The 288,358-nt window shown below is 42.6% G+C and overlaps 3 protein-coding genes across 7 annotated transcripts in view; 1 reads left to right on the top strand and 2 right to left on the bottom strand.

Annotated features, from left to right (window-relative positions):
- Positions 1-21,272: 21,272 nt before the first annotated feature.
- Positions 21,273-205,416, bottom strand: LOC106600782 (myosin heavy chain, fast skeletal muscle). Of its 5 annotated transcripts, none has more exons than XM_045690687.1 (41): positions 205,333-205,416; positions 204,835-204,877; positions 204,476-204,703; positions 43,129-43,275; positions 42,766-42,922; positions 41,765-41,792; positions 41,408-41,516; positions 41,159-41,251; positions 40,922-40,982; positions 40,649-40,747; positions 40,211-40,314; positions 39,701-39,839; positions 34,125-34,243; positions 33,807-33,956; positions 33,542-33,712; positions 33,010-33,313; positions 32,584-32,648; positions 32,401-32,488; positions 32,167-32,284; positions 30,989-31,112; positions 30,411-30,547; positions 29,681-29,936; positions 29,198-29,440; positions 28,682-28,858; positions 28,440-28,585; positions 28,170-28,260; positions 27,438-27,827; positions 27,190-27,316; positions 26,884-27,002; positions 26,375-26,571; positions 26,046-26,229; positions 25,744-25,909; positions 25,281-25,405; positions 24,811-25,119; positions 24,386-24,589; positions 24,119-24,244; positions 23,828-23,998; positions 22,431-22,535; positions 22,239-22,334; positions 21,720-21,851; positions 21,273-21,405 (listed from the first exon to the last, which is right to left on the bottom strand). In XM_045690687.1, exons 3-41 carry the CDS (start codon positions 204,689-204,691, stop codon positions 21,385-21,387), a joined length of 5,814 nt encoding a protein of 1,937 aa, XP_045546643.1. In that variant the 5' UTR covers positions 204,692-204,703; positions 204,835-204,877; positions 205,333-205,416; the 3' UTR covers positions 21,273-21,384. The 5 variants fall into 5 exon arrangements, with proteins under 5 accessions (XP_045546643.1, XP_045546642.1, XP_045546640.1 ...); XM_045690686.1 differs by lacking the exons at positions 204,476-204,703; positions 204,835-204,877; positions 205,333-205,416 and adding exons at positions 106,547-106,774; positions 106,899-106,943; positions 107,340-107,364; XM_045690684.1 differs by lacking the exons at positions 204,476-204,703; positions 204,835-204,877; positions 205,333-205,416 and adding exons at positions 43,612-43,839; positions 43,956-44,000; positions 44,422-44,461.
- LOC106564163 (myosin-7) lies at positions 149,100-152,346 on the bottom strand. The gene is made up of 5 exons (XM_045690698.1): positions 152,176-152,346; positions 150,424-150,528; positions 150,232-150,327; positions 149,653-149,784; positions 149,100-149,231 (listed from the first exon to the last, which is right to left on the bottom strand). Exons 1-5 carry the CDS (start codon positions 152,338-152,340, stop codon positions 149,211-149,213), a joined length of 519 nt encoding a protein of 172 aa, XP_045546654.1. The 5' UTR covers positions 152,341-152,346; the 3' UTR covers positions 149,100-149,210.
- Positions 205,417-281,454: 76,038 nt separating the features above from the next.
- The window catches only part of LOC123725409 (myosin heavy chain, fast skeletal muscle-like), a 19,033-nt gene continuing 12,129 nt past the window's right edge, over positions 281,455-288,358 (top strand). Inside the window, exons 1-17 of the mRNA XM_045690690.1 lie at positions 281,455-281,682; positions 282,010-282,156; positions 282,367-282,523; positions 283,554-283,581; positions 283,838-283,946; positions 284,058-284,150; positions 284,326-284,386; positions 284,561-284,659; positions 284,996-285,099; positions 285,503-285,641; positions 286,362-286,480; positions 286,646-286,795; positions 286,890-287,060; positions 287,276-287,579; positions 287,938-288,002; positions 288,098-288,185; positions 288,294-288,358. The exon at positions 288,294-288,358 is cut by the window's right edge and continues 53 nt beyond it. Of these exons, the coding sequence (XP_045546646.1) occupies positions 281,467-281,682; positions 282,010-282,156; positions 282,367-282,523; positions 283,554-283,581; positions 283,838-283,946; positions 284,058-284,150; positions 284,326-284,386; positions 284,561-284,659; positions 284,996-285,099; positions 285,503-285,641; positions 286,362-286,480; positions 286,646-286,795; positions 286,890-287,060; positions 287,276-287,579; positions 287,938-288,002; positions 288,098-288,185; positions 288,294-288,358 (2,115 nt within the window). The 5' untranslated portion in view covers positions 281,455-281,466. The remainder of the gene's footprint in view (positions 281,683-282,009; positions 282,157-282,366; positions 282,524-283,553; positions 283,582-283,837; positions 283,947-284,057; positions 284,151-284,325; positions 284,387-284,560; positions 284,660-284,995; positions 285,100-285,502; positions 285,642-286,361; positions 286,481-286,645; positions 286,796-286,889; positions 287,061-287,275; positions 287,580-287,937; positions 288,003-288,097; positions 288,186-288,293) is intronic.

Genomic DNA, 288,358 nt, shown 5'->3' on the forward strand with positions numbered 1-288,358 from the left:
TCTCAAAAACATAAGTTTGTCTAGCTGTGTCCAGTCCAAGTGGTGCTTGTACAGGCAGACCATCTATGGGAGGAAGGATGTCAGCGTTGCGCAGCAAATGAAACCTGGTCCTGACTGAGGCCGAACGCTCCTTGATGACAATAACACCAGGCTCCAGAGCATCGAAGCTGTAAAACAGGAAATAACAAAAATATGTAGAAGACATTACAACCTTCCACAACATCAATTCACCTCCCAAGTTTGTATAAGAGGAATAACCTGAATAATATTCACCTGAAATGCTGGTACTCCTTGAACTGTGGCAGCGGCCTGAAGTACGGAGTCAGGTGTTGTTGCCAGCCATAGCTTTCCACCAGCACCGTACCTGTCACGTCCTGACCATAGAAAGCTTTTATTTTCTATGGTAGAGTAGGTCAGGGCGTGACAGGGGGTTTTGTCTAGTTTAAATTTTCTATGTTGTGTGGTTCTAGTTTCTGTTTTTCTTTGTTGTTTTTTGGGGGGATGATCTCCAATTAGAGGCAGCTGGTCATCATTGTCTCTAATTGGGGATCATATTTAAGTTGTTGTTTTTCCCACTAGGTTTTGTGGGAGATTATTTTGAGTTAGTGTATGTTGCACCTCTTTGTCATGATTTGTTGTTTTGTTTATTAGTTTATTGTATGTCTTGCATAGTTTCACAGTTAAAATAAAATGTGGAACGATACACATGCTGCGCCTTGGTCTCCTTCATCATACGATAAACGTGACAGTACCATCCTCCAGTCCAACCAGCTGTGGGATGTTGATCCCTGTCACAGTGCTGTCCTTCACAACACCAGAATTATTATTTCTCCTATATTTCTCCTAATTATCCTATTTACACTTTGTAGTCAATTTTGACACTAGAGTAAATGTTTCTGACTCATATCATGCCACATTGGCCATTTTCAAAAGGAGAAGTTGGTTTTCATGGGCAGTCGACCGACTATTAACTGCTGCTTTGGTAATATCCTTGACGTCTATGGCAGCTGTTATATCTGGGATGACTGAAGACCTGATGATAGGAGCCTCTGTTTTATAGTCCTGCAATTTATCCCACAAACAGGGCCATGTACCAAAAAGTCATAATATATCAAACAGTCATAATAAAAGTCAACTTTAATATCGCAGTCATCTCAATAATGTATTTTTTCAATTTGTTGGATTGGAATTAGGGTTGTGTTCATTAGGTACAGCGTAGCAAAACATTAAGCCGGCGGCCACCGACTTCTTAAGAAGGCATTGATCAATGCTCAATGTTCAATTAAAATCTTTCTACCATCAGATCTAAGCCAATATGACAACAATTGACTGTAGATGAAACTAAGAAAATCAACTTGTATGGAGACACACAACACACTCCCCTCCCCGCTTCTCGTCATGTTCCATTCAGCCATTACCGAGAACCACATACCTGATTTTTAAGGTCGTTAAATGTCACATACGATCCAACTTCATTTAATTATTTCTCAATTATGCTTTAAGATCCGAATTTAGAAATTGTATGTTGACCATCTTAGAGAATGTTTTGTATAGTTGTATAATATTAGCCCCCCCAAAAAACAAACTAATGTCAAATATATGTCAACTATCCTTCCTCCAAAGGACCCTCTATGGCTTAAATGTTGTGATAATCCCCAACATTATGGTCTTGTATTTGTTCTAGTTCCTTGAGGAATCACCACTAATACCTACAATAACGTGGAATACAGACGGTGACTTTCTAAGTAACCTTCTTTCTCAAATAGCTAATGCTTCATCTTTCTTCTTTCAGAACCTATTCAACACTAAATATGTTCAAAATCACAACATGGAAGTGACATCAATGTGGGACCAATGTGTCTGATCAACTTGCCCTCAAAATCCATTGCCCGAGGCAGGACCTTTCTCTTTAGGTCATATTAGATCATGATTCCAGAGTCTCTTATTGGTTGCAGTGCATCAACCAATGGTTGTGTGCCACGTCAGATTGCTATACCATATGATGTAGTCAGCCGATATGTTAATAAACATAAAATCCAGGCGTTCTGGGATCTGGCATGCATCTTCACTGTAGTCAGCATGGAGGGTGGCCATTGTGTTTCAGAACCACAGATTTCACAAAACCTGCAACTAAAGTAATCTGACAGAGTGGGTAACTGCTCACTGCTCCATGACTGCCTTCTGACACCATGTATCTAGTCTGTGTTGGCTGACTGTTTGGCCTTCATTCCAACCTCTCCCGTCACTGTGGATTATATTTATATCCATCTCATAAAACTCTGAAGCCTCTGCTATGCTGACAAAGCTATCTAGCCTCTAACTCATTGAAATTTGAACCCTCTAGTAAATCTGGATATGTGTAACATTACCGAATACATTAAAATACTTCTTCCTAAACGGGTCTGGACTTGTTATTGCTTGTGTAACAGATGGGGATCTGTGAAACTCACTCCTCAGCCTGCAGCGTCTCCACTTGTGCTGCTGAATAGTTCGCTTTTTGGTGGCGCGACTGGCTAAGACGCTTCAGGAGATAATGTGTTTGTGAGATAGAGGTCCTTCGTTTGAGCCTCGGTATGTTCCGAATAAGGAGGAAGTGGTGATCGCTAAGCAAGCAGCATGACGTCCTTTACACTTGGTCCAAGTGAACACTGACAGCACAATTAGTACAAATATTTTGTTACACAAGTGAATCTTACCCCCACACACAGTGAGGAAAATGGTTCGGGAAGGAAAGAAATATCCATAATTGAAAGTTGGAGAATAACAGAACCTGGTCGCATCTTCGGGTCACCAAGTCTCCAAATCTACAACTAGACGCAACGTCCATGCCAATAGGCTCTTTGGAAGGGTTGCCAGAAAAAATTAAATGCTGTTTGGCCACGCCCACCAGTAGTGGGTTTGGTGTTGAAAGAAAGCTGCATATGCAGAACAGAACCTACTGTTCAATGTGGTAATGGATCTTTGTTATGGGGCTGTTTTGATTCCACTGGTCCTTGGGCCTGTCACGCTGGCATGAAGAGATTCCGGAGACAGACGCAGGAATGCGTAATAGGTTTTTTTACTAGCCCCAAATTACGGCGTGCCGTGTAAAGGCACGGGGACGAAGGCCAAACAAACACGTAACAAAACACAGGGTTGAAACCAAAACAAAAGAGCGAGGAGTACCTCAAATAAATATCACTAGCGCACAATGATTAACACACGGGACGATACCCGTAATCATCTGCACAATAATTAACACACGGGACGAGACCCGTAATCATCTGCACAATAATTAACACACGGGACGAGACCCGTAATCATCTGCACAATAATTAACACACGGGACGAGACCCGTAATCATCTGCACAATAATTAACACACGGGACGATACCCGTAATCATCTGCACAATCCACACTCTCCCCACACACACTCAACACCGTCCGCACACTCATACTTACATGTTTATGCACACACCTAGTCAGGTTACAGAACAATAAGGCAAGCCTATGTCCCCTTGACAATGCAAATGTAGTGAAACAGTAGGGTTGTCTAAAAGGTTCCTTAACAATTACAATAATCTTTATAAAATGTTCCCGTTATTTCTATCATACTGTTCTGCTCAGTATTTTAATTATTTATTTTACAATTCTTTATAAAGGGTGCCAATAATTTAGAAGTTGAATGAGTGTACAAAACATTAATGAATGTACAACACACCTTCTAATATTGAGTTGCACCCCCCTTTTGCCCTCAGAACAGCTTCAATTCGTCAGGGAATGGACTCTACAAGGTGTAGAAAGCGTTCCACAGGGATTCTGGCCCATGTTGACTCCAATGCTTCCCACAGTTGTGTCAAGTTGGCTGGATGTCCTTTGGGTGGTAGGCCATTCTTGATTCACACAGGAAACTGTTGGGGGTGAAAATTCCAGCAGCGTTGCAGTTCTTGACACAAACCGGTGCTCCTGGCTCCTGCTACCATACCCTGTTGAAAGGCACTTCAATATTTTGTCTTGCCCATTCACTCTCTGAATGGCACACGTACACTATCCATGTCTCAAGGCTTAACATTCTTATTTAACCTGTCTCCTTCCCTTCATCTACACCGATTGAAGTGGATTTAACAAGTGACATCAATAAGGGATTATAGCTTTCACCTGGTCAGTCTGTTGTGGAAAGAGCAGGTGTTCCTAATGTTTTGTACACTCAATGTATATGTTATGTACTTACCATACTACCAGTATATTATATTTACAACATGCATTAAGCGTGTAAATATCAACACACTAGGCTCATCCATACTGAGAAGCCATGAGCTAATGAAGGCTATGGGGAACGTGCATCAAGATGGCAGAATAGAATAGATGTCACATCAATGTTTTTAAACTACAGTCTGTGACATGGTTCAATGTGCCAATATTTTGAGTCTGAAAAGACGATTCTCTTCTTCAATAGTGTGCAGTGAATTCATACTAGATGAAAAGTGTGAATGAGTATGACATCCTGGCATTGTAAAATATAACTGCATTATATTCTTCGGCATCATTGTCCCGTCCACGGGAAGGTTGCGCTAACATAGGCTAATGCGATTAGCATGAGGTTGTAAGTAACAAGAACATTTCCCAGGAAATAGACATATCTGATATTGGCAGATAGCTTAAATTCTTGTTAATCAAACTGCACTGTCCAATTTACAGTGGCTGTTACAGTGAAAGAATACCATGCTATTGTTTGAGGAGAGTGCACAATTTTGAATATGAAAAGTTATTAATAAACAAATTAGGCACATTTAGACAGTCTTGATACAACATTTTGAACAGAAATGTAATTGTTCATTGGATCAGTCTAAAACATTGCACATACAACATTGAAATTCCACAAACTTCAAAGTGTTTCCTTCCAAATGGTACCAAGAATATGCATATCCTTGCTTCAGGGCCTGAGCTACAGGCAGTTAGATTTGGGTATGTCATTTTAGGCAAAAATTTAACAAAAGGGCAGATCCTTAAGAGGTTTTAAGTAACATAAATTACAAACAATCAATTCAATGTAATGCAACAAAGATCATTCAGCACTGAAAGGCAATCATTTCTGGCAGGCATGGGACACAGTTAAAAGGCAATAATCATACTGTAACGGTCGTCGTACGTAATGGACCAAGGCGCAGTGGGTTGAGTGCTCATCTTTACTTTTATTGAACACGTAACGAAACAAAACAAGAAAACGATCGAACGACCAGTATTGCAGGCTACACACAGCTATGCAACAACAACTTCCCACAAAGGGACAGGTGAAAACAGGCTACCTAAGTATGACTCTCAATCAGCAACAACGATGTACAGCTGTTCCTGATTGAGAGCCATACCAGGCCAACAAAGAAATACACAACATAGACAGAGCATAGAAATACGAAAAATAGAACATAACCCAAACACCCCGGAATACTCTAACCAAACACCCCTCTACATAAACACATATACTAACAAACCCCGAACCACATAAAACAAATACCCCCCTGCCACATCCTGACCAAACTACAATAACAAATAACCCTTTTACTGGTCAGAACATGACAGTACCCCCCCCCCACCCCCAAAGGTGCAGACCCTGGATGCAGCTAACACAAAAAATAAACACAATAATAAACCCCCCAAAAATAAAGAGAGGGAATGGAGGGTGGCTGCCATCACCGACGGTTCCCGCGGTACACCACCCCCTCCCCAATCCTCCTAATGTGGAGGTGGCTCAGGCTCTGGCCTTAGTCCCCCACCTAACCTGTCCACCCCCGCTGAATACCTCTGGCTGAGGCACGTCGCTGAGGCTTCGCTGTAGACCTCGGGCAGAAGGACGACTCTGGGAGCTCCGGACTGTAGGGAACAGGACGCGTTGGACTGGGCTGACGCACTGGAGGCTTGGTGCGTGGTGCTGGCTTTGGATGTGCCAGACTGGAAACACGTACCTCAGGGCTAGTACGAGGAGCGGGAAAAGGATACACTGGGCTGTGAAGGCGCACTGGCGGTCTTGAGCGCAGTACTGGCACCCCCTTACTGGCTGGATGCCCGCTTCCCCCTGGCAAATGCAGGGCGCTGGGACCGCGCACACCGGCCTGTGAATGCTCGGCCTCGACGCCGTGCGCATCACCCCATAGCATGGGGCCTGACCAGTAACAGGCTGCTTCCTATAAGCACGGGGAGTTGGCTTGGGGCTTAACCCTGGCCCAGCCAAACTACCCGTGTGCCCCCCCCCAATTTTTTTTTATTGGGGCTGCCTCTCCGGCTTAAATGCCAACCGTGTGTATAGAGCCTCCGCCGCTCCGCCTTGGCTGCCTCTATCTCCTCCGGTGGGCGATGATATTCCCCAGCCTGGTGCCATAGTCCAGCCCCGTCCAGGATCTCCTCCCATGTCCAAGTTTCCAGATAGTCCACATAATTCCTCCGTTGCTCCTTACCTCGCTGCTTGGTCCATTTGTGGTGGGAAGTTCTGTAATGGTCGTCGTACGTAATGGACCAAGGCGCAGCGGGTTGAGTGCTCATCTTTACTTTTATTGAACACGACATAAATACATATACTAACAAACCCCGAATCACATAAAACAAATACCCCCGTGCTACGTCCTGACCAAACTACAATAACAAATAACCCTTTTACTGGTCAGAACGTGACACATACGCTTAACATTTTGAAAGATTTCCCATTGTGTTTCCTTCTACACACATGTATCTACTGCGGTGATCCCCCTAAAGAGCACACACACCCCCACCACGGTAGTCCATAAATACTTCCTGCCTGCCAGCCCAGGGGAAGCCCTTGCTAAGTACAGCCGTTGATCCCCAGTTTCCGAAAACACAAACACATGTTGTCTATAAATATGCTAGCCAACCAACTGTCAGGGAAAGCCCTCACTACATGATGACTCACAGACGGTCAGGGTGGAGAGGTTAGCTGTGGTTATTATTAACTGTTTGTTTAGGCAATGCTTTAGGCTCCTCCGATTCCTCAATGCTTTAGGCTCCTCCGATTCCTCAATATTTTAGGCTCCTCCGATTCCCCAATATTTTAGGCTCCTCCGATTCCCCAATATTTTAGGCTCCTCCGATTCCCCAATGCTTTAGGCTCCTCCGATTCCTCAATGCTTTATGCTCCTCGGATTCCCCTCCAGGATCTCTTTCAAGCACCTCCACTAACCTTTGCAGTGGCAGGCAAAGGAAAGGCCCCTTGTGTAGCGTTTTCTAGTCTGGGCATTTAGCGCCCTCCATTGGACAAGAGTTATACTAAATGCTGTTTGGAGATTTGCAATAATTAGCAAGGCCCATGAGGCGACTCATGTTCATTAAGGCATGCAACAAAAACATATTCAAAACATTTTGCACTGGAAAACAAAACATTAACCCTTCGCCTGCAATTTCCGCGGAAATCTAACTTAGAACAAATATCCATCAAAATCCGTTAATTTAAGCTAGAGATACTTTAACTGTTTTTTTTTTACATGGGCTGCATGTCTCAATCCAACGCATCCGCCGATATCGCCCTTCTGCACCTGCGGTGAAAATTGTTAGAGCTAGAGCGATGTTTTTCAGTCCATGAGACATCCCGAACACGATGGCGTTCTCCGTCAACAAGCCTCACGAGACTCGTCTGAAGTCAGTGCAGCCTCTTTTGCCAACTTCTGTCTGTAGCGTGAGAACGGTTTGGGCTACACTTATATGACCCCTCTGTGGACAGCTGTGTTCTCTGTTTTGCTCTTGGATTCCCACAAGCCTCACAATACTCGTCTGAATGTCCCCGGTGCCAGTATAAAAATAAAAATGATGTTTTTATGGAGATAAAATAAGGGAATAAATAGTGTACTAGAGGGTAACTAGTAATGTCTAATTGCTGGCACAAAAAAAGCAACGTTTGGAGAAAAAAAATGATATGTGGATGAATGTCATGCTAAGACAAACTATAAAGGGAAATACATGGCTACAGTTAACTTTGTTTTGTTATTTTATGAAATGTTGTTTTTAGGAAAGGGGTGTTTTTTTATGTACCAGGGTAACTGCCCCTCTCTAAACAAGTGGATTAATTATCTTAAGGCTTTCTTACTTGTATATTTAAGAAACAGTTAACACGCTGTCATACATCACTGTAAAGAGCCATCACACTGATGAGAAGTGGGACATGAAGTACTGACAACTGAGAACATGAAGGAGAGACACAGCAGAGAGCATAAAACTTTGTTGCTGACTGGGTGGGGGACAGCAGTAAAGGGAGAGCCAGCTGGTAGGTAGTCAGGACTGCAGTAGATTGACTGGGTGGAGGACAGCAGTAAAGGGAGAGCCAGCTGGAAGGTAGTCAGGACTGCAGTAGATTGACTGGATGGGGGACAGCAGTTTTTGTATTTATTTTTATATCACCTAAGATAAAGCAAAGCAGTTCGACAACATACAACAACACAGAGTTACACATGGAGTAAAACAAATATACAGTCAATAATACAGTAGAAAAATAAGTCTATGTACAATGTGAGCAAATGAGGTGAGATAAGGGAGGTAAAGGCTAAAAAAGTCCATGGTGGCAAAGTAAATACAATATAGCAAGTAAAAAACTGGAATGGTAGATTTATAGTAGAAGAAAGTGCAAAGTAGAAATAGAGATAATGGGGTGCAAAGGAGCAAAATAAAATAAATAAAATAAATAAATACAGTAGGGGAGGAGGTAGTTGTTTGGGCTAAATTATAGATGGGCTATGTACAGGTGCAGTGATCTGTGAGCTGCTCTGACAGCTGGTGCTTAAAGCTAGTGAGGGAGATAAGTGTTTCCAGTTTCAAAGATTTTTGTAGTTCGTTCCAGTCATTGGCAGCAGAGAACTGGAAAAAGAGACGGCCAAAGGAGGAGTTGGCTTTGGGGGTGACCAGAGAGATATACCTGCTGGAGCGCGTGCTACAGGTGGGTGCTGCTATGGTGACCAGTGAGCGGAGATAAGGGGGACTTTACCTAGCAGTGTCTTGTAGATGACCTGGAGCCAGTGGGTTTGGCGACGATTATGAAGCGAAGGCCAGCCAACGAGAGCATACAGGTCGCAGTGGTGGGTAGTATATGGGACTTTGGTGACAAAACGGATGGCACTGTGATAGACTGCATCCAGTTTGTTGAGTAGGGTATTGGAGGCTATTTTGTAAATGACATCGCCGAAGTCGAGGATCGGTAGGATGGTCAGTTTTACGAGGGTATGTTTGGCAGCATGAGTGAAGGATGCTTTGTTGCGAAATAGGAAGCCAATTCTTGATTTAACTTTGGATTGGAGATGTTTGATGTGAGTCTGGAAGGAGAGTTTACAGTCTAACCAGACACCTAGGTATTTGTAGTTGTCCACATATTCTAAGTCAGAACCGTCCAGAGTAGTGATGCAGTAAAGGGAGAGCCAGCTGGTAGGTAGTCAGGACTGCAGTAGATTGACTGGGTGGGGGACAGCAGTAAAGGGAGAGCCAGCTGGTATGTAGTCAGGACTGCAGTAGATTGACTGTGTGGGGGACAGCAGTAAAGTGAGAGCCAGCTGGTAGCTAGTCAGGACTGCAGTAGATTGACTGGGTGGGGGACAGCAGTAAAGTGAGAGCCATCTGGCACCAAATGTTCTGTAAACACCAGCCTCTTGGGGACAGGCCCTTTCTATCCTAATCAGACAGCACCAAATGTTCTGTAATCACCAGGCCGAGAGGCTTGTAGGAAGTCAAAACAAAAGTCAAAACAAAAAGGTAGTGACTTTATCAGCTGCTACAGAATCACACAAGGTCTGTACTTGTGAAATGTCTCAAAATGTGTATCAGCCAATTAAAATTGTCGACATAGTTGCATGTGATACAGTTGCACCTGATACAATGCTACATGTATAGCTGTCCCCATAAGATTAACTTAGCCCTATGCTAACCTGATCAGATGGCTGGCGATAACTTCCTGTAACAAATTCTGCATCAGCCTATCAAAGATCTTAGACTTTATATCCACCAACCAATGGCATTTCTTAAAATAGATCAACTTGGCCACCAGAAGATAATTTAAACCTCAAAATTCAACAAAAGTATATTTTTGTTATTGCATGATGCTTCCTTACCTAGGACACTAGCTACTGACGTTAGACAACATTCAAGAGACACGTTTTCACATATGACAAAATCCCAAGGTTTTGCTTATCCCTTACACACACATCCATGCGCTTTTACACAAAAAAGATATGTTTGTCAATACAACATTTAAGTATATAGTTCAGCACATCATAAAACATCCATCCATCTTAACAGCCTTAGGGTCAAATAGCTGTCATGTAGCCCTGCTACCACTGTTGGATGGGCTGAGTGGCGTCATAGTCCACGCGGACGACGTGCTTGTGTGCGGACGGGACAGAGCAGAACATGATGTAAGGCTCACAGCAGTTCTGAGCAGACTCCAGGAGACTGGCCTGACACTCAATGAAAAATAGACCTTAGCACAGTCAGAGGTCACAGACATGCCCATACCCAGAACGTGGCTGAAGTCAGGACCTTCTTAGGCATAGCGTCCTATGTAGGTAAGTTCCTCCCACAGTTTTCACATACAACCAAACCCCTGAGAGACTTACTAGCCAAAGAGAATGACTGGTCACACGCAACAGGCGGCGCTTGACAAAATCAAAGGAGACCTGGACTCACAGAGAGTGCTGGCCCAGTACCGTCCCCACGCTAAGACAAAGGTATCAGAAGATGAGTCTTCTTTTGGGCTAGGGGCGGTCCTCACACAAATGCAGGACATCAAGGAGTGGCGTCCAATAGCATACAAAGCTTATCTGACACGGAGCAAAGGTAGGCACAAGTGGAGAAGGAGGCGTTGGCTATCACATGGCATGTGAAAGGCTCAGCCAATACCTTATTGCACGTCTGGGACCTGTTGGATCGGAGGGTGAGGGCTATGGCCATTCCTCCCAGAAATGTCCGGGAACTTGCAGGTGCCTTGGTGGAAGAGTGGGGTAACATCTCACAGCAATAACTGGCAAATCTGGTGCAGTCCATGAGGAGGAGATGCACTGCAGTACTTAATGCAGCTGGTGGCCACACCAGATACTGACTGTTACTTTTGATTTTGACCCGCCTTTGTTCAGGGAAACATTATTCCATTTCTGTTAGTCACATGTCTGTGGAAATTGTTCAGTTTATGTCTAAGTTCTTGAATCTTGTTATGTTCATACAAATATTTACACATGTTAAGTTTGGTGAAAATAAACAGTGAGAGGACGTTTATTTTTTGCTGAGATTATAAGCATGATTTACATGATTCATTATTCATTATTGACGTTGGTTCCTGCGTCCAACTGACCGATACCTCACGAGGCATCTTCTCTCTAAGCTGAGACCTTGATACTCCTCTTGGTTCCCAGAGCAATGTTCTGGGCATACTGCCAAATTGCTAATACAGTGATAGAGAGGATTCCTCCCATGTTCAATCAATCACTGTGCACAATCATTCAGTCACTCGCATGAACCCAAAAGAGTTGGTTATTAGAAAAGCAGCAGTTATGCTAAACATACGATCTGTGTATGACCGGATACACTCAAACATTTTCCCTCACACACAAAAAGCTTATTTCTCAAATCACAAATTATTAAGTTTACATCCCTGTTAGTGAGCATTTCTCTCCTTTGCCAAGATAATCCTTCCACCTGACAGGTGTGGCATATCAAGAACCTGATTACACAGCATGATCATTACACAGGTGCATCTTGTGCTGGGGACAATAAAAGGCCACTCTAAAATGTTCAGTTTTGTCAAACAGCACAATGCCACAGATGCCTCAAGTTTTGAGGGAGTTTGCAACTGGTATGCTGACTGCAGGAATGTCCAGCAGAGCTGTTGCTAGAGAACTTAATGTTAATTTCATGTTCATAAGCAGCCTCCATCTTTTTAGAGAATTTGGCAGTACTTCCAATCGCCATCACAACCGAAGATGACGTGTATGACGTTCTGTGCTTGCTGATGTCAACGTCGTGAACAGAGTGCCCCATGGTGGCAGTGTGGTTATCCTGTTGGGGCTAGGCGGCAGTATTGAGAAATTTTGAAAAACATATGTGCCCATTTTTAACTGCCTCCTACACCAACTCAGAAGCTAGGATATGCATATTATTAACACATTCGGATAGAAAACACTCTGAATTTTCTAAAACAGTTTGAATGGTGTCTGTAAGTATAACAAAACTCATATTGCAGGCAAAAACCTGTGAAAAATAGATCAAAGAAAATGTGAATTTTGTGACTGTACTATTTAGTGTCATTGTTTTATAGATACCATAGTGAGAAAGGATTCATTTCGCAACTCATACGGCTTCCACTAGATGTCAACGATCTTTATAAAGTTGTTTGAAGCGTCTATGATAAACAGAGAGCAAATTAGAATGCAAGGAAGTTGACATGTCGTCACTTCATTTTTTTGCGCCTGCGCATAAATCTGAGAAGCGTGAGTTTGTCATAATTGTTTATCTAGACATAGGATAGGTTGTGTGAAAATATTACTGATGTTTAACGTTAAAAATGGACCAAAAGATTAATGCTAAACAACGTTTGACATGTTTGAACAAACGTAAATAGATTATTTACTAGGTTTTTTTAGCTTTTCGGCGTGATTTTACACCCCCCCCACCACGTTTTGTGGGAGCATAATGAACGCTAACTACTTGGTGTTATTTGGACATAAATTATGAACTTTGTCAAAAGAAACCACATTTGTTCTGGACCTGCGATTCCTGGCAGTGCCTTCTGATGGAGATAATCAAAGGTAAGGGGATATTTACAATGTTATTATCGATATTAGATGATGCTAACTGTATAGCATAGCTTATTGTTCTTAGCATAGCACCCCGTTTATTGCAAAATGTGATTTCCCAGTAAAGTTATTTTGAGATCTGGCCATTCGGTAGCAATTACGAGATGATAATATATTATTCTTTGAATGACAATATTATAATTTACCAATGTTTTCGAATAGTAATTTTGTTATGTTCACCGGAAGCATTTCAGAGAAGAAAAAATCTGAATTTCACGCTACTGTAAAATGCTGTTTTTGGATATAAATATGAACTTGATGGAACAAAAAATGCATGTATTGTATAACATAATGTCCTAGGAGTGTCATCTGATGGAGATTGACAAAGGTTAGTGCATAATTCTAGCTGGTTTCTGCTTTTGGTGACTCCTGACCTTGAATTGAAAATGGATGTTTGTACTTTTGTGGCTATGTACTGTCCTAACATAATCTAACTTTATGCTTTTGCCGTAAAGCCTCTTTGAAAATCGAACAAAGTGGTTAGATTAAGGAGATGTTTATCTTTTAAATTGTGTAAAATAGTTGATTGTTTGAGAAATTGAAATTATTAGATTTTTGATGTTTTGAATTTCCAGCCTTGTTAGCAATCCCGACTCGGGGTTCATTGCTAACCTGTAGCCCCAACAGGATTTATGGTATGGGCAGGCATAAGCTATGGACTACAATGCCAATCGCATTTTATCGATGGCAATTTGAATGCACAAAGATACCGTGACGGGATCCTGAGGCCCATTGTCTTGACATTCATCTGCCGCCATCACCTCATGTTTCAGCATGATAATGCATGGCCCCATGTTGCAAGGATCTGTACACAATTCCTGGAAGCTGAAAATGTCCCAGTTCTTCCATGGCCTGCATGCCAGACATGTTACCCATTGAGCCAGTTTGGGATGCTCTGGATCGACGTGTATGACAGCGTGTTCTAGTTCCCGCCAATATCCAGAAAGTTCGCACAGCCATTGGAGAGGAGTGGGACAACATTCCACAGGCCATAATAAACAGCCTGACCAACTCTATGAGAATGAGTTGTGTCACGCTGCATGAGGCAAATGGTGGTCATAACAGATACTGACTGGTTTTTTGATCCACGCCACAACCTTTTGTTTTAATAAAGGTATCTGTGACCAACAGATGCATATCTGTACTCCCAGTCATGTGAAATCCATAGATTAGAGCCTAATTTATTTACTTCAATGGACTGATTTCCTTATGTGAACTGTAACTCAGTAAAATCTTTGAAATTGTTGCGTGTTGCGTTTATATTTTTATTCAGTATATATCTTAAATGACCTAATTTTTAAATATTTTATGACATAATCGTCGAGCCCATTCAAAAGATTAGGGGAAATGACCCTGAAGTATGTTTATAATGTGTATTACCATGTTTATAATGTTTATTACCATGTTTATGATGTGTATTAATGTGTTTGTGATGTGTAGTAACGTGTTTGTGATGTGTGTTGCCATGTTTATAATTTGTATTAACGTGTTAATGATGTGTGTTACCGTGTTAATGTGTATTACTGTGTTTATAATGTGTATTACTGAGTTGATAATGTGTATTACCATGTTTATAATGTATTACCGTGTTTATAATGTATGTTACTGTGTTTATAATGTATATAACTGTTTTTGTATTACCGTGTTTGTAATGTATGTTACTGTGTTTTTAATGTGTTTGCTGTGTTTATAATGTATATTGCAGTGTTTATAATGTGTATTACTGTGTTTATATTGTGTATTATTGTGTTTATAATGTGTAAAACCGTGTTTATAATGTGTAAAACCATGTTTATAATGTTTATTACCATAATTTACCTAAGAAATCATGTGAAATTGTATTATCATAAGAACTCTAATCATTACTGAAGTGCATATCTGCTGAAAAGGTTTCTTTGCAAATGCAAACTGGCTAATGATAAACAATGTCACATTTGTCATTTATTTTCTCATTTATATGCACATAATATCAGTAAAACCCAGAACTAAAATCTTGAGTAATTTGGTCAGATGCTCTATCACGTAGTGTGTCCACAACAGATTAATATTTGCATAATCTGTGAAAAATTCAAATACTCTCCTGCGAGGCGGATTGCCTCACCCAATGCGGAATGGATCTGCTATTTTCTAAAGTATTTTTCTTTACTTTTGAATCCCCCCAACAGAAGCTAGCCAGCTAACTAGCATATTGGACTGTTAGCTGAATTGGTCCATCGGCCAATTTCTTGGGCCACTATACCTATTTTGCCAATTGGACTGGGCCCCTTTACTATACTGAACCCTACTAGTCCATCACGGCTGGTCTGCCGACGGAACCACACAAGGAGGCTCCACACGAGGAGGCTACAACAGACTTCTTCCGTCGCGACGTCCCTCTAAGGCCCTTCTGCTAGCTTGCTAGCCCCGGCCCGCTAGCTGTCTGAATCGCCATGTCTCCAGCCAGCTTAACTACACACTGGACCCCTATGATCACTCGGCTTCGCATGCCTCTCCCTAATGTCAATATGCCTTGTCCATTGCTGTTCTGGTTAGTGATTATTATCTTATTTCACTGTAGAGCCTCTAGCCCTGCTCAATATGCCTTAGCTAACCCTTCCGTTCCACCTCCCACACATGCGGTGACATCACCTGGTTTAAATGATGTTTCTAGAGATAATATCTCTCTAATAGTCACTCTATGACTAGGTTTACCTCCACTGTATTCACATCCTACCATACCTTTGTCTGTACATTATGCCTTGAATCTATTCTATCACACCCAGAAACCTGCTCCGAACGTACTAGACGACCAGTTCTTATAGCCTTTAGCCGTATCCTTGTCCTACTCCTCCTCTGTTCCTCTGGTGATGTAGAGGTTAATCCAGGCCCTGCAGTGCCTATCTCCACTCCCATTCCCCAGGCGCTCTCATTTGCTGACTTCTGTAACCGTAAAAGCCTTGGTTTCATGCATGTTAACATTAGAAGCCTCCTCCCCAAGTTTGTTTTATTCACTGCTTTAGCACACTCTGCCAACCCGGATGTCCTAGCCATGTCTGAATCCTGGCTTAGGAAGACCACCAAAAACCCTGAAATTTCCATCCCTAACTATAACATTTTCCATCAACAGAGATAGCCTGCAGAGCTCTGTCTTACTATCCAGGTCTGTACCCAAACAATTCGAGCTTCTACTTTTAAAAATCCACCTTTCCAGAAACAAGTCTCTCACCGTTACCGCTTGCTATAGACCACCCTCTGCCCCCAGCTGTGCCCGGGACACCATATTATGTGAATTGGTTGCCCCCATCTATCTTCAGAGCTCATGCTGCTAGGTGACCTAAATTGGGACATGCTTAACACCCCGGCCATCCTACAATCTAAGCTTGATGCCCTTAATCTCACACAAACTATCAATGAGCCTGTAAAGACAGGCACCCTCATAGATATCATCCTATCCAACTTGCCCTCCAAATACAACTCTGCTGTCTTCAACCAAGATCTCAGCGATCACTGCCTCCTTGCCTGCATCCGTAATGGGTCTGCGGTCAAACGACCACCCCTCATCACTGTAAAACGCTCCCTAAAACACTTAAGCGATCAGGCCGTTCTAATCAACCTGGCCCGGGTATCCTAGAAGGATATTGACCTCATCCCGTCAGTAGAGGATGCCTGGTTATTCTTTAAAAGTGCCTTCCTCACCATCTTAATTAAGCATGGCTTATTCCCCAAAAAATGGAACCAGGAATAGATATAGCCCTTGGTTCACTTCAGACCTGACTGCCCTTGACCAGCACAAAAACATCCTGTGGCGTACTGCATTAGCATCGAATAGCCCCCGTGATATGCAACTTTTCAGGGAAGAAGGAACCAAAATACACAAGCGGTTAGGAAAGCTATGGCTAGCTTTTTTCAAACAGAAATTTGCATCCTGTAGCACAAACTCAAGACAGTTCTGGGACACTGTAAAGTCCATGGAGAATAAGAGCACCTCCTCCCAGCTGCCCACTGCTCTGAGGCTAGGAAACACTGTCACCACCGATAAATCCAGGATAATTGAGAATTTTAATAAGCATTTTTCTACAGCTGGCCATGCTTTCCACCTGGCTACCCCTACTCTGGTCAACTGCCCCGTACCCCCCACAGCAACTCGCCCAAGACTCCCCCATTTCTCCTTCACCCAAATCCAGATAGCTGATGTTCTGAAAAAGCTGCAAAATCTGGACCCCTACAAATCAGCCAGGCTAGTCAATCTGGACCCTCTCTTTCTAAAATTACCTGCCGAAATTGTTGCAACCCCTATTCAACCCCTGTTCAACCTCTCTTTCGAATCGTCTGAGATCCCCAAAGATTGGAAAGTTGCTGCGGTCATCCCCCTCTTCAAAGGGGTAGACACTCTAGACCCAAACTGCTACAGACCTATATCTATCCTACCCTGCCTTTCTAAGATCTTCGAAAGCCAAGTTAACAAACAGATCACCGACCGTTTCGAATCCCACCGTCCCTTCTCCGCTATGCAGTCTGGTTTCCGAGCTGGTCATGGGTGCACCTCAGCCACGCTCAAGGTCCTAAACGATATCATAGCCACCATCGATAAGAGACAATACTGTGCTGCCGTATTCATCGACCTGTCAATCACCACATTCTTATCGGCAGACTCAACAGCCTTGGTTTCTCAAATGACTGCTTCGCCTAGTTCACCAACTATTTCTCAGATAGAGTTCAGTGTGTCAAATTGAAGGGCCTGTTGTCCGGACCTCTGGCAGTCTCTATGGGGGTGCCACAGGGTTCAATTCTCGGGCTGACTCTCTTCTCAATATACATCAATGATATCGGTCTTGCTGCTGGTGATTCTCTGATCCAACTCTACGCAGACGACACCATTCTGTATACTTCTGGCCCGTCTTTGGACACTGTGTTAACTAACCTCCAGACGAGCTTCAATGCCATACCACTCTCCTTCCATGGTCTCCAACTGCTCTTAAATGCAAGTAAAACTAAATGCATGCTCTTCAACCGATCAGTGCCCGCACCTGCCCGCCCTTCCAGCATCACTACTCTGGACGGTTCTGACTTAGAATATGTGGACAACTAGAAATACTTAGGTGTCTGGTTAGACTATAAACTCTCCTTTTAGACCCACATTAAGCATCTCCAATCCAAAATTAAATCTGGAATCGGCTTTCTATTTCGCAAAACAAAGCATCCTTCCCTCATGCTGCCAAACATACCCTCGTTAAACTGACCATCCTAGCGATCCTCAACTTCGGCGATGTCATTTACAAATAGCCTCCAACACTCTACTCAACAAATTGGATGCAGTCTATCACAGTGCCATCCGTTTTGTCACCAAAGCCTCATGTACTACCCACCACTGCGACCTGTACGCTCTCGTTGGCTGGCCCTCGCTTCATGCTCGTCGCCAAACCCACTGGCTCCAGGTCATCTACAAGTCTTTGCTAGGTAAAGTCCCGCCTTATCTCAGCTCACTGATCACCATAGCAGCACCCACCCGCAGCACGTGCTTCAGCAGGTATATTTCAATGGTCACCCCCAAAGCCAATTCCTCTTTGGCCGCCTTTCCTTCCCGTTCTCTGTTGCCAATGACTGGAACGTACTGCAAAAATCACTGAAGCTGGAGAATCATATCTCCCTCACTAACTTCAAGCACCAGCTGTCAGAGCAGCTCAAAGATCATTGCACCTGTGCATCGCCCATCTGTACACAGCCCATCCAACTACCTCATCCCCATACTGTATTTATTTATTTTGCTCCTTTGCACCCCAGTATCTCTACTTGCACATTCACCTTCTGCACATCTATCACTCCAGTGTTTAATTGCTATATCAGAATTACCTTGCCACTATGGCCTATTTATTGCCTTACCTCCCTTATCTTACCTCATTTGCTCACACTGTATATAGACTTTTTTCTCCTGTATTATTGACTGCATGTTTGTTTGTTCCATGTGTAACTGTGTTGTTGTATGTGTCGAACTGCTTTGCTTTATCTTGGCCAGGTCGCAGTTTTAAATGAGAACATGTTCTCAACTAGCCTACCTGGTTAAATAAAGGTGAAATTGAATTACATTGAAAAAAATGCTAAACTCTGAGTTTGTTGTCACGTCCTGACCAGCAGAGTGAGTATTGTATTAGTATTTTGGTCAGGACGTGGCAGAGGGGTTTGTGTTGTATGGTTTATCTAGTTGTTCTGTTTCTTTGTTAGTCTGTGTGGCTCCCGATCAGGAACAGCTGTATGTCGTTGTTCCTGATTGGGAGTCATATATTAGGAGTGTGTTTTTCACCTGGGGTTTGTGGGTTGTTGTTTTAGCACTGCTGTTATGAGTATAGCCTGCTAAACTGTTTCCTGTCGTCGTGTCTTTGTTTATTGTTTTTCCATGTTCACAGTTTAATAAATATAATGATGAGCACGCAACCCGCTGCGTATTGGTCCACTTTCTCAGACGATGATTTCTCTGTTTCGTCTGACGACGAAGAACGTTACAGAACAACCCACCAAACAAAGACCAAACAGCGGAGAAAGGAGCAGGTGGATTATAAGGACTATCGAGAGAAATGGACATGGGAACAGATTCTGTCCGGAGAGGGCCCGTGGAGGAAGGCTGGTGAGGACCGGGAACGCTACCGGGGAACACGACTGGCGAGGAAGCCGGAGAGGCACCCCCAATAATATTTTTTTGGGGGGCACACGGGTAGTTTGGCTAGGCCAAGGAAGAGCCATAAGCCAGCTACCCGTGATTATATGGAGGAGCGTATGGAGTGGAGGGTGCCGTGTTTTGCTGAGGTGCGCACAATCTCGCCCATACGCACGCACAGTCCGGTGCGAGCTATTCCAGCCCCTCGCAGATGCCGTGCTAGAGTGGGCATCCAGCCTGGTAGGAGGATGCCTGCGCAGCGCGTCTGGTCGCCGGTACGCCTCCTAGGACCAGGCTACCCTACTCCCGCTCTACGCACGGCAACCATCAGGCCCCTGCACAGCCCAGTTCGCCCTGTACCAGCACTTCGCACATACAGGGATACTAGTTCCATCCAGCCAGGACAGGTTGTGCAGGAGGTGCGGTCAAGACCACCTGTGCGCCTCCATGGCCCAGTCTTTCCGGTTCCCGCCTCTCGTGCTGACCCGGAAGTGCGAACCTCCAGTCTGGCACGTCCAGTGCCAGCACCACGCATCAAGCTTCCAATGAGTCAGCCTAGTCCTACTCAGCCTGTTCCCGCTCCTCGCACTAGCCCTGAGGTGCGTGTCCCCAGGCTGGTACCTGCACTACCAGCCCCACGCATCAGGCTAACAGTGCCTCGTCCAGAGTGTCCAGCAACAGTGCCTCGTCCAGAGTGTCCGGCAACAGTGCCTCGTCCAGAGTGTCCGGCAACAGTGACTCGTCCAGAGTGTCCGGCAACAGTGCCTCGTCCAGAGTGTCCGGAACCGGGGGAGACGGCCCACTGTCCGGAACAGGGGGAGACGGCCCACTGTCCGGAACCGGGGGAGACGGCCCGCGACCCGGAACTGGGTGAGACGGCCCGCGACCCGGAACCGGGTGAGTCTGCCCGCGACCCGGAACCGGGTGAGTCTGCCCGCGATCCGGAACAGAATGAGATTGAAATTACCTATGAACTGTGTGAGTCTGCCTACAGCTTTGAACTTAATGAGTCTGCCTACAACCCAGAACCGGGTGAGTCTGCCTGCGACCCGGAACCGGGTGAGTCTGCCTGCGACCCGGAACCGGGTGAGTCTGCCTGTGATCCGGAACAGAATGAGATTGAAAATACCTATGAACTGTTTGAGTCTGCCTACAGCTTTGAACTTAATGAGTCTGCCTACAACCCGGAACTGAGGGAGTCTGCCTACGGTCCAGAACCAAGAGACTATGTCGTCAGTCGGGAGAACAGGAGGCCAGAACCAAAGCCTCCTCCAGTGTAGGTGGGTTGGGGAGGGGGGGTGTAGCACAAGTGCCGTCATTGATGGCAGCCACCCTCCCTTCCCTCCCTTTTTGTTTAGGGGGTATTTTTTTTGTGGTATTGGGGGATTTTTGTGTTTTCTTTTAAGGTGCGTCCGGGGTTTGCATCTTTGGGGGGGGCGGGGATACTGCCACGTCCTGACCAGCAGAGGGAGTATTGTATTACTATTTTGGTCAGGACGTGGCAGAGGGGTTTGTGTTGTATGGTTTATCTAGTTGTTCTGTTTCTTTGTTAGTCTTTGTGGCTCCCGATCAGGAACAGCTGTATGTGAAGAGTTAAAACTATAATTTTTATGTTATGGATGGTCAGTCCTTACATCCATAGCTCAGTCTGAGAATTTGATAGTGGTTACATTTCTCCATCGTCATCCTTCAGATGTTTACCAAAAACAGTTACCGCTTTGTTGGGGTGTCTGCTTTGTTGTTTTTGAAATCCCAAATTGCTCCATTAATTAAAGTACAATATTTTCTTGTTTGAAAAATCTGTTTGCTGAGTAATAAATCCACAGTCACAAAGGAAGTGTATGTAGGCCTACATGTTTTTAATCAATGCTCAACATTTCACCATGAAAATCATATTTTATGAAACACAGGAAAATGGTAAGACTTTGATCTTCAATACTTTGGTCTTGTTTATTCAGCAGCTTCTTTTCCCTGCAAGAAGAAAGATAGAATATAATGGATCAGTAATAATAATGAACATAATAAATATATGGATAGACTTGGACAGAATATAATATATCAAGCATTTAATGCTCAGTGCTCAGCTTGGGTTTTCAATTTTGAAGTACCAACAGAATTAACCTTTCTTTTTAGCAATTCCTGAAATGTGCTGCTTGGTGATCTTAAATACAGCTGAACAAGTGTAAAAGGTCAGTATTGACCTCTGAGAAGACTGAATCATAGGTGGTGTTGATGTGGTCATATCTGAACATGAGTCGGGTGCAGGTTTAGCAGCAGTTCTGTACCTTTCCAGAGTCACGGGTCTTGGCTCTGAGCTTGTTGACCTGAGTCTCAGCGATGTCAGCACGCTCCTCAGCCTCCTCCAGCTCATGCTGAACCTTCCTGAACTTAGACATGTGCTGGTTTGCTGCTTCCTCCTGGGTGAGGAAAAGAGGGTAGAGCATCAGCATTTCAAGTTTGAAGCTTCAGGTAGCAAATTAATATTCTGTCAATTATTTTAATAAAAAAAAGAGAGATTTAGGATAGTAATCTATACAGAAAGATAGATGATACAACAGAAGAAGTGAGTGGCAGAATGGGGATCAAACCGCCTCCAGCACGATCACTAGACCAGCAAATTCATATTCAACCCCCTCTCCTTTAAGTTGGTAACACATAGGAATAGGAGGCTGATGTGCTGTAGTAACACTTACTTCAAACTAAATTGTATGGACATTAAGTTTTATAATGTTTACTGGGGATTTTATTTTTAAAACAATGTTGAATTTATGCATTCAGAGTATTTAACTCAGTATGTGACTCACCGCTTCCTCAGAATGCCTCTTGTAGGCCTTCACTTTCATCTGTAGCTTATCTACCAGGTCCTGAAGTCTGCTAACATTCTTCTTATCTTCCTCAGTCTGTGGGAGAAGATCAAAGAATCAATGTCACAATAGTTGTATACACAAACCTATCTGTGTTAGTGTCAAGTGTGTGAAGAATGCACTTTCTCTTACCTGGTAAGTGAGCTCCTTGACTCTGCGCTCATACTTGCGGACTCCCTTTACCGCGTCTACACCTCTTCTCTGCTCGGCCTCCACCTCAGTCTCGAGCTCACGCACCTTTGTGGAACAAATACATTTAGGCATTTGTTTGAGGTGGTGAAACAAATCTTTGTAAAACAGAGGTAGAGTCTTCTACCCAGTCAAGGAGGCACAATTGTTGTCTTTCACTATGTACTTTTCTAAGTGGTTCCCAAAGTGGGATTAACATTTAAATTTGTTCATGAATATTGCTAGCAACAACAGATGAAACTACCAAGGATCTGTGGAACAAGATTAGAAGGTCCAATACAATACAATGTAATATTATTAATCCACTATTTATGTTCTTAACCCTTAGATGTACAACATGGGTGTGGGAGGCTCACAGGGATATCGGTAGGCACACTATTCCAACAATTGTAAAAAAAATGTAAACTCAATTCTTCTTGTAGTTATATATAGGACTCTTTTTTTATTTGACCAATTTTGTCGTGCATTTTGCAGTGCATGTTGCAGTACCAGTATGGCCAATAGAGGCCGCCACTCGCCTGTTTTAATGTTATGAGTTTGCGTCTGTTATGGGGGATTGCGAAGTTTGCCACAGCAAGACAGAAGCACCGACATCAATACATTTTTATGTCTTTATTTTTAAGGTAAGCGAGTGGAAAAGCACCTTATTCTAGAGAGTAATGTTTGTTAAGATGTTATGTTTTCATGAATTTATGAAAATCCTGTAGCCTACAAGCTAATTTAGCCATTAGCCTTCTAGCTGGTAGCCCCGCATAGCAACTCTAGCTTTCCTAGTAACGGCCTTTTTGCAGCAGAGTAAATGATACATGTCGCTGATAGCAATCTAGAGAGAGAGAGAGAGAAATTAAATATTACTTTGAGATGAATTGGATGAATGTGTGTTCATGTATCATGAATTTGTATCATTGAATCTATTAATTAACTTGCAGTTGTCATGATCGTCATACAGAGCGGACCAAGTGTAACATATTCCCAATGTTTTTGTTTTGAACATAATTGTAATTTATGCTTTAAAACTGGAAAATATTCCCTCTGATGCCAAGAGAGGGGACTTTCAAATGTTCTTTCCCAGGGGCCAAGACTTGATTAGTCTGACCATGCACTGCTGAAGTCATAGTAAAACTGTGTGGATGCCAATTATATTGCACTCTAATGTAAGATTTGTGTTCTGATATTATGAAAGGGTCCCTGATGCAAAGACATTTGGGAACTCCTGATTTAGGTGGGTTAATGAGAGAAAAAGTAATTACAAAATGCTCCTGTGTATTTTACATGATCAAATACATTTCCAGCAAACTGTCTTTTAATCCAACCCCAAATCCACCCTGCTGATAACTCACCCTGGATTCCAGTTTCTGGAGTTGTTTCTTGCCTCCCTTCATGGCCAGATTCTCAGCCTCATCCAGGCGGTGCTGCAGGTCCTTGACTGTGATCTCCAGGTTCTTCTTCATCCTCTCCAGGTGAGAGCTGGTGTCCTGCTCCTTCTTCAGCTCCTCAGCCATCATTGCCGCCTGGAAAAGTAGTTTGTTTAATTCATCATAACGTTCCTCTGAGATCTTTGTTGTTTGTAACCAGCCCAGCTACCATTGGCCTTTAGGGACAAATCAAGATGATGTAATTCAAGGACTCACGTCAGTGATTGCCTTCTTGGCCTTCTCTTCTGCATTCCTGGCCTCCTGGACGATGTCATCCACCTCTCCCTGCACCTGCACCAGGTCAGTCTCCAGCTTCTTCTTGGTGTTCAGAAGGCTGGTGTTCTGAAGTAGGAAACAAGACGATTTGTTTAGCTCTAAAGAGAATTTACAAGGCTGAAATGATTAAACTCTCAATGCAAGCATTGTTGAATTCAAGGTGTGTTTTAACAGTATGCTTGGTTGGAAATGGCTTTTGACCCATACCTGGGAGTGCAACAGTCCAACACGCTCGCTGGCGTCTACCAGCTCAGTCTCAGCCACTTTGCGGCCTCTCTCTGTCTGCTCCAGAGCAACTCTCAGCTCCTCAATTTCAGCCACCATCAGACCGTTTCTGCGCTCCACCATGGCTGCCTGCTCCTTCATGTCCTCTGCGACACGGACGGCATCATCAAGGTGCAATTGGGCATCCTGTGGTTAACAAGGACATACGTTCATTAGGACTTGTGGAAATAGGGGTGATAGGATGTGTGATATAAATGTTCATTTGGAAGAATTTACCCAGTATCCCTAACTTTCTACAGTGCATTGTCCACTCTATTCAATTCCTCTGTTCTATTCTTTTCTACAGATTCCCAAACAAATCCCTCTCCATGTTCAGGTTTTTGAGCCTGATGTCCCAGTCCCTTTACCTTGAGCTGTCCCTGGACGTTCCTCAGCTGTTTCTGGGCCTCAGCCGCCTGCCTGTTGGAGTGGCTCAGCTGGATCTCCATCTCATTCAGATCTCCCTCCATCTTCTTCTTCACCCTCAGGGCATCATTCCTGCTCCTGACCTCAGAGTCCAGGGTGCTCTGCATGGAGTCAACCACCCTCTGGCTGTTCCTCTTGATCTGCTCCATCTCCTCGTCCTTCTCAGCAATCTTCCTGTCCACCTCACCCTTGATCTGGTTCAACTCCAGCTGCACACGCAGAATCTTGGATTCCTCGTGCTCCAGTGTTCCCTGGACAAACAGAAGCAGTCAGGCCAATTGTGTCCAATACATTTGGATGAAGGAATTAAATATATATGACTACAATAAACTCCAATAAAGGAATCATTGTACTGTAGCTGGCATTGGCTAGTGTAACATTGCTTTCCCCATCAAACAGCTGTAGTTTGTACCTCAGCCTCCTCCAGAGCTGTCTGGATCTCAGACTTCTCTGTCTCCACAGTCTTCTTGGCCTTCTCCAGCTCATGGATGCTCTTGCCAGTCTCTCCGATCTGCTCAGTCAGGTCAGAGATCTCCTCTGCACACACACACACACACACACACAAACACACACACACACAAGAAGTTTAGACTTGGGAGATTTTCAGTGGATATGCCAGTGCATTGAATTTGACATTGAATCATATTAATAGTTCACTGACTAAGATTACCTCATAGCATCTTGCAAATATAATTTACTACCACTTATATGGAATATTCAAAGGAGTACTGTCTACAAGTAAAACAATAAATAAAAATGATGCAGAACATGACATTTCTGAAATGGTGTAATAGTAGTTTTGATGATTAGAGTTCCCTCCATTTTCAAAACACTAGTCGAACATGAGCCAAATAGAACTGCTGTCAAATGCTCACGTTGCAGGTTCTTGTTCTCTCTCTTCAGAGTCTCCAGATGATCCAGAGCCTCCTCGTAGGAGTTCTTCATCTTGAAGAGTTCAGTGCTCATAGAGCGAGCCTCCTTCTGAGCTCCTTCCAGCTCAGCCTGGCCCTCCTCATACTTCTGCTTCCACTCTGCCAGAACCTAGGGGAATCCATGGGATTTTCATCAGAAGTCATTGATGAAGAGTTTTGAATTATAAATATGCTACAATTATACTACAATGAATCATATAGCAGACAGTAAATATCAGCCTAGGGTGAGGTTTATTCATTTTCACCTTGTCAAAGTTCCTCTGCTTCTTGTCGAGGTTGGCGGCCAATGCGTTGGCTCTCTCAACATCAATCATGAGGTCCTCCACCTCTCCCTGCAGCCTCTGCTTGGTCTTCTCCAGGGAGGCGCACTTGGAGTTGGTCGCCTCAATGGTCTCCTCGGCATCCTGCAGACGCTGGGCCAGCTTCTTCCTGTTGGACAACAGACGGTGGTTTTATGGTGTAATTTTTTTACATTTTGATAAACAATACATATTGATGTAACATTTTCTCAAAGCCCCCTACCACCCTCACCATCCACACCATATTTGAGTTTTTTCTGTTGCGTGCGACTCACTTGGCCTCCTCCAGCTCCTCTGTGCGCTGGACAGCATCAGTTTCATACTTAGTCCTCCACTGAGCCACCTCACTGTTGGCCTTGGACATGCCGCGTTGCAGCTCTGCCTTGGCCTCCTGCTCCTCCTCAAACTGCTCCCTCAGGAGGTCACAGTCATGGCGGGCAGACTGGACACCGTGGGCCAGTGCATTTTTAGCCTGTGAGAAAGAAAGACAAAATGCAAAGCGAGATGAGAGAGATAATAAAACAAATTATGGTCGAAGTCTCTGAGGGTGGTGAGACAGTAGGAGTCTCTGAGGGTGGTGAGACTGTAGGAGTCTCTGAGGGTGGTGAGACAGTAGGAGTCTCTGAGGGTGGAGGGACAGTAGCAGTCTCTGATGGTGGAGAGACAGTAGCAGTCTCTGAGGGTGGTGAGACAGTAGAAATCTCTAAGGGTGGCTTAGTCACCGTGTTTATAAAGATATAGCTCTAAACTCTGTGGACGGTGGAGTCCATTTTGAGTCCCTTACCTTGACCTCCTCCTCAATTGCCCTCTTCAGCTCCTCCACCTGCTGGGTGAAGGCCTGTTTGCCTCTGGTCAGCTGAGACACCAGGGCTTCCTTCTCCTCCAGCTGGCGACCAAACTCACCTGCAGGGACAGAGGGACATCTTGTTAATAGGGTCACTGTTCTCTAAGATTGAAAATGTATTTTGAGGTATCATAGGGCTATTTTAGGTGGTGAATAGTACAGTAGAAACTATGTGGATATAGCCCTTAATGCATGTTGTGTTCTACTGAAGGAAAGCATTGGCTTGTTGTTCATTATTGATGGTACCATTTTCTGTCAGGAGTCTGGCCCTCTGTCCGCTGATGTCGTTGACCTGGCGAACATTCTCATCATTCTTAGTCTTGAGCTCACTCAGCTGGTCCTCAAGAGTACGGCACATCTTCTCCAGATTGCCCTGTTAGTGTAACATGTTCCATCATTACTTTATATATGTGACTCCTGTCAACTTCAGGTCACTTGAATGGTAATGTAGTTGACCATCCTCAACACTGCTTGGTCACAACATCACTACTCACCTTAGCCTTGGCGACGGCCTCCATGTTGCTAGAGAGGTCATCAATCTCCATCTTGTATTCGCTCTTCTCCTTCTCTAGCTTCTGCTTGACGCGCTGCAGGTTGTCGATCTGCTCCCCGAGCTCAGCCACACTGTCAGCCTGCTTCTTGCGCAGAGCGGCGGCTGTGGCCTCATGCTGCAGGGTGGACTCTTCAAGATCACGACGCAGCTTCTGGAACTCAGCCTCACGCTTCTTGTTCATCTCAATCTGAGCAGCAGTGGCGCCTCCGGCCTCCTCCAGCCTCTCGCTGATCTCCTCAAGTTCCCTGGAGAGATCGGCCCTCTGCTTCTCAACCTTAGCCCTGGCAGCACGCTCAGCCTCAATTTCCTCCTCCAGCTCCTCAATACGGGCCTAGACCAGGGGGCAGGAGCAGGGGGATGAACACCACAATACAGTTGAAACAATTGAACCTCACAAAATTATAATAGTTTGTATATTTAGCATAAATGTGTTTAATACAAAGCCAGTTACACTTATATATTCAGTAGACAGTGTCCCACGCAGGAACCAAAATCACAATGGTAAGAAGCACCATCTTTACAATGTTTAAAATCTCCAGGAAGAAGCACCATCTTCCAACCTACTCAGCCATCAGAAGCCACTGGGAAAAATGTGTGCTACCAAAATAATGTTTTTCAGGAAATTATTCAAGTCTGTGCTTTTCTTTACTGGAGTTTATATCCTGTACTGTACCTGGAGTTCCTTGATCTTCTTCTGCAGCTGAGCTCCCAGAGACTGCTCATCCTCAACCTTGCTGAGGAGTTGGGTGGTCTCAAACTCCTTCCTAAGAATCAAAAATACATCGATTGCAGAGTTTGTTTTTGTTTGATAGTATAAAGGGAGAGTATTATACCATTCACTTTGCTTTTAAGAATACCATTCAAGTGCTAATTCATAATTACAAGAATTAGTCAAGAACAACCATTATGGCAGGTAATACTGTAGTCATTTGTTTGTGTTTACTTCTTGATTTTCTCATCAGCTTGCTGCTTGTCATTCTCCAGGTCCATTATGGACTCCTGGGCCAGTTTCAGATCTCCCTCCAGCTTTCTCTTGGATCTCTCAAGGTCCATACGAAGCTTCTTCTCTTGCTCCAGAGAACCCTCAAGCTAGAAGATAAAAACACATATATTGTTAAAATCTAAACAACTGAAGATAATATCATCTTACATACTATCATGGCCAAAATGTCAAACTCCACTCACGTCGTCCACTTGCTGTTCCAGCTTGGTCTTGGCCTTGGTCAGAGTGTTGACTTTGTCCTCCTCTGCCTGCAGGTCATCCAGTGTCTGCTGGTGGGCCTCTTGGAGGGCTTTCTTCTCCTTGGTCAGCTTGGCAACACTCTCATCCATAGACGCCATCTCCTCTGTCAGGTTTTTAACCTGTAAATGGCCACAACATAATTACACTTCACCGTAAAGGGGAGATTTAGTTTGTTATATATTGCATTCATTTCATTTCGATAATTTTTTTAATCAACAATTACTGTACTAAAGATTCAACACTAGATGGCAGTGTTCACAATGTCAGTGTACTGAATGGAAATCATAAATGAGGGGGATCAGAACATGCAATGAATGTTGGGAGTACCACGCAACTGAAATTCCACTATTGTGTCTTAATTTTACCTGCACCCACAATACAAATTGAATTCCATTTCTGTTAAGCTATGTTTTGAGTTGATTATTGTTGGTTAGACTGTCTATGGCAAGACACAAGACCTTGTTTTCAGTGGCATGCTTCTCCTTCTCCACTTTGGCCAGGGTGAGCTCCAGGTCATCAATGTCCTTCTTCAGCTCAGAGCACTCATCCTCCAGCTTCCTCTTCTTGGCAGTCAACTCAGCATTGATCTCCTCCTCATCCTCCAGCCTCTCAGTCGTCTCTTTGAGCTTGGCCTCCTGCTGGATCTTGCTCTTGATGAGCCCCTCGCACCTTTCCTCAGCATCGTTCAGACTCTCTCCTTCCTGGTTTCAGAACAGGAGTAAACAAATCAGAGGCCTCACTTTGTGTATCAAAATATACATTTTACTCAAAGAGGTCAGAGCAAATCAGTAGAAATTCATGAAATATATACAATATATAACATGGGCAATAAAAATGTGTGAGCTAGCCACATACTTTACAGTGTGTTCATATGTGTGTGTGTATGTGTGTGTATTCATGTGTATGTAAATGTGCCCATACGAGGGTAGTTGCTGACTCACAGATGCGACTTGGAGTGCCAGGTCGTTCTTCTCCTGCGTCAGGGACACCAACTTCTCCTCCATTTGCTTCTTGGTAGACAGAGCCTTGGCCAGGTCTGTCTTCATTTTCTCATAGTTCTCCTTCATGTTGGCCAGCTCCTTCTCAGTCTCAGCGCTCTGCAGCAGGGGCTTGATCTTGAAGTACAACTTCATCCATGGCCAGGTTTTCACATTCATGAATGAGCGGATGTTGTACTGGATGGCGTAAATTGATTCTCTGGTTGACAGAAAGGACAGAGTGGCATGGTGAGTGACATGCTTAAAGCTACATTCTGTGATTAGATGAACAACAAAACAGAACCAACTGCCACTGTTTGTTTACAGCTGAGGAATGGGGCTAGGGAAATGTAACCCCTCTTAAATTCCTAGACAGCTCTCTAGATGCAAGTACTGACAGGTCGTGCATGCTAAGCTCATGAGGCATTTTATATACTTCAAGAATAAATGGGTAAATACCACACATTTAAATGCCAATTGAACAGCCACATCCCAAACTGCAGCTATAAAGCTAGAATCCTTAGTTGCTACATCCATTTCTGGACTAAATTAATTAACCCAAAAGCTTTAGTAGACCATTATAAGACGTATTTTCTCATTCTGAACAGCTCACAGCATTTACAGTGCGTAATCATAATGCATTAGATACAGGTGGTTGACAGAAAGCTTTGCCAAGATGTCTACTATTCCTCACCTCCTCTCCATCATCTTGCTAAACTCTCTCCTCATGAGGAATCCACGGCTGAGAGCCTGGACCATGCCGACCAGAGTGGCCAGCTTCTCATCTCTCATCTCCTCCAGGACACCCAGCAGACCGGCTTTGAAGAACACCTGAGACACAGGTTAACATGGTAAAGGGAACAACAGATGGTGACAGATAGAAAGGGTTGAATCAAAAGAGGGGAACAACACCACTAGATTGATTTAAACAACATTAACTTTGATATGGTTTCAAACAAACCATGTGATAGGTTGTTTCTAAATTGTTAGTTATTGTACAGTAGATTAATAATCTACACAGATACAGATAACTGAAGCCATACCACTCTAACACAATGTACAAGATAATCAGTTTAGTTTCTCTTCTATACTTGTGATGCATGACTTTGAAGAAAAACAGTACAATGTTTTTCCAGCTTTTCCATTAGTGAAATGAAGAAGAAAGAACAACAGGATGGATAGATCACCTGGAGAGATTTTATATGGTACGGGTTTAAATTATCATTCAAGTTGTGTTTTGTTGTCAGCTTTTACTGGGGGTATTTGACTGACCTTGGTGTGTCCAAACTTGTAATCCTCATGATTCACATCAATGGACCCAAGCAGCTTCTCAGAAGCCTTCTTGTTGTCCATGAACTGGCCCTCAGGGATGACACTGGCATTCAGTACTTTGTACCTGAATGAGGGGACAGTTTTAAAATCTGCCAAGTTGTAATTGGTTGATTGGTATACAGTGAGGTTCAAAATGATTGGCACCCTTGATACAGATGAGCAAAGTAGACTGTAAAAAATGAATAATACAAATACTGAACTATATTGTATGGTCAAGATGCTTTTGGATTCGAAAAAACATGTATATCAGGAAAATAACCCCATACCTACTGTAAAATATGTATATGAGGATATAACCCCATACCTACTGTAAAATATGTATATGAGGATAATAACCCCACACGTACTGTAAAATATGGTGGAGGATCTTTGATGTTATGGGGCTACTTTACGTCAAATGATCCGGGGGCCCTCGTTAAGGTCAACGGCATCATGAACTTTACCCAGTACCATGACATTTTTGCCAAAAACTCGGTTGCCTCAGCCAGCAGGCTGAAACGTGGCCACAGGTGAGTATTACAGAAAGACAATAACCCCAAGCACACAAAATCCACAAGGAAATGGTTAATCAACCACAAAATCAACATTTTACTATGGCCATCTCAGTTTCCAGACTTGAACCCCATTGAAAACCTGTTGTTTGAATGATGGATATCAAGGATCTGGAAGGATTCTGTAAGGAGGAATGGTCCAAGATCCCTCCCAATGTGATCTTCAATCTCATACAACATTCTAGAGAAAGACTCAGTGCCATTATCCTCCTATTGAAAACAGGGGTGTCAATAATTATGAGCCCTATCTTGAAATAAAATATGAATTGTTAAACAAAATCTTTTTCTCTGAGTATAAAATAATATAATTGTCACAAATGTTAGACCATACAATATAGCTCAGTATCAGTGTTATTTATTTGATACAGTATTTTCTGCTCATCTTTATCAAGAGTGCCAATCATTTCTGTGTGTGTGTGTGTGTGTGTGTGTGTGTGTGTGTGTGTGTGTGTGTGTGTGTGTGTGTGTGTGTGTGTGTGTGTGTGTGTGTGTGTGTGTGTGTGTGTGTGTGTGTGTGTGTGTGTGTGTGTGTGTGTTGTGTGTGTGTGCATGCTTGCACGTATATACCTCTGCTTGAAGTCAGCATAGATGATTCTGCTGGGGAAGCCCTTTCTGCAGATCCTGATACCCTCCAGTACACCATTACACCTGAGCTGGTGGATAACCAGGAAGTTCTCCATCAGACCTGGTAAAACAAACCAAGTCTATTTTAATACTCATAAACAGGTTAAAGATTGGAATGGTTGAGGTTACTGATACTGTACTGATTAGATTACATATTTAACTCAGTATTTCTTGTACCTGGAGTCTTTGACTCATTGGGGATCAGGCAGCGCACAAAGTGAGGATGAGTGCTCCTCAAGTTGGTCATCAGCTTATGTAAGTTCTCCTGTAGGAGGGTTACAAACCATTTTCTCAGACATACTGTAGTTTATGATAATTGCACCTTTTGAAGGACTGAATAAACACATTTCAAAAGCTCACCCTGAACTGGGAGGACACAGTCTGCATGGAACCACCCTTCTTCTTGCCTCCTTTCTTGGCTTTATCTGTTAAAATGGGGAAAAGTAAAAGATAACTAGAAAAGTACATTTCCTAGAGTGGGTGGAATAAATAGAATAATAATAATAAGAGTATGTAAGAAATCTAGAGTGGTCTTGTCTTCAGCAAGCACACTAATTATAAACCGGAGAACCTCTGGTTAACTTCACACGTATCTAGAGGCAAATGCTGCCAATGAGATTATGTTAGATAAGACCGACTGCAAGCTTAAATTAACCAAGTCTATGAGTAAATCAACCTAGTAATAAACGTTGAGAAATGGTGATAAGTTCTAAGACTTTAAAGAACATTTGGGTCTGAGTTGTAACTAGTATTTAGTTGAATATTATGACATGATGCTAGTCTTACCCTCAGGAGGGGGAGGGGGATACAGGGCAGCCAAAATTTTGACTCCGGACTTCCCATACAGTTGACAAACTGAGTCGTTCAGGGGATCCTTGTTCTTCTCCAGCCACCCAGTGATGTTGTAGTCCACAGTACCGGCGTAATGCACCAGGGAGAAGTGGGCCTCTGCCTTGCCTTTGGCAGGCTTGGGCTTCTCAAACGCCTTTGTTTTGCCAAGATGCTGGGCGTACAGCTTGTCCTTGAAGGTAGTGTCTGAAGACTTGGGGAACATGCACTCCTCTTCAAGGATGGAGAAGATGCCCAATGGCTTTACGAAAATAGATGTATATCAAATTAGTGATATTTCCATTTAGGATCTCAATCATTCCTTTAGTAAACATTCTATTTGAGGATTACATTCATTTTGGGGTACATAATAGGAAACATATTGAGTTCTCAACAGTCAGATACATTGTACCACTGTGATAATAACTCACACAGGACTCCCTATGATCTTCGCTTTTGCGGTCCATTACAATCTTCACAGACAGCTTACCTTCTCAATAAGCTCAATGCAGGCAGCCAAATCCATGCCGAAGTCAATGAAGGCCCAGACGATTCCCTCCTTCTTGTACTCCTCTTGCTCCAGGACGAACATGGTGTGGTTGAAAAACTGTTGCAGTTTCTCATTGGTGAAGTTGATGCACAGCTGCTCCATGCTGTTGTACTGTTGATGGAGTTTTAAAAGGGATCATTTCATCATACAAGGTTGTAATCCATCTCAATCACAACTAATTGTCTTGTTCCGGTCTCATACTCACATCAAAGATCTCAAACCCGGCAATGTCGAGCACACCGATATAGAACTGCCTTGGATTCTTGGTGTCCAACATCTCGTTGATACGGATGACCATCCACAAGAACATCCTCTCATAGATGGACTTGGCCAGAGCACTGACTGAGTTATTAACCTGCAATGATAATACCTCAAATTAATACATTAGCTATTGACCGTGTCTGGTGATAAGGTGATAAGACCTTGGGATAAACAACATCACTATTTTAAAAAAGCAATACACTCGTCCCCAAAATAATTACGGTGCTCAGAAAATGGTAGATGCTGTGTTTTGCAGTCTTACCTGAGCCACAGTCTGTCCCTTGGTCACATACTCGTTGCCGACCTTCACTCTTGGGTAGCACAGAGCTTTCAACATCTCAGCTGAGTTCAGGCCCAGCAGGTAGGCGATTTTATCAGCCACTGGAGAGAGAACCAACAACAACAGATTCAGTGACACTAGATCACTTGTTTCTGATGTCACACTGACAAAATAGTTTGGATAACCTTTTTGTGAGTTAGGTTTTGATTTTCTCCCATATTCATCATTTCAAATCATTTCTGGAGGTGGGAATTTGGTTTCCAAAAACTCTCCTGCATGACTTTTGTAATGTAAATTCTCCACTAAAGACGAACACTCAATGTAAATGAATCCTTCTTTATTAAGAGTAACATTGTTAGACTAAAATGAAAACAATGCCTTCCAATAAGGAGAAAGTTACCATGTTGTTTTGCATGTTTCTCAACCTTACAATAGGAGTAAAAGCAGAACATTGTTTGAGAGTGATCCATGTGTGTTAGCAGTAGTCATTGAGAGGGTTTTCCTACTGGAAAGAGCTATGTCCTAGTTGAAGGAAACTGATAACCCATGTTCTTCTGAAAGGGGAAAGAACACTCACATAATGGTGTTGAATGACCTTTGCTCTGACTTTCTGGTGAGGCCTGATCACTCAAAGGCTAGAGACACTGGGTGAGATTTCAGTATAATATGTAAATGCTGGTACATTCTAGTAAGTAGTGTATTGCTGTTGTTGTTTGGCTTCAATACACATCTCACCAGATTGGGTCTGCTGTTCTCTGACTCCCTGACCCTGTAACTCTGCCATGAGGTTGCCAATATGATAGGGGAGTATAAGCCAAATTGCAAACAGTTGTGATTCTCTTTGACATTTGAAATGGTTTGAAGAGTTGTGATTCTCCTTGAAATTTGAATTAAGAATATTGGGAATGTAATAATTTGTCATGCAGTGAATAGTTATTCTGGATTTCCGTAATCAGAAATAGCCTAAACTGTTGTTCTGGTCTGTCCTCTCTCGAGGTTATGGCGAAGGTGACCACAGATGGTACCTAGATGCATGGAAGGGATCATTCCGCCGAGAACAGTGTGACCCTCAACGCCTCCAAACTTATCTCATGCTGCTTGTGCACTGGCCAGAAAACGGATAAGACAGAATGGACCACAAAGGTTGGTGGCGGCGGCTCAGGTGAGTGTTTCGTCTGCTTGGGGATATTGAAATCGGTACATTATCAAGGGCCATCCACATTGACAGGCATGAGTTCCATTGTGAGGATGAACTGCAAAGCTATCTTAAGAAGAAAACGAAGTGACGCCAGAAGAATGAGTGCTGGGAGGGAGGAGTGGTCAACCGTTACCCGTAATTGAATTAGGATTGTCCAAAATGGTTTATTTGGGGGTATTAGGTTGATTGTGGGGGTCTGCACACTGTGAAATGTTATTCAGTAATTTAGAATAGAAATGCATTGAGATACCGATCTGTCACTAACATGCCACTGGCGACAGTATAAGTCAAGGACAAAGATATGTTGACATGTAGTACATGTACACACCCCTGTCTTTAGATGTACATTCTGCCAGTGTCGATGTGTGCTAAGTTGAGAGTCTTAAATTAAAGTCAGAGATTCAAGAAGCATGGGATCATTTATCAGTAGTTTAAAGAATGATTCGGGAAGCTGAGAAGGAGAGAAAATGATTAAACATGTATTCTCTATCTTCCCTGTTCAAGGCAATATGTATTCTAGGTGGTGTGGAACATGTGAGTGATCACCGTTCCAGATGAGGGACTAATTATTTGACTTGACCTTGTTTTATTATGTTTCTTAAAGTGGCCTAGTAGCAGTAATTCATGTGTTATGGGTTAGATGGAATGATCTATGTGCAACTGTATTTGTGGCCGGAGGAAAAGTACAAAGGGGGCCTGTCTCTGAGACAGAGTGTTTCCACAAGAGTGAGATAGGAGTCATATCGTAGAGCTAACTATATAGATTGTGAACTATTGCCGTATAAAACTGTCTTGTAGCTTCACTGTTTTATATTATTATATAAATTGCTTATTCTCAAATAACTGTTTGTGTATGAGTCTGGGTAATTAACAAAGGACTGAGGTAGGCTGCAAGAATGTGGACTTCCTAATCTGAAGGCTTCTCCTGACTGATATCAAGACTGGGAGACACCACCTGCCTAGCCACAGAGATTCATTGTTCATCCTAGACTCAGAAGGGGAGAGGGCTTGTTTGGGAAAACAATAATTATACTTGGGAAAATAATAATTATACTTGTTGACTGCATATAAGCATGAAAAATAGAGGCGAAGTGAGGATGACATGATGTGGGAACACCTCTCCTGTTGGCTGATGAGGAAACCTAGGTGAAAGCATGAGTCAGTGTTTTTAAAGCCTTCATTTTTTTTATGGACCACAGCAGAACACAATCCTAAAGGTATAGAGTCAGTCAGGCTAGGGGAGAGTGGGAATCATCATGTTATCAGGTATAGAGTCAGGCTAGAGGAGAGTGGGAATCATCATGTTATCAGGTATAGAGTCAGGCTAGGGGAGAGTGGGAATCATCATGTTATCAGGTATAGAGTCAGGCTAGGGGAGAGTGGGAATCATCATGTTATCAGGTATAGAGTCAGTCAGGCTAGGGGAGAGTGGGAATCATCATATTATCAGGTATAGTCAGGCTAGGGGAGAGTGGGAATCATCATGTTATCAGGTATAGAGTCAGGCTAGGGGAGAGTGGGAATCATCATGTTATCAGGTATAGAGTCAGGCTAGGGGAGAGTGGGAATCATCATGTTATCAGGTATAGAGTCAGGCTAGGGGAGAGTGGGAATCATCATGTTATCAGGTATAGAGTCAGGCTAGAGGAGAGTGGGAATCATCATGTTATCAGGTATAGAGTCAGGCTAGGGGAGAGTGGGAATCATCATGTTATCAGGTATAGAGTCAGGCTAGTGGAGAGTGGGAATCATCATGTTATCAGGTATAGAGTCAGGCTAGGGGAGAGTGGGAATCATCATGTTATCAGGTATAGAGTCAGGCTAGGGGAGAGTGGGAATCATCATGTTATCAGGTATAGAGTCAGGCTAGGGGAGAGTGGGAATCATCATGTTATCAGGTATAGAGTCAGGCTAGTGGAGAGTGGGAATCATCATGTTATCAGGTATAGAGTCAGGCTAGGGGAGAGTGGGAATCATCATGTTATCAGGTATAGAGTCAGGCTAGGGGAGAGTGGGAATCATCATGTTATCAGGTATAGAGTCAGGCTAGGGGAGAGTGGGAATCATCATGTTATCAGGTATAGAGTCAGGCTAGGGGAGAGTGGGAATCATCATGTTATCAGGTATAGAGTCAGGCTAGGGGAGAGTGGGAATCATCATGTTATCAGGTATAGAGTCAGGCTAGGGGAGAGTGGGAATCATCATGTTATCAGGTATAGAGTCAGGCTAGGGGAGAGTGGGAATCATCATGTTATCAGGTATAGAGTCAGGCTAGGGGAGAGTGGGAATCATCATGTTATCAGGTATAGAGTCAGGCTAGGGGAGAGTGGGAATCATCATGTTATCAGGTATAGAGTCAGGCTAGGGGAGAGTGGGAATCATCATGTTATCAGGTATAGAGTCAGGCTAGGGGAGAGTGGGAATCATCATGTTATCAGGTATAGAGTCAGGCTAGGGGAGAGTGGGAATCATCATGTTATCAGGTATAGAGTCAGGCTAGAGGAGAGTGGGAATCATCATGTTATCAGGTATAGAGTCAGGTTTGGGAGAGAGTGGGAATCATCATGTTATCAGGTATAGAGTCAGGCTAGGGGAGAGTGGGAATCATCATGTTATCAGGTATAGAGTCAGGCTAGGGGAGAGTGGGAATCATCATGTTATCAGGTATAGAGTCAGGCTAGGGGAGAGTGGGAATCATCATGTTATCAGGTATAGAGTCAGGCTAGGGGAGAGTGGGAATCATCATGTTATCAGGTATAGAGTCAGGCTAGGGGAGAGTGGGAATCATCATGTTATCAGGTATAGAGTCAGGCTAGGGGAGAGTGGGAATCATCATGTTATCAGGTATAGAGTCAGGCTAGGGGAGAGTGGGAATCATCATGTTATCAGGTATAGAGTCAGGCTAGGGGAGAGTGGGAATCATCATGTTATCAGGTATAGAGTCAGGCTAGGGGAGAGTGGGAATCATCATGTTATCAGGTATAGAGTCAGGCTAGGGGAGAGTGGGAATCATCATGTTATCAGGTATAGAGTCAGGCTAGGGGAGAGTGGGAATCATCATGTTATCAGGTATAGAGTCAGGCTAGAGGAGAGTGGGAATCATCATGTTATCAGGTATAGAGTCAGGCTGGGGCAGAGTGGGAATCATCATGTTATCAGGTATAGAGTCAGGCTAGGGGAGAGTGGGAATCATCATGTTATCAGTTATAGAGTCAGGCTAGGGGAGAGTGGGAATCATCATGTTATCAGGTATAGAGTCAGGCTAGAGGAGAGTGGGAATCATCATGTTATCAGGTATAGAGTCAGGCTAGGGGAGAGTGGGAATCATCATGTTATCAGGTATAGAGTCAGGCTAGGGGAGAGTGGGAATCATCATGTTATCAGGTATAGAGTCAGGCTAGGCTATTACTAACACTGGTCATATTCCCGTTTTTTTCTTTTTCTTTTCAAGTCTCTTAGGAACCAGAAGGTTGAAGAGAAAGTCCAAAGCTCCAGTTCTCCCCTGCCGCTTATGATGTTTCTATAAATAAACTTATGTAATGAAGCATGTATGTACCTGTATGAAAGGAAGGTCTTAAGTTAAACCATTCTACTACAATGGTTTTACAAGTGTTAGACCTATGGAATAAGGATAAGTTATTAGTTCGAAAGTATAACCCAGAATGAAGGGTTTGAAAGGATAAAGTGTCATTTTATGTGTTGATTTCACTTACTTTTATAGAAGTATTTTGATAGAACCTCCTTTGCTAGTTTAAGCCATAATCTAATGCTCACCTTAACATGTTACAGTAATTTTAACGGAAGTGATAAAACGAGGAATGTGATGGAACATTTTATGTTTGTGTGTTTTCAGATTAATGCTGCTTTTTCTTAAAATGTTTTTTCTTATTACCAATTCTGTTGGGTTCATGCGAGTGAGTGATTGTACTCACTATCACTGTATAAGCAATTTGGCAGTACGCCTAGAACATTGCTCTGGGATCCAAGAGGAGTATCTCAGTTTCAAGGTCTCAGCTTTGAGAGAAGAAGCCTCGTGAGGTATGGGTCAGTCACATGCAGGAACCACCGTTAATAATGAATAAGGTAAATCATGCTGATATGACTTGTTTGTGTAGCAGTATATAAGGACTGAAAAGGTACGTCCTTGTCAAAGTTTTCATCAAGCTTGTATTGAGTTTGTGAACCTCTCCAGTTAACTGTTAATAAAGATGGATTCATTTACATTGAGTGTACATCCTTAGTGGAGAATTTCCATTACACTTTCATGTGGCACTGTCTGTCTTAGGTGTTCTATTTCTATGTTTGGGCCTGGGAATGGGACTAATGCTCTACATATTGTATATCTATGAGTGGGACTCACCCTCTGTGCCGTCTGGCTCGGCCTGCTCCTCACGTTGCTTCTGCTTGAATTTCAAGTTGCCATGGTGCACTACAGCTCCTGTCAGCTTGTATATTCCAAGCTTCTCCTCATTAGTGAAGCCCAGGATTGTAATGGCTTCCTGGCAATAAAGAAGAAGTACAAAAATGACGTTACGCTACAGTTCTGTGCTCACTCCAGAACGAATGGGATGGATAGATTTGACTCTTGGCCAACACATTAGTAGATGGCAACACAAAAGTCGTTTTACACAGTTCCACAGGGCACTTAGTGGCGCTCTCTTGTGGATGTCTTACATGTATGTGCCTCAAGGCAAAGTGTGAAGGCATGAAAAGTTCCTTTATGTTCATGCTTAACTAACACAAGGCATTTAGAATCAAACAAAAAATACATTAAAATTCCTAGCAAGTTGGAATTTCACAGACTTTCAGTGTGTATGGTGGTCCTACCCATTCTATATCTATAGTTTGGTTAACCCTTTGTTTGACTCACATCTGTGGCATCCAGCTCTTCATTGTCATTGATGCTGGCCACAGTGATCTGTCCCTGGCTGCACATGGGGAAGTCGTAGGGGTTGGTGGTGAGGAGCGCCAATTCTGTGGACAACGGAGAACAGCTTGTCAGTTAAATCTTAGAATTCTGCTGTCCTACCTTTACAGTATCTCTCCCTCCTTTACTCAGTAGATGGACTCAATGATACATGTAGTATATAATAAATAGCATCAAAAGAGGAGACTGAGATTTGTGGACTAGTGCATCACAGTGCATTACTTTACAGATATTTCCCAAAGACCTTCCAAATTTCTAGATGCCTTGTTACCTTGGATGAAATCATTGTAATAGTATTATTAGTGTGTACTATGAATATTTGTAACAAGTTACACAGATGGGGGTGGGAAAGAGTTCCTCTGAACCTCTACTTTGTCGTACCAACTAGCTCAGGTTTGTGGCCTGTCATCATCTGGAAGAAGATGTGGTAGCCTCTCTCATCGGGAAGCTGGAAGGACACTCTGGACTTCTCCAGCAGGTCTGAGGGTGAAAGAGAGAGTGCGAGTGACACAAAGAGAGAGAGAAAACATAAGATGAAATCAAATTTGATGTGAAGATCTCCAAAAAAGAATCTGTGTGAATTGAATGATCTCCCCAAAAAAATAATCTGTGTGAATTTAGGAAATCATTGAGAAACAATCAAAACCAACTCACAGGTCTCAATGTCAGCTTTAGCCAGTTTACCAGCTTGGAAGTGAATCCTGATGAATTTACCCTATAGTAGAGCATGGGGGTTAGAAATCGGTCACCAAATAAATCAAACATTTTACTTTGATAGACCCCTTTAAATGTTACAGTTTGTTGGACATCTATTGATATAACAATAGGGAACTACTGAAATACATTTTTTCCAATATAAGGTAACTTCCACAGTATGCCCTTTATACTTACAAAGCGAGACGAGTTGTCGTTCCTCACTGTCTTGGCATTACCGTAAGACTCCAGCAGAGGGTTAGCTGCAATGATCTGATCCTCAAGAGACCCCTGATTGAGATAAACACAAGTTGCTCAGAATAGGGGAAAAGTGGTAAAGTTTGTTTTTCTCTATGACTTGAACACTTTTCTTGACACATGATTCACAAGAAGTTTGCTCAGAAAACAAAACTGAAATGTGATTGAAAGGCAAACATAACAACCTACCTGCATTTTGTTGGGGTCTGCTTCCTTCTTGCCACCAGACACTGCAATGGTGGCAAAGTACTGGATGACACGCTTGGTGTTGACAGTCTTTCCTGCACCGGATTCTCCACTGGTTTATATGACAGAGAAAGAGGGGTTTTAGTTACATGTCCGAGTGTCAGATTGGCTTTCACCAAAAAATAGCATAGAAAAATACCTGTTTTCTAACATAAGTAAATATTCCCTTTCATCGACTCTTTATTACACATAGCCTAATGTCATAATCCATTCATAATGTCATGTATTTCATCACACCAAGTGACCCAACGTATTACAATAGAAATACTTTCTCAAGTGACATTTTAGTAAACAACTTACGTAATCAGGACGGACTGGTTCTCCTTATCTGGAACCAAAAAACATATTGCTTATCATAGTCAAGCAACATTATGGGTACATTATTGCATTCGTATAATCATGAATTTAATTTTGGAACATTTTCCATTCATGGATACTGAGATCAGACATTTCCAGCAAACTGTTCTAACCTAGACGAGAACTCTAAAGCATATTTGAATTTGATTTGAATTGACACCCAACTATCCATCCATCCATCCATCCAAACATCCATCCATTCATTAGCACTTTTGGACTGTGAGATCTATATGCAGTTATGGACATCCATAGAGCTCCATATTTATGGATTGTCTATCTGTGTGAGAGACGCCGACTCGGTCTTGACCTTTAAGTCTGGTGAAATTCTCCTGTCTTAGCTGGGTTCCTGTATGAACTTAAGTATTCTCTCTATCTCTATCTCTGAGGACCAGAGCCCTAGGACCATGCCACAGGACTACCTGTCTTGATGACTCCTGGCTGTCCCCAGTCCACCTGGTCGTGCTGCTGCTCCAGTTTCAACTGTTCTGCCTGCGGCTATGGAACACTGATATGTTCACCTGACGTGCTACCTGCTGTTTTTTGACTCTCCCTATCTCTCTCTCTCTACCACACCTGCTGTCTCGACCTCTGAATGCTCAGCTATGAAAAGCCAACTGACATTTACTCCTGAGGTGCTGACCTATTGCACACTCTACAGCCACTGTGATAATTATTTGACCCTGCATGTCATCTATGAACGTTTGAACATTTTGTATGGCCTTAATGGCCATGTACTCCTATAATCTCAAGCCAGAAGAGGACTGGCACACCTCAGAGCATGGTTCCTCTCTAGGTTTTTTCTTAGGGTCTGCATTGCTTGGTGTCTAGGGTTTCAGGCTGGGTTTCTGTATAAGCACTTTGTGACATCTGCTTATGTAAAAAGGGCTTTATAAATACATTTCATTGATTGATCCATCCATCCATCCATCCATGAGAGCTCGTACCAATCATCATGAATTGAAAGGCGTTGTCAGAGACAGAGAAGATATGGGGTGGAGCCTCCACCCTCTTCTTCCCTCTGTAGGCGTTGACAACCTCTTCGTCGTACACTGGGAGCCACTTGTAGGGGTTCACCGTGGCACAGAAGAGCCCAGAGTAGGTCTGGATGAAAGCATAATTAAATTAAAGGATTAACAAAATCATTTTTACCTGGATTTATGTGAGGATGTGGGTGTACTTTGGTATACTGATGTGGGTCTACTGTATTGATATGTTTTGGTTTCTACCATTTAATTATGTCTAGTACTGTATGTGCGCATTTATTATGTTCATGCATGTGTGTGTGTTTGTATGTGCAGGTTTCTTACATAGATCATCCATGCTGCATAACGCTCTTTGAGGTTATACAACACAGAGGCTTCATTCAGGTAGGTCATCATGGCCATGTCCTCAATCTTGTCGTACTTAGGGGGGTTCATCTCGTAGATGTCTGCATCTTTGAACTCTTTTCCTTCCTGAAAGAGTCAGAAACCTAGATTACACGCAGATCAAAGTAGACATGACTGAATGCGTTTTGCTCATTAAATACAAGTTTAATCACTTAAAAAATGCATATCCACATTAATCCAACTACTTTGTTATCACCCACTGACACATAACTGGAGATTCTTGACTAGTCAACATGAGAAATTCCATATAATTTTTAAATAGCAGCAATAAAATTGATGTCTTTGAAGATTATATTCTGCTTACAAAAAACATTGGAAGTTTGTTTTTGCATTTAGTTGACTTTTCAAGAATTAGAGTGATTGCACAAACTTGATCTTGAATACTTTTCAGATCAGACTTACCTCCTTAGTGCCATCAGGTTTGGTGACTGTTACAGTACACTTCCCGTCGGCCCTGGCAGTGACTAAACCCTTAAGGTACAGCTCCACCTTGTCTGTCACATAGCAGGAGTTCTTTGAATCAAAGGGCATGGCTTGTGCCTCCATCCTCTCCTTCTCAGATTTACGGAGGTATATGGCAGCCTTGCCGTAGACTTGCATCTCCGCGTCCGTACTCATGGTGACGGATAACTAGGAAAGAGATGAAACAAGAAACATGATTGAATCTGTGGTGCTTCCTCCCCACTCAACAGAGTTAAGTGAGCGGTATCTCTCAAAAAATATTCGCATCACTTTTTATGTCTCACCTTCTTTTCCCCTCCTACAGATGAATGTGTACTTCTTGGAGGACCCTGTGACACATTAGGGTGTTGTGAAAACACGAAAGTCTAAAGCCTTATCATTTATCCCCTAAAGGGCTAGAAAACATTTAACTCCATCATTACATGTCAAATTCAACTACAGGTGTAACTGGTAACTTTCCTTTACTACACATCAACACATTCTGTTAGGAATTCAAATAAATACCTCTGAAAACCCAGTTACATTCTAGAACACCCTTTCAAGTGCAGGAGCAACACTTTCTACTTTAAATGAAAGTTACAGATTTGAAGTAAAACACATAATAAAAACAACATTTTTTTTAATGCCACTTGATTTAATATTGTAAAATCTTACAGAACTCAATTCAAATAGTGCAGTTAGCTACTGCCTCAGATGCTGAGTGCAAGGACGAGACACATTTAAAAATCTAAAGAGGTGTAGAGGTCTTACCACAGAAGAAGAAGGTATCTGACTTAAGGATGTTGGGGCCTCAGCCTCCTTATATCTGGTTGGAAGTGCCAACCAGGCAAAAGTTAATTATGGACCACTCTGGGAAAGGAAATGAGTTGGATGAGAGAGGTGTTTATTTCTGTGTATCACTAGCACCTCCCACTTCCAGGAGCACCACACTCCCATTACATTACTTTTTAATGTTTGTCTCCGAATTGAATTTCAGTGAATTAACATTAATTAGAAATTTCATTACCAATATCAAACGTTTGTTTAATCTAATTGATTCCAATGTTACTACCACTGACTCTGAAATACTGTAGTGGAATCCATGTTGCCCCAACACCATGAAATAGTTTTAATTAAATCTAATATGACCTTATTAAGTTCCATTTTAGTGACATTAATCCTCATCAACAACTGTATATATATGTTCACCTATTGTTTATATTATTTAGCTTGTAAACACATCTGAACTGTCTCCTCACCTCATGCTTGTGACGGAGTTGGCCGTTACCTCGTGATTTGCTTAGTTTGATTTATCACCCTGGTGGAAACATATTAAATTAAGATTTAAAAGCTAGAACGGAAACATTTAGCCTTTTATTTACAGCTCATAAAACTGTTAAATATAATGTTTAGGTAAACTATATATAAACATACATACAAGTATGTGAACACCCCTTCAAATGATTGGATTCGGCTATTTCAGCCACACTCAATGCTGACAGGTGTATAAATTCAAGCACACAGCCATAGACAAACATTGGCAGTAGAATGGCCTTACTGAAGAGCTCAGTGACTTTCAATGTGGCACTGACATAGGATGCCACCTTTCCAACAAGTCAGTTCATCAAATGTGTGCCCTGCTAGAGCTGCAGGTAAGTGCTGTTATTTTGAAGTGGAATCGTCTAGGAGCGACAACTGCTCAGCCATGAAGTGGTAGGCCACACAAGCTCACAGAACGGGACCGCCGAGAGCTGAAGCACGTACAAATCGTCTGTCCTCGGTTGCAACACTCACTATCGAGTTCCAAACTGCCTTTGTCAGCTCAATAACTGTTTGTCTGAAGGTTAATGAAATGGGTTTCCATGGCCGTGCAGCAACACACAAGCCTAAGATCACAATGCCCAATGCCAAGCGTCAGCTGGACTGGTGTAAAGCTCACTGCCGTTGAACTCTGAAGCAGTGGAAATACATTCTCTGGAGTGATGAATCGCGCTTCACCATCTGGCAGTCTGACGGACAAATCTGGGTTTGGAGGAAAGCTACCTGCCCGAATGTGTAGTGCCAACTGTAAAGTTTGGTGGAGTAGGAATAATGGTCTGGGGCTCTTTTTTCATGGTTGAGGCCAGGCCCCTAAGTTCCAGTGAAGAGAAATCTTAGCGATACAGCATACAATGATATTCTAGACAACTCTGTGCTCTCAACATTGTGGCAACAGTTTGGGGAAGGCCCTTTCCTGTTTCAGCATGACAATGCCCCCATGCACGAAGCGAGGCCCATACAGAAATGGTTTGTCGAGATTGGTGTGGAAGAACTTGACTGGTCTGCACAGAGCCCTGACCTCAACTCCATCGAACACCTTTGGGATGAATTGGAACGCCGACTGCGAGCCAGGCCTAATCGCCCAACATCAGTGCCCAACCTCACTAATGCTCTTGTGGCTGAATGAAAGCAAGTCTCCACAGTAATGTTCCAACATGTAGTGGAAAGCCTTCCCAGAAGAGTGGAGGCTTTTATAGTAGCAAAGGGGGACCAACTCCATATTAATACCTATGATTTTGGAATGAGATATTCAACGAGCAGGTGTCCACATACTTTTGGTCATGTAGCTTATCAACAGTATGATAGTCGTTCCACGAAATGAGTCCCTTTAGCATCCCTTTGACATTTTAAGTAGAAATTGTGCACCAATATTGCATTTTAAAAGCCTGTTATAGTAAATGAAATGCTCTGATCTCTAATATAAATACAGACTTGCTCAAGTGGCAAAATTCATGCATTTAGGAATGTCCCTCTGTGAACCCTCTGTGACTTCTAGGAAGATTTTAACCCCCTGTAACGTGGGTCGTCTAATGGGGACCAAGACGCGGAGTGTAAAGTGCTCATATTTACTTTTATTTAACTCAAAATCAACCAAACAACAAAACGACCAAAAACAGTCCCTTCAGGTGCAACATACACAAAACAGGAAACAAACACCCACAAAACACAGGAAAAAAAACACCCCTACTAAATAGGACCTTCAATTAGAGGCAACGAGGAACAGCTGCCTCCAATTGAAGGTCAACCCAAGAAACTTCAACGTAGAAATAGACACACTAGAACAAACATTGAAATACACTAACATAGAACATAACCCAAATAACCCCGAAACACATCAAACAAACACCCCCTGCCACGCCCTGACCAAACTACAATAACAAATAACCCCTTCACTGGTCAGGACGTGACACCCCCTTAACCCCAATCATTATATCATTGTTAGTTGTTTTGTTGCTTTGACAAATACATGTTGGAAGATTATTATTTATTTCATGTGATTAGTGATTCATTTTAAGGTCAACGTGATCTGAACTCCTGTTTTAATATGATGAATCCTTCTCATTTCAAAATATTTTTGTCAATGCAGACATTGGACATCTACTAGTCAAATCTTGGTGTAAAAGCAGGTGAGCTGGTTCTACCCTTTTTGCCCACTTTGTGGTGGAAACACGACAACCCTGTTACCCTTAGACATACAGGCTAGAAATGTTTTAACAATTACATTTGTTTTGTAAAGCTTTCATTCAATTGCCCTTCCCTGTTGCACACAGCAAGCCTGTCACGAGGGGATTCATGGCTGATTTCAGATAAATACCTCAACCCTGTTACGATCCATCCTGTTACCTTATTTGGCACTTAATGTAGAGGCACTTACTATAGTATTATTTTTGTTGAACTTCTTTTGATGGGAAAACATGTGTTTTATTAAGTTGAACATGTTCTCTTTACAACGGAATGTTAAAATTAGGTGAAATAAAATATTTTTATTCGCCAAGTTTCACTACCCATCGACCTATGTCCTATTGAAGATCCTGGAGGCGCTTTTATTAGTCTCACATTTCAGTTGGCTAAAACGGTCCAGTAGGATTCTTATGACTTACATAACACCAGTACAGTATTTCAATAATCTTATCCGCTCATATTGCTGACAGCGATATAACTGCCTCAAACTTTTATTACACTTTGAAGTTCATCGCTTAGCAGCTGACCTGGCTTCAATGATGACCTTTATTTATGACCTTTTCTGTTGGCCATGAATTTTCTGAGAGACCACTGAGCATCACTCGGGGCAACATACACATACCCTGCAAAGGGATAAATGTAAGAAAATAAATATGGCAAATGATTTCCTCTGGTCTGAAATGGCACACAGAAAACTGTTAGAATTAATTGAAACATTAGACGTGTGGTATGAAACATTTTGTGTTATAATTTGGTCCCGTGTGGCTCAGTTGGTAGAGCATGGCACTTGCAATGCCAGGGCTGTGGGTTCAATTCCTCTAGGGGGACCAATACAAACAAATATGAAAATGTATGTACTCACTACTGTAAATCCCTCTGGATTAGAGCATCTGCCAAAAGACTTAAATGAAATAGAAAAATATGATTTGAATAAAGAATATTACCTGAAATCAGCCGAATGAGCCATGTTGGGATGATGAGTTAAGAGACCTGTGGTCTGTAATGTGAGGAGCCCTTATTTACACAGTGTAAAGATAAGAAAAGAAGAGGGCATCTTAGAAAGTATGTGTTTCATAAAATATACTGCCTATTCTAACACAGATATCAGAGAGGGCAGTTATTACACCTTCAGTAGATACACATGAAATACTCTACAGTTATGGAACCTAATAAGTTAGGAACAACAAAACAACAACATAAAAGTTCCATTGGAAGTCCAGGAAGAGCGAGGGGGGGGGGTTAAACTCTGATAACTCACACGTACTTAATGAGTGGTAGAAGGGGTTTGCTGATTTGTTCTCAAGTAATGAAAATGTGGCATATTTTGAGGAAGAATTTTATAAAGCCACATGTTCACTGAAAACTAAACTTGAAAAAACAATGTCAGAGACCTCTTATATCTAGCATTTTATTTAATGTTCCCAACACAAGAACAGAGTTTGGTAGGAAGTCATTTTATATAATGTTCCCAACACAAGAACAGAGTTTGATAGGAAGTCATTTTATATAATGTTCCCAACACAAGAACAGAGTTAGGAAGGAAGTCATTTTATATAATGTTCCCAACACAAGAACAGAGTTTGATAGGAAGTCATTTTATATAATGTTCCCAACACAAGAACAGAGTTAGGAAGGAAGTCATTTTATATAATGTTCCCAACACAAGAACAGAGTTTGGTAGGAAGTCATTTTATATAATGTTCCCAAGACAAGAACAGAGTTTGGAAGGAAGTCATTTTATATAATATTCCCAACACAAGAACAGAGTTTGGTAGGAAGCCAATTTATATAATGCAGTGGAGGCAGCGGAAGGGATGGCGCTTCATAATAATAACTGGAAAGTAGCAAATTGAATGGTACCAAACACATGGAATCCATGTGTTTGCTGTATTTGGTACCATTGCACCCATCCCACTCCATCCATTACTACAAGCACGTCCCCCCTTTGATATAATGTTCCCAATACAAAAACAGAGTTTGGTAGGAAGTCATTTTATATAGTGTTTCAAATACAAAAACAGAGTTTGGTAGGAAGTCATTTATACAATGTTCCCAACAAAAGAACAGAGTTAGGTAGGAGTGCTTTTAGCTTTGCTGAACTATCATCGTGGAACATTTTACACAGCTATTTTCATGTCTCTCCAGAGATGTTCGTTCGGGTTCAAGTCCTGGCTCTGGCTGGGCCACTCAAGGACATTCAGATACTTGTCCCGAAGCCACTCTTGCGTTGTCTTGGATGTGTGCTTAGGGTCATTGTCCTGTTGGAAGGTGAACCTTCACCCCAGTCTGAGGTCCTGAGTGCTCTGGAGCAGGTTTTCATCAAGGATCTCTATGTACTTGGCTCCGTTCATCTTTGCCTCGATCCTGACTAGTCTCCCAGTCCCTAACGCTGAAAAACATCCCTACAGCATAATGCTGCCACCACCACGCTTCACCGTAGGAATGGTGCCAGGTTTCCTCCAGAAGGTGACAATTCGCACTCAGGCCAATGAGTTTAACCTTGGTTTCATCAGACCAGAGAATCTTGTTTCTCATGGTCTGAGAGTCTTTAGGTGCCTTTTTGTAAACTCCAAGCGGGCTGTCATTTGCCTTTTACTGAGGAGGGGCTTCCATCTAGTCACTCTACCATAAAGGCCTGATTAGTGGAGTGCTGCAGAGATGGTTGTCCTTCTGGAAGGTTTTCATAAAGGATAAATACAAATATCTGTAACACGTAACTAAATGATTGATGAACTGTCTAATGAAGTCTTAAAATCCCTGAATTGACTTAAGTTCTACATGGTTTGATCCTAATATGTTTTGAGTACAGTATACTGCCATCAGCTTGGTGTAAGTCAATATTGAATCCCATTCACAAATCTTAAACAATGTATCCGTTTTAGACTTGTTCTCGCCTGGGTGTGGTTCGACTGAATGTTAACTTGATGATATTCGAAGGAACGTACCCACCCGTGACCACACTCAAACCACTCTTGGGGTGGCTGTGACCCTTCACGTCAAAGTGAAGAAATTCAGTGAAGTACGGTTATAGATGGTGGATTGCTACAATTCTCTTACAGTGGGCTTGTTTGTGGTTCTTTTGGGCTCTGTTAGGTACCTGTTTGGGGTTGTTTTGGGTACTTTTGGGTTGTTTGGGGTGATTAGTAAGACCCCTTGGGAGTTATAGGAAAAACAGAAACACTGAAGACAGTGGTTATGCCACGTATTCCAAGGTGTATCAGATGTGTGTGTGTCCTGTTCTGAACTATTCAGCAGGAGGGTGGGGTTCTAAAAGGTATGAAACAAATGAATATGTCCATAACAGAGAAGGGCATTATTTTTTGGTGTTCAAAAGTTTATGCCTATATTGGCAGTAACTGGGGACAAAGGCTGGGAACATATAGCAAAGTGCATGTATGTATAGATTGTGTAGGTCTCTATCTCTCACACCTGACTCTTCTCTTTGTGTCAGAATGGGTTTAAATGCCATCCATTTAATTTATTTGTTACCGCTCTAAGGTTATTGTTATTGCTTGGATTACCTTATCTACTATTATACATTAATATTGATTCATTCTTTATGCCCAGTGTCCACCCAGCACATCAGTACAAGAAGCCCCATATCTGCTGGATACACTAGTACACTGACCATCTAGAAGGATCCCATCAAGGCCTTTTCATTTCTTGGACTGTGCTCTCATCTTCACTGCAGCCAAGGTTTATTGTTCGGTATATCTGCCAACGCAGCCTAATTCTGGCACCGACGCCACTGTTATTAGACAAGATATTTACTTGCCATGTTTGTGGGTGGAGAGAACATTTGCACCATGCAGACGAAACATTTATGATATTGATTTTAATGTGCAAAGATCTTGCATGATCTATGACCTGCGTTTTTGTATTTGAGGGACATGTTTAGCTCCAAAGTTGTTCTGGGCAGAAGTTACCCTCCGCGATAAAACTGACCTTAGATCAGTGTCAGAGGAATATGTACAGCTGTCATACCCAACTAGACAACTGTGCATTTGGCTACAAAGACCTCATCTGACTTTACAGCCATGGGTCTTCTCACAATGCAGATCAGGGGTCATTTCAAGTAAATTCAGGAAGTGAAGTTAAATTATGTCTATTTAAAAGCATTGTGAAATTTTTTGAATTTTGTTTACTTCCTGATTGAACTGAATTGTATTTCTTCCACTCCAGCACTAACGAACTGGACCTGATTTAAAGTAATTAAGGGCTAAATTGAAGATCATGATTAGTTGTAAATCAAATGTTATTGGTCACGTAACACATATTTTGCAGATGTTATCACAGGTGCAGCGAAATTCTTATGTTCCTAGCAGTGAAGTAATACCGAACAATTCAATACAGGCAAATCCCCCAAAATAAAGGAATTAAATATAGAACAAAGGATTTATTGTAGTAGAATGTTTTCATTGGTCAGAATGTAATGAGGAGATTGAGATTAAGAATTCAGGTACAGTATTTATTACACAGTAGAACAGGAAGAGAGAGCACATGAGGGGAGGGTTTGATTAAGGTTGATTAAGGTTTAGGAGTTGGAGTTGGGGCTTGTAAAGGCTGATAGGAAGGTTAGGTTGTGGAAATGTAGAAACATAAAATGGTATTTTAAAACGTTAGACAAACAACTGACTATGAGACATTAGCTTGTCATTTAGTGGGTTAGTTTCCCCTTTTTGCAGTGTGACTTCTCAAGGAAATGTACCACGTGTGTACAAATGATGTTGGGACTTTATTAGATATGCAGTGAAATGGAGAGTAACATTTATTCTAACTGAGTGCAGTGACCCACTTCTACATTCTTCGATGGGGGTTCCATTTATGACACTGAAGGGGTTTGTGACCAAAAGCTCCAACAGGGTATCTCATGAATCCTAACTTTAAATGAGAAGGGAGAGACTCATCAAAGAACAGTAGCATGGATGAAGTTCATTTCTTTTCCCCATCTACCATACAGGTCAATCGACATACACCAACCACTCCATCGATATAGCTTCACTTATATCCTCTTCCTTTATTTCTTGCTCCACCCCAGAAATAACCCCCTTTATAGGCATTTAGTTTTACTTACATTTAAGAGCAGGTGGAGGCCACGGAAGGAGAGTTTTATGGCATTGAAGCTCGTCTGGAGGTTAGTTAACACAGTGTCCAAAGAGGGGCCAGAAGTATACAGAATGGTGTCGTCTGTGTAGAGGTGGATCAGAGAATCACCAGCAGCAAGAGCGACATCATTGATGTATACAGAGAAGAGAGTCGGTCCGAGAATTGAACCCTGTGGCACCCCCAAAGAGACTGCCAGAGGCCCTCCCGAATTGACACACTGAACACTATATATGCTTCTTCTGCTCCGCACACACACACACAAAAAATAAGACCACTTCTTGTGACTCTCACCGACTCCACACTTTCCTCCAACACATTCCAGATATTCCTGGAGATGTTATACGGATTTCCCAAGTAGCATTGATCTAAAATACCTCACTCCGACTAAAAACGAGTCTCGTGATGACTTTTTTCCGCCACAGCTTTGCTTCTCTTGTTACCCTTTTTTCTTCGCCACGGTAACCCACTCATTCTCACTTTCTGTATTATTAGCTTCATTCGACTCACAAGCATTTTGAAACAAAACCTCAGAAGAGAATTGGAGATGGCGGAAACTATGGTATAAAGGCGTTGACACAATTTGAATGTGCATGCCGACATCTACTCACCACTTCTATATGGAAATGAAAGGGGTGTAAAAAGGCAGTGGAGAGATGATTAGGGAGTGGTAACAGGTGTGGAGGGAAGGGGCGTGGCCTAGGGTAATTAGAAGCAATTGGGAGTCCTGTAGGAGTAGCATGACCCTTCACAACAAGTTGATTTTGCCAAAGATTGTTTATTATATTGACAATATATTTTAGTGACCACTCTAATAATGGAAATGGGAGGAGGTGAGATTAGGTGTGACCATTTTAGCCAATGAGAGGGCAGATACTGTGTGTTAACAACAGATAGATAGAGGACTCATATTTGTATCTGTGCCATTATAGTGTCTGTGACAGCATGGGCAGTGCCATTGAGGCTATCTCCATTTTAGAGTAGTCAATTCTATTCTCCTTCATTGGCTGATGGCTCCCAACTCATAGGAATCCCAACCTGATTTCAAGTAATTAAGGGCTAAATTGAAGGTTATGATCATTTGATTTAGCTGAACCCGCTGTGTTAGTGCTGGGGTGGAATAAAAGCCAGCACCCCATGTGGATGGGCTGTCCAGAACAGGAGTTGCAGGTCCCTGATATACTGTTATTAACTGTCAGATGTCATTAAGCAGTTGAGTAAACTGTCATTATGAAACTGTTATTGTACATTTGTATTTTATCAGGGCCTTGGGGGATCGGATAGTAACTGTTGATCCAATACATTTTGTTCTGTAAAACGACCTGCAAAGTAGTTGGCCTGAGACACCCCAGTGCCTTGGCTCACGTCAGCATTTTGTTTTACATGATTCAATCCATTAAAATGTCAAAGCCATTCAAATCTATATCTGGATTTGAAATGTCACATGCTGTGGCATGGACCTACTAAACATTCAATCTTGGCTCGGTTAATTCAGATCTTATTTTACAGGTCACATGTCTTGCTGTAAATCTATTACGGTGTCAGCAATGTGAGGACCTTATGGTTGACTAATAAGGTCAAAATAATGTGCTGGCCTGTATCAGATCTCTGTGATCTACTGTATAGGTATGAGGTCTTCACCTTTCAGCATGCAGTGTTATGTCAATGGAGGGCTAAATGTAATATTAATCTAATACATTTACAAGGATAAACACTTGGATCAAATGGGGAGCTGTTGTGTTTTTCAACAAGTTGTACAGATCTTTGGACAAACAAGTCCACAGTTATTACCCCCTGCCTAGTGACCTTCTCCAAACATGATCCAAACTGGGTGTCAGAAATACATGCAGCCTAAAGTAGTTTGGGATTTCTTCATGACCCTGCGTCATAGAGATGGTATCAAATCCACATCTGCTGAACTGTTCTTGAAACTCCAATTTGATCCCATACAGTCGATGGCAGAGTTACAGGAAGCAAACTAAATCAACAGATCATTTACAAGCCCAATATGTCCATGTTCAGAAACAGGTGTGTCAGAAATACATCCAGCTTCCACAGCAATACAGTGCCTTCGGAAAGTATTCAGACCCCTTTCCATTTTTCCACATTTTGTTACGTTACAGTCTTATTCTAAAATTGATAAAATCAAGTAAATTCCTCATCAACCTACACACAATATCCCATAATGACAAAGTGGAAACAGGTTTTTTGAAATTTTACCAAATGTATTAAAAAACCTTATTTACATAAGTATTCAGACCCTTTGCAATGAGACTCGAAATTGAGCTCAGATGCATCCTGTTTCCATTTATCATCCTTGAGATGTTTCTACAACTTGATTGGAGTCCACCTGTGGTAAATTCAATTGATTGAACATGATTTGGAAAGGCACACACCTGTCTATATAAGGTCTCACAGTTGACAATGCACGTCAGAGCAAAAACCAAGCCATGAGGACGAAGCAATTGTCCGTAGAGCTCCGAGACAGGATTGTTTCGAGGCACAAATCTGGGGAAGGGTACCAAGAAATGTCTGCAGCATTGCAGGTCCCCAAGAACACAGTGGCCTCCATCATTCTTCAATGGAAGAAGTCTGGAACCAGCAAGACTCTTCCTACAGTTGGCCGGCCTGCCAAACTGAGCAATCGGGGGAGAAGGGCCTTGGTCAGGGAGGTGACCAAGACCCGATGGTCACTCGGACAGAGCTCTAGAGTTCCTCTGTGGAGATGGGAGAACCTTCCAGAAGGACAAACATCTCTGCAGGACTCCACCAATCAGGCCTTTTTGGTAGAGTGGCATTGACGGAAGTCACTCCTCAGTAAAAGGCATATGAAAGCCGCTTGGAGTTCGCCAAAAGGCATATAAAATCTCGACCATGAGAAACAAGATTCTCTGGTCTGATGAAACCAAGATTTAACTATTTGCCCTGAATGCAAAACGTTACGTCTGGAGGAAACCTGGCACCATCCCTACGGTGAAGCATGGTGGTGTAAGCATGCTGTTGTGGGATGTTTTCAGCGTTAGGGACTGGGAGACTGGTCAGGTTTGTATGGAAAGATGAACGGAGCAAAGTACAGAGAGATCCTTGATGAAAACCTGATCCAGAGTGCTCAGGACCTCAGACTGGGGTGAAGGTTCACCTTCCAACAGGACAACGACCCTAAGCACAAGTCTCTGAATGTCCTTGAGTAGCCCAGTCAAAGCCCGGACTTGAACCCGATCAAACATCTCTGGATGTAGAATAATAGTGAAGACATCAAAACTATGAAATAACACATATGGAATCATGTAGTAACCAAAAAAGGGTTAAACATATATTTGAGATTCTTCAAAGTAGCCACCCTTTCCCTTGATGACAGCGTTGCACACAATTGACATTCTCTCAACTAGCTTCACCTGGAATGTTTTTCCAACAGTCTTCAGAGAGTTCACACATATTGCAATTGTTGGCTGCTTTTCCTTCACTCTGCGGTCCAACTCATCCCAAACTATCTCAATTGGGTTGAGGTCAGATGATTGTGGAGACCAGGTCATCTGATGCAGCACTCCATCGCTCTCCTTCTTGGTCAAATACCTCTTAAACAGCCTGGAGGTGTGTTGGATCATTGTCCTGTTGAAAAACAAATGATAGTCCCACTAATCGCAAACCAGAAGGAATACCCTGATTTGTTTCACCTGTCTTTGTGATTGTCTCCACCCACCTCCAAGTCTCGTCCATCTTCCCCAATATCCCCTGTGTATTTATACCTGTTTTCTCTGTGTGTCTGTTGCCAGTTCGTCTTGTTTGTTCAAGTCAACCAGTGTTTTGTGTCTCAGCTCCAGCTTTTAGCAGTCTTTCTTTACTTGTCCTCCTGTTTTTGAACCTTGCCTGTCCTGACTCTGAGCCCGCCAGCCTACCACTCTGCCTGCCCCTGACCCTGCCTGCCGACTTCTACCTTTGCCCCCCTCTGGATTACTGACCACTGCCTTACCCTGACCCTGGGGGGTGTCAATGTATATAGTCCGGGTGGCCATTTTATTAATTGTTCAGCAGTCTTTAGGCTTGGGGTTAGAAGCTGTTAAGGAGCCTTTTGGTCCTAGACTTGGCGCTCCGGTAACGCTTGTAGTGCGGTAGCAGAGAGAACAGTCTATGACTTGGGTGACTAGAGTCTTTGACCATTTTTTGGGCCTTCCTCTGACACTGCCTAGTATATAGGTCCTGGATGGCAGGAAGCTTGGCCCCAGTGATGTACTGGGCCGTACGCACTACCCTCTGTAGCGCCTTACGGTTGCAATACCAGACTGTGATGCAATCGGTTAGGATGCTCTCGATGGTGTAGCTATAGAACTTTTTGAGGATCTGGGGACCCATGCCAAATCTTTTCAGTCTCCTGAGGGGTAAAAGGTGTTGTCATGCCCTCTTCACAACTGTCTTGGTATGTTTGGACCATGATAGTTCGTTGGTGGTGTGGACACCAAGGAACTTGAAACTCTCGACTCGCTCCACTACAGCCCCGTCAATGTTAAAGGGGACCTATTCAGCCCACCTTTTCCTGTAGTCCACGATCAGCTCCTTTGTCTTGCTCACACTGAGGGAGAGGTTGTTGTCCTGGCACCACACTGCCAAGTCTCTGACCTCCTCCCTATAGGCTGTCTCATTGTTATCGGTGATCAGGCTGACCACTGTTGTGTCGTCAGCAAACTTAATGATGGTGTTGGAGTCATGTTTGGCCACGCAGTCATGGGTGAACAGGGAGTACAGGAGGGGACTAAGCACATACTTCTGAGGGGCCCCAGTGTTATTAAGGATCAGCTTGGCAGATGTGTTGTTGCGTACCCTTACCACCTGGGGTGGCCCATCAGGAAGTCCACGATCCAGTTGCAGAGGGAGGTGTTTAGTCCCCGGGTCCTTAGCTTAGTGATGAGCTTTGAGGGCACTATGGTGTTGAACGCTGAGCTGTAGTCAATGAACAGCATTCTCATATAGGTGTTCCTTTTGTCCAGGTGGGAAAGAGCAGTATGGAGTGCGATTGCGATTGCGGTTTCCGGGATGATGGTGTTGATGTGATTCATGACTAGCCTTTCACAGCACTTTATGTCTATCGAAGTGAGTGCTACGGGGCGGTAATCATTTAGGCAGGTTACCTTCACTTCCTTGGGCACAGGGACTATGGTGGTCTGCTTGAAACATGTAGGTATTACAGACTCAGTCAGGGAGAGTTTGAAAATGTTAGTGAAGACACTTGCCAGTTGGTCCGTGTATGCTTTGTGTACACGTCTTGGTAATCTGTCCTGCCCCGCAGCTTTGTGAATGTTGACCTGTTTAAAGGTCTTGCTCACATCGGCTCCAGAGAGCGTGATCACACAATCACCCGGAACAGCTGGTGCTCTCATGCATGCTTCAATGTTGCTTGCCTCTTTGCAAGCATAAAAGGTTTTTAGCCTTTTATGGTAGGCTCATGTTACTGTGCAGATCGCGGCTGGATTTCCCTTAGTAGTCCGTAATAGTTTTGAAGTCCTGCCACATACGACAAGCGTCAGAGCCGATGTAGTAGGATTCAGTCTTAATCCTGTACTGATGCTTTGCCTGTTTGATGGTTCGTATGAGGGCGTAGCGGGATTTCTTATTAGTGTCCGGATTAGTGTCCCACTCCTTGAAAGCAGCAGCTCTAGCCTTTAGCTGGATGCGGATGTTGCCTGTAATCCATAGCTTCTGGTTAGGATATGTACGTACGGTCACTGTGGGGGGGACGTCGTCGATAAATTATTGATTAAGCCGGTGACTGAGGTGGTATACTTCTCAATGCCATTGGGTGAATCCCAGAACATATTCCAGTCTGTGCTAGCAAAACAGTCCTGTAGCATATCATCTGCGTCATCTGACTACTTCCGTATTGAGCGAGTCACTGGTACTTCCCTCTTTAGTTTTTGCTTGTAAGCAGGAATCAGGAGAATATAATTATGGTCAGATTTGCCAAATGGAGGTTGAGGGAGAGCTTTGTATGCGTCTCTGTGTGTGGAGTAAAGGTGGTCTAGAGATTTTTTCCTCTGGTTGCACGTGACATGCTGGTAGAAATGAGCTAAAATGGATTTAAGTTTGCCTGCATTAAAGTCCCCTGCCACTAGGAGTGCCACTTCTGGATTAGCATTTTCTTGTTTGCTTATGGCCATATACAGCATGTTGAGTACGGTCTTAGTGCCAGCATCGGTTTGTGGTGGTAAATAGATGGCTACGAATAATATAGATGAGATCTCTCTTGGTAGATAGTGTGGTCTACAGCTTATCATGAGGTACTCTACCTCAGGCAAGCAATACCTCAAGACTTCTTTAATATTAGACATTGCGCACCAGCTGTTATTGACAAATAGACACACACCCCGCCCCTCGTCTTACCAGATGTAGCTTCTCTGTACTGCCGATGCACAGTAAACCCAGCCAGCTCTATATTATCCGTGTCGTCGTTCAGCCACGACTCGGTGAAACATAATATGTGACCGACCTGCTCAAATCGGTCTTTCCCAGACACACTTGTCTTAATTGATAGGTCATGTGAAAGAAATGTTATAACCCCCAGCAACATCTTGCCAAGTGGATGGGTCTCCACCGAAGGTGTAAACACTACAGCCAAATGGATACTTGCATAGTAGCAATATCAGAAATAGATAGTGTCAATATAAAAAAACAATATACAGTATGTACAAGAACAATATCAATAACAATATCAGTGATAGATGAGGTAGTTATATGCACACAATCAGTGGTAAATTGGCTGAGCAGCAGGAGAGTTTTTGGAGAGTCATTTGAATAGACGCACTGCAGATAGTGCTGATGACTGGTCTGTCCGAACCACGCATGAACAAGGGAATCTATATTCGGAAAGCATGTTTCTGTCCTGCCCTTGACTTTGGTGCAGGGCATGTGATATCCATAGCCTCTTCGTCGCAAAACTCCCTGATCTTCTCAAAAACATAAGTTTGTCTAGCTGTGTCCAGTCCAAGTGGTGCTTGTACAGGCAGACCATCTATGGGAGGAAGGATGTCAGCGTTGCGCAGCAAATGAAACCTGGTCCTGACTGAGTCCGAACGCTCCTAGGTGACAATAACACCAGGCTCCAGAGCATCGAAGCTGTAAAACAGGAAATAACAAAAACATTTAGAAGACGTTACAACCTTCCACAACATCAAATCACCTCCCAAGTTTATATAAGAAGAATAACCTCACACAATGCAATGAAAATGATATTCACCTGAAATGCTGGTACTGCTTGAACTGTGGCAGCGGCCTGAAGTACAGAGTCAGGTGTTGCATAGCTTTCCACCAGCACCGTACCTGTCACGTCCTGTCCATAGAAAGCTTTTATTTTCTATGGTAGAGTAGGTCAGGGCGTGACAGGGGGTTTTGTCTAGTTTAAATTTTCTATGTTGTGTAGTTCTAGTTTCTGTTTTTCTTTGTTGTTTTTTGGGGGGATGATCTCCAATTAGAGGCAGCTGGTCATCGTTGTCTCTAATTGGGGATCATATTTAAGTTGTTGTTTTTCCCACTAGGTTTTGTGGTAGATTATTTTGAGTTGGTGTATGTTGCACCTCTTCGTCACAGTTTGTTGTTTTGTTTATTAGTTTATTTGTATGTCTTGCATAGTTTCACAGTTAAAATAACATGTGGAACGATACACACGCTGCACCTTGGTCTCCTTCATCATACGACAAACGTGACAGTATCTCCCACCACCAACGGACCAAGCAGAGTGGTCAGGAGGACTGGACCTGGGAGGAAATCCTTAACCTCTATGGGCTAGGTGGGACGCTAGCGTGCCACCCGTGGTGCACTCCATCAACAGCAGGTGCATTTCAAGAGCGGCAAATTTGAATCCAAATAAATGTCAAAATTCAAATTTTTCAAAAATACAACTATTTTACACCATTTGAAAGATAAACATCTCCTTAATCTAACCATGTTTTACGATTTCAAAAAGGTTTTACGGCGAAAGCATAAATTTAGAGTATGTTAGGACAGTACATTTACAAGAGTTGTGTGTAATGTTTTGTCAAGTCAAAGACAGGGTCACCAAAACCATAAAACCAGCTAAAATGATGCACTAACCTTTTACAATCTCCATCAGATGACACTCCTAGGACATTATGTTAGACAATGCATGCATTTTTAGTTCTATCAAGTTCATATTTATATCCAAAAACAGCGTTTTACTATGGCATTGATGTTGAGGAAATCGTTTCCCTCCAATAACCGGCAGTCAAGTCAGCGTCACAAATTAAATAATTAAAATTAGAAAACATTGGTAAAATATTATATTGTCATTTAAAGAATTATAGATTTACATCTCTTGAACGCAATCAACTTGCCAGATTTAAAAATAACCTTACTGGGAAATCACACTTTGCAATAATCTGAGCACTGCGCCCAGAAAAATACGCGTTGCGATACAGACTAGACGTCATGTTGAGGAGATCTAAAATCGAAAATACTATGTAAATAATCCATTACCTTTGATTCTCTTCATCAGATGTCACTTCCAGGTATCACAGGTCCATAACGAATGTAGTTTTGTTCAAAAAAGCTCATCATTTATGTCCAAAAATCTCCGTCTTGTTAGCACATGATCTAAGCCAGCCGGACTTCTCGTCATGAACGAGGGGAAAAAATATATTTCCGTTCGTTCAAACATGTCAAACGTTGTATAGCATAAATCATTAGGGCCTTTTTTAACCAGAACATGAATAATATTCAACGTGGACGAATGCATACTCTTTTATAACGTATTGGAACGAGGGTACCCAACATGAACTCGCGCGCCAGGTGTCTAATGGGACATCATCGTTCCATGGCTCTTGTTCGGTCAGATCTCCCTCCAGAAGACTCAAAACACTTTGTAAAGGCTGGTGACATCTAGTGGAAGCAATAGGAAGTGCCAAAATATTCCTCAGCCCCTGTGTTTTTCAATGGGATAGGTTTAAAGTCAATACAACACATCAGGTATCCACTTCCTGTCAGAAAATGTCTCAGGGTTTTGCCTGCCAAATGAGTTCTGTTATACTCACAGACACCATTCAAACAGTTTTAGAAACTTTAGAGTGTTTTCTATCCATATATAATAAGTATATGCATATTCTAGTTACTGGGTAGGATTAGTAACCAGATTAAATCGGGTACATTTTTTTTATCCAGACGTGCAAATGCTGCCCCCTAGCCCTAACAGGTTAATGGGGCAGGACCCTGGACAAGGCCCGGGGATTATTGTCGTCCAAAGGAGGAGATTGAAGCAGTGAGAGCAGAACGGCGATATTATGAGGCGTTATACCATCAAGGCAAGCACGAGAGTCATCCCCCCCAAAAATGTGGGGGGGCCACACGGTGAGATTGGCAGAGTCAGGGTTCAGACCTGAGCCAACTCCCCATGCTTACCGTGGGTAGCATGTGACCAGTCGGGCATCGTGTTATGCGGTGTTGCGCACTATCTCCAGTGCGCATTCACAGCCCGGTGCGCTCGTTGCCAGCGCCCCGCATTTGCCGGGCTAGGGTGAGCATTCAGCCAGGAAGGGTGGTGCCAGCTCAGCGCTCCTGGTCTCCAGTACGCCTCCTCGGTCCAGGATATCCTGCGCCGGCTCTGCGCACTGTGTCGCCAGTGCGCATTCATAGCCCAGAGCGTCCTGTGCCAGCGCCCCGCATTTGACGGGCGAAAGTAAGCATCCAGTCAGGACGGGTTGTGCCAGCTCTACGCTCGAGACCTCTGGTGCGCCTCCACGGCCCAGTATATCCTGTACCTGCCCCACGCACCCGGCCTCCAGTGAGTCTATCCAGCCTGGTATGCCCTGTGCCTGCTCCTCGCACTTGCTCTGAGGTGCGTGTTACCAGTCTTGCGCCACCTGTGCCAGCCCCACACTTCAGGCCTCTAGTGCGCCTGCCCAGTCCGGTGTGTCCTGTTCCTGCTCTCCGCACTCGCCCTGAGGTGCGTGTTACCAGTCTGGCGCCACCTGTGCCAGCCCCACGCATCAGGCCTCCAGTGCGCCTTCCCAGTCCAGAGCTTCCGGCGTCAGTTCCCGGTCCGGAGCTTCCGGCAACAGTTCCCGGTCCGGAGCTTCCGGCAACAGTTCCCAGTCCGGAGCTTCCGGCAACAGTTCCCAGTCCAGAGATTCCGGCAACAGTTCCCGGTCCGGAGCTTCCGGCGACAGTTCCCGTTCCGGAGCTTCCGGCGACAGTTCCCAGTCCGGAGTCTCCAGCGACGTCCCCCAGTCCGGAGTCTCCAGCGGCAATCTGCAGTCCAGAGCCTCCGGCGACGATCCACAGTCCGGTGACACAAAAGCGGAGGGATCAGGTGGCGGAGCGGGGGCTATGCCCGAACCGGAACCACCTCCTATGCTGGCGGATAAGCAGGATGAGAGGGTTCTTCATCCCGCACCATAACCACCTCCGATGCAGGAGGATCCGTGGGATGAGAAGGTTCTTTGTCCTGCACCAGAGCCACCACCGACATTTGCCACCCACTCTAACCCTCCCTGTTTTTTTTGTTTTGTTTCAGGTTTTGCGTTTGGAGTCCTCACTTTTGGGGGGGGGGGGTTACTGTCACGTCCTGACCATAGAAATCTTTTATTTTCTATCGTAGAGTAGCTCAGGGTGTGACAGGGGGTTTTGTCTAGTTTAAATTTTCTATGTTGTGTGGTTCTAGTTTCTGTTTTTCTATGTTTTTTTTGGGGATGATCTCCAATTTGAGGCAGCTGGTCATCGTTGTCTCTAATTGGAGATCATATTTAAGTTGTTGTTTTTCCCACTAGGTTTTGTTGGAGATTATTTTGAGTTAGTGTATGTTGCACCTCTTCGTCATGGTTTGTTGTTTTGTTTATTAGTTTATTTGTATGTCTTGCATAGTTTCACAGTTAAAATAAAATGTAGAACGATACACATGCTGCGCCTTGGTCTCCTTCATCATACGACAAACGTGACCGTACCATCCTCCAGTCCAACCAGCTGTGGGATGTTGATCCCTGTCACAGTGCTGTCCTTCACAACACCAGAATTATTATTTCTCCTATATTTCTCCTAATTATCCTATTTATACTTTGTAGTCAACTTTGACACTAGAGTAAATGTTTCTGACTCATATCATGCCACATTGGCCATTTTCAAAAGGAGAAGTTGGTTTTCATGGGCAGTCGACCGACTATTAACTGCTGCTTTGGTAATATCCTTCACATCTATGGCAGCTGTTATGTCTGGGATGACTGAAGACCTGATGATAGGAGCCTCTGTTTTATAGTTCTGCAATTTATATCACGAACAGGGCCATGTACCAACAAGTCATAATATATCAAACAGTCATAATAAAAGTCTACTTTAATATTGTAGTCATCTCAATAATGTTGTATTTTTTCAATTTGTTGGATTGGAATTAGGGTTGTGTTCATTAGGTACAGCGTAGCAAAACATTAAGCCGGGCGGCCACCGACTTCTTAAGAAGGCATTGATCAATGCTCAATGTTCAATTAAAATCTTTCTACCATCAGATCTAAGCCAATATGACAACAATTGACTGTAGATGAAACTAAGAAAATCAACTTGTATGGAGACACACAACACACTCCCCTCCCCGCTTCTCGTCATGTTCCATTCAGCCATTACCGAGAACCATATACCTGATTTTTAAGGCCGTTAAATGTCACATATGATCCAACTTCATTTAATTATTTCTCAATGATGCTTTAATTAAGATCTGAATTTAGAAATTGTATGTTGACCATCTTAGAGAATAATTCCTAAAGTTGGTGTTCTGTTTTTGTGTTGTTTGTGAAAAAAATATTAGCCCCCCCAAAAAACAAACTAATGTCAAATATATGTCAACAATCCTTCCTCCAAAGGACCCTCTATGGATTAAATGTTGTGATAATCCCCAACATTATGGTCTTGTATTTGTTCTAGTTCCTTGAGGAATCACCACTAATACCTACAATAACGTGGAATACAGATGGTGACTTTCTAAGTAACCTTCTTTCTCAAATAGTTAATGCTTCATCTTTCTTCTTTCAGAACCTATTCAACACTAAATATGTTCAAAATCACAACATGGAAGTGACATCAATGTGGGACCAATGTGTCTGATCAACTTGCCCTCAAAATCCATTGCCCGAGGCAGGACCTTTCTCTTTAGGTCATATTAGATCATGATTCCAGAGTCTCTTATTGGTTGCAGTGCATCAACCAATGGTTGTGTGCCACGTCAGATTGCTATACCATATGATGTAGTCAGCCGATATGTTAATAAACATAAAATCCAGGCGTTCTGGCATGCATCTTCACTGTAGTCAGCATGGAGGGTGGCCATTGTGTTTCAGAACCACAGATTTCACAAAACCTGCAACTAAAGTAATCTGACAGAGTGGATAACTGCTCACTGCTCCATGACTGCCTTCTGACACCATGTATCTAGTCTGTGTTGGCTGACTGTTTCGCCTTCATTCCAACCTCTCCCGTCACTGTAATTTATATTTATAGCCTTCTCATAAAAGTCTGAAGCCTCTGCTATGCTGACAAAGCTATCTAGCCTCTAACTCATTGAAATTTGAACCCTCTAGTAAATCTGGATATGTGTAACATTACCGAATACATTAAAATACTTCTTCCTAAACGGGTCTGGACTTGTTATTGCTTGTGTAACAGATGGGGATCTGTGAAACTCACTCCTCAGCCTGCAGCGTCTCCACTTGTGCTGCTGAATAGTTCGCTTTTTGGTGGCGCGACTGGCTAAGACGCTTCAGGAGATAATGTGTTTGTGAGATAGAGGTCCTGGGTTTGAGCTTCGGTATGTTCCGAATAAGGAGGAAGTGGTGATCGCTAAGCAAGCAGCATGACGTCCTTTACACTTGGTCCAAGTGAACACTGACAGCACAATTAGTACAAATATTCTGTTACACAAGTGAATCTTACCCCCACACACAGTGAGGAAAATGGTTTGGGAAGGAAAGAAATATCCATAATTGAAAGTTGGAGAATAACAGAACCTGGTCGCATCTTCGGGTCACCAAGTCTCCAAATCTACAACTAGACGCCACGTCCATGCCAATAGGCTCTTTGGAAGGGTTGCCAGAAAAAATTAAATGCTGTTTGGCCAAGCCCACCAGTAGTGGGTTTGGTGTTGAAAGAAAGCTGCATATGCAGAACAGAACCTACTGTTCAATGTGGTAATGGATCTTTGTTATGGGGCTGTTTTGATTCCACTGGTCATTGGGCCTGTCACGCTGGCATGAAGAGATTCCGGAGACAGACGCAGGAATGCGTAATAGGGTGTGTAAAGGCACGGGGACGAAGACCAAGCAAACACGTAACAAAACACAGGGTTGAAACCAAAACAAAAGAGCGAGGAGTACCTCAAATAAATATCACTAGCGCACAATAATTAACACACGGGACGAGACCCGTAATCATCTGCACAATAATTAACACACGGGACGAGACCCATAATCATCTGCACAATAATTAACACACGGGACGAGACCCGTAATCATCTGCACAATCCACACTCTCCCCACACACACTCAACACCGTCCGCACACTCATACTTACAAGTTTATGCACACACCTAGTCAGGTTACAGAACAATAAGGCAAGCCTATGTCCCCTTGACAATGCAAATGTAGTGAAACAGTAGGGTTGCCTAAAAGGTTCCTTAAGAATTACAATAATTTTTATAAAATGTTCCCATTATTTTTATCATACTGTTCTGCTCAGTATGTGAATTATTTATTTTACAAATCTTTATAAAGGGTGCCAATAATTTAGAAGTTGAATGAGTGTACAAAACATTAATGAGTGTACAAAATACCTTCTAATATTGAGTTGCACCCCTCCTTTTGCCATCAGAACAGCTTCAATTCGTCAGGGAATGGACTCTACAAGGTGTAGAAAGCGTTCCACAGGGATGCTGGCCCATGTTGACTCCAATGCTTCCCACAGTTGTGTCAAGTTGGCCAGATGTCCTTTGGGTGGAAGGCCATTCTTGATTCACACAGGAAACTGTTGGGGGTGAAAATTCCAGCAGCGTTGCAGTTCTTGACACAAACCGGTGCTCCTGGCTCCTGCTACCATACCCTGTTGAAAGGCACTTCAATATTTTGTCTTGCCCATTCACTCTCTGAATGGCACACGTACACTATCCATGTCTCAAGGCTTAACATTCTTATTTAACCTGTCTCCTTCCCTTCATCTACACCGATTGAAGTGGATTTAACAAGTGACATCAATAAGGGATTATAGCTTTCACCTGGTCAGTCTGTTGTGGAAAGAGCAGGTGTTCCTAATGTTTTGTACACTCAATGTATATGTTATGTACTTACCATACTACCAGTATATTATATATACAACATGCATTAAGCGTGTAAATATCAACACACTAGGCTCATCCATACTGAGAAGCCATGAGCTAATGAAGGCTATGGGGAACGTGCATCAAGATGGCAGAATAGAATAGATGTCACATCAATGTTTTTAAACTACAGTCTGTGACATGGTTCAATGTGCCAATATTTTGAGTCTGAAAAGACGATTCTCTTCTTCAATAGTGTGCAGTGAATTCATACTAGATGAAAAGTGTGAATGAGTATGACATCCTGGCATTGTAAAATATAACTGCATTATATTCTTCGGCATCATTGTCCCGTCCACGGGAAGGTTGCGCTAACATAGGCTAATGCGATTAGCATGAGGTTGTAAGTAACAAGAACATTTCCCAGGAAATAGACATATCTGATATTGGCAGATAGCTTAAATTCTTGTTAATCAAACTGCACTGTCCAATTTACAGTGGCTGTTACAGTGAAAGAATACCATGCTATTGTTTGAGGAGAGTGCACAATTTTGAATATGAAAAGTTATTAATAAACAAATTAGGCACATTTAGACAGTCTTGATACAACATTTTGAACAGAAATGTAATTGTTCATTGGATCAGTCTAAAACATTGCACATACAACATTGAAATTCCACAAACTTCAAAGTGTTTCCTTCCAAATGGTACCAAGAATATGCATATCCTTGCTTCAGGGCCTGAGCTACAGGCAGTTAGATTTGGGTATGTCATTTTAGGCAAAAATTTAACAAAAGGGCAGATCCTTAAGAGGTTTTAAGTAACATAAATTACAAACAATCAATTCAATGTAATGCAACAAAGATCATTCAGCACTGAAAGGCAATCATTTCTGGCAGGCATGGGACACAGTTAAAAGGCAATAATCATACTGTAACGGTCGTCGTAAATCGTAATGGACCAAGGCGCAGTGGGTTGAGTGCTCATCTTTACTTTTATTGAACACGTAACGAAACAAAACAAGAAAACGATCGAACGACCAGTATTGCAGGCTACACACAGCTATGCAACAACAACTTCCCACAAAGGGACAGGTGAAAACAGGCTACCTAAGTATGACTCTCAATCAGCAACAACGATGTACAGCTGTTCCTGATTGAGAGCCATACCAGGCCAACAAAGAAATACACAACATAGACAGAGCATAGAAATACGAAAAATAGAACATAACCCAAACACCCCGGAATACTCTAACCAAACACCCCTCTACATAAACACATATACTAACAAACCCCGAACCACATAAAACAAATACCCCCTTGCCACATCCTGACCAAACTACAATAACAAATAACCCTTTTACTGGTCAGAACATGACAGTACCCCCCCCCCCCACCCCCCAAAGGTGCAGACCCTGGATGCAGCTAACACAAAAAATAAACACAATAATAAACCCCCCAAAATAAAGAGAGGGAATGGAGGGTGGCTGCCATCACCGACGGTTCCCGCGGTACACCACCCCCTCCCCAATCCTCCTAATGTGGAGGTGGCTCAGGCTCTGGCCTTAGTCCCCCACCTAACCTGTCCACCGCCGCTGAATACCTCTGGCTGAGGCACGTCGCTGAGGCTTCGCTGTAGACCTCGGGCAGAAGGACGACTCTGGGAGCTCCGGACTGTAGGGAACAGGACGCGTTGGACTGGGCTGACGCACTGGAGGCTTGGTGCGTGGTGCTGGCTTTGGATGTGCCAGACTGGAAACACGTACCTCAGGGCTAGTACGAGGAGCGGGAAAAGGATACACTGGGCTGTGAAGGCGCACTGGCGGTCTTGAGCGCAGTACTGGCACCCCCTTACTGGCTGGATGCCCGCTTCCCCCAGGCAAATGCAGGGCGCTGGGACCGCGCACACCGGCCTGTGAATGCTCGGCCTCGACGCCGTGCGCATCATCCCATAGCATGGGGCCTGACCAGTAACAGGCTGCTTCCTATAAGCACGGGGAGTTGGCTTGGGGCTTAACCCTGGCCCAGCCAAACTACCCGTGTGCCCCCCCCCAATTTTTTTTTATTGGGGCTGCCTCTCCGGCTTAAATGCCAACCGTGTGTATAGAGCCTCCGCCGCTCCGCCTTGGCTGCCTCTATCTCCTCCGGTGGGCGATGATATTCCCCAGCCTGGTGCCATAGTCCAGCCCCGTCCAGGATCTCCTCCCATGTCCAAGTTTCCAGATAGTCCACATAATTCCTCCGTTGCTCCTTACATCGCTGCTTGGTCCATTTGTGGTGGGAAGTTCTGTAACGGTCGTCGTACGTAATGGACCAAGGCGCAGCGGGTTGAGTGCTCATCTTTACTTTTATTGAACACGACATAAATACATATACTAACAAACCCCGAATCACATAAAACAAATACCCCCGTGCTACGTCCTGACCAAACTACAATAACAAATAACCCTTTTACAGGTCAGAACGTGACACATACGCTTAACATTTTGAAAGATTTTCCATTGTGTTTCCTTCTAAACACATGTATCTACTGCGGTGATCCCCCTAAAGAGCACACACACACACACACACACCACGGTAGTCCATAAATACTTCCTGCCTGCCAGCCCAGGGGAAGCCCTTGCTAAGTACAGCCGTTGATCCCCAGTTTCCGAAAACACAAACACATGTTGTCTATAAATATGCTAGCCAACCAACTGTCAGGGAAAGCCCTCACTACATGATGACTCACAGACGGTCAGGGTGGAGAGGTTAGCTGTGGTTATTATTAACTGTTTGTTTAGGCAATGCTTTAGGCTCCTCCGATTCCTCAATGCTTTAGGCTCCTCCGATTCCTCAATATTTTAGGCTCCTCCGATTCCCCAATATTTTAGGCTCCTCCGATTCCCCAATATTTTAGGCTCCTCCGATTCCCCAATGCTTTAGGCTCCTCCGATTCCTCAATGCTTTATGCTCCTCGGATTCCCCTCCAGGATCTCTTTCAAGCACCTCCACTAACCTTTGCAGTGGCAGGCAAAGGAAAGGCCCCTTGTGTAGCGTTTTCTAGTCTGGGCATTTAGCGCCCTCCATTGGACAAGAGTTATACTAAATGCTGTTTGGAGATTTGCAATAATTAGCAAGGCCCATGAGGCGACTCATGTTCATTAAGGCATGCAACAAAAACATATTCAAAACATTTTGCACTGGAAAACAAAACATTAACCCTTCGCCTGCAATTTCCGCGGAAATCTAACTTAGAACAAATATCCATCAAAATCCGTTAATTTAAGCTAGAGATACTTTAACTGTTTTTTTTTACATGGGCTGCATGTCTCAATCCAACGCATCCGCCGATATCGCCCTTCTGCACCTGCGGTGAAAATTGTTAGAGCTAGAGCGATGTTTGTCAGTCCATGAGACATCCCGAACACGATGGCGTTCTCCGTCAACAAGCCTCACGAGACTCGTCTGAAGTCAGTGCAGCCTCTTTTGCCAACTTCTGTCTGTAGCGTGAGAACGGTTTGGGCTACACTTATATGACCCCTCTGTGGACAGCTGTGTTCTCTGTTTTGCTCTTGGATTCCCACAAGCCTCATAATACTCGTCTGAATGTCCCCGGTGCCAGTATAAAAATAAAAATGATGTTTTTATGGAGATAAAATAAGGGAATAAATAGTGTACTAGAGGGTAACTAGTAATGTCTAATTGCTGGCACAAAAAAAGCAACGTTTGGAGAAAAAAAATGATATGTGGATGAATGTCATGCTAAGACAAACTATAAAGGGAAATACATGGCTCCAGTTAACTTTTTTTTGTTATTTTATGAAATGTTGTTTTTAGGAAAGGGGTGTTTTTTTATGTACCAGGGTAACTGCCCCTCTCTAAACAAGTGGATTAATTATCTTAAGGCTTTCTTACTTGTATATTTAAGAAACAGTTAACACGCTGTCATACATCACTGTAAAGAGCCATCACACTGATGAGAAGTGGGACATGAAGTACTGACAACTGAGAACATGAAGGAGAGACACAGCAGAGAGCATAAAACTTTGTTGCTGACTGGGTGGGGGACAGCAGTAAAGGGAGAGCCAGCTGGTAGGTAGTCAGGACTGCAGTAGATTGACTGGGTGGAGGACAGCAGTAAAGGGAGAGCCAGCTGGAAGGTAGTCAGGACTGCAGTAGATTGACTGGATGGGGGACAGCAGTTTTTGTATTTATTTTTATATCACCTAAGATAAAGCAAAGCAGTTCGACAACATACAACAACACAGAGTTACACATGGAGTAAAACAAATATACAGTCAATAATACAGTAGAAAAATAAGTCTATGTACAATGTGAGCAAATGAGGTGAGATAAGGGAGGTAAAGGCTAAAAAAGTCCATGGTGGCAAAGTAAATACAATATAGCAAGTAAAACACTGGAATGGTAGATTTATAGTAGAAGAAAGTGCAAAGTAGAAATAGAGATAATGGGGTGCAAAGGAGCAAAATAAAATAAATAAAATAAATAAATACAGTAGGGGAGGAGGTAGTTGTTTGGGCTAAATTATAGATGGGCTATGTACAGGTGCAGTGATCTGTGAGCTGCTCTGACAGCTGGTGCTTAAAGCTAGTGAGGGAGATAAGTGTTTCCAGTTTCAAAGATTTTTGTAGTTCGTTCCAGTCATTGGCAGCAGAGAACTGGAAAAAGAGACGGCCAAAGGAGGAGTTGGCTTTGGGGGTGACCAGAGAGATATACCTGCTGGAGCGCGTGCTACAGGTGGGTGCTGCTATGGTGACCAGTGAGCGGAGATAAGGGGGGACTTTACCTAGCAGGGTCTTGTAGATGACCTGGAGCCAGTGGGTTTGGCGACGATTATGAAGCGAAGGCCAGCCAACGAGAGCATACAGGTCGCAGTGGTGGGTAGTATATGGGACTTTGGTGACAAAACGGATGGCACTGTGATAGACTGCATCCAGTTTGTTGAGTAGGGTATTGGAGGCTATTTTGTAAATGACATCGCCGAAGTCGAGGATCGGTAGGATGGTCAGTTTTACGAGGGTATGTTTGGCAGCATGAGTGAAGGATGCTTTGTTGCGAAATAGGAAGCCAATTCTTGATTTAACTTTGGATTGGAGATGTTTGATGTGAGTCTGGAAGGAGAGTTTACAGTCTAACCAGACACCTAGGTATTTGTAGTTGTCCACATATTCTAAGTCAGAACCGTCCAGAGTAGTGATGCAGTAAAGGGAGAGCCAGCTGGTAGGTAGTCAGGACTGCAGTAGATTGACTGGGTGGGGGACAGCAGTAAAGGGAGAGCCAGCTGGTATGTAGTCAGGACTGCAGTAGATTGACTGTGTGGGGGACAGCAGTAAAGTGAGAGCCAGCTGGTAGCTAGTCAGGACTGCAGTAGATTGACTGGGTGGGGGACAGCAGTAAAGTGAGAGCCATCTGGCACCAAATGTTCTGTAAACACCAGCCTCTTGGGGACAGGCCCTTTCTATCCTAATCAGACAGCACCAAATGTTCTGTAATCACCAGGCCGAGAGGCTTGTAGGAAGTCAAAACAAAAGTCAAAACAAAAAGGTAGTGACTTTATCAGCTGCTACAGAATCACACAAGGTCTGTACTTGTGAAATGTCTCAAAATGTGTATCAGCCAATTAAAATTGTCGACATAGTTGCATGTGATACAGTTGCACCTGATACAATGCTACATGTATAGCTGTCCCCATAAGATTAACTTAGCCCTATGCTAACCTGATCAGATGGCTGGCGATAACTTCCTGTAACAAATTCTGCATCAGCCTATCAAAGATCTTAGACTTTATATCCACCAACCAATGGCATTTCTTAAAATAGATCAACTTGGCCACCAGAAGATAATTTAAACCTCAAAATTCAACAAAAGTATATTTTTGTTATTGCATGATGCTTCCTTACCTAGGACACTAGCTACTGACGTTAGACAACATTCAAGAGACACGTTTTCACATATGACAAAATCCCAAGGTTTTGCTTATCCCTTACACACACATCCATGCGCTTTTACACAAAAAAGATATGTTTGTCAATACAACATTTAAGTATATAGTTCAGCACATCATAAAACATCCATCCATCTTAACAGCCTTAGGGTCAAATAGCTGTCATGTAGCCCTGCTACCACTGTTGGATGGGCTGAGTGGCGTCATAGTCCACGCGGACGACGTGCTTGTGTGCGGACGGGACAGAGCAGAACATGATGTAAGGCTCACAGCAGTTCTGAGCAGACTCCAGGAGACTGGCCTGACACTCAATGAAAAATAGACCTTAGCACAGTCAGAGGTCACAGACATGCCCATACCCAGAACGTGGCTGAAGTCAGGACCTTCTTAGGCATAGCGTCCTATGTAGGTAAGTTCCTCCCACAGTTTTCACATACAACCAAACCCCTGAGAGACTTACTAGCCAAAGAGAATGACTGGTCACACGCAACAGGCGGCGCTTGACAAAATCAAAGGAGACCTGGACTCACAGAGAGTGCTGGCCCAGTACCGTCCCCACGCTAAGACAAAGGTATCAGAAGATGAGTCTTCTTTTGGGCTAGGGGCGGTCCTCACACAAATGCAGGACATCAAGGAGTGGCGTCCAATAGCATACAAAGCTTATCTGACACGGAGCAAAGGTAGGCACAAGTGGAGAAGGAGGCGTTGGCTATCACATGGCATGTGAAAGGCTCAGCCAATACCTTATTGCACGTCTGGGACCTGTTGGATCGGAGGGTGAGGGCTATGGCCATTCCTCCCAGAAATGTCCGGGAACTTGCAGGTGCCTTGGTGGAAGAGTGGGGTAACATCTCACAGCAATAACTGGCAAATCTGGTGCAGTCCATGAGGAGGAGATGCACTGCAGTACTTAATGCAGCTGGTGGCCACACCAGATACTGACTGTTACTTTTGATTTTGACCCGCCTTTGTTCAGGGAAACATTATTCCATTTCTGTTAGTCACATGTCTGTGGAAATTGTTCAGTTTATGTCTAAGTTCTTGAATCTTGTTATGTTCATACAAATATTTACACATGTTAAGTTTGGTGAAAATAAACAGTGAGAGGACGTTTATTTTTTTGCTGAGATTATAAGCATGATTTACATGATTCATTATTCATTATTGACGTTGGTTCCTGCGTCCAACTGACCGATACCTCACGAGGCATCTTCTCTCTAAGCTGAGACCTTGATACTCCTCTTGGTTCCCAGAGCAATGTTCTGGGCATACTGCCAAATTGCTAATACAGTGATAGAGAGGATTCCTCCCATGTTCAATCAATCACTGTGCACAATCATTCAGTCACTCGCATGAACCCAAAAGAGTTGGTTATTAGAAAAGCAGCAGTTATGCTAAACATACGATCTGTGTATGACCGGATACACTCAAACATTTTCCCTCACACACAAAAAGCTTATTTCTCAAATCACAAATTATTAAGTTTACATCCCTGTTAGTGAGCATTTCTCTCCTTTGCCAAGATAATCCTTCCACCTGACAGGTGTGGCATATCAAGAACCTGATTACACAGCATGATCATTACACAGGTGCATCTTGTGCTGGGGACAATAAAAGGCCACTCTAAAATGTTCAGTTTTGTCAAACAGCACAATGCCACAGATGCCTCAAGTTTTGAGGGAGTTTGCAACTGGTATGCTGACTGCAGGAATGTCCAGCAGAGCTGTTGCTAGAGAACTTAATGTTAATTTCATGTTCATAAGCAGCCTCCATCTTTTTAGAGAATTTGGCAGTACTTCCAATCGCCATCACAACCGAAGATGACGTGTATGACGTTCTGTGCTTGCTGATGTCAACGTCGTGAACAGAGTGCCCCATGGTGGCAGTGTGGTTATCCTGTTGGGGCTAGGCGGCAGTATTGAGAAATTTTGAAAAACATATGTGCCCATTTTTAACTGCCTCCTACACCAACTCAGAAGCTAGGATATGCATATTATTAACACATTCGGATAGAAAACACTCTGAATTTTCTAAAACAGTTTGAATGGTGTCTGTAAGTATAACAAAACTCATATTGCAGGCAAAAACCTGTGAAAAATAGATCAAAGAAAATGTGAATTTTGTGACTGTACTATTTAGTGTCATTGTTTTATAGATACCATAGTGAGAAAGGATTCATTTCGCAACTCATACGGCTTCCACTAGATGTCAACGATCTTTATAAAGTTGTTTGAAGCGTCTATGATAAACAGAGAGCAAATTAGAATGCAAGGAAGTTGACATGTCGTCACTTCATTTTTTTGCGCCTGCGCATAAATCTGAGAAGCGTGAGTTTGTCATAATTGTTTATCTAGACATAGGATAGGTTGTGTGAAAATATTACTGATGTTTAACGTTAAAAATGGACCAAAAGATTAATGCTAAACAACGTTTGACATGTTTGAACGAACGTAAATAGATTATTTACTAGGTTTTTTTAGCTTTTCGGCGTGATTTTACACCCCCCCCCACCACATTTTGTGGGAGCATAATGAACGCTAACTACTTGGTGTTATTTGGACATAAATTATGAACTTTGTCAAAAGAAACCACATTTGTTCTGGACCTGCGATTCCTGGCAGTGCCTTCTGATGGAGATAATCAAAGGTAAGGGGATATTTACAATGTTATTATCGATATTAGATGATGCTAACTGTATAGCATAGCTTATTGTTCTTAGCATAGCACCCCGTTTATTGCAAAATGTGATTTCCCAGTAAAGTTATTTTGAGATCTGGCAATTCGGTAGCAATTACGAGATGATAATATATTATTCTTTGAATGACAATATTATAATTTACCAATGTTTTCGAATAGTAATTTTGTTATGTTCACCGGAAGCATTTCAGAGAAGAAAAAAATCTGAATTTCACGCTACTGTAAAATGCTGTTTTTGGATATAAATATGAACTTGATGGAACAAAAAATGCATGTATTGTATAACATAATGTCCTAGGAGTGTCATCTGATGGAGATTGACAAAGGTTAGTGCATAATTCTAGCTGGTTTCTGCTTTTGGTGACTCCTGACCTTGAATTGAAAATGGATGTTTGTACTTTTGTGGCTATGTACTGTCCTAACATAATCTAACTTTATGCTTTTGCCGTAAAGCCTCTTTGAAAATCGAACAAAGTGGTTAGATTAAGGAGATGTTTATCTTTTAAATTGTGTAAAATAGTTGATTGTTTGAGAAATTGAAATTATTAGATTTTTGATGTTTTGAATTTCCAGCCTTGTTAGCAATCCCGACTCGGGGTTCATTGCTAACCTGTAGCCCCAACAGGATTTATGGTATGGGCAGGCATAAGCTATGGACTACAATGCCAATCGCATTTTATCGATGGCAATTTGAATGCACAAAGATACCGTGACGGGATCCTGAGGCCCATTGTCTTGACATTCATCTGCCGCCATCACCTCATGTTTCAGCATGATAATGCATGGCCCCATGTTGCAAGGATCTGTACACAATTCCTGGAAGCTGAAAATGTCCCAGTTCTTCCATGGCCTGCATGCCAGACATGTTACCCATTGAGCCAGTTTGGGATGCTCTGGATCGACGTGTATGACAGCGTGTTCTAGTTCCCGCCAATATCCAGAAAGTTCGCACAGCCATTAGAGAGGAGTGGGACAACATTCCACAGGCCATAATAAACAGCCTGACCAACTCTATGAGAATGAGTTGTGTCGCGCTGCATGAGGCAAATGGTGGTCATAACAGATACTGACTGGTTTTTTGATCCACGCCACAACCTTTTGTTTTAATAAAGGTATCTGTACTCCCAGTCATGTGAAATCCATAGATTAGAGCCTAATTTATTTACTTCAATGGACTGATTTCCTTATGTGAACTGTAACTCAGTAAAATCTTTGAAATTGTTGCGTGTTGCGTTTATATTTTTATTCAGTATATATCTTAAATGACCTCATTTTAAAATATTTTATGACATAATCGTCGAGCCCATTCAAAAGATTAGGGGAAATGACCCTGAAGTATGTTTATAATGTGTATTACCATGTTTATAATGTTTATTACCATGTTTATGATGTGTATTAATGTGTTTGTGATGTGTAGTAACGTGTTTGTGATGTGTGTTGCCATGTTTATAATTTGTATTAACGTGTTAATGATGTGTGTTACCGTGTTAATGTGTATTACTGTGTTTATAATGTGTATTACTGAGTTGATAATGTGTATTACCATGTTTATAATGTATTACCGTGTTTATAATGTATGTTACTGTGTTTATAATGTATATAACTGTTTTTGTATTACCGTGTTTGTAATGTATGTTACTGTGTTTATAATGTGTTTGCTGTGTTTATAATGTATATTGCAGTGTTTATAATGTGTATTACTGTGTTTATATTGTGTATTATTGTGTTTATAATGTGTAAAACCGTGTTTATAATGTGTAAAACCATGTTTATAATGTTTATTACCATAATTTACCTAAGAAATCATGTGAAATTGTATTATCATAAGAACTCTAATCATTACTGAAGTGCATATCTGCTGAAAAGGTTTCTTTGCAAATGCAAACTGGCTAATGATAAACAATGTCACATTTGTCATTTATTTTCTCATTTATATGCACATAATATCAGTAAAACCCAGAACTAAAATCTTGAGTAATTTGGTCAGATGCTCTATCACGTAGTGTGTCCACAACAGATTAATATTTGCATAATCTGTGAAAAATTCAAATACTCTCCTGCGAGGCGGATTGCCTCACCCAATGCGGAATGGATCTGCTATTTTCTAAAGTATTTTTCTTTACTTTTGAATCCCCCAACAGAAGCTAGCCAGCTAACTAGCATATTGGACTGTTAGCTGAATTGGTCCATCGGCCAATTTCTTGGGCCACTATACCTATTTTGCCAATTGGACTGGGCCCCTTTACTATACTGAACCCTACTAGTCCATCACGGCTGGTCTGCCGACGGAACCACACAAGGAGGCTCCACACGAGGAGGCTACAACAGACTTCTTCCGTCGCGACGTCCCTCTAAGGCCCTTCTGCTAGCTTGCTAGCCCCGGCCCGCTAGCTGTCTGAATCGCCATGTCTCCAGCCAGCTTAACTACACACTGGACCCCTATGATCACTCGGCTTCGCATGCCTCTCCCTAATTTCAATATGCCTTGTCCATTGCTGTTCTGGTTAGTGATTATTATCTTATTTCACTGTAGAGCCTCTAGCCCTGCTCAATATGCCTTAGCTAACCCTTCCGTTCCACCTCCCACACATGCGGTGACATCACCTGGTTTAAATGATGTTTCTAGAGATAATATCTCTCTAATAGTCACTCTATGACTAGGTTTACCTCCACTGTATTCACATCCTACCATACCTTTGTCTGTACATTATGCCTTGAATCTATTCTATCACACCCAGAAACCTGCTCCGAACGTACTAGACGACCAGTTCTTATAGCCTTTAGCCGTATCCTTGTCCTACTCCTCCTCTGTTCCTCTGGTGATGTAGAGGTTAATCCAGGCCCTGCAGTGCCTATCTCCACTCCCATTCCCCAGGCGCTCTCATTTGCTGACTTCTGTAACCGTAAAAGCCTTGGTTTCATGCATGTTAACATTAGAAGCCTCCTCCCCAAGTTTGTTTTATTCACTGCTTTAGCACACTCTGCCAACCCGGATGTCCTAGCCATGTCTGAATCCTGGCTTAGGAAGACCACCAAAAACCCTGAAATTTCCATCCCTAACTATAACATTTTCCATCAACAGAGATAGCCTGCAGAGCTCTGTCTTACTATCCAGGTCTGTACCCAAACAATTCGAGCTTCTACTTTTAAAAATCCACCTTTCCAGAAACAAGTCTCTCACCGTTACCGCTTGCTATAGACCACCCTCTGCCCCCAGCTGTGCCCGGGACACCATATTATGTGAATTGATTGCCCCCATCTATCTTCAGAGCTCATGCTGCTAGGTGACCTAAATTGGGACATGCTTAACACCCCGGCCATCCTACAATCTAAGCTTGATGCCCTTAATCTCACACAAACTATCAATGAGCCTGTAAAGACAGGCACCCTCATAGATATCATCCTATCCAACTTGCCCTCCAAATACAACTCTGCTGTCTTCAACCAAGATCTCAGCGATCACTGCCTCCTTGCCTGCATCCGTAATGGGTCTGCGGTCAAACGACCACCCCTCATCACTGTAAAACGCTCCCTAAAACACTTAAGCGATCAGGCCGTTCTAATCAACCTGGCCCGGGTATCCTAGAAGGATATTGACCTCATCCCGTCAGTAGAGGATGCCTGGTTATTCTTTAAAAGTGCCTTCCTCACCATCTTAATTAAGCATGGCTTATTCCCCAAAAAATGGAACCAGGAATAGATATAGCCCTTGGTTCACTTCAGACCTGACTGCCCTTGACCAGCACAAAAACATCCTGTGGCGTACTGCATTAGCATCGAATAGCCCCCGTGATATGCAACTTTTCAGGGAAGAAGGAACCAAAATACACAAGCGGTTAGGAAAGCTATGGCTAGCTTTTTTCAAACAGAAATTTGCATCCTGTAGCACAAACTCAAGACAGTTCTGGGACACTGTAAAGTCCATGGAGAATAAGAGCACCTCCTCCCAGCTGCCCACTGCTCTGAGGCTAGGAAACACTGTCACCACCGATAAATCCAGGATAATTGAGAATTTCAATAAGCATTTTTCTACAGCTGGCCATGCTTTCCACCTGGCTACCCCTACTCTGGTCAACTGCCCCGTACCCCCCACAGCAACTCGCCCAAGACTCCCCCATTTCTCCTTCACCCAAATCCAGATAGCTGATGTTCTGAAAAAGCTGCAAAATCTGGACCCCTACAAATCAGCCAGGCTAGACAATCTGGACCCTCTCTTTCTAAAATTACCTGCCGAAATTGTTGCAACCCCTATTCAACCCCTGTTCAACCTCTCTTTCGAATCGTCTGAGATCCCCAAAGATTGGAAAGTTGCTGCGGTCATCCCCCTCTTCAAAGGGGTAGACACTCTAGACCCAAACTGCTACAGACCTATATCTATCCTACCCTGCCTTTCTAAGATCTTCGAAAGCCAAGTTAACAAACAGATCACCGACCGTTTCGAATCCCACCGTCCCTTCTCCGCTATGCAGTCTGGTTTCCGAGCTGGTCATGGGTGCACCTCAGCCACGCTCAAGGTCCTAAACGATATCATAGCCACCATCGATAAGAGACAATACTGTGCTGCCGTATTCATCGACCTGTCAATCACCACATTCTTATCGGCAGACTCAACAGCCTTGGTTTCTCAAATGACTGCTTCGCCTAGTTCACCAACTATTTCTCAGATAGAGTTCAGTGTGTCAAATTGAAGGGCCTGTTGTCCGGACCTCTGGCAGTCTCTATGGGGGTGCCACAGGGTTCAATTCTCGGGCTGACTCTCTTCTCAATATACATCAATGATATCGGTCTTGCTGCTGGTGATTCTCTGATCCAACTCTACGCAGACGACACCATTCTGTATACTTCTGGCCCTTCTTTGGACACTGTGTTAACTAACCTCCAGACGAGCTTCAATGCCATACCACTCTCCTTCCATGGTCTCCAACTGCTCTTAAATGCAAGTAAAACTAAATGCATGCTCTTCAACCGATCAGTGCCCGCACCTGCCCGCCCTTCCAGCATCACTACTCTGGACGGTTCTGACTTAGAATATGTGGACAACTAGAAATACTTAGGTGTCTGGTTAGACTATAAACTCTCCTTTTAGACCCACATTAAGCATCTCCAATCCAAAATTAAATCTGGAATCGGCTTTCTATTTCGCAAAACAAAGCATCCTTCCCTCATGCTGCCAAACATACCCTCGTTAAACTGACCATCCTAGCGATCCTCAACTTCGGCGATGTCATTTACAAATAGCCTCCAACACTCTACTCAACAAATTGGATGCAGTCTATCACAGTGCCATCCGTTTTGTCACCAAAGCCTCATGTACTACCCACCACTGCGACCTGTACGCTCTCGTTGGCTGGCCCTCGCTTCATGCTCGTCGCCAAACCCACTGGCTCCAGGTCATCTACAAGTCTTTGCTAGGTAAAGTCCCGCCTTATCTCAGCTCACTGATCACCATAGCAGCACCCACCCGCAGCACGTGCTTCAGCAGGTATATTTCAATGGTCACCCCCAAAGCCAATTCCTCTTTGGCCGCCTTTCCTTCCCGTTCTCTGTTGCCAATGACTGGAACGTACTGCAAAAATCACTGAAGCTGGAGAATCATATCTCCCTCACTAACTTCAAGCACCAGCTGTCAGAGCAGCTCAAAGATCATTGCACCTGTGCATAGCCCATCTGTACACAGCCCATCCAACTACCTCATCCCCATACTGTATTTATTTATTTTGCTCCTTTGCACCCCAGTATCTCTACTTGCACATTCACCTTCTGCACATCTATCACTCCAGTGTTTAATTGCTATATCAGAATTACCTTGCCACTATGGCCTATTTATTGCCTTACCTCCCTTATCTTACCTCATTTGCTCACACTGTATATAGACTTTTTTCTCCTGTATTATTGACTGCATGTTTGTTTGTTCCATGTGTAACTGTGTTGTTGTATGTGTCGAACTGCTTTGCTTTATCTTGGCCAGGTCGCAGTTTTAAATGAGAACATGTTCTCAACTAGCCTACCTGGTTAAATAAAGGTGAAATTGAATTACATTGAAAAAAAATGCTAAACTCTGGTTTGTTGTCACGTCCTGACCAGCAGAGTGAGTATTGTATTAGTATTTTGGTCAGGACGTGGCAGAGGGGTTTGTGTTGTATGGTTTATCTAGTTGTTCTGTTTCTTTGTTAGTCTGTGTGGCTCCCGATCAGGAACAGCTGTATGTCGTTGTTCCTGATTGGGAGTCATATATTAGGAGTGTGTTTTTCACCTGGGGTTTGTGGGTTGTTGTTTTAGCACTGCTGTTATGAGTATAGCCTGCTAAACTGTTTCCTGTCGTCGTGTCTTTGTTTATTGTTTTTCCGTGTTCACAGTTTAATAAATATAATGATGAGCACGCAACCCGCTGCGTATTGGTCCACTTTCTCAGACGATGATTTCTCTGTTTCGTCTGACGACGAAGAACGTTACAGAACAACCCACCAAACAAAGACCAAACAGCGGAGAAAGGAGCAGGTGGATTATAAGGACTATCGAGAGAAATGGACATGGGAACAGATTCTGTCCGGAGAGGGCCCGTGGAGGAAGGCTGGTGAGGACCGGGAACGCTACCGGGGAACACGACTGGCGAGGAAGCCGGAGAGGCACCCCCAATAATATTTTTTGGGGGGGCACACGGGTAGTTTGGCTAGGCCAAGGAAGAGCCATAAGCCAGCTACCCGTGATTATATGGAGGAGCGTATGGAGTGGAGGGTGCCGTGTTTTGCTGAGGTGTGCACAATCTCGCCCATACGCACGCACAGTCCGGTGCGAGCTATTCCAGCCCCTCGCAGATGCCGTGCTAGAGTGGGCATCCAGCCTGGTAGGAGGATGCCTGCGCAGCGCGTCTGGTCGCCGGTACGCCTCCTAGGACCAGGCTACCCTACTCCCGCTCTACGCACGGCAACCATCAGGCCCCTGCACAGCCCAGTTCGCCCTGTACCAGCACTTCGCACATACAGGGATACTAGTTCCATCCAGCCAGGACAGGTTGTGCAGGAGGTGCGGTCAAGACCACCTGTGCGCCTCCATGGCCCAGTCTTTCCGGTTCCCGCCTCTCGTGCTGACCCGGAAGTGCGAACCTCCAGTCTGGCACGTCCAGTGCCAGCACCACGCATCAAGCTTCCAATGAGTCAGCCTAGTCCTACTCAGCCTGTTCCCGCTCCTCGCACTAGCCCTGAGGTGCGTGTCCCCAGGCTGGTACCTGCACTACCAGCCCCACGCATCAGGCTAACAGTGCCTCGTCCAGAGTGTCCAGCAACAGTGCCTCGTCCAGAGTGTCCGGCAACAGTGCCTCGTCCAGAGTGTCCGGCAACAATGACTTCGTCCAGAGTGTCCGGCAACAGTGCCTCGTCCAGAGTGTCCGGAACCGGGGGAGACGGCCCACTGTCCGGAACAGGGGGAGACGGCCCACTGTCCGGAACCGGGGGAGACGGCCCGCGACCCGGAACTGGGTGAGACGGCCCGCGACCCGGAACCGGGTGAGTCTGCCCGCGACCCGGAACCGGGTGAGTCTGCCCGCGATCCGGAACAGAATGAGATTGAAATTACCTATGAACTGTGTGAGTCTGCCTACAGCTTTGAACTTAATGAGTCTGCCTACAACCCAGAACCGGGTGAGTCTGCCTGCGACCCGGAACCGGGTGAGTCTGCCTGCGACCCGGAACCGGGTGAGTCTGCCTGTGATCCGGAACAGAATGAGATTGAAAATACCTATGAACTGTTTGAGTCTGCCTACAGCTTTGAACTTAATGAGTCTGCCTACAACCCGGAACTGAGGGAGTCTGCCTACGGTCCAGAACAAAGAGACTATGTCGTCAGTCGGGAGAACAGGAGGCCAGAACCAAAGCCTCCTCCAGTGTAGGTGGGTTGGGGAGGGGGGGGGTGTAGCACAAGTGCCGTCATTGATGGCAGCCACCCTCCCTTCCCTCCCTTTTTGTTTAGGGGGTATTTTTTTTGTGGTATTGGGGGATTTTTGTGTTTTCTTTTAAGGTGCGTCCGGGGTTTGCATCTTTGGGGGGCGGGGGATACTGCCACGTCCTGACCAGCAGAGGGAGTATTGTATTGCTATTTTGGTCAGGACGTGGCAGAGGGGTTTGTGTTGTATGGTTTATCTAGTTGTTCTGTTTCTTTGTTAGTCTTTGTGGCTCCCGATCAGGAACAGCTGTATGTGAAGAGTTAAAACTATAATTTTTATGTTATGGATGGTCAGTCCTTACATCCATAGCTCAGTCTGAGAATTTGATAGTGGTTACATTTCTCCATCGTCATCCTTCAGATGTTTACCAAAAACAGTTACCGCTTTGTTGGGGTGTCTGCTTTGTTGTTTTTGAAATCCCAAATTGCTCCATTAATTAAAGTACAATATTTTCTTGTTTGAAAAATCTGTTTGCTGAGTAATAAATCCACAGTCACAAAGGAAGTGTATGTAGGCCTACATGTTTTTAATCAATGCTCAACATTTCACCATGAAAATCATATTTTATGAAACACAGGAAAATGGTAAGACTTTGATCTTCAATACTTTGGTCTTGTTTATTCAGCAGCTTCTTTTCCCTGCAAGAAGAAAGATAGAATATAATGGATCAGTAATAATAATGAACATAATAAATATATGGATAGACTTGGACAGAATATAATATATCAAGCATTTAATGCTCAGTGCTCAGCTTGGGTTTTCAATTTTGAAGTACCAACAGAATTAACCTTTCTTTTTTAGCAATTCCTGAAATGTGCTGCTTGGTGATCTTAAATACAGCTGAACAAGTGTAAAAGGTCAGTATTGACCTCTGAGAAGACTGAATCATAGGTGGTGTTGATGTGGTCATATCTGAACATGAGTCGGGTGCAGGTTTAGCAGCAGTTCTGTACCTTTCCAGAGTCACGGGTCTTGGCTCTGAGCTTGTTGACCTGAGTCTCAGCGATGTCAGCACGCTCCTCAGCCTCCTCCAGCTCATGCTGAACCTTCCTGAACTTAGACATGTGCTGGTTTGCTGCTTCCTCCTGGGTGAGGAAAAGAGGGTAGAGCATCAGCATTTCAAGTTTGAAGCTTCAGGTAGCAAATTAATATTCTGTCAATTATTTTAATAAAAAAAGAGAGATTTAGGATAGTAATCTATACAGAAAGATAGATGATACAACAGAAGAAGTGAGTGGCAGAATGGGGATCAAACCGCCTCCAGCACGATCACTAGACCAGCAAATTCATATTCAACCCCCTCTCCTTTAAGTTGGTAACACATAGGAATAGGAGGCACTCAGAAATGTGTATAATTTTGTCTGCAATTACTTGCACAATCAATTGTCCCTGTTGACTGATGTGCTGTAGTAACACTTACTTCAAACTAAATTGTATGGACATTAAGTTTTATAATGTTTACTGGGGATTTTATTTTTAAAACAATGTTGAATTTATGCATTCAGAGTATTTAACTCAGTATGTGACTCACCGCTTCCTCAGAATGCCTCTTGTAGGCCTTCACTTTCATCTGTAGCTTATCTACCAGGTCCTGAAGTCTGCTAACATTCTTCTTATCTTCCTCAGTCTGTGGGAGAAGATCAAAGAATCAATGTCACAATAGTTGTATACACAAACCTATCTGTGTTAGTGTCAAGTGTGTGAAGAATGCACTTTCTCTTACCTGGTAAGTGAGCTCCTTGACTCTGCGCTCATACTTGCGGACTCCCTTTACCGCGTCTACACCTCTTCTCTGCTCGGCCTCCACCTCAGTCTCGAGCTCACGCACCTTTGTGGAACAAATACATTTAGGCATTTGTTTGAGGTGGTGAAACAAATCTTTGTAAAACAGAGGTAGAGTCTTCTACCCAGTCAAGGAGGCACAATTGTTGTCTTTCACTATGTACTTTTCCAAGTGGTTCCCAAAGTGGGATTAACATTTAAATTTGTTCATGAATATTGCTAGCAACAACAGATGAAACTACCAAGGATCTGTGGAACAAGATTAGAAGGTCCAATACAATACAATGTAATATTATTAATCCACTATTTATGTTCTTAACCCTTAGATGTACAACATGGGTGTGGGAGGCTCACAGGGATATCGGTAGGCACACTATTCCAACAATTGTAAAAAAAATGTAAACTCAATTCTTCTTGTAGTTATATATAGGACTCTTTTTTTATTTGACCAATTTTGTCGTGCATTTTGCAGTGCATGTTGCAGGACCAGTATGGCCAATAGAGGCCGCCACTCGCCTGTTTTAATGTTATGAGTTTGCGTCTGTTATGGGGGATTGCGAAGTTTGCCACAGCAAGACAGAAGCACCGACATCAATACATTTTTATGTCTTTATTTTTAAGGTAAGCGAGTGGAAAAGCACCTTATTCTAGAGAGTAATGTTTGTTAAGATGTTATGTTTTCATGAATTTATGAAAATCCTGTAGCCTACAAGCTAATTTAGCCATTAGCCTTCTAGCTGGTAGCCCCGCATAGCAACTCTAGCTTTCCTAGTAACGGCCTTTTTGCAGCAGAGTAAATGATACATGTCGCTGATAGCAATCTAGAGAGAGAGAGAGAGAAATTAAATATTACTTTGAGATGAATTGGATGAATGTGTGTTCATGTATCATGAATTTGTATCATTGAATCTATTAATTAACTTGCAGTTGTCATGATCGTCATACAGAGCGGACCAAGTGTAACATATTCCCAATGTTTTTGTTTTGAACATAATTGTAATTTATGCTTTAAAACTGGAAAATATTCCCTCTGATGCCAAGAGAGGGGACTTTCAAATGTTCTTTCCCAGGGGCCAAGACTTGATTAGTCTGACCATGCACTGCTGAAGTCATAGTAAAACTGTGTGGATGCCAATTATATTGCACTCTAATGTAAGATTTGTGTTCTGATATTATGAAAGGGACCCTGATGCAAAGACATTTGGGAACTCCTGATTTAGGTGGGTTAATGAGAGAAAAAGTAATTACAAAATGCTCCTGTGTATTTTACATGATCAAATACATTTCCAGCAAACTGTCTTTTAATCCAACCCCAAATCCACCCTGCTGATAACTCACCCTGGATTCCAGTTTCTGGAGTTGTTTCTTGCCTCCCTTCATGGCCAGATTCTCAGCCTCATCCAGGCGGTGCTGCAGGTCCTTGACTGTGATCTCCAGGTTCTTCTTCATCCTCTCCAGGTGAGAGCTGGTGTCCTGCTCCTTCTTCAGCTCCTCAGCCATCATTGCCGCCTGGAAAAGTAGTTTGTTTAATTCATCATAACGTTCCTCTGAGATCTTTGTTGTTTGTAACCAGCCCAGCTACCATTGGCCTTTAGGGACAAATCAAGATGATGTAATTCAAGGACTCACGTCAGTGATTGCCTTCTTGGCCTTCTCTTCTGCATTCCTGGCCTCCTGGACGATGTCATCCACCTCTCCCTGCACCTGCACCAGGTCAGTCTCCAGCTTCTTCTTGGTGTTCAGAAGGCTGGTGTTCTGAAGTAGGAAACAAGACGATTTGTTTAGCTCTAAAGAGAATTTACAAGGCTGAAATGATTAAACTCTCAATGCAAGCATTGTTGAATTCAAGGTGTGTTTTAACAGTATGCTTGGTTGGAAATGGCTTTTGACCCATACCTGGGAGTGCAACAGTCCAACACGCTCGCTGGCGTCTACCAGCTCAGTCTCAGCCACTTTGCGGCCTCTCTCTGTCTGCTCCAGAGCAACTCTCAGCTCCTCAATTTCAGCCACCATCAGACCGTTTCTGCGCTCCACCATGGCTGCCTGCTCCTTCATGTCCTCTGCGACACGGACGGCATCATCAAGGTGCAATTGGGCATCCTGTGGTTAACAAGGACATACGTTCATTAGGACTTGTGGAAATAGGGGTGATAGGATGTGTGATATAAATGTTCATTTGGAAGAATTTACCCAGTATCCCTAACTTTCTACAGTGCATTGTCCACTCTATTCAATTCCTCTGTTCTATTCTTTTCTACAGATTCACAAACAAATTCCTCTCTTCATGTTAAGGTTTTTGAGCCTGATGTCCCAGTCCCTTTACCTTGAGCTGTCCCTGGACGTTCCTCAGCTGTTTCTGGGCCTCAGCCGCCTGCCTGTTGGAGTGGCTCAGCTGGATCTCCATCTCATTCAGATCTCCCTCCATCTTCTTCTTCACCCTCAGGGCATCATTCCTGCTCCTGACCTCAGAGTCCAGGGTGCTCTGCATGGAGTCAACCACCCTCTGGCTGTTCCTCTTGATCTGCTCCATCTCCTCGTCCTTCTCAGCAATCTTCCTGTCCACCTCACCCTTGATCTGGTTCAACTCCAGCTGCACACGCAGAATCTTGGATTCCTCGTGCTCCAGTGTTCCCTGGACAAACAGAAGCAGTCAGGCCAATTGTGTCCAATACATTTGGATGAAGGAATTAAATATATATGACTACAATAAACTCCAATACAGGGATCATTGTACTGTAGCTGGCATTGGCTAGTGTAACATTGCTTTCCCCATCAAACAGCTGTAGTTTGTACCTCAGCCTCCTCCAGAGCTGTCTGGATCTCAGACTTCTCTGTCTCCACAGTCTTCTTGGCCTTCTCCAGCTCATGGATGCTCTTGCCAGTCTCTCCGATCTGCTCAGTCAGGTCAGAGATCTCCTCTGCACACACACACACACACACACACAAACACACACACACACAAGAAGTTTAGACTTGGGAGATTTTCAGTGGATATGCCAGTGCATTGAATTTGACATTGAATCATATTAATAGTTCACTAACTAAGATTACCTCATAGCATCTTGCAAATATAATTTACTACAACTTATATGGAATATTCAAAGGAGTACTGTCTACAAGTAAAACAATAAATAAAAATGATGCAGAACATGACATTTCTGAAATGGTGTAATAGTAGTTTTGATGATTAGAGTTCCCTCCATTTTCAAAACACTAGTCGAACATGAGCCAAATAGAACTGCTGTCAAATGCTCACGTTGCAGGTTCTTGTTCTCTCTCTTCAGAGTCTCCAGATGATCCAGAGCCTCCTCGTAGGAGTTCTTCATCTTGAAGAGTTCAGTGCTCATAGAGCGAGCCTCCTTCTGAGCTCCTTCCAGCTCAGCCTGGCCCTCCTCATACTTCTGCTTCCACTCTGCCAGAACCTAGGGAAATCCATGGAATTTTCATTAGAAGTCGAAGATGAAGAGTTTTTAAATTAGAAATATGCAACAATTATACAATTGATAAAAAATATAGGTTTATTAATTTTCACCTTGTCAAAGTTCCTCTGCTTCTTGTCGAGGTTGGCGGCCAATGCGTTGGCTCTCTCAACATCAATCATGAGGTCCTCCACCTCTCCCTGCAGCCTCTGCTTGGTCTTCTCCAGGGAGGCGCACTTGGAGTTGGTCGCCTCAATGGTCTCCTCGGCATCCTGCAGACGCTGGGCCAGCTTCTTCCTGTTGGACAACAGACGGTGGTTTTATGGTGTAATTTTTTTACATTTTGATAAACAATACATATTGATGTAACATTTTCTCAAAGCCCCCTACCACCCTCACCATCCACACCATATTTGAGTTTTTTCTGTTGCGTGCGACTCACTTGGCCTCCTCCAGCTCCTCTGTGCGCTGGACAGCATCAGTTTCATACTTAGTCCTCCACTGAGCCACCTCACTGTTGGCCTTGGACATGCCGCGTTGCAGCTCTGCCTTGGCCTCCTGCTCCTCCTCAAACTGCTCCCTCAGGAGGTCACAGTCATGGCGGGCAGACTGGACACCGTGGGCCAGTGCATTTTTAGCCTGTGAGAAAGAAAGACAAAATGCAAAGCGAGATGAGAGAGATAATAAAACAAATTATGGTCGAAGTCTCTGAGGGTGGTGAGACAGTAGGAGTCTCTGAGGGTGGTGAGACTGTAGGAGTCTCTGAGGGTGGTGAGACAGTAGGAGTCTCTGAGGGTGGAGGGACAGTAGCAGTCTCTGAGGGTGGAGAGACAGTAGCAGTCTCTGAGGGTGGTGAGACAGTAGAAATCTCTAAGGGTGGCTTAGTCACCGTGTTTATAAAGATATAGCTCTAAACTCTGTGGACGGTAGAGTCCATTTTGAGTCCCTTACCTTGACCTCCTCCTCAATTGCCCTCTTCAGCTCCTCCACCTGCTGGGTGAAGGCCTGTTTGCCTCTGGTCAGCTGAGACACCAGGGCTTCCTTCTCCTCCAGCTGGCGACCAAACTCACCTGCAGGGACAGAGGGACATCTTGTTAATAGGGTCACTGTTCTCTAAGATTGAAAATGTATTTTGAGGTATCATAGGGCTATTTTAGGTGGTGAATAGTACAGTAGAAACTATGTGGATATAGCCCTTAATGCATGTTGTGTTCTACTGAAGGAAAGCATTGGCTTGTTGTTCATTATTGATGGTACCATTTTCTGTCAGGAGTCTGGCCCTCTGTCCGCTGATGTCGTTGACCTGGCGAACATTCTCATCATTCTTAGTCTTGAGCTCACTCAGCTGGTCCTCAAGAGTACGGCACATCTTCTCCAGATTGCCCTGTTAGTGTAACATGTTCCATCATTACTTTATATATGTGACTCCTGTCAACTTCAGGTCACTTGAATGGTAATGTAGTTGACCATCCTCAACACTGCTTGGTCACAACATCACTACTCACCTTAGCCTTGGCGACGGCCTCCATGTTGCTAGAGAGGTCATCAATCTCCATCTTGTATTCGCTCTTCTCCTTCTCTAGCTTCTGCTTGACGCGCTGCAGGTTGTCGATCTGCTCCCCGAGCTCAGCCACACTGTCAGCCTGCTTCTTGCGCAGAGCGGCGGCTGTGGCCTCATGCTGCAGGGTGGACTCTTCAAGATCACGACGCAGCTTCTGGAACTCAGCCTCACGCTTCTTGTTCATCTCAATCTGAGCAGCAGTGGCGCCTCCGGCCTCCTCCAGCCTCTCGCTGATCTCCTCAAGTTCCCTGGAGAGATCGGCCCTCTGCTTCTCAACCTTAGCCCTGGCAGCACGCTCAGCCTCAATTTCCTCCTCCAGCTCCTCAATACGGGCCTAGACCAGGGGGCAGGAGCAGGGGGATGAACACCACAATACAGTTGAAACAATTGAACCTCACAAAATTATAATAGTTTGTATATTTAGCATAAATGTGTTTAATACAAAGCCAGTTACACTTATATATTCAGTAGACAGTGTCCCACGCAGGAACCAAAATCACAATGGTAAGAAGCACCATCTTTACAATGTTTAAAATCTCCAGGAAGAAGCACCATCTTCCAACCTACTCAGCCATCAGAAGCCACTGGGAAAAATGTGTGCTACCAAAATAATGTTTTTCAGGAAATTATTCAAGTCTGTGCTTTTCTTTACTGGAGTTTATATCCTGTACTGTACCTGGAGTTCCTTGATCTTCTTCTGCAGCTGAGCGCCCAGAGACTGCTCATCCTCAACCTTGCTGAGGAGTTGGGTGGTCTCAAACTCCTTCCTAAGAATAAAAAATACGTCGATTGCAGTTTGTTTTTGTTTGATAGTGTAAAGGGAGAGTATTATACCATTCACTTTGCTTTTAAGAATACCATTCAAGTGCTAATTCATAATTACAAGAATTAGTCAAGAACAACCATTATGGCAGGTAATACTGTAGTCATTTGTTTGTGTTTACTTCTTGATTTTCTCATCAGCTTGCTGCTTGTCATTCTCCAGGTCCATTATGGACTCCTGGGCCAGTTTCAGATCTCCCTCCAGCTTTCTCTTGGATCTCTCAAGGTCCATACGAAGCTTCTTCTCTTGCTCCAGAGAACCCTCAAGCTAGAAGATAAAAACACATATATTGTTAAAATCTAAACAACTGAAGATAATATCATCTTACATACTATCATGGCCAAAATGTCAAACTCCACTCACGTCGTCCACTTGCTGTTCCAGCTTGGTCTTGGCCTTGGTCAGAGTGTTGACTTTGTCCTCCTCTGCCTGCAGGTCATCCAGTGTCTGCTGGTGGGCCTCTTGGAGGGCTTTCTTCTCCTTGGTCAGCTTGGCAACACTCTCATCCATAGACGCCATCTCCTCTGTCAGGTTTTTAACCTGTAAATGGCCACAACATAATTACACTTCACCGTAAAGGGGAGATTTAGTTTGTTATATATTGCATTCATTTCATTTCGATAATTTTTTTAATCAACAATTACTGTACTAAAGATTCAACACTAGATGGCAGTGTTCACAATGTCAGTGTACTGAATGGAAATCATAAATGAGGGGGATCAGAACATGCAATGAATGTTGGGAGTACCACGCAACTGAAATTCCACTATTGTGTCTTAATTTTACCTGCACCCACAATACAAATTGAATTCCATTTCTGTTAAGCTATGTTTTGAGTTGATTATTGTTGGTTAGACTGTCTATGGCAAGACACAAGACCTTGTTTTCAGTGGCATGCTTCTCCTTCTCCACTTTGGCCAGGGTGAGCTCCAGGTCATCAATGTCCTTCTTCAGCTCAGAGCACTCATCCTCCAGCTTCCTCTTCTTGGCAGTCAACTCAGCATTGATCTCCTCCTCATCCTCCAGCCTCTCAGTCGTCTCTTTGAGCTTGGCCTCCTGCTGGATCTTGCTCTTGATGAGCCCCTCGCACCTTTCCTCAGCATCGTTCAGACTCTCTCCTTCCTGGTTTCAGAACAGGAGTAAACAAATCAGAGGCCTCACTTTGTGTATCAAAATATACATTTTACTCAAAGAGGTCAGAGCAAATCAGTAGAAATTCATGAAATATATACAATATATAACATGGGCAATAAAAATGTGTGAGCTAGCCACATACTTTACAGTGTGTTCATATGTGTGTGTGTATGTGTGTGTATTCATGTGTATGTAAATGTGCCCATACGAGGGTAGTTGCTGACTCACAGATGCGACTTGGAGTGCCAGGTCGTTCTTCTCCTGCGTCAGGGACACCAACTTCTCCTCCATTTGCTTCTTGGTAGACAGAGCCTTGGCCAGGTCTGTCTTCATTTTCTCATAGTTCTCCTTCATGTTGGCCAGCTCCTTCTCAGTCTCAGCGCTCTGCAGCAGAGGCTTGATCTTGAAGTACAACTTCATCCATGGCCAGGTTTTCACATTCATGAATGAGCGGATGTTGTACTGGATGGCGTAAATTGATTCTCTGGTTGACAGAAAGGACAGAGTGGCATGGTGAGTGACATGCTTAAAGCTACATTCTGTGATTAGATGAACAACAAAACAGAACCAACTGCCACTTTTGTTTACAGCTGAGGAATGGGGCTAGGGAAATTGTAACCCCTCTTAAATTCATAGACAGCTCTCCAGATGCAAGGACTGACAGTCATGCTAAGCTCATGAGACATTTTATATTCTTCAAGAATGAATGGGTAAATACCACACATTTAAATGACAGTTGAACAGCCAAATCCCAAACTGCAGCTATAAAGCTAGAATCCTTAGTTGCTACATCCATTTCTGGACTAAATTAATTAACCCAAAAGCTTTAGTAGACCATTATAAGACATATTTTCTCATTCTGAACAGCTCACAGCATTTACAGTGCGTAATCATAATGCATTAGATACAGGTGGTTGACAGAAAGCTTTGCCAAGATGTCTACTATTCCTCACCTCCTCTCCATCATCTTGCTAAACTCTCTCCTCATGAGGAATCCACGGCTGAGAGCCTGGACCATGCCGACCAGAGTGGCCAGCTTCTCATCTCTCATCTCCTCCAGGACACCCAGCAGACCGGCTTTGAAGAACACCTGAGACACAGGTTAACATGGTAAATGGAACAACAGATGGTGACAGATAGAAAGGGTGGAATCAAAAGAGGGGAACAACACCACTTTGATATGGTTTCAAACAAACCATGTGATAGGTTGTTTCTAAATTGTTAGTTATTGTACAGTAGATTAATAATCTACACAGATACAGATAACTGAAGCCATACCACTCTAACACAATGTACATGATAATGAGTTTAGTTTCTCTTCTATACTTGTGATGCATGACTTTGAAGAAAAACAGTACAATGTTTTTCCAGCTTTTCCATTAGTGAAATGAAGAAGAAAGAACAAAAGGATGGATAGATCACCTGGAGAGATTTTATATGGTACGGGTTTAAATTATCATTGAAGTTGTGTTTTGTTGTCAGCTTTTACTGGGGGTATTTGACTGACCTTGGTGTGTCCAAACTTGTAATCCTCATGATTCACATCAATGGATCCAAGCAGCTTCTCAGAAGCCTTCTTGTTGTCCATGAACTGGCCCTCAGGGATGACACTGGCATTCAGTACTTTGTACCTGAATGAGGGGACAGTTTTAAAATATGCCAAGTTGTAATTGGTTGATTGGTATACAGTGAGGTTCAAAATGATTGGCACCCTTGATACAGATGAGCAAAGTAGACTGTAAAAAATGAATAATACAAATACTGAACTATATTGTATGGTCAAGATGCTTTTTGGATTCGAAAAAAACATGTATATCAGGAAAATAACCCCATACCTACTGTAAAATATGTATATGAGGATATAACCCCATACCTACTGTAAAATATGTATATGAGGATAATAACCCCTACTGTAAAATATGGTGGAGGATCTTTGATGTTATGGGGCTACTTTACGTCAAATGATCCGGGGGCCCTCGTTAAGGTCAACGGCATCATGAACTTTACCCAGTACCATGACATTTTTGCCAAAAACTCGGTTGCCTCAGCCAGCAGGCTGAAACGTGGCCACAGGTGAGTATTACAGAAAGACAATAACCCCAAGCACACAAAATCCACAAGGAAATGGTTAATCAACCACAAAATCAACATTTTACTATGGCCATCTCAGTTTCCAGACTTGAACCCCATTGAAAACCTGTTGTTTGAATGATGGATATCAAGGATCTGGAAGGATTCTGTAAGGAGGAATGGTCCAAGATCCCTCCCAATGTGATCTTCAATCTCATACAACATTCTAGAGAAAGACTCAGTGCCATTATCCTCCTATTGAAAACAGGGGTGTCAATAATTATGAGCCCTATCTTGAAATAAAATATGAATTGTTAAACAAAATATTTTTCTCTGAGTATAAAATAATATAATTGTCACAAATGTTAGACCATACAATATAGCTCAGTATCAGTGTTATTTATTTGATACAGTATTTTCTGCTCATCTTTATCAAGAGTGCCAATCATTTCTGTGTGTGTGTGTGTGTGTGTGTGTGTGTGTGTGTGTGTGTGTGTGTGTGTGTGTGTGTGTGTGTGTGTGTGTCTGTGTGTGTCTGTGTGTGTCTGTGTGTGTGTGTGTGTGTGTGTGTGTGTGTTTGTGTGTGTGTGCATGCTTGCACGTATATACCTCTGCTTGAAGTCAGCATAGATGATTCTGCTGGGGAAGCCCTTTCTGCAGATCCTGATACCCTCCAGTACACCATTACACCTGAGCTGGTGGATAACCAGGAAGTTCTCCATCAGACCTGGTAAAACAAACCAAGTCTATTTTAATACACATAAACAGGTTAAAGATTGGAATGGTTGAGGTTACTGATACTGTACTGATTAGATTACATATTTAACTCAGTATTTCTTGTACCTGGAGTCTTTGACTCATTGGGGATCAGGCAGCGCACAAAGTGAGGATGAGTGCTCCTCAAGTTGGTCATCAGCTTATGTAAGTTCTCCTGTAGGAGGGTTACAAACCATTTTCTCAGACATACTGTAGTTTATGATAATTGCACCTTTTGAAGGACTGAATAAACACATTTCAAAAGCTCACCCTGAACTGGGAGGACACAGTCTGCATGGAACCACCCTTCTTCTTGCCTCCTTTCTTGGCTTTATCTGTTAAAATGGGGAAAAGTAAAAGATAACTAGAAAAGTAAATTTCCTAGAGTGGGTGGAATAAATAGAATAATAATAATAAGAGTATGTAAGAAATCTAGAGTGGTCTTGTCTTCAGCAAGCACACTAATTATAAACCGGAGAACCTCTGGTTAACTTCACACGTATCTAGAGGCAAATGCTGCCAATGAGATTATGTTAAATAAGACCTACTGCATGATTAAATTAACCAAGTCTATGAGTAAATCAACCTAGTAATAAACGTTGAGAAATTGTGATACATTCTAAGACTTTAAAGAACATTTGGGTCTGAGTTGTAACTAGTATTTAGTTAAATATTATGACATGATGCTAGTCTTACCCTCAGGAGGGGGAGGGGGATACAGGGCAGCCAAAATTTTGACTCCGGACTTCCCATACAGTTGACAAACTGAGTCGTTCAGGGGATCCTTGTTCTTCTCCAGCCACCCAGTGATGTTGTAGTCCACAGTACCGGCGTAATGCACCAGGGAGAAGTGGGCCTCTGCCTTGCCTTTGGCAGGCTTGGGCTTCTCAAACGCATTTGTTTTTCCAAGATGCTGGGCGTACAGCTTGTCCTTGAAGGTAGTGTCTGAAGACTTGGGGAACATGCACTCCTCTTCAAGGATGGAGAAGATGCCCAATGGCTTTACGAAAACAGATGTATATCAAATTAGTGATATTTCCATTTAGGATCTCAATCATTCCTTTAGTAAACATTCTATTTGAGGATTACATTCATTTTGGGGTACATAATAGGAAACATATTGAGTTCTCAACAGTCAGATACATTGTACCACTGTGATAATAACTCACACAGGACTCCCTATGATCTTCGCTTTTGCGGTCCATTACAATCTTCACAGACAGCTTACCTTCTCAATAAGCTCAATGCAGGCAGCCAAATCCATGCCGAAGTCAATGAAGGCCCAGACGATTCCCTCCTTCTTGTACTCCTCTTGCTCCAGGACGAACATGGTGTGGTTGAAAAACTGTTGCAGTTTCTCATTGGTGAAGTTGATGCACAGCTGCTCCATGCTGTTGTACTGTTGATGGAGTTTTAAAAGGGATCATTTCATCATACAAGGTTGTAATCCATCTCAATCACATCTAATTGTCTTGTTCCGGTCTCATACTCACATCAAAGATCTCAAACCCGGCAATGTCAAGCACACCGATATAGAACTGCCTTGGATTCTTGGTGTCCAACATCTCGTTGATACGGATGACCATCCACAAGAACATCCTCTCATAGATGGACTTGGCCAGAGCACTGACTGAGTTATTAACCTGCAATGATAATACCTCAAATTAATACATTAGCTATTGACCGTGTCTGGTGATAAGGTGATAAGACCTTGGGATAAACAACATCACTATTTTAAAAAAGCAATACACTCGTCCCCAAAATAATTACGGTGCTCAGAAAATGGTAGATGCTGTGTTTTGCAGTCTTACCTGAGCCACAGTCTGTCCCTTGGTCACATACTCGTTGCCAACCTTCACTCTGGGGTAGCACAGAGCTTTCAACATCTCAGCTGAGTTCAGGCCCAGCAGGTAGGCGATTTTATCAGCCACTGGAGAGAGAACCAACAACAACAGACTCAGGGACACAAGATCACTTGTTTCTGATTTCACACTGACAAAATAGTTTGGATAACCTTTTTGTGAGTTAGGTTTTGATTTTCTCCCATATTCATCATTTCAAATAATTTCTGGAGGTGGGAATTTGGTTTCCAAAAACTCTCCTGCATGACTTTTGTAATGTAAATTCTCCACTAAAGACGAACACTCAATGTAAATGAATCCTTCTTTATTAAGAGTAACATTGTTAGACTAAAATGAAAACAATGCCTTCCAATAAGGAGAAAGTTACCATGTTGTTTTGCATGTTTCTCAACCTTACAATAGGAGTAAAAGCAGAACATTGTTTGAGAGTAATCCATGTGTGTTAGCAGTAGTCATTGAGAGGGTTTTCCTACTGGAAAGAGCTATACTGATAACCCATGTTCTTCTGAAAGGGGATAGAACACTCACTTAATGGTGTTGAATGACCTTTGCTCTGACTTTCTGGTGAGGCCTGATCACTCAAAGGCTAGAGACACTTTGTGAAATTTCATTATAATATGTAAATGCTGGTAAATGCCAGTAAGTAGTGTATTGCTGTTGTTGTTTGGCTTCAATACACATCTCACCAGATTGGTTCTGCTGGTCTCTGACTCCCTGACCCTGTAACTCTGCCATGAGGTTGCCAATATGATAGGGGAGTATAAGCCAAATTACAAACAGTTGTGATTCTCTTTGACATTTGAAAGGGTTGAACAGTTGTGATTCTCTTTGAAATTTGAATTTCATTCCCAAGAATATTGGGAATGTAGTAATTTGTCATGCAGTGAAGAGTTATTCTGGATTTCCGTAATCAGAAATAGCCTAAACTGTTGTTCTGGTCTGTCCTCTCTCGAGGTTATGGCTAAGGTGACCACAGATGGTACCTAGATGCATGGAAGGGATCATTCCGCCGAGAACAGTGTGACCCTCAACGCCTCCAAACTTATCTCATGCTGCTTGTGCACTGGCCAGAAAACGGATAAGACAGAATGGACCACAAAGGTTGGTGGCGGCGGCTCAGGTGAGTGTTTCGTCTGCTTGGGGATATTGAAATCGGTACATTATCAAGGGCCATCCACATTGACAGGCATGAGTTCCATGCGTACCATTGTGAGGATGAACTGCAAAGCTATCTTAAGAAGAAAACGAAGTGACGCCAGAAGAATGAGTGCTGGGAGGGAGGAGTGGTCAACCGTTACCCGTAATTGAATTAGGATTGTCCAAATGGTTTATTTGGGGTATTAGGTTTATTGTGGGGGTCTGCACACTGTGAAATGTTATTCAGTAATTTAGAATAGAAATGCATTGAGATACCGATCTGTCACTAACATGCCACTGGCGACAGTATAAGAGAAGGACAAAGATATGTTGACATGTAGTACATGTACACACCCCTGTCTTTAGATGTACATTCTGCCAGTGTCGATGTGTGCTAAGTTGAGAGTCTTAAATTAAAGTCAGAGATTCAAGAAGCATGGGATCATTTATCAGTAGTTTAAAGAATGATTCGGAAAGCCGAAAAGGAGAGAAAATGATTAAACATGTATTCTCTATCTTCCCTGTTCAAGGCAATATGTATTCTAGGTGGTGTGGAACATGTGAGTGATCACCGTTCCAGATGAGGGACTAATTATTTGACTTGACCTCGTTTTATTTTGTTTCTTAAAGTGGCCTAGTAGCAGTAATTCATGTGTTATGGGTTAGATGGAATGATCTATGTGCAACTGTATTTGTGGCCGGAGGAAAAGTACAAATGGGGCCTGTCTCTGAGACAGAATGTTTCCACAAGAGTGAGATAGGAGTCATATCGTAGAGCTAACTATATAGATTGTGAACTATTGCCGTATAAAACTGTCTTATAGCTTCACTGTTTTATATTATTATATAAATTGCTTATTCTCAAATAACTGTTTGTGTATGAGTCTGGGTAATTAACAAAGGACTGAGGTAGGCTGCAAGAATGTGGACTTCCTAATCTGAAGGCTTCTCCTGACTGATATCAAGACTGGGAGACACCACCTGCCTAGCCACAGAGATTCATTGTACATCCTAGACTCAGAAGGGGAGAGGGCTTGTTTGGGAAAACAATAATTATACTTAGGAAAATAATAATTATACTTGTTGACTGCATATAAGCATGAAAAATAGAGGCGAAGTGAGGATGACATGATGTGGGAACACCTCTCCTGTTGGCTGATGAGGAAACCTAGGTGAAAGCATGAGTCAGTGTTTTTAGAGCCTTCATTTTTTTTATGGACCACAGCAGAACACAATCCTAAAGGTATAGAGTCAGTCAGGCTAGGGGAGAGTGGGAATCATCATGTTGTCAGGTATAGAGTCAGGCTAGAGGAGAGTGGGAATCATCATGTTATCAGGTATAGAGTCAGGCTAGGGGAGAGTGGGAATCATCATGTTATCAGGTATAGAGTCAGGCTAGGGGAGAGTGGGAATCATCATGTTATCAGGTATAGAGTCAGGCTAGGGGAGAGTGGGAATCATCATGTTATCAGGTATAGAGTCAGTCAGGCTAGGGGAGAGTGGGAATCATCATATTATCAGGTATAGTCAGGCTAGGGGAGAGTGGGAATCATCATGTTATCAGGTATAGAGTCAGGCTAGAGGAGAGTGGGAATCATCATGTTATCAGGTATAGAGTCAGGCTAGGGGAGAGTGGGAATCATCATGTTATCAGGTATAGAGTCAGTCAGGCTAGGGGAGAGTGGGAATCATCATGTTATCAGGTATAGAGTCAGGCTAGGGGAGAGTGGGAATCATCATGTTATCAGGTATAGAGTCAGGCTAGAGGAGAGTGGGAATCATCATGTTATCAGGTATAGAGTCAGGCTAGAGGAGAGTGGGAATCATCATGCTATCAGGTATAGAGTCAGGCTAGGGGAGAGTGGGAATCATCATGTTATCAGGTATAGAGTCAGGCTAGAGGAGAGTGGGAATCATCATGTTATCAGGTATAGAGTCAGGCTAGGGGAGAGTGGGAATCATCATGTTATCAGGTATAGAGTCAGGCTAGAGGAGAGTGGGAATCATCATGTTATCAGGTATAGAGTCAGGCTAGGGGAGAGTGGGAATCATCATGTTATCAGGTATAGAGTCAGGCTAGGGGAGAGTGGGAATCATCATGTTATCAGGTATAGAGTCAGGCTAGGGGAGAGTGGGAATCATCATGTTATCAGGTATAGAGTCAGGCTAGGGGAGAGTGGGAATCATCATGTTATCAGGTATAGAGTCAGGCTAGGGGAGAGTGGGAATCATCATGTTATCAGGTATAGAGTCAGTCAGGCTAGGGGAGAGTGGGAATCATCATATTATCAGGTATAGTCAGGCTAGGGGAGAGTGGGAATCATCATGTTATCAGGTATAGAGTCAGGCTAGAGGAGAGTGGGAATCATCATGTTATCAGGTATAGAGTCAGGCTAGGGGAGAGTGGGAATCATCATGTTATCAGGTATAGAGTCAGGCTAGAGGAGAGTGGGAATCATCATGTTATCAGGTATAGAGTCAGGCTAGGGGAGAGTGGGAATCATCATGTTATCAGGTATAGAGTCAGGCTAGGGGAGAGTGGGAATCATCATGTTATCAGGTATAGAGTCAGGCTAGGGGCGAGTGGGAATCATCATGTTATCAGGTATAGAGTCAGGCTAGGGGAGAGTGGGAATCATCATGTTATCAGGTATAGAGTCAGGCTAGGGGAGAGTGGGAATCATCATGTTATCAGGTATAGAGTCAGGCTAGGGGAGAGTGGGAATCATCATGTTATCAGGTATAGAGTCAGGCTAGGGGAGAGTGGGAATCATCATGTTATCAGGTATAGAGTCAGGCTAGGGGAGAGTGGGAATCATCATGTTATCAGGTATAGAGTCAGGCTAGGGGAGAGTGGGAATCATCATGTTATCAGGTATAGCGTCAGGCTAGGGGAGAGTGGGAATCATCATGTTATCAGGTATAGAGTCAGGCTAGGGGAGAGTGGGAATCATCATGTTATCAGGTATAGAGTCAGGCTAGGGGAGAGTGGGAATCATCATGTTATCAGGTATAGAGTCAGGCTAGGGGAGAGTGGGAATCATCATGTTATCAGGTATAGAGTCAGGCTAGGGGAGAGTGGGAATCATCATGTTATCAGGTATAGAGTCAGGCTAGGGGAGAGTGGGAATCATCATGTTATCAGGTATAGAGTCAGGCTAGGGGAGAGTGGGAATCATCATGTTATCAGGTATAGAGTCAGGCTAGGGGAGAGTGGGAATCATCATGTTATCAGGTATAGAGTCAGGCTAGGGGAGAGTGGGAATCATCATGTTATCAGGTATAGAGTCAGGCTAGGGGAGAGTGGGAATCATCATATTATCAGGTTTAGAGTCAGGCTAGGGGAGAGTGGGAATCATCATGTTATCAGGTATAGAGTCAGGCTAGAGGAGAGTGGGAATCATCATGTTATCAGGTATAGAGTCAGTGCTAGGGGAGAGTGGGAATCATCATGTTATCAGGTATAGAGTCAGTGCTAGGGGAGAGTGGGAATCATCATGTTATCAGGTATAGAGTCAGTGCTAGGGGAGAGTGGGAATCATCATGTTATCAGGTATAGAGTCAGGCTAGGGGAGAGTGGGAATCATCATGTTATCAGGTATAGAGTCAGGCTAGGGGAGAGTGGGAATCATCATGTTATCAGGTATAGAGTCAGGCTAGGGGAGAGTGGGAATCATCATGCTATCAGGTATAGAGTCAGGCTAGGGGAGAGTGGGAATCATCATGTTATCAGGTATAGAGTCAGGCTAGAGGAGAGTGGGAATCATCATGTTATCAGGAATAGAGTCTGTCAGGCTAGGGGAGAGCTGGAATCATCATGTTATCAGGTATAGAGTCAGGCTAGGGGAGAGTGGGAATCATCATGTTATCAGGTATAGAGTCAGGCTAGGGGAGAGTGGGAATCATCATGTTATCAGGTATAGAGTCAGGCTAGGGGAGAGTGGGAATCATCATGTTATCAGGTATAGAGTCAGGCTAGGGGAGAGTGGGAATCATCATGTTATCAGGTATAGAGTCAGGCTAGGGGAGAGTGGGAATCATCATGTTATCAGGTATAGAGTCAGGCTAGGCTATTACTAACACTGGTCATATTCCCGTTTTTTTCTTTTTCTTTTCAAGTCTCTTAGGAACCAGAAGGTTGAAGAGAAAGTCCAAAGCTCCAGTTCTCCCCTGCCGCTTATGATGTTTCTATAAATAAACTTATGTAATGAAGCATGTATGTACCTGTATGAAAGGAAGGTCTTAAGTTAAACCATTCTACTACAATGGTTTTACAAGTGTTAGACCTATGGAATAAAGATAAGTTATTAGTTCGATTGTATAACCCAGAATGAAGGGTTTGAAAGGATAAAGTGTCATTTTATGTGTTGATTTCACTTACTTTTATAGAAGTATTTTGATAGAACCTCCTTTGCTAGTTTAAGCCATAATCAAATGCTCACTTTAACATGTTACAATAATTTTAACGGAAGTGATAAAACGAGGAATGTGATGGAACATTTTATGTTTGTGTGTTTTCAGATCAATGCTGCTTTTTCTTAAAATGTTTTTTCTTATTACCAATTCTGTTGGGTTCATGCGAGTGAGTGATTCTACTCACTATCACTGTATATGCAATTTGGCAGTACGCCTAGAACATTGCTCTGGGAACCAAGAGGAGTATCTCAGTTTCAAGGTCTCAGCTTTGAGAGAAGAAGCCTCGTGAGGTATGGGTCAGTCACATGCAGGAACCACCGTTAATAATGAATAAGGTAAATCATGCTGATATGACTTGTTTGTGTAGCAGTATATAAGGACTGAAAAGGTACGTCCTTGTCAGAGTTTTCATCAAGCTTGTATTGAGTTTGTGAACCTCTCCAGTTAACTGTTAATAAAGATGGATTCATTTACATTGAGTGTACATCCTTAGTGGAGAATTTCCATTACACTTTCATGTGGCACTGTCTGTCTTAGGTGTTCTATTTCTATGTTTGGGACTGGGTATAGGACTAATGCTCTACATATTGTATATCTATGAGTGGGACTCACCCTCTGTGCCGTCTGGCTCGGCCTGCTCCTCACGCTGCTTCTGCTTGAATTTCATGTTGCCATGGTGCACTACAGCTCCTGTCAGCTTGTATATTCCAAGCTTCTCCTCATTAGTGAAGCCCAGGATTGTAATGGCATCCTGGCAATAAAGAAGAAGTACAAAAGTGACGTTACGCTACAGTTCTGTGCTCACTCCAGAACGAATGGGATGGATAGATTTGACTCTTGGCCAACACATTAGTAGATGTTTAGTAGGAGTTTTACGCAGTTCCACAGGGCACTTAGTGGCGCTCTCTTGTGGATGTCTTACATGTATGTGCCTCAAGGCAAAGTGTGAAGGCATGAAGAGTTCCTTTACGTTCATGCTTAACTAACACAAGGCATTTAGAATCAAACAAAAAAATACATGAAAATTCCTAGCAAGTTGGAATTTCACAGACCTTCAGTGTGTATGGTGGTCCTACCCATTCTATATCTATAGTTTGGTTAACCCTTTGTTTGACTCACATCTGTGGCATCCAGCTCTTCATTGTCATTGATGCTGGCCACAGTGATCTGTCCCTGGCTGCACATGGGGAAGTCGTAGGGGTTGGTGGTGAGGAGCGCCAATTCTGTGGACAACGGAGAACAGCTTGTCAGTTAAATCTCTTAGAATTCTGCTGTCCTACCTTTACAGTATCTCTCCCTCCTTTACTCATCAGATAGACTCAATTATACATGTAGTATATAATAAATAGCATCAAAAGAGGAGACTGAGACTTGTGGACTAGTGCATCAAGGTGCATTACTTTACAGATATTTCCCAAAGACCTTCCAAATTTCTAGATGCCTTGTTACCTTGGATGAAATCATTGTAATAGTATTATTAGTGTGTACTATGAATATTTGTAACAAGTTACACAGATGGGGGTGGGAAAGAGTTCCTCTGAACCTCTACTTTGTCGTACCAACTAGCTCAGGTTTGTGGCCTGTCATCATCTGGAAGAAGATGTGGTAGCCTCTCTCATCGGGAAGCTGGAAGGACACTCTGGACTTCTCCAGCAGGTCTGAGGGTGAAAGAGAGAGTGCGAGTGACACAAAGAGAGTGAGAAAACATAAGATGAAATCAAATTTGATGTGAAGATCTCCAAAAAAATCTGTTATTAATATCTCCCCAAAAAAATAATCTGTGAATTTAGGAAATCATTGAGAAACAATCAAAACCAACTCACAGGTCTCAATGTCAGCTTTAGCCAGTTTACCAGCTTGGAAGTGAATCCTGATGAATTTACCCTATAGTAGAGCATGGGGGTTAGAAATCGGTCACCAAATAAATAACATTTTACTTTGATAGACCCCTTTAAATGTTACAGTTTGTTGGACATCTATTGATATAACAATAGGGAACTACTGAATTACATTTTTCCAATATAAGGTAACTTCCACAGTATGCCCTTCATACTTACAAAGCGAGACGAGTTGTCGTTCCTCACTGTCTTGGCATTACCGTAAGACTCCAGCAGAGGGTTAGCTGCAATGATCTGATCCTCAAGAGACCCCTGATTGAGATAAACACAAGTTGCTCAGAATAGGGGAAAAGTGGTCAAGTTTGTTTTTCTCTATGACTTGAACACTTTTCTTGACACATGATTCACAAGAAGTTTGCTCAGAAAACAAAACTGAAATGTGATTGAAAGGCAAACATAAGAACAACCTACCTGCATTTTGTTGGGGTCTGCTTCCTTCTTGCCACCAGACACTGCAATGGTGGCAAAGTACTGGATGACACGCTTGGTGTTGACAGTCTTTCCTGCACCGGATTCTCCACTGGTTTATATGACAGAGAAAGAGGGGTTTTAGTTACATGTCCGAGTGTCAGATTGGCTTTCACCAAAAAATAGCATTGAAAAATACCTGTTTTCTAACATAAGTAAATCATTAACAAATATTCCCTTTCATCAACTCGTTATTACACATAACCTAATGTCATAATCTATTCATAATGTCATGTATTTCATCACACCAAGTTACCCAACGTATTACAATAGAAATACTTTCTCAAGTGACATTTTAGTAATCAACTTACGTAATCAGGACGGACTGGTTCTCCTTATCTGGAACCAGAAAACATATTGCTTATCATACTCAAGCAACATTATGGGTGCATTATTGCATTCGTATAATCATGAATTTAATTTTGGACATTTTCCATTCATGGATCCTGAAATCAGACAATCCCAGCAAACTGTTCTAACCTAGACGAGTAAACTGTAAAGCATATTTGAATTTGATTTCATTTCATTTTACACCCAACTATCTATCTGTCCATCCATCCATCCATTAGCACTTATGGACTTTGAGATCTATATGCAGTTATGGACATCCATAGAGCTCCATTTTTATGGATTGTCTATCCGTGTGAGAGACGACGACTCGGTCTCGACCTTTAAATCTGGTGAAATTCCTTTATGAACTTAAGTATTCTCTCTCTCTATTTCTGAGGACCAGTGCCCCAGGACCATGCCACAGGACTACCTGGCTTGATGACTCCTGGCTGTCCCCAGTCCACCTGGTCGTGTTGCTGCTCCAGTTTCAACTGTTCTGCCTGCGGCTATGGAACACTGATCTGTTCACCTGACGTGCTACCTGCAGTTTTTTGACCTGCTGTCTCGACCTCTGAATGCTCGGCTATGAAAAGCCAACTGACATTTACTCCTGAGGTGCTGACCTATTGCACACTCTACAGCCACTGTGATAATTATTTGACCCTGCATGTCATCTATGAACGTTTGAACATTTTGTATGGCCTTAATGGCCATATACTCCTATAATCTCAAGCCAGAAGAGGACTGGCCACACCTCAGAGCATGGTTCCTCTCTAGGTTTTTTCTTAGGGTCTGCATTGCTTGGTGTCTAGGGTTTCAGGCTGGGTTTCTGTATAAGCACTTTGTGACATCTGCTTATGTAAAAAGGGCTTTATAAATACATTTGATTGATTGATCCATCCATCCATCAATGAGATATCGTACCAATCATCATGAACTGAAAGGCGTTGTCAGAGACGGAGAAGATATGGGGTGGAGCCTCCACCCTCTTCTTCCCTCTGTAGGCGTTGACAACCTCTTCGTCGTACACTGGGAGCCACTTGTAGGGGTTCACCGTGGCACAGAAGAGCCCAGAGTAGGTCTGGATGAAAGCATAATTAAATTAAAGGATTAACAAAATCATATGTACTTTTACCTGGATTTATGTGAGGATATGGGTGTACTTTGGAATACTGATGTGGGTCTGCTGTATTGATATGTTTTGGTTTTAATTATGTCTAGTACTGTATGTGCGCATTTATTATGTTCATGTATGTGTGTGTGTTTGTATGTGCAGGTTTCTTACATAGATCATCCATGCTGCATAACGCTCTTTGAGGTTATACAACACAGAGGCTTCATTCAGGTAGGTCATCATGGCCATGTCCTCAATCTTGTCGTACTTAGGGGGATTCATCTCATAGATGTCTGCATCTTTGAACTCTTTTCCTTCCTGAAACAGTCAGAAACCTAGTTTACACGCAGATCAAAGTAGACATGACTGAAAGCTTTTTGCTCATTAAATACAAGATTAATCATTTAAAAAATGCAATCCACATTAATCCAACTACTTTGTTATCACCCACTGACACATAACTGGAGATTCTTGACTAGTCAACATGAGAAATTCCATTTAATTTTTAAATAGCAGCAATAAAATTGATGTCTTTGAAGATTATATTCTGCTTACAAAAAACATTGGAAGTTTGTTTTTGCATTTAGTTGACTTTTCAAGAATTAGAGTGATTGCACAAACTTGAACTTGAATACTTTTCAGATCAGACTTACCTCCTTAGTGCCGTCAGGTTTCGTGACTGTTACAGTACACTTCCCGTCGGCCCTGGCAGTGACTAAACCCTTAAGGTACAGCTCCACCTTGTCTGTCACATAGCAGGAGTTCTTTGAATCAAAGGGCATGGCTTGTGCCTCCATCCTCTCCTTCTCAGATTTACGAAGGTATATGGCAGCCTTGCCGTAGACTTGCATCTCCGCGTCCGTACTCATGGTGACGGATAACTAGGAAAGAGATGAAATAAGAAACATGATTGAATCTGTGGTGCTTCCTCCCCAGTCAACAGAGTTAGGTGAGCGATGTCTCTCACAGAATATTCTCATCACTTTTTATGTGAGCCCTGCTCACCTTCTTTTCCCCTCCTACAGATGAATGTGTACTTCTTGGAGGACCCTGTGACACATTAGGGTGTTGTGAAAACACACAAGTCTAAAGCCTAAAATATTTAACTCAATCATTACATGTCAAATTCAACTACAGGTGCAACTGGTAACTTTCCTTTACTACACATCAACACATTCTGTTAGGAATTCAAATAAATACCCCTGAAAACCCAGTTACATTCTAGAACACCCTTTCAAGTGCAGGAGCACCACTTTCTACTGTAAATGAAAGTTACAGATTTGAAGTAAAACACATAATAAAAACAACATTATTTTTAATGCCACTTGATTGCATATTGTAAAATCTTACAGAACTCAATTCAAATAGTGCAGTTAGCTACTGCCTCAGATGCTGAGTGCAAGGACGAGACACATTTAAAAATCTAAGGAGGTGGAGAGGTCTTACCACAGAAGAAGAAGGTATCTGACTTAAGGATTTTGGGGCCTCAGCCTCCTTATATCTGGTTGGAAGTGCTAACCAAGCAAAAGTTAATTATGGACCACTCTGGGAAAGGAAATGAATTGGATGAGAGACCTGTTTATTTCTGTGTATCACTAGCACCTCCCACTTCCAGGAGCACCACACTCCCATTACATTACTTTTAAATGTTTGTCTCCGAATTGAATTTCAGTGAATTAACCTAAATGAGAGATTTCATTACCAATATCAAAAGTTTGTTTAATCTAACTTATTCCAATGTTACTACCACTGATCCTCAAATACTGTAGTGGAATCCATGTTGCACCAACACCATGAAATAGTTTTAATTAAATCTAATATGACCTTATTTAGTTCCATTTTAGTGACATTAATCCTCATCAACAACTTTATATATATGTTCACCTATTATTTATATTATTTAGCTTGTAAACACATCTGAACTGTCTCCTCACCTCATGCTTGTGACGGAGTTGGCCGTTACCTCGTGATTTGCTTAGTTTGATTTATCACCCTGGTGGAACCATATTAAATTAAGATTTAAAAGCTAGAACGGAAACATTTAGCCTTTTAATTACAGCTCATAAAACTGTTAAATATAATGTTTAGGTAAACTATATATAAACATACATACAAGTATGTGAACACCCCTTCAAATGAAAGGATTCAGCTATTTCAGCCACACCCAATGCTGACAGGTGTATAAATTCGAGCACACAGCCATGCAATCTCCATAGACAAACATTGGCAGTAGAATGGCCTTACTGAAGAGCTCAGTGACTTTCAACGTGGCACTGTCATAGGATGCCACCTTTCCAACAAGTCAGTTCATCAAATTTCTGCCCTGCTAGAGCTGCAGGTAAGTGCTGTTATTTTGAGGTAGAAACGTCTAGGAGCGACAACTGCTCAGCCACGAAGTGGTAGGCCACACAAGCTCACAGAACGGGACCGCCGAGAGCTGAAGCATGTACAAATTGTCTGTTCTCAGTTGCAACACTCAATATTGAGTTCCAAACTGCCTTTGTCAGCACAATAACTGTTTGTCGGAAGCTTAATGAAATGGGTTTCCATGGCCGAGCAGCTGCACACAAGCCTAAGATCACAATGCCCAATGCCAAGCGCCAGCTGGACTGGTGTAAAGCTCGCTGCTGTTGAACTCTGAAGCAGTGGAAATACATTCTCTGGAGTGATGAATCACGCTTTACCATCTGGCAGTCTGACGGACAAATCTGGGTTTGGAGGAAAGCTACCTGCCCGAATGTGTAGTGCCAACTGTAAAGTTTGGTGGAGTAGGAATAATGGTCTGGGGCTCTTTGTCATGGTTCAGGCCCGGCCCCTAAGTTCCAGCGAAGAGAAATCTTAGCGATACAGCATACAATGATATTCTAGACAACTCTGTGCTCTCAACATTGTGGCAACAGTTTGGGGAAGGCCCTTTCCTGTTTCAGCATGACAATGCCCCCATGCACAAAGCGAGTCCCATACAGAAATGGTTTGTCGAGATTGGTGTGGAAGAACTTGACTGGACTGCACAGAGCCCTGACCTCAACTCCATCGAACACCTTTGGGATGAATTGGAACGCCGACTGCGAGCCAGGCCTAATCACCCAACATCAGTGCCCAACCTCACTAATGCTCTTGTGGCTGAATGAAAGCAAGTCTCCACAGTAATGTTCCAACATGTAGTGGAAAGCCTTTCCCAGAAGAGTGGAGGCTTTTATAGTAGCAAAGGGGGGACCAACTCCATATTAATACCTATGATTTTGGAATGAGATGTTCAACGAGCAGGTGTCCACATACTTTTGGTCATGTAGTTTATCAACAGTATGATAGTCGTTCCACGAAATGAGTCCCTTTAGCATCCCTTTGACATTTTAAGTAGAAGTTGTGCACCAATATTGCATTTTAAAAGCCTTTTATAGTAAATGAAATGCTCTGATCTCTAATGTAAATACAGACTTGCTCAAGTGGCAAAATTCATGCATTTAGGAATGTCCCTCTGTGAACCCTCTGTGACTTCTAGGAAGATTTTAACCCCCTGTAACGTGGGTCGTCTAATGGGCACCAAGACGCGGCATGTAAAGTGCTCATATTTACTTTTATTTAACTCAAAATCAAACAAACAACAAAACGACCGAAAACCAGTTCCGTCAGGTGCAACACACAAAACAGGAAACAAACACCCACAAAACATAGGAAAAAAAACACCCCTACTAAATAGGACCTTCAATTAGAGGCAACGAGGAACAGCTGCCTCCAATTGAAGGTCAACCCAGGAAACTTCAACATAGAAATAGACACACTAGAACAAACATAGAAATACACTAACATAGAACATAACCCCCCCAAAAATGAAACACATCAAACAAACACCCCCTGCCATGCCCTGACCAAACTACAATAACAAATAACCCCTTCACTGGTCAGGACGTGACACCCCCTTAACCCCAATCATTTTATCATTGTTAGTTGTTTTGTTGCTTTGACAAATACATGTTGGAAGATTATTATTTATTTCATGTGATTAGTGATTCATTTTAAGGTCAACGTGATCTGAACTCCTGTCTTAATATGATGAATCCTGCAGACATTGAACATCTAATAGTCAAATCTTGGTTTAAAAGCAGGTGAACTGGTTCTACTCTTTTTGCCCACTTTGTGATGGAAACACGACAACCCTGTTACCCTCAGACATAAAGGCTAGAAATGTTTTAACAATTACATTTGTTTTGTAAAGCTTTCATTCAATTGCCCTTCCCTGTTGCACACAGCAAGCCTGTCACGAGGGGATTCATGGCTGATTTCAGATAAATACCTCAACCCTGTTACGATCCATCCTGTTACCTTATTTAAGGGCACTGAATGTTGATGCACTTACTATAGTATTATTTTTGTTGAACTTCTTTCGATGGGAAAACATGTGTTTTATTAAGTTGAACATGTTCTCTTTACGACGGAATGTTAAAAGTAGGTGAAATAAAAAGGTTTTATTTGCCAAGTTTCACTACCCATCGACCTATGTCCTATTGAAGATTCTGGAGGCGCTTTTATTAGTCTCACATTTCAGTTGGCTAAAACGGTCCAGTAGGATTCTTATGACTTACATAACACCAGTACAGTATTTCAATAATCTTATCCACTCATATTGCTGACAGCGATATAGCTGCCTCAAACTTTTATTACACTCTGATATAAACTGCTTAGCAGCTGAGCTGGCTTCAATGATGACCTTTATTTATGACCTTTTCTGTTGGCCATGAATTTTCTGAGAGACCACTGAGCATCACTCGGGGCAACATACACATACCCTGCAAAGGGATAAATGTAAGAAAATAAATATGGCAAATGATTTCCTCTGGTCTGAAATGGCACACAGAAAACTGTTAGAATTAATTGAAACATTAGACGTGTGGTATGAAACATTTTGTGTTATAATTTGGTCCCGTGTGGCTCAGTTGGTAGAGCATGGCACTTGCAATGCCAGGGCTGTGGGTTCAATTCCTCTAGGGGGACCAATACAAACAAATATGAAAATGTATGTACTCACTACTGTAAATCCCTCTGGATTAGAGCATCTGCCAAAAGACTTAAATGAAATAGGAAAATATGATTTGAATAAAGAATATTACCTGAAATCAGCCGAATGAGCCATGTTGGGATGATGAGTTAAGAGACCTGTGGTCTGTAATGTGAGGAGCCCTTATTTACACAGCGTAACGATAGGAAAAGAAGAGTCCTTCTTAGAAAGTATGTGTTTCATAAAATATACTGCCTATTCTAACACAGATATCAGAGAGGGCAGTTATTACACCTTCAGTAGATACACATGAAATACTCTACAGTTATGGAACCTAATAAGTTAGGAACAGCAAAACAACAACATAAAAGTTCCATTGGAAGTCCAGGAAGAGCGAGGGGGGGGGGGGTTAAACTCTGATAACTCACACGTACTTAATGAGTGGTAGAAGGGGTTTGCTGATTTGTTCTCAAGTAATGAAAATGTGGCATATTTTGAGGAAGAATTTTATAAAGCCACATGTTCACCGAAAACTAAACTTGAAAAAACAATGTCAGAGACCTCTTATATCTAGCATTTTATTTAATGTTCCCAACACAAGAACAGAGTTTGGTAGGAAGTCATTTTATATAATGTTCCCAACACAAGAACAGAGTTTGATAGGAAGTCATTTTATATAATGTTCCCAACACAAGAACAGAGTTAGGAAGGAAGTCATTTTATATAATGTTCCCAACACAAGAACAGAGTTTGGTAGGAAGTCATTTTATATAATGTTCCCAAGACAAGAACAGAGTTTGGAAGGAAGTCATTTTATATAATATTCCCAACACAAGAACAGAGTTTGGTAGGAAGTCATTTTATATAATGTTCCCAACACAAGAACAGAGTTTGGTAGGAAGCCAATTTATATAATGAAGGGATGGCGGTTCATAATAATAACTGGAAAGTAGCAAATTGAATGGTATCAAACACATGGAATCCATGTGTTTGCTGTATTTGGTACCATTGCACCCATCCCACTCCATCCATTACTACAAGCACGTCCCCCCTTTGATATAATGTTCCCAATACAAAAACAGAGTTTGGTAGGAAGTCATTTTATATAGTGTTTCAAATACAAAAACAGAGTTTGGTAGGAAGTCATTTTATACAATGTTCCCAACAAAAGAACAGAGTTAGGTAGGAGTGCTTTGCTGAACTATCATCGTGGAACATTTTACACAGCTATTTTCATGTCTCTCCAGAGATGTTCGTTCGGGTTCAAGTCCTGGCTCTGGCTGGGCCACTCAAGGACATTCAGATACTTGTCCCGAAGCCACTCCTGCATTGTCTTGGATGTGTGCTTAGTGTCGTTGTCTTGTTGGAAGGTGAACCTTCACCCCAGTCTGAGGTCCTGAGTGCTCTGGAGCAGGTTTTCATCAAGGATCTCTATGTACTTGGCTCCGTTCATCTTTGCCTCGATCCTGACTAGTCTCCCAGTCCCTAACGCTGAAAAACATCCCTACAGCATGATGCTGCCACCACCACGCTTCACCGTAGGAATGGTGCCAGGTTTCCTCCAGAAGGTGACAATTCGCACTCAGGCCAATGAGTTTAACCTTGGTTTCATCAGACCAGAGAATCTTGTTTCTCATGGTCTGAGAGTCTTTAGGTGCCTTTTTGTAAACTCCAAGCGGGCTGTCATTTGCCTTTTACTGAGGAGGGGCTTCCATCTAGTCACTCTACCATAAAGGCCTGATTAGTGGAGTGCTGCAGAGATGGTTGTCCTTCTGGAAGGTTTTCATAAAGGATAAATACAAATATCTGTAACACGTAACTAAATGATTGATGAACTGTCTAATGAAGTCTTAAAATCCCTGAATTGACTTAAGTTCTACATGGTTTGATCCTAATATGTTTTGAGTACAGTATACTGCCATCAGCTTGGTGTAAGTCAATATTGAATCCCATTCACAAATCTTAAACAATGTATCCGTTTTAGACTTGTTCTCGCCTGGGTGTGGTTCGACTGAATGTTAACTTGATGATATTCGAAGGAACGTACCCACCCGTGACCACACTCAAACCACTCTTGGGGTGGCTGTGACCCTTCACGTCAAAGTGAAGAAATTCAGTGAAGTACGGTTATAGATGGTGGATTGCTACAATTCTCTTACAGTGGGCTTGTTTGTGGTTCTTTTGGGCTCTGTTAGGTACCTGTTTGGGGTTGTTTTGGGTACTTTTGGGTTGTTTGGGGTGATTAGTAAGACCCCTTGGGAGTTATAGGAAAAACAGAAACACTGAAGACAGTGGTTATGCCACGTATTCCAAGGTGTATCAGATGTGTGTGTGTCCTGTTCTGAACTATTCAGCAGGAGGGTGGGGTTCTAAAAGGTATGAAACAAATGAATATGTCCATAACAGAGAAGGGCATTATTTTTTTGGTGTTCAAAAGTTTATGCCTATATTGGCAGTAACTGGGGACAAAGGCTGGGAACATATAGCAAAGTGCATGTATGTATAGATTGTGTAGGTCTCTATCTCTCACACCTGACTCTTCTCTTTGTGTCAGAATGGGTTTAAATGCCATCCATTTAATTTATTTGTTACCGCTCTAAGGTTATTGTTATTGCTTGGATTACCTTATCTACTATTATACATTAATATTGATTCATTCTTTATGCCCAGTGTCCACCCAGCACATCAGTACAAGAAGCCCCATATCTGCTGGATACACTAGTACACTGACCATCTAGAAGGATCCCATCAAGGCCTTTTCATTTCTTGGACTGTGCTCTCATCTTCACTGCAGCCAAGGTTTATTGTTCGGTATATCTGCCAACGCAGCCTAATTCTGGCACCGACGCCACTGTTATTAGACAAGATATTTACTTGCCATGTTTGTGGGTGGAGAGAACATTTGCACCATGCAGACGAAACATTTATGATATTGATTTTAATGTGCAAAGATCTTGCATGATCTATGACCTGCGTTTTTGTATTTGAGGGACATGTTTAGCTCCAAAGTTGTTCTGGGCAGAAGTTACCCTCCGCGATAAAACTGACCTTAGATCAGTGTCAGAGGAATATGTACAGCTGTCATACCCAACTAGACAACTGTGCATTTGGCTACAAAGACCTCATCTGACTTTACAGCCATGGGTCTTCTCACAATGCAGATCAGGGGTCATTTCAAGTGAATTCAGGAAGTGAAGTTAAATTATGTCTATTTAAAAGCATTGTGAAATTTTTGAATTTTGTTTACTTCCTGATTGAACTGAATTGTATTTCTTCCACTCCAGCACTAACGAACTGGACCTGATTTAAAGTAATTAAGGGCTAAATTGAAGATCATGATTAGTTGTAAATCAAATGTTATTGGTCACGTAACACATATTTTGCAGATGTTATCACAGGTGCAGCGAAATTCTTATGTTCCTAGCAGTGAAGTAATACCGAACAATTCAATACAGGCAAATCCCCCAAAATAAAGGAATTAAATATAGAACAAAGGATTTATTGTAGTAGAATGTTTTCATTGGTCAGAATGTAATGAGGAGATTGAGATTAAGAATTCAGGTACAGTATTTATTACACAGTAGAACAGGAAGAGAGAGCACATGAGGGGAGGGTTTGATTAAGGTTGATTAAGGTTTAGGAGTTGGAGTTGGGGCTTGTAAAGGCTGATAGGAAGGTTAGGTTGTGGAAATGTAGAAACATAAAATGGTATTTTAAAACGTTAGACAAACAACTGACTATGAGACATTAGCTTGTCATTTAGTGGGTTAGTTTCCCCTTTTGCAGTGTGACTTCTCAAGGAAATGTACCACGTGTGTACAAATGATGTTGGGACTTTATTAGATATGCAGTGAAATGGAGAGTAACATTTATTCTAACTGAGTGCAGTGACCCACTTCTACATTCTTCGATGGGGGTTCCATTTATGACACTGAAGGGGTTTGTGACCAAAAGCTCCAACAGGGTATCTCATGAATCCTAACTTTAAATGAGAAGGGAGAGACTCATCAAAGAACAGTAGCATGGATGAAGTTCATTTCTTTTCCCCATCTACCATACAGGTCAATCGACATACACCAACCACTCCATCGATATAGCTTCACTTATATCCTCTTCCTTTATTTCTTGCTCCACCCCAGAAATAACCCCCTTTATAGGCATTTAGTTTTACTTACATTTAAGAGCAGGTGGAGGCCACGGAAGGAGAGTTTTATGGCATTGAAGCTCGTCTGGAGGTTAGTTAACACAGTGTCCAAAGAGGGGCCAGAAGTATACAGAATGGTGTCGTCTGTGTAGAGGTGGATCAGAGAATCACCAGCAGCAAGAGCGACATCATTGATGTATACAGAGAAGAGAGTCGGTCCGAGAATTGAACCCTGTGGCACCCCCAAAGAGACTGCCAGAGGCCCTCCCGAATTGACACACTGAACTCTATATATGCTTCTTCTGCTCCGCACACACACACACAAAAAATAAGACCACTTCTTGTGACTCTCACCGACTCCACACTTTCCTCCAACACATTCCAGATATTCCTGGAGATGTTATACGGATTTCCCAAGTAGCATTGATCTAAAATACCTCACTCCGACTAAAAACGAGTCTCGTGATTACTTTTTTCCGCCACAGCTTTGCTTCTCTTGTTACCCTTTTTTCTTCGCCACGGTAACCCACTCATTCTCACTTTCTGTATTATTAGCTTCATTCGACTCACAAGCATTTTGAAACAAAACCTCAGAAGAGAATTGGAGATGGCGGAAACTATGGTATAAAGGCGTTGACACAATTTGAATGTGCATGCCGCCATCTACTCACCACTTCTATATGGAAATGAAAGGGGTGTAAAAAGGCAGTGGAGAGATGATTAGGGAGTGGTAACAGGTGTGGAGGGAAGGGGCGTGGCCTAGGGTAATTAGAAGCAATTGGGAGTCCTGTAGGAGTAGCATGACCCTTCACAACAAGTTGATTTTGCCAAAGATTGTTTATTATATTGACAATATATTTTAGTGACCACTCTAATAATGGAAATGGGAGGAGGTGAGATTAGGTGTGACCATTTTAGCCAATGAGAGGGCAGATACTGTGTGTTAACAACAGATAGATAGAGGACTCATATTTGTATCTGTGCCATTATAGTGTCTGTGACAGCATGGGCAGTGCCATTGAGGCTATCTCCATTTTAGAGTAGTCAATTCTATTCTCCTTCATTGGCTGATGGCTCCCAACTCATAGGAATCCCAACCTGATTTCAAGTAATTAAGGGCTAAATTGAAGGTTATGATCATTTGATTTAGCTGAACCCGCTGTGTTAGTGCTGGGGTGGAATAAAAGCCAGCACCCCATGTGGATGGGCTGTCCAGAACAGGAGTTGCAGGTCCCTGATATACTGTTATTAACTGTCAGATGTCATTAAGCAGTTGAGTAAACTGTCATTATGAAACTGTTATTGTACATTTGTATTTTATCAGGGCCTTGGGGGGATCGGATAGTAACTGTTGATCCAATACATTTTGTTCTGTAAAACGACCTGCAAAGTAGTTGGCCTGAGACACCCCAGTGCCTTGGCTCACGTCAGCATTTTGTTTTACATGATTCAATCCATTAAAATGTCAAAGCCATTCAAATCTATATCTGGATTTGAAATGTCACATGCTGTGGCATGGACCTACTAAACATTCAATCTTGGCTCGGTTAATTCAGATCTTATTTTACAGGTCACATGTCTTGCTGTAAATCTATTACGGTGTCAGCAATGTGAGGACCTTATGGTTGACTAATAAGGTCAAAATAATGTGCTGGCCTGTATCAGATCTCTGTGGTCTACTGTATAGGTATGAGGTCTTCACCTTTCAGCATGCAGTGTTATGTCAATGGAGGGCTAAATGTAATATTAATCTAATACATTTACAAGGATAAACACTTGGATCAAATGGGGAGCTGTTGTGTTTTTCAACAAGTTGTACAGATCTTTGGACAAACAAGTCCACAGTTATTACCCCCTGCCTAGTGACCTTCTCCAAACATGATCCAAACTGGGTGTCAGAAATACATGCAGCCTAAAGTAGTTTGGGATTTCTTCATGACCCTGCGTCATAGAGATGGTATCAAATCCACATCTGCTGAACTGTTCTTGAAACTCCAATTTGATCCCATACAGTCGATGGCAGAGTTACAGGAAGCAAACTAAATCAACAGATCATTTACAAGCCCAATATGTCCATGTTCAGAAACAAGTGTGTCAGAAATACATCCAGCTTCCACAGCAATACAGTGCCTTCGGAAAGTATTCAGACCCCTTTCCATTTTTCCACATTTTGTTACGTTACAGTCTTATTCTAAAATGGATAAAATCAAGTAAATTCCTCATCAACCTACACACAATATCCCATAATGACAAAGTGGAAACAGGTTTTTTGAAATTTTACCAAATGTATTAAAAAATACCTTATTTACATAAGTATTCAGACCCTTTGCAATGAGACTCGAAATTGAGCTCAGATGCATCCTGTTTCCATTTATCATCCTTGAGATGTTTCTACAACTTGATTGGAGTCCACCTGTGGTAAATTCAATTGATTGAACATGATTTGGAAAGGCACACACCTGTCTATATAAGGTCTCACAGTTGACAATGCACGTCAGAGCAAAAACCAAGCCATGAGGACGAAGCAATTGTCCGTAGAGCTCCGAGACAGGATTGTTTCGAGGCACAAATCTGGGGAAGGGTACCAAGAAATGTCTGCAGCATTGCAGGTCCCCAAGAACACAGTGGCCTCCATCATTCTTCAATGGAAGAAGTCTGGAACCAGCAAGACTCTTCCTACAGTTGGCCGGCCTGCCAAACTGAGCAATCGGGGGAGAAGGGCCTTGGTCAGGGAGGTGACCAAGACCCGATGGTCACTCGGACAGAGCTCTAGAGTTCCTCTGTGGAGATGGGAGAACCTTCCAGAAGGACAAACATCTCTGCAGGACTCCACCAATCAGGCCTTTTTGGTAGAGTGGCATTGACGGAAGTCACTCCTCAGTAAAAGGCATATGAAAGCCGCTTGGAGTTCGCCAAAAGGCATATAAAAATCTCGACCATGAGAAACAAGATTCTCTGGTCTGATGAAACCAAGATTTAACTATTTGCCCTGAATGCAAAACGTTACGTCTGGAGGAAACCTGGCACCATCCCTACGGTGAAGCATGGTGGTGTAAGCATGCTGTTGTGGGATGTTTTCAGCGTTAGGGACTGGGAGACTGGTCAGGTTTGTATGGAAAGATGAACGGAGCAAAGTACAGAGAGATCCTTGATGAAAACCTGATCCAGAGTGCTCAGGACCTCAGACTGGGGTGAAGGTTCACCTTCCAACAGGACAACGACCCTAAGCACAAGTCTCTGAATGTCCTTGAGTAGCCCAGTCAAAGCCCGGACTTGAACCCGATCAAACATCTCTGGATGTAGAATAATAGTGAAGACATCAAAACTATGAAATAACACATATGGAATCATGTAGTAACCAAAAAAGGGTTAAACATATATTTGAGATTCTTCAAAGTAGCCACCCTTTCCCTTGATGACAGCGTTGCACACAATTGACATTCTCTCAACTAGCTTCACCTGGAATGTTTTTCCAACAGTCTTCAGAGAGTTCACACATATTGCAATTGTTGGCTGCTTTTCCTTCACTCTGCGGTCCAACTCATCCCAAACTATCTCAATTGGGTTGAGGTCAGATGATTGTGGAGACCAGGTCATCTGATGCAGCACTCTATCGCGCTCCTTCTTGGTCAAATACCTCTTAAACAGCCTGGAGGTGTGTTGGATCATTGTCCTGTTGAAAAACAAATGATAGTCCCACTAATCGCAAACCAGAAGGAATACCCTGATTTGTTTCACCTGTCTTTGTGATTGTCTCCACCCACCTCCAAGTCTCGTCCATCTTCCCCAATATCCCCTGTGTATTTATACCTGTTTTCTCTGTGTGTCTGTTGCCAGTTCGTCTTGTTTGTTCAAGTCAACCAGTGTTTTGTGTCTCAGCTCCAGCTTTTCGCAGTCTTTCTTTACTTGTCCTCCTGTTTTTGAACCTTGCCTGTCCTGACTCTGAGCCCGCCAGCCTACCACTCTGCCTGCCCCTGACCCTGCCTGCCGACTTCTACCTTTGCCCCCCTCTGGATTACTGACCACTGCCTTACCCTGACCCTGGGGGGTGTCAATGTATATAGTCCGGGTGGCCATTTTATTAATTGTTCAGCAGTCTTTAGGCTTGGGGTTAGAAGCTGTTAAGGAGCCTTTTGGTCCTAGACTTGGCGCTCCGGTAACGCTTGTAGTGCGGTAGCAGAGAGAACAGTCTATGACTTGGGTGACTAGAGTCTTTGACCATTGTTTGGGCCTTCCTCTGACACTGCCTAGTATATAGGTCCTGGATGGCAGGAAGCTTGGCCCCAGTGATGTACTGGCCGTACGCACTACCCTCTGTAGCGCCTTACGGTTGCAATACCAGACTGTGATGCAATCGGTTAGGATGCTCTCGATGGTGTAGCTATAGAACTTTTTGAGGATTTGGGGACCCATGCCAAATCTTTTCAGTCTCCTGAGGGGTAAAAGGTGTTGTCATGCCCTCTTCACAACTGTCTTGGTATGTTTGGACCATGATAGTTCGTTGGTGGTGTGGACACCAAGGAACTTGAAACTCTCGACTCGCTCCACTACAGCCCCGTCAATGTTAAAGGGGACCTATTCAGCCCACCTTTTCCTGTAGTCCACGATCAGCTCCTTTGTCTTGCTCACACTGAGGGAGAGGTTGTTGTCCTGGCACCACACTGCCAAGTCTCTGACCTCCTCCCTATAGGCTGTCTCATTGTTATCGGTGATCAGGCTGACCACTGTTGTGTCGTCAGCAAACTTAATGATGGTGTTGGAGTCATGTTTGGCCACGCAGTCATGGGTGAACAGGGAGTACAGGAGGGGACTAAGCACATACTTCTGAGGGGCCCCAGTGTTATTAAGGATCAGCTTGGCAGATGTGTTGTTGCGTACCCTTACCACCTGGGGTGGCCCATCAGGAAGTCCACGATCCAGTTGCAGAGGGAGGTGTTTAGTCCCCGGGTCCTTAGCTTAGTGATGAGCTTTGAGGGCACTATGGTGTTGAACGCTGAGCTGTAGTCAATGAACAGCATTCTCATATAGGTGTTCCTTTTGTCCAGGTGGGAAAGAGCAGTATGGAGTGCGATTGCGATTGCGGTTTCCGGGATGATGGTGTTGATGTGATTCATGACTAGCCTTTCACAGCACTTTATGTCTATCGAAGTGAGTGCTACGGGGCGGTAATCATTTAGGCAGGTTACCTTCACTTCCTTGGGCACAGGGACTATGGTGGTCTGCTTGAAACATGTAGGTATTACAGACTCAGTCAGGGAGAGTTTGAAAATGTTAGTGAAGACACTTGCCAGTTGGTCCGTGTATGCTTTGTGTACACGTCTTGGTAATCTGTCCTGCCCCGCAGCTTTGTGAATGTTGACCTGTTTAAAGGTCTTGCTCACATGGGCTCCAGAGAGCGTGATCACACAATCACCCGGAACAGCTGGTGCTCTCATGCATGCTTCAATGTTGCTTGCCTCTTTGCAAGCATAAAAGGTTTTTAGCCTTTTATGGTAGGCTCACGTTACTGTGCAGATCGCGGCTGGATTTCCCTTAGTAGTCCGTAATAGTTTTGAAGTCCTGCCACATACGACAAGCGTCAGAGCCGATGTAGTAGGATTCAGTCTTAATCCTGTACTGATGCTTTGCCTGTTTGATGGTTCGTATGAGGGCGTAGCGGGATTTCTTATTAGTGTCCGGATTAGTGTCCCACTCCTTGAAAGCAGCAGCTCTAGCCTTTAGCTGGATGCGGATGTTGCCTGTAATCCATAGCTTCTGGTTAGGATATGTACGTACGGTCACTGTGGGGGGGACGTCGTCGATAAATTATTGATTAAGCCGGTGACTGAGGTGGTATACTTCTCAATGCCATTGGGTGAATCCCAGAACATATTCCAGTCTGTGCTAGCAAAACAGTCCTGTAGCATATCATCTGCGTCATCTGACTACTTCCGTATTGAGCGAGTCACTGGTACTTCCCTCTTTAGTTTTTGCTTGTAAGCAGGAATCAGGAGAATATAATTATGGTCAGATTTGCCAAATGGAGGTTGAGGGAGAGCTTTGTAAGCGTCTCTGTTTGTGGAGTAAAGGTGGTCTAGAGATTTTTTCCTCTGGTTGCACGTGACATGCTGGTAGAAATGAGCTAAAATGGATTTAAGTTTGCCTGCATTAAAGTCCCCTGCCACTAGGAGTGCCACTTCTGGATTAGCATTTTCTTGTTTGCTTATGGCCATATACAGCATGTTGAGTACGGTCTTAGTGCCAGCATCGGTTTGTGGTGGTAAATAGATGGCTACGAATAATATAGATGAGATCTCTCTTGGTAGATAGTGTGGTCTACAGCTTATCATGAGGTACTCTACCTCAGGCAAGCAATACCTCAAGACTTCTTTAATATTAGACATTGCGCACCAGCTGTTATTGACAAATAGACACACACCCCCGCCCCTCGTCTTACCAGATGTAGCTTCTCTGTACTGCCGATGCACAGTAAACCCAGCCAGCTCTATATTATCCGTGTCGTCGTTCAGCCACGACTCGGTGAAACATAATATGTGACCGACCTGCTCAAATCGGTCTTTCCCAGACACACTTGTCTTAATTGATAGGTCATGTGAAAGAAATGTTATAACCCCCAGCAACATCTTGCCAAGTGGATGGGTCTCCACCGAAGGTGTAAACAGTACAGCCAAATGGATACTTGCATAGTAGCAATATCAGAAATAGATAGTGTCAATATAAAAAAACAATATACAGTATGTACAAGAACAATATCAATAACAATATCAGTGATAGATGAGGTAGTTATATGCACACAATCAGTGGTAAAGTGGCTGAGCAGCAGGAGAGTTTTTGGAGAGTCATTTGAATAGACGCACTGCAGATAGTGCTGATGACTGGTCTGTCCGAACCACGCATGAACAAGGGAATCTATATTCGGAAAGCATGTTTCTGTCCTGCCCTTGACTTTGGTGCAGGGCATGTGATATCCATAGCCTCTTCGTCGCAAAACTCCCTGATCTTCTCAAAAACATAAGTTTGTCTAGCTGTGTCCAGTCCAAGTGGTGCTTGTACAGGCAGACCATCTATGGGAGGAAGGATGTCAGCGTTGCGCAGCAAATGAAACCTGGTCCTGACTGAGTCCGAACGCTCCTAGGTGACAATAACACCAGGCTCCAGAGCATCGAAGCTGTAAAACAGGAAATAACAAAAACATTTAGAAGACGTTACAACCTTCCACAACATCAAATCACCTCCCAAGTTTATATAAGAAGAATAACCTCACACAATGCAATGAAAATGATATTCACCTGAAATGCTGGTACTGCTTGAACTGTGGCAGCGGCCTGAAGTACAGAGTCAGGTGTTGCATAGCTTTCCACCAGCACCGTACCTGTCACGTCCTGTCCATAGAAAGCTTTTATTTTCTATGGTAGAGTAGGTCAGGGCGTGACAGGGGGTTTTGTCTAGTTTAAATTTTCTATGTTGTGTAGTTCTAGTTTCTGTTTTTCTTTGTTGTTTTTTGGGGGGATGATCTCCAATTAGAGGCAGCTGGTCATCATTGTCTCTAATTGGGGATCATATTTAAGTTGTTGTTTTTCCCACTAGGTTTTGTGGGAGATTATTTTGAGTTAGTGTATGTTGCACCTCTTCGTCACAGTTTGTTGTTTTGTTTATTAGTTTATTTGTATGTCTTGCATAGTTTCACAGTTAAAATAACATGTGGAACGATACACACGCTGCACCTTGGTCTCCTTCATCATACGACAAACGTGACAGTATCTCCCACCACCAACGGACCAAGCAGAGTGGTCAGGAGGACTGGACCTGGGAGGAAATCCTTAACCTCTATGGGCTAGGTGGGACGCTAGCGTGCCACCCGTGGTGCACTCCATCAACAGCAGGTGCATTTCAAGAGCGGCAAATTTGAATCCAAATAAATGTCAAAATTCAAATTTTTCAAAAATACAACTATTTTACACCATTTGAAAGATAAACATCTCCTTAATCTAACCACGTTTTACGATTTCAAAAAGGTTTTACGGCGAAAGCATAAATTTAGAGTATGTTAGGACAGTACATTTACAAGAGTTGTGTGTAATGTTTTGTCAAGTCAAAGACAGGGTCACCAAAACCATAAAACCAGCTAAAATGATGCACTAACCTTTTACAATCTCCATCAGATGACACTCCTAGGACATTATGTTAGACAATGCATGCATTTTTAGTTCTATCAAGTTCATATTTATATCCAAAAACAGCGTTTTACTATGGCATTGATGTTGAGGAAATCGTTTCCCTCCAATAACCGGCAGTCAAGTCAGCGTCACAAATTAAATAATTAAAATTAGAAAACATTGGTAAAATATTATATTGTCATTTAAAGAATTATAGATTTACATCTCTTGAACGCAATCAACTTGCCAGATTTAAAAATAACCTTACTGGGAAATCACACTTTGCAATAATCTGAGCACTGCGCCCAGAAAAATACGCGTTGCGATACAGACTAGACGTCATGTTGAGGAGATCTAAAATCGAAAATACTATGTAAATAATCCATTACCTTTGATTCTCTTCATCAGATGTCACTTCCAGGTATCACAGGTCCATAACGAATGTAGTTTTGTTCAAAAAAGCTCATCATTTATGTCCAAAAATCTCCGTCTTGTTAGCACATGATCTAAGCCAGCCGGACTTCTCGTCATGAACGAGGGGAAAAAATATATTTCCGTTCGTTCAAACATGTCAAACGTTGTATAGCATAAATCATTAGGGCCTTTTTTAACCAGAACATGAATAATATTCAAGGTGGACGAATGCATACTCTTTTATAACGTATTGGAACGAGGGTACCCAACATGAACTCGCGCGCCAGGTGTCTAATGGGACATCATCGTTCCATGGCTCTTGTTCGGTCAGATCTCCCTCCAGAAGACTCAAAACACTTTGTAAAGGCTGGTGACATCTAGTGGAAGCAATAGGAAGTGCCAAAATATTCCTCAGCCCCTGTGTTTTTCAATGGGATAGGTTTAAAGTCAATACAACACATCAGGTATCCACTTCCTGTCAGAAAATGTCTCAGGGTTTTGCCTGCCAAATGAGTTCTGTTATACTCACAGACACCATTCAAACAGTTTTAGAAACTTTAGAGTGTTTTCTATCCATATATAATAAGTATATGCATATTCTAGTTACTGGGTAGGATTAGTAACCAGATTAAATCGGGTACATTTTTTTTATCCAGACGTGCAAATGCTGCCCCCTAGCCCTAACAGGTTAATGGGGCAGGACCCTGGACAAGGCCCGGGGATTATTGTCGTCCAAAGGAGGAGATTGAAGCAGTGAGAGCAGAACGGCGATATTACGAGGCGTTATACCATCAAGGCAAGCACGAGAGTCATCCCCCCCAAAAATGTGGGGGGGCCACACGGTGAGATTGGCAGAGTCAGGGTTCAGACCTGAGCCAACTCCCCATGCTTACCGTGGGTAGCATGTGACCAGTCGGGCATCGTGTTATGCGGTGTTGCGCACTATCTCCAGTGCGCATTCACAGCCCGGTGCGCTCGTTGCCAGCGCCCCGCATTTGCCGGGCTAGGGTGAGCATTCAGCCAGGAAGGGTGGTGCCAGCTCAGCGCTCCTGGTCTCCAGTACGCCTCCTCGGTCCAGGATATCCTGCGCCGGCTCTGCGCACTGTGTCGCCAGTGCGCATTCATAGCCCAGTGCGTCCTGTGCCAGCGCCCCGCATTTGACGGGCGAAAGTAAGCATCCAGTCAGGACGGGTTGTGCCAGCTCTACGCTCGAGACCTCTGGTGCGCCTCCACGGCCCAGTATATCCTGTACCTGCCCCACGCACCCGGCCTCCAGTGAGTCTATCCAGCCTGGTATGCCCTGTGCCTGCTCCTCGCACTTGCTCTGAGGTGCGTGTTACCAGTCTTGCGCCACCTGTGCCAGCCCCACACTTCAGGCCTCTAGTGCGCCTGCCCAGTCCGGTGTGTCCTGTTCCTGCTCTCCGCACTCGCCCCTGAGGTGCGTGTTACCAGTCTGGCGCCACCTGTGCCAGCCCCACGCATCAGGCCTCCAGTGCGCCTTCCCAGTCCAGAGCTTCCGGCGTCAGTTCCCGGTCCGGAGCTTCCGGCAACAGTTCCCGGTCCGGAGCTTCCGGCAACAGTTCCCAGTCCGGAGCTTCCGGCAACAGTTCCCAGTCCAGAGCTTCCGGCAACAGTTCCCGGTCCGGAGCTTCCGGCGACAGTTCCCGTTCCGGAGCTTCCGGCGACAGTTCCCAGTCCGGAGTCTCCAGCGACGTCCCCCAGTCCGGAGTCTCCAGCGGCAATCTGCAGTCCAGAGCCTCCGGCGACGATCCACAGTCCGGTGACACAAAAGCGGAGGGATCAGGTGGCGGAGCGGGGGCTATGCCCGAACCGGAACCACCTCCTATGCTGGCGGATAAGCAGGATGAGAGGGTTCTTCATCCCGCACCAGAACCACCTCCGATGCAGGAGGATCCGTGGGATGAGAAGGTTCTTTGTCCTGCACCAGAGCCACCACCGACATTTGACACCCACTCTAACCCTCCCTGTTTTTTTTGTTTTGTTTCAGGTTTTGCGTTTGGAGTCCTCACTTTTGGGGGGAGGGGGGTTACTGTCACGTCCTGACCATAGAAATCTTTTATTTTCTATCGTAGAGTAGCTCAGGGTGTGACAGGGGGTTTTGTCTAGTTTAAATTTTCTATGTTGTGTGGTTCTAGTTTCTGTTTTTCTATGTTTTTTGGGGATGATCTCCAATTTGAGGCAGCTGGTCATCATTGTCTCTAATTGGAGATCATATTTAAGTTGTTGTTTTTCCCACTAGGTTTTGTTGGAGATTATTTTGAATTAGTGTATGTTGCACCTCTTCGTCATGGTTTGTTGTTTTGTTTATTAGTTTATTTGTATGTCTTGCATAGTTTCACAGTTAAAATAAAATGTAGAACGATACACATGCTGTGCCTTGGTCTCCTTCATCATACGACAAACGTGACCGTACCATCCTCCAGTCCAACCAGCTGTGGGATGTTGATCCCTGTCACAGTGCTGTCCTTCACAACACCAGAATTATTATTTCTCCTATATTTCTCCTAATTATCCTATTTATACTTTGTAGTCAACTTTGACACTAGAGTAAATGTTTCTGACTCATATCATGCCACATTGGCCATTTTCAAAAGGAGAAGTTGGTTTTCATGGGCAGTCGACCGACTATTAACTGCTGCTTTGGTAATATCCTTCACATCTATGGCAGCTGTTATGTCTGGGATGACTGAAGACCTGATGATAGGAGCCTCTGTTTTATAGTTCTGCAATTTATATCACGAACAGGGCCATGTACCAACAAGTCATAATATATCAAACAGTCATAATAAAAGTCTACTTTAATATTGTAGTCATCTCAATAATGTTGTATTTTTTCAATTTGTTGGATTGGAATTAGGGTTGTGTTCATTAGGTACAGCGTAGCAAAACATTAAGCCGGCGGCCACCGACTTCTTAAGAAGGCATTGATCAATGCTCAATGTTCAATTAAAATCTTTCTACCATCAGATCTAAGCCAATATGACAACAATTGACTGTAGATGAAACTAAGAAAATCAACTTGTATGGAGACACACAACACACTCCCCTCCCCGCTTCTCGTCATGTTCCATTCAGCCATTACCGAGAACCACATACCTGATTTTTAAGGCCGTTAAATGTCACATATGATCCAACTTCATTTAATTATTTCTCAATGATGCTTTAATTAAGATCTGAATTTAGAAATTGTATGTTGACCATCTTAGAGAATAATTCCTAAAGTTGGTGTTCTGTTTTTGTGTTGTTTGTGAAAAAAAATATTAGCCCCCCCAAAAAACAAACTAATGTCAAATATATGTCAACAATCCTTCCTCCAAAGGACCCTCTATGGATTAAATGTTGTGATAATCCCCAACATTATGGTCTTGTATTTGTTCTAGTTCCTTGAGGAATCACCACTAATACCTACAATAACGTGGAATACAGATGGTGACTTTCTAAGTAACCTTCTTTCTCAAATAGTTAATGCTTCATCTTTCTTCTTTCAGAACCTATTCAACACTAAATATGTTCAAAATCACAACATGGAAGTGACATCAATGTGGGACCAATGTGTCTGATCAACTTGCCCTCAAAATCCATTGCCCGAGGCAGGACCTTTCTCTTTAGGTCATATTAGATCATGATTCCAGAGTCTCTTATTGGTTGCAGTGCATCAACCAATGGTTGTGTGCCACGTCAGATTGCTATACCATATGATGTAGTCAGCCGATATGTTAATAAACATAAAATCCAGGCGTTCTGGCATGCATCTTCACTGTAGTCAGCATGGAGGGTGGCCATTGTGTTTCAGAACCACAGATTTCACAAAACCTGCAACTAAAGTAATCTGACAGAGTGGATAACTGCTCACTGCTCCACGACTGCCTTCTGACACCATGTATCTAGTCTGTGTTGGCTGACTGTTTCGCCTTCATTCCAACCTCTCCCGTCACTGTAATTTATATTTATAGCCTTCTCATAAAAGTCTGAAGCCTCTGCTATGCTGACAAAGCTATCTAGCCTCTAACTCATTGAAATTTGAACCCTCTAGTAAATCTGGATATGTGTAACATTACCGAATACATTAAAATACTTCTTCCTAAACGGGTCTGGACTTGTTATTGCTTGTGTAACAGATGGGGATCTGTGAAACTCACTCCTCAGCCTGCAGCGTCTCCACTTGCGCTGCTGAATAGTTCGCTTTTTGGTGGCGCGACTGGCTAAGACGCTTCAGGAGATAATGTGTTTGTGAGATAGAGGTCCTGGGTTTGAGCTTCGGTATGTTCCGAATAAGGAGGAAGTGGTGATCGCTAAGCAAGCAGCATGACGTCCTTTACACTTGGTCCAAGTGAACACTGACAGCACAATTAGTACAAATATTCTGTTACACAAGTGAATCTTACCCCCACACACAGTGAGGAAAATGGTTCGGGAAGGAAAGAAATATCCATAATTGAAAGTTGGAGAATAACAGAACCTGGTCGCATCTTCGGGTCACCAAGTCTCCAAATCTACAACTAGACGCCACGTCCATGCCAATAGGCTCTTTGGAAGGGTTGCCAGAAAAAATTAAATGCTGTTTGGCCACGCCCACCAGTAGTGGGTTTGGTGTTGAAAGAAAGCTGCATATGCAGAACAGAACCTACTGTTCAATGTGGTAATGGATCTTTGTTATGGGGCTGTTTTGATTCCACTGGTCCTTGGGCCTGTCACGCTGGCATGAAGAGATTCCGGAGACAGACGCAGGAATGCGTAATAGGGTGTGTAAAGGCACGGGGACGAAGACCAAGCAAACACGTAACAAAACACAGGGTTGAAACCAAAACAAAAGAGCGAGGAGTACCTCAAATAAATATCACTAGCGCACAATAATTAACACACGGGACGAGACCCGTAATCATCTGCACAATAATTAACACACGGGACGAGACCCATAATCATCTGCACAATAATTAACACACGGGACGAGACCCGTAATCATCTGCACAATCCACACTCTCCCCACACACACTCAACACCGTCCGCACACTCATACTTACAAGTTTATGCACACACCTAGTCAGGTTACAGAACAATAAGGCAAGCCTATGTCCCCTTGACAATGCAAATGTAGTGAAACAGTAGGGTTGCCTAAAAGGTTCCTTAAGAATTACAATAATTTTTATAAAATGTTCCCATTATTTTTATCATACTGTTCTGCTCAGTATGTGAATTATTTATTTTACAAATCTTTATAAAGGGTGCCAATAATTTAGAAGTTGAATGAGTGTACAAAACATTAATGAGTGTACAAAATACCTTCTAATATTGAGTTGCACCCCTCCTTTTGCCATCAGAACAGCTTCAATTCGTCAGGGAATGGACTCTACAAGGTGTAGAAAGCGTTCCACAGGGATGCTGGCCCATGTTGACTCCAATGCTTCCCACAGTTGTGTCAAGTTGGCCAGATGTCCTTTGGGTGGAAGGCCATTCTTGATAAACACAGGAAACTGTTGGGGGTGAAAATTCCAGCAGCGTTGCAGTTCTTGACATAAACCGGTGCTCCTGGCTCCTACTACCATACCCTGTTGAAAGAAATGTAAATATTTTGTCTAGACCATTAAATCACTGAATGGCACACGTACATGTCTCAAGGCTTAACATTCTTATTTAACCTGCCTCCTCCCCTTCATCTACACCGATTGAAGTGGATTTAACAAGTGACATCAATAAGGGATTATAGCTTTCACCTGGTCAGTCTGTTGTGGAAAGAGCAGGTGTTCCTAATGTTTTATACACTCAATGTATATGCTATGTACTTACCATACTACCAGTATATTATATTTACAACATGCATTAAGCGTCAAATATCAACACACTAGGCTCTTCCATACTGAGAAGCCATGATCTAATGAAGGCTATGGGGAACGTGCATCAAGATGGCAGGTATAGAATAGATGTCACAACATTGTTTTTAAACTACAGTCTGTGACATGGTTCAATGTGCCAATATTTTGAGTCTGAAAAGACGATTCTCTTCTTCAATAGTGTGCAGTGAAATCATACTTGATGAAAAGCATGAATGAGTATGACATCCTGGCATTGTAAAATATAACTGCATTATCTTCTTCGGGATCAGTGTCCCGTCCACGGGAAGGATGAGCTAACGTAGGCTAATGCGATTAGCATGAGGTTGTAAGTAACAAGAACATTTCCCAGGAAATAGACATATCTGATATTGGCAGATAGCTTAAATTCTTGTTAATCTAACTGCACTGTCCAATTAACAGTAGCTATTACCGCCTTGGCTGCCTCTATCTCCTCCGGTGGGCGATGATATTCCCCAGCCTGGTGCCATAGTCCAGCCCCGTCCAGGATCTCCTCCCATGTCCAAGTTTCCAGATAGTCCACATAATTCCTCCGTTGCTCCTTACATCGCTGCTTGGTCCATTTGTGGTGGGAAGTTCTGTAACGGTCGTTGTACGTAATGGACCAAGGCGCAGCGGGTTGAGTGCTCATCTTTACTTTTATTGAACACGACATAAATACATATACTAACAAACCCCGAATCACATAAAAAAAATACCCCCGTGCTACGTCCTGACCAAACTACAATAACAAATAACCCTTTTACTGGTCAGAACGTGACACATACGCTTAACATTTTGAAAGATTTCCCATTGTGTTTCCTTCTACACACACGTATCTACGAGGTGATCCCCCTAAAGAGCACACACACCACGGTAGTCCATAAATACTTCCTGCCTGCCAGCCCAGGGGAAGCCCTTGCTAAGTACAGTCGTTGATCCCCAGTTTCCTAAAACACAAACACATGTTGTCTATAAATATGCTAGCCAACCAACTGTTAGGGAAAGACCTCACAACATGATGACTCACAGATGGTCAGGGTGGAGAGGTTAACTGTGGTTATTATTAACTGTTTGTTTAGGCAATGCTTTAGGCTCCTCCGATTCCTCAATGCTTTAGGCTCCTCCGATTCCTCAATGCTTTAGCCTCCTCCGATTCCCCAATGCTTTAGGCTCCTCCGATTCCCCAATGCTTTAGGCTCCTCCGATTCCCCAATGCTTAAGGCCCCTCCAATTCCTCAATGCTTTAGGCTCCTCCGATTCCTCAATGCTCTAGGCTCCTCCGATTCCCCAATGCTTTAGGCTCCTCCGATTCCCCAATGCTTTAGGCTCCTCCAATTCCTCAATGCTTTATGCTCCTCGGATTCCCCTCCGGGATCTCTTTCAAGCACCTCCACTACCCTTTGCAGTGGCAGGCAAAAGAAAGGCCCCTTGTGTAGCGTTTTCTAGTCTGGGCATTTAGCGCCCTCTATTGGAGAAGTGTTATACTAAATGTTGTTTGGAGATTTTCAATAATTAGCAAGGCCCATGAGGCGACTCATGTTCATTAAGGCATGCAACAAAAACATATTCAAAACATTTTGCACTGGAAAACAAAACTTTAACCCTTCGCCTGCAATTTCCGCGGAAATCTAACTTAGAACAAATCCATCAAAATCCGTCAATTTAAGCTAGAGATACTTTATCTGTTTTTTTTTTGCATGGGCTGCATGTCTCAATCCAACGCATCCGCCGATATCGCCCTTCTGCACCTGCGGTGAAAATTGTTAGAGCTAGAGCGATGTTTGTCAGACCATGAGACATCCCGAACACGATGGCGTTCTCCGTCAACAAGCCTCACGAGACTTGTCTGAAGTCAGTGCAGCCTCTTTTGCCAACTTCTGTCTGTAGCTTGAGAACGGTTTGGGCTACACTTATATGACCCCTCTGTGGACAGCTGTGTTCTCTGTTTTGCTCTTGGATTCCCACAAGCCTCACAATACTCGTCTGAATGTCCCCGGTGCCAGTATAAAAATAAAAATGATGTTTTTATGGAGATAAAATAAGGGAATAAATAGTGTACTAGAGGGTAACTAGTAATGTCTAATTGCTGGCACAAAAAAAGCAACGTTTGGAGAAAAAAAATGATATGTGGATGAATGTCATGCTAAGACAAACTATAAAGGGAAATACATGGCTACAGTTAACTTTTTTTTGTTATTTTATGAAATGTTGTTTTTAGGAAAGGGGTGTTTTTTTATGTACCAGGGTAACTGCCCGTCTCTAAACAAGTGGATTAATTATCTTAAGGCTTTCTTACTTGTATATTTAAGAAACAGTTAAAGATCTAACATTGGAATATATCTACAACTTTTTCAAAATGTAAAAAGATTTGATCAACTCACCACAAAATCATTTTAATGAAATATCTCCAAATGTTGTGATGAGACAAAGGACATTTTTGTTGAGTAAGAGCAGTGGCAGCCAGGGAAAGTGGCAGCCAGGGAAAGTGTTGGGAATTTTTTTTATGGTGACATCTTGTGGTCTTAATGGGAATTTCCTGATCTTTCTTACATCTCTAAATCAAAATCAAATCAAATTTATTTATATAGCCCTTCTTACATCAGCTGATATCTCAAAGTGCTGTACAGAAACCCAGCCTAAAACCCCAAACAGCAAGTAATGCAGGTGTAGAAGCACGGTGGCTAAGAAAAACTCCCTAGAAAGGCCAAAACCTAGGAAGAAACCTAGAGAGGAACCAGGCAATGATGGGTGGCCAGTCCTCTTCTGGCTGTGCCGGGTGGAGATTATAACAGCACATGGCCTAGATGTTCAAATGTTCATAAATGACCAGCATGGTCAAATAATAATAATCATAGTATTTGTCGAGGGTGCAACAAGTCAGTAACATAAGAGTAAGTGTCAGTTGGCTTTTTCATAGCCGATCTTTGAGTGTATCTCTACCGCTCCTGCTGTCTCTAGCGAGTTGAAAACAGCAGGTCTGGGACAGGTAGCACATCCGGTGAATAGGTCAGGGTTCCAGCAGGTCTGGGACAGCAGGTCTGGGACAGGTAGCACGTCCGGTGAACAGGTCAGGGTTCCATAGCTGCAGGCAGAACAGTTGGAACTGGAGCAGCACAGCCAGGTGAACTGGGGACAGCAAGGAGTCATCAAGCTAGGTAGTCCTGAGGCATGGTCCTAGGGCTCAGGTCCTCCAAGAGAGAGAAAGAATGAAAGAGAAATAGAGATTTAGAGAGAGCATATTTCAATTCACACAGGACACCGGAAAAGACAAGAGAAATACTCCAGATGTGACAGACTGACCCTAGCCCCCCGACACATAAACTACTGCAGCATAAATACTGGAGGCTGAGACAGGAGGGGTCAGGAGACACTGTGGCCCCATCCCGATGAAACCCCCGGACAGGGCCAAACAGGTAGGATATAACCCCACCCACTTTGCCAAAGCACAGCCTCCACACCACTGGAGGGATATCTCCAACCACCAACATACCATCCCGGGACAAGGCCGAGTATAGCCCACAAGGATCTCCGCCACGGCACAGCCCAAGGGGGGGCGCCAACCCAGACAGGAAGACCACGTCAGTGACTCAACCCACTCAAGTGACGCACCCCTCCCAGGGACGGCATGGAAGAACACCAGTAAGCCAGTGACTCAGCCCCCGTAATAGGGGTAGAGGCAGAGAATCCCAGTGGAAAGAGGGGAAACCGGCCAGGCAGAGACAGCAAGGGCGGTTCGTTGCTCCAGCCTTTCCGTTCACCTTCACACCCCTGGGCCAGACTACACTTAATCATAGGACCTACTGAAGAGATGTGTCTTCAGTAAAGACTTAAAGGTTGAGACTGAGTCTGCGTCTCTCACATGGGAAGGCAGACTATTCCATAAAAATGGAGCTCTATAGGAGAAATCCCTGCCTCCAGCTGTTTGCTTAGAAATTCTAGGAACAATTAGGAGGCCCGCGTCTTGTGATCGTAGCGTACGTGTAGGTATGTATGGTATAACCAAATCGGAAAGATAGGTAGGAGCAAGCCCATGTAATGCTTTGTAGGTTAGCAGTAAAACCTTGAAATCAGCCCTTGCCTTAACAGGAAGCCAGTGTAGGGAGGCTAGCACTGGAGTAATATGATCACATTTTTTGGTTCTAGTCAGGATTCTAGCAGCCATATTTAGCACTAACTGAAGTTTATTTAGTGCTTTATCCGGTTAGCCGGAAAGTAGAGCATTGCAGTAGTCCAACCTAGAAGTAACAAAGGCATGGATTCATTTTTCTGCGTCATTTTTGGACAGAAAGTTTCAGATTTTTGCAATGTTACGTAGATGGAAAAAAGCTGTCCTTGAAACAGTCTTGATATGTTCTTCAAAAGAGAGATCAGGGTCCAGAGTAACGCCGAGGTACTTCAGTTTTATTTGAGACGACTGTACAACCATCCAGATTAATTGTCAGATTCAACAGAAGATCTCTTTGTTTCTTGGGACCTAGAACAAGCATCTCTGTTTTGTCCGAGTTTAAGAGTAGAAAGTTTGCAGCCATCCACTTCCTTATGTCTGAGACACAGGCTTCTAGCGAGGGCAATTTTGGGGCTTCACCATGTTTCATTGAAATGTACAGCTGTGTGTCATCTGCATAGCAGTGCAATTTAACATTATGTTTTAGAATGACATCCCCAAGAGGTAAAATATATAGTGAAAACAATAGTGGTCCTAAAACGGAACCTTGAGGAACACCGAAATTTACAGTTGATTTGTCAGAGGACAAACCATTCACAGAGACAAACTGATATCTTTCCGACAGATAAGACCTAAACCAGGCCAGAACTTGTCCATGTAGACCAATTTGGGTTTCCAATCTCTCCAAAAGAATGTGGTGATCGATGGTATCAAAAGCAGCACTAAGATCTAGGAGCACGAGGACAGACGCAGAACCTCGGTCTGACATCATTAACCTCTATGGGCTAGGTGGGACTCAACAGCTAGTGTAATCCCGTGGCGCGATATTCAAATACCTCAAAAATGCAAAAACTTCAATTTTTCAAACATATGACTATTTTACACCATTTTAAAGACAAGACTCTCGTTAATCTAACCACACTGTCCGATTTCAAAAAGGCTTTACAATGAAAGCAAAACATTAGATTATGTCAGCAGAGTACCCAACCAGAAATAATCAGACACCCATTTTTCAAGCTAGCATATAATGTCACATAAACCCAAACCACAGCTAAATGCAGCACTAACCTTTGATGATCTTCATCAGATGACAACCCTAGGACATTATGTTATACAATACATGCATGTTTTGTTCAATCAAGTTCATATTTATATCAAAAAACAGCTTTTTACATTAGCATGTGACTAGCATGTGACTAGCATTCCGACCGAACACTGCCGGTGAATTTACTAAATTACTCACGATAAACGTTCACAAAAAACATAACAATTATTTTAAGAATTATAGATACAGAACTCCTCTATGCACTCGATATGTCCGATTTTAAAATAGCTTTTCAGTGAAAGCACATTTTGCAATATTCTGAGTAGATAGCCCGGCATCACAGGGCTAGCTATTTTGACACCCAGCAAGTTTAGCACTCACCAAAGTCAGATTTACTGTAAGAAAAATGTTATTACCTTTGCTGTTCTTCGTCAGAATGCACTCCCAGGACTTCTACTTCAATAACAAATGTTGGTTTGGTCCCAAATAATCCATAGTTATATCCAAATGGCGGCGTTTTGTTCGTGCGTTCAAGACACTATCCGAAGGGTAACGAAGGGTGACGCGCGGACGCATATCGTGACAAAAAAATTCAAAATATTCCATTACCGTACTTCGAAGCATGTCAAACGCTGTTTAAAATACATTTTTATGCGATTTTTCTCGTAAAATAGCAATAATATTCCGACCGGGAGTCGTTGTTTTCGTTCAAAGACTGAAAATACAAAATGGTCTCTTCACGTGCACGCGTGCGCCCGTCTCATTGTTCTCAGATCGACCACTATCCAAATGCGCTTCTGTTTTTCAGCCAGAGACTGCAGAGTCATCATTCAACGTTCTGGCGCCTTCTGAGAGCCTATGGGAGCCTTAGAAAGTGTCACGTTACAGCAGAGATCCTCTGTTTTGGATAGAGATGACAAAGAAGGCCAAGAAATGGTCAGACAGGGTACTTCCTGTACAGAATCTTCTCAGGTTTTGGCCTGCCATTTGAGTTCTGTTATACTCACAGACACCATTCAAACAGTTTTAGAAACTTTGGAGTGTTTTCTATCCAAAGCCACTAATTATATGCATATTCTAGTTTCTGGGCAGGAGTAATAATCAGATTAATTCGGGTACGTTTTTTATCCGGCCGTGAAAATACTGCCCCCTATCCATAACAAGTTAAACTTCTACTGGATTGGTGTCCCTTCCACGGGACTGTTGAGCTAACGTAAGCTAATGCGATTAGCATGAGGTTGTAAGTAACAAGAACATTTCCCAGGACACAGACATATCTGATATTGGCAGAAACCTTAAATTCTTGTTAATCTAACTGCACTGTCCAATTTACAGTAGCTATTGCAGTGAAATAATACCATGCTATTGTTATGAGGAGAGTGCACAATTTTGAACAATGCAAGTTATTAATAAACAAATTAGGCAGATTTGGGCAGGCTTGATACAAAATTTTGATAGAAATTCAATGGTTCATTGGATCAGTCTAAAACCTTGCACATACACCGATGCCACCCAGTGGACAAAATCTAAATTTCACCTGGGCTGGAATAATACATTATGACCTTTCTCTTACATTTCAAAGATGATGGTACAAAAAAAATATTAAAAAACCCAGTTGTTTTTGTCTTTGTATTATCTTTCACCAGATCTATTGTGTTATATTCTACTACATTCATTTCACATTTGCACAAACGTCAAAGTGTTTCCTTTCAAATGGTACCAAGAATATGCATATCCTTGCTTCAGGGCCTGAGCTACAGGCAGTTAGATTTGAGTATGTCATTTTAGGCAGAAATTTTTAAAAAAGGGGCGGATCCTTAAGAGGTTTTAAGTAACATAAATTACAAACAATCAATTCAATGTAATGCAATAAAGGTCATTCAGCCCTGAAAGGCAATCATTTCTGGCAGGGATGGGACACAGTTAAAAGGCATTAATCATACACTTAAGATAGAAACATTTTGAAAGATTTCCCATTGTGTTTCCTTCTACACACACGTATCTACGAGGTGATCCCCCTAAAGAGCACACACACCACGGTAGGCCATAAATACTTCCTGCCTGCCAGCCCAGGGGAAGCCCTTGCTAAGTACAGCCGTTGATCCCCAGTTTCCTAAAACACAAACACATGTTCTCTATAACTATGCTAGCCAACCAACTGTTAGGGAAAGACCTCACAACATGATGACTCACAGATGGTCAGGGTGGAGAGGTTAACTGTGGTTATTATTAACGGTTTGGGTTAGCAGATGTTAAAGCGAGTGTAGCGAATTGCTTGTGCTTCTAGTTCCGACCATGCAGTAATATCTAACAAGTAATATAACCTAACAATTTCACAACAACACCTTATACACACACGTGTAAAGGAATGCATACGAATATGTACATAAAAATATATGAATGAGTGATGCCCGAATGGCATAGGCAAGATGTTTAGGCAATGCTATAGGCTCCTCCGATTCCCCAATGCTATAGGCTCCTCCGATTCCTCAATGCTTTAGGCTCCTCCGATTCCCCAATGCTTTAGGCTCCTCCGATTCCCCAATGCTTTAGGCTCCTCCGATTCCTCAATGCTTTAGGCTCCTCCGATTCCTCAATGCTTTAGGCTCCTCCGATTTGTCAATGCTTTATGCTCCTCCGATTCCCCTCCAGGATCTCTTTCAGGCACCTCCACTAACCTTTGCAGTGGCAGGCAAAAGAAAGGCTTCAAATTGTTTCATTTCAAATGGTACCAAGAATATGCATATCCTTGCTTCAGGGCCTGAGCTACAGGCAGTTCGATTTGGGAATGTCATTTTTGGGTCGAAAATTGAAAAAAAAGGGGTTAATCCTCTATGGGATCGGTGTGTCCCCGCGGGACAGTTGAGCTAACGTGCACTAATGTGATTAGCATGATGTTGTAAGTAACAAGAACATTTCCCAAAACATAGATATGTCTTATATGATCAGAAAGCTTACATTCTTGTTAACCTAACTACACTGTCCAATGTACAGTAGCTATTACAGTGAAACAAATACCATGCTATTGTTTCAGGAGAGTGCACAACAACAAAAAACTTTTATCATGGCAACTGGTTTGATACATTCACCTCTGAAGGTAAATAATGTACTTACATTCAGTATTCTTGCTCTGATATGTCATCCTGAGGGTCCCAGAGATAAAATGTAGCATGGTTTTGTTCAATAAAATCCATTTTTTTATTCAAATGTAGAAACTGGGTTCTACAGTTTCAACCCTCTGCTGTGTCAGTCTAAAACTTTGCACATACACTGCTGCCATCTCGTGGCCAAAATCTAAATTGTGCCTAGACTCCTAAGTGTAATAATGGCTTTTCTCTTGCATTTCAAAGATTATGAGAATTAATAGAAAACGCTTGTTTTCTTCTTTGTATTATCTTTTACAGATCTAATGTGTTATATTCTCCTACATTCATTTCACAGTTCCACAAACTTCAAAGTGTTTTCTTTCAAATGGTATCAAGAATATGCCTATCCTTGCTTCAGGTCCTAAGCAACAGGCAATTAGATTTGGGTATGTCATTTTAGGCGAAAATTGAAAAAAAGGGTCTGATCCTTAAGAATTTTAAAGCGGTCTTAAAATTAAAAATAAAATAGCTAAATCATCCTTAGCATGACCATCTTAAAACAATTTCATATGTTAGCTTAAAACCCCCCTCCCCTGGCTTAGACAGGCCTTAGACTCTAGAGGGTAAATGGTTAGCCCTTGGTAATCAAATCTTTACAGCCCTGAACAATGAACATGCTCTTGGCATCTTTTTCGATTTATCCAAAGCATTTGACATGGTTGATCATGAAATATTACTTTTCTAAATTGCATTATTACAGTTTTCATGATTATACATTTAATTGGCTATGTAGTTATGTTTATGACAGAGAACAATTTGTTTATGCAAATGGCTGTGCATCTACCAGAGCCAAGATATCCTGTGGCGTGCTACAGTGTTCGATAATGGGACCTTTATAATTAGTAGGTTTTGTTACGTTTTAACAAACCTTTTTATTTTTGTACTTATGTTTTGTATATAGTTTTTGTGGTGTGGTTTCATATCAGCCCCTGGGCTTCCAACCACACCTGCACACCGTTTTTAAAAAAATGATTATTTTAATCTGTATCGTTGTCTATCACTTGTTTTCTTTGGTGAAACCCTATAGAGTCCACACCTCCGGTTCCTTCATCTGCAGCCCTCTGCTTCAGCCGGTCCATTCTCAATCCCCTCCCTGAATCCTCATTCTCACATTCATCTTCTCAATAAATATTCTAAACCCATTTCATGTCTGGTCCTTAAACTCATGAAATAGTTGGGAAAAAATGGCAGAGAGTGAGACAGGGAAGCGACAGCAGCGAAGTCCAGTATGGCAATACTTTAGGAAGTTAAATGCGAACGTGATGAAACGCAAACTTAGTGAGATAGAAGCTACAGTGAGCTACAGTGAGCTACAGTGGCAGTACAGGTGCAATGCTGAAAGGGAGGCACCGTGAGACCCAACCCGTTGCTGGCAGCAGTGTGGTAAGACACAGTGAGAAAATGGCAGTGCTGATTTCAGTTGATATTCAGCCATTGTCAATGGTAGAGGATTTCTGCTTCAATACCCTAATGACATATCTAGAACCAGACTACAAGATGCCATGTAGAAAAACCGTGACGGTCCTGTTGGAGAAATTACATAACGACTGCTCTGCAAGTACAAAGCACAAGCTCTACAATCACCATACGTGGCGTTAACAACCGATTGTTGGACGTCTATTAATACGCTGTCATACATCACTGTAAAGAGCCATCACACTGATGAGAAGTGGGACATGAAGTACTGACAACTGAGAACATGAAGGAGAGACACAGCAGAGAGCCTAAAATGTTGTTGCTGACTGGGTGGAGGACAGCAGTAAAGGGAGAGCCAGCTGGTAGGTAGTCAGGACTGCAGTAGATTGACTGGGTGGGGGACAGCAGTAAAGGGAGAGCCAGCTGGTAGGTAGTCAGGACTGCAGTAGATTGACTGGGTGGGGGACAGCAGTAAAGGGAGAGCCAGCTGGTAGGTAGTCAGGACTGCAGTAGATTGACTGGGTAGGGGACAGCAGTAAAGGGAGAGCCAGCTGGTAGGTAGTCAGGACTGCAGTAGATTGACTGGATCGGGGACAGCAGTTTTTTTATTTATTTTTTATATCACCTTTATTTAACCAGGTTGGCAAGTTGAGAACAAGTTCTCATTTACAATTGCGACCTGGCCAAGATAAAGCAAAGCAGTTCGACAACATACAACAACACAGAGTTACACATGGAGTAAAACAAATATACAGTCAATAATACAGTAGAAAAATAAGTCTATGTACAATGTGAGCAAATGAGGTGAGATAAGGGAGGTAAAGGCAAAAAAAGTCCATGGTGGCAAAGTAAATACAATATAGCAAGTAAAACACTGGAATGGTAGATTTATAGTAGAAGAAAGTGCAAAGTAGAAATAGAGATAATGGGGTGCAAAGGAGCAAAATAAAATAAATAAAATAAATAAATACAGTAGGGGAAGAGGTAGTTGTTTGGGCTAAATTATAGATGGGCTATGTACAGGTGCAGTGATCTGTGAGCTGCTCTGACAGCTGGTGCTTAAAGCTAGTGAGGGAGATAAGTGTTTCCAGTTTCAGAGATTTTTGTAGTTCGTTCCAGTCATTGGCAGCAGAGAACTGGAAAGAGAGACGGCCAAAGGAGGAGTTGGCTTTGGGGGTGACCAGAGAGATATACCTGCTGGAGCGCGTGCTACAGGTGGGTGCTGCTATGGTGACCAGTGAGCGGAGATAAGAGGGGACTTTACCTAGCAGGGTCTTGTAGATGACCTGGAGCCAGTGGGTTTGGCGACGATTATGAAGCGAAGGCCAGCCAACGAGAGCATACAGGTCGCAGTGGTGGGTAGTATATGGGGCTTTGGTGACAAAACGGATGGCACTGTGATAGACTGCATCCAGTTTGTTGAGTAGGGTATTGGAGGCTATTTTGTAAATGACATCGCCAAAGTCGAGGATCGGTAGGATGGTCAGTTTTACGAGGGTATGTTTGGCAGCATGAGTGAAGGATGCTTTGTTGCGAAATAGGAAGCCAATTCTTGATTTAACTTTGGATTGGAGATGTTTGATGTGAGTCTGGAAGGAGAGTTTACAGTCTAACCAGACACCTAGGTATTTGTAGTTGTCCACATATTCTAAGTCAGAACCGTCCAGAGTAGTGATGCAGTAAAGGGAGAGCCAGCTGGTAGGTAGTCAGGACTGCAGTAGATTGACTGGGTGGGGGACAGCAGTAAAGGGAGAGCCAGCTGGTATGTAGTCAGGACTGCAGTAGATTGACTGGGTGGGGGACAGCAGTAAAGGGAGAGCCAGCTGGTAGCTAGTCAGGACTGCAGTAGATTGACTGGGTGGGGGACAGCAGTAAAGTGAGAGCCATCTGGCACCAAATGTTCTGTAAACACCAGCCTCTTGGGGACAGGCCCTTTCTATCCTAATCAGACAGCACCAAATGTTCTGTAATCACCAGGCCGAGAGGCTTGTAGGAAGTCAAAACAAAAGTCAAAACAAAAAGGTAGTGACTTTATCAGCTGCTACAGAATCACACAGGGTCTGTACTTGTGAAATGTCTCAAAATGTGTATCAGCCAATTAAAATTGTCGACATAGTTGCATGTGATACAGTTGCACCTGATACAATGCTACATGTATAGCTGTCCCCATAAGATTAACTTAGCCCTATGCTAACCTGATCAGATGGCTGGCGATAACTTCCTGTAACAAATTCTGCATCAGCCTATCAAAGATCTTAGACTTTATATCCACCAACCAATGGCATTTCTTAAAATAGATCAACTTGGCCACCAGAAGATAATTTAAACCTCAAAATTCAAAGTATATTTTTGTTATTGCATGATGCTTCCTTACCTAGGACACTAGCTACTGACGTTAGACAACATTCAAGAGACACGTTTTCACATATGACAAAATCCCAAGGTTTTGCTTATCCCTTACACACACATCCATGCGCTTTTACACAAAAAAGATATGTTTGTCAATACAACATTTAAGTATATAGTTCAGCACATCATAAAACATCCATCCATCTTAACAGCCTTAGGGTCAAATAGCTGTCATGTAGCCCTGCTACCACTGTTGGATGGGCTGAGTGGCGTCATAGTCCACGCGGACGACGTGCTTGTGTGCGGACGGGACAGAGCAGAACATGATGTAAGGCTCACAGCAGTTCTGAGCAGACTCCAGGAGACTGGCCTGACACTCAATGAAAAATAGACCTTAGCACAGTCAGAGGTCTTGTTCTTGGGACACAAAATCAGTGCAGAAGGAGTAGAGCCGGACCCGGAGAAGATCAGCTCGGTCACAGACATGCCCATACCCAGAACGTGGCTGAAGTCAGGACCTTCTTAGGCATGGCGTCCTATGTAGGTAAGATCCTCCCACAGTTTTCACATGCAACCAAACCCCTGAGAGACTTACTAGCCAAAGAGAATGACTGGTTATAGGGTCACACGCAACAGGCGGTGCTTGACAAAATCAAAGGAGACCTGGACTCACAGAGAGTGCTGGCCCAGTACCATCCCCAAGCTAAGACAAAGGTATCAGCAGATGAGTCTTCCTTTGGGCTAGGGGCGGTCCTCACACAAATGCAGGACATCAAGGAGTGGCGTCCAATAGCATACAAAGCTTATCTGACACGGAGCAAAGCTAGGCACAAGTGGAGAAGGAGGCGTTGGCTATCACATGGCATATGAAAGGCTCAGCCAATACCTTATTGCACGTCTGGGACCTGTTGGATCGGAGGGTGAGGGCTATGGCCATTCCTCCCAGAAATGTCCGGGAACTTGCAGGTGCCTTGGTGGAAGAGTGGGGTAACATCTCACAGCAATAACTGGCAAATCTGGTGCAGTCCATGAGGAGGAGATGCACTGCAGTACTTAATGCAGCTGGTGGCCACACCAGATACTGACTTTTGATTGTGACCCCCCTTTGTTCAGGGACACATTATTCAATTTCTGTTAGTCACATGTCTGTGGAAATTGTTCTTGAATCTTGTTATGTTCATACAAATATTTACACATGTTAAGTTTGCTGAAAATAAACGCAGTTGACAGTGAGAGGACGTTTATTTTTTTGCTGAGATTATAAGCATGATTTACATGATTCATTATTCATTATTGACGTTGGTTCCTGCATCTAACTGACCGATACCTCACGAGGCGTCTTCTCTCTAAGCTGAGACCTTGATACTCCTCTTGGTTCCCAGAGCAATTTTCTGGGCGTACTGCCAAATTGCTAATACAGTGATAGAGAGGATTCCTCCCATGTTCAATCAATCACTGTGCACAATCATTCAGTCACTCGCATGAACCCAAAAGAGTTGGTTATTAGAAAAGCAGCAGTTATGCTAAACATACGATCTGTGTACGACAGGATACACTCAAACATTTTCCCTCACACACAAAAAGCTTATTTCTCAAATCACAAATTATTAAGTTTACATCCCTGTTAGTGAGCATTTCTCTCCTTTGCCAAGATAATCCTTCCACCTGACAGTTGTGGTATATCAAGAAGCTGATTAAACAGCATGATCATTACACAGGTGCATCTTGTGCTGGGGACAATAAAAGGCCACTCTAAAATGTTCAGTTTTATCACACAGCACAATGCCACAGATGCCTCAAGTTTAAGGGAGTTTGCAACTGATATGCTGACTGCAGGAATGTCCAGCAGAGCTGTTGCTAGAGAACTTAATGTTCATTTCGTGTTCATAAGCAGCATCCATCTTTTTAGAGAATTTGGCAGTACTTCCAATCGCCATCACAACCGAAGATGACATGTATGACGTTCTGTGCTTGCTGATGTCAACGTTGTGAACAGAGTGCCCCATGGTGGCGGTGTGGTTATGGTATGGGCAGGCATAAGCTATGGACTACAATGCCAATCGCATTTTATCGATGGCAATTTGAATGCACAAAGATACCGTGACGGGATCCTGAGGCCTATTGTCTTGTCATTCATCTGCCGCCATCACCTCATGTTTCAGTATGATAATGCATGGCCCCATGTTGCAAGGATCTGTACATAATACCTGGAAGCTGAAAATGTCCCAGTTCTTCCATGTCCTGCATGCCAGACATGTCACCCATTGAGCCAGTTTGGGATGCTCTGGATCAGCGTGTTCTATTTCCCGCCAATATCCAGCAAGTTCGCACAGCCAATGGAGAGGAGTGTGACAACATTCCACAGGCCATAATAAACATTCTGACCAACTCTATGAGAATGAGTTGTGTCGCGCTGCATGAGGCAAATGGTGGTCATAACAGATACTGACTGGTTTTCTGATCCACGCCACAACCTTTTGTTTTAATAAAGGTATCTGTGACCAATAGATGCATATCTGTACTCCCAGTCATGTGAAATCCATAGATTAGAGCCTAATTTATTTACTTCAATTGACTGATTTCCTTATGTGAACTGTAACTCGGTAAAATCTTTGAAATTGTTGCGTGTTGCGTTTATATTTTTATTCAGTATATATCTTAAATGACCACATTTTAAAATATTTTATGACATAATCGTCGAGCCCATTCAAAAGATTAGGGGAAATTACCCTGAAGTATGTTTATAATGTGTATTACCATGTTTAAAATGTATTACCGTGTTTATAATGTATGTTACTGTGTTTATAATGTATATAACTGTTTTTGTATTACCGTGTTTATAATGTATATTATCGTGTTTATAAGGTGTAAAACCATGTTTATAATGTTTATTACCATCATTTACCTAAGAGATCATATGAAATTGTATTACCATAAGAACTCTAATCATTACTGAAGTGCATATCTGCTGAAAAGGTTTCTTTGCAAATGCAAACTGGCTAATGATAAACAATGTCACATTTGTCATTTATTTTCTCATTTATATGCACATAATATCAGTAAAACCCAGAACTAAAATCTTGAGTAATTTGGTAAGATGCTCTATCACCATTAATGTTTACGTAGTGTGTCCACAACAGATTAATATTTGCATAATCTGTGAAAAAATTTCAAATCCTCTCCTGCGAGGCGGGTTGCCTCGCCTCGCCTGCGGTATGGATCTGCTATTTTCTAAAGTATTTTTCTTTACTTTCGAATCCCCCAACAGAAGCTAGCCAGCTAACTAGCATATCGGACTGTTAGCTGAATTGGTCCATCGGCCAATTTCTTGGGCCACTATACCTATTTTGCCAATTGGACTGGGCCCCTTTACTATACCGAACCCTACTAGTCCATCACGGCTGGTCTGCCGACGGAACCACACGAGGAGGCTCCGCACGAGGAGGCTACAACAGACTTCTTCCGTCGCAATGTCCCTGTAAGGCCCTTCTGCTAGCTTGCTAGCCCCGGCCCGCTAGCTGTCTGAATCGCCATGTCTCCAGCCAGCTTAACTACTCACTGGACCCCTATGATCACTCGGCTTCGCATGCCTCTCCCTAATGTCAATATGCCTTGTCCATTGCTGTTCTGGTTAGTGATTATTATCTTATTTCACTGTAGAGCCTCTAGCCCTGCTCAATATGCCTTAGCTAACCCTTCCGTTCCATCTCCCACACATGCGGTGACATCACCTGGTTTAAATTATGTTTCTAGAGACAATATCGCTCTAATAGTCACTCTATGCCTAGGTTTACCTCCACTGTATTCACATCCTACCACACCTTTGTCTGTACATTATGCCTTGAATCTATTCTATCACGCCCAGAAACCTGCTCCGTACGTACTAGACGACCAGCTCTTATAGCCTTTAGCCGTATCCTTGTCCTACTCCTCCTCTGTTCCTCTGGTGATGTAGAGGTTAATCCAGGCCCTGCAGTGCCTATCTCCACTCCCATTCCCCAGGCGCTCTCATTTGCAGACTTCTTTAACCGTAAAAGCCTTGGTTTCATGCATGTTAACATTAGAAGCCTCCTCCCCAAGTTTGTTTTATTCACTGCTTTAGCACACTCTGCCAACCCGGATGTCCTAGCCATGTCTGAATCCTGGCTTAGGAAGACCACCAAAAACCCTGAAATTTCCATCCCTAACTATAACATTTTCCATCAAGATAGAACTGCCAAAGGGGGCAGTGTGGCAATCTACTACAGAGATAGCCTGCAGAGCTCTGTCTTACTATCCAGGTCTGTACCCAAACAATTCGAGCTTCTACTTTTAACAATCCACCTTTCCAGAAACAAGTCTCTCACCATTACCGCTTGCAATAGACCACCCTCTGCCCCCAGCTGTGCCCTGGACACCATATTATGTGAATTGATTTTCCCCATCTATCTTCAGAGCTCATGCTGCTAGGTGACCTAAACTGGGACATGCTTAACTCCCCGGCCATCCTACAATCTAAGCTTGATGGCCTCAATCTCACACAAATTATCAATGAGCCTGTAAAGACAGGCACCCTCATAGATATCATCCTATCCAACTTGCCCTCCAAATACAACTCTGCTGTCTTCAACCAAGATCTCAGCGATCACTGCCTCCTTGCCTGCATCCGTAATGGGTCTACGGTCAAACGACCACCCCTCATCACTGTCAAACGCTCCCTAAAACACTTAAGCGAGCAGGCCTTTCTAATCGACCTGGCCCGGGTATCCTAGAAGGATATTGACCTCATCCCATCAGTAGAGGATGCCTGGTTATTCTTTAAAAGTGCCTTCCTCACCATCTTAAATAAGCATGCCTTATTAAAAAAAAATTGAACCAGGAATAGATATAGCCCTTGGTTCACTTCAGACCTGACTGCCCTTGACCAGCACAAAAACATCCTGTGGCGTACTGCATTAGCATCGAATAGCCCCCGTGATATGCAACTTTTCAGGGAAGAAGGAACCAAAATACACAAGCGGTTAGGATAGCTATGGCTAGCTTTTTTTCAAACAGAAATTAGCATCCTGTAGCACAAACTCAAGACAGTTCTGGGACACTGTAAAGTCCATGGAGAATAAGAGCACCTCCTCCCAGCTGCCCACTGCTCTGAGGCTAGGAAACACTGTCACCACCAATAAATCCAGGATAATTGAGAATTTCAATAAGCATTTTTCTACAGCTGGCCATGCTTTCCACCTGGCTACCCCTACCCTGGTCAACAGCCCCGTACCCCCCACAGCAACTCGCCCAAGCCTCCCCCATTTCTCCTTCACCCAAATCCAGATAGCTGATGTTCTGAAAGAGCTGCAAAATCTGGACCCCTACAAATCAGCCGGGCTAGACAATCTGGACCCTCGCTTTCTAAAATGATCTGCCGAAATTGTTGCAACCCCTATTCAAGCCCTGTTCAACCTCTCTTTCATATCGTCTGAGATCCCCAAAGATTGGAAAGCTGCTGCGGTAATCCCCGTCTTCAAAGGGGGAGACACTCTAGACCCAAACTGCTACAGACCTATATCTATCCTACCCTGCCTTTCTAAGGTCTTCGAAAGCCAAGTTAACAAACAGATCACCGACCGTTTCGAATCCCACCGTACCTTCTCCGCTATGCAGTCTGGTTTCCGAGCTGGTCATGGGTGCACCTCAGCCACGCTCAAGGTCCTAAACGATATCATAGCCACCATCGAGAAGAGACAATACTGTGCAGCCGTATTCATCGACCTGTCAATCACCACATTCTTATCGGCAGACTCAACAGCCTTGGTTTCTCAAATGACTGCCTCGCCTGGTTCACCAACTATTTCCCAGATAGAGTTCAGTGTGTCAAATTGAAGGGCCTTTTGTCCGGACCTCTGGCAGTCTCTATGGGGGTGCCACAGGGTTCAATTCTCGGGCTGACTCTCTTCTCTGTATACATCAATGACATCGGTCTTGCTGCTGGTGATTCTCTGATCCAACTCTACGCAGACGACACCATTCTGTATACTTCTGGCCCTTCTTTGGACACTGTGTTAACTAACCTCCAGACGAGCTTCAATGCCATACCACTCTCCTTCCATGGCCTCCAACTGCTCTTAAATGCAAGTAAAACTAAATGCATGCTCTTCAACCGATCAGTGCCCGCACCTGCCCGCCCTTCCAGCATCACTACTCTGTACGGTTCTGACTTAGAATATGTGGACAACTACAAATACTTAGGTGTCTGGTTAGACTATAAACTCTCCTTTTAGACTCACATTAAGCATCTCCAATCCAAAATTAAATCTGGAATCGGCTTCCTATTTCGCAAAACAAAGCATCCTTCACTCATGCTGCCAAACATACCCTCGTAAAAGTGACCATCATAGCGATCCTCAACTTCGGCGATGTCATTTACAAATAGCCTCCAACACTCTACTCAACAAATTGGATGCAGTCTATCACAGTGCCATCCGTTTTGTCACCAAAGCCCCATGTACTACCCACCACTGCGACCTGTACGCTCTCGTTGGCTGGCCCTCTGTTCATACTCGTCGCCAAACCCACTGGCTGCAGGTCATCTACAAGTCTTTGCTTGGTAAAGCCCCGCCTTATCTCAGCTCACTGGTCACCATAGCAGCACCCACCCGCAGCACGTGCTTCAGCAGTTATATTTCAATGGTCACCCCCTAAGCCAATTCCTCCTTTGGCCGCCTTTCCTTCCCGTTCTCTGTTGCCAATGACTGGAACGTACTGCAAAAATCACTGAAGCTGGAGAATCATATCTCCCTCACTAACTTCAAGCACCAGCTGTCAGAGCAGCTCAAAGATCATTGCACCTGTGCATAGCCCATCTGTAAACAGCCCATCCAACTACCTCATCCCCATATTGTATTTATTTATTTTGCTCCTTTGCACCCCAGTATCTCTACTTGCACATTCACCTTCTGCACATCTATCACTCCAGTGTTTAATTGCTATATCAGAATTACCTTGCCACTATGGCCTATTTATTGCCTTACCTCCCTTATCTTACCTCATTTGCACACACTGTATATAGACTTTTTTCTCCTGTATTATTGACTGCATGTTTGTTAATTCCATGTGTAACTGTGTTGTTGTATGTGTCGAACTGCTTTGCTTTATCTTGGCCAGGTCGCAGTTTTAAATGAGAACTTGTTCTCAACTAGCCTACCTGGTTAAATAAAGGTGAAATTTAATTAAATTGAAAAAAATGCAAAACTCTGGTTTGTGGTTTTCTGAGAACATAGTTCTGAGAATATCCCTACAATCCCAGTGTAAAGAGTGTGAAGAGTTAAAACTATAGTTTTTATGATATGGATGGTCAGTCCTTACATCCAGAGCTCAGTCTGGGAATTTGATAGTGGTTACATTTCTCCATCCTCTTCCCTCAGATGTTTACCAAAAAAAGTTACCGCTTTGTTGTTTTTGGAATCCCAAATTGCTCCATTAATTAAAGTACAATATTTTATTGTTTGAAAAATCTGTTTGCTGAGTAATAAGTCCGCAGTCACAAAGGAAGGTTATGTAGGCCTACATGTTTTTAATCAATGCTCAACATTTCACCATGAAAATCATATTTTATGAAACACAGGAAAATGGTAAGACTTTAATCTTCAATACTTTGGTCTTGTTTATTCAGCAGCTTCTTTTCCCTGTAAGAAGAAAGATAGAATATAATGGATCAGTAACAATAATGAACATGATAAATATATGGATAGAATATAATGGATCAGTAATAATAATGAACATGATAAATATATGGATAGACTTGGTTAGAATATAATGGATCAGTAATAATAATGAACATGATAATTATATGGATAGACTTGGACAGAAAATAATATATCAAGTATTTAATGCTCAGTGCTCAGCTTGGATTTTCAATTTTGAAGTACCAACAGAATTAACCTTTCTTTTTTAGCAATTCCTGACATGTGCTGCTTGGTGATCTTAAATACAGCTGAACAAGTGTAAAAGGTCAGTATTGACCTCTGTGAAGACTGAATCATAGGTGGTGTTGATGTGGTCATATCTGAACATGAGTCAGGTATAGGTTTAGCAGCAGTTCTGTACCTTTCCAGAGTCACGGGTCTTGGCTCTGAGCTTGTTGACCTGAGTCTCAGCGATGTCAGCACGCTCCTCAGCCTCCTCCAGCTCATGCTGAACCTTCCTGAACTTAGACATGTGCTGGTTTGCTGCTTCCTCCTGGGTGAGGAAAAGAGAGAAGAGCATCAGCATTTCAAGTTTGATGCTTCAGGTAGCAAATTAATATTCTGTCAATTTTTTTAAATAAAAAAAGACAGATTTAGGATAGTAATCTATACAGGGAGATAGATGATACAACAGAAGAAGTGAGTTGCAGAACGGGGGATCAAACCGCCTCCAGCACTACCACTAGACCAGCAAATTCATATTCAACCCCCTCTCCTTTAAGTTGGTAACACATAGGAATAGGAGGCACTCAGAAATGTGTATAATTTCATCAGCATTTCCTTGCACTATCAATTGTCCCTGTTGACTGATGTGCTGTAGCAACACTTCCTTAAAACTAAATTGTATGGACATTAAGGTTTGTAATGTTTACTGGGGATTATTTATTTTTTTAATGTTGAATTTATGCACTCAGAGTATTTAACTCAATATGTGACTCACCGCTTCCTCAGAATGCCTCTTGTAGGCCTTCACTTTCATCTGCAGCTTATCTACCAGGTCCTGAAGTCTGCCAACGTTCTTCTTATCCTCCTCAGTCTGTGGGAGAAGATCAAATAATTAATGTCAGTATAGTTTTATACACAAACCTATCTGTGTTAGTGTCAAGTGTGTGAAGAATGCACTTTCTCTTACCTGGTAAGTGAGCTCCTTGACTCTGCGCTCATACTTGCGGACTCCCTTTACTGCGTCTACACCTCTTCTCTGCTCGGCCTCCACCTCAGTCTCAAGCTCACGCACCTTTGTGGAACAAATACATTTAGGCATTTGTTTGAGGTGGTGAAACAAATCTTTGTAAAACAGAGGTAGAGTCTTCTACCCAGTCAAGGAGGCACAATTGTTCTTTCACTATGTACTTTTCCAAGTGGTTGCCAAAGTGGGATTAACATTTAAATTTGTTCATGAATATTGCTAGCAACAACAGATGAAACTACCAAGGATCTGTGGAACAAGATTAGAAGGTCCAATACAATACAATGTAATATTATTAATCCACTATTTATGCTCTTAACCCTTAGATGTACAACATGGGTGTGGGAGGCTCACAGGGATATCGGTAGGCACACTATTCCAACAATTGTATAACATTTTTTAACTCAATTCTTCTTGTAGTTATATATAGGACTCTTTTTTTATTTGACCAATTTTGTCGTGCATTTTGCAGTGCATGTTGCAGTACCAGTATGGCCAATAGAGGCCGCCACTCGCCTGTTTTAATGTTATGAGTTTGTGTCTGTTATGGGGGATTGCGAAGTTTGCCACTGCAAGACAGAAGCACCGACATAAATACATTTTTATGTCTTTATTTTTAAGGTAAGCTAGTGGAAAAGCACCATATTCTACAGAGTAATGTTTGTTAAGATGTTATGTTTTCATGAACTTATGAAAATCCTGTAGCCTACAAGCTAATTTAGCCGTTAGCCTTCTAGCTGGTAGCCCCGCATAGCAACTCTAGCTTTCCTAGTAACGGCCTTTTTGCAGCAGAGTAAATGAGACATGTAGCTGATAGCAATCTAGAGGGAGAGAGAAATTAAATATTACTTTGAGATTAATTGGATGAATGTGTGTTCATGTATCATGAATTTGTATCATTAAATCTATTAAATAACTTGCAGTTGTCATGATCGTCATACAGAGCGGACCAAGGTGCAGCTTGAGTTGAGTTCCACAACTTTATTCAAAGTGAAACTACCAAAAAACAAATAACCAACAACGAAACCGTCCCACAAAGCAGGTGGGAGAAAGGGCTTCCTAAATATGATCCCCAATTAGAGGCAATGATTACCAGCTGCCTCTAATTGGGAACAATACAAGTCACCAACATAGAAATAGAATGACTAGAACACCCCCCTACTCCCGCTCTGACCTAAACACCATAGAGAACCAAGGGCTCTCTATGGTCAGGGCGTGACAGCAGTTTAGAAGAATTCTACAAGCCTAAATGAAACAACTAGATAAATACATTTTTATATCTTGGTTCCAATTGTTCTCAACTCCATAACATAAGTGTAACATATTCCCAATGTTTTTGTTTTGACGATAATTGTAATTTATGCTTTAAAACTGGAAAATATTCCCTCTGATGCCAAAAGAGGGGACTTTCAAATGTTCTTTCCCAGGGGCCAAGACTTGATTAGTCTGACCATGCACTGCTGAAGTCATAGTAAAACTGTGTGGATTTCAATTATATTGCACTTTAATGTAAGATTTGTGTTCTGATATTATGAAGGGGTCCCTGATGCAAAGACATTTGGGAACTCCTAATTTAGGTGGGTTAATGAGAGAAAAAGTCATTACAAAATGCTCCTGTGTATTTTACATGATCAAATATATTTCCAGTAAACTGTCTTTTAATCCAACCCCAAATCCACCCTGCTGATAACTCACCCTGGATTCCAGTTTCTGGAGTTGTTTCTTGCCTCCCTTCATGGCCAGATTCTCAGCCTCATCCAGGCGGTGCTGCAGGTCCTTGACTGTGATCTCCAGGTTCTTCTTCATCCTCTCCAGGTGAGAGCTGGTGTCCTGCTCCTTCTTCAGCTCCTCAGCCATCATTGCCGCCTGGAAAAGTAGTTTGTTTAATTCATCATAACGTCCTTTATAGGCAGCCTACTACGACAATCCATAGAGGAAAAATTCCACTCCAAAATGTATATATTTAAATAAATAAATAATTCACCATTATTTAACCAGGTAGGCTAGTTGAGAACAAGTTCTCATTTGCAACTGCGACCTGGCCAAGATAAAGCATAGCAATTCGACACATACAACAACACAGAGTTACACATGGAATAAACAAAACATACAGTCAATAATACAGTAGAAAAAAGAAAACAAAAAGTATATATACAGTGAGCACAAATGAGGTAAGATAAGGAAGTTAAAGCAATAAATAGGCCATGGTGGCGAAGTAATTACAATATAGCAATTAAACACTGGAATGGTAGATGTGTAGAAGATGAATGTGCAAGTAAAGATACTGGGGTGCAAAGGAGCAAGATAAGTAAAATAAATACAATATGGGGATGAGGTAGATAGATGGGCTGTTTACAGATGGGCTATGTACAGGTGCAGTGATCTGTGAGCTGCTCTGACAGCTGGTGCTTAAAGCTAGTGAGGGAGTTATGAGTCTCCAGCTTCAGTGATTTTTGCAGTTCATTCCAGTCATTGGCAGCAGAGAAATGGAAGGAAAGGTGACCAAAGGAGGAGTTGGCTTTGGGGGTGACCAGTGAGATATACCTGCTGGAGCACGTGCTACGAGTGGGTGCTGCTATGGTGACCAGAGAGCTGAGATAAGGTGGGGCTTTACCTAGCAGAGACCTGTAGATAACCTGTAGCCAATGGGTTTGGCGATGAGTATGAAGCGAGGGCCAACCAACTAGAGCGTACAGGTCGCTGTGGTGGGTAGTGTATGGGGCTTTGGTGACAAAACGGATGGCACTCTGATAGACTGCATCCGATTTGTTGAGTAGAGTGTTGGAGGCTATTTTATAGACGACATCGCTGAAGTCGAGGATCGGTAGGATGGTCAGTTTTAGGAGGGTATGCTTGGCAGCATGAGTGAAGGATTTGTTGCGATATAGGAAGCTGATTGTAGATTTAATTTTGGATTGGAGATGCTTAATGTGAGTCTGGAAGGAAAGTTTACAGTCTAACCATACACCTAGGTATTTGAAGTTGTCCACGTATTCTAAGTCAGAGCCGTCCAGAGTAGTGATGCTGGACGGGCAGGCAGGTGTGGGCAGTAATCGATTGAATAGCATGCATTTAGTTTTACTTGCATTTAAGAGCAGTTGGAGGCCACGGAAGGAGAGATGTATGGCATAGTAGCTTGTCTGGAGGTTAGTTAACACAGTGTCCAAGGAGGGGCCAGAAGTATACAGAATGGTGTCGTCTGTGTAGAGGTGGATCAGAGAATCACCAGCAGCAAGAGCGACATCATTGATGTATACAGAGAAGAGAGTCGGCCCGAGAATTTAACCCTGTGGCACCCCCATAGAGACTGCCAGAGGTCCGGACAACAGGCCCTCCGATTTGACTCACTGAACTCTATATATGCTTCTTCTGCTCCGCAGACACACACACAAAATAAGACCACTTCTTGTGATTCTCACCGAATCCACACTTTCCTCCAACACATTCCAGATATTCCTGGAGATGTTATACGGATTTCCCAAGTAGCATTGATCTAAAATACCTCACTCCGACTAAAAACGAGTCTCGTGATTACCTTTTTTCCACCACAGATTTGCTTCACTTGTTACCCTTTTTCTTCGCCACGGTAACCCACTCATTCTCACTTTCTGTATTATTAGCTTCATTCGACTCACAAGCATTTTGAAACAAAACCTCAGTTTCCGCCATCTCCAATTCTCTTCTATGGTATAAAGGCGTTGACACAATTTGAATGTGCATGCCGCCATTTACTCATCACTTCTATATGGAAATGAAAGGGGTGTAAAAAGGCAGTGGAGAGATGATTAGGCAGTGGTAACAGGTGTGGAGGATTGGGGCGTGGCCTAGGGTAATTAGAAGCAATTGGGAGTCCTGTAGGAGTAGCATGACCCTTCACAACAAGTTGATTTTGCCAAAGATTGTTTATTATATTGACAATATATTTTAGTGACCACTCTAATAATGGAAATGGGAGGAGGTGAGATTAGGTGTGACAATTCTATCCAATGAGAGGGCAGATACTGTGTGTTAACAATAGATAGATAGAGGACTCATATTTGTATCTGTGCCATTATAGTGTCTATGACCGCATGGGCAGTGCCATTGAGGCTATCTCCATTTTAGAGTAGTCAATTCTATTCTTCTTCATTGGCTGATGGCTCCCGACTCATAGGAATCCCAACCTGATTTCAAGTAATTAAGGGCTAAATTGAAGGTTATTATCATTTGATGTAGCTGAACCTACTGTGTTAGTGCTGGGGTGGAATAAAAGCCTGCACCCCATGTGGAAGGGCTGTCCAGAACAGGAGTTGCAGGCCCCTGATATACTGTTATTAACTGTCAGATGTCATTAAGCAGTTGAGTAAACTGTCATTATAAAACTGTTATTGTACATTTGTATTTTATCACGGCTTTGGGTGTATCAGATAGCAACTGTTGATCCAATACATTTTGTTCTGTAAAACGACCTGCAAAGTAGTTGGCCTGAGACACCCCAGTGCCTTGGCTCACGTCAGCATTTTGTTTTACATGATTCAATCCATTAAAATGTCAAAGCCACTCAAATCTATATCTGGATTTGAAATGTCACATGCTGTGGCATGGACCTACTAAACATCCAATCTTGGCTCGGTTAATTCAGATCTTATTTTCCAGGTCACATATCTTGCTGTAAATCTATGACGGTGTCAGCAATGTGAGGACCTCATGGTTGACTAATAAGGTCAAAATAATGTGCTGGCCTGTATCGGATCTCTCTGTGCTCCCCCTTTCAGCATGCAGTGTAATGTCAATGGAATATTAATCTAATACATTTACAAGGATAAACACTTGGATCAAATGGGGAGCTGTTGTGTTTTTCAACAAGTTGTACAGATCTTTGGACAAACAAGTCCACAGTTATTACCCCCTGCCTAGTGACCTTCTCCAACCATGATCCAAACTGGGTGTCAGAAATACATGCAGCCTAAAGTATGGTTTTTAGAGTGAAGTACATCGGAAAAAAGCAAAAGAAAACTGCAAGACTGAAGAGGAGAAAAAACAAGCAACAAACAAAGATAGGCTTTTGAAAAATAACTATTTTTCATAAAATTGTAGTTATCTTAGCTAGCTGAATTGTTTACCAGTTGCTAAGCAGTTGCTAGGGACTCTTTTGGAAGAAGCTAGCTCGCTAACGAAGAACAACAAAGAATATCTAGTTAACAGAAGAAAAGAAAGAGAAAATCAGGACAGAAGAAAAAGGATATCAAAGTGAAACAGTTCTCTAAAGACACAAGAGACAATAATACAAGAAACAACACTTCTGTAGCTTGTCAACTATGTGTCTGTCTATCCCTGTTCTCTCCTCTTTGCACAGGCCATACAAACGCTTCACACCGCGTGGCCGCTGCCACTCTAACCTGGTGGTCCCAGCGCGCACGACCCACGTGGAGTTCCAGGTCTCCGGCAGCCTCTGGAACTGACGGTCTACAGCCAACAAGGCTGAGTTCATCTCAGCCTATGCTACCCTCCAGTCCCTAGACTTCCTGGCGCTGACGGAAACATGGATTACCACAGATAACACTGCTACTCCTACTGCTCTCTCTTCGTCTGCCCACGTGTTCTCGCATACCCCTAGAGCATCGAGCCAGTGGGGTGGTGGCACTGGAATCCTCATCTCTCCCAAGTGGACATTCTCTCTTTCTCCCCTGACCCATCTGTCTATCTCCTCATTTGAATTCCATGCTGTCACAGTTACCAGCCCTTTCAAGCTTAACATCCTTATCATTTATCGCCCTCCAGGTTCCCTTGGAGAGTTCATCAATGAGCTTGACGCCTTGATAAGTTCCTTTCCTGAGGATGGCTCACCTCTCACAGTTCTGGGTGACTTTAACCTCCCCACGTCTACCTTAGACTCATTCCTCTCTGCCTCCTTCTTTCCACTCCTCTCCTCTTTTGACCTCACCCTCTCACCTTCCCCCCCTACTCACAAGGCAGGCAATACGCTTCACCTCATCTTTACTAGATGCTGTTCTTCCACTAATCTCATTGCAACTCCCCTCCAAATCTCCGACCACTACCTTGTATCCTTTTCCCTCTTGCTCTCATCCAACACTTCTCACTCTGCCCCTACTCGGATGGTATTGCGCCGTCCCAACCTTCGCTCTCTCTCTCCCGCTACTCTCTCCTCTTCCATCCTATCATCTCTTCCCTCTGCTCAAACCTTCTCCAACCTATCTCCTGATTCTGCCTCCTCAACCCTCCTCTCCTCCCTTTCTGCATCCTTTGATTTTCTCTGTCCCCTATCCTCCAGGCCGGCTCGGTCCTCCCCTCCTGCTCCGTGGCTCGACGACTCACTACGAGCTCACAGAACAGGGCTCCGGGCAGCCGAGCGGAAATGGAGGAAAACTCGCCTCCCTGCGGACCTGGCATCCTTTCACTCCCTCCTCTCTACATTCTCCTCTTCTGTCTCTGCTGCTAAAGCCACTTTCAACCACTCTAAATTCCAAGCATCTGCCTCTAACCCTAGGAAGCTCTTTGCTACCTTCTCCTCCCTCCTGAATCCTCCTCCCCCCTCCCCCTCCTCCCTCTCTGCGGATGACTTCGTCAACCATTTTGAAAAGAAGGTTGACGATATCCGATCCTCGTTTGCTAAGTCAAACGACACCGCTGGTCCTGCTCACACTGCCCTACCCTGTGCTTTGACCTCTTTCTCCCCCTCTCTCCAGATGAAATCTCGCGTCTTGTGACGGCCGGCCGCCCAACAACCTGCCCACTTGACCCTATCCCCTCCTCTCTTCTCCAGACCATTTCCGGAGACCTTCTCCCCTACCTCACCTCGCTCATCAACTCATCCTTGACCGCTGGCTACGTCCCTTCCGTCTTCAAGAGAGCGAGAGTTACACCCCTTCTGAAAAAAACCTACACTCGATCCCTCCGATGTCAACAACTACAGACCAGTATCCCTTCTTTCTTTTCTCTCCAAAACTCTTGAACGTGCCGTCCTTGGCCAGCTCTCCTGCTATCTCTCTCAGAATGACCTTCTTGATCCTAATCAGTCAGGTTTCAAGACTGGGCATTCAACTGAGACTGCTCTTCTCTGTGTCACGGAGGCTCTCCGCACTGCTAAAGCTAACTCTCTCTCCTCTGCTCTCATCCTTCTAGACCTATCTGCTGCCTTTGATACTGTGAACCATCAGATCCTCCTCTCCACCCTCTCCGAGTTGGGCATCTCCCGGCGCGGCCCACGCTTGGATTGCGTCCTACCTGACAGGTCGCTCCTACCAGGTGGCGTGGCGAGAATCTGTCTCCGCACCATGCGCTCTCACCACTGGTGTCCCCCAGGGCTCTGTTCTAGGCCCTCTCCTATTCTCGCTATACACCAAGTCACTTGGCTCTGTCATATCCTCACATGGTCTGTCCTATCATTGCTATGCAGACGACACACAATTAATCTTCTCCTTTCCCCCTTCTGATAACCAGGCGGCGAATCACATCTCTGCATGTCTGTCAGACATATCAGTGTGGATGACGGATCACCAGCTCAAGCTGAACCTCGGCAAGACGGAGCTGCTCTTCCTCCCGGGGAAGGACTGCCCGTTCCATGATCTCGCCATCACGGTTGACAACTCCCTTGTGTCCTCCTCCCAGAGTGCTAAGAACCTTGGCGTGATCCTGGACAACACCCTGTCGTTCTCCACTAACATCAAGGCGGTGACCCGATCCTGTAGGTTCATGCTCTACAACATTCGCAGAGTACGACCCTGCCTCACACAGGAAGCGGCGCAGGTCCTAATCCAGGCACTTGTCATCTCCCGTCTGGATTACTGCAACTCGCTGTTGGCTGGGCTCCCTGCCTGTGCCATTAAACCCCTACAACTCATCCAGAACGCCGCAGCCCGTCTGGTGTTCAACCTTCCCAAGTTCTCTCACGTCACCCCGCTCCTCCGCTCTCTCCACTGGCTTCCAGTTGAAGCTCGCATCCGCTACAAGACCATGGTGATTGCCTACGGAGCTGTGAAGGGAACGGCACCTCCATACCTTCAGGCTCTGATCAGGCCCTACACCCAAACAAGGGCACTGCGTTCATCCACCTCTGGCCTGCTGGCCCCCCTACCTTTGAGGAAGCACAGTTCCCGCTCAGCCCAGTCAAAACTGTTCGCTGCTCTGGCACCCCAATCGTGGAACAAGCTCCCTCACGACGCCAGGACAGCGGAGTCAATCACCACCTTCCGGAGACACCTGAAACCCCACATCTTTAAGGAATACATAGGATAGGATAAAGTAATCCTTCTAACCCCCCCCCCCCCTTAAAAGATTTAGATGCACTATTGTAAAGTGGTTGTTCCACTGGATATCATAAGGTGAATGCACCAATTTGTAAGTCGCTCTGGATAAGAGCGTCTGCTAAATGACTTAAATGTAAATGTAAATGTAAAGTAGTTTGGGATTTCTTCATGACCCTGCGTCATAGAGATGGTATCAAATCCACATCTGCTGAACTGTTCTTGAAACTCCAATTTGATCCCATACAGTCGAAGCAGAGTTACAGGAAGCAAACTAAATCAACAGATCATTTACAAGCCCAATATGTCCATGTTCAGAAACAGGTGTGTCAAAAATACATCCAGCTTCCACAGCAATACAGTGCCTTCGGAAAGTAATCAGACCCCTTTCCATTTTTCCACATTTTGATACGTTACAGTCTTATTCTAAAATGGATAAAATCAAGTAAATTCCTCATCAACCTACACACAATATCCCATAATGACAAAGTGGAAACAGGTTTTTTGAAATTTTACCAAATGTATTTTAAAAAATACCTTATTTACATAAGTATTCAGACCCTTTGCAATGAGACTCAAAATTGAGCTCAGATGCATCCTGTTTCCATTTATCATCCTTGAGATGTTTCTACAACTTGATTGGAGTCCACCTGTGGTAAATTCAATTGATTGAACATGATTTGGAAAGGCACACACCTGTCTATATAAGGTCTCACAGTTGACAATGCACGTCAGAGCAAAAACCAAGCCATGAGGACGAAGCAATTGTCCGTAGAGCTCCGAGACAGGATTGTTTCGAGGCGCAAATCTGGGGAAGGGTACTAAAAAATGTCTGCAGCATTGCAGGTCCCCAAGAACACAGTGGCCTCCATCATTCTTAAATGGAAGAAGTCTGGAACCAGCAAGACTCTTCCTACAGTTAGCCGGCCTGCCAAACTGAGCAATCGCTGGAGAAGGTAAGGGAGGTGACCAAGACCCGATGGTCACTCGGACAGAGCTCTAGAGTTCCTCTGTGGAGATGGGAGAACCTTCCAGAAGGACAAACATCTCTGCAGCACTCCACCAATCAGGCCTTTTTGGTAGAGTGGCATTGACGTAAGTCACTCCTCAGTAAAAGGCATATGAAAGCCGCTTGGAGTTCGCCAAAAGGCATATAAAAAATCGTAGACCATGAGAAACAAGATTCTCTGGTCAGATGAAACCAAGATTTAACTATTTGCCCTGAATGCAAAACGTTACGTCTGGAGGAAAGCTGGCACCATCCCCACGGTGAAGCATGGTGGTGTAAGCATGCTGTTGTGGGATGTTTTCAGCGTTAGGGACTGGGAGACTGGTCAGGTTTGTATGGAAAGATGAACGGAGCAAAGTACAGAGAGATCCTTGATGAAAACCTGCTCCAGAGTGCTCAGGACCTCAGACTGGGGTGAAGGTTCACCTTCCAACAGGACAATGACCCTAAGCACAAGACATCAAAACTATGAAATAACACATGTGGAATCATGTAGTAACCAAAAAAGGGTTAAACATATATTTGAGATTCTTCAAAGTAGCCACCCTTTCCCTTGATGACAGCTTTGCACACACTTGACATTCTCTCAACTAGCTTCACCTGGAATGTTTTTCCAACAGTCTTCAGAGAGTTCACACATATTGCAATTGTTGGCTGCTTTTCCTTCACTCTGCGGTCCAACTCACCCCAAACTATCTCAATTGGGTTGAGGTCAGATGATTGTGGATACCAGGTCATCTGATGCAGCACTCCATCACTCTCCTTCTTGGTCAAATACCTCTTAAACAGCCTGGAGGTGTGTTGGATCATTGTCCTGTTGAAAAACAAATGATAGTCCCACTAATCGCAAACCAGAAGGAATACCCTGATTTGTTTCACCTGTCTATGTGATTGTCTCCACCCACCTCCAAGTCTCGTCCATCTTCCCCAATATCCCCTGTGTATTTATACCTGTTTTCTCTGTGTGTCTGTTGCCAGTTCGTCTTGTTTGTTCAAGTCAACCAGTGTTTTGTGTCTCAGCTCCAGCTTTTCGCAGTCTCTCTTTTCTTGTCCTCCTGTTTTTGAACCTTGCCTGTCCTGACTCTGAGCCCGCCAGCCTACCACTCTGCCTGCCCCTGACCCTGCCTGCCGACTTGTACCTTTGGCCCCCTCTGGATTACTGACCACTGCCTTACCCTGACCCTGAGCCTGCCTGCCACCCGGTACTGTTGCCCCACCTATGGTTTACAGACCCCTGTCTGCCTTGACCTGTCTATTGCCTGCCCCTGTTGGATTATCGTTTATTCGACGTTGTCTGCATCTGGATCTTACCTTCATACCTGATAGTAGTAGTCAAAAATTATAAAAAGTAACACAATAAAATAACAATAAAAAGGTTATATAGAAGAGGTACCGGTACCGAGTCAATGTGCGGGGATACAGGTTAGTCTAGGTAATTTGTACATGTAGGTATGGGTAAAGTGACTATGCACAGATAATAGATAATAGACAGAGCGTAGCAGCAGTGTAAAGACAAATGGGGGGGGGTCAATGTAAATAGTCCGGGTGGCCATTTTATTAATTGTTCAGCAGTCTTATGGCTTGGGGTTAGAAGCTGTTAAGGAGCCTTTTGGTCCTAGACTTGGCGCTCCGGTAAACGCTTGTAGTGCGGTAGCAGAGAGAACAGTCTATGACTTGGGTGACTGGAGTCTTTGACCATTTTTTGGGCCTTCCTCTGACACCGCCTAGTATATAGGTCCTGGATGGCAGGAAGCTTGGCCCCAGTGATGTACTGGGCCGTACGCACTACCCTCTGTAGCGCCTTACGGTTGCCAAACCAGACTGTGATGCAATCGGTTAGGATGCTCTCGATGGTGTAGCTATAGAACTTTTTGAGGATCTGGGGACCCATGCCAAATCTTTTCAGTCTCCTGAGGGGTAAAAGGTGTTGTCATGCCCTCTTCACGACTGTCTTGGTATGTTCGGACCATGATAGTTCGTTGGTGGTGTGGACACCAAGGAACTTGAAACTCTCAACTCGCTCCACTACAGCCCCGTCAATGTTAAAGGGGACCTATTCAGCCCACCTTTTCCTGTAGTCCACGATCAGCTCCTTTGTCTTGCTCACACTGAGGGAGAGGTTGTTGTCCTGGCACCACACTGCCAGGTCTCTGACCTCCTCCCTATAGGCTGTCTCATTGTTATCGGTGATCAGGCTGACCACTGTTGTGTCGTCAGCAAACTTAATGATGGTGTTGGAGTCATGTTTGGCCACGCAGTCATGGGTGAACAGGGAGTACAGGAGGGGACTAAGCACATACTTCTGAGGGGCCCCAGTGTTAAGGATCAGCTTGGCAGATGTGTTGTTGCGTACCCTTACCACCTGGGGTGGCCCGTCAGGAAGTCCAGGATCCAGTTGCAGAAGGAGGTTTTTAGTCCCCGGGTCCTTAGCTTAGTGATGAGCTTTGAGGGCACTATGGTGTTGAACGCTGAGCTGTAGTCAATGAACAGCATTCACATATAGGTGTTCCTTTTGTCCAGGTTGGAAAGAGCAGTATGGAGTGCGATTGCGATTGCGGTTTCCGGGATGATGGTGTTGATGTGAATCATGACCAGCCTTTCACAGCACTTTATGTCTATCGAAGTGAGTGCTACGGGGCGGTAATCATTTAGGCAGGTTACCTTCACTTCCTTGGGCAAAGGGACTATGGTGGTCTGCTTGAAACATGTAGGTATTACAGACTCAGTCAGGGAGAGTTTGAAAATGTCAGTGAAGACACTTGCCAGTTGGTCTGTGTATGCTTTGAGTACACGTCCTGGTAATCTGTCCTGCCCCGCAGCTTTGTGAATGTTGACCTGTTTAAAGGTCTTGCTCACATCGGCTACAGAGAGCGTGATCACACAATCACCCGGAACAGCTGGTGCTCTCATGCAGCCTTCAATGTTGCTTGCCTCGAAGCAAGCATAAAAGGCATTTAGCCTTTTATGGTAGGCTCACGTTACTGTGCAGCTCACGGCTGGATTTCCCTTAGTAGTCCGTAATAGTTTTCAAGTCCTGCCACATACGACAAGCGTCAGAGCCGATTTAGTAGGATTCAATCTTAATTCTGTACTGATGCTTTGCCTGTTTGATGGTTCGTATGAATGCGTAGCGGGATTTCTTATTAGTGTCCGGATTAGTGTCCCACTCCTTGAAAGCAGCAGTTCTAGCCTTTAGCTGGATGCGGATGTTGCCTGTAATCCATAGCTTCTGGTTAGGATATGTACGTACGGTCACTGTGGGGGGGACATCGTCGATAAATTATTGATTAAGCCGGTGACTGAGGTGGTATACTTCTCAATGCCATTGGGTGAATCCCGGAACATATTCCAGTCTGTGCTAGCAAAACAGTCCTGTAGCATATCATCTGCGTCATCTGACCACTTCCGTATTGAGCGAGTCACTGGTACTTCCCTCTTTAGTTTTTGCTTGTAAACAGGAATCAGGAGAAAATAATTATGGTCAGATTTGCCAAATGGAGGTCGAGGGAGAGCTTTGTATGCGTCTCTGTGTGTGGAGTAAAGGTGGTCTAGAGTTTTTTTCCTCTGGTTGCACATGTGACATGCTGGTAGAAATGAGCTAAAACGGATTTAAGTTTGCCTGCATTAAAGTCCCCTGCCACTAGGAGTGCCACTTCTGGATTAGCATTTTCTTCTTTGCTTATGGCCATATACAGCATGTTGAGTACGGTCTTAGTGCCAGCATCGGTTTGTGGTGGTAAATAGATGGCTACGAATAATATAGATGAGAACTCTCTTGGTAGATAGTGTGGTCTACAGCTTATCATGAGGTACTCTACCTCAGGCGAGCAATACCTCAAGACTTCTTTAATATTAGACATTGCGCACCATCTGTTATTGACAAATAGACACCCCCGCCCCTCGTCTTACCAGATGTAGCTTCTCTGTCCTGCCGATGCACAGTAAACCCAGCCAGCTCTATATTATCCGTGTCGTCGTTCAGCCACGACTCGGTGAAACATAATATGTGACCGGCCTGCTCAAATCGGTCTTATGAAGCAAAATCTGAAATTGTGTTTTTTACATTGGATAAAAGTAGAGAGTCAGAGCTACAAAATGGTATACCATACACTGCATTTTTAGGAACAATGGGAAAGTAATTCTGCTTTCAAAGTTGCTAAACTTGTAATCTCACTTTTGTGAAAATTACCTTTGAATGTTTTGGTACCTATTGGAGAGCTCTTCTTTGTCTACACCCATTCAGCATTGTTCACACCCTCTTAAGCCAGTCCCTCCCACCTGTTTAAGAATTCACATGTGAGGTAGTAAAGTGTAGTAAAGATTAACACTAAAAGTGGTAAAAGTAGTAGCCTACAATAAGGGAAAATTCCAGGTAAACAGAAAGTGTCCAGATTAAAATATTTTATAAATATTAGATGACGCTTTCCCAGACACACTTGTCTAAATTGATGGGTCATGTGAAAGAAATGTTATAACCCCCAGCAACATCTTGCCAAGTGGATGGGTCTCCACCGAAGGTGTAAACAGTACAGCCAAATGGTTACTTGCATAGTAGCAATATCAGAAATAGATAGTGTCAATATAAATAAAACAATATTCAGTATGTACAAGAATAATATCAATAACAATATCAGTGATAGATGAGGTAGTTATATGCACACAATCAGTGGTAAAGTGGCTGAGCAGCAGGAGAGTTTTTGGAGAGTCATTTGAATAGAGGCACTGCAGATAGTGCTGATGACTGGTCTGTCTGAACCACGCATGAACAAGGGAATCTATATTCGGAAAGCATGTTTCTGTCCTGCCCTTGACTTTGGTGTAGGGCATGTGATGTCCATAGCCTCTTGGTCGCAAAACTCCCTGATCTTCTCAAAAACATAAGTTTGTCTAGCTGTGTCCAGTCCAAGTGGTGCTTGTACAGGCAGACCATCTATGGGAGGAAGGATGTCAGCGTTGCGCAGCAAATGAAACCTGGTCCAGACTGAGTCCGAAAGCTCCTTGATGACAATAACACCAGGCTCCAGAGCATCGAAGCTGTAAAACAGGAAATAACAAAACATTTTTGAAGACGTTACAACCTTCCACAACATCAATTCACCTCCCAAGTTTGTATAAGAAGAATAACCTCACACAATTCAATGAAAATGATATTCACCTGAAATGCTGGTACTGCTTGAACTGTGGAAGCGGCCTGAAGTACGGAGTCAGGTGTTGTTGCCAGCCATAGCTTTCCACCAGCACCGTACCTGTCACGTCCTGACCATAGAAAGCTTTTATTTTCTATGGTAGAGTAGGTCAGGGCGTGACAGGGGGTTTTGTCTAGTTTAAATGTTCTATGTTGTGTGGTTCTAGTTTCTGTTTTTCTTTGTTGTTTTTTGGGGGGATGATCTCCAATTAGAGGCAGCTGGTAATCGTTGTCTCTAATTGGGGATCATATTTAAGTTGTTGTTTTTCCCACTAGGTTTTGTGGGAGAATTTTTTGAGTTAGTGTATGTTGCTCCTCTTCGTCACAGTTTGTTGTTTTGTTTATTAGTTTATTTGTATGTCTTGCATAGTTTCACAGTTAAAATAAAATGGTCTAATTCATCATACGACAAACGTGACAGTATCTCCCACCAACGGACCAAGCAGAGTGGTCAGGAGGACTGGACCTGGGAGGAAATCCTTAATGGGGCAGGACCCTGGACAAGGCCCGGGGATTATCATCATCCAAAGGAGGAGATTGAAGCAGTGAGAGCAGAACGGCGATATTACGAGGCGTTATACCATCAAGGCAAGCTCGAGAGGCATCCCCCCCAAAAAATGTGGGGGGGCCACACGGGGAGATTGGCAGAGTCAGGGTTCAGACCTGAGCCAACTCCCCGTGCTTACCGTGGGTAGCATGTGACCAGTCGGGCACCGTGTTATGCGGTGATGCGCACTGTATCTCCAGTGCGCATTCACAGCCCGGTGCGCTCGTTGCCAGCGCCCCGCATTTGCCGGGCTAGGTTGAGCATTCAGCCAGGAAGGGTGGTGCCAGCTCAGCGCTCCTGGTCTCCAGTACGCCTCCTCGATCCAGGATATCCTGCGCCGGCTCTGCGCACTGTGTCGCCAGAGCGCATTCACAGCCCAGTGCGTCCTGTGCCAGCGCCCCGCATTTCCCGGGCGAAAGTAAGCATCCAGCCTGGACGGGTTGTGCCAGCTCTACGGTCGAGACCTCTGGTGCGCCTCCACGGCCCAGTATATCCTTTACCTGTCCGACGCACCCGGCCTCCAGTGAGTCTATCCAGCCTGGTATGCCCTGTGCCTGCTCCTCACACTTACTCTGAGGTGCGTGTTACCAGACTGCGCCACCTGTGCCAGCCCCATGCATCAGGCCTCTAGTGCGCCTGCCCAGTCCGGTGTGTCCTGTTCCTGCTCTCCGCACTCGCCCTGAGGTGCATGTTACCAGTCTGGCGCCACCTGTGCCAGCCCCATGCAAAAGGCCTCCAGTGCGCCTTCCCAGTCCAGAGCTTCCGGCGTCAGTTCCCGGTCCGGAGCTTCCGGCGACAGTTCCCAGTCCAGAGCTTCCGGTGACAGTTCCCAGTCCAGACCTTCCGGTGACAGTTCCGGTCCGGAGCTTCCGGCGACAGTTCCCGGTCCGGAGCTTCCGGCGACAGTTCCCAGTCCGGAGTCTCCAGCGACGTCCCCCAGTCCGGAGTCTCCAGCGACGATCTGCAGTCCAGAGCCTCCGGCGACGATCCACAGTCCGGTGACACAAAAGCGGAGGGATCAGCTGGCGGAGCGGGAGCTACGCCCCGAACCGGAGCCACCTCCTATGCTGGCGGATAAGCAGGATGAGAGGGTTCTTCGTCCCGCACCAGAACCGCCTCCAATGTAGGAGGATCCGCGGGATGAGAAGGTTCTTCGTCCTGCACCAGAGCCACCACCGACATTTGACACCCACCCTAACCCTCCCTGTTTTTTGGGGGGTTTCAGGTTTTGTGAGTCCTCACTTTTTTTTTGGGGGGGTGGGGTACTGTCACGTCCTGACCATAGAAAGCTTTTATTTTCTATGGTAGAGTAGGTCAGGGCGTGACAGGGGGTTTTGTCTAGTTAAAATTTTCTATGTTGTGTGGTTCTAGTTTCTGTTTTTCTATGTTTTTGGGGGGATGATCTCCAATTTGAGGCAGCTGGTCATCGTTGTCTCTAATTGGAGATCATATTTAAGTTGTTGTTTTTCCCACTAGGTTTTGTGGGAGATTATTTTGAGTTAGTGTATGTTGCACCTCTTCGTCATGGTTTGTTGTTTTGTTTATTAGTTTATTTGTATGTCTTGCATAGTTTCACAGTTAAAATAAAATGTGGAACGATACACATGCTGCGCCTTGGTCTCCTTCATCATACGACAAACGTGACACTACCATCCTCCAATCCAACCAGCTGTGGGATGTTGATCCCTGTCACAGTGCTGTCCTTCACAACACCAGAATTATTATTTCTCCTATATTTCTCCTAATTATCCTATTTACACTTTGTAGTCAATTTTGACACCAGAGTAAATGTTTCTGACTCATATCATGCCACATTGGCCATTTTCAAAAGGAGAAGTTGGTTTTCATGGGCAGTCAACCGACTATTAACTGCTGCTTTGGTAATATCCTTGACGTCCATGGCAGCTGTTATATCTGGGATGACTGAAGACCTGATGATAGGAGCCTCTGTTTTATAGTTCTGCAATTTATATCACGAACAGGGCCATGTACCAACAAGTCATAATATATCAAACAGTCATAATAAAAGTCAACTTTAATATCGCAGTCATCTCAATAATGTATTTTTTCAATTTGTTGGATTGGAATTAGGGTTGTGTTCATTAGGTACAGCGTAGCAAAACATTAAGCCGGCGGCCACCGACTTCTTAAGAAGGCATTGATCAATGCTCAATGTTCAATTAAAATCTTTCTACCATCAGATCTAAGCCAATATGACAACAATTGACTGTAGATGAAACTAAGAAAATCAACTTGTATGGAGACACACAACACACTCCCCTCCCCGCTTCTCGTCATGTTCCATTCAGCCATTACCGAGAACCACGTACCTGATGTTTAGGGCTGTTAAATGTCACATATGATCCAACTTCTTTTAATTATTTCTCAATGATGCTTTAATTAAGATCTGAATTTAGAAATTGTATGTTGACCATCTTAGAGAATGTTTTCTAAAGTTGGTGTTCTGTTTTTGTGTTGTTTGTGAAAAAAAATATTAGCCCCCCCAAAAAACAAACTAATGTCAAATATATGTCAACAATCCTTCCTCCAAAGGACCCTCTATGGCTTAAATGTTGTGATAATCCCCAACATTATGGTCTTGTATTTGTTCTAGTTCCTTGAGGAATCACCACTAATACCTACAATAACGTGGAATACAGACGGTGACTTTCTAAGTAACCTTCTTTCTCAAATAGTTAATGCTTCATCTTTCTTCTTTCAGAACCTATTCAACACTAAATATGTTCAAAATCGCAACATGGAAGTGACATCAATGTGGGACCAATGTGTCTGATCAACTTGCCCTCAAAATCCATTGCCCGAGGCAGGACCTTTCTCTTTAGGTCATATTGGATCATGATTCCAGAGTCTCTTATTGGTTGCAGTGCATCAACCAATGGTTGTGTGCCACGTCAGATTGCTATACCATATGATGTAGTCAGCCGATATGTTAATAAACATAAAATCCAGGCGTTCTGGGATCTGGCATGCATCTTCACTGTAGTCAGCATGGAGGGTGGCCATTGTGTTTCAGAACCACAGATTTCACAAAACCTGCAACTAAAGTAATCTGACAGAGTGGGTAACTGCTCACTGCTCCATGACTGCCTTCTGACACCATGTATCTAGTCTGTGTTGGCTGACTGTTTGTCCTTCATTCCAACCTCTCCCGCCACTGTAATTTATATTTATAGCCTTCTCATAAAAGTCTGAAGCCTCTGCTATGCTGACAAAGCTATCTAGCCTCTAACTCATTGAAATTTGAACCCTCCAGTAAATCTGGATATGTGTAACATTACCGAATACATTAAAATACTTCTTCCTAAACGGGTCTGGACTTGTTATTGCTTGTGTAACAGATGGGGATCTGTGAAACTCACTCCTCAGCCTGCAGCGTCTCCACCTGTGCTGCTGAATAGTTAGCTTTTTGGTGGCGCGACTGGCTAAGACGCTTCAGGAGATAATGTGTTTGTGAGATAGAGGTCCTGGGTTTGAGCTTCGGTATGTTCCGAATAAGGAGGAAGTGGTGATCGCTAAGCAAGCAGCATGACGTCCTTTACACTTGGTTCAAGTGAACATTGACAGCACAATTAGTACAAATATTCTATTGCCAAGTGAATCTTACCCCCACACACAGTGAGGAAAATGGTTCGGGAAGGAAAGAAATATCCATAATTGAAAGTTGGAGAATAACAGAACCTGGTCGCATCTTCGGGTCACCAAGTCTCCAAATCTACAACTAGACGCCACGTCCATGCCAATAGGCTCTTTGGAAGGGTTGCCAGAAAAAATTAAATGCTGTTTGGCCACGCCCACCAGTAGTGGGTTTGGTGTTTTTTGTGTTGAAAGAAAGCTGCATATGCAGAACAGAACCTACTGTTCAATGTGGTAATGGATCTTTGTTATGGGTCTGTTTTGATTCCACTGGTCCTGGAGCCTGTCACGCTGGCATGAAGAGATTCCGGAGACAGATGCAGGAATGCGTAATAGGGTTTTTTACTAAGCCCCAAATTCCGGCGTGCCGTGTAAAGGCACGGGGACGAAGACCAAGCAAACACGTAACAAAACACAGGGTTGAAACCAAAACAAAAGAGCGAGGAGTACCTCAAATAAATATCACTAGCGCACAATAATTAACACACGGGACGAGACCCGTAATCATCTGCACAATAATTAACACACGGGACGAAACCCGTAATCATCTGCACAATAATTAACACACGGGACGAGACCCGTAATCATCTGCACAATAATTAACACACGGGACGAGACCCGTAATCATCTGCACAATAATTAACACACAGGACGATACCCGTAATCATCTGCACAATCCACACTCTCCCCACACACACTCAACACCGTCCGCACACTCATACTTACATGTTTATGCACACACCTAGTCAGGTTACAGAACAATAAGGCAAGCCTATGTCCCCTAGACAATGCAAATGTAGTGAAACAGTAGGGTTGTCTAAAAGGTTCCTTAACAATTACAATAATCTTTATAAAATGTTCCCGTTATTTCTATTATACTGTTCTGCTCAGTATTTGAATTATTTATTTTACAAATCTTTATAAAGGGTGCCAATAATTTAGAAGTTGAATGAGTGTACAAAACATTAATGAATGTACAACACACCTTCTAATATTGAGTTGCACCCCCCCTTTTGCCCTCAGAACAGCTTCAATTCGTCAGGGAATGGACTCTACAAGGTGTAGAAAGCGTTCCACAGGGATTCTGGCCCATGTTGACTCCAATGCTTCCCACATTGTGTCAAGTTGGCTGGATGTCCTTTGGGTGGTAGGCCATTCTTGATACACACAGGAAACTGTTGGGGGTGAAAATTCCAGCAGCTTTGCAGTTCTTGACACAAACCGGTGCTCCTGTCTCCTACTACCATACCCTGTTGAACGAAATGTAAATATTTTGTCTAGCCCATTCACTCTCTGAATGGCACATGTACACTACCCATGTCTCAAGGCTTAACATTCTTATTTAACCTGTCTCCTCCCCTTCATCTACACCGATTGAAGTGGATTTAACAAGTGACATCAATAAGGGATTATAGCTTTCACCTGGTCAGTCTGTTGTGGAAAGAGCAGGTGTTCCTAATGTTTTGTACACTCAATGTATATGTTATGTACTTACCATACTACCAGTATATTATATTTACAACATGCATTAAGTGGCAAATATCAACACACTAGGCTCGTCCATACTGAGAAGCCATGATCTAATGAAGGCTATGGGGAACGTGCATCAAGATGGCAGAATAGAATAGATGTCACATCATTGTTTTTAAACTACTGTCTTTGACATGGTTCAATGTACCAATATTTTGAGTCTGAAAAGATGATTCTCTTCTTCAATAGTGTGCAGTGAATTCATACTAGATGAAAAGCGTGAATGAGTAAGACATCCTGGCATTGTAAAATATAACTGCATTATTTTCTTCGGGATCAGTGTCCCGTCCACGGGAAGGTTGAGCTAACGTAGGCTAATGCGATTAGCATGAGGTTGTAAGTAACAAGAACATTTCCCAGGAAATAGACATATCTGATATTGGCAGATATCTTAAATTCTTGTTAATCTAACTGCACTGTCCAATTTACAGTAGCTATTACACTGAAAGAATACCATGCTATTGTTTGAGGAGAGTGCACAATTTTGAGTATGAAAAGTTATTAATAAACAAATTAGGCACATTTAGACAGTCTTGATACAACATTTTGAACAGAAAGGCAATTGTTCATTGGATCAGTCTAAAACATTGCACATACAACATTCAAATTCCACAAACTTCAAAGTGTTTCCTTTGAAATGGTACCAAGAATATGCATATCCATGCTTCTGGGCCTGAGCTACAGGCAGTTAGATTTGGGTATGTCATTTTAGGCAAAAATTTAAAAAAAGGGCGGATCCTTAAGAGGTTTTAAGTAACATAAATTACAAACAATCAATTCAATGTAATGCAACAAAGATCATTCAGCACTGAAAGGCAATCATTTCTGGCAGGCATGGGACACAGTTAAAAGGCAATAATCATACGCTTAACATTTTGAAAGATTTTCCATTGTGTTTCCTTCTAAACACATGTATCTACTGCGGTGATCCCCCTAAAGAGCACACACACACACACACACACCACGGTAGTCCATAAATACTTCCTGCCTGCCAGCCCAGGGGAAGCCCTTGCTAAGTACAGCTGTTGATCCCCAGTTTCCTAAAACACAAACACATGTTGTCTATAAATATGCTAGCCAACCAACTGTCAGGGAAAGCCCTCACTACATGATGACTCACAGACGGTCAGGGGGGAGAGGTTAACTGTGGTTATTATTAACTGTTTGTTTAGGCAATGCTTTAGGCTCCTGCGATTCCCCAATGCTTTAGGCTCCTCCGATTCCTCAAAGCTTTAGCCTCCTCGGATTCCTCAATGCTTTAGGCTCCTCCGATAAATCAATGCTTTATGCTCCTTCGATTCCCCTCCAGGATCTCTTTCCGGCACCTCCACTAACCTTTGCAGTGGCAGGCAAAAGAAAGGCCCCTTGTGTAGCGTTTTCTGGTCTGGGCATTTAGCGCCCTCCATTGGACAAGAGTTATACTAAATGTTGTTTGGAGATTTGCAATAATTAGCAAGGCCCATGAGTCGACTCATGTTCATTAAGGCATGCAACAAAAACATATTCAAAACATTATGCACTGGAAAACAAAACATTAACCCTTCGCCTGCAATTTCCGCGGAAATCTAACATAGAACAAATATCCATCAAAATCCATCAATTTAAGCTAGAGATACTTTATCAGGTTTTTTTGCATGGGCTGCATGTCTCAATCCAACGCATCCGCCGATATCGCCCTTCTGCACCTGCGGTGAAAATTGTTAGAGCTAGAGCGATGTTTGTCAGACCATGAGACATCCCGAACACGATGGTGTTCTCCATCAACAAGCCTCACGAGACTCGTCTGAAGTCAGTGCAGCCTCTTTTGCCAACTTCTGTCTGTAGCGTGAGAACGGTTTGGGCTACACTTATATGACCCCTCTGTGGACAGCTGTGTTCTCTGTTTTGCTCTTGGATTCCCACAAGCCTCACAATACTCGTCTGAAGGTCCCCGGTGCCAGTATAAAAATAAATATGTATGTTTTCATGGAGATAGGCACTTAACTAAAATAAGGGAATAAATTGTGTACTAGAGGGTAACTAGTAATGTCTAATTGCTGACACAAGAAAGCAACTTTTGGATAAAAAAAATGATATGTGGATGAATGTCATGCTAAGACAAACTATAAAGGGAAAAACATGGCTACAGTTAACTATTTTTTGGTTATTTTATGAAATGTTGTTTTTAGGAAAGGGGTGTTTTTTTATGTACCAGGGTAACTGCCCGTCTCTAAACAAGTGGATTAATTATCTTAAGGCTTTATTACTTGTATATTTAAGAAACAGTTTAAGATCTAACATTGGAATATATCTACAACTTTTTCAAAATGTAAAAAGATTTGATCAACTTACCACTAAATCATTTTAATGAAATATCTCCCAAAGTTGTGATGAGACAAAGGACATTTTTGTTGAGTAAGAGCAGTGGCAGCCAGGGAAAGTGTTGGGAATTTTTTTATGGTGACATCTTGTGGTCTTAATGTGAATATCCTGATCTTTCTTATATCTCTCATCTATAGCACAGACATTCAGAAACAAACACATTTTAGATTCTTGGGGGGGATTATTTGTTGTTCCATGCAGTGAATCTGTTATTGAACGTGTTTCTATTGGCTAATAGCAGTAACGCCAAATTCAATGTTTCATTCAATAATTTTCCTTTATTTTTTTGATACCTCAAGGTAACATAAATTACAAACAATCAATTCAATGTAATGCAATAAAGGTCATTCAGCCCTGAAGGGCAATCATTTCTGGCAGGGATGGGGCACAGTTAAAAGGCATTAATCATACACTTAAGATAGAAACATTTTGAAAGATTTGTCATTGTGTTTCCTTCTACACACACGTATCTACTGCGGTGATCCCCCTAAAGAGCACACACACCACGGTAGGCCATAAATACTTCCTGCCTGCCAGCCCAGGGGAAGCCCTTGCTAAGTACAGCCATTGATCCCCAGTTTCCTAAAACACAAACACATGTTCTCTATAACTATGCTAGCCAACCAACTGTTAGGGAAAGACCTAACAACATGATGACTCACAGACGGTCAGGGTGGAGAGGTTAGCTGTGGTTATTATTAACTGTTTGTTTAGGCAATGCTTTAGGCTCCTCCGATTCCCCAATGCTTTAGGCTCCTCCGATTCCTCAATGCTTTAAGCTCCTCCGATTCCTCAATGCTTTAAGCTCCTCCGATTCCCCAATGCTTTAGGCTCCTCCGATTCCTCAATGCTTTAGCCTCCTCCGATTCCTCAATGCTTTAGGCTCCTCCGATTCCCCAATGCTTTAGCCTCCTCCAATTCCCCAATGCTTTTTCCTCCTCCAATTCCTCAATGCTTTAGCCTCCTCCGATTCCTCAATGCTTTAGGCTCCTTAGATTCCTCAATGCTTTAGCCTCCTCCGATTCCTCAATGCTTTAGGCTCCTCCGATTCCGCAATGCTTAAGGCTCCTCCGATTCCCCAATGCTTAAGGCTCCTCCAATTCCTCAATGCTTTAGGCTCCTCCGATTCCTCAATGCTTAAGGCTCCTCCGATTCCACAATGCTTTAGGCTCCTCTGATTCCTCAATGCTTTATGCTCCTCCGATTCCCCTCCAGGATCTCTTTCAGGCACCTCCACTAACCTTTACAGTGGCAGGTAAAAGAAAGGCTTCAAAGTGTTTCCTTTCAAATGGTACCAAGAATATGCATATCCTTGCTTCAGGGCCTGAGCTACAGACAGTTAGATTTGGGTATGACATTTTAGGCGAAAATTGAAAAAAAGGGGTTAATCCTCTATGGGATCGGTGTCCCCCCGCGGGACGGTTGAGCTAACGTGCACTAATGTGATTAGCATGATGTTGTAAGTAACAAGAACATTTCCCAAAACATAGATATGTCTTATATGATCAGAAAGCTTACATTCGTGTTAACCTAACTACACTGTCCAATGTACAGTAGCTATTACAGTGAAACAATTACCATGCTATTGTTTAAGGAGAGTGCACAACAACAAAAAACGTTTATCATGGCAACTGGTTTGATACATTCACCTCTGAAGGTAAATAATGCACTTACATTCAGTAATCTTGCTCTGATATGTCGTCCTGAGGGTCCCAGAGATAAAATGTAGCATGGTTTTGTTCGATAAAATCCATTTTTTAATTCAAATGTAGAAACTGGGTTCTACAGTTTCAACCCTCTGCTGTGTCAGTCTAAAACATTGCACATACACTGCTGCCATCTCGTGGCCAAAATCTAAATTGTGCCAAGACTCCTAAGTGTAATAATGACTTTTCTCTTGCATTTCAAAGATTTTGAAAACAATTATTAATAGAAAACGCTTGTTTTCTTCTATGTATTGTCTTTTACCAGATCTAATGTGTTATATTCTCCTACATTTAATTGTTTTCTTTCAAATGGTATCAAGAATATGCCTATCCTTGCTTCAGGTCCTGAGCTACAGGCAATTAGATTTGGGTGTCATATTAGGCGAAAATTGAAAAAAGGCGTCTGATCCTTAAGAATTTTAAAGTGGTCTTAAAATTAAAAATAAAATAGCTAAATCATCCTTGGCATGAGCATCTTAAAACAATTTCATATGTTAGCTTAAAACCCCCCTCCCCCGGCTTAGACAGGGCTTAGACTCTAGAGGGTAAATGGTTAGCCCTTGGTAATCAAATCTTTACAGCCCTGAACAATGAACATGCTCTTGGCATCTTTTTCGATTTATCCAAAGCATTTGACATGGTTGATCATGAAGTATTACTTTTCTAAATTGCATTATTACGGTTTTCATGATTATACATATAATTGGCGATATCTAGAACCAGACTACAAGATGCCATGTAGAAAAACCGTGACGGTCCTGTTGGAGAAATTACACAACGACTGCTCTGTAAGTACAAAGCACAAGCTCTACAATCACCATACGTGGCGTTAACAACCGATTGTTGGACGTCTATTAATACGCTGTCATACATCACTGTAAAGAGTCATCACACTGATGAGAAGTGGGACATGAAGTACTGCCAACTGAGAACATGAAGGAGAGACACAGCAGAGAGCCTAAAACTTTGTTGCTGACTGGGTGGCACCCAGATGGCTCTCACTTTACTGTTGTCCCCCACCCAGTCAATCTACCGCCGTCCTGACAACCTACCAGCTGGCTCTCACTTTACTGCTGTCCTCCACCCAGTCAATCTACTGCAGTACTGACTACATACCAGCTGGCTCTCACTTTATTGCTGTCCCTCACCCACTCAAGCTACTGCAGTCCTGACTACCTATTAGATGGCTCTCCCTTTACTGCCTTGGTGGAAGAGTGGTGTAACATCTCACAGCAATAACTGGCAAATCTGGTGCAGTCCATGAGGAGGAGATGCACTGCAGTACTTAATGCAGCTGGTGGCCACACCAGATACTGACTGTTACTTTTGATTTTGGGGGGGGGGGTTCTTTATTATAGGGGGGGACACATTATTCCATTTCTGTTAGTCACGTCTGTGGAAATTGTTCAGTTTATGTCTAAGTTCTTGAATCTTGTTATGTTCATACAAATATTTACACATGTTAAGTTTGCTGAAAATAAACGCAGTTGACAGTGAGAGGACGTTTATTTTTTTTGCTGAGATTATAAGCATGATTTACATGATTCATTATTTATTATTGACGTTGGTTCCTTATGTCTAACTGACCGATACCTCACGAGGCATCTTCTCTCTAAGCTGAGACCTTGATACTCCTCTTGGTTCCCAGAGCAATGTTCTATGCGTACTGCCAAATTGCTAATACAGTGATAGAGAGGATTCCTCCCATGTTCAATCAATCACTGTGCACAATCATTCAGTCACTCCATGAACCCAAAAGAGTTGGTTATTAGAAAAGCACCAGTTATGCTAAACATACGATCTGTGTACGACCGGATACACTCAAACATTTTCCCTCACACACAAAAAGCTTATTTCTCAAATCACAAATTATTAAGTTTACATCCCTGTTAGTGAGCATTTCTCTCCTTTGCCAAGATAATCCTTCCACCTGACAGGTGTGGCATATCAAGAAGCTGATTAAACAGCATGATCATTACACAGGTGCATCTTGTGCTGGGGACAATAAAAGGCCACTCTAAAATGTTCAGTTTTGTCACACAACACAATGCCACAGATGCCTCAAGTTTTGAGGGAGTTTGCAACTGGTATGCTGACTGCAGGAATGTCCAGCAGAGCTGTTGCTAGAGAATGTAATGTTCATTTCATGTTCATTAGCCGCCTCCATCTTTTTAGAGAATTTGGCAGTACTTCCAATCGCCCACACAACCGAAGATGACGTGTAAGCCGTTCTGTGCTTGCTGATGTCAACGTTGTGAACAGAGTGCCCCATGGTGGCGGTGTGGTTATGGTATGGGCAGGCATAAGCTATGGACTACAATGCCAATCGCATTTTATCGAAGGCAATTTGAATGCACAAAGATACCGTGACGGGATCCTGAGGCCCATTGTCTTGTCATTCATCTGCCGCCATCACCTCATCTTTCAGCATGATAATGCATGGCCCCATGTTGCAAGGATCTGTACACAATTCCTGGAAGCTGAAAATGTCCCAGTTCTTCCATGACCTGCATTCCAGACATGTCACCTATTGAGCCAGTTTGGGATGCTCTGGATCGACGTGTATGACAGCGTGTTCTAGTTCCCGCCAATATCCAGCAAGTTCGCACAGCCATTGGAGAGGAGTGGGACAACATTCCACAGGCCATAATAAACATTCTGACCAACTCTATGAGAATGAGTTGTGTCGCGCTGCATGAGGCAAATGGTGGTCATAACAGATACTGACTGGTTTTCTGATCCACGCCACAACCTTTTGTTTTAATAAAGGTATCTGTGACCAACAGATGCATATCTGTACTCCCAGTCATGTGAAATCCATAGATTAGAGCCTAATTTATTTACTGATTTCCTTATGTGAACTGTAACTCAGTAAAATCTTTGAAATTGTTGCGTGTTGCAATTATATTTTTATTCAGTATATATCTTAAATGACCGCATTTAAAACATTTGATGACATAATCGTCAAGCCCATTCAAAAGATTAGGGGAAATGACCCTGAAGTATGATGTTGGACGATTACCATGTTTATAATGTGTATTACCATGTTTATAATGTGTATTACCATGTTTATGATGTGTATTAACATGTTTGTGATGTGTATTAACGTGTTTGTGATGTGTATTGCCATGTTTATAATTTTTATTAACGTGTTAATGATGTGTGTTACCGTGTTAATGTGTACTACTGTGTTTATAATGTGTATTACTGAGTTGATAATGTGTATTACCATGTTTATAATATGTTACTGTGTTTATAATGTATATAACTGTTTTTGTATTACCGTGTTTATAATGTATATTACCGTGTTTATAATGTGTTTGCTGTGTTTATAATGTATATTGCAGTGTTTATAATGTGTATTACTGTGTTTATATTGTGTATTATTGTGTTTATAATGTGTAAAACCGTGTTTATAATGTGTAAAACCATGTTTATAATGTTTATTACCATAATTTATCTAAGAAATCATATGAAATTGTATTACCATAAGAACTCTAATCATTACAGATGTGTATATCTGCTGAAAAGGTTTCTTTGCAAATGCAAACTGGCTAATGATAAACAATGTCACATTTGTCATTTATTTTCTCATTTATATGCACATAATATCAGTAAAACCCAGAACTAAAATCTTGAGTAATTTGGTCAGATGCTCTATCACCATTAATGTTTACGTAGTGTGTCCACAACAGATTAATATTTGCATAATCTGTGTAAAAAATAAAATACTCTCCTGCGAGGCGGGTTGCCTCACCCAATGCGGTATGGATCTGCTATTTTCTAAAGTATTTTTCTTTACTTTCGAATCCCCCAACAGAAGCTAGCCAGCTAACTAGCTAGTAGTCAGCTAACCACTGCTAGCGGTCAATCGCTAACCTCTAGCTCGGAAAACTCTCGCCAGTTTGAACAACGCGATTCAAACCAGAGCATACCGGACTTATTTTCTCTCCATATCCCCGGATTCCTACCGCAAGCTCTGAACCGTTTCACCTGGATCATCACAGCTAGCTAGCTGCAATCCGAGTGGCTACTCCTGGCTAACGTCTCTGTCCCGAAACAAGCACCAATTAGCCTGGAGCTAGCCCATGCTAGGTGTCACGTGCGTCGGAAGGAGCGGACCAAAATGCAGCGTGCTCGTAGTTCCACATATTTATTAAACGTGAAACTTAATGCAATACATAAATAACTTGAAACACAAAACAACAAACCGTGACGCAGAGAGGAAAACACACAACTCAAAAGATAATAACCCACAAACAGGAAGAGAAAAACCCCTACTTAAATATGAGCTCTAATCAGAGGCAATTAGGATCAGCTGCCTCCAATTAGAGATCAACCCCAAACAATCCCAACATATAAATTGACAAACTAGAACTTAAACATAGAAATAGAAAACATAGAACATCCCAAAACACCCCCTGTCACGCCCTGCCCTACTCTACTATAGAAAATGACATCTTACTAGGGTCAGGATGTGACAGTACCCCCCCCAAAGGTGCAGACTCCGAATGCAAACAAACAACAACAACAAAAAACCAACAAAACAACCACAAAACACAAAGGGAGGGTAGGGTGGGTGACTAGTGTCTATGGCGGCAGCTCTGGTTCCGGGCGTAGTACCCCCTACGCCCGCTGATCCCCCCACTTCTGTATGTCTGGAGGAACCAGACCATGGATCATCGCCGGCGGCTTCAGACCACCAACCGCCGCTGAAGACACTTGCTGCAGACCGCCGCTGAAGGCTCTGGGCTGCAGACCGCCGCTGAAGGCTCTGGGTTGCAGACCGCCGCTGAAGGCTCTGGCTGTACCGGGTTATGGCTGTGCACTGGAGGAATAGTGCGAGGAGCAGGAATCGGTCTCACCTGACTGGGGAGAGGCACTAAGGGCCGAGTGCTCACAGCAGGCACTGGATGTACCGGGTTATGGATGCGCACTGGAGGGAGAGTGCGAGGAGCAGTAACAGGACACCCTGGACTGGGCAGGCGCACTGGAGGCCTGAAGCGTGGGGCTGGCATAGGAGGTGCCAGACTAGTAACACGCACCTCAGGGCAAGTGCGAGGAGCAGTCACAGGACGTACTGGGTTATGGAGGCTCACTGGAGGGAAAGTGCGAGGAGCAGGCACAGGACGCACTGGGCTGCGGATGCGCACTGGAGGTCTGGAGTGTATGGCTGGTCCAACCCGCCCTGGCTGGATGCTCAACTAAGCTCGACAACTGCAGGGTGCGGGCACAGATCGCACCGGCCTGTGAATGCGCCCTGACGACACAGTGCACATCACCGCACAACACGGTGCCTGCCCCATTGCTTGCTCCCCACAGTAAACACAGGAAGCTGGCTCAGGACTCCACCCTGACTCTGCCCAACCCCCCTGTCTGCCCCCCCAATTTTGGGGTGGGGAAGCCTCTCGTGCTTCCTTCGTTGCCTTGCCTGTTGATCTCGTCGCTGTACTTCCCTCACTACTTCCACCTGTTCCCATGGGAGGCGATCCATTCCGGCCTGGATTTCCTCCCACGTCCAGGATCCTTTTCCATCCAGTATGTCCTCCCAAGTCCATTTCTCCTGCTGCTCCATTCCACGCTGATTGGTCCTTTTATGGTGGGTTATTCTGTCACGGGCGTCGGAAGGAGCGGACCAAAATGCAGCATGCTCGTAGTTCCACATATTTATTAAAAGTGAAACTTAATGCAATACATAAATAACTTGAAACACAAAACAACATACCCGTGACGCAGAGAGGAAACACACAACTCAGAAGATAATAACCCACAAACAGGAAGAGAAAAACCCCTACTTAAATATGATCTCGAATCAGAGGCAATTAGGATCAGCTGCCTCCAATTAGAGATCAACCCCAAACAATCCCAACAAAGAAATTGACAAACTAGAACTTAAACATAGAAATAGAAAACATAGAACATCCCAAAACACCCCCTGTCACGCCCTGCCCTCCTCTACTATAGAAAATGACATCTTACTAGGGTCAGGACGTGACACTAGGCCCATCTCCCGGCTAGCTGAAGAGGTCCATCAGCCACTCCTTGGGCTACAATACCTATTTTGCCAATTGGCCTGGACTCCTTTTACTACACGAAGCCCTGCTAATCCATCACGACTGGACTACTGACGTAATCTGCCCGAGGAATTTTCTTTTCCAACAGGCCCCTCCGTCGCAACGTCCCCCGAATGCCCATCTGCTAGCCTGCTCTCCATGGCCCGCAAGCTGTCTAGAGCATATCGGACTGTTAGCTGAATTGGTCCATCGGCCAATTTCTTGGGCCACAATAATCTATTTTGCCAATTTGACTGGGCCCCTTTACTATACCGAACCCAATCCATTCGTCTGCTGACGAAACCACACGAGGAGGCTCCGCACGAGGAGGCTACAACAGACTTCTTCCGTCGCGACATCCCTCTAAGGCCCTTCTGCTAGCTTGCTAGCCCCGGCCCGCTAGCTGTCTGAATCGCCATGTCTCCAGCCAGCTTAACTACTCACTGGACCCCTATGATCACTCGGCTTCGCATGCCTCTCCCTAATGTCAATATGCCTTGTCCATTGCTGTTCTGGTTAGTGATTATTATCTTATTTCACTGTAGAGCCTCTAGCCCTGCTCAATATGCCTTAGCTAACCCTTCCGTTCCACCTCCCACACATGCGGTGACATCACCTGGTTTAAATTATGTTTCTAGAGACAATATCTCTCTAATAGTCACTCTATGACTAGGTTTACCTCCACTGTATTCACATCCTACCATACCTTTGTCTGTACATTATGCCTTGAATCTATTCTATCACGCCCAGAAACCTGCTCCGAACGTACTAGACGACCAGTTCTTATAGCCTTTAGCCGTATCTTTATCCTACTCCTCCTCTGTTCCTCTGGTGATGTAGAGGTTAATCCAGGCCCTGCAGTGCCTATCTCCACTCCCATACCCCAGGCGCTCTCTTTTGCTGACTTCTGTAACCGTAAAAGCCTTGGTTTCATGCATGTTAACATTAGAAGCATCCTCCCCAAGTTTGTTTTATTCACTGCTTTAGCACACTCTGCCAACCCGGATGTCCTAGCCATGTCTGAATCCTGGCTTAGGAAGACCACCAAAAACCCAGAAATGTCCATCCCTAACTATAACATTTTCCGACAAGATAGAACTGCCAAAGGGGGCAGTGTGACAATCTACTACAGAGATAGCCTGCAGAGCTCTGTCTTACTATCCATGTCTGTACCCAAACAATTCGAGCTTCTACTTTTAAAAATCCACCATTCCAGAAACAAGTCTCTCACCGTTACTGCTTGCTATAGACCACCCTCTGCCCCCAGCTGTGCCCTGGACACCATATGTGAATTGATTGCCCCCATCTATCTTCAGAGCTCGTGCTGCTAGGTGACCTAAACTGGGACATGAAACCTGTTAAGGATAGGGGCCAGTATTTTCACGTTCGGATGAAAAACATGCCCAAATTAAACTGCCTCCTACTCAGACTCAGAAGGTAGGATATACATATTATTAGTAGATTTGGATAGAAAACACTCTGAAGTTTCTAAAACTGTTTGAATGATGTCTGTGAGTATAACAGAACTCATATGGCAGGCAATAACCTGAGAAAAATCCAACCAGGAAGTGGGAAATCTGAGAATTGTAGTTCTTCTTTTGAATCCCTATCGAAACTACTGTGTCTGTGGGGTCACGTTGCACTTCCTAAGGCTTCCATTGGCTGTCAACAGCCTTTTTTCATCCTTCTCCTGTTACTGGGCAGAAAATAGGAGCTCAGTCAATCAGTGGCCTGTCTGAAGACAAAGGACTTGGTGAATTTACTAAATTACTCATGATAAACATTGACAAAATACATAACAATTATTTTAAGAATTATAGATACAGAACTCCTTTATGCAATCGCTATGTCAGATTTTAAAATAGCTTTTCGGCGAAAGCATATTTTGTAATATTCTGAGTACATAGCTCAGCCATCACGGCTAGCTAATTTGACACCCGCCAAGTTCGGGGCAACCTAAACTCAGAATTACTATTAGAAAAATTGGATTACCTTTGCTGTTCTTCGTCAGAATGCACTCCCAGGACTGCTACTTCCACAACAAATGTTGTTTTTGTTCCAAATAATCCATAGTTATGTGCAAATACCCCCGTTTTGTTCGTGCGTTCAGGTCACTATCTAAAGGGTAATGCGCGAGCGCATTTCGAGACAAAAGAATTCTAAATGTTCCTTTACCGTACTTACAGCATGTCAAACGCTGTTTAAAATAAATGTTTTATGGTATTTTTCTCGTAAAATAGCAATAATATTCCAACCGGATAATGCTGTATTCATTCAAAAAGGAAGAGAAAAAATGGCGAGGTCTCGTGAACGCGCATCTCCAATCTCTTAGCCACCAGGCAGTCCACAGACAAACTGTGCTCCTGTACTCTGCCCGGAGACAGGAGACGCGTAAATCCGCTTTCTGAACGCTTTAGAGAGCCAATGGAAGCCTTAGAAAGTGCTACATAACCCCACGGGCACTGTAGTTTCGATAGAGAAGCAAAGGGAGAACTGCAAAATCGCAGACAGGCCACTTCCTGCATGGAATTTTCTCAGGTTTTTGCCTGCCATATGAGTTCTGTTATACTCACAGACACCATTCAAACAGTTTTAGATACTTCAGAGTGTTTTCTATCCAAATCTACTAATAATATGTTTCTGGGAAAGAGTAGTAACCAGTTTAAATCGGGTACGTTTTTTATCCGGCCGTGAAAATACTGCCCCCTTGCCCAGACAGGTTAAGAGGTCACTAACAGGTTAACACCCTGGCCATCCTACAATCTAAGCTTGATGCCCTCAATCTCACACAAATGATCAATGAACCTACAAGGTACAAGCCCAAATCCGTAAAGACAGGCACCCTCATAGATATCATCCTATCCAACTTGCCCTCCAAATACAACTCTGCTGTCTTCAAACAAGATCTCAGTGATCACTGCCTCATTGCCTGCATCCGTAATGGGTCTGCGGTCAAACGACCACGCCTCATCACTGTCAAACGCTCCCTAAAACACTTCAGCGAGCAGGCCTTTCTAATCAACCTGGCCCGGGAATCCTAGAAGGATATTGACCTCATCCCATCAGTAGAGGATGCCTGGTTATTCTTTAAAAGTGCCTTCCTCACCATCTTAAATAACCATGCCTCATTCATTTTTTTTTTTACCAGGAATAGCTATAGCCCTTGGTTCACTTCAGACCTGACTACCCTTGACCAGCACAAAAACTTCCTGTGGCGTACTGCATTATCGAATAGCCCCCGTGATATGCAACTTTTCAGGGAAGTTAGGAACCAAAATACACAAGCAGTTAGGAAAGGTAAGGCTAGCTTTATCAAAAATAAATGTGCATCCTGTAGCACAAACTCAAGACAGTTCTGGGACACTGTAAAGTCCATGGAGAATAAGAGCACCTCCTCCCAGCTGCCCACTGCTCTGAGGCTAGGAAACACTGTCACCACCGATACATCCACGATAATTGAGAATTTCAATAAGCATTTTTCGACAGCTGGCCATGCTTTCCACCTGGCTACCCCTACCCTGGTCAACTGCCCTGTAACCCCCCACAGCAGCTCGCCCAAGCCTCCCCCATTTCTCCTTCACCCAAATCCAGATAGCTGATGTTCTGAAAGAGCTGCAAAATCAGGACCCCTACAAATCAGCCGAGCTAGAAAATCTGGACCCTCTCTTTCTAAAATTATCTGCAGAAATTGTTGCAACCCCATTACTAGCTTGTTCAACCTCATAATGTTTATGTTATGGATGGTCAGTCCTTACATCCATAGCTCAGTCTGAGAATTTGATAGTGGTTACATTTCTCCATCCTCATCCCTCAGATGTTTACCAAAAAAAGTTACCGCTTTGTTGGGGTGTCTGCTTTGTTGTTTTTGGAATCCCAAATTGCTCCATTAATTAAAGTACAATATTTTATGGTATGAAAAATCTGTTTGCTAAGTAATAAGTCCACAGTCACAAAGGAAGTGTATGTAGATCCACATGTTTTTAATCAATGCTCAACATTTCACCATGAAAATCATATTTTATGCAACACAGGAAAATGGTAAGACTTTGGTCTTCGTTTATTCAGCAACTTCTTTTCCCTGTAAGAAGAAAGAAATAATTTAATGGATCAGTAATAATAATGAACATGATAAATATATGGATAGACTTCGATAGAATATAATGGATCAGTAATAATAATGAACATGATAATTATATGGATAGACTTGGACAGAAAATAATATATCAAGTATTTAATGCTCAGTGCTCAGCTTGGATTTTCAATTTTGAAGTACCAACAGAATTAACCTTTCTTTTTTAGCAATTCCTGACATGTGCTGCTTGGTGATCTTAAATACAGCTGAACAAGTGTAAAAGGTCAGTATTGACCTCTGTGAAGACTGAATCATAGGTGGTGTTGATGTGGTCATATCTGAACATGAGTCAGGTACAGGTTTAGCAGCAGTTCTGTACCTTTCCAGAGTCACGGGTCTTGGCTCTGAGCTTGTTGACCTGAGTCTCAGCGATGTCAGCACGCTCCTCAGCCTCCTCCAGCTCATGCTGAACCTTCCTGAACTTAGACATGTGCTGGTTTGCTGCTTCCTCCTGGGTGAGGAAAAGAGAGAAGAGCATCAGCATTTAAAGTTTGATGCTTCAGGTAGCAAATTAATATTCTGTCCATTTTTTTAAATTAAAAAAGACAGATTTAGGATAGCGATCTATACAGGTAGACAGATGATACAACAGAAGAAGTGTATGTCAGAACCGGGGATCAAACTGCCTCCAGCACGATCACTAGACCAGCAAATTCATATTCAACCCCCTGTCCTTTAAGTTGGTAACACATAGGAATAGGAGGCACTCAGAAATGTGTATAATTTCATCAGCAATTACTTGCACTATCAATTATCCCTGTTGACTGATGTGCTGTAGCAACACTTACTTTAAACTAAATTGTATGGACATTAAGTTTTGTAATGTTTACGGGGGATTTAACTCAGTATGTGACTCACCGCTTCCTCAGAATGCCTCTTGTAGGCCTTCACTTTCATCTGCAGCTTATCTACCAGGTCCTGAAGTCTGTTAACGTTCTTCTTATCCTCCTCAGTCTGTGAGAGAAGATCAAATAATCAATGTCAGTATAATTTTATACACAAACCTCTCTGTGTTAGTGTCAAGTGTGTGAAGAATGCACTTTCTCTTACCTGGTAAGTGAGCTCCTTGACTCTGCGCTCATACTTGCGGACTCCCTTTACTGCGTCTACACCTCTTCTCTGCTCGGCCTCCACCTCAGTCTCGAGCTCACGCACCTTTGTGGAACAAATACATTTAGGCATTTGTTTGAGGTGGTGAAACAAATCTTTGTAAAACAGAGGTAGAGTCTTCTACCCAGTCAAGGAGGCACAATTGTTGTCTTTCACTATGTACTTTTCCAAGTGGTTCCCGAAGTGGGATTAACATTTAAATTTGTTCATGAATATTGCTAGCAACAACAGATGAAACTACCAAGGATCTGTGGAACAAGATTAGAAGGTCCAATACAATACAATGTAATATTATTAATCCACTATTTATGTTCTTAACCCTTAGATGTGCAACAAGGGCATGGGAGGCTCACAGGGATATTGGTATGCGCACTATTCCAACAATTGTAAATATTTGTAAACTCAATTCTTCTTGTAGTATTAATATATAGGACTCTTTTTTTATTTCACCGATTTTGTCATGCATTTATCAGTACATGTTGCAGTACCAGTATGGCCAATAGAGGCCGCCACTCGCCTGTTTTAATGTTATGAGTTTGCGTCTGTTATGGGGGATTGCGAAGTTTGCCACAGCAAGACAGAAGCACCGACATAAATACATTTTTATGTCTTTATTTTTAAGGTAAGCGAGTGGAAAAGCACCATATTCTAGAGAGTAATGTTTGTTAAGATGTTACGTTTTCATGAACTTATGAAAATCCTGTAGCCTACAGGCTAATTTAGCCGTTAGCCTTCTAGATGAATTGGATGAATGTGTGTTCATGTATCATGAATTTGTATTATTATTATTGAATCTATTAATTAACTTGCAGTTGTCACGATCGTCGTACAGAGCGGACCAAGGCGCAGCTTGAGTTGAGTTCCACATCTTTATTCAAAGTGAAACTACCAATAAACAAATAACCAACAACGAAACAGTGACCACAGTGTTGCTACATGCACAGACACAAAACAATATCTCACAAAGCAGGTGGGAGAAAGGGCTTCCTAAATATGATCCCCAATTAGAGGCAACGATACCAGCTTCCTCTAACTGGGAACCAAACAAGTCACCAACATAGAAATAGAATGACTAGAACACCCCCCTACTCACGCTCTGACCTAAACACCATAGAGAACCAAGGGCTCTCTATGGTCAGGGCGTGACAGCAGTTTAGAAGAATTGTACAAGCCTAAATGAAACAACTAGATAAATACATTTTTATATCTTGGCTCCAATTGTTCTCAACTCCATAACATAAGTGTAACATATTCCCAATGTTTTTGTTTTGAACATAATTGCACTGTAATTTAAGCTTTAACCTGTTGGGGCTAGGGGGCAGTATTTGCACGTCCGGATATTTTTTTTTACCCGATTTAAACTGGTTACTACTCTTGCCCAGAAACGAGAATATGCATTTGATTAGTAGATTTGGATAGAAAACACTCTAAAGTTTCTAAAACTGTTTGAATGGTGTCTGTGAGTATAACAGAACTCATATGGCAGGCCAAAACCTGAGAAGATTCCATACAGGAAGTGCCCTGTCTGACAATTTGTTGTCCTTCTGTTGCATCTCTATCGAAAATACGTGACACTTTCTAAGGCTCCCATTGGCTCTCTAAAGCCACCAGAAAGTGGAATGTGGTGTCTGCTGTCTCTGGGCAAAGTACAACAGCTCTGTTTGTGAGTGGTTAGCCTGGGGACAGTGAGACTGAGATGTGCGTTCACGAGAATTCTCAATTTTTTTCTTACAGCCTTTGAATGAATACAACGTTGCCCGGTTGGAATATTATCGCTATTTTACGAGAAAAATAGCATAAAAATTGATTTTAAACAGCGTTTGAGATGCTTCTAAGCACGGTAATGGAATATTTGGAAATTTCTTGTCACGAAATGCGCTCGCGCGTCACCCTTCAGATAGTGACCTGAATGCACGAACAAAACGGAGTTATTTGAATATAACTATGGATTATTTGGAATCGAAACAACATTTGTTGTTGAAGTAGAAGTCCTGGGAGTGCATTCTGACGAAGAACAGCAAAGGTAATCCAATTTTTCTAATAGTAATTCTGAGTTTAGTGAGTCTCAAACTTGGTGGGTGTCAAATTAGCTAGCCGTGATGGCCGAGCTATGTACTCAGAATATTGCAAAATGTGCTTTCACCGAAAAGCTATTTTAAAATCTGACACTGCGATTGCATAAAGGAGGTCTGTATCTATAATTCTTAAAATAATTGTTATGTATTTTGTGAACGTTTATCATGAGTAATTTAGTAAATTCACCGGAAGTTTTCGGTGGGTATGCTAGTTCTGAACATCACATGCTAATGTAAAAAGCTGTTTTTTGATATAAATATGAAATTGATTGAACAAAACATGCATGTATTGTATAACATAATGTCCTAGGAGTGTCATCTGATGAAGATCATCAAAGGTTAGTGCTGCATTTAGCTGTGGTTTTTGTTTTTGTGACATATATGCTTGCTTTGAAAATGGCTGTGTGATTATTTTTGGCAGGGTACTCTCCTGACATAATCTAATGTTTTGCTTTTGCTGTAAAGCCTTTTTGAAATCGGACAATGTGGTTAGATTAAGGAGAGTCTTGTCTTTAAAATGGTGTAAAATAGTAATATGTTTGAGAAATTGAAGTTATAGCATTTTTGAGGTCTTTGTATTTCGCGCCACGCGATTCCACTGGCTGTTGACTAGGGTGGGACGCTTGAACTGGAAAATATTCCCTCTGATGCCAAGAGAGGGGACTTTCAAATGTTATTTACCAGGGGCCAAGACTTGATTAGTCCGACCATTCACTGCTGAAGTCATAGTAAAACTGTGTGGATGCTATTTATATCGCACTCTAATGTAAGATTTGTGTTCTGATATTATGAAGAGGTCCCTGATGCAAAGACATTCGGGAACTCCTGATTTAGGTGGGTTAATGAGAGAAAAAGTAATTACATAATGCTCCTGTGTATTTTACATGATCAAATACATTTCCAGCAAACTGTCTTTTAATCCAACCCCAAATCCACCCTGCTGATAACTCACCCTGGATTCCAGTTTCTGGAGTTGTTTCTTGCCTCCCTTCATGGCCAGATTCTCAGCCTCATCCAAGCGGTGCTGCAGGTCCTTGACTGTGATCTCCAGGTTCTTCTTCATCCTCTCTAGGTGAGAGCTGGTGTCCTGCTCCTTCTTCAGCTCCTCAGCCATCATTGCCGCCTGGAAATGTAGTTTGTTTAATTCATCATAACGTTCCTCTGAGATCTTTGTTGTTCGTAACCAGCCCAGGTACCATTGGCCTTTAGGGACAAATCAAGATGATGTAATTCAAGGACTCACGTCAGTGATAGCCTTCTTGGCCTTCTCCTCTGCATTCCTGGCCTCCTGGACGATGTCATCCACCTCTCCCTGCACCTGCACCAGGTCAGTCTCCAGCTTCTTCTTGGTGTTCAGAAGGCTGGTGTTCTGAAGGAGGAAACAAGACGATTTGTTTAGCTCTAAAGATAATTTAAAAGGCTGAAATTATTAAACTCTCAATGCAAGCATTGTTGAATTCAAGGTGTGTTTAAACAGTATGCTTGGTTGGAAATGGCTTTTGACCCATACCTGGGAGTGCAGCAGTCCAACACGCTCGCTGGCGTCTACCAGCTCAGTCTCAGCCACTTTGCGGCCTCTCTCTGTCTGCTCCAGAGCAACTCTCAGCTCCTCAATTTCAGCCACCATCAGACCGTTTCTACGCTCCACCATGGCTGCCTGCTCCTTCATGTCCTCTGCGACACGGACGGCATCATCAAGGTGCAATTGGGCATCCTGGGGTTCACAAGGACATACGTTCATTAGGACTTGTGGAAATAGGGGTGATAGGATGGGTGATATAAATGTTCATTGGGAAGAATTTACATTTCTACAGTGCATTGTACACTCTATTCAATTCCTCTGTTCTATTATTTTCTACAGATTCACAAACAAATCCCTCTCCATGTTCAGGTGTTTGAGCCTGATGTCCCAGTCCCTTTACCTTGAGCTGTCCCTGGACGTTCCTCAGCTGTTTCTGGGCCTCAGCGGCCTGCCTGTTGGAGTGGCTCAGCTGAATCTCCATCTCGTTCAGATCTCCCTCCATCTTCTTCTTCACCCTCAGGGCATCATTCCTGCTCCTGACCTCAGAGTCCAGGGTGCTCTGCATGGAGTCAACCACCCTCTGGCTGTTCCTCTTGATCTGCTCCATCTCCTCATCCTTCTCAGCGATCTTCCTGTCCACCTCACCCTTGATCTGGTTCAGCTCCAGCTGCACACGCAGAATCTTGGATTCCTCGTGCTCCAGTGTTCCCTGGACAAACAGAATCAGTCAGGCCAATTGTGTTCAATATATTTAGATGTAGGAATTAAATATATATGACTACAATAACTGTAGCTGGCATTGGCTAGTGTAACACTGCTTTCCCCATCAAACAGCTGTCATTTGTACCTCAGCCTCCTCCAGAGCGGTCTGGATCTCAGACTTCTCCGTCTCCATGGTCTTCTTGGCCTTTTCCAGCTCATGGATGCTCTTGCCAGTCTCTCCGATCTGCTCAGTCAGGTCAGAGATCTCCTCTGCACAGACACACACACACAAGAAGTTTAGACTTGGGAGATTTTCAGTGGATATGCTAGTGCGCTGAATTTGACATTGAATCATATTAACTTTTTAGGGTATAGGGAGCAGTATTTTCGATTTCGGATGAAAAGTGTGCCCAGAGTAAACTGCCTTATACTCGGGCCCAGAGACAAATATTTGCATATTATTAGTAGATTTGGATAGAAAACACTCTGAAGTTTCTAAAACTGTTTGAATGTCTGTGAGTATAACAGAACTCATATGGCAGGCAAAAACCTGAGAAAAATCCAACCAGGAAGTGTGGAAATCTGAGAATTGTGGTTCTTCTTTTGAATCCCTATCGAAACTACAGTGTCTGTGGGGTCACGTTGCACTCACTAAGGCTTCCATTGGCTGTCAACAGCCTTTAGAAAGTTTTTTCATCCTTTTCATGTTACTGGGCAGAGAATAGTAGCTCAGTAAATGAGTGGACTGCCTATGGACAAAGGGCTTGGTGATGGGTGATCTCGGGATCGCCCGTTCCTTCTTTTTCTCCTGGAATGAATACGCTATTGTCCGGTTGGAATATTATCGCCGTTTTATGTTAAAAATACCCTAAGGATTGATTGTAAACAACATTTGACATGTTTCTACGACCGGTAATGAAACATTTTGACTTTTCGTCTCTGGTACTGCCCTCGCTCGTTATGCCTTTGGATAGTGATCTGAAAGCACGAACAAAACGGAGGTACTTGGACATAAATATGGAGTTTTTCGAACAAAACGAACATTTCTTGTGGAAGAAGGAGTCCTCGGAGTGCATTCTGATGAAGATCTGCAAAGGTAAGAGAATATTTATAATACTAATTCAGAGTTTTGTTGATGCCAGAACTTGGTGGGTAGCTGTATAGCTTGCTTCGATGGCTGAGCTATGTACTCAGAATATTGAACAATGTGCTTTCTCCGTTAAGTTCATTTGAAATCTGACAAAGCGGTTGCGTCAAGGAGAAGTGTATCTATAATTCTTTCAATAACTGTTGTAAATTTTATCAACGTTTATGATGAGTATTTTTGTAAATTGATGTGCACATTCACCGGTAGTTTTGGTGGGAATACATTTTCTGAACATCACGCGCCAATGTAAAATGATGTTTTTGGATATAAATATGAACTTTATCGAGCAAAACATACATGTATTGTATAACATGAAGTCCTATGAGTGCCATCTGATGAAGATCATCAAAGGTTAGTGAATATTTTAGCTGTACTTTTGGTTTTTGTGATGCATGTCCTTGCTTGGAAAATGGCTGTGTGGATTTTCTTGTGAAGTTTATGTCATAACATAATCTAATTTTATGCTTTCGCCGTAAAGACTTTTTGAAATCGGACAATGTGGTTAGATTAGCAAGAAGTTTATCTTTAAAATGGTGTAAAATAGTTGATTGTTTAAGAAAATGAAATTATGAGATTTTTTCTGTTTTGTATTTCCTGCCATGCTATTTCACTGGCTGTTGAATAGTGTGGGACGGTCACGTCCCACCTAGCCCAGAGAAGTTAATAGTTCATTAACTAACATTACCTCATAGCATCTTGCAAATATAATTGCCTACCACTTATTTGGAATATTCAAAGGAATACTGTCTACAAGTAAAACAATATATAAAAATTATGCTGAACATGACATTTCTGAAATGGTGTAATAGTAATTTTGATGATTGCAGTTCCCTCCATTTTCAAAACACTAGTCAAACATGAGCCAAATAGAAATGCTGTCAAATGCTCACGTTGCAGGTTCTTGTTCTCTCTCTTCAGAGTCTCCAGATGATCCAGAGCCTCCTCATAGGAGTTCTTCATCTTGAAGAGTTCAGTGCTCATAGAGCGAGCCTCCTTCTGAGCTCCTTCCAGCTCTGCCTGGCCCTCCTCATACTTCTGCTTCCACTCTGCCAGAACCTAGGAGAATCAATGGAATTTTCATCAGAAGTCATTGATGAAGAGTTTTGAATTATAAATATGCAACAATTATACAATTGATAACAAATATAGGTTTATTAATTTTCACCTTGTCAAAGTTCCTCTGCTTCTTGTCGAGGTTGGCGGCCAATGCGTTGGCTCTCTCAACATCAATCATGAGGTCCTCCACCTCTCCCTGCAGCCTCTGCTTGGTCTTCTCCAGGGAGGCGCACTTGGAGTTGGTCGCCTCAATGGTCTCCTCGGCATCCTGCAGACGCTGGGCCAGCTTCTTCCTGTTGGACAACAGACGGTGGTTTTATGGTGTAATTTTTTTACATTTTGACAAACAATACATATTGATGTAACATTTTCTCAGAACCCCCTACCACTCTCACCATCCACACCATATTTTAGTTTTTGCTGTTCCGTGCGACTCACTTGGCCTCCTCCAGCTCCTCTGTGCGCTGGATAGCATCAGTTTCATACTTAGTCCTCCACTGAGCCACCTCACTGTTGGCCTTGGACATGCCGCGTTGCAGCTCTGCCTTGGCCTCCTGCTCCTCCTCAAACTGCTCCCTCAGGAGGTCACAGTCATGGCGGGCAGACTGGACACCGTGGGCCAGTGCATTTTTAGCCTGTGAGAAAGAAAGAAAGACAAAGAGAGATGAGAGAGATAATACAACAAATTATGGTAGCAGTCTCTGAGGGTGGAGAGACAGTAGCAGTCTCTGAGGGTGGAGAGACAGTAGGAGTCTCAGAGGATGGCGTAGTCACCGTCTATATAAAGATATTGCTCTAAACTCTGTGGACATGGAGTCCATTTTGAGTCCCTTACCTTGACCTCCTCCTCAACTGCCCTCTTCAGCTCCTCCACCTGCTGGGTGAAGGCCTGTTTGCCTCTGGTCAGCTGAGACACCAGGGCTTCCTTCTCCTCCAGCTGGCGACCAAACTCACCTGCAGGGACAGGGGAATATCTTGTTAATAAGGTTTCTGTTCTCTAAGATTGAAAACATATGTTGAGGAATCGTAGGGCAATTTTAGGTGGTGAATAGTATAGTGGAAACTATGTGGATTTAGCCCTTAATACATGTTGTGTACTACTGAAGGAAAGCATTGGCTTGTTGTTCATTGCTAATGGTACCATTTTCTGTCAGGAGTCTGGCCCTCTGTCCGCTGATGTCGTTGACCTGGCGAACATTCTCATCATTCTTAGTCTTGAGCTCACTCAGCTGGTCCTCAAGAGTACGGCATATCTTCTCCAGATTGCCCTGTTAGTGAACATGTACCTTCATTACTTTATATATGTGACTCCTGTCAACTTCAGTTCACTTGAATGGTAATGTAGTTGTCCCTCCTCAACACAGCTTAACCAAAACATCACTACTCACCTTAGCCTTGGCGACGGCCTCCATGTTGCTAGAGAGGTCATCAATCTCCATCTTGTACTCACTCTTCTCCTTCTCCAGCTTCTGCTTGACGCGCTGCAGGTTGTCGATCTGCTCCCCGAGCTCAGCCACACTGTCGGCCTGCTTCTTGCGCAGAGCGGCGGCTGTGGCCTCATGCTGCAGGGTGGACTCTTCAAGATCACGACGCAGCTTCTGGAACTCAGCCTCACGCTTCTTGTTCATGTCAATCTGAGCAGCAGTGGCGCCTCCGGCCTCCTCCAGCCTCTCGCTGATCTCCTCAAGTTCCCTGGAGAGATCAGCCCTCTGCTTCTCAACCTTAGCCCTGGCAGCACGCTCAGCCTCAATTTCCTCCTCCAGCTCCTCAATACGGGCCTAGACCAGGGGGCAGGAGCAGGGGGGATGAACACTACAATACAGTTGAAACAATTGAACCTCACAAAATTATAATAGTTTGTATATTTAGCATAAATGTGTTTAATACAAAGCCAGTTACACTTATATATTCAGTAGACATTGTCCCATGCAGGAACCAAAATCACAATGGTAAGAAGCACCATCTTTACAATGTTTAGAATCACCACCAAGAAGCACCATCGTCCAACCTACTCAGCCATCAGAAGCCACTGGGAAAAATGTGTGCTACCAAAATAATGTTTTTCAGGAAATTATTCAAGTCTGTGCTTTTCTTTACTGGAGTTTATATCCTGTACTGTACCTGGAGTTCCTTGATCTTCTTCTGCAGCTGAGCTCCCAGAGACTGCTCATCCTCAACCTTGCTGAGGAGTTGGGTGGTCTCAAACTCCTTCCTAAGAATCAAAAGTATGTCGATTGCAGAGTTTGTTTTTGTTTGATAGGGTAAAGGGAGAGTATTATACCATTCACTTTGCTTTTAAGAATACCATTCAAGTGCTAATTCATAATTACAAAAATTAGTCAAGAACAACCATTATGGCAGGTAATACTGTAGTCATTTGTTTGTGTTTACTTCTTGATTTTCTCATCAGCTTGCTGCTTGTCATTCTCCAGGTCCATTATGGACTCCTGGGCCAGTTTCAGATCTCCCTCAAGCTTTCTCTTGGATCTCTCAAGGTCCATACGAAGCTTCTTCTCTTGCTCCAGAGAACCCTCAAGCTAGAAGATAAAAACACATATATTGTTAAAATCTAAACAACTGAAGATAATATCATCTTACATGCTATCATGGCCAAAATGTCAAACTCCACTCACGTCGTCCACTTGCTGTTCCAGCTTGGTCTTGGCCTTGGTCAGAGTGTTGACTTTGTCCTCCTCTGCCTGCAGGTCATCCAGTGTCTGCTGGTGGGCCTCTTGGAGGGCTTTCTTCTCCTTGGTCAGCTTGGCAACACTCTCATCCATAGACGCCATCTCCTCTGTCAGGTTTTTAACCTGTAAATGGTCACAACATAATTATACTTCACCATAAAGGGGAGATTTAGTTTGTTATATATTGCATTCATTTCATTTCGATAAAAAATGAAATCAACAATTACTGTACTAAAGATTCAACACTAGATGTCAGTGTTCACCATGCCAGTGTACTGAATGGAAATCATAAATGAGGGGGAGCAGAACATGCAATGAATGTTGGGAGTTCCCCGCAGGTGAAATTCTACTATTGTGTCTTAATTTTTCCTGCACCCACAATACAACTTGAATTCCATTTCTGTTAAGCTATGTTTTGAGTTGATTATTGTTTGGTTAGACTGTCTATGGTAAGACACAAGACCTTGTTTTCAGTGGCGTGCTTCTCCTTCTCCACTTTGGCCAGGGTGAGCTCCAGGTCATCAATGTCCTTCTTCAGCTCAGAGCACTCATCCTCCAGCTTCCTCTTCTTGGCAGTCAACTCAGCATTGATCTCCTCCTCATCCTCCAGCCTCTCGGTCGTCTCTTTGAGCTTGGCCTCCTGCTGGATCTTGCTCTTGATGAGCCCCTCGCACCTTTCCTCAGCATCGTTCAGACTCTCTCCTTCCTGGTTTCAGAACAGGAGTAAACAAAACAGAGGCCTGACTTTGTGTATCAAAATATACATTTTACTCAAAGAGGTCAGAGCAAATCAATAGAAATTCATGAAATATATACAATATATAACATGGGCAATAAAAATGTGTGAGGTAGCCACATACTTTACAGTGTGTTCATATGTGTGTGCATGTGTGTGTGTGTATTCATGTGTATTTAAATGTGCCCATACGAGGGTAGTTGCTGACTCACAGATGCGACTTGGAGTGCCAGGTCGTTCTTCTCCTGCGTCAGGGACACCAACTTCTCCTCCATATGCTTCTTCGTGGACAGAGCCTTGGCCAGGTCTGTCTTCATCTTCTCATAGTTCTCCTTCATGTTGGCCAGCTCCTTCTCAGTCTCAGCGCTCTGCAGCAGGGGCTTGATCTTGAAGTACAACTTCATCCATGGCCAGGTTTTCACATTCATGAATGAGCGGATGTTGTACTGGATGGCGAAGATGGACTCTCTGGTCGACAGAAAGGACAGAGTGGCTTGGTGAGTTACATCCCACTAGGCACAGACGTCAGTTCAGCGTTTAGTTTTGATTTACATTTGGTTGAATTGGCTAACTTCAATTCAACGCGACATAATCAAAATTAGTCACCATGTTATTGGATTATGGTTAAAAGTTGAGTGAAAAAAAAATGAAATTCCCTTACGTTGATAACTTTTTTCAAATCCACGTTGATTCAACGTCATTACATATCATTTTTGTGTTGAAATGAGTTGGTAATGACCAGTGGGATGTTTCCAGGAGTTGAAGAATAACACACTGGAACCCCCACCACTTTTTGTATTCAGATGAGGAATGGGGCTAGGGAAATGTAACCCCTCTTAAATTCATAGACAGCGGTCTAGATGCAAGGACTGACAGTCATGCTAAGCTCATGAGACATTTTATATTCTTTAAGAATGAATGGGTAAATACCACAAATTTAAATGACAGTTGAACAGCCAAATCCCAAACTGCAGCTATAAAGCTAGAATCCTTAGTTGCTACATCCATTTCTGGACTTATACATTAATTAACCCAAAAGCTTTAGTAGACCATTATAAGATGTACTTTCTCATTCTGAACAACTCACAGCATATACAGTATGTAATCATAATGCATTAGATACAGGTGGTTGACAGAAAGCTTTGCCCAGATGTCTACTATTCCTCACCTCCTCTCCATCATCTTGGTGAACTCTCTCCTCATGAGGAATCCACGGCTGAGAGCCTGGAGCATGCCGACCAGAGAGGCCAGCTTCTCATCTCTCATCTCCTCCAGGACACCCAGCAGACCGGCTTTGAAGAACACCTGAGAACAGGTTAACATGGTCAATGGAACCACAGATGGTGACAGATAGAAAAGGTTGAATCAAAAGAGGGGAACAACACCACTTGATTGATTTAAACAACATTAACTTTGCAATGGTTACAAACAAACCATGGGATAGGTTGTTTCTAAGTTGTTAGTTATTGTACAGTTGTAGATTAATAATGTACACGTATACAGATAACTGCAGCCATACCACTCTAACACAATGCACATAATAATGAGTTTAGTTTCTCTTCTATACTTGTGATGAATGACTTTTAAGAAAAACACTACAATGTTTTTCCAGCTTTTCCATTAGTGAAATGAAGAAGAAAGAACAAAAGGATGGATAGATCACCTGGAGAGATTTTATATGGTACAGGTTTAAATTATCATTCAAGTTGTGTTTTGTTGTCAGCTTTTACTGGGGGTATTTGACTGACCTTGGTGTGTCCAAACTTGTAATCCTCGTGATTCACATCAATGGATCCAAGCAGCTTCTCAGAAGCCTTCTTGTTGTCCATGAACTGGCCCTCAGGGATGACACTGGCATTCAGTACTTTGTACCTGAATGAGGGGACAGTTTTAAAATATGCCAAGTTGTAATTGGTTGGTTGGTTATACAGTGAGGTCCAAAATGATTGGTACCCTTGATAAAGATGAGCAAAATAGACTGTATAAAATGAATAATCCAAATTCTGAGCTATATTGTATGGTAAAAATACTTTTTGGCTTCGAAAAAAATATGAATATCAGGAAAATAATCCCACACCTACTGTAAAATATGTATATGAGGAAAATAACCCCACACCTACTGTAAAATATGGTGGAGGATCTTTGATGTTATGGGGCTACTTTACGTCAAATGATCCGGGGGCCCTCGTTAAGGTCAACGGCATCATGAACTTTACCCAGTACCATGACATTTTAGCCAAAATCCTGCTACCCTCACCCAGCAGGCTGAAACGTGGCCACTGGTGGGTATTTCAGCAAGACAATAACCCCAAGCACACATCAAAATCCACAAGGAAATGGTTAATCAACCACATAATCAACATTTTACTATGGCCATCTCAGTCTCCAGACTTGAACTCCATTGAAAACCTGTTGTTTGAATTATGGATATCAAGGATCTGGAAGGATTCTGTAAGGAGGAATGGTCCAAGATCCCTCCCAATGTGATCTTCAATCTCATACAACATTCTAGAGAAAGACTCAGTGCCATTATCCTCCTATTGAAAACAGGGGTGTCAATAATTATGAGCCCTATCTTGAAATAAAATATGAATTGTTAAACAAAATCTTTTTCTCTGAGCATTTGTATTAGTATAAAATAATAGAATTGTTACAAATGTTAGACCATACAATATAGCTCAGTATCAGTGTTATTTATTTGATAGTCTTTTCTGCTCATCTTTATCAAGAGTGCCAATCATTTCTGTCTGTGTGTGTGTGTGTGTGTGTGTGTGTGTGTGTGTGTGTGTGTGTGTGTGTGTGTGTGTGTGTGTGTGTGTGTGTGTGTGTGTGTGTGTGTGTGTGTGTGTGTGTGTGTGTGTGTGTGTGTGTGTGTGTGTGTACCTCTGTTTGAAGTCAGCATAGAGGATTCTGCTGGGGAAGCCCTTTCTGCAGATCCTGATACCCTCCAGTACACCATTACACCTGAGCTGGTGGATAACCAGGAAGTTCTCCATCAGACCTGGTAAAACAAACCAAGTCTCTTTTAATACTCAAAAACAGGTTAAAGATTGGAATGGTTGAGGTTACTGATACTGTACTGATAAGATTACATATTTAACCCAATATTTCTTGTACCTGGAGTCTTTGACTCGTTGGGGATCAGGCAGCGCACAAAGTGAGGATGAGTGCTCCTCAAGTTGGTCATCAGCTTATGTAAGTTCTCCTGTAGGAGGGTTACAAACCATTTTCTCAGACATACTGTAGTTTATGATAATTGCACCTTTTGAAGGACTGAATATACACTTTTCAAAAGCTCACCCTGAACTGGGAGGACACAGTCTGCATGGAACCACCCTTCTTCTTGCCTCCTTTCTTGGCTTTATCTGTTAAAATGGGGAAAAGTTAAAGATATCTAGAAAAGTAAATTTCCTAGAGTGGGTGGAATAAATAGAATAATAAGAAGAGTATGTAAGAAATCTAGAGTGGTCTTGTCTTCAGCAAGCAAACTAATTATAAACCAGAGAATCTCTGGTTAACTTCACACTTATCTAGAGGCAAATGCTGCCAATGTCATTGTGTAATATAACACCTATTGAATGATTTGAATTAACCAAGTGTATGAATAAATTAACCTGGTGAAAACACCCTGAGAAATTGGTATACATTGAAAGACTTTAAAGAACATTTGGGTCTGAGTTGTAACTATTATTTAGTTAAATATTGTGACATGATGCTGGTCTTACCCTCAGGAGGGGGAGGGGGATACAGGGCAGCCAAAATTTTGACTCCGGACTTCCCATACAGTTGACAAACTGAGTCGTTCAGGGGATCCTTGTTCTTCTCCAGCCACCCTGTGATGTTGTAGTCCACAGTACCGGCGTAATGCACCAGGGAGAAGTGGGCCTCTTGCTTGCCTTTGGCAGGCTTGGGCTTCTCAAACGACTTTGTTTTGCCAAGATGCTGGGCGTACAGCTTGTCCTTGAAGGTAGTGTCTGAAGACTTGGGGAACATGCACTCCTCTTCAAGGATGGAGAAGATGCCCAATGGCTTTATGAAAAGAGAGGTATAGTATATATAACATCACATCTTTAGTAAACAATATAGGATTATATTCGTTTAGGGGCACATAACAGGAAACATTGAGTTCTCAACAGTCAGATGCATTGTACCACAGTGATAATAATGGTCCCTAAGAGCTTTGCTGTTGAGGTCCATTATACCTTCTCAATAAGCTCAATGCAGGCAGCCAAGTCCATGCCGAAGTCAATGAAGGCCCAGACGATTCCCTCCTTCTTGTACTCCTCTTGCTCCAGGACGAACATGGTGTGGTTGAAAAACTGTTGCAGTTTCTCATTGGTGAAGTTGATGCACAGCTGCTCCATGCTGTTGTACTGTTGATGGAGTTTTAAAAGGGATCATTTCATCATACAAGACTGTAATCCATCTCAATCACAACTAAGTGTCTTGTTCTGGTCTCATACTCACATCAAAGATCTCAAACCCGGCAATGTCGAGCACACCGATATAGAACTGCCTTGGATTCTTGGTGTCCAACATCTCATTGATACGGATGACCATCCACAAGAACATCCTCTCATAGATGGACTTGGCCAGAGCCGAGACTGAGTTATTAACCTGCAATGATAATACCTCTAATTACTACATGAGATATTGACCATGTCTAGTGATAAGGTGATACGAGCTTGGGAAAAACAACATTACTATTAAAAAAAAGCATACCACTCATCCCCACGAAAATTCCTGTTCTCAGAAAATGGTAGATTCTGTGTTTGGCTGACTTACCTGAGCCACAGTCTGTCCCTTGGTCACATACTCGTTGCCGACCTTCACTCTTGGGTAGCACAGAGCCTTCAACATCTCAGCTGAGTTCAGGCCCAGCAGGTAGGCGATTTTATCAGCCACTGGAGAGAGAACCAACAACAACAGACTCAGGGACACAAGATCACTTGTTTCTGATTTCACATTGACAGAACAGTTAGGCCAAATCATATCTGAAGGTGGTATTTTGGTCTCCAAAAATGATCTCCTGCCTGACTTTCAAGTGGCACTGTCTGTCTTAGTTGTTCTATTTCCATGTTGGGGACAGGGAATGGGACTAATGCTCTATATATTGTATATCTATGAGTGGGACTCACCCTCTGTGCCGTCTGGCTCGGCCTGCTCCTCACGCTGCTTCTGCTTGAATTTCAAGTTTCCATGGTGCACTACAGCTCCTGTCAGCTTGTAGATGCCAATCTTCTCATCATTAGTGAAGCCCAGGATTGTAATGGCATCCTGGCATTAAAGAGGAAGTACAACGGTGATGAACTGAACAGTAGTTTGCTCAGTTACACTACAGTTCTGGGCTCACTCCAGATCGAATGGGATGAATATATTTGACTCTTGGCCAACACACTAGTGATGGAAACACAAAAGGAGTTTTACACAGTTCCACAGGGCACTTAGTTGCGCTCTCTTGTGGATGCCTTGCATGGCGAAATGTGAAGTTATGAAGATTGGCTTGAGGCACATGCCTAACTAACACAAGTCATTTGTCCCGTGTAGCTCGGTTGGTAGAGCAGGACACCTGCTACACCAAGGTTGAGGGTTCAAATCCCACGGGGGACCGGTATGAAAATGTATGCACTCACTAAATCGCTCTGGATAATGGAGTCTCCTAAATGACGAAAACGTAAATATACTGTAAATAAAAAATCATGAATTCTCAGCTGCTACCAACTTTGAATTGCACAGTACATTCAGTATGTATGGTGGTCCGACCTATTCCATATCTAGTGTTTGGTGAACCCTTTGTTGACTCACATCTGTGGCATCCAGCTCTTCATTGTCATTGATGCTGGCCACAGTGATCTGTCCCTGGCTGCACATGGGGAAGTCGTAGGGGTTAGTGGTGAGGAGTGTCATTTCTGTGGACAACAGAGAACAGCTTGTCAGTTTAATCTCTTAGAATTCTGCTGTCCTACCTTTACAGTATCTCTCCCTCCTTTACTCAGTAGATGGACTCAATGATACATGTAGTATATAATGAATAGCATCAAAAGAGGAGACTGAGGCTTGTGGACTAGTGCATCAAGGTGCATTACTTGATAGATCTTTCCCAAAGACCTTCCAAATGTCTAGATGCCATGTTACCTTGGATGTACTCGTTGTAATAGTATTATTAGTGTGGATTATGAATATTTTATATATATTCCATAGATGGGGATGGGAATAATTTCCCCTGAACCTCTACTTTGTCGTACCAACTATCTCAGGTTTGTGGCCTGTCATCAACTGGAAGAAGATGTGGTAGCCTCTCTCATCGGGCAGCTGGAAGGACACTCTGGACTTCTCCAGCAGGTCTGAGGGTGAAAGAGAGAGAGAAAGTTTTAGTGACACAAGTAGAGTGAGAAAGAGAGAGAGAACATGAGATTACATTTAATGATATAATCTCCCAAAAAAATAATTTGAATTTAGGAAATCATTGAGAAACAATCAAAACCAACTCACAGGTCTCAATATCAGCTTTAGCCAGTTTACCAGCTTGGAAGTGAATCCTGATGAATTTACCCTATAGTAGAGCATGGGGGTTAGAAATAGGTCAACAAATAAATAACATTTTACTTTGATAGACCCCTTTAAATGTTACAGTTTGTTGGACATCTATTGATATAACAAAAGGGAACTACTGAAATACATTTTTCCAATATAAGGTAACTTCCACAGTATGCCCTTCATACTTACAAAGCGAGACGAGTTGTCATTCCTCACTGTCTTGGCATTACCGTAAGACTCCAGCAGAGGGTTAGCCGCAATGATCTGATCCTCAAGAGACCCCTGATTGAGATAAACACAAGTTGCTCAGAAACTGGTAAAGTGTTAGTTTGTTTTCGCTCGATTGCTTGAACAAATTTCTTGAAACATGATTCACAGCTAGAAAGAAGTTTACACATCCAACCATACTGAAATGTGATTAAAAGGCAAACATAAGAACAACCTACCTGCATTTTGTTGGGGTCTGCTTCCTTCTTGCCACCAGACACTGCAATGGTGGCAAAGTACTGAATGACACGCTTGGTGTTGACAGTCTTTCCTGCACCGGATTCTCCACTGGTTTATATGACAGAGAAAGAGGGGTTTTAGTTATATGTTTCAGATTAAAATTTGCTTTCACTAAGAAATAGCATTGAAATTACACCGTAATTAACAAATATTCCCACTCATTGACTAGTTACTACACATAGCCTAACGTCATAATCCATTCATAATGTAATTTACTTCATCACACCAAGTGACCCAACTTATTACAATAGAAACACTTTCTCAAGTGACATTTTAGTAAACAACTTACGTAATCAGAATGGACTGGTTCTCCTTATCTGGAACCAGAAAACATATTGCTTATCATACTCAAAACACATTATGGGGACATTATTTCATTCATAGCATCATCAAAAATGTAATTTAGGAAAATGTTCCAATCAAGTGAATCAGATATTCCCAGCAAACTGTTAGAAAACAGTAGATACCTTTCTGAAGGATATTTTAATTTCCATTGATACATCCATCCATCTATCCGTAAGCACTTATGGACTTTGAGATCCATATGCACTTATTGACATCCATCATCCATCAATCACAACTATCCATCCATCCATCCAACCAAACAATACATCTAACCATCCATCCATCCATCCATCCATCCATCCATCCATCCATGACAGCTCGTACCAATCATCATGAACTGAAAGGCGTTGTCAGAGACGGAGAAGATATGGGGTGGAGCCTCCACCCTCTTCTTCCCTCTGTAGGCGTTGACAACCTCTGCGTCGTACACTGGGAGCCACTTGTAGGGGTTCACCGTGGCACAGAAGAGCCCAGAGTAGGTCTGGATGAAAGAATAATTATATTAGGGGATTAGTAAAGTCAGATAGACATTTACCTGGATTTATGTGAGGATGTGGGTGTACTTTGGTATACTGATGTGGGTCTACTGTATTGATATGTTTTGGTTTCTACCATTTAATTATGTCTAGTACTGTATGTGTGTATTTCTTATGTTCATGTATGTGTGTGTTTGTATGTGCAGGTTTCTTACATAGATCATCCATGCTGCATAACGCTCTTTGAGGTTATACAACACAGAGGCTTCATTCAGGTAGGTCATCATGGCCATGTCCTCAATCTTGTCATACTTAGGGGGATTCATCTCATAGATGTCTGCATCTTTGAACTCTTTTCCTTCCTGAAACAGTCAGACATTGAGATTACACACAGATCAAACTGGACATGACAGAATGCTTTTTGTTCATTAAGTGCAAGCATAATCGTTTAAAAAATGCATATCCACATTTAATCCAACTCATTTGTTATCACCCACTGACACATAACTGGTGATTGTTGACTAGTCAACATAAGACATTCCATACAATTTTTTAATAGCAGCGATAAAAATGATGTGCTTGAAGGTTATATTCTGAAAACAAACAAGAAAACAAATGCCAATGTGTATATTTACTTGATTGGAGAATTAGAGTAACTTTTCAGATCAGGCTTACCTCCGTACTGCCATCAGGTTTCGTGACTGTTACAGTACACTTCCCGTCGGCCCTGGCAGTGACTAAACCCTTAAGGTACAGCTCCACCTTGTCTGCCACATAGCAGGCGTTCTTTGAATCAAAGGGTGCGGCTTGTGCCTCCATCCTCTCCTTCTCAGACTTACGAAGGTATATGGCAGCTTTGCCGTAGATTTGCATCTCAGCGTCCGTACTCATGGTGACGGATAACTAGGAAAGAGATGAAACAAGAAACATGATTGACTCTGTGGTGCTTCCTCCCCAGTCAACAGAGTTAGGTGAGCGATGTCTCTCAGAATATTCTCATCACTTTTTATGTGGAGACTTAAACCCTGTCTCACCTTTTTCCCCTCCTACAGATGAATGTGTACTTCTTGGAGGACCCTGTGACAAAAATATGAAGTGGAAAGTGTGACACATTAGAGTGTTGTGAAAACACACATATCTAAAGCCTTATCATTTAGCCCTGAAGGGGCATTACAGCCATGTCCAATTTAATTACAGTTGCAACTGGTAACTTTCATTTTCCTAATGGCAACTCACTTTACTAAGCATCCTTTCAGGAATTCAAATAAATACCTGAAAACCCAGTTACATTCTAGAACACCCTTTCTAGTGCAGGAGCACCACTTTTTACTGTAAATGAAAGTTACAGATTTGAAGTAAAACACATAATAAAGAAATACATATTTTTAAATAAATGCCACTTGTTTGCATATTGTCAAATCTTACAAGAGAAATGCAGAAGTCAATTCAAACAGTGCAGTTAGCTACTGCCTCAGATGCTGAGTGCAAAGATGAGACAAATGTAAAAATCTAAGGAGGTGGAGAGGTCTTACCACAGAGGAAGAAGGTGTCTGACTTATGGATGTTGGGCCCTCAGCCTCCTTATATCTGGTTGGAAGTGCTAACCAAGCAAAAGTTAATTATGGACCACTCTGGGAAAGGAAATGAATTGGATGAGAGACCTGTTTATTTCTGTGTCTCACTAGCACCTCCCACTTCCAGGAGCACCACACTCCCATGACATTACTTTTTAATGTCATATTTGTCTCTGAATTAAATTTCACAGAATTTATGTAAATGAAAGATGTCATTTCGAATAATTATGACATTATCAAAAGTTTGATTCATCCCAATGTTACCTCTACTGAACCTCATATACTGTAATGGACTGAGTCCATGTTGCCCCACTACAAATAAAATAGTTTTCATTAAATCTAATCTGACCTTATTTAGTTCCATTTTAGTGGCATTAATCCTCATCAACAACTTTATATATATGTTCACCAGTTATTTATATTATTTAGCTTGTAAACACATCTGAACTGTCTCCTCACCTCATGCTTGTGACGGAGTTGGCCGTTACCTCGTGCCTTGCTTAGTTTGATTTATCACCCTGGTTGAACCATATTAAATGAATATTTAAAATCTAGAAAATAAACATTTAGGCTGTCAATTAAAGCTCATAAAACTGTTAAATCGAATGTGTTGTTACACTATCCATACACATATTTACAAATATGTGGACATCCGTTCAAATGAATGCATTCGGCTATTTCAGCCACACCCAATGCTGACAGGTGTATAAAATCGAGAACACAACCATGCAATCTCTTTTGACAAACATTGGCAGTAGAATGGCCTCACTGAAGAGCTCTGTGACTTTCAATGTGACACAGGACGCCACCTTTCCAACAAGTCAGTTCATGAAGTTTCTCCCCTGCTAGAGCTGCCCCGGTCAACAAGTGCTGTTATTGTGAATTGGAAACGTCTAGGAGCAACAACGGCTCAGCCGCAAAGTGGTAGGCCACACAAGTTCACAGAACGAGACTGCTGAGTGCTGAAGTGAGTAAAAATAGTCTGTCCTCAGTTGCAACACTCACTACCGAGTTCCAATCTGCATCTGGAAGCAGCGTCAGCACAATAACTGTTTGTCGGCTGGTCATGAAATGGGTTTCCATGGCAGCCACACACAAGCCTAAGATCATTATGCACAATGCCAAGCGTCGGCTGGAGTGGTGTAAAGATTGCCGCCATTGGAGGAAAAGCGTTTTCTGAAGTGTTGAATCACGCGTCACCATCTGTCAGTCTGACGGACGAATCTGGATTTGGAGGAGTCCAGGAGAACACTACCTGCCTGAATGCATAGTGCCAACTGTAAAGTTTGGTGGAGGAGGAAAATGGTCTGGGGCTCTTTTTCATGGTTCGGGCTGTGGCAACAGTTTGGGGAATTCCCTTTCCTGTTTCAGTATGACAATGACCCCGTGCACAAAGCGAGGTCCATACAGAAGTGGATTGTCGAGATGTGTGTGGAAGAACTTGACTGGCCTGCACAGAGCCCTGACCTCAACCCCATCGAACACCTTAGGGATGAATTGGAACGCCGACTGCAAGCCAGGGCTAACCTCCCAACTTCAAATCCCCGCAGCAATGTTCCAACATCTAGTGGAAAGCCTTCTCAGAAGAGTGGAGGCTGTTATAGCAGCAAAGGGGAGACCAACTCCATATTAATGCCCATGATTTTGGAATGAGATGGTCGACGAGCAGGTGTCCACATACTTTTGGTCATGTAGTGTATTTATCTTCAGTTTGATAGTCGAAATGAGTCCCTTTAGCATCCCTTTGACATTTTAAGTAGAACTTGTGCACCAATATTGCTTTTTAAAAGCCTGTTATATTAAATTAAATGCTCTGATCTCTAATATAAATAAAGACTTGCTAAAGTGGCAAAATTCATGCATTTAGGAATGTCCCTCTGTGAACCCTCTGTGACTTCTAGGAAGATTTTAACCCCCTTAACCACAATAATTTTATCATTTCTAGTTGTTTTGTTGCTTTGACAAATACATGTTGAAAGATCATTATTTATTTCATGTGATTCATTTTAAGGAAAATTTGAACTGAATGTTTTAATATGATGAATCTGTTTTTCAAAGCAAACATTGAACATCTAATAGTCAAATCTTTGTGTAAAAGCCGGTGAGCTGGTTCTACTCTTTTTGGTCATTTTGTGGTGTTTTGTGGTGGAAAACGGAATGGGTCGAGCATAACACGTCCCCCCGCCTGTTACCCTTAGATAGAGAGGCTAGAAATGTTCAACAATAAACACATTTTTGTGAAGCTTGCATTCAATTGCCATTCCCTGTTGCACACAGCAAGCTTGTCACGAGGGGATTCATGGCTGATTTCAGATGACAACCTCAACCCTGTTACGGTCCACCGTGATACCTAATTTGGCACTTAAGAGTCTCTTACTATAGTATTTATGTCACGTCCTGATCAGTAAAAGGGGTTATTTGTTATTGTAGTTTGGTCAGGGCGTGGCAGGGGGTGTTTGTTTTGGGTGTTTTGGGTTATGTTCTATGTTCTTCTATTTCTAGGTTTATTCTAGGGTATCTATTTCTATGTTGGTATTGTTTGGGGTTGGTCTCTAATTGGAGGCAGCTGAATCTCGTTGCCTCTGATTAGAGACCATATTTTAGTAGGGGTTTTTCTCATTGTGTTTGTGGGTGGTTATTTTCTGTTTAGTTCATGTTAACCTGACAGAACTGCTGGCTGTCGTTTTCTTGTTTTGTTTATAGTGTTTCAGTATAATAAATACAAATATGAGCACTCAACACGCTGCTCTTTGGTCTACTCCCTTCGACGGGCATTACAATTGATTTAGTTGAACCTCTTGAGATTGGAAAACATGTATCTGATTAAGTTCAACATGTGCTCTTTATGATGGAATATTAAAATTAGGTGAAATAAAACATTTTCATTCGCCAAGATTCACTACCCAAAAGGGACTCATTATGTGGAACAACCCAGGTTCTATTGAAGATGCTGGATGCGCTTTTTTTGTCTCACATTTCAGTTTGCTAAAACGGTCCAGTAGGATTCTTATGACTTACATAACACCAGTACAGTATTTCAATAATCTTATCCACTCATATTGCTGACAGCGATATAACTGCCTCAAACTTTTATTACACTCTGAAGTGAACTGCTTAGCAGCTGGGCTGACTTCAATGATGACCTTTATTTATGACCTTTTCTGTTGGACATTAATTTTCTGAGCGACTACTGAGCTTCACTCAGGGCAAAATATACATACCCTACAAAGGGATAAATGTAAGAAAATAAATATGCCAAATTATTTCCTCTGGTCTGAAATGGCACACAGAACACTGTTAGAACTCATCAAAAGACAGCTTGGATTTCGAGAGACACAATTTGATTGATACGAGTGGTATGAAACATTTTCTGATGTATATATATTCTGAAATGGGGGGAAATGATGTGAATAAAGAATACACTCCCAAAGTTTACAAGCCGAACAAGCATTAATGGAATGATGAGGTAAGGGACCTGTGGTCTGTAATGTGCAGAGCAGAGAACATATTTATACAGTGTAAAGAAAGGAATACAAGAGGCCATCTAAGAAAGGAATTTAAGATAAAAGACTGCCTATTCTAACACAGATATCAGAGAGGGCAGTTATTACACCTTGAGTAGATACAGATTTGAAATATTCTACAGTTCCTGAACCTAATAAGTTTGGAACAAAACAACACAAAAAAATCCATTGGATGTCCAGGAAGAGCAGGGGGGAGGTTGAACTCTGATAACACACAGGTACTTCATGAAGAGCAGGGGGGTTAAACTCTGATAACACACAGGTACTTCATGAAGAGCAGGGGGGTTAAACTCTGATAACACACAGGTACTTCATGAAGAGCAGGGGGGTTAAACTCTGATAACACACAGGTACTTCATGAAGAGCAGGGGGGTTAAACTCTGATAACACACAGGTACTTCATGAAGAGCAGGGGGGTTAAACTCTGATAACACACAGGTACTTCATGAAGAGCAGGGGGGTTAAACTCTGATAACACACAGGTACTTCATGAAGAGCAGGGGGTTAAACTCTGATAACACACAGGTACTTCATGAAGAGCAGGGGGGTTAAACTCTGATAACACACAGGTACTTCATGAAGAGCAGGGGGGTTAAACTCTGATAACACACAGGTACTTCATGAAGAGCAGGGGGGTTAAACTCTGATAACACACAGGTACTTCATGAAGAGCAGGAGGGTTAAACTCTGATAACACACATGTCCTTTTAGCTTTGATGCCTCATCATAGTGAAACATTTTGCAAAAGGATTTAAAGCTGGATCATTTTATTCTGATTGATGATTTTAATTCCCAGATTGAAGGGGACTTTTTGGGGGGGTTACAGGAAAAACAAAAACACTTAAAGATATTCGTTATGCCATGTATTCCAAACTGCATCAGACATGCCTGTGTCCTGTTCTGGAAAAGTTTTTTTTTTAAAAAGGTATACATTTTTTTTTACACGTCCATAACAGTGAAGGAAATTATTTTTTAGGTGTTCCCAAGTTTGCGCCTATATTGGCAGTAACTGGGAACATATAGCAAAGTGCATGTATGTATAGATTGTGTAGGTCTGTAATGGTCGTCGTTTGTAGTTGAAGAAGAAGTGGACCAAAACGCAACGTAGTAAGTGTTCATGATATTTATTTTCAAGAAACACACAAACAAAATAACAAAAGGGAAAAACTAAAATGCACAGTTCCGTCAGGCACATAAGCTAAACAGAAAAAAAATACCCACAAAACACAGTTGGAAAAAGGCTGCCTAAGTATGATTCCCAATCAGAGACAACGATATACAGCTGCCTCTGATTGGGAACCCTACTCGGTCAAAACAAAGAAATATACAACATAGAATGCCCACCCCACATCACACCCTGACCTAACAAATAGAGGAATAAAACGTCTCTCTAAGGTCAGGGCGTGACAAGGTCTCTGCCTTTCACACCTGACTCTTCTCTTTATGTCAGAATGGGTTTAAAGCCATCCATTTCATTTATTTGTATTCTTGTATGTATTTACAGTGCATTCAGAAAGTATTCAGACCACTTGACTTTTTCCACATTTTGCTACGTTACAGCCTTATTCTCAAATTGATTACATTATTTTTCCACCTCTCATCAATCTATACACAATACCTCATAATGACAAAGCAAAATTTTTTATTAAAAATATAAAACTGAAATATCACATTTACATAAGTATTCAGACCTTTTACTCAGTACTTGGTTGAAGCACCTTTGGCAGCGATTACAGCCTCGAGTCTTCTTGGGTATGACGCTACAAGCGTGGCACACCTGTATTTGGGGAGTTTCTCCCATTTTTCTCTGCAGATCCTCTCAAGCTCTGTCAGGTTGGATGGGGAGCGTCACTGTACAGCTATTTTCAGGTCTCTCCAGAAATGTTAGATTGGGTCCAAGTCCAGGCTCTGGCTGGGCCACTCAAGGACATTCAGAGACTTGTCCCGAAGCCACTCCTGCATTGTCTTGGCTGTGAGCTTAGGGTCGTTGTCCTGTTGGAAGGTGAACCTTCACCCCAGTCTGAGGTCCTGAGCACTCTGAAGCAGGTTTTCATCAAGTATCTCTCTGTATTTTGCTCCGTTGATCTTTCCCTCGATCCTGACTAGTCTCCCAGTCCCTGCCGCTGAAAAACATCCCCGCAGCATGATGCTGCCACCACCGTGCTTCACCGCGGGGATGGTGCCAGTATTCCTCCAGACGTGAAGCTTGGCATTCATGGCAAAGAATTCAATATTGGTTTCATCAGACCAGAGAATCTTGTTTCTCATGGTCTGAGAGCCCTTTTGGTGCCTTTTGGCAAACTCCAAGCGGGCTGTCATGTGCATTTTACTGAGGAGAGGCTTCTGTCTGGCCACTCAACCATAAAGGCCTGATTGGTGGAGTGCTGCAGAGATTGTTGTATTTCTGGAAGGTTCCACAGAGGAACTCTGGAGATCTGTCAGTGACCATTGGGTTCTTGGTTACCTCCCTGACCAAGGACCTTCTCCCCCGATTACTCAGTTTGGCCTGGCGACCAGCTCTAGGTAGAGTCTTGGTGGTTCCAAATTTCTTCCATTTAAGAACGATAGAGGCCACTGTGTTCTTGGGTACCTTTTTGGTACCCTTCCCCAGATCTGTGCCTCAATACAATCCTGTCTCGGAGATCTATAGACAATTCCTTCGACCTCATGGCTTGGTATTTGCTCTGACATGCACAGTCAACAGTGGGACCTTCTGGCGCCGACAAAGATGGCCGCCTTGCTTCGCGTTCCTAGGAAACTATGCAGTATTTGCTTTTTTATGTGTTATTTCTTACATTGTTACCCCAGGTAATCTTAGGTTTAAACTACATACAGTCGGGAGGAACTATTGGATATAAGAGCAACGTCAACTCACCAACATTACGACCAGAAATACGACTTTCCCGAAGCGGATCCTCTGTTTGGCCCACCACCCAGGACAATGGATCGGATCCCAGCAGGCGACCAAAAACAACTACGTCGTAGAAGAAGGGGCAGACGGAGTGGTCTTCTGGTCAGGCTCCGTAGATGGGCACATCGCGCACCGCTCCCGTCGTAGAAGAAGGGGCAGATGGAGTGGTCTTCTGGTCAGGCTCCGTAGACAGGCACATTGCGCACCGCTCCCGCGCATACAACTCGCCAATGTCCAGTCTCTTGACAACAAGGTAGACGAAATCCGAGCACGGGTAGCATTCCAGAGAGACATCCGAGACTGTAACGTTCTTTGTTTCACGGAAACATGGCTCACTCGAGACACGCTATCTGAGTCGGTACAGCCACCTGGTTTCTTCACGCATCGCGCCGACAAAAACAAGCATCTCTCTGGTAAGAAGAAGGGTGGGGGTGTATGCCTTATGATTAACGAGACATGGTGTGATCATAACAACATACAGGAACTCAAGTCATTTTGTTCACCTGACTTAGAATTCCTCACTATCAAATGCCGACCGCATTATCTACCAAGTGAATTCTCTTCGATTATAACCACAGCCGTGTATATCCCCCCCAAGCAGACACATCGACGGCCCTGAAAGAACTTAATTGGACTCTATGTAAACTGGAAACCACATATCCTGAGGCTGCATTTATTGTAGCCGGGGATTTTAACAAGGCTAATCTGAAAACAAGGCTCCCCAAATTCTATCAGCATATCGGTTGTGCTACCAGGGCGGGCAAAACCCTAGACCAATGTTATTCTAACTTCCCCGACGCATATAAGGCCCTCCCCCGCCCTCCCTTCGGAAAAGCTGACCACGACTCCATTTTGTTGCTCCCAGCCTATAGACAGAAGCTAAAACAGGAAGCTCCCGCCCTCAGGTCTGTTCAACGCTGGTCCGACCAATCGGATTGCATGCTTCAAGATTGCTTCGATCACGTGGACTGGGATATGTTCCTCATTGCTGCGAACAACAACATTGACGAGTACGCTGACTCGGTGTGCGAGTTCATTAACAAGTGCATCGGTGATGTCGTACCAACAGCATCTATTAAAACATTCCCCAACCAGAAACCGTGTATTGATGGCAGCATTCGCGCAAAACTGAACGCGCGAACCACTGCTTTTAATCAGGGCAAAGTGACCGGAAACACGACCAAATACAAACAGTGTAGCTATTCCCTCCGCAAGGCAATCAAACAAGCTAAGCATCAGTACAGAGACAAAGTGGAGTCGCAATTCAACGGCTCAGACACGAGAGGTATGTGGCAGGGTCTACAGTCAATCATGGACTACAAAAGAAAAATCAGCCCCGTTGCGGATCACGATGCCTTGCTCCCAGACAGACTAAACAACTTTTTTGCTCACTTTGAGGACAATACAGTGCCACTAACACGGCCCGCTACCGAAACCTGCGGGCTCTCCTTCACTGCAGCCAACGTGAGTAAAACATTTAAACGTGTTAACCCTCACAAGGCTGCAGGACCAGACGGCATCCCCGGCCGCGTCCTCAGAGCATGAGCAGACCAGCTGGCTGGTGTGTTATCAGACATATTCAATCAACCCTTATCCCAGTCTGCTGTCCCCACATGCTTCAAGAGGGCCACCATTGTTCCTGTTCCCAAGAAAGCTAAGGTAACTGAGCTAAATGACTACCGCCCCGTAGCACTCACTTCCGTCATCATGAAGTGCTTTGAGAGACTAGTCAAGGACCATATCACCTCCACCCTACCTGACACCCGAGACCCACTCCAATTTGCTTACCGACCCAATAGGTCCACAGACGACGCAATCACCATCACACTGCACACTGCCCTAACCCACCTGGACAAGAGGAATACCTATGTTAGAATGCTGTTCATCGATTACAGCTCAGCATTTAACACCATAGTACCCTCCAAACTCGTCATTAAGCTCGAGACCCTGGGTCTCGACCCCGCCCTGTGCAACTGGGTCCTGGACTTCCTGACGGGCCGCCCCCAGGTGGTGAGTGTAGGTAACAACATCTCCACCCCGCTGATCCTCAACACTGGGTCCCCACAAGGGTGCGTTCTCAGCCCTCTCCTGTACTCCCTGTTCACCCACGACTGCGTGGCCATGCACGCATCCAACTCAATCATCAAGATTGCAGACGACACTACAGTGGTAGGTTTAATTACCAACAACGACGAGACGGCCTACAGGGAGGAGGTGAGGGCCCTCGGTGTGTGGTGTCAGGAAAATAACCTCGCACTCAATGTCAACAAAACAAAAGAGATGATCGTGGACTTCAGGAAACAGCAGAGGGAGCAGCCCCCTATCTACATTGACGGGACAGTAGTGGAGACGATCGAGAGTTTTAAGTTCCTCAGCGAACACATCACGGACAAACTGAAATGGCCCACCCACCCACACCTATGCCGTTCAGCCAACCTCAAGAGGCTGAAGAAATTCGGCTTGTCACCTAAATCACTCACAAACTTTTACAGATGCACAATCGAGAGCATCCTGTCAGGCTGTATCACCGCCTGGTACGGCAGCTGCTCTGCCCATAACCGGAAGGCTCTCCAGAGGGTTGTGAGGTCTGCACAACACATCACCGGGTGCAAACTACCTGCCCTCCAGGACACCTACACCACCCAATGTCACAGGAAGGCCAAAAAGATCATCAAGGACAGCAACCACACTTCCTGTTCACCCCGCTAACATCCAGAAGGCGAGGTCAGTACAGGTGCATCAAAGCTGGAACCGAGAGACTGTAAAACAACTTCTATCTCAAGGCCATCAGACTGTTAAACAGCCATCACTAACATTGAGTGGCTGCCGCCAACATACTGACTCAACTCAAGCCACTTTAATAATGGGAAAATTGATGTAATCAATTTATCACTTGCCACTTTATATTATTTATATCAGATAATGTTTACATAACCTACATTATTCATCTCATATGTATATACTGTACGCTATACCATCTACTGCATCTTGCCATCTTGATGTAATTAGATGTATCACTAGCCACTTTAAACAATGCCACTTTATATAATGTTTTCATACCCTACAATACTCATCACATATGTATATACTGTACTCCATACCATCTATTACATCTTGCCTATGCCGTTCAGGCCATCACTCATTTATATATTTGTATGTACATATTCGTATTCATTCCTTTACACTTGTGTGTACAAGGTAGTTTTTGTGGAATTGGTAGATTACTTGTTCGATATTACTGCATGGTCGGAACTAGAAGCACAAGCATTTCGCTACACTTGCATTAACACCTGCTAACCATGTGTATGTGACAAATACATTTGATTTGATTTGATTTATATAGACAGGCATGTGCCTTTCCAAATCATGTCCAATCAATTGAATTTACCACAGGTGGTCTCCAATCAAGTTGTAGAAACAGCTCAAGGATGATCAATGGAAACAGGATGAAACTGAGCTCAATATCGAGTCTCATAGCAGAGGGTCTGAATACTTATCTAAGGTATTTCTGTTTTAGATGTTTTAATAAATGTGGAACAAATTATAAAAACCTGTTTTGACTTTGTCATTATGGGGTATTGTGTGTAGATTGATGAGGCAAAAAACGTATTTTATCCATTTCAGAATAAGGCTGTAATGTAACAAAATGTGGAAAAAGTCAAGGGGTCTGAATACTTTCCGGATGCACTGTATGTATTTGTTACCTCTCTAGGGTTATTGTTATTGCTTGGATAACCTTAAAGAAGCCCCATAAGGGGGAGCTGCTGGATACACTAGTTGAGCAGGGGGCTGACCATCTGGAAGGACCCCATCAAGGCCTTTTCATTTCTTGGACTGTGCTCTCATCTTCACTGCAGCCAAGGTTTATTGTTTGGTATATCTGCCAACACGGCCTAATTCTGGCACCGATACCACTGTTATTAGACAATATATTTACTTGTCGCGTTTGTGGGTGGAGAGAACATTAGCACCATGCAGACTAAATGTTTATGACATTTATTTTAATGTGCAAAGATCTTGCATGATCTATGATCTGTGTTTTTGTATTTGAGGGAGATGTTTCTCTAAGCTCCAACCGTGCTCTGGGCAGAAGTTACGCTCCAGGATATGTACAGCTGTCATACCAAACTAGACAAGTGTGTATTTGGCCACAAAGACCTCATCTGACTTTACAGCCATGGTCTTCTCACAATGCAGTGAGCACTGTATCGTTGTATTTTAAAACCACAAACCACTTCCCATGAGACAATAGCTTGTCATTTAGTGGGTTAGGCCAATAGTCTACCCTTTTGCAGTGTGACTTATCAAGGAAACTTATCAAGTGTGTACAACTGGTGTTGGGACTTTATTACATGTACAGTGAAATCAAGTGGGACATTTATCCTAACTGAGTGCAGTGAACCACTTCTATATGGAAAAGAAAGGGGTGTAAAAAGGCAGAGGAGAGGTGATTGGGGAGTGGTAACAGATTTGGAGGATAGGTGCATAATTAGGAGCAATTGGGAGTCCTTTTGCCAAAGTTGATTTTGCCAAAGATTGTTTATTATATTGACAAGACATTTGAGTGACCACTCTAACAATGGATATACATGTCTTGAAAGACGAAAGGCAGGTGGGAGGAGGCAAGATTAGGTGGGACCATTTTAGCCAATGAGAGGGCAGATACACGTGTTAATAACAGATAGATAGAGGACTCGTATTTGTATCTGTGCCATTATAGTGTCTGTGACAGCATGGGCAGTGCCATTGAGGCTATCTCCATTTTAGAGTAGTTAATTATATTCTTCTTCATTGGCTGATGGCTCCCAACTCATAGGAATCCCAACCTGATTTCAAGTAATTAAGGGCTAAATGGAAGGTTATAATCATTTGCTTTAGCTGAACCCATTGTGTTAGTGCTGGGGTGGAATAAAAGCCTGCACCCCATGTGGATGGGCTGTCCAGAACAGGAGTTGCAGGTCCCTGATATACTGTTATTAACTGTCAGATGTCATTAAGCAGTTGAGTAAACTGTCATTGTAAAACTGTTATTGTACATATGTATTTTAGCAGGGCTTTGGGGGGGGGGGGATCAGATAGCAACTGTTGATCCAATACATTTTGTTCTGTAAAACGACCTGCAAAGTAGTGGGCCTGAGACACCCCAGAGCCTTGGTTCACATCAGCATTTTTTTTACATGATTCAATCCATTAAAATATCAAAGCCACTCAAATCTATATCTGGATGTGGTATGTGGACCCACAAAACATCCAAGCTTGGCTCGGTTAATTCAGATTTTATTTTCCAGATCACATGTCTTGCCATAAATCTATGACGGTGTCAGCAATGTGAGGACCTCATGGTTGACTAATAAGGTCAGAATAATGTGCTGGCCTGTATCAGATCTCTCTGTGGTCTACAGTATAGGTATGAGGTCTTCACCTTTCAGCATGCAGTGTGAAGTCAATGGAGGACTAAATGTAATATTAATGTAATACATTTACAAGGAGAAACACTTGGATCAAATGGGGAGCTGTTGTATTTTACAGATCTCTAGACAAACAACTCCACAATGATTACCCCGTCAGCGACCTTCTCCAAACATGGCCGTGATCCAAAACTGGCAGCCTAAAGTAGTTTGGGATTTCTTTATGGCCCTGCGTCATAGAGATAGAATCAAACCACATCTGCTGAGCTGTTCTTGAAACTCCAATTTGATCCCATACAGTCGAAGCAAACTAAAGCCACAGATAGTTTACATGCCCAATATGTCCATGTTCAGAAACGGGTGTGTCAGAAATACATCCAGCTTCCACAGCAATATATCTCAGGTCATTTGGCTTTGCTTTATTGAAAGATCTGTTGCCATTTGCGCCAGAGGATATGACCATATAGATGCCACCAGATGAACCCACCAATGATCAATGTTTAGAAGTGGAACACTTCACATTCAGTAGCCAAATTGGAAGACTGATTTAAAAATCATAGTGAAATTGGAAAGTGTTTCTGTCTGCATGTGAATGAGTTGAATAAGTGTTGAATAGAAGGTTGTCCAGTTTAACTGCTGCTTTGGTAGTAGCCTTAATCTCTATAGTAGGAACCTCTGCTTCATTGTCCTGCAAATTATACCACAAACAGGGGCTTGAACCAAAAAGTTACAATATGTTAAACAGTCATAATAACAGTCAACTTTAATGTCGCAATCATCTAAATAATGTTGTACTCAACTTATTGGTTCAGAATCAGGGCTGTGTTCATTAGGCACAGTGTAGCAAAACATTAAGAAGCTGGTGGCCACCAGCTTCTTACGAAGGCATTGATCAATGCTCAGTGTTACATACAAAATCTTTCTACCATCACATCTAAGCCAATATGTCAACAATTTCAATGAAACTTAGCAAATTAACCTGTATGGAGTTATACAAAACACTCCCCGCCTCTCGTCATGTTCTGTTAAGCTGTTTTCGATAACCACATACCAGATTTTTAACAGGGTCATTAAATGTCAAAAATGTTACAACTTAAATGATTTATTTCTCAACTATGCTTTAAGATACAAATGTCAAAAATATGTCAACAATCCTTCTTCCAAAGGACCCTTCTATGGATTAAATGTTGTTGACACGGTTGTCTAAAGGATCGGACCAAAATGCAGCATGTGTTTTGTTCCACATATTTATTAGACTGTGAAACTTTATGCAATACAAAAATAAACTGAAGGGCAAAACAACAAACCGTGACGCACAAACACTACTCACAAAATATAATCACCCACAAAAAAAGGTGGGACAAACATCAGCTTAAATATGAACTCCAATTAGAGACAATGACAACTAGCTGCCTCTAATTGGAGATCATACCAAACAACACCAACATAGAAATACAAAACTAGAAACTGAACATAGAAATACAAAACATAGACAAACACCCGCTGTCACGCCCTGACCTACTCTACCATAGAAAATAACAACGTACTATGGTCAGGACGTGACAGTTGTGTTAATCCCCCAAAATCATGGTCTTTTTTTGTTCTAGTTTGGTGAGGAATCACCCTAATAGCTTTCTAATAGCTAGAACAATGTGACACACAGACTGTGACTTTCACACTAACCTTCCTTTCTCAAGTAGTTAATGCTTCCTCTTTCAACCTATTCATAATCCACTTCCCTCTTTCTGCATTCCAGGTAACTATCTCATGAAGCTGGTTGAGAGAATACCAAGATTGTGCAAAGCTGTCATTAAGGCAAAGCGTGGCTATTTTGAAGAATCTCAAATATAAAATATATTCTGATTTGTTTAACACTTTTTTGGTTACGACATGATTCCATACAGTATGTGTTATTTCATAGTTGTGATGTCTTCACTGTTATTCTACGATTAATAAAATAGTAAAGACAAAGAAAAACCCTTGAATGAGTAGGTGTGTCCAAACTTTTGACTGGTACTGTCAAATTAGTGGATTCGGCTATTTCAGCCACACCCGTTGTGGATGGGTGTATAAAATCGAGCACACATCAATGTAATCTCCATAGACAAACAATGGCAGAAGAATGGTCTTACTGAAGAGCTCAGTGACTTTCAATGTGGCACTGTCAAATTCCTGCCCTAATCAAGCGGTCTATAAATATGCTAGCCAACCAACTGTCAGGAAAAGCCCTCACGACATGCTGACTCACAGATGGTCAGGGTGGTGAGGTTAACTGTTTTGGCAATGCTTTAGGCTTCTCTGATTACCCAATGATTTAGGCTCCTCCGATTCCACAATACTTTAGGCTCCTCCGATTCCTCAATGCTTTAGCCTCCTCCGATTCCCCAATGCTTTAGGCTCCTCCGATTCCCCAATGCTTTAGGCTCCTCCGATTCCCCAATGCTATAGGCTCCTCCGATTCCCCAATGCTTCAGGCTCCTCCGATTCCCCAATGCTTTAGGCTCCTCCGATTCCTCAATGCTTTAGGCTCCTCCGATTCCCCAATGCTATAGGCTCCTCCGATTCCCCAATGCTTTAGGCTCCTCTGATTCCCCAATGCTTTAAGAGTAATCCGAATCCCTTCAAGGATCTCTTTCAGGGACCTCCAATAACTTTTGCAGTGTCAGGTATAAAAAGGCCCTGGGACTTTAGAACCCTCTATTGATGAGTAGTTATTTGATTTTATTATTATTATTTCGGCGGGGGGGTCTTGGATGGTTGAGGGGCATCTCTCGGGGAACTGTGGGGGGATCTTGGAGGGCTGGTGACCTGGTGGTTGGGAGCTGATGGGTCGCTGGTTCGGTTCACCATTTTTGACTTTGTGGGAGATCTGTTGACGTGCCCTTGATTAGGGAGTTGACCCTTGTTGCTTCTGTGGGTCTACCAGACGAACTCAATGCATTTTATGTACGCTTCCACAATTTATTTTTTATTTTTTTATTTCACCTTTATTTAACCAGGTAGGCAAGTTGAGAACAAGTTCTCATTTACAATTGCGACCTGGCCAAGATAAAGCAAAGCAGTTCGACAACATACAACAACACAGAGTTACACATGGAGTAAAACAAATATACAGTCAATAATACAGTAGAAAAATAAGTCTATGTACAATGTGAGCAAATGAGGTGAGATAAGGGAGGTAAAGGCAAAAAAGTCCATGGTGGCAAAGTAAGTACAATATAGCAAGTAAAACACTGGAATTGTAGATTTGTAGTAGAAGAAAGTGCAAAGTAGAAATAGAGATAATGGGGTGCAAAGGAGCAAAATAAAATAAATTAAATAAATAAATACAGTAGAGGAAGAGGTAGTTGTTTGGGCTAAATTATAGATGGGCTATGTACAGGTGCAGTGATCTGTGAGCTGCTCTGACAGCTGGTGCTTAAAGCTAGTGAGGGAGATAAGTGTTTCCAGTTTCAGAGATTTTTGTAGTTCGTTCCAGTCATTGGCAGCAGAGAACTGGAAAGAGAGACGGCCAAAGGAGGAATTGGCTTTGGGGGTGACCAGAGAGATATACCTGCTGGAGCGCGTGCTACAGGTGGGTGCTGCTATGGTGACCAGTGAGCGGAGATAAGGGGGGACTTTACCTAGCAGGGTCTTGTAGATGACCTGGAGCCAGTGGGTTTGGCGACGATTATGAAGCGAAGGCCAGCCAACGAGAGCGTACAGGTCGCAGTGGTGGGTAGTATATGGGGCTTTGGTGACAAAACGGATGGCACTGTGATAGACTGCATCCAGTTTGTTGAGTAGGGTATTGGAGGCTATTTTGTAAATGACATTGCCGTAGTCAAGGATCGGTAGGATGGTCAGTTTTACGAGGGTATGTTTGGCAGCATGAGTGAAGGATGCTTTGTTGCGAAATAGGAAGCCAATTCTTGATTTAACTTTGGATTGGAGATGTTTGATGTGAGTCTGTAAGGAGGGGTTTACAGTCTAACCAGACACCTAGGTATTTGTAGTTGTCCACATATTCTAAGTCAGAACCGTCCAGAGTAGTGATGCAGGACAGGCGGGCAGGTGCAGGCAGCGATCGGTTAAAGAGCATGCATTTAGTTTTACTTGTATTTAGGAGCAGTTGGAGGCCACGGAAGGAGAGTTTTATGGCATTGAAGCTCAGTAACAATAACAACATGGTGCCGAGTGTGAGGGCAGCCACCGACCCAGAGGATAAGGTGATCTCTCTCTGAGGCTGATGTGAGTAAGGTCTTCAATTAGGTCAACACCCGCCAGGCCACAGGGCCCGACAGTATTCCAGGGTGGATTCTCAGAGCGTGCGCAGAACAGCTGGCAGGCATATTCATGGTCATTTTCAACCTCTTTTCATCCCCATGTGTTTTAAGATGATCATCATCATTCCTGTTCACAACAACTCCAAGCACTCTCATCTGTAATCATTAAGTGCTTTGAGAGACTGGTTGTGGCACACATCAATTTCAACATCCCAGACACCCTAAACCCACCCCAATTTGCATACCACCCCAACAGATCCATAGACAGCACAATATCAATTGCACTCCACACTGACCTCACCCACCTAGGTAAGAGATATACAGAGCATTCAGAGTTTTTTTTTCACATTTTGTTACGTTACAGCCTTATTCTAAAATGTATTCAATATTTTTTTCCCGTCATCAATCTACACACAATACCCAATAATGACAAAGCAAAAACAGGTTTGCAAATGTACAAAAAATGTATAATTTATATAAATATTCAGACCCTTTAGTCAGTACCTTGTTGAAGCACCTTTGGCAGGGATAACAGCATCGAGTCTTCTTGGGGATGACGCTACAAGCTTGGCACACCTCTATTTGGGGAGTTTCTCCCATTCTTCTCTGCAGATCCTCTCAAGCTCTGTCAGGTTGGATGAGGGCATTGCTGCACAGCTATTTTCAGGTCTCTCCAGAGATGTTCGATCGGGTTCAAATCCGGGCTCTGGCTGGGCCACTCAAGGAAATTCAGTGACTTGTATCAGTCTGAGGTCCTGAGTGCTCTGGAGCAGATTTTCATAAATAATGTCTCTGTAATTTGCTCCGTTCATCTTTCCCTCGGTCATGACTGCCACCACAATGCTTGATGGTGCCACGATTCCTCCAGATCTTGTTTCTCACGGTCTGAGAGTCTTTTAGGTGTTCTTCCTAGCGAGATGTCATTTGTCTTTTACTGAGGAGTCACTTCTTTCTGACCACTCTACTACAAAGGCCTGATTGATGGAGTGCTGCAGAGATGGTTGTCCTTCTGAAAGGTTCTCCCATCTCCACAGAGGAACTCTGGAGCTCTGTCAGAGTGACCATCGGGTTCTTGTTCTTCTCCCCCATTTGCTCAGTTTGGCCGGGCAGCCAGCTCTAGGAAGAATCTTGGTGGTTCCAAAATTCTTCCATTTAAGAATGATGGAGGCTGCTGTGTTCTTGTGGACCTTCAATGCTGCAGAATTTTTTTTACCTTTCTCCAGATCTGTCCTTCGACATAATCCTGTCTTAGAGCTCTACGGACAATTCCTTTGACCTCATTGCTTGGCTTTTGCTCTGACATGCACTGTCAACTGTGGGACCTTATATAGATAGGTGTGTCTCTTTCCAAATCATGTCCAATGAATTGCATTTACCACAGGTAGACTCCAATCAAGTTGTAGAAACATCTCAAGGATGATCAATGGAAACAGGATGCACCTGAGCTCAATTTCAAGTCTCATAGCAAAGATTCTGAATACTTATGTAAATAAGGTATTTCTGTTTTTTATTTGTAATAAGGCTGTAACGTAACAAAATGTGGTAAAAGGGAAGGATACTATCTGAATGCACTGTATCTATGTGAGAATGCTGTTCATTGACTATAACTCAGCGTTCAACCCAAATTGTCCCATCCAAGCTTGTCACCAAGCTTAGGACCCTGGGACTGAACACCTCCTTCTGCAACTGGATCCTGTACTTCCTGACGGGCCGCCCCCAGGTGATCAGGGTAGGCAATGTCACTTCTGCCACGCTGACCCTCAACACGGCGGCTCCACACGAGTGTGTGCTTAGTCCCCTCCTGTACTCTCTGTTCACCCACGAATGCGTGGCCACGAACGACTCCAACACCATCATCAAGTTTGCTGACGACACGACGGTGGTAGGCCTGATCACTGATGGCAATGACACAGCCTATAGGGAGGAGATCAGAGACTTCGCAGTGTGGTGTCAGGACAACAGCCTCTCCCGCAACGTGAGTAACACCAAGGAGCTGATCGCGGACTACAGAAAATGTGGGGCGAGCAGTGTAGCGGGTTGATAGCTTCAGGTCCTCGGCGTCCAAATCACTAAGGATTTGAAATGGTCCACACACATGAGCACACTCGTGTCTCTTCTACATCGGGAGGTTGAAAAGCATCTTGACTGGCTGCATCACTACTTGGTATGGCAATAGCACCGCCCTCGATCACATGGCGCTACAGAGGGTGGTGCAGACAGCCCAGTACTCCCTGCCATCCAAGACCTCTATATCAGGCGGTGTGAAAGGAAGGCCTGGAAAATCGTTAAAGACTCCAGCAACCCAAACCATAGACTTCTCTCTCCGTTTCCGCATGACAACTGGTACCGGTGCATCAATTCTGACACCAACAGCCTGCTAAATAGCTATCTGAGTTGACCCTTGAAATTGTATTTTTTTGCACTGTCTATGCACAGGCACAGGGCCCCAAACACACAAACACTCACTCCAGTTTTTGCCTACACACACATAATATGCACATACATTTATACTGACTCTACACATACACCCACTCACATACAATCCTCATATACGCTGCTGCTCCTCTGTTTTTTATCATATACTGTATCCTGATGTCTAGTCAACTTACCACTATACATATCTACCTCTATCACTCCAGTATCCCTGCACATTGTAAATATGGTACTGGAACTTTCTGACCCTGTATATTTTATGACTTCTTACTTGGTCGTGTTCTTATTTCTTATTTGTATATTGATTACTGTATCGTTGTGTTTAGAGCGTGCAAGAAAGGCATTTCACTGTACTTGTGCACGTGACATTAAAACTTGAAACTGAAATACCATGTGGATGGGCTGTCCAGAACAGGAGTTGCAGGTCCCTGATATACTGTTATTAACTGCCAGATGTCAATAAGCAGTTCAATAAACTGTCATTATGAAACTGTTATTGTACATATTTTAAGTATTTTAGCAGGGCCTTGCATGGTTCAGATAGTAACTCTTCATCCAATATATTTTGTCCTGTAAAAATGACTCTGTGCTCACAAAATAGTTTTGCCTGAGACAGCCCAGAGCTTTGGCTCACGTCAGCATTTTTTTTCATCCATTAAAATGTCACAGCCAGTAAAAATCTAAATCTGGATATGAAATGTCACATGCTGTTGCACAAAACAACCAAGCTTGGCTCGGTTTATTCAGATCTTATTTTCCAGGTCACATGTCTCTCTGTAAATATATTACGGTGTCAGCAATGTCAGGACCTCATGGTCGACTAATCAAATCAAATTGTATTTGTCACATGCGACGAATACAACAGGTGTAGACCTTACAGTGAAATGCTTACGTACAAGCCCTTAACCGGTTAGTGGAGGTAATTGAGGTAATATTTACATGTAGGTAGAGTTAAAGTGACCATGCATAGATAATTAACAGAGAGTAGCAGCAACGTAAAAGAGGTGTCTGGGTATGCCTTGAATAAGCTGTTCAGGAGTCTTATGGCTTGGGGGTAGAAGCTGTTAAGAAGCCTTTTGGACCTAGACTTAGTGCTCCGGTACCACTTGCCTTGCGGTAGCAGAGAGAACAGTCTATGACTAGGGTGGTCTACAGTATAGGTATGAGGTCTTGGAGGGCTAAATGTAATATTAATCTAATGCATTTACAAGGAGAAACACTTGGATCAAATGGGGAGCTGTTGTGTTTTTCAGCAAGCTGATCAGATCTTTGGACCAACAAGTAGTCCAAATTATTACTCCCTGTCAGTAACCTTCTCCAACCATAGATGTCAGGAATACATGCAGCCTAAAGTCGTTTAGGATTGCTTTATAACCCTCTGTCATAGAGATGGTATCAAACCTGCTGAGCTGTTCTTGAAACTCCAATTTGATCCCATACAGTCGATGGTAAATTTAAAAGAAGTGTGCCAAAGCAACAGATAATTTCCAATCCCAATATGGCCATGTTCAGAAATGAGTGTGTCAGAAATACATCCAGCTTCCACAGCAATGTATCTCAGGTCATTTGACATTGGTTTATTGGCAGATCTGCTGCAATTTGAGCTGTGCACCAGAGGATAGGACCATAAATGAAACAGACTTATAACTGATATGGCCATTAAACGGACCAGTCAAATACCTGCTTCTTTTGGACAGCTTTATTTTTAGACTTTCAAATGTAAAAACAACAGAGATTGCAGGAAAACACAGTCAAGGACAATATGAGTAAAGTCCATAACAGAGAACATCAATAAAACTGGGAATCCCACAACCTCCCTTCAGCTGCAGCTGTTGGAACACAAGTGTCTCTGGGAGAGCAGGGGACTCTTCCTAGCCAAGCCCACCAATCAACTTCACAAACAGTCGCTCTATTGTAAGACCGATTTGAAAAATGGAAAGTGTTCCTGTCTGCCTGTAAATTAGTTGAATAGAAGGTGTTGAATAGGTGTTGAATAGAAGGTATGTTCAATAGAAGGTGTTGAATAGAAGGTGTTGAATAGAAGGTGCTGAATAGAAGGTGTTGAATAGAAGGTGCTGAATAGAAGGTGTTGAATAGAAGGTGCTGAATAGAAGGTGTTCAATAGAAGGTGTTCAATAGAAGGTTATCCAGTTTAACACCAGAAGCGCTGGGCCTTCGAGGGAACCTTTCCCCATTCTGACTGCAACATTCTAACAGTGTAATTAATACATTTCAGATGTACTATCACAAAAAGTATAATTTGGTTGTGTTTATGAAGGTAACGTTAGAATACTGTCACGGTTATCATTGGTGAAGGAGGACCAAAATGCAGCAGGACTGTGTTTGTTCATCTTGAACATTTATTAAACTCAAAATGAACTCCAAAACAACAAAACAAACTCACGATCACCGAACAGTCTTCTCAGGCTCATACACACTAGACAAGGAACAATCTCCCACCAAAACCTACACCAAACAATTACCCATATATAGGACTCTCAATCAGAGGCAACGAGGAAGCACCTGCCTCCAATTGAGAGTCCCAAACCCCAATCAACCTAACATAGAAATACATTAACCAGACTACACATAGAAATACATAAACATAGACCATAAACCAAAAACCCGGAAATAATAAATCAAACGCCCTTTTACCAAAACATCACCCCGAACCACATAAAACAAATACCCTCTGCCACGTCCTGACCAAACTACAATAACAATTAACCCTTATACTGGCCAGGATGTGACAAATACGAAAAATATGTATTTTCAAATAACACAATAGCATTTTCATTAGTTTATGTTAGGCTACTGAGGGATATATGTAAAAGTAAAATTCAAATGTTCAATCTATTTTATTAGTTGAGTGCCTTTGTTACAACTATGAAAACATCAGTAGCCTAAACATGATTATAGGTGCTAAGTGAACTTCTTAAAAAGTGAAAACCAGCACAAAAGCAATAACGGCATTATAATGAATATAAGTGTCCATATGACTGCAGTCAAAAATAGTCATTTATTTATATGTTGGACACCACGGCGAATTTGTCTGTTTCCAGACATCGCGTTGTCATTTATTTGTCACCAAAACAGAGGTAACGCATGATCTCTCTGAAGCGATCCCATGCCATGGTTTCTCCAAAGAAAGGTATCCCATAAATGTCTGACCAGAAGCTGGTCACGCTCTTTCCTCCGAATGCTCCACTGGACCTAGAGGATTGAAATTACCATAAAGGATTTGAAAAACGCTTCCAGCTCATCAACAGACAGATCCCAGGCAGTGTCTCCTTGCTCATTGTGCGCCTCAGACACAGTACCGGATGTGCTGTAGTAGAATGTCCATGTCACTTAAAAATAAAATCAAGTCAAATCACGTTTTATTTGTCACATGTGCTGAATACAACAGGTATTTCACCTTACAGTGAAATGCTTACTTACAGTTCAAGTCCTTAACCAACAATGCAGTTAAGAAAAATATGTGGGCTAGGGGGCAGTATTTTGACGTCTGGCTGACAAGCGTGCCCAAAGTAAACTGCCTGTTACTCAGGCCCAGAAGCTAGGATATGCATATAATTGGTAGATTTGGATAGAAGACACTCTGAAGTTTCAGAAACTGTTAAAATAATGTCTGTGAGTATAACATAACTGATATGGCAGGCCAAAATCCGAGGACAAACCATCCAGAAAAAAAATCAGCCCACCATTGATTCCAATGGCTGTCATTTTTAATATGAAGGGAATACCTCCCAGATTGCAGTTCCTAGGTTTTCCACTAGATGTCAACAATCTTTAGAAAGAGTTTCAGGCTTGTTTTTGGAAAAATGAGCTAGAATTTGTCGTTTTTCTAAGTGGCTCCCATTTTGGCTGTTGTGTTTGTTACGCATTCTGGTGAATGTGCGTTCTTTGTTGTTTATCTCCAGTAATGACAATAACGATTCACCATCTTAAATTTGATTGTTTATTTACGTATTAGGGTACCTGAGGTTTGACTTGTTTGGAGAAGTTTATTGGTAACGTTTGGGATTAATTTTGTATGCATTTTGAAGGAGGGAAACCGGTGGATAACTGAATGAAGCGCGCCAGCTAAACTGAGTTTTTGGGGATATAAAGAAGGACTTTATCGAACAAAACGGCCATTTGTGATGTAGCTGGTACCTTTTGGAGTGCCAACAGAAGAAGATCTTCAAAGGTAAGTGATTTATTTTATCGCTATTTCGGACTTCCGTGTGCATCTGCCTGGTTGGAAAATGTTTTTAATGCTTTTGTGTGCTGGGCGCTGTCCTCAGATAATCTCACGGTGTGCTTTTGCTGTAAAGCCTTTTTGAAATCTGACACAGCGGCTGGATTAACAAGAAGTTAAGCTTTTAACTGATGTATGACACTTGTATTTTAATGAATGTTAAATATTACTATTTCTGTCATTTGAATTTTGCACTCTGCAATTTCACCGGAAGTTATCGAGATGGGACGCTAGCGTCCTACTGATCCGCAAGAAGTTTTAAGAAAGTATTTACCAAAATAATCTGAAGTAAAAAAATAAATAAAATGTGATTGAAAAACACCACATAATTAAAGAGCAACAATAAAATAACAGTAGCGAGGCTATATACAGCAGGTACCGGTACAGAGTCAATGTGTCCCCTACACAGGTGAAAGCTGATGAGTGCGTTGCTGAGATGTAGGACCTGCTCTCATGTGTAGTCAGGTGGCAGGAGGGGTGGAGAACATGGAGAACATAACATTCCATCTGGGATATAGCCTACAGAGTAACTTATGTAGATATTCTAAACAAAATTGTTTTGATAACTTTCAAGTGTAACAGTTCCATTTGGAATAAACCATCCTTCACATAATACTGAAGAATAAGGGTGTACCGAGTACTTGGACAAAACGGTATCTTAAAGGATATGGAGAATTTTCCTTTGTTATTATCCATAATAATATAGAAAACTATAAAAAGGGGATGTCAAAAGAAAGATACAAAATAAAAGCCCTGCTGGTGGCACAAAATATTTGTGAAACAAAACATTTCAACCCCCCCCCCCGAAAAAAAGTTAAACAAATGTAACATTTATGTCAACAATCCTTCCTCCAAAGGACCCTTCTATGGATTAAATGTGGTGAAAATCCACAAAATAATGATTATTTTTTTTGCTCTAGTTTCTTCAGGAATCACCCTAATAGCTTCTCAAATACAATAATATGGCACACAGACTGACTTTCTAGATAACCTTCCTTCTTCCCGTAGTTAATGCTTCCTCTTTCAGAACATATTCATAATCCACTTCCCTCTTCCTATTTACATGTTCAACTCTAAATCTGTTCAAAATCACAACATGGAAGTGACATCAGTGTGGAACCAATGTGTCTGGTCAACTTTACCTCACACTCCATGGTCCTGGGACAGGACCTTTCTCTTTAGGTTATATAGAATCATGATTCCAGAGTCTCTTATTGGTTGCGTTGCATCAAGCAATAGTTGTGTGCCACGTCAGATTGCTATATCATATGATGTAGTTAACTGATCTGTTAATAAACATCAAATCCATGCGTTATGAGATCTGGCATTCGTCTGCAATGTAGTCAGCATGGAGGGTGGCCATTGTGTTTAAGAACCACAGATGTCACAAAACCTGCAATTAATGTAAGCTTACAGAGTGGGTAACTGCTCACTGCTCCAAAAACGGCCTTCTGATACCATGCATCTGGTCTGTGTTGACTGACTCTTTGGCCTTCATTACAACCTTTCCCGCCACTGTGGATTATATTTATAGCCTTCTCATAAAAGTGTGAAGACTCCGCTATGCTGACAAAGCTATCTAGCATCTAACTCATTGCAATTTGAACCCTACATTAAAATGCTTATTTCCTAAACGGGTCTGGACTTGTTATTGCTTGTGTAGCAGATGGGGGATCTGTGAAACTCAGTCCTCAGCCTGCAGCGTCTCCACTTGTGCTGCTGAATAGTTCGCTTTTTGGTGGCGCGACTGGCTAAGACGCTTCATGAGATAATGTGTTTGTGAGAGACTTCCTGGGTTTGAGCCTTGTTAGAGTGTGTTCGGAAAGTATTCAGACCCGTTGACTTTTTCCATATTTTGTTATGTCACAGCCTTATTCTATAATGGATTCAATTGTTTTTTTCCTCCTCATCAATCTACACACAATACCCCATAATGACAAAGCAAAAACATGTTTTTAGAAATATTTGCACATTTCAACAAAAACAACAAATTGAAATATCACAGTTACATAAGTACTCAGACCCTTTACTCAGTACTTTGTTGAAGCACCTTTGGCAGCGATTACAGCCTCGAGTCTTCTTGGGTATGACACTACAAGCTTAGCACACCTGTATTTGGGGAGTTTCTCCAATTCTTCTCTGCAGTTCCTCTCAAGCTCTGTCAGGTTGGATGGGGAGCGTTGCTGCACAGCTATATCAGGTCTCTCCAGAAATGTTTGATGGGGTTCAAGTCCGGGCTCTAGCTGGGCCACTCAAGGACATTCAGAGACTTGTACCGAAGCCACTCCTGCATTGTCTTGGCTGTGTGCTTAGGGTCATTGTCCTGTTGGAAGGTGAACTTTTGCCCCAGTCTGAGGTCCTGAGCTCTCTGGAGCAAGTTTTTATCAAGGATCTCTCTGTACTTTGCGCCTTTCATCTTTCCCTCGATCCTGACTATTTTACCAGTCCCTGCCGCTGAAAAACATCCCCGCAGCATGATGCTGTGATAAGGAAATGTATATGCTTAAAGGTAATGATTAAAGAATTGCACCCTGAAATGTAACTATTAGTGATTATTAGTTTATGTAGCATGTATAATGAATAATTAAAGTACTAAACGTAAATCCAATAAGGTTTGGTAGAGACATGTGAGGGAGAGAAATGTGTGTGTGTATGTGACTAAGATACCGAGAACAATTCAACTGTGTATGTCCTAACCTTGCTAGAACTCTGAGAAACTGACGATAAGACAGAGAGTCCTTTCAAGGTTCCTCTAATCTCGGGGGAATGGAACTGCCGGCTTGGTAGTGATAAACAGTGAATACAACTCACCTACTGTTCGTGTGTATGTATGTGCGTAGGATATCTACTGTTTGTGTGGAGGTATGTGCGTAAGTAGGGAGTGAGTTATAAAATGGATGTCTTTGTATTATGGACTTCAGAACGTTCTCGTGATTAAACTGTACGAACCTTTTGCATAAACTGAGTCTTTGCCTAATTATTATTAAACTTCTTACAAACCTCGGGGATTGGTCAAAGCTTATTGATTGTTAGTTTTTATCATTGGGATTGAAAATTCTCGTGACATGCTGCCACCACCATGCTTCACCGTAGGGGTGGTGCCAGGTTTCCTCCAGACGTGACGCTTGGCATTCAGGCCAAAGAGTTCAATCTTGGTTTAATCAGACCAGAGAATGTTGTTTCTCATAGTCTGAGAGTCTTTAGGTGCCTTTTGGCAAACTCAAAGTGGTCTCCTTTTACTGAAGAGTGGCTTCCGTCTGGTCACTTTATCATAAAGGCCTGATTGGTGGAGTGCTGCAGAGATGGTTGTCCTTGAACTCTGGAGCTCTGGAGCTCTGTCAGTGTGAACATCGGGTTCTTTGTCACCTCTCTGAACAAGGACCCTTCTCCCCCGATTACTCAGTTTGGTCGTGCGTACAGCTCTAGGAAGAGTCCAGGTCATTCCAAACTTTTTGCATTTAAGAATGATGGAGGCCACTGTGTTCTTGGGGACCTTCAATGCTGCAGAAAGGGGGCCGAATACTTTCCGAATGCACTGTATATGCCGAATCAGGAGGAAGCGTTGACCGCTAAGCAAGCAGCATGACGTCCTTTACACTTGGTTCAAGTGAACATTGACAGCACAATTAGTACAAATATTCTGTTGCACAAGTGAATGTTCTTCCCACACACTGTCAAGAGATGTATCGGGAAGCTAAGAAATATCCAAGGGCCGAAGTTGGAGAATAACAACACCTGGTCGCATCTTCAGGTAACCAAGTCTCCAAATCTACAATTAGACGCCACTTCCACATCAATAGGCTCTTTGGAAGGGTTCCCGTGTGTCACAGTGGTCTAATGCACTGCATCTTTTGTAAAAAGGGTTTCCAGAAACAATCCTTATAGAGAGCATCCAACAAATGTAAATGCTGATGATCCTCATTTGCATAAAGGTCGTTAGTAAGGTCCCAAAAAACATTTTAACAAATTAAATAAAATACCAGGACCTTTTAGGTGGCGGAGTTTTGAGTATTTTGAAAAATGTGTATTACTTGTTAAACAAAAATCTCTTTCTCTGAGCAATTGTGTTATGAAGTAGGTAAAAAGAGTGGTAGGCAAAAGTTATTCAGCACACTACTGTGATACACATCCCATCCCTAGGGGCCAGTAGAGGAGGGGCCAGTTATTTAACACACTACTATGATACACATCCCATCCCGAGGGGCCAGTGGAGGAGGGGCCAGTATTCAACACACTACTATGATACACATCCCATCCCTAGGGGCCAGTGGAGGAGGGGCCAGTTATTCAACACACTACTGTGATACACATCCCATCTCTAGGAGCCAGTGGAGGAGGGGCCAGTTATTCAACACACTACTATGATACACACCCCATCCCTAGGGGCCAGTGGTGGTGGGGCCAGTTATTCAACACACTACTATGATACACATCCAAGTGGAGGCGGGGCCAGTTATTCAACACACTACTATGATACACATCCCCTTCCTAGGGGCCAGTGGTAGCGGGGCCCGGCAAGGAAGCTCCGGTCTGCATTAGAGGTCTGTGGTATGCACAGCTGGGAGGGATTACTGAGCTAATCAGCTGAACCATCTCCCACCAGCAGGGATTTTATTTTGTATCATTCTTCAGACATCCCCTTTTAGAGTTTTCTGTATAATTATTGATTGTTTGTCACCAACTGAACATGAACGACCCTCTTGAGCTGGCCTGACCACGGAGTCACACCAGAGCCGGTAAGCAAATCCACTGTCCCCACACACACACTCAACACGGTCCACACAATCATACTTTCATGTTCATGCACACACCTAGTCAGGTTCCAGAACAACAAGCCTTGGTCCCCTAGACAATGTGAGTATAGTGAAACACTAAGGTTGTTCTAACGGTTCCGTAACAATTACAATAAATAATCAAATGCTCCCATTATTTTTAGCATTCAATATTTCTCAGTATTTCTATTATTTATTGTACAAATCTTTATGAAGGGTGTCAATAATTTAGAAGTTGACTGTACACTGAGTGTACAAAACATTAAGAACACCTTAATATTGAGTTGCACCCCCTTTTTTGCCCCCACAACAGCCTCAATTCGTCAGGGCATGGACTCTACGAGGTGTAGAAAGCATCCCACTGGAATGCTGGCCCATGTTGACTCCAATGCTTCCCACAGTTGTGTCAAGTTGGCTGGATGTGTATTGGGCAGTGGACCATTCTTGATACACACAGGAAACTGTTGAGTGTGTAAACCCCCAGCAGCGTTGCAGTTCTTCTCACAAACCGGTGCGCCTGGCACCTACTACCATACCCTGTTGAACTGCACTTAAATATTTTGTCTTGCCCATTCACCCTCTGAATGGCACACATACACAATCCATGTCTCAATTGTCTCAAGGCTTAAAAATCCTTCTTTAACCTGTCTCCTCCCCTTCATCTACACCGATTGAAGTGGATTAAACAAGTGACATCAATAAGGGATTATAGCTTTCACCTGGTCAGTCTGATGTGGATTGAGCACGTGTTCCTAATGTTTTGTACACTCAATTTATATGTTATGTACTTACCATACTACCAGTATATTATATTTACAACATGCATTAAGTGGCAAATATCAACACACTAGGCTCATCCATACTGAGAAGCCATGATCTAATGAAGGCTATGGGGAATGTGCATCAAGATGGCAGAATAGAATAGATGTCACATCATTGTTTCAGCTCCATCCACAGAGTTTTATACTACAGTCTGTGACATGGTTCAATGTGCCAATATTTTTATATATATAGACGATGTGTGGCCCTGTCCGGGGGTATCATCGGATGGGGCCACAGTGTCTTCTGATCCCTCCTGTCTCAGCCTCCAGTATTTATGCTGCAGTAGTTTATGTGTCGGGGGGCTAGGGTCAGTCTGTTACATCTGGAGTATTTCTCTTGTCTTATCCGGTGTCCTGTGTGTATTTAAATATGCTCTCTCTAATTCTCTCTTTCTCTCTTTCTGTCTTTCTCTCGGAGGACCTGAGCCCTAGGACCATGCCTCAGGACTACCTGGTATGATGACTCCTTGCTGTCCCCAGTCCACCTGGCCGTGCTGCTGCTCCAGTTTCAACTGTTCTGCCTGCGGCTATGGAACACTGACCTGTTCACCGGACGTGCTTGTTGCACCCTCGACAACTACTATGATTATTATTATTTGACCATGCTGGTCATTTAGGAACATTTTAACATTTTAACATCTTGACCATGTTCTGTTATAATATCCACCCTGCACAGCCAGAAGAGGACTGGCCACCCCTCATAGCCTGGTTCCTCTCTAGGTTTCTTCCTAGGTTTTTGGCCTTTCTAGGGAGTTTTTCCTAGGGAGTTTTTCCTAGCCACCGTGCTTCTTTCACATGCTTTGCTTGCTGTTTGGGGTTTTAGGCTGGGTTTCTGTACAGCACTTTGAGAATATCAGCTGATGTACGAAGGGCTATATAAAAATAAATTTGATTTGATTTGATTTTGATTCTCTTCCTCAATAGTGTGCAATGAATTCATAGTAGATGAAAAGCCTCAATGAGTATGACATCCTGGCATTGTAAAATATACTTTTTATTATGTAACATGAATTACAAACAATCAATTCAATGCAATAAAGGTCATTCAGCCCTGAAGGGCAATCATTTCTGGCAGGCATAGGACACAGTTAAAAGGCAATAATCATACACTTAAGATAAACATTTTGAAAGATGTTCCATTGTGCTTCCTTCTACACACAAGTATCTACTGCGATGATCCCCTGCCTGTTTCCTGAAGAGCACCAATACACACACACTCACCACGGTAGTCCATAAATACTTCCTGCCTGTCAGCCCAGGGGAAGCCCTTGCTAAGTACAGCCGTTGATCCCCAGTTTCCTAAAACACAAACACATGTTGTCTATAACTATGCTAGCCAACCAACTGTCAGGGAAAGCCCTCACTACATGATGACTCACAGACGGTCAGGGTGGAGAGGTTAACTGTGCTTATTATTAACTGTTTGTTTAGGCAATGCTTTAGGCTCCTCCGATTCCCCAATGCTTTAGGCTCCTCCGATTCCTCAATGCTTTAGGCTCCTCCGATTCCCCAATGCTTTAGGCTCCTCCGATTCCCCAATGCTTTAGGCTCCTCCGATTCCGCAATGCTTTAGGCTCCTCCGATTCCCAAATGCTTTAGGCTCCTCCGATTCCCCAATGCTTTAGGCTCCTCCGATTCCCCAATGCTTTAGGCTCTTCCGATTCCTCAATGATTTAGGCTCCTCCGATTCCCCAATGCTTTAGGCTCCTCCGATTCCCCAATGCTTTAGGCTCCTCCGATTCCTCAATGATTTAGGCTCCTCCGATTCCCCAATGCTTTAGGCTCCTCCGATTCCTCAATGCTTTAGGCTCCTCCGATTCCTCAATGCTTTAGGCTCCTCCGATTCCCCAATGCTTTAGGCTCCTCCGATTCCTCAATGCTTTAGCCTCCTCCGATTCCACAATACTTTAGCCTCCTCCGATTCCCCAATGCTTTAGGCTCCTCCGATTCCGCAATGCTTTAGGCTCCTCCGATTCCCCAATGCTTTAGGCTCCTCCGATTCCCCAATGCTTTAGGCTCCTCCGATTCCCCAATGCTTTAGGCTCCTCCGATTCCCCAATGCTTTAGGCTCCTCCGATTCCTCAATGCTTTAGGCTCCTCCGATTCCCCAATGCTTTAGGCTCCTCCGATTCCCCAATGCTTTAGGCTCCTCCGATTCCCCAATGCTTTAGGCTCCTCCGATTCCCCAATGCTTTAGGCTCCTCCGATTCCCCAATGCTTTAGGCTCCTCCGATTCCCCAATGCTTTAGGCTCCTCCGATTCCCCAATGCTTTAGGCTCCTCCGATTCCTCAATGCTTTAGGCTCCTCCGATTCCCCAATGCTTTAGCCTCCTCCAATTCCCCAATGCTTTAGGCTCCTCCGATTCCCCAATGCTTTAGGCTCTTCCGATTCCTCAATGATTTAGGCTCCTCCGATTCCTCAATGCTTTATGCTCCTCCAATTCCCCAATGCTTTATGCTCCTCCAATTCCTCAATGCTTTAGGCTCCTCCCATTCCCCGCCAGGATCTCTTTCCGACACCTCCACTAACCTTAGCAGTGGCAGGCAAACGAAAGGACCCCTGTGTTTTCTAATCTTGGTGTTCAGCACCCTCTATTGGAGAAGAGTTATACTAAATGTTGTTTGGAGATTTGCAATAAATAGCAAGTCCCATGAGGCGGGTCGTGTTCATTAAGGCATGCAACAAAAACATATTCAAAACAATGTGAGAAATGTTGCAGTGGAAAACAAAACATTAACCCTTTGCCTACAAATTCCGCAGCCCCGCAGAAATCGAACATAATTTTTTTAAATTCCCCATCAAAATCCGTCAATTTAAACTAGATACTTTATGTTTTTCTGCAGGGGCTATATGTCTCTCAATCCAACACATCCGTCATTATCGCCCTCCGCATCTGCTGTGAAAGGGGGCCGAGCTAGAGCGGTGTTTGTCCGACCATCAGACATCCAGGAAATCTGTAAAAAAAAAAAATCTTCATTATTTACCATTTCATTTCTATTGGGCACAAAATAATCTGAAACACAACCAAAACAAAGAGCAAATGCATCCAACACATTTGTAAACGTTGCAAGCTTGATGTAGTCATTGTGTGCAATGAATATGGGAACAAATACTAAACTTTTCATTACTTTAATACACATGTAAGTGAATTTGTCTAAATACTTTTGCTCCCCTAAGATGTCTAAACAGTTCACCAGATATGGATGAAAATACCCTCATATTAAAGTCATTATTTGATTTCAAATCTATACTCTATACTCCAAACGTTTGGAGTACAGAGTCAAAAGAAGAGAAAGTGCTCTAGCACCCCTGAACAATCTGAATAAAAGATGATATAATGTAATGTAAAACAAAGTGCACTGGACCTTTACTAGTCAGTCCTGTATTAGAGGACCGATATAGCTGTCTCTACCACGTGCCCCACCAACACTGTTGTTTCATTAAGTGAATGCACGACATATGCTGAAATGCATTATGTACATATATGCATGAATTGAATGTGAGATTGTGTTGGTTATTCAAATGCCTTTCTATTGGCTAAGCAGTCATTTCAAATGAAATATTTAATCCAATAATTTTTCTATATATGTTTTTAATACCTTAAAAGGGGTCTTAAAATTAAAATAGCTAAATCATTCTTGGTAGGATTACATTTACATTTTAGCAGACGCTCTTATACAGAGAATGCATACATTTCATACATTTTTTTGTATTGGCCCCCCGTGGGAATCGAACCCACAACCCTGGCGTTGCACACACCATGCTGGCGTTGCAAACACCATGCTCTACCAACTGAGCCACTGGGAAGGATCATCCTAAAACAATTGAATATATTAGCATCGAACCCCCCTCCCCCGGCTTAGACAGGGCTTAGACTCTCTAGATCAGCGGTTCTTAAACCTTTTCAGCCTGGGACCCAAATTAGAAATTCTGTGTTTTCCTGGGACCCAAGCTTATGAAAACATGCAACTGTACGTAAATATCGGTTCATTTTATTGCCCTTATGCCAGCCTAAAACAAATGCAATAAAGACAAATAACAATGAAATTAAATATAAATAGCTATTCATGTTTATTTTTCCACATTATAAACACTGTCTAGGTTGGAACTGTTGCTGTTAAAAATACAATAAATCATTTTAATTCTGAACTGGAATAAACTGATTGATCACATCAAACAGATGTAGAGCAGAAAACAAACACAAAGCCCTAATGAGAGGTGTGTGGCTGAAGCTTCAACAAGCAGGTCTATTCTGGACTCTGTTTCTGACAGTACAACACTGAGGTCATGCTCAACATTGACACTGTTTCTGTACCTTTTTAAAAAAAAAATTTAAGTATGCCAGAGTTTAGAACCCTGACTATGTGGTGCCAAACTGGATCAGAACATCTACTGCTTTCTCAGTCAGACAGGATACCACTTCCTGCTGTAGATGAGCAACCCAGAACTGTGTGAGTGGGTTTTCCTCAAAAAGCATCTCGCTTCAATCAGTTTATTCCAGTTCAGAATACATTTATTTACTTGTATTTTAACAGAAATAGTTCCAACCTAGACTTGTTTTCTCCAATCATTTCTACAATAAGATGTACAGTAGGCCTGATCATTTTTTCATCTTCATATGTACTGTTACTTAAGGTTGCACTATCAGTAGTTAGCTAGCTTGCTTTGGCTAACTTTAGCTAGCTAGCTAGCTAGCTAGCTAGCTATTAGCTGTGTACAAGGGGATTGTTTGAAAGAGAAACACATCTACTTCTATGAGAGATGGTACTCCCTTATTTCCACTGACCGTCATCTGTTATAAAATTATAACAATGCCTTCCTAGGTTGGAACTGTTGCTGTTAAAATACAATAAATCATTTTAATTCTGAACTGGAATAAACTGACTAACTTTTCCACTGTCAAGCATTGTTTTCTGAAGCATTCGGCCCTGTTCTGAAAGAACTCCCTGGGTTTACTGTCATGCTCAGTGTTGCCAGGGACAGCTGAAATTTATATCCCAATGACCTCTGAAAACCCACAACACAAGGCCTGAACTAGCCCCACCCCAAAAAAATTGCAGCAAGAGAGGAGTTGTCACATTTATCCATGAAACCATTTTTCCATAACGTTTTTGAGATAATTAAGGAATATCTACGTAATTTTTTAATGACGTAGGCTAAGAAGCAAAATTCGTTTTTCCATCAAAGTAATAATTCTTGCAAGTTTAAGAATATTTCGCAAGACAAAAGATAAATTGCCCTTAAACTCTCCAGATCATTTTCTATCAATGGATGCCAATTTAACTTGTTTGGACTGCTATGATTAAACAATAAGGTTCTAGGAGGTGTGGTGTATGGCCAATATACCACGGTTAATGGCTGTTCTTAGGACATAGCCCTTAGCCGTGATATATTGGCCATATACCACAAAACCCTGAGGAGCCTTATTGCTATTATAAACCACCCAGTTTATAATTGTAATTGTAAACTGGGTGGGTGGAGCCCTGAATGCTGACTGGCTGACAGCTGTGGTATGAATACCACGGATATGACAAAACATTTATTTGTACTGCTCTAATTTTGTTGGTAACCAGTTTATAATAGCAATAAGGCACCTCAGGGGTTTGTGATATATGGCCAATATACCACTACAGGCTGTGTCCAGACACTGTGTTGCGTGGTGAGTTAGAACAGCCCTTAGGCTTGTTATATTGGCCATTTACCACACCTCCTCTGGCCTTATTGCTTAAATAAATGTGCATAACTATAGATAAATCCAACAGGAGAGTTTGAGTGATGAAAGTTGGTCAGAGCATCTCAATCTCTGTGCAAGAAACACTTGGATGAAGTTTAAAATGTTTTGGTTATTTTCAAATGCCAGATGTTAATTAAGACTACAAACCGTTATGAATGGCCTCTTCGCAAGATTGACTTATTTCAATTGGAATAGGCTAGGCATACTGACTAAAATCGGGGTTTCAAATTATAGTTCAACTTTGCCTTGGTTTGCTGAGATAGATGCAGGTAGCCTATAGCCCCTGAAAAGGCCAACATTTAATTTCAGGGAAAAGTCCACAATGAAACTGACATTAAATGTGGAGAAGAATACATTCGCGATAGAGATGTGACCATGATCACAATTGATAACTTCCAATTTTTCCCCATAACAGAAGCACTTGAGGGAGTTCCATAACTTCCATTTCAAATGTCGACTCGCGCAGCGCTCCTGGCCCTAGAACTGAGCATGAGTAAAACCTTTCGCTTGATACGGTTATTCAGAAGAAGTCAACATTTGAATGCAATTTACTTTAAACCACCTGTGAGCGAATTTATCTAATGAGTTATAGTGCGCCCAAAGTCATTCTCCAATGCTTTGTCGCTTTTATCAGTTCTAGCGCATTAATGTTATACGGAAAAGGGGTGTCTCCATGATGACCAATAGAAATAGCCCACCTACAAATGGTAAAAAGTTGTCACGATGTGCTGCCAGTGTTGACAACTTAGCGACGTTGTCGCTATATTTATCGAGTATTCAGACTCCTCTAGCGACACATTTTCAAAAAATCGACTAGCGACAAATCTAGCGACTTTTTCTGGTGTTATTGGAGACTTTTGGACTCTGACGTGAAAGCACGTATCGTTCTTAATCTTCTCAACGAGCAGCGGGTGCTGCCGCCCTGCCGCCCACCCCGTCCCAAAGAACTCACAGGCGGCCCAGTCCTCGCGCAGCAGTCCCTCCCAGTTGCAGTCAAGAGCAGGAGATGTTCACCCCTCCGAGTCCAGACTGCAAATGAATTGCGCATGCGGGAAGCTGCCGCTGGCTGATCCCGCCCTGGCTTACATTCAGGGCGGGATGTAAATGTAAAATGTTCTTTGTCTAAACTAAATCACTGCACAAAAATAAATCACTGCATTTGACTCACACAGCCTCAGTCACTTACTCACCTTGCCCACTTTGTGTGTGCCACTCTGTGACATAAGCTAAACATCTAGCTGGCTAGCTCATCATGTCTCAGTCTAAACTGTACACTCAAAAATACAGAAAGGAGTGGGAATCAAACCCTGAATTCAAAGGCTGGTTGAAGCCGTTTATTGGAGATGATACATGGGCATACTGCCTGTATTGTAAGGCTGATTTCTACCCCAAACTTAGTGATGTAAAAAAAAAAACACATGACAACTCAAAAACATACTCAAAAGGCAAAGCCTTATAACATTTCCAACCAAAACTGTTATTTATGGTTAAAAAAATGTACTCTGCAAAAAAGGCTGAGGCCACCATCGCTGAACACTGTTCCATGCTGGCATGTGATCACAATGGAGAAGCATGTAGAGCTGCTTTCTCAGACTCCACTGCTGCTACCCACTTCAAAATGCACAGGACAAAGTGCACAGAAATGATTAATGGTGTTCTAGCACCAAACTTTCTGAAAAAGTTGGTCGCAGATGTGGGTGACCAACGTTTCGGCCTCCTCCTCGATGAGTCCACGATGTAAGTGTTTCTAAGTACCTGGGGGTTGTGATAAGGTACTTTAGTGACACCAAGCAGACAATTGTATCAACATTTCTGGGGCTTGTTGAGTTGGAGGGAGGAGATGCCAAATCTATAGCCCGTGCTGTTGTGGCTTTCCTCGAGAAGTGTTGTCTTAAAAAAGAGAAACTCCTGGGGATAGGGACTGACAACGCCTCTGTTACGACTGGGATTAACAATGGGGTCCATAAAGTGCTGAAGGAGGAGTATGGCCTCAAATATCTGGTTCTTATTCGCTGTGTGTGCCACTCTCTGCAGCTTGCTCATTTGTAGTTCTAAACATATTTCGGGTATTTTTTACTCACTTTTTGTCTCTCCCACGACTTTATTCCTCTCTCCTACAGCGTCCATCACAATAACATGCACATGGCGTCATTTTGCGACTTTTAGGGCAGCCAATAGCTACTTTCCTTACTGAGGAGTTGGCAACACTGTGCTGCTACTACTCCTTGACACAGCTGCAGCACTCTCTCAACGCCCCCCTTTCCACTCACTCAGTAACAAACCGCTCACTGCCTGATAGTCAGCAGCAGCAGGTTATAGTTAAATATATATTATTATTTTATGTTTTTAAAGAGAATGCCATGGCGGGCGCGGTGCAATTTAGAAGTAGTACCAAAACCCGCCACCAATACATTTTCACTCACGACATTGTCTTCAGAGTTGCCCAATTTCGTGAAAACCGCAAACATGGCAACCCTGGTCATGCTGTGGATGTTTGGTCAGGACGTGTCATTTTAATTTGTTCGTTTTGAGTTACTCATTACTAAGCACACAAAACACATGGTGGACGCTCGTCGTTATTTCTCAAAGTTTGTTTGAAACGAAGAAAGAGAAAAACATCGCTGTATTTGCGTTTCATGGCGATTGATCTCAGTCAGAATTTAGGCAGCGGCGAGTGGGAATGACAAGTCATTAGCTGACAGCGTATCATCTGCTGCTGAAGACAGCGCTGCAGCGTTTGGGTCGCTGAGTGATCTTCAAGAAAACTGCAGAAAAAAAAGATCTGGTAAACCGCGAAGAACACGGGCATCTCCCTCCCACTCGCTCAGCTGCCAAACTGACACCGGTGCTAAGCAGATAGCGCACTGAACAGAGAGCGCTGTTGCACTTGGCCAAAACAATTCCAGGAGTTCATGAAATAATTATACATTTAATCTAACACGTCGCGACCCATACTTTAAGAAAGGCTGATCTAGACTATAGACTAGAGGGTTAATAGTTAGCCCTTGGAAATCCAATCTTTACAGCCCTGAACAATGAATATGTTTTTCATTTTATCCAAAGCGTTAGAAACGGTTGATCATGAAACATTACTTTCTAAATTATTACGGTTTTCATGATTATACATATAATTCTTTATATAGTTATGTTTATGGTAGAGAACAATGTGTTTATGCAAACGGCTGTGCATCAAGATATCCTGTGGTTTGCCACAACGTTCGATAATTGGACCGTTACATTTATAATTAGTAGGTTTTGTTATGTTTTAACAAACCTTTTTTATTTTTGTACTTATGTTTTGTATATTGTTTTTTTGTGGTGTGGTTTCATATCAGCCCTTGGGCTTCCAGCCACACCTGCACACCGGTTTTTTATTTTTTTATTTTTTTTTACAAATTATTATTTTACTTGTTTTCTTTGGTGCAAATAAATAAATATAATATCTACAAAATCTTGTAACATAATGGAAAAATGTTGAAAACATTTGTACAGCTAAATCATTTCTGTACAAAACTATAATCTTGATGTACCTTTTTTGACCAGAGATCTGCTAATTAATCCTCAATCTGCGGACTTTATCCCATCCCCATAATGTTTCTGATTGCTTGCGAGATGATGTCATGAACATGGTATACTGCTATTTGTTTTAAATAGCCTTTATCTGGTTGTAATCTGGTTTGTTGAAATATAAACATCTAGAAAACCAGTTAACAACTAGAAACAGGCTTCACTAAGCCAAATGTTGCCTTCTGGGGTATTATTCAGTCAGTGACAATGTGTCTCTCGCTCTTTTTCTCTCTCTACAAACAAGCAAATGATAAAAATATTCTTCAGATAAAAACCGAGATGACTGTGTTAAAAGATAAATACAGTAGCTCTACTATTCAAATCAATATCACGTGGTCTAAAGCACTGCATCGCAGTGCTAACTGTGCCACTAGAGATTCTAGATCCGAGTCCAGGCTCTGTCTCAGCCGGCCGCGACGGGGGAGACCCATGTGGCGGCGCACAATTGGCCCAGTGTCGTCCGGGTTAGGGGAGGGTTTGGCCGGAAGGGATGTCCTTGTCCCATCGCGCACTAGTGACTCCTGTGGCGGGCGGGGCGCAGTGCAGGCTGACACGGTTGCTAGGTGCACGGTGTTTCCTCCGACACATTGGTGCGACTGGTTGCCGGATTAAGTGGGCATTGTGTTAAGAAGCAGTGCGGAGGGTTGGGTTGTGTTTTGGAGGACGCACGGACAAGACTGTAACTACCAATTGGATACCACGAAAAAGGGGTAAAAGTAACAACAACAAAAAAATTAAAAAGATCCAAAAAACAAATATACAAAAAAAAATATATATATATATATACACAATTCCACGATCTAACAATTCAGTTCTAATTTGCTAATTGTTGGCTACTGTCCGTTCGTTTTTTAAATAATTCTAATGTTTCAGTAAGATTTGAATGAAGAAAGCTAAACCGAGAGCAGCGCCATCTTTCTTTCGATCCTGCCAGTATTGTAACCTGCTGCAACGACACTCTTGCGAACGTTCTCTTTGCGTGGTGTTCTGGGAAACGAGTGCTGCATCTTGGACCGTTGTAGGAACGATACATTGTTAAAACACTTGCAAGCCTTAGTTCCATCATTATCGGAAACCGGGTCCAGGGCCAATATCCACAAAGTGTCTCAGAGTATGAGTGCTGATCTAGGATCTGTCCATACAATCTTATTCATTATGATCTAAAAGTCTGGTCCCAGTACTGTAACTGTAGAGGAGTCTGGTCTCAGTACTGTAGCTGTAGAGGAGTCTGGTCTCAGTAGTGGAGCTGTAGAGGAGTCTGGTCTCAGTACTGTAACTGTAGAGGAGTCTGGTCTCAGTACTGTAACTGTAGAGGAGTCTGGTCTCAGTAGTGGAGCTGTAGAGGAGTCTGGTCTCAGTACTGTAACTGTAGAGGAGTCTGGTCTCAGTACTGTAACTGTAGAGGAGTCTGGTCTCAGTACTGTAACTGTAGAGGAGTCTGGTCTCAGTACTGTAACTGTAGAGGAGTCTGGTCTCAGTACTGTAACTGTAGAGGAGTCTGGTCCCAGTACTGTAACTGTAGAGGAGTCTGGTCCCAGTACTGTAACTGTAGAGGAGTCTGGTCTCAGTACTGTAACTGTAGAGGAGTTTGGTCTCAGTACTGTAACTGTAGAGGAGTCTGGTCTCAGTACTGTAACTGTAGAGGACTCTGGTCTCAGTACTGTAACTGTAGAGGAGTCTGGTCTCAGTAGTGTAGCTGTAGAGGAGTCTGGTCTCAGTAGTGGAGCTGTAGAGGAGTCTGGTCCCAGTACTGTAACTGTAGAGGAGTCTGGTCTCAGTACTGTAACTGTAGAGGAGTCTGGTCTCAGTACTGTAACTGTAGAGGAGTCTGGTCTCAGTACTGTAACTGTAGAGGAGTCTGGTCTCAGTAGTGGAGCTGTAGAGGAGTCTGGTCTCAGTACTGTAACTGTAGAGGAGTCTGGTCTCAGTACTGTAACTGTAGAGGAGTCTGGTCTCAGTACTGTAACTGTAGAGGAGTCTGGTCCCAGTACTGTAACTGTAGAGGAGTCTGGTCTCAGTACTGTAACTGTAGAGGAGTCTGGTCTCAGTACTGTAACTGTAGAGGAGTCTGGTCTCAGTACTGTAACTGTAGAGGAGTCTGGTCCCAGTACTGTAACTGTAGAGGAGTCTGGTCTCAGTCTAGTACTGGATGCTGTATACCCAGCAAACCGGGAACTTTCCCAGGACATTAGCTAATATTCCCATTAAGTTCTAATAAAGGGTTTATCTAACATTAGGATGATAACGTCCCAAAAACATCAAAATCCTGTTGTTGAGAACACATGTTTTAAATGAAATAACATTACCTAAAATGTTGTGCACAACATCTGTAACAACCACCAAGTTCAAATCAAAGTTTATTTGTCACGTGCGCCGAATACAACAGGTGTAGACCTTACAGTGAAATGCTTACTTACAGGCTCTAACCAATAGTGCGAGAAAAAAAAAGCTATGTGTGTGTGTGTGTGTGTGTGTGTGTGTGTGTGTGTGTGTGTGTGTGTGTGTGTGTAGGTAAGTAAAGAAATAAAAACAACAGTAGAAAGACATTTGAAAATAAGAGTAGCGAGGCTATATACAGACACCGGTTAGTCAGGCTTATTGAGGTAGTATGTACATGTAGGTATGGTTAAAGTGACTATGCATATATGATGAACAGAGAGTAGCAGTAGCGTAAAAAGAGGGGTTGGCGGGTGGTGGGACACAATGGAGATAGCCCGGTTAGCCAATGTGCGGGAGCACTGGTTGGTCGGGCCAATTGAGGTAGTATGTACATATGTACATGAATGTATAGTTAAAGTGACTATGCATATAAGATAAACAGAAAGTAGCAGCAACGTAAAAGAAGGGTTGGGGGGGCACACAATGCAAATAGTCCAGGTAACCATTTGGTTACCTGTTCAGGAGTCTTATGGCTTGGGGGTGAAAACTGTTGAGAAGCCTTTTTGTCCTAGACTTGGCCGTCCGGTACCGCTTGCTACGCGGTAGTAGAGAGAACAGTCTATGACTGGGGTGGCTAGGGTCTTTGACAATTTTTAGGGCCTTCCTCTGACACCGCCTGGTGTAGAGGTCCTCGACGGCAGGCAGCTTTGACCCAGTGATGTACTGGGCCGTACGCACTACACTCTGAAGTGCCTTGCGGTCGGAGGCCGAGCAATTGCCGTACCAGGCAGTGATGCAACCAGTCAGGATGCTCTCGATGTTGCAGCTGTAGAACCTTTTGAGGATCTCAGGACCAGGGGCGGAAATCCCGGGGGGGACGGGGGGGACACGACCCCCCCATCCTTAGAAAAATATGATTTGTCCCCCCCAATATATCACTGAAACATAACTATGTAATTTAAATAATATTAATAATACGCAATGAAAGCAATTGTGCTGATTATAGACACTTAATAGCGTGTTTTTAAGTTTCAAAAGATTGCGACCCCCCCACCCTTTGCCTCACAATGTTTTGATCCACTGCCAGTTCCTTAGTTGGCAAGGTAACAGAGGGGTCGTGGCTACTGTCTGAAAGGCACTCAATGAATGTAACTGAAGTGAGGTTAATCCAGTCAATCGCGCACACACACTAGCTGAATATGCAGAGCTAGCGCGCAAATATTAACTATTAAGCTAGCTAGTACCTATTCCATTTATGTGGCCTCGTCAAAGATGGAATCTTTGCTATAGTCAATTTATTCCAAGATCAGCATGCAGATGATGTAAGTTTGTGCTTCAAAGTCCCTGCGATAAGGTTAAAGATAAACTGAGGTCCAAACTGAACAGAACTACACTCTCTTCTACCATTGTCTTAAATATATTTAATGGTCTCGTTGCAAAAGCTAAATTGTCGCAAGGGAACTTTTATTTATTTATTTTATTTCACCTTTATTTAACCCGGGTAGCAAAGATTATAGCAAACACCACTGAAACAGAATTGGTGCTCGCTAGCTTTGCAAATTCTGCTATTGTTGGAAGCCAGCCAATATGAAACAAACTATTAAAATTACAAAAGGTTGCAGCATATGTTGTGTAAATGGTGAACTCATACAGCTGTCAACTCTTGTCATTTTAATCCGTTTCACATTTGCTAGCTACCTTTTAGATCGAAGCCAAAATAGAATGATTGAAGATGATAGAAGCCCATCTCCTACTGTAAATAACCTACACACTGTGTGTGTAGCCAGCCAGCCAGCCAGGTAGAAAAATGGCAGAAAAATAAAAGACGGACATCAGAGTATTTTTCAATACACCAAAACGCATAGTAAGAACCCTAGTAGCCTAATATCTCAAAGACTAGTTGATAAAATGTTCATAAGAAAGAAATGAAATTCTAATGGAAATGTTTCACAATGATGTCATTAGGCAGAGCAGGCAACAGATGGCACACAGACAGCAGAGTTGGGGACAGATATGCAGGGACAGACTGGCAGAGACAGGGAGTCTCAGGTAAGTTTGTTGAGTCTTTGTTTGGCAACATTATGAAAGGTTCTCCATTTTTTTTACTTGTAAAATAGGAACATAATTGGAAAATGCCATGGATACCCCCACTCTCAACTTACTGGTGACTGAACTAAGATTTGTTAAAGGCAATGGTATTGCTGTTGTGATTAGTTGTGTAGTTTTGGGTACCGGTAGTTAGGAGTACGGCAAACACCTTATTTCTTTGGTTCCTCAATATACATTTACCATATTACAATGTAGGCTATGTGTTACAGCACTACTTTTGGTGTCCCCCTCAGGAATTGCTCTTGAGAAAATGTTATGTAATTGTCCCCTCCAAAGTTGATATCAGATTTTCGCCCCTGATCAGGACCCATGCCAAATCTTTTTAGTTTCCTGAGGGGGAATAGGTTTTGTCGTGCCCTCTTCATGACTGTCTTGGTGTGTTTGGACCATTCTAGTTTGTTGTTGATGTGGACACCAAGGAACTTGAAGCTCTCAACCTGCTCCACTACAGCCCCGTCGATGAGAATGGGGGCGTGCTCGGTGCTCCTTTTCCTGTAGTCCACAATCATCTCCTTAGTCTTTGTTACGTTGAGGGATAGGTTGTTATTCTGGCACCACCCAAGTTCTCATTAGGTTCAAGTATTGTAATAACACAATGTATCAGTAATGTTTTCCCAGCAAACCAAAATTGGATCTGTGAAAGTCCCCAGAACATTTGTTAGGTTGTGGAAAATGTTCTAATAACACAAAAACTGTCCAGTCATGCTGATTATACAATGTTTGTATCAAACATTCGCCTGATGTTGCAAGAATATTCCCAGAACACATTTAGTCTGATCTTTAAATGTTCCCAGAATGTTTCATTAGGTTGTGGGAACAGTCTGGTGGGAACATTGTGGGGACATCACAAAATATATATTCCCAAAACACAAAAACTGCCCAGTTGTGTGGATGATTCTACAATGTTTCATTTAGGGTGCAAAAAACATTCACCTGATGTTACAACAACGTTCCCAGAACGCATTTCGTCTGCTCTTTAAAAGGATCCCAGAATGTTTCTTTAGGTCAGGGGTACTCAATTCTTACCCTACGAGGTCCGGAGCCAGTTTTCTGTTCTACCTGATAATTAATTGCACACACCTGGTGTCCCTGGTCTAAATCAGCCTGATTAGAGGGGAACAATGAAAAAAAGCAGTGGAACTGGCTTCGAGGTCCAAAGTTGAGTTGGAGGGCTCTAGATTGTGGGAACATTGTGTGGATATGACAAGAAATGTGTTCCCAAAATATTACACAACATCCCAAGAACGTCCTAAAAACATAATCGGGTATGTCCCCAGGACAAACTGGGAACTAAACAAAACCTTCAGGGGACCATGACACATCATGTTGGCGATTGAGAGTCTGAATGACTCACTACTGTAGTGGCTCTGGATAAGAGCGTCTGCTAAATGACTAACATGTACACACCTTTCAAAAGTTTGGGGTCACTTAGAAATTCCCTTGTTTTTGAAAGAAAAGCAATTTTTTCGTCCATTAAAATAACATCAAATTGATCAGAAATACAGTGTAGACATTGTTAATGTTGTAAATGACTATTGTAGCTGGAAACGGCAGATTTTTTTATGGAATATCTACATAGGCGTACAGAGGGCCATTATCATCAACCACCACTCCTGTGTTCCAATGGCACGTTGTCTTAGCTAATCCAAGGTTATCATTAAAAAAAGGCTAATTGATCATTAGAAAACCCTTTTGCAATTATGTTAGCACAGCTGAAAACTGTTGTGCTGATTAAAGAAGCAATAAAACTGACCTTCTTTAGACTAGTTGAGTATCTGGAGCATCAGCATTTGTGGGTTCAATTACCATCTCAAAATGGCCAGAAACAAATAACTTTCTTCTGAAACTTGTCAGTCTATTCTTGTTCTGAGAAATTAAGGCTATTCCATGCGAGAAATTGCAAAGAAACTGAAGATCTCGTACAACGCTATCCCTTCACAGAACAGCGCAAACTGGCTCTAAACAGACTAGAAAGAGGAGTGGGAGTCCCCGGTGCACAAATGAGCAAGAGGACAAATATTTGAGTGTCTAGTTTGAGAAACAGACGCCTCACAAGTCCTCAACTGGCAGCTTCATAAAATAGTACCTGGATTTGAGAACAAATGTTGTATACAGGTGAAGTCGGAAGTTTACATACACCTTAGCCAAGTACATTTTAACTCAGTTTTTCACAATTCCTGACATTTAATCCTAGTAAAAATTCCCTGTCTTAGGTCAGTTAGGATCACCACTTTATTTTAAGAATGTGAAATGTCAGAATAATAGTACAGAGAATGATTTATTTCAGCTTTTATTTCTTTCATCACATTCCCAGTGGGTCAGAAGTCTATATACACTCAATTAGTATTTGGTAGCATTGCCTTTAAATTGTTTAACTTGGGTCAAACGTCCCTTCTTGACAGAGCTGGTGTTACTGAGTCAGGTTTGTAGGCTTCCTTGCCCGCACACACTTTTTCAGTTCTGCCCACAAATTGTCTATAGGATTGAGTTCAGGGCTTTGTGATGGCCACTCCAATACCTTGACTTTGTTGTCCTTAAGCCATTTTGTCACAACTTTGGAAGTATGCTTGGGGTCACTGTCCATTTGGAAGACCCATTTGCGACCAAGCTTTAACTTCCTGACTGATGTCTTGATGTTGCTTCAATATATCCACATCATTTTCCTCCCTCATGAAGCCATCTATTTTGTGAAGTGCACCAGTCCCTCCTGCAGCAAAGCACCCCCACAACATGATGCTGCCACCCCCGTGCTTCACGGTTGGGACAGTGTTCTTCAGCATGCAAGCCTCCCCCTTTTTCCTCCAAACATAACAATGGTCATGATGGCCAAACAGTTCTATTTTGGTTTCATCAGACCAGAGGGCATTTATCCAAAAAGTACGATCTTTGTCCCCATGTGCAGTTGCAAACCATAGTCTGGCTTTTTTATGGTGGTTTTGGAGCAGAGACTTCTTCCTTGCTGAGCGTCCATTCAGGTTATGTCGATATAGGACTCTTTTTACTGTGGATATAGATACTTTTGTCCCTGTTTCCTCCAGCATCTTCACAAGGTCCTTTGCTGTTGTTCTGGGATTGATTCGCACTTTTTGCACCAAAGTACATTCATCTCCTTCCTGAGCGGTATGACGGCTGTGTGGTCCCATGGTGTTTATACTTGCGTACTATTGTTTGTACAGATGAACATTGTACCTTCAGGCGTTTGGAAATTGCTCCCAAGGATGAACCAGACTTGTGGAGGTCGCCACATTTTTTTCTGAGGTCTTGGCTGATTTCTTTTGATTTTCCCACAATGTCAAGCAAAGAGGCACTGAGTTTGAAGGTAGGCCTTGAAATACATCCACTGGTACACCTCCAATTGATTCAAATGATGTCAATTAGCCTATCAGAAGCTTCTAAAGCCATGACATCGTTTTCTGGAATTTTCCAAGCTGTTAAAAGGCACAGTCAACTTAGTGTATGTATACTTCTGACCCACTGAAATTGTGATACAGTGAATTATAAGTGAAATAATCTGTCTGTAAACAATTGTTGGAAAAATTACTTGTGTCATGCACAAAGTAGATGTCCTAACTGACTTGCCAAAACTATAGTTTGTTAACAAGAAATTTGTGAGGTGGTTAAAAAACGAGTTTTAATGACTCCAACCTAAGTGTATGTAAACTTCCGACTTCAACTGTATATAGGCAACAGTACAGAATGTCATCTTTTATTTGAGGGTATTTTCATACATATCTGTTTTACCGTTTAGAAATGAAAGCACTTTACGTATCTAGTCCCCCCATTTGAATGTATAAGTATTTGGACCAATTCACTTATTTAGTCAAAAGCACGCAAAGACCACATCACCCTTTGACTCTACAACTTGTTGGATGCATTTTCAGTTTTTTTTATTTTTTATTTTTTTCAGATTATATTGTGCCCAATAGAAAGGAATTGTATATAATTTCTGTCATTTTGAAGTAGCTTTTATTGTAAATAATTATAGAATATGTTTTTAAACACTACTAAAGAGGGTTAAACCAAGGCCTTATACCTTAAAGAGGGTTAATAAATTATGTTATGATAAACCATAAGTTCTCCTCTTCAGGAGACCTCTGTGTGTGTGTTAAAACCTGTATTGAGTGTTGGGACCTTCAGACACTATCAGAAGGCGTCTACATTCAGACTCTTCCTGTCTGGATCCCACCGTGGTTATCTGGTTTTCTGAGAACACAAGGATGCCACAGACCTGATGAAACCAGCCCCCGTCAGAAGATGCTTACACTCGTTCACCTTGTCATGACCCTATACTTGTGATGAAACGTCAAGTTTCGGTCAAACCCACTTCTGAGTTTTTACTTGCTGATAAGATGGTTTCTGCTGTCAGTGGGAGGTTAGATTTATTAAAATGTTGTTGCCAGGGAAAGTTACGTAAGGGGATTGAGGAGGCTAAATGAGTTTCAGGATGTCTTAGACATTTTGCATTTTGGGGAGAAACTATCATATACTGTACTCTGTACCAACTTCTGCCTACAAAGGAGTATTTTTTTAACACTTAAACAACAAGTCTGTGTTTCCTTTCCATTACTAATGTATGTTTGATAATTATATAGACCTGATCATCTGTTGAAGAAACTGACCAACACTACTATAATGATAGGATCAAAATAGTTTTTTTTCCTTTACGGTGTGAGAGAGAATTGTTGTGTATCACATTTTTACAAACAGGTAAAGGCGGTAAAGCAAAGAGCAGTATACAATTTCCAAGACATCATCTGGCAAACAATCAGAAACATTGTGGGGATGGGATAAAGTCAGCAGGATGAGGATTAATTAGCAGTTCTCTTGTCAAAAAAGGTAAATCAGGATTATAGGTTTGTCCAAACATTATTTAACTGTACAAAAATGTCCATGATGTTACAAGATTTGCAGATGTTTTTGTTTTCCAGTGCAAAATGTCTTAATGAACATGACCCACCTCATGGGCCTTTCTATTTATATTAAAAGTCCAAACATCATGTAGTATAACTACTCTCCAATAGAGGGCGCTAAACACCAAGGTTAGAAGAGGCAACGCAAGGGTGCTTTTTTTGCCTACCACTGCAAAGGTTAGTGGAAGTGCCTGAAAGAGATCCTGGAAGGGAATCGGAGGAGACATTTGGGAGCATTTGGGATTTGGAGGAGCCTAAAGCATTTGGGATTCGGAGGAGCCTAAAGCATTGGGGATTCGGAGGAGCCTAAAGCATTGGGGAATCGGAGGAGCTTAAAGCATTGAGGAATCGGAGGAGCCTAAAGCATTTGGGAATCGGAGGAGCCTAAAGCATTGAGGAATCGGAGGAGCCTAAAGCATTGAGGAATCGGAGGAGCCTAAAGCATTGAGGAATCGGAGGAGCCTAAAGCATTGGGGAATCGGAGGAGCTTAAAGCATTGGCGAATCGGAGGAGCCTAAATCCTTGTCAAAACAAACAGTTAATAATAACCACAGTTAACCTCTCCACCCTGACTGTTGTTAAGTTGGCATGTAGTGAGGGTTTCCCTGACAGTTGTTTGGCTAGCTTAAATAGACAATGTGTGTGAGAGTTTTAGGAAAGGTGTGATCACGGCAGAGGTCAGCAAGGGCTTCCCCTGGGCTGGCAGGGAGTATTTATGGACTACGGTGTGTGTGTGCACGCGCTTTAGGAAACAGGCAGGGGATCACCGCAGTAGATACGTGTGTATGTAGAAGGAAACACAATGGAACATTTTTCAAAATGTGTATTATTACTGCCTTTGAACTGTCGTATGCCTGCCATAAAGTATTGCTCCTCAGGGATTAATTAGGTTTATTACATTAAATTGATGCTTGTTTGTAATTTGTTTCATAATTACAGGATTTTTTTTATTAATGCCAGGATGTCATACCATTTTAAGGGTTTAATCTAGTATGAAATCACTGCACAGTATTGAGGAACAGAATCGTCTTTTCACTCTTTTCACAAGTTCACTGTATTGTAGATTCCTCTCCATTATTCCCTTTGTTGTATTAGCACAGTAAACTTGATATCAATTCAAGCTCCAAGATGGCAGCGATTAGAAAAACTGAAAAAGTAGATTCAGCAAATGTACAGGCGCATTGAACTATGTCGCACGCCATAGCCTTCGTTAGATCACATTAGATCATCGCTTCTATGTTTGGAAAAGCCTAGTATGTTGATATTGGCCACTTCCAATCAAATTTATTTATATAGCCCTTCTTACATCAGCTGATAACTCAAAGTGCTGTAAAGAAACCCAGCCTAAAACCCCAAACAGCAAGCAATGCAGGTGTAGAAGCACGGTGGCTAGGAAAAACTCCCTAGAAAGGCCAAAACCTAGGAAGAAACCTAGAGAGGAACCAGGCTATGAGGGGTGGCCAGTCCTCTTCTGGCTGTTCCGGGTGGAGATTATAACAGCACATGGCCAAGATGTTCAAATGTTCATAAATGACCAGCATGGTCAAATAATAACAATCATAGTAGTTGTCGAGGGTGCAACAAGTCAGTAACACAAGAGTAAGTGTCAGTTGGCTTTTTCATAGCCGATCTTTGAGAGTATCTCTACCGCTCCTGCTGCCCCTAGAGAGTTGAAAACAGCAGGTCTGGGACAGGTAGCACGTCCGGTGAACAGGTCAGGGTTCCAGCAGGTCTGGGACAGCAGGTCTGGGACAGGTAGCACGTCCGGTGAACAGGTCAGGGTTCCATAGCCGCAGGCAGAACAGTTGGAACTGGAGCAGCAGCACGGCCAGGTGGACTGGGGACAGCAAGGAGTCATCAAGCCAGGTAGACCTGAGGCATGGTCCTAGGGCTCAGGTTCTCCGAGAGAGAGAAAGAAAGAAAAAGAGAAAGAGATAATTAGAGAGAGCATATTTAAATTCACACAGGACACCGGAAAAGACAAGAGAAATACTCCAGATGTGACAGACTGACACTAGCCCCCTGTCATGACGTTGGCCTCTTGTGGTACAGGAAGGACAGTTGACCCCCTCCCTTTTGCACCACCACCCAACCTACCTTCCCCCCAATCCACCCTGTGTGTAAAGGGTTGTAAAAACTCTAAAATTCCAGGAGAGTCTCTGGCCACATGGCCCATAGAGAGACACAGGAAATTCTTCCAACTCATAGAATTGGAGAGCCAAGCGACATTTTGTGTTCTGGAGAAGGTATGGAAGATTGGTGAAGAATCCAGCTACGAACTGATCCTCTTGGTACAATTTTGTGATACTCAGAAGAGACAATATAGCCATATTACCATAAAACTGTTTATATGATAGACTCAGCTTGAGAATTGCATCATAATGGGTGTATGGAATGTATTAATAAGGATAAAGCTTTTATAATACATTGAGATGCGATGTACTGATGTAATGTGATAGAATTGTATTTCTGTAACCAAGTCTAACTCAGTCATAGGCACGCCCCCAGGGACCCATACAGGACCAGGCGTCATTTGACAAGCCTGTTCTATAGGCACTATAAAACACCCCCTGATTTACATTTCTTCAGACCAGGCCTCCACTCCATTGCGAGAAGTGGGCCAATAGGTTTGACCATCCAAGTACTCTACTGAAAGTGAACTATACCACGTGGTTAACTTTTAGACTATTGATACTGACAGAATAAGAACACATCTTTGATATTAATTATTAGTCTGCAGCTAAGTAAATTATATCATTGAACGCGAAGACCAACGAAACATCCATTCTACAACGACATTAATGAATGTCGCTTTGAAAGATCCATTCTAACCGAGAGAGAGACTCTCCATCAGAACTACTCTCCAACAAGAATCAGAACGACACACTGAGCGTAAATATATATTGATTGCAATTGTTCCCGAATGAGTGAGCCTTCAATTGTCAATTGTTAATATTAATGAACTCTGTGTGCCACAGCTGACCTTTTATGATCCATTGTTCAACAGGCCGACCTGCCTGTTTAGCCCACAAGGGCACATTCCTCTACCAATCCTTTGTGACGATAATTACTGTTTGTATGTTTTCTGTTAATTACTTAGTGTAGTAAATAAATGATTTTAAGACAATTGATGTATGGATGATTTTAGTAAAGACTGGGTTCGTGCAGATACAACAATTTACGACGTTTGGAATGAGACTGGACTAGAGGTAAAATACACCATTTAAACCAGAAGATAATCGGCCTATACTATAATAGAATATAATATTATAGTACAGGAAAGTTATATTAGGAAAATTATAGCTTTGTAATCTGAATATTCTCCTTGGTGCCCCAATCTCCTAGTTAATTACAATTAAACGATCAATCAGTTTAATCGCGTGATAATAATTACAGGGAGCTAATTGATAAACATATCTTCAGTTTAATGGTACCCCCGAAGACACGACACCCCCGACACATAAACTACTGCAGCATAAATACTGGAGGCTGAGACAGGAGGGGTCAGGAGAAACTGTGGCCCCATCCGATGAAACCCCCGGACAGGGCCAAACAGGTCCTGTCTTAATGCATATATTTTATATACCCTCACTTAATGCATATATTTTTTACTATACTTAATGCATATATTTTACTATACTATATTTTTACTATATTTTTACTATACAGTATGTTGTAAATATAATATACTGGTAGTATGGTAAGTACATAGTATATACACTGAGTGTAGAAAACATTAGGAACACCTGCTCTTTCCATGAGAGACTGACCAGGTGAAAGCTATAATCTGTAATCACTTGTTAAATCCACTTCAATCAGTGTAGATGAAGGGGAGGAGACAAGTTAAAGAAGGATTTTTAAGCCTTGAGACAATTGAGACGTACTGTGGTCCAAACACTTAAAAGACACACCCTCGTCCACTTACCCTCGCCTTATGCCCTTGGGGGAATCCCCGTCGCCATCTTGGAGGGTGGTCCAAATTATTAGCCAAGCAAGGGAAGTTTGCAACGTAAGCCCCTCAGCCCTTGTTTTTATTCGGCTTTGCGAGTGTACAATTATGCCTGCGGTCCAAACACTTAAAAGACACACCCTATCCCCTCAAATTAAGTGGACACTTCTGATGACGTCTGACGAGTATACACTTGCAGGGAAAGGACCGAGGGAGCAGGGAATGATTTTTAAATGGACCACACTTGGCTGGAAATTCGTCACTTGTTCATCCCGCGATGATTGTGTTTTCAGCCACTGGTAGCTTGTGGTTGCTTTATATTGCCTACAGTCAATTATAGGGTGCATGTCTACTTATATTAAATATATATTTATTAATATACGCCTACTCTATGATATCTAGCAAATTAATTAGCTAACTGATGTTAGACTGCCTAGCTGGAACTTCTGAAGAAGGAAAATGTTTTATTTCTACAATTTCCAAAAGATAACCAAAACATATCTACTTTTTACGTAGTCGCAAAATTTCTAACTTATTTGCATTTGTTTTTACTTACATTTGTATGTTGACTTCTTCATTGATGTTGTTTTTAAGTTTTCTCTGACTTTTCTTAGCGCATGTACAATCGTCGCAAATTGAATTATGGGGAGTTTCAGGCCCCGGAGAGAACTAGCCTGCAGTCCAAACACTTAGAAAGACTTACCCTCGCCTTATGCCCTTGGTGGAATCCCTGTCGCCATCTTGGAGGGTGGTCCATTTAAAAATCATTCCTTCCTCCCTCGCCCCTTGCTTTGCAAGTGTACACTCGTCAGATGTCATGATACATCATCAGAAGTGTCCACTTAATTTAAGGGCTGAGGGGATAGGGTGTCTTTTAAGTGTTTGGACTGCAGCCATGGATTGTGTATGTGTGCCATTAAGAGGGTGAATTGGCATAACAAAAGATTTAAGTGCCTTTGAATGTGGTATGGTAGTAGGTGCCAGACACACTGGTTTGTGGCAAGAACTCAACAGTTTCCCGTGTGTATCAAGAATGGTCCACCACCCAAAAAACATCCAGGCAACTTGACACAACTGTGGGAAGCATTGGAGTCAACATGGGCCAGCATCCCTTTGGAATGCTTTCGACACCTTGTGGACTCCATGCCCTAACGAATTTAGGCTGTTTTGAGGGCGAAAGGGGGGTGGGATGCAACTCAATATGTTGAAGGTGTTCTGAATGTTTTGTACACTCAGTGTACAGTCAACTTCTAAATTATTGGCACCCTTTATAAAGATTTGTAAAATAAATACTACAAATTCTGAGCAATATTGTATGCTATAATAAAAGGGTAATTATTATTTATTGTAACTGCTAAGGAACCTTTTAGACAACTGTCACGCCCTGGCCATAGAGAGGGTTTTGTTCTCTATTTTGGTTAGGCCAGGGTGTGACTGGGGTGGGCGTTCTATGTTCCTTTTTCTATGTTTTTGTATTTCTTTGTGTTGGGCCGAGTATGGTTCCTAATCAGAGGCAGCTGTCTATCGTTGTCTCTGATTAGGAATCCTACTTAGGCAGCCTTTTCCCCACCTGTGCTTTGTGGGATCTTGTGTTTGTGTAGCTGCCTGTGAGCAGCCCAGAACGTCACGCTTTGTTTTCATCTGTATTGTTTTGGTGAGTTTCATATTTATTAAACATGTGGAACTCTAAGACCGCTGTGCCTTGGTCTACTCCTTTAGACGAACGTGACAACAACCCTACTGTTTCACTACATTCGCATTGTCTAGGGGACCTAGGTTTGGCTTATTGTTATTTAACCTGACTAGGTGTGTGCATAAACATGAAAGTATGAGTGTGTGGACTGTGTTGTGTGTGTGTGGGGACAGTGGATTTGCTTACCGGCTCTGGTGTGACTCCGTGGTCAGGCCAGCTCAAGCGGGTCGTTCATGTTCAGTTGGTGACAAACAATTAATAATATGTAACACTGTAAAAGGGATGTCAAAAGAAAGATACAAAATAAAAGCCCTGCTGGTGGGAGATGATTAGCTCAGTAATCCCTCCCAGCTGTGCAGACCAGAGCTTCCCAGCACCTCTCTGATTCAGGGGATGGGATGTGTATCACAGTAGTGTGCTGAATAACTGGCCCCTCCACTGGCCCCTAGGGATGGGATGTGTATCATAGTGTGCTGAATAACTGTGGCATACCACTCTTACCTACCTCATGGGCCTTGCTATATATATATATATATCAAATCTGTGGGTGGGTACGTACATAGTACAATTGCTAGAGAAAGAGATTTTGTTTAACAAGTAATAAAACAAAATTTACAAATATGGGGGATTGGAAATTATGCAGAAAACTGCAGACAATTGATGGAAGCTACAATCTATCTGCAATAGTAACTCTTGTCACGGGTGTCATAGGGTGTAGACAAACGCAACAGGGAAGTGTATACTCATCTTTTTATTGGTGAAGGAAACACAAACAACGTATACAAAAAAAATGAACTAGTCTCGTCAGGCATACAGCAAAACAAGAAACAATCTCCCAAAACAAACACTCCTAATTATAGGACCTTCAATCAGAGGCAACGGTAGACAGCTGCCTCCAACTGAAGGCCCCAACACCAATTAGCAAAACATAGAAATACAAACGACTAGACAGAACATAGAAATAAACTAACATATAACCAAAAACCCCGGAATACATAAATCTAACACCCCTCTACATACACAACCACCCCGACCCATATAAAACAAATACCCCCTGCCACGTCCTGACCAAACTCAAATAACAAATAACCCCTTTACTGGTCAGGACGTGACAACGCTGATCTACCCCCTAATAAAAATTACATTTTAAAAAAATACTTAAAAAAATATATTCAAAGAAAATGATTATCCCCGTTTTCAATACTCCGGCACTTAAAAAGTCCTGGTACTTGGTAGAGTTCATGATGCCATTGACCTTAATAAATGCCAAAGGAACAGTGGAAGCAAAACAACCCTATAACAAATATCCACCACCATATTTTACAGTAGGTATGAGGTTCTTTTCTCTCATGCATCCTTTTTTTGACACCAAACCCACTTCTGGTGTGCGTGGCCAAACAGCATTTACATTTGTTGGATTCTCTCTGTAAAGCTTTATTTTCTGGCAGTCCTTCCAGAGAGCTTATTGGTATGGAAGTGGCATCTCATTTTAGAATTGGAGACTTGGTTACCCGAAGATGCGACCAAGTTCTGTTTTCTCCAACTTTGGACCTCGCATTTTTCTTTGCCTCCTGAACCATCTTCCTCTCTGTGCGTTGGGATACGATACACACACAAGTTCATCACTGTTCCAGTGGTTTTACACTTCTTAATTGTTGGACTAATAGTGGCCACTTGTGGATTTGTTTTTTGCTATTATTTTATACCTGTTGCCTGATTTATGAAGGTCAACATCCATGTGTCACTTTTTGTTTGTGAGTTCTTTGCCTTTTCCTATTGTGATGGACAAAACATGGATTTTACATTCGTGTTCTAATTTGTAAACCCTAGTGAAACTGTCACGTCCTGACCATAGAAAGCTGTTATTTTCTATGGTAGAGTAGGTCAAGGTGTGACAGTTTTTTTCTAGTTTAGATTTTCTATGTTATGTTCTAGTTTTTGTATTTCTGTTGGGTTTTGTTTGGGATGATCTCCAATTAGAGGAAGCTGGTCATCGTTATCTCTAATTGGAGATCATACTTAAGTAGGTGTTTTTCCCACCTGGGTTGGTGGGAGATTGTTTTTGAGTACGTGTATGTTAACGCTTCGTCACGGTTTCTTGTTTTGTTTATTCAGTTTATTTTGTATGTATTGCATAGTTTCACAGTTCAATAAAATATGTGGAACGATAATCACGCTGCACTTCATCCTACGACAACCGTGACAGAAACGGGAAGCCATGGAAGCACACAACACAGTTCCTGACATTAACTTTAAAAAGTAGAATTTTAATGCAGATTTTATTTTGTTTGATTGTATTTATAAGAATTTGTAGGGGTGCCAATAATTTTGACACCCATCTTTTTGAGAGAGAAATCTCTTTCTCTGAGCAAGTGTATTTGTATAGCACACATGCCAGTTCTCCTGAAGCATCTTATTTATGTATTCTGAAAAAAATAAATAGCATTCCACCAATGACGCGAAAAGAGGGCGCTTTTGGTCATTGACTGCAAAAAAAGGGCTACAATGCCTGGATTTACAACTAATGTGCAAGTCAGGAAGTTACAGAATGTAAGAACTACTACTGTGCCGGTCAGGACGTTACAGAATGTAAGAAGCAACAGAGGAACTGCTAGCTGTTCGGCAGCACGTTAGGCTGAGAAGTGAGTTTCACAGATACCCATCTCTTACATTCACACCCCAAAACTAACTCCATAGCGACCCCAATGTTGAGCTGAGCGCAACTGTAAAGGACGTCATGCTGCTTGCTTAGTGAATACTGCTTCCTCCTTATTAGGCTCATTATCGTGGCTCGAACCCAGGAACTCTACCTCACATATGACCACCCTCCTGAAGCATCTTACCCAGTTGCGCCACCAAAAAGCAAATGTAACTATTCAGCAGCACAAGTGGAGACGCTGCAGGTTGAGGAGTGTGTTTCACAGATCCCCATCTGCTACACAAGCAATAATAAGTCTATTCCCATTCAGGAAAAAAGCATTTCAATGTATTTGGTAATGTTATACTTATCCAGATTTACCAGAGGCTTCAAATTGCATTGAGTTAGATGCTCGATAGCTTTGTCAGCATAGCGGAGGCTTCACACATAGCCGAGGCTTCACACTTTTATGAGAAGGCTATAAATATAATCCACAGTGGCGGGAAAGGTTGGAATGAAGGCCAAACAGTCAGTCAACACAGACCAGATGCATGGTGTCAGAAGGCAGTTTTTAGTGCAGTGAGCAGTTATCCACTCTGTAAGCTTACATTAGTTGCAGGTTTTGTGACATCTGTGGTTCTTAAACACAATGGCCACCCTCCATGCTAACTACATTGCAGACGAATGCCAGATCTCAGAACGCATGGATTTGATGTTTATTAACAGATCAGTTAACTACATCATATGATATAGCAATCTGACGTGGCACACAACTATTGCTTGATGCAACGCAACCAATAAGAGACTCTGGAATCATGATTCTATATAACCTAAAGAGAAAGGTCCTGTCCCAGGACCATGGAGTGTGAGGTAAAGTTGACCAGACACATTGGTTCCACACTGATGTCACTCTGATGTCATTTTGAACAGATTTAGAGTTGAACATGTAAATAGGAAGAGGGAAGTGGATTATGAATAGGTTCTGAAAGAGGAAGCATTAACTACTGGAAGAAGGAAGGTTATCTAGAAAGTCAGTCTGTGTGCCACATTATTGTATTAGAGAAGCTATTCGGGTGATTCCTCAACTAGAACATAGCAAGACTTTTGGGATTTTCACAAAATGTAATCCATAGAAGGGTCCTTTGGCGGAAGGATTGTTGACATAGTTGTCATTTGTATCTTTTTTTTTTCAGTAACAAGTAACAACACAAAAACAAAACGCCCACTATACAAAACATTCTAATAAAAATGGTCAACATATGATTTCTAAATTCGTATCTTCAAGCAGAATTGAGAAAATAATTAATTGAAGTTGTGACATTTAACGACCCTGTTAAAAATCTGGTATGTGGTTCTCGAGAGTGGCTGAATGGAACACTGGTGAGAGGCGGGAGTGTGTTGTGTACCTCTATCCAAGTTGATTGGCAAAGTTTCATCCAAATTGTTGTCATATTGGCTTAGATGTGATGGTAGAATGATTTGAATTTAACACTGAACACTGATCTGTGCCTAAGAAGCCAGTGGCCGCATACAACATTATTGAGATGATTGCGATGTTAAAGTTGACTGTTATTATGACTGTTTAACATATCATGACTTGTTGGTACATGGCCCTGTTTGTGGGATAAATTGCAGGACTATAAAACAGAGGCTCCTATCATCAAGTCTTCAGTCATCCCAGACATAACAGCTGCTATAGAGGTCAAGGCTATTACCGAATCAGCAGTTAAAGGTCGACTGCCCTTTAAAACCAACTTCTCCTTTGGGAAACGGCCTATGTGGCATGATATGAGTCAGAAACATGTACGCTAGTGTCAAAATTTACACAAAGTGTAACTAGGATAATGTTGTTCATAAAGTCTGTCTCGTCCAAAACAGAGTTTAGTAAGTGACTGCGTAACAACTGGTAAATGAAGGTTGGGTTTGGATTACAATTACTGTATGTCAACAATTCATCCCACCCTTTGCATAACTAGCGGTGTGCTGATCTCATATTAGTAATGGTATCCTTTTTATCCCACTTCATACTCGTAATCGGAATTGATCGGAGAACCCGGAAGTGCTTTTAAAATGCCGGCGTGATGCGGTGGAATACGACGATACGAGCACTTACGCTTCAAACACACCGGCAGTGTTATTGCGCAAAATAGCACGCAGCATCATCTGGATATGTATGCAACATAAATTCAACATTCACCCATACAGTTTGACGCATACGTTCGATAAATCCAACGTATGCACCACACCGAACGCACTGCAACTGCCTCTGCAGCGCAATGTTGCAAGGCAAACGCAGCGTTTAATTGGAGATGAATGTTATTCAGGTGTACCAAAATGCAAAGCACAGTCAGTGTGTTCAAAGCAGTTCAGAGAACGCTCTGTAAGCCACGCCCCAGTGGGCAGAGCTAGCCATGTTGGACATGGACAGGGGTTTTAATATCATAAAAAGCCTCTCATTTTACATTGGGTCCGTAATGGTTCTGTGTAGCCTAGTTATGCTAATATATTTGAGACCAGTGTATTGCAGTTAATTCGGTCTTTGACTTAAACAGCACAATATCTTTGAGTAGTTAACAGGGAAACAACAGCGATTCCCAGACAGTTCTCAATAGAACATACCAGAGGGGGGCATCGTTTACTAGGCTTCCTAAATTATTGGGATCATCTGGTCGCCACAAGTGTTTGGAATACATGGAGCTCATTGACAAAACAGACCATGGGACATCTTTTTACGCGAAGGTCCGTGGTGGGTCTGTGTTAGTTAAGCGATTATATTTGAGACAGGTTTATAGCAGTGAATGTCGTCTATACATTTACTCATAGTATTTCTAAGTAGAAGCCATATAAGCCAGGGAAACTAATTGTTCTGACTTTATGATATAACATTCAGGGGGGCTCTTTACATGAATTATTCGGATTTTCTTGTGATCCCATCAAAACTACTTATTTTGCTCAAATAGAGATGTAATTAATTGTGCCTGGCTGAGAATAGAACATTCCGTTCTCTGCCTGCGTGTGGCGCTGTTTATGGACCGTGACTGAGTACACCCTGGCCTGACACCTGGATGTGCCTGGCCCAATCCTACCTGGCCCCACTCTACCTGATACCTGCCTGTTACTGCATCCACTGGTTCTGGCTCCCCCTCAAGTCCTTCCTTTTCTGAATCCACTCTGGTATGGACTTAATAGACCCCTATGTTCCAGATAATACATCAATCTACCTACAATCAACGTTTCCATTAATTTACAGAGATTTGATCAAAGTCCATTAGGACTATACCGAGCAGGACTGGATGGATCTTTACCAGGATTCACAAAAGGCAACAACACAGCACATTTCCATCCTGATAGTAGCACTCCTATCCTTCATATTTAGTTAAATAAAACAGAAAATCTTTCCCAAAACTTCTGTTTAAAACACTGTGTATGTAGCATGATCTCTCCTCACCCGGAGCAGTGCGACCACACCCCTCCAAAGCCCTTGTTATTTCAAACATGGTGAATTCAGCATCAAGTGATTCTCCAGAATCGCACTTCTTACGGTATTCATCTTCATGCATTCTTAGCTTTTCTTCCTAATGTCTTTTACGTTCGTCACTCTTCCAAAAGCTCTCCCTAGAGTGTCTGCTTTTTCTTTGTTTGGAACAGTCATAACATCTTCCTCAGCTAACACGGGTATCTCTACTGTCTTTCCCCGTCATCCTCTTTAACATTTTCCACACATTCCCCAGTTGTGTTTCCCTTCCTGACGAAGAACATCATTCCCGCCATGCACCTTTCTTTGCGTTTTTAATGACTTTCCTAGCCAACACTCTCTTTCTCTGAAAGACTATCATGCTATCAAATGTCAAATTATTCTTCAACGTTTTAAAAGCATGATAAATGATCTATGATGTCCTTATTACATGCTTCAGTCCACCAAGGAACTATCTTTAGTCAACCATCTCACCCTCTTATTGGAATAGTCAATAAGGAAGCATCCATTATGGCTCTTGCTATCTTGCCATAACTGATTTGACAGAGAAATATCAGGTAGATAGGATAGCCAGCTGCAGTTACAGTATCACCAAGCTATGCTAGCTAGTTGCTATCAGCGTGGCTAAACACAAGGTCAGTGCAGGCTTTAGCCTACACATAGAACTGAATTAGCTGACCATCTTGAGATGCAGAGTCAGTCAGGAGGGGACAAGTCCTCAACATCAAAACTTTGTTCTCTCCATAGCAAAGCTAACTTAGCTTATCTCACTGTACTCACTACTGCACTTGTTTGTTGTGATTGAATGGCAAAGACGCAGCCAAGAACACCCACATCAAACCACATCCCCAAAACAACTCCTTTGCCTTCAGTTATGGCCGCTAGCATTTCTTAATGGGCATTGATGAAAAAGAGGCCAAATCAGGAAGTGCAGTCACCCTTTAAAACAGTAGAACTGCTCATGAATTAAATCATTTGTATTACTCTGCCATTTATAAAGTCATGCCCCCCTCCGTCCTTGACGTTTCCTAAATAAGTCTATATGACACACTGCCATTGTTAGAATCTTAGTATCACCAACAGAACTGAAGTTATAACCAGTTTTAGAAGAGCAAAAAAGCATCAACAAAAAAGCCAGAATGGTAGGATGGGCTGGCAACGTTTGAATAGAACAAGCTAAAGGCAATGCTACGGGCCGATTATCAGTACAAACTGTCATCACTGCGAGAGCTTTCACCAACTTACGTTGTTTATGCGACATGAACATGCTACTACAGCACATCAGGGAATGTACTGTGGCTGAGGTGCACAGAGAACGAGACTGCCTGGGATCTGTCTGTTGATGAACGCTTCAGAGAGATCATGCGTTACCTCCGTTTTGATGACAAAACAACGAGAACGCGACACCTGGAAACAGACACATTCGTCATGGTATCCGACATATAAATAATTGACTCCCGTCATATTGACACTTATATTCATGATAATGCCTATATTGCTTTTGTGCTGGTTTTCACTATTTATCAAGTTCACTTAGCACCTATAATCATGTTTCGGCTACTGATGTTTTCTTAATTTCCCTGTGTGTCTTGGTGGTTGGGGTATTTTGGGGTATTCATGTAATTTTGTCATTAGAAAAGGAAGCTGTTTCCGTGTTCCAACACACATGATGTCTGCTTCATAGTTGGAATAAAGGTTCTCCACCAATAAAATAGATTCAATAGGTGTTCAATAGGTGTTGAATAGAAGGTGTTGAATATGAATAGGTGTTGAATATGAATAGAAGGTGCACAATAGAAGGTGCAGAATATGAATAGAAGGTGCAAAATAGAAGGTGCAGAATATGAATAGAAGGTGTTGAATATGAATAGGTGTTGAATAGAAGGTGTTGAATATGAATAGGTGCTGAATAGAAGGTGTTGAATATGAATAGAAGGTGTTGAATAGAAGGTGTTGAATATGAATAGAAGGTGCTGAATAGAAGGTGCTGAATAGAAGGTGTTGAATATGAATAGGTGCTGAATAGAAGGTGTAGAATATGAATAGAAGGTGTAGAATAGAAGGTGTAGAATATGAATAGGTGTGGAATAGGTGTAGAATATGAATAGGTGTGGAATAGGTGTAGAATATGAATAGGTCTGGAATAGGTGTTGAATATGAATAGGTGTAGAATATGAATAGGTGTAGAATAGGTGTAGAATAGAAGGTGTAGAATAGAAGGTGTTGAATATGAAAGAAGGTGCTGAATAGAAGGTGTTGAATATGAATAGAAGGTGTTGGATAGAAGGTGTTGAATAGAAGGTGTAGAATACCTATTCAACACCTGTTCATCGCATTCTATTCATCCCCTTCTATTCAACACCTTCTATTCAACTCATTTACCGGTAGACACTTCCCACTTCCCATTTTCCGCATGATTTAAATCAGTCTTCAAATTGTGCGACTGGATGTGAAGGGTTTAACTTCTAAACATTGATCCTTGTTTGGGTCATCTAGTGGATTGGGCTGTCATGTGTCTTTCTGTTCTAAAAGGCTTGGCTAGGACGAGTCCCTGCTCTCCCAGAGACGCTTGTGTTCCAACAGCGGCAGTTGAAGGGAGGGTGTGGGATTCCCAGTTTATTTATGTTCTCTGTTATGGACTTTACTTCTTTTATCCTTGACTGTGTCTTCCTGCAATCTCTGTTGTTTTTATATTTGAAAGTCTAAAAATGAAGCTGTCCAAAATAAGCAGGTATTTGACTGGTCCGTTTAATGGCCATATCAGATAAGTCTGTTTCATATATGGTCCTATCCTCTGGTGCACAGCTCAAATGGCATCAGATCTACCAATAAACCAATGACAAATGACCTGAGATACATTGCTGTGGAAGCTGGATGTATTTCTGACACACCTGTTTCTGAACATGGACATATTGGGCTTGTAAATTATATGTTGCTTTAGTACGCTTCTTGTAACTCTGTCATCAACTGTATGGGATCAAATTTGAGTTTCACAAACAGCTCAGCGATGCGGTCTGCTACCATCTTTATGACTGGTCATATAGCAATCCTAAACGACTTCAGGCTGCATTTATTTCTAACTGCTAGTTTGGATGGTTGGAGAAGGTTACTAACAGGGGGTAATAATTTGGACTACTTGTTTGTCCAGATATAAAGCTTGCTGACAAACACAACAGCTCCCCTGACACAAGATTTTAATCCCTGTACAGTTTTTAAAAATTAATATTACATTTATCCCTCCATTGACATCACACTGCATGCTGAAAGGTGAAGACCTCATACCTTTACTGTAGACCACAGAGAGATCTGATACAGGCCAGCACATTATATTGACCTTATTAGTCAACCATAAGGTCCTCACATTGCTGACACCGTCATAGATTTACAGCAAGATATGTGACCTGGAAAAGAAGTTCTGAATTCACCTAGCCAAGCTTGGTTGTTTTGTGGATCCACACCATAGCATGTGACATTTCATATCCAGATTTAGATTTTTACTGGCTGTGACATTTTAATGGATTGAACCATGTAAAAAAAATGCTAACGTGAGCCAAGGCGCTGGGGTGTCTCAGGCCAACTACTTTTACACAACAAAATATATTGGATCAAGAGTTACTATCCGATCCTCCCAAGGCCCTGCTAAAATAAGTCAAATATGTACAATAACAGTTTTATAATGACAGTTTTAGAACGATTAAACGGCATGATCATTACACAGGTGCACCTTGTGCCAGGGATAATAAATGGCCACACTAAAATGTGCTGTTTCGTCATACAACACAATGCCACAGATGTATCAAGTTTTGATGGAGCGTGCAATTGGCATGCTGACTGCAGGAATGTCCACCAGAGCTGTTGCCAGATAATTGAATGTTCATTTCACTACCATAAGCCGCCTCCAACATTGTTTTAGAGAATCTGGCAGTATGTCCAACCAGCCAGACCACGTGTATGGCGTATGTGTGAGCGGTTTGTTGCTGTCAATGTTGTGAACAGAGTGCCCTATGGTGGAGGTCGGGTTATGGTATGGGCAGGCATAAACTAAGGACAACAAATACAAATGGATTTTATCAATGGCAATTTTAATGCACAGAGATACCGTGACGAGATCCTGAGGCCCATTGTCGTGCCTTTAATATGCCGCCATCACCTCACAAGACATGTCACTCTTTGAGCATTTTTGGGATGCTCTGGATCAACGTGTACGACAGTATGTTCCAGTTCCCACCAATATCCAGAAACTTCGCACAGCCATTGAAGAGGAGTGGGACAACATTCCACAGGCCACAGTTAGCAGCCTGATCAACTCTATGTGAAGCAGATGTGTCGCATACACAAGGCAAATTAGTGGTCACACCAGATACTGACTGGTTTCCTGATCCACGCCCCTACCTTTTTTTTAAGGTATCTGTGACCAACCGTTGTGATGTCCATAGATTAAGGCCTAAGGAATTTATTTCAATTGACTGATATTCCTTATATATGAACTGTAACTCTGTAAAATCTTTGAAATTGTTGCATTTACATTTTTGTTCAGTATATAAACACATTACAAAGAACAGTGGCTGGCTTTTATATCTAGAACAAAAACATACGCCGAGAGAGAGAGCTTTTCTGGTTGTATATATGTCAACTAACCAGATTACAACCAGGTAAAGGTGATAAAACAAGGAATAGTATACCATGTTCAAGTCGTCTGGTAAACAATCAGAAACATTGCGGAGACGGGATAAAGTCAGCAGGCTGAGAATTCATTAGCAGATCTCTGGGGTCAAAAAAGGTACATAGGGATTATTTTTCCATGATGTTGCATAACTTTCAGATATTATATTGACAAGGGCTAACCATACATTTTTGCTTTGCAAAATGTTTGAAGATGTTTTTCATTGCGCGCTCTAATGCAGGGTTTCCCAACCCTCTCCTCGGGGACCACCTGACATTTCATATATTTGTTGTAACCTCAAACTGGTACAGCTGATTCCAATAGCCAACCATCTCCAAGTCCTTAACTAATGGAATCAAGCCTGCCAGTTCAGGGCTACAACACATTTGTGAAACATCTGGTTGTCACCGAGGAGAGGGTTGGGAAGTATTAATGAACATGACCCACCTCAAGAGCCTTACTATTTATTGCAAATCTCCAAACAACACCCTTGGGTGTAAAACAAGTATGATTTGGCAAAAGAAATTGAACAGTTAAATATTGGAGTAAGATATGATGATGAAATGCTAAGTATTCTTTTATATGCTGATGATGTTATTTTGATGGCAGAAACTGAACAAGACCTGCAGAACATGTTATTATGTGCAGTCACTTGGTGTAAAAGATGGAGACTCATGATCATCCAGACAAAAACACAGATAATGACTTGGTGTAAAAGATGGAGACTCATGATCAACCAGACAAAAACACAGATAATGACTTGGTGTAAAAGATGGAGACTCATGATCAACCAGATAAAAACACAGATAATGACTTTCAGAAAACCAGCTACTAAGAAAAGTGCTTTTCAGTTTTGTTTTGGTGAAGACATTTTGGAGTTTACTAGCATTTATAAATATATGATTTTATTTTATTGATGAAAAAAGGAAAACACTTAAAGATCTTGGTTATGCCACGTATTCCAAACTGTATCATGCGTGTGGCCTGTTCTGGACTATTCCGCAGGAGTGTGGGGTGCTACGAGGTATTTTAAAAACCAACATGTTCATAACAGAGCAGTACGTAACCTTTTAGGTGTCCACAAGTTTGCACCTAAACTTGCAATAACTAGGGACATGGGGTGGGAACCCTGTGAGATGAGATGGAAGGGGTGTATGGTGAGACTTTAGAATAGACTGTTAGATATACCAACTGCCAGAATATCTAGCAACGTTTTTCAATGGGCTCTATCCATAGGGGGAGCCTGGGCAACTGAAATGTCTGATCTATTTTAACAGTCTGACTGTGAACGTCTGTATGAAAACCAAGTTAAGGGAGACATAGATATGATTAAAAAACAACTGCTGATGCAATATGAAAAAAATATATATCTTTTTTTTATTTCACCTTTATTTAACCAGGTCGGCAAGTTGAGAACAAGTTCTCATTTACAATTGCGACCTGGCCAAGATAAAGCAAAGCAGTTCGACAACATACAAAAACACAGAGTTACACATGGAGTAAAACAACATACAATCAATGATACAGTAGAAAAAAATAAGACTATATACAATGTGAGCAAATGATGTGAGAAGGGAGGTAAAGGCAAAAAAGGCCATGGTGGCAAAGTAAATAAAGTATAGCAAGTAAAACACTGGAATGGTAGATTTGTCATTTGAAGAAATAGGTGGAGATGAATCATAAACCCAAATTGAGAACCTTTTGTTAGATTAACCTCATAAGGGATGGGTTGTCAATTGGCGATTTGACACAAAAACAAAATTTCATTCATTCATTCATTCATTCATTCATTCATTCATTCATTCATTCATTCATTCATTCATGTAGTAACTACTCATCAATAGGGGGCAACAAAGGGCCTTTTTATGCCTGCCACTGCAAATGTTATTGGAGGTGCCTGAAATAGATCCTAGAGGGGAATCGGAGGAGCCTAAAGCATTGAGGAATCGGAGGAGCCTAAAGCATTGAGGAATCGGAGGAGCCTAAAGCATTGGGGAATCGGAGGAGCCTAAAGCATTGAGGAATCGGAGGAGCCTAAAGCATTGAGGAATCGGAGGAGCCTAAAGCATTGGGGAATCGGAGGAGCCTAAAGCATTGAGGAATCGGAGGAGCATAAAGCATTGAGGAATCAGAGGAGCCTAAAGCATTGAGGAATCGGAGGAGCCTAAAGTATTGTGGAATCGGAGGAGCCTAAAGCATTGGGGAATCGGAGGAGCCTAAAGCATTGAGGAATCGGAGGAGCCTAAAGTATTGTGGAATCGGAGGAGGCTAAAGTATTGTGGAATCGGAGGAGGCTAAAGCATTGAGGAATTGGAGGAGCCTAAAGCATTGGGGAATCGGAGGAGCCTAAAGTATTGTGGAATCGGAGGAGGCTAAAGCATTGAGGAATTGGAGGAGCCTAAAGCATTGAGGAATTGGAGGAGCCTAAAGCATTGGGGAATCGGAGGAGCCTAAAGCATTGGGGAATCAGAGGAGCCTAAAGCATTGAGGAATCGGAGGAGCCTAAAGCATTGAGGAATCGGAGGAGCCTAAAGTATTGTGGAATCGGAGGAGGCTAAAGCATTGAGGAATTGGAGGAGCCTAAAGCATTGGGGAATCGGAGGAGCCTAAAGCATTGGGGAATCGGAGGAGCCTAAAGCATTGAGGAATCGGAGGAGGCTAAAGCATTGAGGAATCGGAGGAGCCTAAAGCATTGGGGAATCGGAGGAGCCTAAAGCATTGGGGAATCGGAGGAGCCTAAAGCATTGGGGAATCGGAGGAGCCTAAAGCATTGGGGAATCGGAGGAGCCTAAAGCATTGGGGAATCGGAGGAGCCTAAAGCATTGGGGAATCGGAGGAGCCTATAGCATTGGGGAATCGGAGGAGCCTAAAGCATTGAGGAATCGGAGGAGCCTAAAGCATTGAGGAATCGGAGGAGGCTAAAGCATTGGGGAATCGGAGGAGCCTAAAGCATTGGGGAATCGGAGGAGCCTAAAGCATTGGGGAATCGGAGGAGCCTAAAGCATTGAGGAATCGGAGGAGCCTAAAGCATTGGGGAATCGGAGGAGCCTAAAGCATTGGGGAATCGGAGGAGCCTAAAGCATTGAGGAATCGGAGGAGCCTTAAGCACTGCCAAAACAAACAGTTAATAATAACCACAGTTAACCTCTCCACCCTGACTGTTGTTAAGTTGGCATGTAGTGAGGGTTTCCCTGACAGTTGTTTGGCTAGCTTAAATAGACAATGTGTGTGAGAGTTTTAGGAAACTGGGGATCACTGCAGTACTCAAGAAGTGCTTCCCCTGGGCTGGCTGGCAGTATGTATGGACTACCATGGTGTGTGTTATCTTTAGGAAACAGGCAGGGGATCACTACAGTATAAACAAGAAGCTGGTACTGTGTCCAGATGCGTCATTCAAACAAAAACAGAAGCTAGCTAGCTACCCAAGCAAGAAAGAGTTATTCTGCCAGACAATATGCAAACCTGTAAATCTGTGGGAACAAATCACCAGATATATGCAATAAAAACTCAATGTTATCAAATATAAAACAGATGATAAAAAACAACAATTCAAAATACTTAAAAAATAATCAGCATGCAATTAAAATAGATGATATATATTTTAAAGATATTCATAACTCAGTGTTTAAATGAATTAACCAATGTTAAATGTATTTGCATGATATTGATTCTTGACAAAATCATTCACCCCAGATGAATATGGGAAAGCATTATCTTCCCAGACGAATAAAGGAAACCGTCTCAGTATCTTTGCTAACACCCTGCAGTCACCAGTAGGCTAGCTAGCTATCTAAACAATGCCGTCTGCAAACATGGTGATGATGGTTACAACACGGTGCATATTTACATTTGGTAAGAGAATATTTTTAATACGTTACCATTGTGTACTAAAAGGAGCAGAGAGAGAGAGTGTGACGCAGTGGCGGCCACAGGAATTTTTCCCTGGGGGGTGGCTGGGTCGTTGTCTAGGTGGGGTGATTCCTCACCAAACTAGAACGAAAAAAAAAGACCATTGTTTTGTGGATTATTAGAGGCGGCCATTGGAACATTCAGTAACGGCTGAATGGAACATGACGAGAGGCGAAGAGTGTGTTTTGTATCTAAGTCCAAGTTCATTGGCAATGTCACATCGAAATTGTTATCATATTGGCTTAGATGTGTTTTTATTTTATTTTACATTGAGCATTGATCAATACCTTCTTAAGAATCTGGTGGCCATCAACTTCTTAATGTTTTGTTACGCTGTACCTAATGAACACAACCCTGATTCTGATCCAACAAGTTGAGTACAACATTATTTAGATGACTGTGATATTAAAGTTGACTGTTATTATGACTGTTTGACATGTTATCACTTTTTGGTACATTGCCCTGTTTGTGGGACTATAAATCATATTTGTATCTGTGCCATTATAGTGTCTGTGACAGCATGGGCAGTGCCATTGAGGCTATCTCCATTTTAGAGTAGTCAATTCTATTCTTCTTCATTGGCTGATGGCTCCCAACTCATAGGAATCCCAACCTGATTTCAAGTAATTAAGGGCTAAATGGAAGGTTATAATCATTTGATTTAGCTGAACCCATTGTGTTAGTGCTGGGGTGGAATAAAAGCCTGCACCCCATGTGGATGGGCTGTCCAGAACAGGAGTTGCAGGTCCCTGATATACTGTTATTAACTGTCAGATGTCATTAAGCAGTTGAGTAAACTGTCATTATAAAACTGTTATTGTACATTTGTATTTTAGCAGGGCTTTGGGGGGGGGGGGGAATCAGATAGCAACTGTTGATCCAATACATTTTGTTCTGAGACACCCCAGAGCCTTGGTTCACATCAGCATTTTTTTTTACATGATTCAATCCATTAAAATGTCAAAGCCACTCAAATCTATATCTGGATTTGAAATGTCACATGCTGTGGCATGGATCCACAAAACAACCAAGCTTGGCTCGGATAATTCAGATCTTATTTTCCAGGTCACATATCTCACTTTAAATCTATTACGGTAGCAGCAATGTGAGGACCTTCTGGTCGACTAATAAGGTGAAAATAATGTGCTGGCCTGTATCAGATCTCTCTGTGGTCTACAGTATAGGTATGAGGTCTTCACTCTTCATCATGCAGTGTTACGTCAATGGAGGACTAAATGTAATATTAATCTAATACATTTACAAGGATAAACACTTGGATCAAATGGGGAGCTGTTCTGTTTATCAGCAAGTTGTACAAATCTTTGGACAAACACGTCCACAATTATTATCCCCTGCAAGTGACCGTCTCCAACCATGGCCATGGTCCAGAACTGGCTGTCAGAAATACAAATAGCCTAAAGTCATTTGGGATTTCTTCATTACACTGCGTCATAAAGATGGTATCAAACCACATTTGCTGAGCTGTTCTTGAAACTCCAATTTGATCCCATACAGTCCATGGCAGAGATTCATGAAGCAAACTAAAGCAGCTCATTTACAAGCCCAATATGTCCATGTTCAGAAAGGTTGTGTCAGAAATACATGCAGCCTCTACATGAATACAGTACATTCAGAAAGTATTCAGACCCCTTGGCTTCTTCCACATTTTGCTAAGTTACAGCCTTGTTAAAAAATGTATTAAATAGTTGTTTTTCCTCATCAATCTATACACAAAACCCCATAATGACAAAGCAAAAACAGTTTTTTTGATTTATATATTTTTTTACAAAAATAAAAAAACTGAAATATCACATTTACATAAGTATTCAGACCCTTTCCTAAGTACTTTGTTGAAGCACCTTTGGCAGCAATTAAAGCCTCCAGTCTTCTTGGTTATGACGCTACAAGCTTGGCACACCTGTATTTGGGGAGTTTCTCCCATTCTTCTTTGCAGATCCTCTCAAGCTCTGTCAGGTTGGATGGGGAGCGTCGCTGCACAGCTATTTTCAGGTCTCTCCAGAGATGTTTGATCTATGGCTGGGCAACTCAAGGTGTGTTAGCTGTGTGCTGAGGGTTGTTGTCCTGTTGGAAGGTTAACCTTCAGCCCAGTCTGAGGTCCTGAGTGCTCTGGAGCAGGTTTTCATCAAGGATCTCTCTGTACTTTGCTCTGTTCATTTTCCCCTGGATCCTGACTGGTCTCCCAGTCACTTCCGCTGAAAAATATCCCCACAGCATGATGCTGCCACCACCATGCTTCACCGTAGGGATGGTGCCAGGTTTCCTCCAGATGTGACACTTGGCATTCAAGCCAAAGAGTTCAATTTTGGTTTCATCGGACCAGATAATCTTGTTTCTCATTGTCTAAGAGTATTTAGTTGCCTTTTGGCAAACTCCAAGCAGCCTGTCATGTTCCTTTTACTAAGGAGTGTCTTCCGTCTGGCCACTCTACAATAAAGGCCTGATTGGTGGAGTGCTGCAGAGATCATTGTCCTTCTGGAAGTTTCTCCCATCTCCACAGAGGAACTCTGGAGCTCTTTCAGAGTGACCTTTGGGTTCTTGGTCACCTCCCTGACCAAGGCCCTTCTCCCCTGATTGCTCAGTTTGGCCGGGCAGCCAGCTCAAGGAAGAGTTTGTGGTTCTAAACTTCTTCCATTCAAGAATGATGGAGGCCACTGTGTTCTTGTTGACCTTCAACGCTGCAGCCAATTTTTTGGTTTCCTTCCCTAGATCTGAGTCTCGACACAATCCTGTCTCGGAGCTCTACGGACAATTCCTTCAACCTCATGACTTGTTTTTCTGCTCTGACATGCACTGTCAACTGTGGAACCTCATATAGACAGGTGTGTGCCTTTCCAAATCAGGTCCAATCAATTTAATTTACCACAGGTGGACTTCAAGTTGTAGAAACATCTCAATTTTAGAATAAGGCTCTAGCATAAAAAATGAAGAAAAAGGGAATGGGTCTGAATACTTTATGAATGCACTGTATATCTCGTGTAATTTGGCTTTGCTTTATTGGTGTCACGTCCTGACCAGTATAAGGGGTTATTTGTTATTGTAGTTTGGTTGGGGCGTGGCGTGTTTGTTTTGTGTTGTCGGGGGGTTTTGGGTATTGTTCTATGTTTTGTATTTCTATGTTCTTTCTATGTTGTGCATTTCTTTGTGTTGGCCTGGTATGGTTCTCAATCAGGAACAGCTGTATATCGTTGTTGCTAATTGGGAGCCATACTTAGGTAGCCCTTTTTCCACCTGTCTTTTGTGGGAAGTTGTTTTTGCACTGCTGTGTATAGCCTGCAAAACTGTTTAGCTGTCGTTCATTCGTTTTCTTGTTTTTGTGTAGTGTTCAATAAAAGTTAATATGAGCATTCACGTACCCGCTGCATTTTGGTCTACTCACTACGACGGCCGTGACAATTGGCAGATTTGCTGCCATTTGCACCAGAGGATATGACCATATAAACTCCACTAGATGACCCAACCAAAAATCAATTTCTTGTCAATATAGTATACAATCTTTGGATAAATCAACTTGTTGTGAAGAGTCATGCCACTCCTACAGGACTCCTAATTGCTCCTAATTACCCTAGGCCACGCCCCTTCCCTCCACACCTGTTACCACTCCCTAATCACCTGTTGCTGCCCTTTTCCACCCCTTTCATTTCCCATATAAGCAGCATGCTTCTACCTGAATACTAGTTCATGCTTGTTGATGCCCGATTCCGTCTGTCCTTTGTGTGGGACATGAGAAAGTAAGGCTGCATTTACACAGGCACCCCAATTCAGATGTTTTTTCACTAATTGGTCTTTTGACCAATCAGATCGAGTTTATTGCCAATAATTCAGCAAAAGATCAGAATTGGGTTTCCTGTGTAAATGCAGCACAAGTTCCTTTATATTAAAATACATTTTAGCAGTACATCCTATATGTAATTCTGCCTTTAACTTTCCCAATGTTAATCCTTATATTAATGCCGTCAGTTTATGCTAAATGCTATTGCTCCTATGTAATGTCTATGACTTGAAAGACAGTAGCTATACTATGCCTCTCCTTCATTTACACAGGAGCAAAGTGGAGCTCCAAAATGCTAAGACATAAGGTTCCCAACACAGGCCTTCCAAATGAATGATAGAAGTACACCAAATTACCAGAAAATAGCTTTTATTTGTAATATTAATCTTTTGATGAGTAATGGTTAAGTGCTGATCTTTGATAGGGAAATATTTCATGTACAAAACCACAAATAGCTTGATTCCAATGAGTTGCTAGACTCAAATATAGAGAGAGGTCTATATAAGTCTTACTGATATATAGAAGTGGTTCACTGCACTCAGTTAGGATAAATGTACCACTTGATTTCACTGCACCTCTAATAAAGTCCCAACACCAGTTGTACACACTTGATAAGTTTCCTTGATAAGTCACACTGCAAAAGGGTAGACTATTGGCCTAACCCACTAAATGACAAGCTATTGTCTCATGGGAAGTGGTTTGTCTAACGTTTTAAAATACAACTTCATGTTTCCGCAACCTAACCTTCCTATCAGCCTTTACAAGCCCCAACTCCAACTCCTAAACCTTAATCAAACCCTCCCCTCATGTGCTCTCTGTTCCTGTTCCACTGTGTAATAAATACTGAACCTGAATTCTTAATCTCAATCTCCTCATTACATTCTGACCAATGAAAACATTCTACTACAATAATTCCTTTGTTCTATATTTAATTCCTTTATTTTGGGGGATTTGCCTGTATTGAAATGTTAGGTATTATTGCACTGTTGGAGCTAGTAAGATAAGCATTTCGCTGCACTTGTGATAACATCTGCAAAATATCTGTTACGCGACCAATAAAATGTGATTTACAACTAATCACAATCTTAAATTTATCCCTTAATTACTTGAAATCAGGTCCAGTATGTTGGTGCTGGAGTGGAAGAAATACAATTCCGTTCAATCAGGAAGTAAACTGAAATTAAACATTTTCATAATGTGGTAAAAAAATAATTTCAGTTCACTTCCTGAATTTACTTGAAATGACCCCTGATCTGCATTGTGAGAAGACCCATGGCTGTAAAGTCAGATGAGATCTTTGTAGCCAAATGCACAGTTGTCTAGTTGGGTATGACAGCTGTACATATTCCTCTGACACTGATCTAAGGTCAGTTGTATCCCAGGAGGGTAACTTCTGCCAAGAGCAAGTTTGGAGCATAGAGAAACATGTCCCTCGAATACAAAAACACAGGTCATAGATCATGCAAGATCTTTGCACATTAAAACTTTTATGTCATAAACGTTTAGTTTGCATGCTGTGAATGTTCTCTCCACCCACAAACACGTCAAGTAAATATCTTGTCTAATAACAGTGGCATCGATGCCAGAATTAGGCTGCGTTGGCAGATATACCAAACAATAAACCTTGGCGCAGTGAAGAGGAGTGCACAGTCCAAGAAATGAAAAGGCCTTTCCCCACAAGCCTCAGCCACATAATGCCAGGGTATACATGGTGGGCTTCCCCACACAGCTCAGCCACATAATGCCAGGGTATACATGATGGGTTTCCCCTCACAGCTCAGCCACATAATGCCAGGGTATACATGATGGGTTTCCCCTCACGGCTCAGCCACATAATGCCAGGGTATACATGGTGGGCTTCCCCTCACGGCTCAGCCACATAATTCCAGGGTATACATGGTGGGCTTCCCCTCACAGCTCAGCCACATAATGCCAGGGTATACATGGTGGGTTTCCCCTCACGGCTCAGCCACATAACGCCAGGGTATACATGGTGGGCTTCCCCTTACGGCTCAGCCACATAATGCCAGGGTATACATGGTGGGTTTCCCCTCACGGCTCAGCCACATAACGCCAGGGTATACATGGTGGGCTTCCCCTTACGGCTCAGCCACATAATGCCAGGGTATACATGGTGGGCTTCCCCTCACGGCTCAGTCACATAATGCCAGGGTATACATGGTGGGCTTCCCCTTACGGCTCAGCCACATAATGCCAGGGTATACATGGTGGGCTTCCCCTCACGGCTCAGTCACATAATGCCAGGGTATACATGGTGGGCTTCCCCTTACGGCTCAGCCACATAATGCCAGGGTATACATGGTGGGCTTCCCCTCACGGCTCAGCCACATAATGCTAGGGTATACATGGTGGGCTTTCTGCAGTAAGGATACATGTATTTCATTCTCTATGTCACAACAGTCTTTCCTCTTCTATCTCACCACAATGTCGACCTGTTTCAATACGCAGGGGAAATGTACCTGATCTTACCTGTTTCACGCAGGGGAAATGTCCCTGATCTTACCTGTTTCAATACGCAGGGGAAATGTCCCTGATCTTACCTGTTTCAATATGCAGGGGAAATGTCCCTGATCTTACCTGTTTCAATACGCAGGGGAAATGTCCCTGATCTTACCTGTGCACATTGCGTATTTTGCTTTTAGGTAGGTTGTACATAATATGCACTAGATGTACATAATATGCACTAGATGACCAAAAGTATGTGGACACCTGCTCGTCGAACATCTCATTTCAAAATCATGGGCATTAATATGGAGTTGGTCCACCTTTTGCTGCTATGACAGCCTCCACTCTTCTGGGAAGGTTTTCCACTAGATGTTGGAACATTGCTGTAGGGTCTAATGTCCATTGCTCATGTTTCTTGGCCCAAGCAAGTCTCTTCTTATTGGTATCCTTTAGTAGTGGTTTCTTTGCAGGAATTCGACCACGAAGGCCTGAGTCACACAGTCTCCTCTGAACAGTTGATGTTAAGATGTGTCTGTTACTTGAACACTGTGAAGCATTTATTTGGGCTGCAATCTGAGTCTGGTAACTCTAATGAACTTATTCTCTGAAGCAGAGGTAACTCTGGGTCTTCCTTTCCTGTGGCGGTCCTCATGAGAGCTAGTTTCATCACAGCTCTTGATGGTTTTTGTGAATGCACTTGAAGAAACTTGAAAAGTTCTTAATTTTCTGTATTGACTGACCTGCATGTCTTAAAGTATTGATAGGCTGTCATTTCTCTTTGCTTATTTGAGATGTTCATGCCGTAATATGGACTTGGTCTTTTACCAAATAGGGCTATCTTCTGTATACCACCCCTACCTTGTCACAACACAACTCATTGGCTCAAACGCATTAAGAAGGAAAGAAATTCCACAAATGAACTTTTAACAAGGCACACCTGTTAATTTAAATGCATTCCAGGTGACTACCCCATGAAGCTGGTTGAGAGAATGCCAAGAGTATGCAAAGCTGTCATCAAGGCAAAGGGTGGCTACTTTGAAGAATCTCAAATCTAAAATATATTTTGATTTGTTTAACACTTTTTTGGTTACTAGATGATTCCATATGTGTTATTTCATAGTTTTGATGTCTTCACTATTATTCTACAATGTAGACAATAGTAAAAATAAAGAAAAACCCTGTAATGAGTAGGTGTCCAAACTTTTGACTGGTACTATACACATATATATATATATATATATATATATATATATATATATATATATATATATATATATATATATATATATATATATAATGAAGTGGTTGATGAGGATTATTGCTACTAAAGTTGAACTAAAAAAGGCTTTGATTTTCATGAAAACTGTATAAGTGGTAGTGGGGCAACATGGACTCACTCTATTACAGTATTTGAGGGTCAGTGGAAGTAACATTGGAATCAGTTTGAGAAATAAAACATTTCTGATTGTCATAATTATTAGTAATTCAGTGAAAATGTATTCAGAAACAAATATGACATTAAAAAGTAATGTAATGGGAGTGTGATGCTCCTGGAAGTGGGAGGTGCTAGTGAGACACAGACAAGTCTCTCAGTCAATACATTTCCTTTCCCAGAGTGGTCCATAATTAACTTTTGCCTGGTTGGCACTTCCAACCAGATATAAGGAGGCTGAGGCCCCAGCATCCTTAAGTCAGATATCTTCTTCCACTGTGGTAAGACCTCTACACCTCTTTAGATTTTTACATTTGTCTCATCTTTGTAGAATCTGAGGCAGTAGCTAACTGCACTGTTTGAATTGACTTCTGCATGTCTCTTGTAAGATTTGACAACATGCAATAAAGTGGCATTTATAAAAATATATATATATATATATATATATATATATATATATATATATATATATATATATATATATATATATATATATATATATATATTTGTATTATGTGTTTTACTTTAAATGTGTTTTATTTCAAATCTGTAACTTTCATTTACGGTAAAAAGTGGTGCTCCTGCACTTGAAAGGGTGTTCTAGAATGTAACTGGGTTTTCAGGGATATTTATTTGAATTCCTGAAAGAATGCTTAATAAAGTGAGTTGCCAGTAGGAAAATAAAAGTTACCAGTTGCAACTGTAGTTGAATTTGACATGGCTGTAATGATTGAGTTACATGTTTTCTAGCCCTTCGGGGCTAAATGATAAGGCTTTAGTTATGTGTGATTTCACAACACCTTATGTTTCACAGGGTCCTCCAAGAAGTACACATTCATCTGTAGGAAGGGGAAAAGGTGAGACATGGTTTGAGTCTCCAAATAAAAAGTGATGAGAATATTCTGAGAGATACCGCTCACCTAACTCTGTTGACTGGGGAGGAAGCACCACAGAGTCAATCATATTTCTTGTTTCATCTCTTTCCTAGTTATCCGTCACCATGAGTACGGACGCAGAGATGCAAATCTACGGCAAGGCTGCCATATACCTTCGTAAATCTGAGAAGGAGAGGATGGAGGCACAAGCCGCACCCTTTGATTCAAAGAACGCCTGCTATGTGGCAGACAAGGTGGAGCTGTACCTTAAGGGTTTGGTCACTGCCAGGGCCGACGGGAAGTGTACTGTAACAGTCACGAAACCTGACGGCACTAAGGAGGTAAGCCTGATCTGAAAAGTATTCAAGTTCAAATTTCTGTACTCTAATTCTTGTAAAATCTACTAAATGCAACAACAAATAAATACTAATGTTTTTTGTAAGCAGAATATAACCTTCAAGTACATCATTTTTATCACTGCTATTTATGGCATGGATTTTTTGTTATTGACTAGTAAACACCAGTAATGTTTCAGTGGGTGATAACGAAGTAGTTGGATTAATGTGGATATGCATTTTGTTACTGATTAAACTTGTATTTAATGAGCAAAAAGCATTCTGTCATGTCCAGTTTGATCTGTGTGTAATCTAGATGTCTGACTGTTTCAGGAAGGAAAAGAGTTCAAAGATGCAGACATCTATGAGATGAACCCCCCTAAGTACGACAAGATTGAGGACATGGCCATGATGACCTACCTGAATGAAGCCTCTGTGTTGTATAACCTCAAAGAGCGTTATGCAGCATGGATGATCTATGTAAGAAACCTGCACATACAAACACACACATACATGAACATAAGAAATACACACATACAGTACTAGACATAATTAAATGGTAGAAACCAAAACATATCAATACAGTAGACCCACATCAGTATACCAAAGTACACCCACATCCTCACATAAATCCAGGTAAATGTCTATCTGACTTTACTAATCCCCTAATATAATTATTCTTTCATCCAGACCTACTCTGGGCTCTTCTGTGCCACGGTGAACCCCTACAAGTGGCTCCCAGTGTACGACGAAGAGGTTGTCAACGCCTACAGAGGGAAGAAGAGGATGGAGGCTCCACCCCATATCTTCTCCGTCTCTGACAACGCCTTTCAGTTCATGATGATTGGTACGAGCTCTCATGGATGGAGGAATGGATGGATGGATCAATCAATCACATTTATTTATAAAGCGATTTTTACATAAGCAGATGTCAGAAAGTGCTTACACAAAAACCCAGCCTAAAACCCCAAACAGCAAGCAAAGCAAATGTAGCACTGTTGCTACAAAAACTCCATAGAAAGGCAGGACCTAGAGAGGAATCTGCCTCTGAGGGGTGCCCAGTCCTCTTCTGGCTGTGCCGGGTAGAGATTATAAGAGTATATGGCCATTAAGGCCAGATCTTTCTACAAGATGTTCAAACATTCTTAGATGACCAGCAGGGTCAAATAATAATCACAGTGGTTGTAGAGGGTTCAACAGGTCAGTACCTCAAGAGTAAATGTCAGTTGGATTTTCATAGCCGAGCATTCAGAGGTCGACATAGCAGGTGCGGTATAGAGAGAGAGAGAGATGGCGTGAGAGAGAGAGAGTACGGGAGAGAGAGGGAGTCGAAAAACAGCAGGTCAAGGACAAGGTAGCACATCCGGTGAACAGGTTAGGATTCCATAGCCGGAGGCAGAACCGTTGGAACTGTCACAGCAGCACATCTAGGTGGACTAGGGACAGCCAGGAGTCATCAGGCCAGATAGTCCCGAGGCATGGTCATAGGGCTCAGGTCCTCAGAGAGAGAGAGAATACTTAAGTTCACACAGGATACCAGATAAGACAGACTGACCCAAGCCCTATTCTTCAGTAAAGACTTAAAGGTTGAGAAAGAGTCTGCGTCTCTCACATGGATAGACAGACCAATACATAAAAATGTCCACAAGTGCCAATGGATGGATGGATGGATGGATGGATTGGATAGATTAAAATATACTTCAGAGAGGTATCTACTATTTTCTAGTCTAGGTAATAACAGTTTGCTGGGAATATCTGATTTCACTACCCCTCGATTGGAAAATGTTCCAAAATGAAATTCATGATGATGCTATGAATTAAATAATGTCCCCATAATGTTGCTTGAGTATGATAAGCAATGTGTTTTTTGGTTCCAGATAAGGAGAACCAGTCCGTCCTGATTACGTAAGTTGTTTACTAAAATGGCACTTGAGAAAGTGTTTCTATTGTATTAAGTTGGGTCACTTGGTGTGATGAAATACATGACATTATGAATGGATTATGACATTAGGTTATGTGTAATAAGTTGATGAAAGGGAATATTTGTTAATGATTTACTTATGTTAGAAAACAGGTATTTTTCTATGCTATTTTTTGGTGAAAGCCAATCTGACACTCAGACATGTAACTAAAACCCCTCTTTCTCTGTCATATAAACCAGTGGAGAATCCGGTGCAGGAAAGACTGTCAACACCAAGCGTGTCATTCAGTACTTTGCCACCATTGCAGTGTCTGGTGGCAAGAAGGAAGCAGACCCCAACAAAATGCAGGTAGGTTGTTCTTATGTTTGCCTTTCAATCACATTTCAGTTTGGTTTCCTGTGGAAAAATATATTCCAGTGGTGAATCATGTTCTGAGTAACTTGTGTTTGTCTCAATCAGGGGTCTCTTGAGGATCAGATCATTGCAGCTAACCCTCTGCTGGAGGCTTACGGTAATGCCAAGACAGTGAGGAACGACAACTCGTCTCGCTTTGTAAGTATGAAGGGCATACTGTGGAAGTTACCTTATATTGGGAAAATATATTTCAGTAGTTCCCTATAGTGATGTCAATAACTGCCCAACAAACTGTAACATTTAAAGGGGTCTGTCAAAGTAAAATGTTAGATTTATTTGTTGACCTATTTCTAACCCCCATGCTCTACTATAGGGTAAATTCATCAGGATTCACTTCCAAGCTGGCAAACTGGCTAAAGCTGATATTGAGACCTGTGAGTTGGTTTTAATTGTTTCTCAATGATTTCCTAAATTCACACATATTATTTTTGGGAAATCTTATCATTTCATTTCGTCACTCACTCACTCACTCACTCACTCACTCACTCACTCACTCACTCACTCACTCACTCACTCACTCACTCACTCACTCACTGCTTTTCTCTCAGATCTGCTGGAGAAGTCCAGAGTGTCCTTCCAGCTGCCCGATGAGAGAGGCTACCACATCTTCTTCCAGATGATGACAGGCCACAAACCTGAGATAGTTGGTACGACAAAGTAGAGGTCCATGGGAAATTATTCCCACCCCCATCTATGGATTATATACAAAATATTCATAATCCACAATATGAATAATATAACAATGATTACATCCAAGGTAACAAGGCATCTAGACATGGGTCAGGTCTCTGAGAAATATCTATCAAGTAATGCACTGTGATGCACTAGTCCACAAGTCTCAGTCTTCTCTTTTGATGCTATTCATTATATACTACATGTATCATTGAGTCCATCTACTGAGTAAAGGAGGGAGACATACTGTAAAGGTAGGACAGCAGAATTCTAAGACATTTAACTGGCAAGCCGTTCTCCGTTGTCCACAGAAATGGCGCTCATCACCACCAACCCATACGACTTCCCCATGTGCAGCCAGGGTCAGATCGCTGTGGCCAGCATCAACGACAAGGAAGAGCTGGATGCCACAGATGTGAGTCAAACAAAGGGTTAACCAAACTCTAGATATGGAATGGGTAAGGCCACGAAACACACTGAATGTACTGTGAAAATCCAACTTGGTGGCACCTGGGAATTTATGTATGTTTTTGTTTGATTCTAAATGCCTTGTGTTAGTTAAGCATGAACGTAAAGTTACTCTTCATGCCCTCGCACTTCGCCTTGAGGCACATACATGTAAGACATCCACAAGAGAGCACCACTAAGTGCCCTGTGGAACTGTGTAAAACTAATGTTTTGCTGCCATCTACTAATGTGTTGGCCAAGAGTCAAATCTATCTATCCCATTCGTTCCGGAGTGAGCAGCACAGAACTGTAGTGTAACTGTCCAAACTATCGTTCAGTTCATCACTTTTATACTTCCTCTTTAATGCCAGGATGCCATTACAATCCTGGGCTTCACTAATGATGAGAAGATTGGCATCTACAAGCTGACAGGAGCTGTAGTGCACCATGGCAACATGAAATTCAAGCAGAAGCAGCGTGAGGAGCAGGCTGAGCCAGACGGCACAGAGGGTGAGTCCCACTCATAGATATACAATATGTTGGACATCATTCCCAGACGCCAACATAGAAATAGAACACCTAAGAAAGACAGTGCCACATGAAAATCAGAGCAGTGGTCTAAGGCATCAGAGTGCTTGAGTTGTCACTACAGCCCTGGGTTCGATCCCAGGCTGTGTCACAGCTGGTCGTGACCAGGAGACCCATGAGGCGGCGCACAATCGTCCGGGTTAGGAGAGGGTTTGGCCGGCTGGGATTTCCTTGTCCCATCGCACTCTAGCGACTCCTAGCGGCGGGCCGGGCGCCTGCAAACTGATTTTGAACGCCAGCTAGATAGTGTTCCTTTCGACACATCCGGGTTAAGTGAGCAGTATGTCAAGAAGCAGTGCGGCTTGGCAGGGTCTTGTTTTGGAGGACACACAGCTCTCGACCTTCGCCTCTCCCGAGTCCACAGGGGAGTTGCAGTGCTGGGACAAGACTAACTACCAACTGAATATCACAAAATTGGGGAAAAAAGGGGTAAAAAAAATGGAAAGAAAATAATGAGATATATATATATATATATATATCATTTTTGCAGACCAAATTCCCACCTCCAGAAATAATTTGAAATGACAGATGAGGGTGAATCAAAACCTAACCCACAAATAAGTTAGCCAAACTATTTTGTCAGTGTGACATCAGAAAGCGATCTTGTGTCCCTGAGTCTGTTGTTGTTGGCTCTCTCTCCAGTGGCTGATAAAATTGGCTACCTGCTGGGCCTGAACTCAGCTGAGATGTTGAAGGCTCTGTGCTACCCAAGAGTGAAGGTCGGCAACGAGTATGTGACCAAGGGACAGACTGTGGCTCAGGTAAGACTGCTAAACACAGCATCTACCATTTTCTGAGCACAGGAATTTTCATGGAGATGAGTGCTATGCTTTTTTTGAATAGTGATGTTTTTTCCAAGCTCGTATCACCTCGTCACTAGACATGGTCAATATCTCATGTATTAATTTGAGGTATTATCATTGCAGGTTAATAACTCAGTCAGTGCTCTGGCCAAGTCCATCTATGAGAGGATGTTCTTGTGGATGGTCATCCGTATCAATGAGATGTTGGACACCAAGAATCCAAGGCAGTTCTATATCGGTGTGCTCGACATTGCCGGGTTTGAGATCTTTGATGTGAGTATGAGACCAGAACAAGACACTTAGTTGTGATTGAGATGGATTACAGTCTTGTATGATGAAATGATCCCTTTTAAAACTCCATCAACAGTACAACAGCATGGAGCAGCTGTGCATCAACTTCACCAATGAGAAACTGCAACAGTTTTTCAACCACACCATGTTCGTCCTGGAGCAAGAGGAGTACAAGAAGGAGGGAATCGTCTGGGCCTTCATTGACTTTGGGATGGACTTGGCTGCCTGCATTGAGCTTATTGAGAAGGTAAGATGTATGTGAGGATTATAATTGACCTCAACAGCAAAGCTCAAATGGAGCGCCTTGTGAGATATTATCAGCATCTGACTGTTGAGATCTCAATATGTTTCCTATTATGTGCCTCTAAATTAATATAATCCTATAATAGCATGTTTACTAAAGGAATAAATGTGATCCTAAATGTAAATATCACTAATTTGATATACATTTCTTTCATAAAGCCATTGGGCATCTTCTCCATCCTTGAAGAGGAGTGCATGTTCCCCAAGTCTTCAGATACTACCTTCAAGGACAAGCTGTACACCCAGCATCTTGGCAAAACAAAGGCATTTGAGAAGCCCAAGCCTGCCAAAGGCAAGGCAGAGGCCCACTTCTCCCTGGTGCACTACGCCGGTACTGTGGACTACAACATCACTGGCTGGCTGGAGAAGAACAAGGACCCCCTGAACGACTCAGTTTGTCAGCTGTACGGGAAGTCAGGAGTGAAAATTTTGGCTGCCCTGTATCCTGCTGCCCCACCTGAGGGTAAGACCAGCATCACGTCAAAAGATTTAATTAAGCACTAGTTACAACTCAGACCTAAATGTTCTTTAAAGTCTTTGAATGTATCACAATTTCTCAGGGTTAATCACTGGGTTGATTTACTCACACACTCAGTTAATTTAATCATACAACTAGTCTTATTTTACACAATCACATTGGCAGCATTTGCCTCTAGATAAGTGTGAAGTTAACCAGAGATTCTACAGTTTATAATTTGTGTGCTTGCTGAAGACAAGACCACTCTAGTTTTCTTACATACTCTTATTATTATTCTATTTATTCCACCCCCTCTAGGAAATTTACTTTTCTAGTTATCTTTTACTTTTCCCCATTTTAACAGATAAAGCCAAGAAAGGAGGCAAGAAGAAGGGTGGTTCCATGCAGACTGTGTCCTCCCAGTTCAGGGTGAGCTTTTGAAATGTGCTTATTCAGTCCTTCAAAAGGTGCAATTATCATAAACTACAGTATGTCTGAGAAAATGGTTTGTAACCCTCTTACAGGAGAACTTACATAAGCTGATGACCAACTTGAGGAGCACTCATCCTCACTTTGTGCGCTGCCTGATCCCCAACGAGTCAAAGACTCCAGGTACAAGAAATATTGAGTTAAATTTTACATCTCATCAGTACAGACTTTAACAATCCCAATCTTTAACCAGTGTATGCATATTAAAAGAGACTTGTTTTGTTTTACCAGGTCTGATGGAGAACTTCCTGGTTATCCACCAGCTCAGGTGTAATGGTGTACTGGAGGGTATCAGG

Source organism: Salmo salar, chromosome ssa12 (genome assembly GCF_905237065.1).
Source record: "Salmo salar chromosome ssa12, Ssal_v3.1, whole genome shotgun sequence".
Classification (NCBI taxonomy): domain Eukaryota; kingdom Metazoa; phylum Chordata; class Actinopteri; order Salmoniformes; family Salmonidae; genus Salmo; species Salmo salar.

Coding starts and splice junctions, on each gene's coding strand:
- LOC106564163 (XM_045690698.1), bottom strand. CDS start 152,340: ATGATGGCTGAGGAGCTGAAGAAGGAGCAGGACACCAGCTCTCACCTG. Junction 149,785..150,231: donor AGAGGCATTCTGAGGAAGCG/GTGAGTCACATA, acceptor TTCCTCACCCAG/GAGGAAGCAGCAAACCAGCA. Junction 149,232..149,652: donor AGACCCGTGACTCTGGAAAG/GTACAGAACTGC, acceptor TTCTTCTTACAG/GGAAAAGAAGCTGCTGAATA.
- LOC106600782 (XM_045690687.1), bottom strand. CDS start 204,691: ATGAGTACGGACGCTGAGATGCAAATCTACGGCAAAGCTGCCATATAC. Junction 40,983..41,158: donor ACGACAACTCGTCTCGCTTT/GTAAGTATAAAG, acceptor GCTCTACTATAG/GGTAAATTCATCAGGATTCA. Junction 31,113..32,166: donor TATGCTGACTTCAAGCAGAG/GTATATACGTGC, acceptor CCCCTCATTCAG/GTACAAAGTACTGAATGCCA.